The sequence below is a fragment of the Phyllobates terribilis genome, unplaced genomic scaffold, assembly GCF_046119375.1.
Source record: "Phyllobates terribilis strain yellow unplaced genomic scaffold, ASM4611937v1 Scaffold_3__8_contigs__length_932513732, whole genome shotgun sequence".
NCBI lineage: Eukaryota > Metazoa > Chordata > Amphibia > Anura > Dendrobatidae > Phyllobates > Phyllobates terribilis.
The window spans coordinates 186,732,746-187,021,103 of record NW_027362763.1 but is presented as its reverse complement, the minus strand read 5'-3'; the positions used below and the strand labels follow the sequence as shown (position 1 = coordinate 187,021,103).

At 44.8% G+C, this 288,358-nt stretch overlaps 1 protein-coding gene across 2 annotated transcripts; it reads right to left on the bottom strand.

The window, feature by feature from the left end:
* Positions 1-46,263: 46,263 nt before the first annotated feature.
* Positions 46,264-220,785, bottom strand: LOC141258988 (apolipoprotein L3-like). Of its 2 annotated transcripts, none has more exons than XM_073674339.1 (4): positions 220,730-220,785; positions 83,171-83,258; positions 83,043-83,072; positions 46,264-49,802 (listed from the first exon to the last, which is right to left on the bottom strand). In XM_073674339.1, the coding sequence occupies exons 2-4, from the start codon at positions 83,171-83,173 to the stop codon at positions 49,032-49,034; spliced, it is 804 nt and encodes a 267-aa protein (XP_073530440.1). In that variant the 5' UTR covers positions 83,174-83,258; positions 220,730-220,785; the 3' UTR covers positions 46,264-49,031. The 2 variants fall into 2 exon arrangements, with proteins under 2 accessions (XP_073530440.1, XP_073530438.1); XM_073674337.1 differs by lacking the exon at positions 220,730-220,785 and adding an exon at positions 133,341-133,442.
* Between the last annotated feature and the right edge of the window lie 67,573 nt (positions 220,786-288,358).

Here is a 288,358-nt window from a genome sequence, read left to right as displayed (position 1 = left end):
TACACAGAGAATTACACCCAGTATACAGGACAAGAGAATTGGTTCTATCCAGTGTATATACTGTATATACAGAATAATACATACACAGAGAATTACACCCAGTATACAGGACAAGAGAATTGGTTCTATCCAGTGTATATACTGTATATACAGAATAATACATACACAGAGAATTACACCCAGTATACAGGACAGAGAATTGGTTCTATCCAGTGTATATACTGTATATACAGAATAATACATACACAGAGAATTACACCCAGTATACAGGACAGGAGAATTGGTTCTATCCAGTGTATATACTGTATATACAGAATAATACATACACAGAGAATTACACCCAGTATACAGGACAAGAGAATTGGTTCTATCCAGTGTATATACTGTATATACAGAATAATACATACACAGAGAATTACACCCAGTATACAGGACAGGAGAATTGGTTCTATCCAGTGTATATACTGTATATACAGAATAATACATACACAGAGAATTACACCCAGTATACAGGACAAGAGAATTGGTTCTATCCTGTGTATATACTGTATATACAGAATAATACATACACAGAGAATTACACCCAGTATACAGGACAAGAGAATTGGTTCTATCCAGTGTATATACTATATATACAGAATAATACATACACAGAGAATTACACCCAGTATACAGGACAGGAGAATTGGTTCTATCCAGGGTATATACAGAATAATACATACACAGAGAATTACATCCAGTATACAGGACAGGAGAATTGGTTCTATCCAGTGTATATACTGTATATACAGAATAATACATACACAGAGAATTACACCCAGTATACAGGACAGGAGAATTGGTTCTATCCAGTGTATATACTGTATATACAGAATAATACATACACAGAGAATTACACCCAGTATATAGGACAGGAGAATTGGTTCTATCCAGTGTATATACTGTATATACAGAATAATACATACACAGAGAATTACACCCAGTATACAGGACAAGAGAATTGGTTCTATCCAGTGTATATACTATATATACAGAATAATACATACACAGAGAATTACACCCAGTATACAGGACAAGAGAATTGGTTCTATCCAGTGTATATACTGTATATACAGAATAATACATACACAGAGAATTACACCCAGTATACAGGACAGGAGAATTGGTTCTATCCAGTGTATATACTGTATATACTGAATAATACATACACAGAGAATTACACCCAGTATACAGGACAGGAGAATTGGTTCTATCAAGTGTATATACTGTATATACAGAATAATACATACACAGAGAATTACACCCAGTATACAGGACAAGAGAATTGGTTCTATCCAGTGTATATACTGTATATACAGAATAATACATACACAGAGAATTACACCCAGTATACAGGACAGGAGAATTGGTTCTATCCAGTGTATATACTGTATATACAGAATAATACATACACAGAGAATTACACCCAGTATACAGGACAGGAGAATTGGTTCTATCCAGTGTATATACTGTATATACAGAATAATACATACACAGAGAATTACACCCAGTATACAGGACAAGAGAATTGGTTCTATCCAGTGTATATACTGTATATACAGAATAATACATACACAGAGAATTACACCCAGTATACAGGACAGGAGAATTGGTTCTATCCAGTGTATATACTGTATATACAGAATAATACATACACAGAGAATTACACCCAGTATACAGGACAGGAGAATTGGTTCTATCCAGTGTATATACTGTATATACAGAATAATACATACACAGAGAATTACACCCAGTATACAGGACAGGAGAATTGGTTCTATCCAGTGTATATACTGTATATACAGAATAATACATACACAGAGAATTACACCCAGTATACAGGACAGGAGAATTGGTTCTATCCAGTGTATATACTGTATATACAGAATAATACATACACAGAGAATTACACCCAGTATACAGGACAGGAGAATTGGTTCTATCCAGTGTATATACTGTATATACAGAATAATACATACACAGAGAATTACACCCAGTATACAGGACAGGAGAATTGGTTCTATCCAGTGTATATACTGTATATACAGAATAATACATACACAGGGGAATTACACCCAGTATACAGGACAGGAGAATTGGTTCTATCCAGTGTATATACTGTATATACAGAATAATACATACACAGAGAATTACACCCAGTATACAGGACAGGAGAATTGGTTCTATCCAGTGTATATACTGTATATACAGAATAATACATACACAGAGAATTACACCCAGTATACAGGACAGGAGAATTGGTTCTATCCAGTGTATATACTGTATATACAGAATAATACATACACAGAGAATTACACCCAGTATACAGGACAGGAGAATTGGTTCTATCCAGTGTATATACTGTATATACTGAATAATACATACACAGAGAATTACACCCAGTATACAGGACAGGAGAATTGGTTCTATCCAGTGTATATACTGTATATACAGAATAATACATACACAGGGAATTACACCCAGTATACAGGACAGGAGAATTGGTTCTATCCAGTGTATATACTGTATATACAGAAAAATACATACACAGAGAATTACACCCAGTATACAGGACAAGAGAATTGGTTCTATCCAGTGTATATACTGTATATACAGAATAATACATACACAGAGAATTACACCCAGTATACAGGACAGGAGAATTGGTTCTATCCAGTGTATATACTGTATATACAGAATAATACATACACAGAGAATTACACCCAGTATACAGGACAGGAGAATTGGTTCTATCCAGTGTATATACTGTATATACAGAATAATACATACACAGGGAATTACACCCAGTATACAGGACAGGAGAATTGGTTCTATCCAGTGTATATACTATATATACAGAATAATACATACACAGAGAATTACACCCAGTATACAGGACAGGAGAATTGGTTCTATCCAGTGTATATACTGTATATACTGAATAATACATACACAGAGAATTACACCCAGTATACAGGACAGGAGAATTGGTTCTATCCAGTGTATATACTGTATATACAGAATAATACATACACAGGGAATTACACCCAGTATACAGGACAGGAGAATTGGTTCTATCCAGTGTATATACTGTATATACAGAATAATACATACACAGAGAATTACACCCAGTATACAGGACAAGAGAATTGGTTCTATCCAGTGTATATACTGTATATACAGAATAATACATACACAGGGAATTACACCCAGTATACAGGACAGGAGAATTGGTTCTATCCAGTGTATATACTGTATATACAGAATAATACATACACAGAGAATTACACCCAGTATACAGGACAGGAGAATTGGTTCTATCCAGTGTATATACTGTATATACAGAATAATACATACACAGGGAATTACACCCAGTATACAGGACAGGAGAATTGGTTCTATCCAGTGTATATACTATATATACAGAAAAATACATACACAGAGAATTACACCCAGTATACAGGACAAGAGAATTGGTTCTATCCAGTGTATATACTATATATACAGAATAATACATACACAGAGAATTACACCCAGTATACAGGACAAGAGAATTGGCTCTATCCAGTGTATATACTGTATATACAGAATAATACATACACAGAGAATTACACCCAGTATACAGGACAAGAGAATTGGTTCTATCCAGTGTATATACTGTATATACAGAATAATACATACACAGAGAATTACACCCAGTATACAGGACAGGAGAATTGGTTCTATCCAGTGTATATACTGTATATACAGAATAATACATACACAGAGAATTACACCCAGTATACAGGACAGAAGAATTGGTTCTATCCAGTGTATATACTGTATATACAGAATAATACATACACAGAGAATTACACCCAGTATGGAGGACAGGAGAATTGGTTCTATCCAGTGTATATACTGTATATACAGAATAATACATACACAGAGAATTACACCCAGTATACAGGACAGGAGAATTGGTTCTATCCAGTGTATATACTGTATATACAGAATAATACATACACAGAGAATTACACCCAGTATACAGGACAGGAGAATTGGTTCTATCCAGTGTATATACTGTATATACACAATAATACATACACAGAGAATTACACCCAGTATACAGGACAGGAGAATTGGTTCTATCCAGTGTATATACTGTATATACAGAATAATACATACACAGAGAATTACACCCAGTATACAGGACAGGAGAATTGGTTCTATCCGGTGTATATACTGTATATACAGAATAATACATACACAGAGAATTACACCCAGTATACAGGACAGGAGAATTGGTTCTATCCAGTGTATATACTGTATATACAGAATAATACATACACAGAGAATTACACCCAGTATACAGGACAGGGGAATTTGGTTCTATCCGGTGTATATACAGAATAATACAGAATAATACATACACAGAGAATTACACCCAGTATACAGGACAGGAGAATTGGTTCTATCCGGTGTATATACAGAATAATACAGAATAATACATACACAGAGAATTACACCCAGTATACAGGACAGGAGAATTGGTTCTATCCGGTGTATATACTGTATATACAGAATAATACATACACAGAGAATTACACCCAGTATACAGGACAAGAGAATTGGTTCTATCCGGTGTATATACTGTATATACAGAATAATACATACACAGAGAATTACACCCAGTATACAGGACAGGAGAATTGGTTCTATCCAGTGTGTATACTGTATATACAGAATAATACATACACAGAGAATTACACCCAGTATACAGGACAAGAGGATTGGTTCTATCCGGTGTATATACTGTATATACAGAATAATACATACACAGAGAATTACACCCAGTATACAGGACAAGAGAATTGGTTCTATCCAGTGTATATACTGTATATACAGAATAATACATACACAGGGAATTACACCCAGTTTACAGGACAGGAGAATTGGTTCTATCCAGTGTATATACTGTATATACTGAATAATACATACACAGGGAATTACACCCAGTGTACAGGACAGGAGAATTGGTTCTATCCAGTGTATATACTGTATATACAGAATAATACATACACAGGGAATTACACCCAGTATACAGGACAGGAGAATTGGTTCTATCCAGTGTATATACTGTATATACAGAATAATACATACACAGAGAATTACACCCAGCATACAGGACAGGGGAATTGGTTCTATCCAGTGTATATACTGTATATACAGAATAATACATACACAGGGAAATACACCCAGTATACAGGACAGGAGAATTGGTTCTATCCAGTGTATATACTGTATATACAGAATAATACATACACAGAGAATTACACCCAGTATACAGGACAGGAGAATTGGTTCTATCCAGTGTATATACTGTATATACAGAATAATACATACACAGAGAATTACACCCAGTATACAGGACAGGAGAATTGGTTCTATCCAGTGTATATACTGTATATACAGAATAATACATACACAGAGAATTACACCCAGTATACAGGACAGGAGAATTGGTTCTATCCAGTGTATATACTGTATATACAGAATAATACATACACAGAGAATTACACCCAGCATACAGGACAGGGGAATTGGTTCTATCCAGTGTATATACTGTATATACAGAATAATACATACACAGAGAATTACACCCAGTATAGAGGACAGGAGAATTGGTTCTATCCAGTGTATATACTGTATATACAGAATAATACATACACAGAGAATTACACCCAGTATACAGGACAGGAGAATTGGTTCTCTCCAGTGTATATACTGTATATACAGAATAATACATACACAGAGAATTACACCCAGTATACAGGACAGGAGAATTGGTTCTATCCAGTGTATATACTGTATATACAGAATAATACATACACAGAGAATTACACCCAGTATACAGGACAAGAGAATTGGTTCTATTCAGTGTATATACTGTATATACAGAATAATACATACACAGGAATTACACCCAGTATACAGGACAGGAGAATTGGTTCTATCCAGTGTATATACTGTATATACAGAATAATACATACACAGAGAATTACACCCAGTATACAGGACAAGAGAATTGGTTCTATGCAGTGTATATACTGTATATACAGAATAATACATACACAGAGAATTACACCCAGTATACAGGACAGGAGAATTGGTTCTATCCAATGTATATACTGTATATACAGAATAATACATACACAGAGAATTACACCGAGTATACAGGACAAGAGAATTGGTTCTATCCAGTGTATATACTGTATAAACTGAATAATACATACACAGGGAATTACACCCAGTATACAGGACAGGAGAATTGGTTCTATCCAGTGTATATACTGTATATACAGAATAATACATACACAGGGAATTACACCCAGTATACAGGACAGGAGAATTGGTTCTATCCAGTGTATATACTGTATATACAGAATAATACATACACAGAGAATTACACCCAGTATACAGGACAAGAGAATTGGTTCTATCCTGTGTATATACTGTATATACAGAATAATACATACACAGAGAATTACACCCAGTATACAGGACAAGAGAATTGGTTCTATCCAGTGTATATACTATATATACAGAATAATACATACACAGGGAATTACACCCAGTATACAGGACAGGAGAATTGGTTCTATCCAGTGTATATACTGTATATACAGAATAATACATACACAGAGAATTACGCCCAGTATACAGGACAGGAGAATTGGTTCTATCCGGTGTATATACTGTATATACAGAATAATACATACACAGAGAATTACACCCAGTATACAGGACAAGAGAATTGGTTCTATCAGTGTATATACTGTATATACAGAATAATACATACACAGGGAATTACACCCAGTATACAGGACAGGAGAATTGGTTCTATCAGTGTATATACTGTATATACAGAATAATACATACACAGGGAATTACACCCAGTATACAGGACAGGAGGATTGGTTCTATCCAGTGTATATACTGTATATACAGAATAATACATACGCAGAGAATTACACCCAGTATACAGGACAAGAGAATTGGTTCTATCCAGTGTATATACTTTATATACAGAATAATACATACACAGGACAAGAGAATTGGTTCTATCCAGTGTATATACTGTATATACAGAATAATACATACGCAGAGAATTACACCCAGTATACAGGACAAGAGAATTGGTTCTATCCAGTGTATATACTTTATATACAGAATAATACATACACAGGACAAGAGAATTGGTTCTATCCAGTGTATATACTGTATATACAGAATAATACATACACAGAGAATTACACCCAGTATACAGGACAGGAGAATTGGTTCTATCCAGTGTATATACTGTGTATACAGAATAATACATACACAGAGAATTACACCCAGTATACAGGACAAGAGAATTGGTTCTATCCAGTGTATATACTGTATATACAGAATAATACATACACAGAGAATTACACCCAGTATACAGGACAGGAGAATTGGTTCTATCCAGTGTATATACTGAATATACAGAATAATACATACACAGAGAATTACACCCAGTATACAGGACAGGAGAATTGGTTCTATCCAGTGTATATACTTTATATACAGAATAATACATACACAGAGAATTACACCCAGTATACAGGACAGGAGAATTGGTTCTATCCAGTGTATATACTGTATATACAGAATAATACATACACAGAGAATTACACCCAGTATACAGGACAAGAGAATTGGTTCTATCCGGTGTATATACTGTATATACAGAATAATACATACACAGGGAATTACACCCAGTATACAGGACAGGAGAATTGGTTCTATCCAGTGTATATACTATATATACAGAATAATACATACACAGAGAATTACACCCAGTATACAGGACAGGAGAATTGGTTCTATCCAGTGTATATACTGTATATACAGAATAATACATACACAGAGAATTACACCCAGTATACAGGACAGGAGAATTGGTTCTATCCAGTGTATATACTGTATATACAGAATAATACATACACAGAGAATTACACCCAGTATACAGGACAAGAGGATTGGCTCTATCCAGTGTATATACAGAATAATACAGAATAATACATACACAGAGAATTACACCCAGTATACAGGACAGGAGAATTGGTTCTATCCGGTGTATATACTGTATATACAGAATAATACATACACAGAGAATTACACCCAGTATACAGGACAAGAGGATTGGCTCTATCCAGTGTATATACTGTATATACAGAATAATACATACACAGAGAATTACACCCAGTATACAGGACAGGAGAATTGGTTCTATCCGGTGTATATACAGAATAATACAGAATAATACATACACAGAGAATTACACCCAGTATACAGGACAGGAGAATTGGTTCTATCCGGTGTATATACAGAATAATACATACACAGAGAATTACACCCAGTATACAGGACAGGAGAATTGGTTCTATCCGGTGTATATACTGTATATACAGAATAATACATACACAGAGAATTACACCCAGTATACAGGACAAGAGAATTGGTTCTATCCAGTGTATATACTGTATATACAGAATAATACATACACAGAGAATTACACCCAGTATACAGGACAAGAGGATTGGTTCTATCCAGTGTATATACTGTATATACAGAATAATACATACACAGAGAATTACACCCAGTATACAGGACAAGAGAATTGGTTCTATCCAGTGTATATACTGTATATACAGAATAATACATACACAGGGAATTACACCCAGTATACAGGACAGGAGAATTGGTTCTATCCAGTGTATATACTGTATATACAGAATAATACATACACAGAGAATTACACCCAGTATACAGGACAGGACAATTGGTTCTATCCAGTGTATATACTGTATATACAGAATAATACATACACAGAGAATTACACCCAGTATACAGGACAGGAGAATTGGTTCTATCCAGTGTATATACTGTATATACAGAATAATACATACACAGAGAATTACACCCAGTATGCAGGACAGGAGAATTGGTTCTATCCAGTGTATATACTGTATGTACAGAATAATACATACACAGAGAATTACACCCAGTATACAGGACAAGAGAATTGGTTCTATCAGTGTATATACTGTATATACAGAATAATACATACACAGAGAATTAAACCCAGTATACAGGACAGGAGAATTGGTTATATCCAGTGTATATACTGTATATACAGAATAATATATACACAGAGAATTACACCCAGTATACAGGACAAGAGAATTGGTTCTATCCAGTGTATATACTGTATATACAGAATAATACATACACAGGGAATCACACCCAGTATACAGGACAGGAGAATTGGTTCTATCCAGTGTATATACTGTATATACAGAATAATACATACACAGAGAATTACACCCAGTATACAGGACAGGACAATTGGTTCTATCCAGTGTATATACTGTATATACAGAATAATACATACACAGAGAATTACACCCAGTATACAGGACAGGAGAATTGGTTCTATCCAGTGTATATACTGTATATACAGAATAATACATACACAGAGAATTACACCCAGTATACAGGACAGGAGAATTGGTTCTATCCAGTGTATATACTGTATGTACAGAATAATACATAAACAGAGAATTAAACCCAGTATACAGGACAGGAGAATTGGTTATATCCAGTGTATATACTGTATATACAGAATAATACATACACAGAGAATTACACCCAGTATACAGGACAAGAGAATTGGTTCTATCCAGTGTATATACTTTATATACAGAATAATACATACACAGGGAATTACACCCAGTATACAGGACAGGAGAATTGGTTCTATCCAGTGTATATACTGTATATACAGAATAATACATACACAGAGAATTACACCCAGTATACAGGACAGGAGAATTGGTTCTATCCAGTGTATATACTGTATATACAGAATAATACATACACAGAGAATTACACCCAGTATACAGGACAAGAGAATTGGTTCTATCCAGTGTATATACTGTATATACAGAATAATACATACACAGAGAATTACACCCAGTATACAGGACAGGAGAATTGGTTCTATCCAGTGTATATACTGTATATACAGAATAATACATACACAGAGAATTACACCCAGTATACAGGACAAGAGAATTGGTTCTATCCAGTGTATATACTGTATATACAGAATAATACATACACAGAGAATTACACCCAGTATACAGGACAAGAGAATTGGTTCTATCCAGTGTATATACTGTATATACAGAATAATACATACACAGGGAATTACACCCAGTATACAGGACAGGAGAATTGGTTCTATCCAGAGTATATACTATATATACAGAATAATACATACACAGAGAATTACACCCAGTATACAGGACAGGAGAATTGGTTCTATCCAGTGTATATACTGTATATACAGAATAATACATACACAGAGGATTACACCCAGTATACAGGACAGGAGAATTGGTTCTATCCAGTGTATATACTGTATATACAGAATAATACATACACAGGGAATTACACCCAGTATACAGGACAAGAGAATTGGTTCTATCCAGTGTATATACTGTATATACAGAATAATACATACACAGAGAATTACACCCAGTATACAGGACAAGAGAATTGGTTCTATCCAGTGTATATACTGTATATACAGAATAATACATACACAGAGAATTACACCCAGTATACAGGACAAGAGAATTGGTTCTATCCAGTGTATATACTATATATACAGAATAATACATACACAGAGAATTACACCCAGTATACAGGACAGGAGAATTGGTTCTATCCAGTGTATATACTGTATATACAGAATAATACATACACAGAGAATTACACCCAGTATACAGGACAGGAGAATTGGTTCTATCCAGTGTATATACTGTATATACAGAATAATACATACACAGAGAATTACACCCAGTATACAGGACATGGGAATTAGTTCTATCCAGTGTATATACTGTATATACAGAATAATACATACACAGAGAATTACACCCAGTATACAGGACAGGAGAATTGGTTCTATCCGGTGTATATACAGAATAATACAGAATAATACATACACAGAGAATTACACCCAGTATACAGGACAGGAGAATTGGTTCTATCCAGAGTATATACTATATATACAGAATAATACATACACAGAGAATTACACCCAGTATACAGGACAGGAGAATTGGTTCTATCCGGTATATATACAGAATAATACAGAATAATACATACACAGAGAATTACACCCAGTATACAGGACAAGAGAATTGGTTCTATCCAGAGTATATACTATATATACAGAATAATACATACACAGAGAATTACACCCAGTATACAGGACAGGAGAATTGGTTCTATCCAGTGTATATACTGTATATACAGAATAATACATACACAGAGGATTACACCCAGTATACAGGACAGGAGAATTGGTTCTATCCAGTGTATATACTGTATATACAGAATAATACATACACAGAGAATTACACCCAGTATACAGGACAAGAGAATTGGTTCTATCCAGTATATATACTGTATATACAGAATAATACATACACAGAGAATTACACCCAGTATACAGGACAGGAGAATTGGTTCTATCCGGTGTATATACTGTATATACAGAATAATACATACACAGAGAATTACACCCAGTATACAGGACAGGAGAATTGGTTCTATCCAGTGTATATACTGTATATACAGAATAATACATACACAGAGAATTACACCCAGTATACAGGACAGGAGAATTGGTTCTATCCAGTGTATATACTGTATATACAGAATAATACATACACAGAGAATTACACCCAGTATACAGGACAGGAGAATTGGTTCTATCCAGTGTATATACTGTATATACAGAATAATACATACACAGGGAGTTACACCCAGTTTACAGGACAGGAGAATTGGTTCTATCCAGTGTATATACTGTATATACAGAATAATACATACACAGAGAATTACACCCAGTATACAGGACAGGAGAATTGGTTCTATCCAGTGTATATACTGTGTATACAGCATAATACATACACAGAGAATTACACCCAGTATGGAGGACAGAAGCGGTACTCTGCAATATATACAGTACAGACCAAAAGTTTGGACACATCTTCTCATTTAAAGATTTTTCTGTATTTTCATGACTATGAAAATTGTACATTCACACTGAAGGCATCAAAACTATGAATTAACACATGTGGAATTATATACTTAACAAAAAAGTGTGAAACAACTGAAAATATGTCTTATATTCTAGGTTCTTCAAAGTAGCCACCTTTTGCTTTGATGACTGCTTTGCACACTCTTGGCATTCTCATGAGGAGCTTCAAGTGGTAGTCACTGGAAATGGTTTTCACTTCACAGGTGTGCCCTGTCAGGTTTAATAAGTGGGATTTCTTGCCTTATAAATGGGGTTGGGACCATCAGTTGTGTGGATACACAGCCTGGTGGATACACAGCTGATAGTCCTACTGAACAGACTGTTAGAATTTGTATTATGGCAAGAAAAAAGCAGCTAAGTAAAGAAAAACGAGAGGCCATCATTACTTTAAGAAATGAAGGTCAGTCAGTCCGAAAAATTGGGAAAACTTTGAAAGTGTCCCCAAGTGCAGTTGCAAAAACCATCAAGCGCTACAAAGAAACTGGCTCACATGAGGACCGCCCCAGGAAAGGAAGACCAAGAGTCACCTCTGCTTCTGAGGATATGTTTATCAGAGTCACCAGCCTCAGAAATCGCAGGTTAACAGCAGCTCAGATTAGAGACCAGGTCAATGCCACACAGAGTTCTAGCAGCAGACACATCTCTTCAACCACTGTTAAGAGGAGACTTTGTGCAGCAGGCCTTCATGGCAAAATAGCTGCTAGGAAACCACTGCTAAGGACAGGCAACAAGCAGAAGAGACTTGTTTGGGCTAAAGAACACAAGGAATGGACATTAGACCAGTGGAAATCTGTGCTTTGGTCTGATGAGTCCAAATTTGAGATCTTTGGTTCCAACCACCATGTCTTTGTGTGACGCAGAAAAGGTGAACGGATGGACTCTACATGCCTGGTTCCCACCGTGAAGCATGGATGGGGGAGGTGTGATGGTTTGGGGGTGCTTTGCCGGTGACACTGTTGGGGATTTATTCAAAATTGAAGGCATACTGAACCAGCATGGCTACCACAGCATCTTGCAGCAGCATGCTATTCCATCCGGTTTGCGTTTAGTTGGACCATCATTTATTTTTCAACAGGACAATGACCCCAAACACACCTCCAGGCTGTGTAAGGGCTATTTGACCAAGAAGGAGAGTGATGGGGTGCTACGCCAGATGACCTGGCCTCCACAGTCACCAGACCTGAACCCAATCGAGATGGTTTGGGGTGAGCTGGATTGCAGAGTGAAGGCGATAGGGCCAACAAGTGCTAAGCATCTCTGGGAACTCCTTCAAGATTGTTGGAAGACCATTTCTGGTGACTACCTCTTGAAGCTCATCAAGAGAATGCCAAGAGTGTGCAAAGCAGTCATCAAAGCAAAAGGTGGCTACTTTGAAGAACCTAGAATATAAGACATATTTTCAGTTGTTTCACACTTTTTTGTTAAGTATATAATTCCACATGTGTTAATACATAGTTTTGATGCCTTCAGGGTGAATGTACAATTTTCATAGTCATGAAAATACAGAAAAATCTTTAAATGAGAAGGCGTGTCCAAACTTTTGGTCTGTACTGTATATATATACAGACACACACATTATACAGTATATACATATACACTGTGTTCAGGAATATAGAGTGGAGCAGTGTATATACTATATAATGTATAGATATGGCAGTGAATAGAATGTGGATTCCACACTATATACGCAGCACCATACTATCTAACCGTCTGTACACTATATACTGCATATAGTAGCATATATAGACCCTTGTAGCATCTGTGTACATGCACTTAATAGCCCTCTGTGCCTGTACTGTACACATGCTGGCTGGTGACCGCTTCATGCAGCATTATGTGCAGACCCTATTTAGTTTATAATGATTGTATCATACAATATAAGCACATTTTATCATTTACCTGTTGTGTCTCCCTATTTCCTCATAGATTGTAGCTTGCGAGCAGCAGGGCCCTCACTCCTCTTGGTATCTGAGTTATGTTTATTCTGTAATGTCTTTATTGTCTGTACAAGTCCCCTCTGTAATGTAAAGTGCTTTTTTAATAAATTTGCAAAAATTTCTACATTTCTGTTTTTTTTTTCAGTCAAGATGGGGTGCAGAGTGTACTTTAATGAGAAAAATAATGAACTTTTTAGAATTTACCAAATGGCTGCAATGAAATATAGGAGGCCAAATGCATTGTATATGTCATATAGGAGGCAGAGAGTGCGGTCTGTTTGTCATATATGAGGTAGAAAGTGCGATCTATACATCATATAGGAGGTATGAAAAAGACAGCACTTACCAATGGATGCCAAAAAAAGATCCTTTTATTTCAGATTCAGCATACAGACGTTGCGGCTGGTTCAGGGGCGCGGGGGTGAACCATACTGGACCCTTGGTGGTGCTGTTTGTGCGCGAAACAGCCGTCGTCCTTTTTTCACCCCTGAACCAGCCACAACGTCTCTATGCTGAATCTGAAATTAAAGGATCTTTTTTGGCATCCATTGGTGAGTGCTGTCTTTTTCATACTTCCTTGGACATTTGATTAGCACTGCTTATTTAGACATTGCACCTCCTGATGGGGATAGCCGAGGGCTAAAAAACCCGTCATAGAGGTTTTTTGACTAAACAGGCAAGATTTGGGAACTGGTGCCGGCATACTTCACTTCTATCATCATATAGGCCCCACACATGACATATATCGCACTCTCAGCCTCCTATATGACGTACAGACCGCACTTTTGGTCTCCTATAATATATACTTTATATATCAGGCTGAGTGTGTTGTATACGTCATATAGGCCCGCACTCTCAGCCTCCTATATGACATACACTATATATGTCATAAGAGGCCAAGAGTGTGATCTATATTTCATATAGGAGGTAGAGAGTGATCTATTATGTCATATAGGCCCCATATATAACGTATACTGAACTCTTGGTCTCCTATGTGACATACAGACTCTCGGCCTCCTATATGGCATAGGGCTCTTTCACACATCCGGATATTTCCGGTACTGGAAAAAACAGTACCGGAGATATCCATGTCTGTGTGGCATACGTGTGCTGCATCAGGATCACACATACCATACCGGCGCCTGAGAATCAGCAGTACAGTTTGTGCTGGTGCCCAGCACCGGATGCTGAAGGAATCGCTCATCAGTGTCTCCTGCCGGCACTGCAATCAGTGTTAGCAAGGGACAATGAAGAGACAATGTTGAGAGTAGTATTCACCCTCAAATGTCTCCAAAACTTGTAAAAATAATACTAAAATAAAAAAAACACATTATACTCACCTGGCTTGAAGTGACCGCACACGCTGAGGAGAATGACTTGCTGCAGCGAGCGGGCCCCCGACCTGTGCTGAGCTCAGTGAGCGATGTCCTGTCACTCAGTGAGCTCAGCGTAGGGGCCAGCTCGCTCCAGGGAGTCATTCTCCTCAGCGTGTGTGGTCGCCTCAAGCCAGGTGAGTATGTTTTTTTTATTATATTTACAGGTTTTTGCGACATCGGGAGGTGAACCTACTACTCTCAACATTGTCCCTTGCTAGCACTGATGGCAGCGCCGGCAGGGGACAATGATGAGTGATTCCTTAAGCACCTGGGAACAGCATGAACTGTACCGCTGATTCCCAGGAGCCGGTATGTGTCACACGGACGACATACGCATGTCATCTGTGTGTCATCAGTGTGCACGTGTGTGGGATGTTTTTTGGCCTGTGCAGTGTATAAAAAAAACTGACATGTCAGCATGTTTTGCCCATGGACACATGGCCCATTGAAGCACTAATATGTGCACAGACCCATTCATTTGAATGTGTCTACGTGTGTATGTGTTTCCAGTGTGGAAACTGTCACCACATGAACTAGAAACACAGATGTGTTAAAGACCCTTTATCGACTATATATGTCTTATAAGAGGCCAAGAGTGTGATCTATATTTCATATAGGAGGGAGAGAGTGCGATATATAGATCATATAGACGGTGACTCCATAAATGACTTATACCGCACTCTCTGCCTCCTATAGTCTATACTTTACTTTATATAGGAGGCCGAGTGTGTTGTACATCATGTAGGCCCGCACTTTAGGCCTCATATAAAATGTATACCGCACTCTTGGCCTCCTATATGACATATAGACTGTATATGTCATAAAGAGGCCAAGAGTATGATCCACATTTCATATAGGAGGCCTAGAGTGCAATGCATAATGTATAAAATAAATTATATTATTGTTGGCCAATGCTGGGAACACTCACCCATAAAATCTTTATTGAATATCTGGCACCGTGCTCTTGACTTGAAAGTGAAGCAGTGAGAGCTGTAGGCCTGCAGCCTTGTTTCCAATTCCAGGCCTGGTTGGAGAGTTGAACTGTAGAGTGCTGCAGGTCACCGTCCACATATCCAGCCCCGGAGCAGGTATAAAAAAGCCGAGTCAGAGCAGGAGAGAAGAGGGCGGTGCGCCGCTGCCGCCACCCGGTCCGGAGGGGAGCCGGAGTTGGAAGCAGGCCAGGGCAGGCAAGGAGCCGGGATGGGACCGTATAAGAAGCCCGGGAGCAGGGAGAGCAGAGCGAGACGTCGGCTTCGGTGGCGCCGGTGTATCAGAGGCCGGCCCTGGAGCAGAGAGAGAGCACTGCAGAGCGCGGCCGCGGCGTATCAGAGGCCAGGAGAGAGCGGCGTCGGCGTCACCTGACACCACACCACAGTCTGCCAGCCAGCGGGAAAGCGGGAATTAAAAAAAACTGAAAAACAAATTGTAAAAATATTTAAAAAAAATCACAAAATAATAATAACAAAATAAAAATATATTGTACGATAAATAAATATTTTTATCCAAAAAAGAAAAGTACACATGCTTGGTATGCCACGTCCAAAACAACCTGACCTATAAATAATATAATATAATAACCCCTTCAGTGAACACCGTAGAAAAAAAAACAAGGCAAAAAACTATGCTTTATCATGACATTGCCGAACAAAAAGTGGAATAAAACACGATAAATAAAAATGGTATATCTAAAAACTTCATCTTGTCCCGCAAAAACAAGCCACCATTCAGATCCATGAGCAGAAGAATAAAAAAGTTATAGCTCTCAGAATAAAGCAATGCAAAAATAATTATTTTTTCTATAAAATAGTTTTTATTGTATAAAAGCACCAAAACATAAAAAAACTATATAAATATGGTATCGCTGTAATCGTTCTGATGCGCATAATAAAGCTGCCTTATCAATTTTATCCCACGCGTAACGACATAAAAAAAAAAAAAAATTCCTGAATTGCTGGTTATTGTTTATTCTGCCTCCCAAAAATCAGAATAGAAAACAATCAAAAAATGTCACGTGCCTGAAAATGGTACCAATAAAAACGTCAACTCATCCCGCAAAAGACAAGCCCTTAAATGACTCTATCAGCCGAAATATGGAAAAATTATAGCTCTCAAAATATGGCGATGCACAAACTAGTTTTTGCAATAAAAAGCATCTTTTAGTGTGTGACAGCTGCCAAACATGAAAACCCGATATAAATCTGGTATCACTGTAATCGCACCGACCCGAAGAATAAAGTCGTCTAATCACTTATACCGCACGTGGAATGGCGTAAAAAATAAATAAAAACAATTCTTCCCTTGCTGTTGGTGTGTTCATTCTGCCAAAAGATCGCAGTAAAGCTCGACTCACATTTATCCTGTCTCTACGCTGAGCGCTTACCCCGGGGTATCAGTGTAAATCTCTGAAATATGTGATTCAGATGGAACCCCCGGCGGACAATTATCTATAATGAGACAGATGGAGGCACTGTGAACGCCGATTGTCCTGTGATCTGGCCATGTCCGTTTTTTTAGGCATACATAAAAGCACCGTCGGTCACAGTTTTATGCACTTCTGAAAAGGACAACGCTGAACAGAGGCCAGACGGAGTCCAGAGTAACTCTGCTGCGCCATTAAAGTGAATGGATCCCTCAGGGGTTCATCTGAATCACGTCACTCGAAGATTTAGATGGAAACCCCGATATAACTGCTCAGAGTGGAGCGCCGGATAAATGTGATCCAAAATGTTATGTGAAATGTTCCCAACAAAAGCTTCAACTCAATCCATGAAAAAAGCAAGTCCCCACTCAGGTCCGTCATCTGTTTTCGGAAATATAGGGGTTTCCATGTTAGTGGTAGTACAAAGGCTCTGGAAAAGCGCCATGGCTCCTCGCCCCCCAAAAGAAATTCAGCAAATCCTGCACTCCCAAATCTAAATGCCCCCCTCCCTTCTGAGCTCCAGTGTGTGACTAAGCTGCAATTAGCATCCACATATTTGGCATTTCTGTAGCAATGAGAGCCCTCCTAATTTACTTGTGTGTGTCTCCAAAAGCATGAGCTGGACACAATGTACAAGTGCTACAACGCACCAGTAACTACAATGAACTGGTCACTACAACAGCAGTTAGCAATTTTTACTCAGCAACATCCACTGCTGCTTGTCTCTGGAAAAGACCCATGGAGTCAAAATCATCAATACACCTGTAGATAAATTCCCAAAGGGGTATAATTTCCAAAGTGGGGTCACTTAAGGGGGGATTCTTCTATTCTAGCACTCAGGGGCTCTGTATATGGAGTCCGCATACTATTATAGAAAAATCGGTGCTCCTGGAGGCAAATAGCACTCCTTCCCTCCCGAGTCTCGCCGTGTGGCTCAGCAGTACAGCCACATATGGAGTATTGTAACGTTCAGCAGAAATTGTGGGACAAATTTTGGTGCCATTTTTACCCATTTCCCAGTTTGAAAATATAAAATCTGGGGCTAAAACAAAATTTTGGTGATAAAAACGCAATTATTTTTTTCTTTACTGCCCAATGGTATACAATTCTGTGACCCACCTGTGGTGTCAATATGATCTCTGTGTAATGACCGGAGGTCCGAGAGAGATCCAGTGAGTCACAAACTGAGACAGAGACAGAAATAAACAACACTTTCTTTACTAAAACAGGGATTAGACTAAAATTCAGTATTGCATGAATCAGTCTCGGGTTCTGCCTGGGACACTGTCTCTACTAAATACACACAATCAGCAAAAGCTGAAATCAATGTGCCAATCTCAAGGTTTCCAGCTTGTGTGAAATATTCTAGAGATCTGGAACAATTTTACCTAAACACTGTGTCAGTCTAGTGAGGGCGGTATATGGGGACCCCCTGAGATGGCACACTGCATACAATCCTACCACTATGAACAATAATAATGCATGAAACTATATCAATTGCTCTTATACCCTTATTATCAGGATACCCAGATATCTTAAAGTTATGGTACCGTTAACCTCAGCTGCAGTCTATCACAGGCCTGTGAATCGCGGTGGCTGCAGCTAGTCCCGGAAAACTTTGGCGTCAAAACAAAAACACAGTTCACAAAACAGCAAAAACTCCTTGTCTTGTCGGCCGATGCCGAGCCCACACGCCGGGGACTTTAGTCCTGTAGCCTCAGATTAAGGTCTGGGAAGATCTCTTCACAAAGTCTTGTCAATATCCTCTCAGTGGAAATGGCACCAGAAACCTTCTTTCCTCCCGAAGTCTCTCACTGTTATCCAGTACACCAACTGCGTGCTCCGTCACAGAAATGGATTACTCAGTCCCTTCATCACTCGACACGTGACTCCTTCAGCACAAAGTCTATAATCCACTCAGCATGGACCTCCACAAAACTCCACAGAGCCACACAGCTTCCCCAGCTCAGCACTTGTCCTTAAACAGAGAAAGGGGTAAACAAACTCCACATGGAAAAGTGTAAAGACAGCTTCTTATTGCAGCTCCTTTTCACAGACTTCCTGTCTCGACTCACACATCAGATGCTCTCAGAATACACACAGTTTCTAGCACTGCCCCTCCTCTGAGCCCAGCCAGGCAAAAGTCACATGGTCCTAGTGCTCTCCTGCTGTTATCACATTTCACACTCTCACATGCCACCCCACTAGAGGTTGGCATCCTCGACCCGCCGTAGCTCGAGTAGTTCTCCTGAGACCCACCCCAACAGGCTCGGCTCCCGAGGGAGCAGAAGTCTCTTCAACGGGAGTCAATGAGGCTGCTCCCTCCTGAGGTGTGGCGCCCGGTGCCACATCATATGGATCAGGTAACTGACCTGATTCCCCGTTCTCTGAAGGACATACCACATTCTCAATACTCTCTCCACACGGGGACAGATCGGTCGCAGGGGGCAAGTAAGCAGGGGCGGAGACAGACCCACCATCAAATTCGAGAGTATTAGGGATGCCCACCCCTCGGGACACGGCCTGTGGTTCCGGGGAAACGAGGAAGGCATCTTTAAACCAGCACCGTTGTAGCATGTTCCGATGAAGATTATGGGATGGTCCCCCTGTCCCCACCGGTTTAACCTCGTAGACTGGAATCTGAGGGCTCAGTCGTTTTTTTACCAGGTACGGAGTCGCCTCCCACCGTTCACTCAGCTTTCCGAACAGTCGTTTGATTCTCACCAACACTCTATCCCCCGGGGAGAAAGGCTCGGTTTGCACGGGGCGTGTGACTCTATGGGTCACCTGACTGAGTCGATCACCCACCACCTGATACACCACCCTTAATCGCCGCTGGTGTTCCCGAACCCATTCTGATGCGGTCCGAGGGGGATTGGAGGAGGGATCTGGCATGCTCAAATCCTCAATGTCCTGCCCTGGCCTCCCGAACATCAACATGTGTGGTGAGTAGCCAGTAGTGCTGTGCACTCTATTATTGTAGGCCCACATCAATTCGGGAAGATACTCAGGCCAGCGTACCTGTTGGTTACCCTCCAACGTCCTCAACATCTGCAACAGAGTCCGATTAAAACGCTCACAAGCTCCATTACCTTGGGGATGGTAAGGTGTCGTTCTCTACTGTGCGACACCATACAGCTGGTACAGCTCCTTCATCAATGCCCCCTGAAAACATGCCCCTTGATCCGAGTGTATTCTTTGCGGACACCCAAACACCTGAATGAAATATCGACACACAGCTTCAGCCACCGACTCCGCCGTCTGATCTCTTGTCGGCACTGCTACAGCATACTTGGTGAAGTGGTCTGTCATTACCAAGCAATAGGAATACCCAGACTTTGAGTATCCTATCAGGACATAGTCAATCATGAGCAGCTCTAAAGGAGCGGAAGTCTTAATAGATTGCGCGGGCGCCCGCTGCTCAGGGCTCTTACTGAGACCACAGACCCGACACTGCCGACACGCCTCTGTCACCATCTCCCCCAATTCAGGACAATAGAGGACTCGCTGTAGCCACTGGAGTGTCTTTTCACTCCCAAAGTGGGCCCCCTTCTCATGCGCCTGGCGAGCGACTACCGGACCCATCCCCATAGGAATTACTAGCTGGTACCGGTGCTGCAGCTCAGATGGCAGGTACACCTTACGGTACAAGAGGCCCTGTTCCACGCACAACTTATCCCACTGTCGCAGTAGTTTCACTCCTTCCACTGACAGCTGGGCCTTTTCCTCTGCACGCGGCCAGACCCCTTTTTGTACCCAACTGCGCACTAGTGCAATGTCAGAGCAATCGTTCTGGTCCTTCGTCCAATCCGAGGGTGTTTTCCCCAGAACACACGGCATCCCTGACGCCACCCCACTTGAATGTACCACACTTCGGAAGATAGGTACCTGCCCCAAGTCAGGGGTTTCAGTGTCCTCCAGCTGATCATCAACATTTTCCCCCGAGGACCCAAGGGGCACCCATGAGAGTGCATCCGCATTTCCATTTTCCCGCCCAGATCGAAACTTAATTCGATAGTTAAACTTAGCAAGGCGAGCGACCCACCGCTGCTCCAACGCTCCCAGCGTTTTCTAGGTGAGCCAGAGGGTTATTATCAGTCATGACCAGCACCTCAGCTCCCGTTAAATACTCAGCAAAGCGTTCCGTCATCGCCCACACCAGGGCCAGTAGCTCTAGGCGAAATGAACTGTAGTCAGCTGGGTTGCGTTCAGTGTCTCTCAAAGACCTGCTGCCATAGGCGATTACTCGCTCCTGACCATCCTGCACTTGTGCTAGTACCGCCCCCAGCCCATGCAGACTGCCATCGGTATATAACAGGAAAGGGGAATCGAACCGGGCATATGCTAACAATGGAGCACTCGTTAGGGCGGCCTTCACCTCCTCAAATGCCTTTCGTTGCTGGGGTCCCCATGGGATGGGGCGATTTTGGGGGCCTTGTGCCGTCCCTCTTAAGAGCTCATTCAGGGGACTCACTACTTGTGAAAACTTAGGTACAAATCGCCGATAGTACCCCGCTAAACCTAAGAAGGCCCGAACCTCTCGCAGGGTACGGGGAGGTGGCCACTCCTGCACAACCATGACCTTACTGGTCGTGGGCAGAACCCCGTCCGGAGTCACCACGCTCAATCTGACTCTGTAACAGTTGGCACTTCTTTGGTTTTATTTTTAGGCCATAACAACTGAGCCGCCGGAGAACTTGACGTAACTTCTCAAGATGGTCTTCAAATGAGGCCCCGAACACCACAATATCATCTAGGTATATCAGGACTGATTCAAAATTCAGATCACCTAAGCAATGTTCCATCAGGCACTGAAAAGTTCCCGGGGCGTTAGTGAGCCCGAAGGGCATCCGGTTGAATTCAAAGAGCCCCATTGGTAGGACAAACGACGTCTTGGCTCGATCTTTTTAGGCCATTGGTACCTGCCAATAGCCACTTGCTAAATCCAACGTCGAGAAATATTTGGCCCGACCCAATGCCGACAGAAACTCTTCTATGCGAGGTAATGGATATGCGTCCCTCACCGTGTGAGCATTCAATTTGCGATAGTCCACACAAAACCGAAGGGTCCCATCCTTCTTCCGCACCAAGACCACAGGGGCCGCCCAGGGGCTCTGGCTTTCTCAGATCACTTGGTTGTCCAGCATACTGGCCACCATGCGCTTCACCTCTTGATAGAGTGTTTGGGGGATTTGACGATAATGTTCCCTAATAGGAGGAGTATCCCCTGTGGGAATCTCATGCTCAATCATCCGGGAACAACCGAAATCCTCCGCATGTCGCGAAAAGGTCTCTTGATATTCCCACAAGACCTTCTCCAGCTGCTCCAATTGCACGGGGGTCAGTTTCTCCCGATCCACTCCCATCTGGTCCATGATCACTCGACCATTCCATTCTTCGGTAGGAGATTCGGTCTGGCCTACTTCAACCGCGAATGTCCAGGAAGACTGTTCATCTGAGTGAAGTTCAAACACTGTCTTATCAGGCACCTTCCCTGCTGGCACGAACAATTCAGCCAGAATGGTCCCAGCAGGAATTGTAATAGCCTCATCTAAAACGTTGATACATCTGACTGGCACCCGTCCATTCTTCACAATCGCCAGAGACCGGGCCACATGCGCCTTGGCGAACGAGGACTTCTCTGGGGCTGGCTCTATGAGTACTTCAAGCCCATTTAGTCTCTGCGCAGCCCCCACAGGTAACATTAAGAGTTCTTCATGCCGGGGCGCTAGCGAAATCGTGGTCCGCGATGGCACTCGGACCAGGCCCACCCGACCCCCAGGAACCGCACTCTCCAGGAGATCGCAACTCAGCACTAGACGGTGTAACATTCTCTGGGTGGGTCGATGGTGGGTAGCACTTGCCCAGTATCGGGGTCCCTCCCTGGCATACATCTGATGATTTAAATCTCGCAGAACGTTCATTCCGAGCGTCACCTCCATCCCTCTTCTGGGAGGGTGGTCCACCAGCACTATCCCTTTCTGACCCAGCTCTTGACCAAACATTTTCAGTTGCATCCACACGATCGCCTTCACCTTCAGTTGGCCATTGTTAGCGGCTGTAAGCCTTATCACTCGGCCATCCTCGGGAACCACGAGTTGACTGAAGTGCCTTTTGTACACCTCTAAGGGCATTATGGTACATTCGGATCCTGTGTCGACCAAGCATCTCATCTTCCGCCCTTCAAACTCTGCTTCCAGCACTGGACTGCATGCGAACAAATCTTGTTCTTCCCGTCGAGGGCTTTGTGGGGGGTGGGCCGCTGCTGCTCACCCTCTCATGGCAGCGGCTGGGAGTTTAACGCCGGCGAAGGAGGCTCCGGGGCTGCAGACATCCGGCAGTACCGGGAGATGTGTCTCCAACGCCCACACCTCCAGCAGGTGACTGCTCCTCGTGGACGAGAACTTGGATCATTCGAGGGGGGCGACCTGGCAGACTGTGGAACCACCATTCCAGAGGACGGGGCGGGTGGCCCTTCCGTAGGAGTAGGGACCGGCCCAGCTCTGAGTTTAGACACCTCCAGCTTTAATTCCTTCAGTTCGGCACGCAGAGCCTGTACAACGTTTACCAGTCCACCCCCTCCTGAAACTGGCGCCAGACCTCCCTCCAGCTGTGCACTGTCCACTGCCCCCTCGGCCACCAGAGTAGACTCCTCCTCCCTTTCCACCGCGGCCCGATAAATCTGCCAGAAGGATAATTCCGGGGTAGCTCGGGACATCTCCATCAATTTGCCTCGAAGGAGTCTATTGGCTAACCCCGTTATGAATTGATCCCGGAGTAAGCGGTCTACCTCTCGGAATGCCCCCATGGCCCCTGGGTCTAGTCGCTGCACCTCATTCAACGTTTCCTGTAAAGTGTTCGAGTACTGCATCAAAGTCTCACATTCCCTTTGGGGCCGATTGAAAAACAAGGAACGAAGATGGGCCACACGAGCCCGGCCTCCTGAACTCCCCTCTAACAGCTCCAAGATTTTCTCTAACGTGCTCCTCTCTGACTCTGGACGTACCATCACCATCCGCCTAGCGTCGCCCTTTAATGCCAACTCTGCTCGTAATGCGGGGGCCAGATTACACATCGCAGAACACTCCGGACCCTCTCAACCCAATCCTGCAACGGCATGTTACGCCCGTCGTATTTCGGCATGTGCTGGAGTAAAGCTCCTACCGGCACATATACTCCTACAGTCGTCGCGGCTGCCAGGGGTTCCGCTACCAGCGAGGGGGCAGCTGGTGCGGCAGATTAATTTCTTCCTTCGTCTCCGTCCATGACAAGCACTGGATCCTGCCGACTACGCCAAAAATGTAATGACCGGAGGTCCGAGATAGATCCAGTGAGTCACAAACTGAGACAGAGACAGAAATAAACAACACTTTCTTTACTAAAACAGGGATTAGACTAAAATTCAGTATTGAATGAATCAGTCTCAGGTTCTGCCTGGGACACTGTCTCTACTAAATACACACAATCCGCAAAAGCTGAAATCAATGTGCCAATCTCAAGGTTTCCAGCTTGTGTGAATTATTCTAGTGATCTGGAACAATTTTACCTAAACACTGTGTCAGTCTAGTGAGGGCGGTATATGGGGACCCCCTGAGATGGCACACTGCATACAATCCTACCACTATGAACAATAATAATGCATGAAACTATATCAATTGCTCTTATACCCTTATTATCAGGATACCCGGATATCTTAAAGTTATGGTACCGTTAACCTCAGATGCAGTCTATCACAGGCCTGTGAATCGTGGTGGCTGCAGCTAGTCCCGGAAAACTTTGGCGCCAAAACAAAAACAAAGTTCACAAAACAGCAAAAACTCCTTGTCTTGTCGGCCGATGCCGAGCCCACATGCCGGGGTCTTTATTCCTGTAGCCTCAGGTTAAGATCTGGGAAGATCTCTTCACAAAGTCTTGTCAATATCCTCTCAGTGGAAATGGCACCAGAAACCTTCTTTCCTCCCGAAGTCTCTCACTGTTATCCAGTACACCAACTGCGTGCTCCGTCACAGAAATGGATTACTCTGTCCCTTCATCACTCGACACGTGACTCCTTCAGCACAAAGTCTATAATCCACTCAGCATGGACCTCCACAAAACTCCACAGAGCCACACAGCTTCCCCAGCTCAGCACTTGTCCTTAAACAGAGAAATGGGTAAACAAACTCCACATGGAAGAGTGTAAAGACAGAGTCTTATTGCAGCTCTTTTTCACAGACTTCCTGTCTAGACTCACACATCAGATGCTCTCAGAATACACACAGTTTCTAGCACTGCCCCTCGGTCCTAGTGCTCTCCTGTTGTTATCACATTTCACACTCTCACATCTGCACCCCTAGATGGATTCATTTAGAGGTGTAATTTGTAAAATGTGCTCTTTTATGGGAGGTCTGCTGTTCTGGCAACTCAGAGGCTCTGCCAATGTGGCATGGCACTCTCAAACCAGTCCAACAAAATTTGAACTCCAATATGGTGCTTCTTCACTTCCGAGCTTTGCACTGTGGCTCAAAAGTAGTTTTTGACCACATATGGGGAATTGGCTTACACAGGAAAAATTGCACCACACATTTTGGGGTCAATTTTCTCCTGGTATCCTTGAGAAAGTGAAAAAATGTGGGGCTAAAACAACACTTTTGTGGGAAAAATATATTTTTCTCCTTTTTACAGATCCGCACTGTAAAATTCTGTGAAGCACATCTAAATAAATTCCTTGAGTTTTCTATTTTCCAAAATGGGGTCACTTGTGGGGGTTTTCCACTGTTTAGGCACATCAAGGGCTCTCCAAACGCGATATGACACCCGCAGACCATTGCATCAAAGTTTGTGTTTGAAAACATCTCTCCTTCCTTTCTGAGCCCTGCCGTGCACCCAAACAATAGTTTTCCCCCACATATGAGGTATCTGCATACTCAGAAGAAATTGCACAACAAATTTTGGGGTCTATTTTCTCTTTTTACCCTTTTGAAAATAAAAAATTTGGGCCGAAAAGAATTTTTTTGTGTGAATAATTGGATTTTTTTTATTTTCACGGCTATACGTTATAAACTTCTGTGAAGCACTTGGAGGTTCAAGATGCTCGTCAAACATCTAGATAAGTTCCCTGAAGGGTCTAGTTTCCAAAATAGTGTTACTTGTGGGGGATTAGGCACATCAGTGGCTCTCCAAACGCCACATGGCATCTGCTAATTATTCCAGCAAATTTTACATTCAAAAAGTCCATTCCAAGCCCTGCTGTGTGCCCAAACAGTGGTTTTCCTCCATATATTGGGTATCAACATTCTCAGGAGAAATTGCAAACAAATTTTAGGGTCTATTTTCTCCTGTTACCATTATGAAAATAACAAAAATTGGGTCTAAAGTAAAAAATTTCGTGAAAAAAAGTTAAATGTTTATTTTTTCCTTCCACATTCCAAAAATTCCCGCTAAACACCTGAAGGGTTAATAAACTTCTTGAATGTGGTTTTGAGCACCTTGAGGGATGCAGTTTTTAGAATGGTGTCACTTTTAGGTATTTTCTGTAATATAGACCCCTCAAAGTCACTTCAAATGTGATGTGGTCCCTAAAAAAATGGTTTTCTAAATTCTGTTGGAAAAATGAGAAATCACTGGTCAACTTTTAACCCTTATAACTTCCTTAGGAAAAAAATATGTTTCCAAAATTGTGCTTATGTAAAGTAGACATGTGGGAAATGTTATTTATTAACTATTTTGTGTGACATAACTCTCTGATTTAAAGGCATGTAGGGTTTCTACTCACTTGGGTGCGTCGGGAGGCAAACAGGAAGCGTTTTCATTTAAATGTCCATGTCGGTTTATTACCTCATAAACCGTCCATAAGCAAAAGCAAAACAAACAGCCTTTAGTGTAGGCAAAACAAAGTAAACAGTCCTTTTGTCGGATTTGTCGCTGTGCCACAAATCGCCTCTTCGAGTCACTGAATTTGCTGCTGCTGTTGATGGTGCTGATCCTGTTGCTGCTGCTTGCGGACCTTGATCTGCTGCATAATCAGCTTAGTGGTCTCCTGTTGCGCCATTTGTTGCTGCTGTAACAATTTCTGGTGCTGCTGTGCCTGCTGCGCTTGCACCAGATGTTGAATCAGTTACCCCATTTTGTCTGTCGTCGCAGAGCGAATATGTTCGAAATCCGATCTCAAAAGTTAAATTCAACATGAATATGGCACATTCGTATTCTCGATCAGAAAGGTGAGCATTTTTACTTAAATTCGTGAAAATCGGTAACGTTCGGCGAATAAGTGCAGGAAAATTATTGTGGGGCAACTACAGTGTTTTTAATAGTTTGGCTAGCATTATGCTTGTGTGTGATGAGCGAGGGGACGTGTTTGATGAGGGGAGAGCTCAGAAGAGGTAATTTGAGCGGCGGTGCACTTGTAATCTTTTTTTTTTTCTTCCTGTAACTTCCTGAGCGCAGGGAACATCCACACTCTCCAGACACAAGGGCTTCTGCCATTGGCTACTGAAATCACATGTCCTCTCTATATAAAGAGCGGCCATGTTCCCTCAGCGGCATTTTATGCATGTCACTGCTGATAGATGCTGCTGCTGAGTGTGCTCCTGTTTAATGAGAGATATTAGCTAAATAGATAGGCGGTTGTTTTGAAGTCAGATAGTTTAGATAAGTACTGTGGGCCTGTGAAATCGACCTTGCAGCACATTTTTTTTTGTTGTACAATAACTCAAGTTGAGACAAAAACAGCAAGGCCCATGGCATAGAGCTGTGTTGTGCACTGCTTGTATTGTGCTTTATGCACCATTATCCCTTCAATCTACTTTTTTCACTTGCTAATGTGATACAGCAAGTAAGCAAGCAAGCCCTACTAGCCCACCTGTTCATTTAGTGGGGTTGAAATTCAGCTGTATGCAGACCCTGCAGAGCTCCTGAGTGTAGAGCACAAAACCTTTTTTTTCATTTGCTAATGTGATAGCGCAAGCTGTAGTAGCCCACTTTGTCATTTTTGTGGACGAAATTCAGCTGTATGCACAATAAAAAAAATTTTTTTTCTGTTGCTAGCCAGACTACAAAAAATAGCTTTTCTGTCACAAACGTGATGCACTCTGCTAAAAGCCACCTACTACTTTAGTAGCGTTGAACTACAGCTGTTTTCAGAGTAAAAAAATATATTTTTTCTGTTGCTAGCCAGAGTCCAAAAAATATTTTTTTCTGTGACAAACGTGTTACACTCTGCCATAAGCCACCTACTACTTTAGTGGCGTTGAACTTCAGCTGTTTTCAGAATAAAAAAAATATTTTTTTTTCTGTTGCTAGCCAGACTACAAAAAATATATTTTTTTGTCGCAAGCATGTTACACTCTGCTATAAGCCACCTAGTCCTTTAGTGGTGGTGAAATTCAGCTGTAAGCAGAGCTTATGCAGAGTAAAAAATCTATTTTTTTCTGTGACTAATGTGATACAGCAGGCTAGATCTGAGTTTGAAATATCTTGGAGTATATATGCTATGTTATACAGGCCTCATCCACAGTAAAAAAAATACTTTCTTCGATTGGTAACGTTATACAGCAGGGGACATATCAGTTTGAAATAGTTTGGAGAATATCTTGTATGTTATACAGGCCTCATCCACACTGAAAAAAATACTTTCTTTGATTCCTAACATTATACAGCAGGGGACATCTCAGTTTAAAATAGTTTGGGAACTATCTCGTATATTATATAGGCCTCATCCACACTAAAAAATACTTTCTTCGATTTCTAACATTATACAGCAGGGGACAACTCAGTTTGAAATAGTTTGGAGAATATCTCATATGTTATACAGGCCTCATCCACGCTAAAAAAATACCAATACTTTCTTCTGTTCCTAACGTTATACAGCAGGGGACATCTCAGTTTGAAATTGTTCGTCGCATATCTCCTATGTTATACAGGCCTTATCCACAATAAAAAAATACTTTCTTCTGTTACTAATGTGATACAGTAGGGGACATCTCAGTTTGAAATTGTTCGGAGCATATCTCCTATGTTATACAGGCCTCATCCACAGTAAAAAAATGCTTTCTTCGATTACTAACGTTATACAGCAGGGGACATCTCCATTTGAAATAAGATAATATCTTATATGTTATATTGGCCTCATCCACAATAAAAAATACTTTCTTCTATTCCTAACACTATACAGCAGGGGACATCTCAGTTTGAAATAATTTGGGGAATAATTTGTATGTTATACAAGCCTCATCCACACTAAAAAAATACTTTCTTCTGTTAGTAACGATATACAGCAAGCCATATCTTACCTTGTCATTTAGTGCCACTGAAATTCAGGTGTGTTCAGAGCTGTTGAACAGGAAAAAATCTAATTTTGTTTTGCTAATAGCATGCTCCTATCACAGTATCTGAGCAACATGAGTGGGAAAAAGAGAGGTCGTGGTGGAAGGGGGAATAGGCTTGGTGTTCAAGGTATATGTGGGGTATGTGGTAATGTTAGTGAAAGCACTAGTGAACCAATACCATCATGTCCTATCCGAAGACAACTGACACTTCTGTTACTGGATAGGCTACTTCATTCCCTTTCTTTGGCAGCAGCACAGCAATATGCTCTGTTGATAAGGGCCAGAAAGAGCAGGTGCTCCAGTGGATGGCAAGCGCTGCTTCAAGTGGCCTCTCCTCTTTTTCCTCCACCTCAACATCATACACAGTACAGTCCACAGAGCTGGCACCCCAATTACCCTTGCTCCCCCCCCCCCCGTCACAACTGTCCAACAGCCCAACTGACTGTAGTGAACCACAGATGGGTGAGTCTGTAGAACTGTTCACCCATCCTATACCATGGGCATCAGAAGTGTACTCCAAACATTCACAGAGTCAAGAGGAGGAAAGCATCTGCATCTATGCCCAAATTTTTTTTAGGTGGGATTCGGGGCAGGACGAAATAGGGTCCGAGCAGGTTCCTGACCCTTGTCACCAGGCGTTAACAACAGGGAAGAAAGGTGATCCTGATGAGACTCAGATACCTGAGGCTCATGCGAACTGTACTGTGCAGTCAGGGCAACAAGAGGAGAAGGGTCATTTTGAGGGCGAGGAATGGGATAACACATTAGATGATGATGAGATTGAAGATCCTACTTGGTGTGAACCCAGAGTCACGCAGCCGAGTAGCTCATCTGAGGAGGTGGAGGAGGAAGAAGAGGAGGTTACCTTACACCCTACGGCGCAAACAAGAAGTGATGCAAGCACGAGGAGCACTGCATCCTTAGCCACAACAGTGGCTATGTCCAGCAGCGGTCATGGGTCTTCAGCTTTCAGGGGCGGCAAGGGTTGCCTAGCCTGGGCATTTTTGTCACCGCAAAGGATGAGCCAACTCACGTTATCTGCAAACTTTGCGATAAAAACTCAGTAGAGGTAAAAAGTGCAATAATTTGACTACTACATGCATGAATCTTCACATGCGCAATCAACATGTGTTACGCTGGCAATCTGACTGCACTGAAATGCAGACCAGTGGACCTCAACAACCATCAGGTGCCCTATCAACCGCATCCGCTGCTTCTTCCTCCTCCTCTGTTACCGTGCCAAGTATTGTCACGCAGGTCACCCACCGCAGAACCTCCAATTCTCTTCCCGCTCCAGTCAGGCTGAGTGAGAGTCCGTCTGCTGTAACGGAAGCGGACATGCCTGCTGTGTTTGTTTCACCAAGCACACCACATGTTTCTTATACATCTGCGTCTGCACCTCACTCACGATCCATCAATTTCCCCGTTCACCGTACTCCGTCCTCTCTCAGCACTGCAGACAGCCCTCGGTCCTACAGTTGTGGTCACGTAAAAGATTGTTTAATTCTACACATGAGAAAGCTAAGAGGTTGAACTCCACCATCTCCAATCTGTCAGCCACGGAAATGCTGCCTTTCCGCCTGGTAGATACAGATGGTTTCCGAAAGCTGATGGTCATCACAGTCCCCCAGTACCAGTTGCCCAGTCGCCATTACTTCTCTAAGAAAGCTGTGCCTGGATGAGCTGCTTCAGAAAGCAAGGAAGCTGTGTGCTCTCTTACACCGTTCGCACCACCCATGTCATCGACTTGCATCGATACAGAGGGCTTTGTCCATGTCAGTTAACAGGTTGATATGCGTTGTGTCCTGACACGGTGGAATTCCACTCTGCACATGTTGCAGCGACTGTGGCATCAGCAACGAGCCCTGGTGCAGTATGTCATGTCGTATAGCCTGGGCAAATGCAGTATGGACGTGGGGCATATCACGTTTACAGAGTGGGCACAGATTAAGGATCTCTGCACCCTTCTCACAGTTTTGAAATGGCTACTAAAATGGTCAGTGCTGATGATGCCGTCATCAGCATCACTATTCCAGTCATCTGTATACTGGAGCAGACTTTGAATAGCCTGCTGCAGTAGGTGCTTGTCTGAGAAGAAGAGGAGGATGTGGAAAGGATAAAAATGTCTCAAAGTTCCAGACTGTCATCACACAGGCGGATGCCAAGTGATGGTGGATTACTGCAATCGACGGGTGTTGGTGATACCAGACAAACTGTTAGTGAAGGTGCAAGAGCCGAGGAACAAATGGAGGAGGAAGAGGTCATGGGTGAGCAAAAGTCAGAAGGTGAAGAGGATAATCATCCCCTCTCTGTTGAATGTGGTTGGCAGGAGGGGACGGAGGAAACAAGTGTCAGTGTTATTCAGCCATCAATATAGCCTGCCTTTGGATCTCCTGGAAGAGCCCGACATATGAGTGCCTTCTTGATACACTACCTGCAACATGATCCCCGTATAGTTAGGATTCGAAATAATGCTGACTACTGGGTTGCCACTCTGTTAGATCCACGTTATAAGAGAAAATTTTGCTAGATGCTTCCCGCCCTGGAAAGGGAGCTGCTAATGCTGGAGTATCGAAACAAGCTTTTAAGCTTTTAGGCCCTAATTTGTTTAAATGTGAACACTCCTGATTGTGTCTCCATCTGCTGCGTTGGCTGTAGTGGAATATGTGTCGGTCCCTATTATACTACTTATACTCTAGTGAATTTGATGCCACTTTGGTGGTTTTAGGCCCTAACTTTTTAAAATGTGAATGTAGCGCCCGAGAGGGTTCGGCCGCTACAGGGGTATTGCACCTCTGCCAGAGGTGTGGTATTCCACTCCCAGGTAAGGATGGAGTATGGACCAGGGCTCAGTTAGCTGCATACAGCACACACACCCCATTTCTGAGGGACAGCTCAACGGTGCTCCCACTAGACAGAAGTGCAGGCACGACCGACTATGTCCCTGTCTGGAGTGGTGAGGGGGGTGGAACACCCAGTGCTGTAGGGGCAGATGGGGGTTGGTTCCTGAGCATAGGTAGGAGCCCATTGGTTGCTGGTCACCTGGGCTCATGGTCAGAGGGAGGTATAAGAGGTGGGCACCATCTTAGAACAGTGTTCAGTCTGTGAGGAGAAGTCCAGTCAAAGGAGACAGGGAGCAGAGGCTCTGTAGGAGCTCTGCTCAGAGGCAGGCCTAGAGAAAAGGCCAGAGCCTGAGAGGAGAAGGAGAAGTGGGCCTGGAGAAGAGGCCAAGGGAAGGAGGAGAAGACAGAACGGGAAAGAAGGAGAAGAGAGAGAAACAGAAGGGCTCAGGAACAAGAAGGTGGAAGGGACCCTAAGAACCCACGAGAATACAGGGTGAAGGGTCAGGCAGATTAAGGGTGCCGGATCCCAAGTTGGTGGAGGAGAAATTACCCTCAGCCAAAGACCGGACGTCGTGATCATTTATTGGTGCGACACCTCATCAAACCTGCTAGGAAGGCACCATATAGGACAGCGGAGGACGGGGCCCACGTTTAACCGCACAAGTCCGCGGCAGCTGGACAAAAGTGGGTCACTGGTGAAGCAGGCCAGAGAAAGGACAAAAGGGGGTCTTGAGCCATACTCCTGAGCTGCCTGGGAGTTGACCGAGCCCCTCACCTGGTGAACGCCGCACGGCTCGGGCAGTCATTCCCTGCAGAAGTGACTTGGATATTAACCGTGAGTAAAGACCCTGGACTGCAGTACGTTGTCTGTGTGCTTTTTCGCTCCTCCGGCACTACCGGTACTGGGACTCTCACCACCATCCCTCCCACCATCCACTACACTGCCCTGGGGCCGCACTCTTCCCGTGGGGAGTCACACCATCCCAGCTGCATACATCATCGGCCCCAGCGGTCTGCCCTGCAGCGGCGGTTCCTAATAACCGCAATCCACGGGTGGCGTAGTCGGACATTACCTAAAAGACTGCCACTGGTCTGACCACCCTGAGCCACGGGACCGGGTCGCCACTACTACCCCCATCGTCTCCCTACTGCCCGGTTCGGAGTGCCCCACGGCCCAGGGGGCGAGTCAGCTTTGGCATAGTCGGCAGGATTTCGTGCCCGCTAACAACGGGTACTGTGCGCCTGAAAAGAGACTGTTTCATTGTACTAAAGATGGCGCCCGCCCCAGAAGAACAAGCGCCATAATGTGCGCGCCAAAAGACCACAGGAGGCCGCCTCCCATCGTGGGCCGGGTCCCAGAATGGCGCCAAAGAGGAAGCCCGCCCCCAACAACCATGAGCACGGCTATAGAAATGTCCGTCAACGTGGGGGGGCTGCCCCTGAGAGTGATTGTCAGCAGAATGCCCCAGGACCACCCCCCATGGGGGCGGAAAGAGAAGAAAACTGCGGGGCAGGGGGTGGTCTGGATCAGTCCAGACAGACCGCACCCGGGAATGGACGCCTTCAGCAGCACCAGCCTCCTGGCCTGAAGCCTGCTACGGGCCGAACCGCCCTGCAGCTTAGCAGAGGTCTTAGCACAGCTCCCCCGGGAACCGGAACGTGCGCAAGCTGCACTGGAAGATCTGGAGAGGAGGATGGTCCAAGCGCAGCGGGGTGCGCTCAACGAGTGGAGAGAAGAACTGGCCTGGCAGGCTGGAATCCACCAGCGACAAGCCTCAACCGCACCCCGGAGTTTGCCTGCCTCTGAGGACGGCGCAGGAGGAGAGAGGACCGGAGGCGACGCCGTGGAGGGAGCCACGAGGACTGAGGCAAGTGAAGGGGACGCCACCAGCCCAGGCCCAGCAACCGCAAGCCTGCCCCGGCCCCCCGTCGCGGCACCCGAAGCCCCACTCACCGCACCTGTTGCCGCGCCGCCACTGCTCCCAGCTAGGCCTCAAGCGGTGAGCGCCGCGGCCACGCCCTGCCCGGCGCCACGCCCCTTGACGCCGGGCACCGTAAAGCGAGAAGCGTCATCGGCCCGGTCGCAAGGCCTGGATGACCCGGGCGCCATTGCTCAGCCTGCGCCCCTGTCCCGGACGGGACTGCCACCTAGTGCAGCCAAGAGACCCCCGGCCTGGTCGCAAGGCCGAGTGCCCCCAGGCGCTGCTCCCAGATCAGGTCCCTCTACTATACCACGGCTGGGTGTGGACCTGATTGCACATCATTCCGGTCCGGATGGACTGCCGCTGGAGTGGCCGGCTGAAGTGACCAGCAGTCAGCCATGGAAAACCCAGCCCCCGCGCGAGCCTCTGATACCGGCTCCAGAACGCGTAGAGGTCACCCTACCCCCACTGGAGGACGTCCAATTTGAGTGGGACCCCGCCGGCGAGAACTTGATGGGGTTCACTCAAGAGACCCGGGCAGACGCGGTCCGTCGTCTGAAGGCCTGTCATCAACAACTGGCGACCTTTGAGCGGGAACGACGAGAGAGGCGCGTCAGAGAGGAGCGGCTGCAGGCCCGGAGTGCCGAACAGAAACGCAAGGCCCGCCAAGACCCCCGAGCAGCCCGCGGTCCCTGAATCACCGGGACCATAGTCAAATTCCACATGGAAAACGGCTGGGGTTTCATCAGGGGCCCAGAAACCGCAGGCGACGTCTTTGTGACCCGCAGGGACGTTGAGAGTCATCTACCTGAGGGACACCGAGGCTGTGACTTGTACCCTGGTGATGTGGTCACCTTCACCCGCCACGTAGGCGCAAAAGGACCGTACGCCCTACATGTTCATCGGCTCACTGAGGAGGAACTACAACACCATGGCTATGAGGAGAGCCAAGAGGACCCGGACGGGTCTGAAGAACCATATGAGGAGGAAGAAGGAGCATACGGAGGGCATCGCTACTAGTAAGTAGCCACATACCTGTGTAAATAGTTACCCGTCAGGGTACAGAGAACTGATTGCTGTTATGGAACTGTGTGAACGTTATCCCTTCACCCTCCTACCAGGCTGAGGACTGTGAGCAGCCATTCCCCTCCCCCTTTCCAACTGGCCGAGGACTGAGAGCGGCCAATCCCCTGTATATAGTTGCGCTTCCTAAAGCGCCCCCTACTGGTTTTATACAAAAACCGCAACGTCTACCTCAAGATTAACTGGACTGTTGCACCTTTACCTGGTCGCAAGTTGCACCGCGGCCATGATCCAAGAATCCAAGAATGTGCTTTACTTAAAAAAAAATGTTTGACATGAGAAAGTTTTATATGCTGCTAGGTGATAATGCAAGAGTTTTATAAGATGTTTTATACAAAAGAGTTCCGGAAGTATTGAAAGTGTTTTCATAATGTTTAGTGAAAAGAAAAGTGTTTCCCATAAAGGGAACTGAACCGTGTTGCTCGTTTCTTGATGTGAAAAGTTTTGAAAAAGTTTGCATGTCCTGTATTTAATTGTTTTTGCTCTTTTCCAGCCCGAGGACGTGCTGTGCTTTACCAGGGGGGAATGTAGCGCCCCGAGGGTTCGGCCGCTACAGGTGTATTGCACCTCTGCCAGAGGTGTGGTATTCCACTCCCAGGTAAGGATGGAGTATGGACCAGGGCTCAGTTAGCTGCATACAGCACACACACCCCATTTCCGAGGGACAGCTCAACGGTGCTCCCACTAGACAGAAGTGCAGGCACGACCGACTATGTCCCTGTCTGGAGTGGGGAGGGGGGTGGAACACCCAGTGCTGTAGGGGCAGATAGGGGTTGGTTCCTGAGCATAGGTAGGAGCCCATCGGTTGCTGGTCACCTGGGCTCATGGTCAGAGGGAGGTATAAGAGGTGGGCACCATCTTAGAACAGTGTTCAGTCTGTGAGGAGAAGTCCAGTCAGAGGAGAAAGGGAGCAGAGGCTCTGTAGGAGCTCTGCTCAGAGGCAGGCCTAGAGAAAAGGCCAGAGCCTGAGAGGAGAAGGAGAAGTGGGCCTGGAGAAGAGGCCAAGGGAAGGAGGAGAAGACAGAATGGGAAAGAAGGAGAAGAGAGAGAAACAGAAGGGCTCAGGAACAAGAAGGTGGAAGGGACCCTAAGAACCCACGAGAATACAGGGTGAAGGGTCAGGCAGATTAAGGGTGCTGGATCCCAAGTTGGTGGAGGAGAAATTACCCTCAGCCAAAGACCGGACGTTGTGATCATTTATTGGTGCGACACCTCATCAAACCTGCTAGGAAGGCACCATATAGGACAGCGGAGGACGGGCCCACGTTTAACCGCAGAAGTCCGCGGCAGCTGGACAAAAGTGGGTCACTGGTGAGGCAGGCCAGAGAAAGGACAAAAGGGGGTCTTGAGCCATACTCCTGAGCTGCCTGGGAGTTGACCGAGCCCCTCACCTGGTGGACGCCGCACGGCTCGGGCAGTCATTCCCTGCAGAAGTGACTTGAATATTAACCGTGAGTAAAGACCCTGGACTGCAGTACGTTGTCTGTGTGCTTTTTCGCTCCTCCGGCACTACCGTACTGGGACTCTCACCACCATCCCTCCCACCATCCACTACACTGCCCTGGGGCCGCACTCTTCCCGTGGGGAGTCACACCATCCCAGCTGCATACATCATCGGCCCCTGCGGTCTGCCCTGCAGCGGCGGTTCCTAATAACCGCAATCCACGGGTGGCGTAGTCGGACATTACCTAAAAGACTGCCACTGGTCTGACCACCCTGAGCCACGGGACCGGGTCGCCACTACTACCCCCATCGTCTCCCTACTGCCCGGTTCCGAGTGCCCCATGGCCCAGGGGGCGAGTCATGAACACTCCTGATTGAGTCTCCATCTATTGGGTTAGCTGTAGTGGAAGAGGTATCGTTCCTTATTCTACTATTTGTACTGTAGTGAAATTGATGCCACTTTGCTGGTGTCTGCCAATAATTTTTGAAAGTGTGGAGAATCCTGATTGAGTCTCCATCTACTGGGTTGGCTATAGTGGAAGAGGTGTCGATCCACATTATAATACTTATACTCTATTGAAATTAATTGTTTGGTGCAGATATTGTTCTCATAGGGGAACACATGATAAAATAGAAATTGGTTTTCTTTCTACCATGGTATATAAAGCAGACTACATCTCAGCTTAAAATTATTTGGGCAGATATTGTTCTCTACACAGGGATACTCAAACATGATAAACTCCAAATTGGTATATAAATCAGAATACATCTCAGTTTAAAATTCTTTCGGGCAAACATTGTTCTCCATACAAGGAAAAAAAAAAGGTTGGGTCTGAGCAGCTTCCTGACCCTCGACTGTACTGTGCTATCAGGGCAAGAAGAGGAGGAAGAGGGTGACTCTCATGGCGAGCAATGGGATAACACATTGGATGATGATGAGGTTGTAGATCCCCCTTGGTGTGAACCCAGAGGCATGCAGCTAAGTAGCTCATCTGAGGAGGTGGAGGAGGAGGAAGACGAAGAGGTTACATTGCATCCTAAGGCGCAGACACGGAGTGATGCAACCGTGATGAGCACTGCATCCTTAGCCACAACCGTAGCAGTGACCAGCACCTGTCGCAGGTCTGCAGCTCGCAGGGGCGGCAAGGGTTGTCTACCCTAGGCCAGAAGACTGCAGCGTCTGATTCCTCACACTCCTGCACTCATTAGAAGCCTTTTGCCTTCATAATAATCGGTGCAGGGGTTAATCTGCTCAGTTGTGAGCTCCTGGAAGCTTCCCTACATTTAGGCTCTCAGCAGATTTGTCCTGTGCATCTCCCCTACTGTGTAACTCTGTACCCCAACACATCAGACTGTCGCCTACCGTGGAAACCTTGAAAAAGAAGCTGAAGAAGACCCAATTCTTCTGACAAGCATACAATCTGCGGTAACCCTCGCTTCAGCATACCGCTGCATGACTAGCTGTATCCTGACCTACTGTATCCTCACCCATCCCTTTTAGATTGTTTTTGCGCCCTTGTAGGCAGGTTCTTCTCTCCTCTTGTAGCAATCGGTGACCCCTTTTCACATGTAAAGCGCCACGAAATAAATGTCGCTGTATTAATAATAATTATAGTACTTGTACACTAGGTCAATTGATGGCACTTTCCTGGTGTCTACCCCTAATTTGATGTGTTTTGGCAGCTTTTGGACCCATTTGAAGGTGTCGTATATGCGTTTGTTTTTGCCCCCCATTGAATCCTATGGCGTTCTGTAATGTTCGGCGAATATTCGACGAATAAATCAGCGAATATTGCAGATTCGGAGATCATAATCCGAGCCGAATATTGAAACGTTCGCTCTTTTCTAGACTTCACCCAGGATATGTAAAATGTCTTGTAGCAGTCACACGTATCTGCTGGGAATGCTGCCCGCACTTCTGACACCAATTGTAAGGTTTCTACTCACTTGAGTGCATTGTGAGTTAAACAGGAAGCATTTTCATTTAAATGTCCATATCGGTTTATTACCTCATAAACCGTCCATAAGCAAAAGCAAAACAAACAGACTTTAGTGCAGGCAAAACTAAACAGTCCTTTAGGCAACGTCTCTGGTCAGCCAGACCTGTGGGCACACAGGTTGGATAGCTTCCAGTACATTGACTCAGTCTGGAGATATCAATACACGGGAGGCCTTCTTCTTCCATACACAGACCATGTGCCAAACAAAGGACTCCATTTTAACTTCTTAACCATACCCAGAGGTGAGGTATGTTGGCAACCAGACCCACCCGTCTCTCAAGTGGCCCGTAAAACCTGGTCCCGGATGCACCAAACAATCCTCTTAGTGCTTACGTGCACTAGAGCAACCTTCCAGGATCACATAACAGATGACAACCATCTCTGTGACACATACCTCCCATCAACTTTGTGTCCGGTAGCTGCCTTACAGGCATAAAAAATGAAAAAAGTTTGAAAATGTAAAAATTTTCCAAATTTCAGCCAATTTTCTGTTTTTTTTTCCACAAATAAACACAAGTTATATCGAAGAAATTTTACCACTATCATGAAGTACAATATGTCAGGAAAAAACAATCTCAGAATAAGTTGGATCTATTTAAGCATTCCAGAGTTATTAACCCATAAAATGACAGTGGTCAGAATTGTAAAATTTGGCTCATCCATGAAGGTGAAAACAGGCTCGGGGTGAAGGGGTTAAGGTTCGGTCTGGTATTTGTATTTATTTATTGGTGAAGTCTGAGGTCTGAATTTGCTTGGGAGTCTGGTCTAGGATTTAATGACGCCACTGCCTCCATCCTACATTTTCTTCTGATGTGATTGATAGCTTGTGTTTATATCCAGTTTATCATATTTTTGGGAGCAGCACATCAAAAAAACCTGAAGAGGAGCAGGCTGCAGAACACAGAGAGAAGAAGCCTCTGTTGATGGTCTGTTTGATCATTGTGGATTTTTCTTTCATTAAATGAGGGGTACCAACAATTTTGACCACGTGTGTATGTGACGCCTCTACTCAGAGAAGCCCGTGTTTTACCCTGGGTGTTGGGGGACTCGGTGTTGGGCCCTGTGATGGAGAGATGGGATGCAGCTGTGGCCTGGGCCCGACCCGTGCTCAGGGCCGTCACATTAGAAAGAGATGGTGTGGGCTCGTCCGGGTTGAGTGGCTTATTTAACGACTACGCCACCTGTGGTGCCTGGTGAAGGGTCACCAGTGCCGCTGCAGTCATCCAAGGCCTGGTGTCATGGCGGCCTAAGTTCTCACTGCTCCCCATAGGCGGAGCAAGACCTCAGGGCAGGCAAACAGGATGGAGGGGGGTAGTAGTAGTGCGGGGAGTACGGGCACCGCGTCGCATGGTATGGCGCATAATGAACAGTCCGTAGGCCATAGAGGTGAACTTCCAAGGCTTTACTCACTTAGAGATGACAGCGGGAAGGCGACTCCCTGCTCCCCGCGGAGTCCTGCGGCCACCAGGGACGGGGGTCCGACTACCTCCGAGAAAGTCCAGTGTTCGGTAGCGACCCTACACCAGAGTGTTCCTGCACTACAGACTTCACCCTTTCCCGTCTGTGCTTGTGTAGATAGGCCGGGTCTCCCTCTGAGCTCCTCTCAGAACAAGAGTACGGGTGGTAATTCCTCTCCATCCGATACCCGGTGGGATCCTCAGGGCCTAACTGGGCTTTCCCGTCCAGGACATGGAGTACAAGGTTGGGTGTCGGGGGCCGGTACCCCTCTTGCAGCCGGAGTCCCTCTGAATATATCAGGTAGGCGAGGACAGGTGGCATACTCCGCTCCGTCTGAATCCTCCCCAGGACCCATTTGCTGTGGAGCCAAACTCTAAAGCTCCCGGGCCTTCTTGATCCTGGTCCTTGGCCGGGTTGAGACATTCCTTGTCTGCAACCTACCTCTCGTCCCAAGGCCAGGGTACGAGGGCTGTGTCCCTTACCGGTGCAGGCCCACACAGGATCTGCGCTCCCGGAGGGAGGTCACATTACACACAGTATTTTGACAGCACAGAGACAGCCGACAGACTAGCAAAGGCTAGACTAAGGACCAAGATCAAAGATGGCACTCTATTAAATATGAAATCTAAAGTGTAACTAACTTGTAAGTCCTCCACCCTCACCCACTAACTGGTTCCTACCACTTTGTGTTCCCCAGTCTCCCTATAACCAGGGGAGCAGCACCTTGTGCATACCAGCTCCCTCTGGTGGAGAAGTGTGGTGTTGGATGCAAAAGGTTAGGTCACAACTATCACACTGGCCTTACCTCGGAGGAATAACACCACACTCCATTAAAGAAGTGCAGCATCCCTGTGGCGGTCGAACCCTCAGGGGCGCCACATGTAAGTGCGGGGAGGGAGCCATCCACCCTATCTACTCTCCAGGGCGTTATTTTGGGCTACAAAGAGACAGCCTTTTGACTCAGGAGGTGTTCAGTACCTGGATGCCAGCTCCAGAGAGAGGAGCTCCGGCTGGTTTGTGCTAAGCTGAACCATGTGGGTCTCTTTTGCTAATCCTGAGTGGCCAGACTGTGGCCGGTGCAAGGACTTTGCTATACACTATCTCAGTTAGTGTTGCCATTATGCCAGATGGGCTATGTTTATGTTTCAAGAACTTTGCGTTGGTTTATGCCACTAAATAAACCAGCTGAAAATTTAAAGAGACAGTGTCACTTGTTTACCTATGCATACCGCCAAGCAAGTCGCTTTACCACAGTGGGTACACTGATATAAACAATTTATAGCTGCATAATCAATACATAGATCATATATATATAACAATATCTATAGCCGGTATGCTGTATAGCAGCCAATATGTCAGTGTATATAATTACAAGAGTAAGATGACAATACAATTCATAATGTACCTATCATCTAGGTACATGACAGCTACAATACCACTGAGTGGTTGCTAATAACCAAAATCAATTGATATACATCATATAAATCAATAGTACCAACCATGTGACATGTTATAATGTATAGACCACACTGCCCAGTACCCCTACGCGCGTCTCGCGTGTTGCTTCATCAGGGTTTACTGAGGCAGTGTGTTATCCAACATATATAGTGTGGGGGGGGATATAATCATCTTTAACCATTCTGTGTGGTAATTGACATCTATAACTGCCCTCCGCGCATCGCTTCCCCCCCCAGTTTCTACATCTGTATGTCATCAGATAGAGGGTAGAGGCGCGGTTATGCCATGTGGATATCCTGTGATAGCAAGCGCATCGCCACTGCCCACCACGTATCGCCCCCCTTGGCCGGTGTCCCGGAAGTTGCTCCGCGCATGCGTGCGCAGTATGATATCTGATTTGACGCCGGGCAGGGAGGGAAAGGCTGCGGTGACACAGCAATGATGCACACCCACAGGAGCTCATAGGGCAGCATATTGCTCAAGGGCAACATCTATCTATATGCCTATAACATCTTGGCAATGAATATCTTGCATAGAGGAATAAAAAGCTTATGTGGCGGTATAATCAGATCCATCCTGTAAGTCATAGATTCATTTCATTATTCATGTTATTCACATCCTTCATTTATCCTATTTTCTGAGCAGATTTGCCCTCTTGTGGATATTTCAATTATTGCAGGCTTTAGTAGTGAGTGTGACAGCTAATATGGATTTAAATTAACAAACAAATAATTATAAAATATAACAATAGTACATTGCTCAAACTTCTATATGTTACCTTTATCCATACCATAGTTCATTAATATGTATATTATGGTCAAAGTGATTGAAAAATGGCCATAATCACTAGCCATTCAGCCAAATATATACACTATAAGCAATTAGGTAGTCATACTCTCATATAGTTTTAAGATGATCCCATATATATATGTCAGATAACGCAATTAAAACCAATATTACAGCGTGCATTATTCATAGAGCTCCTCCATCTTTGACGCCTGGCAGCAGTGTCATGAGTTATGTGAGACATGGTGCAAAGCTAGTCATATTGTTAAGCCCTCTAGGTTTGACTGTATCCAAGGTGGTAATCCACTTTATTTCTTTTTTTCTCCAACATTTTCTTGAGATTACCCCCTCTGGCCCCAAGATTCACTTTGTCAATCCCCCGGAAATGTGGTAATCTCCAGTTACATTTATGATAATCCTTGAAATGTCTTGGGATATTTTTTAGCATTGCTATCTCCTCTAATTTCTCACATTTTGCGGCATTTTTTATATCCCTGATATGTTCAAGTATTCTAACATGAAGCCCCCGAGATGTAAGGCCTGCATATATAAGTTTGCATGGGTAAATAGCCCAATATATAACCCCAGTGGATCGACAGTTAATAAACTGGAAGATCTTATAGGTTTTACTTCTAAATGAATTAAAAAAATCTGTAGCCCTATCTATTTGCGGGCATGCACCAAACGATCCGCAGGAGTAGCAGCCCCTTCTTGGAGCAGAGGAGGCAGTCAGCATGTTTTGAGATGGCGGAGGAATGTAATGACTTCTTACTAGAATGTCATTCAATGTTTTGGACCTTTTTGATAATATTGAAGGTTTGAGGGATATGACCTTTTTCAGAATTGGGTCAGATAGTAAGATAGGCCAGTATCTATTAAATATATCGTACATTTCCCTCCATTGAGCATGGTAGGGAGTAATGAGTGTCACCTGTTGGTCTGTTTTCTTGTCTTTGGATCTTAAGAGTTGATCCCTTGGAGTAGCCTTCGCTCTGTTGAAGTCCTGCTGGATGATATCTTTGCGGTAATGTTGAGCTTTGAAACGTTTATTAAATTCATCGGCTTGACTTTCAAATAGTACATCGGTTGAACATATACAGTACGTCAAGCCCTCAAAAACTGTCGAGTAGGTATCGACTTAATGACTTGTGGAGGGTGGGAGGATTTCGCACTCAATGGCCATCTTTTTCCTGTAGATATTAGTCGCAATGATACCACCGTCCTCCTTCTTCATTTTCAAATCCAAAAAATCTATTCCCTCAGGGCTCGTCGTATAGGTAAACCTGATGTTACAAGAATTCTCGTTAAGTCCCTGAAGGAATGTATTAAGGAGATCAACCTCCCCCTGCCATATGATGAACAGGTCGTTGATGAACCTAACCCACATTTGGACCGCTCCTGTTTCACCATGTGGATAGATAATATTGTGTTCCCAGTAACCTAGGAAGAAGCACGCATATGAGGGCACACAAGATGCTCCCATTGCAGTCCCTCTCTCCTGCAGCTATATTCTGTCTTGAAACAGGAAAAAATTATGTCTAAGTGCAAAGTTTAAGAGTTGCAGTAGCAACCTTACCAGATGGTGGTCCAATCTGGTCATCTCCAGATATAATTCTACTGCCCTCAAGCCATCCTTGTGCTTAATTGATGTATACAGGGACTCCACGTCGGCCGTAGCCATGATGATGTCTTGATCAAACTATATATCCTGAAGTCTTACCAACAGGTCCGTGGAGTCCCAGATATATGATGGAAGATGTTGCACGAGGGGCTTGAGGTGGTAGTCCAGAAATTTACATGTAGGTTCACAATGGGTTGTCCATGTGGCAAAAAAAACAAATACGTCCTGTATTGCATATAGAAAGGACCTATGGTGTGAGCAGTGCCGCATTTTGGTGTCCCTAGCAGTGAGAGGAGACAGTAGCAGAGATAGTGTGGTCCGGGAGAGAAAATTGGAGAAATGACTAAGAGACAGAGGGATTTAACAGAGACAGATCCTGGGAGAGGATGCCCAGCACTATGGCCCAGAATTTATAACTCCTAAAAGGAATGGGCCTAGACAGGATGGAGTACGCAAGATGAAGACAAAGCCCTGGGCGAAAGTTCTATAGTGTCAATAGAAGAGAAAATTAGTGCTGGCTATTCTGGCACCATAGTTCCCCTAAGGGGAGAGAAGATGTCGAACCGCAGGTTGAGTAAAGGACTCTCCACAATCACTGTGATTGTGGAGAGTCCTATAATCACTATAATTCCTCCTGCTGTGTTAAGGCTAAGGCTGCAATCAGCGCCCCTTTCAAGAGGGTGCCCTTATCAATTTACAGGAGATTTTTATACTTTGAGAGTACTACTTTACCTTGAAAGATTTTTCTGTTATAGACATCACACTTGCCTGATCTGGTTATGATAGGACCATTTTTTCTTTCACCACATGTGAAGGAACCCACCTAACGGGTCACTTATCAATCAGAGACCACAGTCACTTATTGGTCATTCAAATATCAGTCTGTCCCCACATTCTTGGATCCTCATTGTTTATTGTTTACAACAGCATCACTCCAGACATTACAGTCAAATAGACAACGAAGACACATATAACAATCTTCCAACTGACAAGTTGAAACATACAATAGACTACAATTATACACACAAAATTCAAACACTGGCAAAAGTAAAACAGAGATTGTCTTGTTTGGACCACCAATTACTCATCCCGGATCTCTCTAGGTAACACTGAATTATTAGTAACAACATGGGTTTCTCACCACAGTTTTATTCAGTAGTTCCCAGAGAGGTCATTGCAGTTGGGTCCAAAGGAGGTACAGTTTTGACAATCCCAGGATTCCGGCACCATGTACTGGAACCCCCTCTTTAAAAGAGCCAAAAGGGGTCTCAAACATTTGCCAGTGTTGACCAAATTCAGGATGGCGATCGATTGGAGATTAAAATATACACAAAAGAATCAGTTGGTATACAAGGCTTGTCCACCCTCCTGATAGAGGCGGAGGCTTTTATTGAGTAAGTAAAACCTGAAGTATGACATCACTACCAAAAGAAGACATAATAGGAAAAAGAAGAATTACTTAGAAATAATATCTGCCTATATGGCGCTTCTAAGCCATGAAACAGTTTACTAAACAGTCCTACTGCTTTGATTTCATAAAACTTGTGAAATCTAAGGAAAAAGTTTTATCTATTGTGACCCAGCTTACACAGTTTCTCAGAATCAGCAAACCTATATCCTGTCTTACTGTTTTAAAATGTAGAATTTACCATATATTGAGCATACAAAGACACATAGATATAAAGCCAGATATATAGATGCAAATTGTTTAAATAATAATCAAAGCAAGCTATAAAATATTAACCATAACATCAGGAATACAAAGGATGAAGATATGCAATTTAACCATTAAACATATGCTTTCAAAGGTCACATTTTAGTTAATGGGAAATAAGAAACACCAAAAATGTCTCTGTGAGAAATTCCTATAAAAGTTAACAATGGATACATAACAGAGGCACAGAGAACAGGTTGTCATTCAGCTCGGGAAGGGTGGGACCTTTGAGTGGTCCCTAACCAAGTAACCATGGTTACAACTACGGTTGTGCACCCCAATCATAAGCATACGGGAACCTAAGCAGATGACAGTGATGTTGAAAATAAATCTCTATCCAAATACCAAGACTGATATTACCACCATGAAGTGACAATATGGTGGTAAATATCAACCCTATAGAACATAAGAGATTACAGTATAGGCATACATAGTGACTTACAGCTGATTTTCTTTCTGATGGAGTCATTCACTTTTCCTGACATTTCCATCTGTCCCCAACCACCATGACAATTTCTTCCAGCCACGTCTCGTTTGCAGAGTTTACAACAAAGACATATCTGACTTCTTACATTTCCAGCACGTCCCCATCTATTCCCAGCTTGCACATACTCCTCACTTCAATGCTGAGTCTGCTGCTGTCGTATGTGTCCCTAATACAGCACCTGTTATGTGGCACCAAAACCATGCTCTTCTTAGTGCCCCACTGTGCCCCTTACAAAGTAAAATGCCTCTTTTGTGCCCTTTAGATGGTAAAATGTTCCCCTAAATATTAAAAATATTAACATCTACATCAACGTGGTGATGTCATTGTAATGGGGTACACGCAGGACGCCAGAGGTGCAATGATGTCATCACATTGCTCTCTCGCCCTGGACTTGTTCAATGCGTCATCTTGCCATTCTGCAGGTCGCAGGTCACTTTAGCCTACATAACTCTCCATAGTGAAGCCCTTTGAACAACCTGTTTCCCATAAATTAAGGCAACGCATTAAATATTAAACACCAATAGGAAATGAAGAATCCTAATGCATGTGGCTGTCAACAGCCATTCTTTAATGATTGAGGCCTGGCTCCATTCCAGCAGGAGGAAATGGACACAGGCAGGTATTTCCACAATCTGAGCCCTTTCCTATGTATGTATTTTGGTCTGACTGTTACTATTGCATACAGACTTGCTATTACACTGCTATCTTATTTTTCTGATCCTACCCCAGATTGCTGATGTTACACTGCTTTAGACATGGCAATCACTGATGTTGGGAACTTGCAGATATTGTTGGCTTAGGCCACATGTATAAGGATTTTTTATTTTCCTCTGGTGTTTGATATGCTGTTTTAATTTGGAAGAATTGTATGTGCTAGTGAAAAACTAGTGATTCACAGGATTAATGGCTGGCTTCTTCTCCTTTGTTCTCTTTTATAGGAATTTCTGGTGACAGAGATAAATACAATGTTGTTGTTTCCAATGGCAATCTGTAATGCAGTGAAGTGATCCAATAGAAGCTACCTGTAGCTGTTTACTGATTGGAATAAAGATCTTTGTCCCTTGTAAACCTTAACAGGAAATTTGTGCCAAATGTTCAATTCTTTATCCAACATATTTATTTTTTTGGATATATACTTTAAAATTATATGCACCCGGTATTGTACATGCCTCCATGTATTGTAATTTAAAGCTGCTGCCCTTATGCGTGATAGACTTATGTCAATGATAAAATACAATATGCGCTAAAAATACTGTATAGTCACTAGAAGACTACCTTTGTTTCTGTATATAGGGATGCTATTTCTAATCTAATGTCCCCATGATATAATGTGATTCCCACTGAATATTTCTTAAAATTTGTAAAATATTTTTGGTATCCTTAATATAGGTTGGAATCCTTGGTACACACCTCTGTAAAATATTATCTAAATTTTCAGAAAGATTAGCTGTGAGGCAATTGATACCCAATATTATCGGTCTTCCTGGTGGGTTTTGTTTGTTTTTGTGGATTTTTGGCACCTGATAAAACATAGCTATAGATGGGTGCTGGACATTGATATAGAGAGACATAGACCTATAAAAGAACTACCACTTTCTGTGAATATAATCCCTGACAAAGGAGGTCGGAGCCTCAGAAACGCATTGGATGGACAGTCGGTACTCTTTTTTTCCTGAGAGAGAGCCCTTAGTTTGGTGACGTCACATGGACACAGCGCTTCAGAATTTTTTCAAACAAGTCTTAACACAGATGTGACCAGCCGGCACACTGCCTACACTCTTTGTGGAGTGTCAAAAACAGATCCCGGCAAAAAATGATTATCCAGGACAGGATGGCACAGTTGGACCTTATCTACACAGAAACAAAAGTAGGCTCCAAGTGACCTATAGAGTATTTTTAGCGCATATTGTATTTTATTTTATCTTATTTCTTTTTTTTGCCATGGTGTGAGCACTAATTACACCCCGGTGCAAGTGGCATCAATTCCTTATCTAAGTTTTGTAAACCTTCATGTACCTTATTAATCTCCACAACACATTCTCTTATTTTTTTAGCCTCGTCTGTCTTACACCCACTATTAATTTCCTTCACTCCTTCAGCAAAAAAATGGGCATCAAAAATCATAAATAATGCTGCAAAAATCCCTGAAATGAGTCTGAATACCTGGAAAAACCGAGCTGCTATCTGCATCCCTCGAGCCGCAGCGGCTGACACCTTGCCCAACTGAATCAATGTGCCAACTGCAATTGCAGCATACAAACGTCTCCCCCCAGCCCTGGCTGCTTCTGAACCTTCTAGTATATTTTGCTGAGACATTATGTGAGCTATTAATGAATCCAATATTTTTGAAGCCTTATCCAATTCATTCATCTCTGCATTAATTACCTTTACAATCTCTTCTACTCGGCTGCATTTCTTTTTCATATTTACAGTATCGGCAATAGAAGCCGATGCCCCTGTAATTCCTCCAACCGCAGCAACACTGACCCCGTAACCAATAACAGACAAAGATGCCCCTGCTGTAAATGGGGCTAAAGCGAACCCTGCAATGGTTGTGATGCCTCCAGCAATTCCCGCTAAACTTCCTGTGACATTGGCAATGGTGGCTTTTCTGTGAAAATCATCCAAATTATCAGCGATTATTAGCAGTTCTTTGGAGCAGTCTACGATAATATTCAGCACAACGGTCAAACATTTTCTCACTTTTCCAATGGAATCATCCACCTATTAAAAAACATGAAGAGATAGTGAAAAGGAATATTCAGTACAGTATGGCATTTTATTTTACTCAGTGTGACTAAAAAGCAAATATTTATAATTAAGACCATTCATGAACAATTCTGGAGGAAATGGTGATATTACAACAGCCTTATTTTCTTGTATTTGAGAATATTTTGTTTTAAAAAACATACAACTGCCTACTTAGAAAAATGAGATTGATATTTGTGTACCCTAGGATGGGGTATGACATTTATTGAATATACTATGCAGAATCAGTAGGTAAATATTTGTTCCTTTAGTCTGGTGATTCACAGGAATTGCTAGATATCTTCTACATTGCAACTAATGATAGTGAATGTGATCATTTTGCTGGATTGTTTTGAGGACTGGTAAAGGGTTAAAATAATAAAAAAAAAAAACCTTTATACTTGCCATTACTCACCTGTTTTTATGCTACCTCCCCCCTGAAACAGTTCCACAGTCCAGGGGAGTACATAGAAACCATGGGCCCCATAGCAAAAGTCCTAAATGGGCACCCCCTCCCCTCTCGGTGGAGTGGGCTTGGTCACGGCGTCACACAGCTGGGGGGGTGCGTGCGACTGGGTCACACCTGGGTGAATCAAGGAAATCTGGAAGTTGACGTGACATCAACGGACATCAGCGTCGGCTGCAGACAGGGTCAAATGGTGCGGACAGGGCGAGCAGCTATAGCGCCGATCACAGGCACATATGGCAACCAGAGATGTTTATGGGCTGCAGCATGTTAATTTATGTAGCGAAGACTCTAGTCTCCGCTGCGTAGTTTCACCCATAGCCAGTCATTAGATGAGGGAAATCCGCATAGTTCTAAGAGCGTGTTTAGAACGCAGCTTTTTGGAAGCAGTGAAAATACGCTGCGTCCAAAACGCTGCTATTCCTGATCGCGGGCATGTACCCTTAGGCGCACACTTTTAAACAAGATTTCTTTTCTTGATAAAAATTGTCTTATAGCCCTAAAAGTAAATTGTATACAAAAAACTATAATGGGATTGTGCAAAATAATGAAAATGATGCACACGGGCAGCAATATATACTCATCCTTCTAGTTTGCAGATCTCCAGTGCCATGTCTCCCATGCTTCTATTTACATACGTTTAGCAGATGGCACAGCCTGGATGCCCTAAGTGTCTTTTGCAGCTTGTCAGGAGTATACGGCTCAAGACCATGAAGCCAGTGATTGGCTGGAGACGTCATATGGGGCATCTGGGCTGAGACGTCTGCACCCATTGTAAACAGAAGCATCAGGGTATGTGACACTAAAGCTGCCAGGAGTTAGAAAGACGAGTATCTATAGGTTTATTAAAGGGATTGTCCAAGCAAAAGGTGCTCACTACCTGGAGGCCAGATTCTGTAAAAATAATAAAATAAATCACACTCAGCTGCTGTCACCCTCCTGGACTCAGTTCAGGTATGTGTGACTCAGAAACGCTGCCGCCTCTCAGAGAAGAACATACTTTAAAAACTGTTGGGGACCGAGCCGCTGAGATCATCCTGCCAGTGCCTGTGAATGAAGCAGTCGGCGCCTGTGGATGGAGCAGCCAGCGCCTGTGGATGGAGCAGCCGGCGCCTGTGGATGGAGCAGCCGGCGCCTGTGGATGGAGCAGCCGGCGCCTGTGGATGGAGCAGCCGGCGCCTGTGGATGGAGCAGCTGGCGCCTGTGGATGGAGCAGCCGGTGCCTGTGGATAGAGCAGTCGGCGCCTGTGGATAGAGCAGCCGGCGCCTGTGGATGGAGCAGCCGGCGACTGTTGATGGAGCAGCCGGCGCCTGTGGATGGAGCAGCCGGCGCCTGTAGATGGAGCAGCCGGCGCCTGTGGATGGAGCAGGCGGCGCCTGTGGATGGAGCAGCCGGCGCCTGTGGATGGAGCAGCCGGCGCCTGTGGATGGAGCAGCCGGCGCCTGTGGATGGAGCAGCCGGCGCCTGTGGATGGAGCAGCCGGCGCCTGTGGATGGAGCAGCCTGCTCCTGTGGATGGAGCAGCCGGCCACTGTTGATGAAGCAGCCGGCGCCTGTGGATGGAGCAGCCGGCGCCTGTAGATGGAGCAGCCGGCGCCTGTGGATGGAGCAGCCGGCGCCTGTGGATGGAGCAGCCGGCGCCTTTGGATGGAGCAGCCGGCGCCTGTGGATGGAGCAGCCGGCGCCTGTGGATGGAGCAGCCGGCGCCTGTGGATGGAGCAGCCGGCGCCTGTGGATGGAGCAGCCGGCGCCTGTGGATGGAGCAGCCGGCGCCTGTGGATGGAGCAGCCGGCGTCTGTGGATGGAGCAGCCGGCGCCTGTGGATGGAGCAGGATCACTTTAGGCAGCACTCTATATCACAGGTGGGTACAGAACAGGGACAGATTGCCCAGAGGAAATTCCACAGCCATCATTAACACCACAGACATCATTAAAAGGATTGTCCACTACTTGGACAACCCCTTCTTGAGCTAAATGTTTGGCTCTGATAAAATAACAAAACTTATACTAACCTCCCGTGTTGGCGCCATTCTTGTGGTGTCGCACGCACTCTCCCAGGGGCTCCCGTGCTGTTGTTGTGACACGTGAGGCCGGCACCCAATCAATGCTGGCGTCACTGTCCCCGCCTCCTGTCGAATTGAACATGAAGAGGAAGTCAGAGATCAGCTGCAACCAGGACTTCCTCTTCATGTTTGATTTGTCCGAAGGCGGGGACAGTGACGCCAGTGCTGATTGGGCACCGGGACTCACAACAACCGCACGAGAAGCCCAAGACTGCGATTGCCTACACTACTGGAACTGTGCCGGCACGAGAGGCGAGTATAGGCTTTTTGATTTTGCTGGGGGTAAACATTTAGTTCAAGAAAGGGTTGTCCTAGTAGTGGACAACCCCTTTAAATGTATTTATTCACCAATATGGTAACATTTGGCACTTCAGCCCCACTACATCGGGTCTTTCTTAAACTTGTAATGGAGCTGAAATGCCGAATATGACCATATGTGAACACAAGAATGTACCACAGATAAATACACCTGCATCACATACACATATCTTCACAAATACATAGACATAACATATTTCAAATCTCTATACAAACATATTAGACATAGATACATACACATATATATATATATATACACTAGCTGGTGGCCCGATTCTAACGCATCGGGTATTCTAGAATATGTATGCGGCCGACCGGGGGTGCAATCAGCAGAGCGGTGTTTAAATTTGGCGCCAAAATCAGCAAACCGTATTAGTGAGGACCGGGGAGCGGCGCTGCCAGTGCGGGTACTTTCGCTGTGAGCAGCCGGGAGATGACCGGCTGCTCGCAGCAGAAGTATCCAGACCGGCGGCGCTGCTCACCGGTCCTCCCTTCACACTTGCCGTCGGGAGATCAGCGGCCCTAGCCACTGATCTCCCGACGGTAGCCGCATGGAGGTCAGCGGCGCCGCCGGTCGGGGTCCTTCTGCTGCGAGCAGCCGCGAGATGACCGGCTAGCGCTGGTTATCTCCCGGCTGCATCGCCGCTGACCTCCGTGCGGCAGATGAGCAGCTAACGGCCGCCATCTTTTTCTGAAATCCCGAGTCGCTGATAGGCCGCGGCCGGACCAATCAGCTACGCGGGATTTCCTGGACAGAAGGACAGACAGACAGACGGGATAAGACGATTATATATATTAGATACACCCACATATTAGCATGGCCTTAACCGCCCTGCAGATGGTTGCACATGAGTTCAGCAGCTTCTTCTCTCTGAAGACTGTAATTCCATTTCTCTGTGGTGCAGCCTCCCCTCCTTCTGGGGCCGACTGCAGAGCTCTCGTGATGTACTTGCAGGAGGGGGAGAGCGGTACAGTAACATACAGAGAGGGGGGCAGGGAGAGCAGTGGCCATACTGTAAGCTGCCCCTCTGCTTTGTCGGATACCGGAGCTGGTGGGTTGGGCCTCCTCTCCTGCTCTAAGGGTATGTGCCCACCATCCGTATAGGCAGCGTTTTGAATGCAGCATACTTTGCGTCCAAAGCGCTGCACACAGGTGAATCCGCATGTGTTCATTGAACACATGCGGATTCACTGCATCCTATACATTGTAGTGATCTAATTTCTCTTGCGGAGACTAGCGACTCCGCAAGAGAAATCGACATGCTGCAGTCTGGAAAAACGCGCCTCATGTTAGTTTCCGCGAGTGATCCGCAGGTGCACAGAGACGCATAGTGGACATGGGATTTCTACAAATCCCATCCACTATGCGCTAACATCTGACTGCTGCGAGTTTGACGCCGTCAAACCCGCAGTGGCTCCTGACCGTCCGCACATACCCTAACAGAGTATTGAGCCATCCTCTGCGCGCCACGGCGGACGCACAACTTTTGCAGAAGTGGATCCTTCTGCCTCCTGTCTCCCGAGCCCAATAGCGGCAGCGTGGTCTGCCACTATGGACCATATGCCCCTGCCCCAGTCCTTTGCATAGATCTTTTGTTTTGCAGCTGTGGAATAGTAGGAACTGAAGCAATAAGAGACATGAGAACAGCTGAGGAAAGGGGATGATAAAGTATTTTTCTTTTTAACCCATTTCCTCCCCTCACAGCACCCAGGGCAATTTAGATTCATACCTAGTTTAATGGGAATTAATCAAATTTGCAGCTAAATTCAAGCAAACCTGCCCAAATCAAGGCAACCACATTCACTATCATTATTTGTGCTATTTGGAGCCATAATTTTAGCCACATTCACTGTGCAACCCTTGCCTATTTACTACTCCAGTGAACCTATATTAATGTAGTAATGATAAATACATCGACTAAATCTAACACTATGAATATAACTATAGATGAGTCCTGCTGAACCGTTAGGGGGTTAGCTGTAATAAATTTTACAATATGACTCAAGAGCTGATACTTATTATATAAAACAATTATATAAAACAATTCTTTGAACATCTCCAGCACTTAAATCCTAACCAATGATGAAGTAAGGCCCGTCTTCTCATGCTGAACCAAAAGCAGGAAATCTTTTTATTGCTAGCAATATTTACATTTCGCTAAGGACTGTGAAATATTGTTCTGTTGACTTACACACTTTATTATTATTATTATTATTATTATTATTATTTTATTCTAGAAAAGGTATCAAAGTCTCTGCTTGAACAGATAACATCATAAGGTTCAATATAATCAGCACTGGCATAAATATAAGCTTTATATTGAAACAGGTCTGTAATTTCCATTTATTTGCAGTTTCTGCTTTAGCTTCTGTTAAAATTTGTAGAGGAAGTTCAAAGACCCAACCACAAAGTTTTGAAAGTTTTGACACGTTTACACTATACACGATTATAAATCCTTCATATAGCTTAAAAGAACCTGTCACCAGAAAAAACACTATTAACCTGAAAATACAGTGACATGTAAAAGTTTGGGCACATCTGGTCAAAATTACTGTTATTGTGAACAGTTAAGCAAGTTGAAGATGAAATGATCTATAAAAGGACTAACGTTAAAGATAACACATTTTCTATGAATTTTAAGCAAAAAAATATATATATAGCAAAGTGTTTTCAAGTTGCCCTTTCCTTAGTTCGAAATGTAATTAAGAAATGGCAGTTTACAGGAACAGTGGAGGTCAAGCTAAGGTCTGGAAGACCAAGCAGAATTTCAGTTAGAGCTGATCGCAGGATTGCTAGAGGGGCAAATCAGAACCCATGCTTGACTGCAAAACACCTTCAGAAAGATTTATCAGACTTTGGAGTTGTGGTACATTGTTCTATTGTTCAGCGTGACCTGCACATATATGGCCTTCATGGAAGAGTCATCAGGAGAAAACCTCTCCTGCGTCCTCATCATAAAATTCAGCCTCCGAAGTATGCAAAAGAACATCTAAACAAGCCTGATGAATTTTGGAAACAAGGCCTATGAACTGATGACGTTAAAATAGAACAGTTTGGCCACAATGATCATAGATTTGTGTGGAGAAAAAAAGGTCACAGTATTTCAGGAAAAGAACATCTTGCCAGCATTAAGCATGGGAATGGATCAATCATGCTTTGGTTGTGTTTCAGTTAATGGCACAGGGAACATTTCACGGGTAGAGGGAAGAATGGATTCAATGAAATTTCAACAACTTTTTGATGCAAATGAAGAGGGGAGGCACAGGGCTGGGATCAACACGCTGTGAGCCGGAATTGAGTTCTCTTTGCCCGCTGTCTCCTCTTCTCTAATGGACTGAGAGTGGAGTATGTAGTGTGGTGCAGGATTTTCTTTACTCACTGTGGCATTGTCCATAGGACCAGAACTGATTTCAAACAAGACAGGAGGTCTTAGATCCGGATTAACAGACTCACTTTCACTGTGCAATTCTTCTACACACGGCTACAGCATACAATATAAGACATGGTCTCTTGTTAGTGAAGTACTCTTGGTTATGTGCCTTTCCAGTGTTTGTCCTCATCCTGTCCTGAGACCCACCATCTTCCACTTCCTCTGCGACCCAGCTGAGAATCTCCCCATGGGGGATATAGAGGCCTGCTTCTCAGCACCTCTGGGGGGCTGTTAGCCCAGGACTATGCCAGCATCCAGATCAAATATCAAATGTGTCCTCATTCCGTTCAGAAAATTTGCGCTGTTAAAATACTTTCTCCACCGCTGTATCGGCCGCGGAAAGCTGTCTTCCTGTCCGTTCAGTCTTCCTTCTACACTCCACTGTCTCTCACATAGGACCTGTACCGGTCCCGTTCTATTGGGGTCGTGGACCCAGAACTCGTGAGTCCGTGTCATGGACTACACCCTGGCAAACTCACTGCCCAACTCTCTGTCTAACTGTCTGCAACCGCAAATTGTTTTCTATAAAAACTGTTCTAACCCCTCCCAGCTAATAACAAAATCCCTGAGTTTAACTATGTAATATCTAAGTAGTGTAATGTAAACTATATCCATACCTATTGTATGGTTCCCCTCTGGACATACCTCCCACATCCCAGGGACGACCTTAAGCAAAGCATATAGAAGAACCGGCATACAATAACGGCCATAGGCATAAAACACAGAAAAACATCTGTATCACATAAATTGTAATACACATATATTTAACATAAAACTTCAGCTCAATAGACCCTTCTTGACACGGCATCTTCTCAGCCCGCCACCCTCCTACACAAACATAACACCATCTGTAAAAAAGTTGAAAAGAGGATAGCTGCTACAAATGGATAATGATCCTAAACACAAGTCAAAATCCACAATAGACAGCCTCAAAAGGTGCAAGCTGAAGGTTTTACAATAAGAGATGAGTGAATGTTTCAATATTCGATTCGGATTACTATCGCCAAATTTGCGATATTCACCAATTTATTTGTTGAATGATCGTCTAACGTTTATGAACCCCATAGGATTCAATAGGGGGACAAAAAAACGCGTACACAACACCTTAAAACCGGCCCAAAAACTGCCAAAACACATCAAATTATGGGTAGACACCTGGAAAGTGCCATCAATTGACCCAGAGTACTGGTACTATAATTATTACTATTACAGCGACATTTATTCCGTTGCGCTTTACATGTCAAAAGGGGTCACTGACTGGTACAAGATGTGAGAAGACTCTGCTCGTGAGGGCGCTCAAACAATATACAAGGGATGGGTGAGGATACAGTCGGTCAGGGTACAGCTAGTCATGCAGCGGTATGCTGGAGCGAGGCTTACCGCAGATTGTACGCTTGTCACAGGAAGTGGGTCTTCAGCTTCCTTTTCAAGGTTTCCACGGTAGGCGACAGTCTGATGTGTTGGGGTACAGCGTTATCACAGTAGGGGAGATGCACGGGACAAATCTGTTGAGAGCCTAAATCACGATACACTTCCAGGAGCTCACAAATGAGCTGATTAACCCCTGCACTGATTAATATGAAGGCGAAAGGCTTCTTTTTAATGACTGCAGGAGTGGGAGGAATCAGACACTGCAGTCTTCTGGCTCTTCTCTGTCACAATAAACCCATGACACCTTGCAAGCTATAACACAATGTTCACAAGGTAGACAGCAGCGGTGGTCAGTCTCCTAGACAACGAGCTAACTCCTTTATGATGACAGAGAACAACATCTGCAAGTAGTTTGTATGTTCTCCCCGTGTTTGCGGGGGTTTCCTTCAGATTCTCTGGTTACCTCCTCAGTAAAAAAGCAGCCATACAGGAGTGTTCACAGTTCAAAAAATTAGAGTCTGACAGCACCATTTCGGTGGCCAACAGATTGGAGATGGTGGATTTCCACCTCTTAGCGTTGTCATGTGTGCGAGGAAACAATCTTTTACGTGACCACAAATGCAGGACTGAGGGCTGGCTGCGGTGCTGAGAGAGGGCGGAGTACAGTGAAACGGACAAACTGCTGAACCGTAAGTGAGGTGCAGAGGGACATGTTACGGTGGATTGAGAAACATTTGGTGTGCTCGGTAAAACAAACACACCATGCATGTCCGCCTCCATTACAGCTGATGGGCTCTCACTCAGCCTGACTGGAGCAGGTAGAAAAGCAGAGGTTCTGCGGTGGGAAACCTGCATGCCAATACTTGGCATGGTAACAGAGGAGGAGGAAGAAGCAGCGGATGTGGTTAATGGGGCAGCTGATTATTGTTGAGGTCCGCTGGTCCGCATTTTATCGCAGTGAGATTGCATGTTGTGTGCGCATGTGAAGATTCATGCATGTAGTAGTCAAATTATTGCACTTTTTCCCTCTACTGAGTTTTTTATTTCAAAGTATGCAGAAAACGTGAGTTAGCTCATCCTTTGCAGTCTCAAAAAAGGCCCAGGCTAGGCCACCCTTGCCATCCCTGCGAGCTGCAGACCAGCGACTGCTGCTGGTCACTGCCACAGTTGTGGCTAAGAATGCAGTGCTACTCGTGCATGCATCACTCCGTGTGTGCACAATAAGATGCGATGTAACCTCCTCGTCTTCCTCCTCCACCTCCTCAGATGACCTACTCAGCTCATCCAATGTGCTATCCCATTCCTCTCCCTCAGAGTAACCTTCCTCTTCTTGCCCTGACAGCATAGTACAGTCGAGGGTCAGGAAGCTGCTCGGACCCAACCTTTTTTTTTCCCTCTGTGTGAAGAAGAATATCTGTCCCAAACAATTTTAAGCTGAGATGCAGTCTGCTTTATATACCCATTTTAACTTTATCAGGTCTGTGTATCCCTTTCAAGGTTTCCATTGTAGGTGACAGTATGATGTATTGGGGTACAGAGTTACACAGTAGGAGAGATGCACGGTACAAATCTGCTGAGAGCCTAAATGTAGGGAAGCTTCCAGGAGCTCACAACTGAGCAGATTAAACCTGCACCGATTATTATGAAGGCAAAAGGCTTCTAATGAGTGCAGGAGGGGGAGGAATCAGACGATGCGGTCTTCTGGCACAGGGTAGACAACCCTTGCCGCCCCTGCGAGCTGCAGACCCGTGACAGGTGCTGGTCACTGCCACGGTTGTGGCTAAGGATGCAGTGCTCGTCATGGTTGCATCACTCCGTGTCTGCGCCTTAGGACGCAATGTAACCTCTTCATCTTCCTTCTCCTCCACCTCCTCAGATGAGCTACTTAGCTGCATGCCTCTAGGTTCACACAAACGGGGATCTACAACCTCATCATCATCCAATGGGTTATCCCATTCCTTGCCATGAGAGTCACCTTCTTGCCCTAACAGCACAGTACAGTCGAGGGTCAGAAAGCTGCTCGGACCCAACCTTTTTTTTCCCCCTGTGTGGAGAAGAATATCTGCCCCAAACAATTTTAAGCTGAGATACAGTCTGCTTTATATACCCATTTTAACTTTATCAGGTGTGTGTACCCCTGTGTGGAGAAGAATATCTGCCCCAAAAAATTTTAAGCACAGATGTACACTGTGTTCCAAATTATTATGCAAATAATATTTTCTCAGATTTTCCCAAATTACCTATATGAATTGCAGTCATTGTAATTTTCCAGTCAAATAACTATTAGAGTACAATTGAAAGGTTTTTGTACAAACTGCCTATGATAACAGTATATTTTTAAAAAAGTAAAAAACTCAAACTGCACTCAAAATGCATGTTCCAAATTATTATGCACAGCAGAGTTTTCAACCTTTTAATTTTAATAAAGAACAAAAAAATGGTCATTTTTGAAATTATAAGCATTAGCAGGTTATTACAAACTGAAATCAAACAGTTTTCAACTCAAAACTTTATTCTAGGTGATGTTACATTTGCACATAGGACCCCTTGTTCGAAAGGAGCTTCTGAACTCTCTCGTCCATTGAATTTGTCAGGTTTTGGATGGTTTCTGCTTCAATTGTTTTGCATGAGGACAGAATACCCTCCCAGAGCTGTTGCTTAGATGTGAACTGCCTCCCGCCATCATAGACACTCCTTTTGATGATGCTCCAGAGGTTCTCAATGGGGTTGAGGTCAGGGGAGCATGGGTGCCACACCATAAGTTTGTCCCCTTTTATGCCCATAGCAGCCAGAGATGCAGATGTGTTATGTGCAGCATGAGACGGGGCATTATCATGCATGAAATTATCTCGATGGTCCAGATGGATGGAGTGGAGGATGGCTAGTTGATGGACACCCCATGCAAACACGGCTACGGTGCTAACAAGGAGGAGGTGGAGTAATGCTTTGGGCTGGAATCATGGGGAGAGAGATTGTCGGCCCATTTAGGATCCCTGAAGGGGTAAAGATGAACTCCATAATGTATGTTGAGTTTCTCAAACAGCACTTCCTGCCATGGTTCAAGAAGGAGTACCGTGCATTCCGCAGCAAGATCATTTTCATGCATGATAATGCCCCGTCTCATGCAATTCATATAGGTAATTTGGGAAAATCTGAGAAAATATTATTTGCATAATAATTTGGAACACAGTGTAGTCTGCTTTATATACCCATTTTGAGTTTATCAGGTCTCTGTACCCCTGTGTGGAGAACAATACCTGCACCAAAAAATTATTTACACTAGAGTATAACTATTGTAAAGGAGACCAAAACCTCTTCCACTGCAGCCAACCCAGCACATGGAGACCCAATCAGGAGTGTTCACATTTCCCTAAATTAGGGCCTAATACCACCAAAGTGGCATCAATTTCAGTACAGTAGAAATAGTATAATTAGGACCAACACTTCTTCCCCAACAGCCCACCCAGTAGATGGATACCCTATCAGGATTCCCTACATTTCCAAAAATTAGTGGCAGACAACAACAAAGTGGCATCAATTTCAGTACAGTAGAAATTGTACAATTAGGAACGACACCTCTTCCCCTACAGCCTACACAGTAGATGGAGACCCAATCAGAACTGTTCCCATTTGAAAACATTTGGGCCTAAAACCACCAAAGTGGCATCAATTTCACTACAGTATAAGTAGTATAATGGGGACAACACCTCTTCCACTACAGCCAACCCAATAGATGAAGACCCAATCAGGATTCCCGACATTTCCAAAAATTACTGGCAGACACCAACAAAGTGGCATAAATTTCAGTACAGTACAAATTGTACAATTAGAAACGACACTCTTCCCCTACAGCCAACCCAGTAGATGGAGACCCAATCAGGTCTGTTCCCATTTGAAAACATTTAGGCCTAAAGACACCAAAGTGGCATCAATTTCACTAGAGTATAAGGAATATAAAGGGGACCGACACCTCTGCCACTACAGCCAACCTAATAGATGGAAACCCAATCAGGATTCCCCACATTTCCAAAAATTAGCGCCTAAAACTTGCAGCCGCAGCAAGAGCAGGCACACAAGCCATATCACAGACTGCAATTCTGCAAGATCAATGCAGCACACTAAAAAGTACAATATCGACTACTCTGTACAGTCTGCAATTAGGGTGCAAAAGTCCTTTGAAATCCATGACTTGTTCACCTTGATGAAAGTTAGGCGGTCAACACTTTCATGGGACATCCGGGTGCGCTTATCCATCAGGACACCAACAGCAGCGCTAAACACACGTTCTGAGAGAACGCTGGCTGCGGGGCATGATAAAACCTTCAACGTGTGACAGGTGAGCTCAGGCCATTCATCCATTTTTGAAGAACAAAATGTAAAAGGGTCAAAATCATCACTGATGGTATTCATATTGAGCTCTATATAGTCCTCCACCATCCTCTCCAGTCGTTCTCTACGTGTCAGACTTGTACTCTGTTGTGCTGATGCACGAACTGGTCTAAATAATGTGTGAAAAGACTCACAGAAATTGCTTCTGCCACTTACTCTGCTGCAGCTAATGTTTTGGCATTGACGAACTGACGTGCCGGAGTTTGAAAGACTACAGCTGCGATGCACACTGTGTGCCTCACTCCTATCTTGGGGAAAAGCTCTATTAAGGTTGATCAAAAGCTTGTTTCGATACTCCGACATTAGCGTGTCTCTTTCCAGGGCGGGAAGCATCTGGCAAAATTTACTCTTATAACATGGATCTAACAGAGTGGCAACCCAATAGTCAGCTTTATTTCGATTCCTAACTATACGGGGATCATGCCGCAGAAAGTGCAGCAAGAAGACACTCATATGTCGGGCTCATCCAGGTGGTCCAAAGCCAGACTCTATTGTTTGCTGCATAACACTGATGCATGTTTCCTCTTTCCCATCCTGCCAACCACGTTCAACAGAGAGGGGATGATTATCCTCTTCATCTTCTGACTGTAGCTCGCCCATCACCACTTCCTCCTCCATTTGCTCCTCGGCTCTTGCACCTTTACTAACAGTATGTCTGTTATCACCAAACCCCCTCGATCGCAGGAAGCCACTGTTATTTGGCATCCGCCTGTGTGATGACAATCTGGTACTTTGAGACATTCTTATCCCTTCCGAATCCTCCTCTTCTTCTGGGACAACCATCTCCTGTCGCACACGATATTCAAAGTCTTCTCCAGCATATACACTACCGTTCAAAAGTTTGGGGTCACCCAGGCAATTTTGTGTTTTCCATGAAAACTCATACTTTTATTTATCAAATGAGTTGCAAAATGATTAGAAAATATAGTCCAGACATTGACACGGTTGGAAATAATGATTTTTATTTGCAAGAATAATTTTCTCCTTCAAACTTTGCTTTCGTCAAAGAATGCTCCTTTGCAGCAATTACAGCATTGCAGATGTTTGGCATTCTAGCTGTTAATTTCCTGAGGTAATCTTGAGAAATTTCCCCCCAATGCTTCCTGAAGCCCCTCCCACAAGTTGGATTGGCTTGATGGGCACTTTTTGCGTACCATACGGTCAAGCTGCTCCCACAACAGCAAAATGGGGTTGAGATCTGGTGACTGCACTGGCCACTCCATTACAGATAGAATACCAGCTGCCCGCTTCTTCCCTAAATAGTTCATGCATAATTTGGAGGTGTGCTTTGGGTCATTGTCCTGTTGTAGGATGAATTTGGCTCCAATCAAGTGCTGTCCACAGGGTATGGCATGGCATTGCAAAATGGAGTGATAGCCTTCCTTATTTAAAATCCCATTTACCTTGTACAAATCTCCCACTTTACCAGCACCAAAGCAACCCCAGACCATCACATTACCTCCTCTATGCTTGACAGATGGCGTCAGGCACTCTTCCACAATCTTTTCAGTTGTTCTGCGTCTCACAAATGTTCTTCTGTGTGATCCAAACACCTCAAACTTTGATTTGTCTGTCCATAAAACTTTTTTCCAATCTTCCTCTGTCCAATGTCTGTGTTCTTTTGCTCATATTAATCTTTTCCTTTTATTAGCCAGTCTCAGATATGGCTTTTTCTTTGCCACTTTGCCCTGAAGGCCAGCATCCCGGAGTCGCCTCTTCACTGTAGACGTTGACACTGGCGTTTTGCGTGTACTATTTAATGAAGCTGCCAGTTGAGGAGCTGTGAGGCGTCGATTTCTCAAACTAGAGTCTCTAATGTACTTGTCTTGTTGCTCAGTTGTGCAGCGGGGCCTCCCACTTCTCTTTCTACTCTGGTTAGAGCCTGTTTTTGCTCACCTCTGAAGGGAGTAGTACACACCATTGTAGGAAATCTTCAGTTTCTTGGCAACTTCTCGCATGGAATAGCCTTCATTTCTAAGAACAAGAATAGACTGTTGAGTTTCACACGAAAGTTCTCTTTTTCTGGCCATTTTGAGAGTTTCATAGAACAAGCAAATTTTATAGCTTCTCAAATCAGCCAAACCATTTTCAGCTGGGCTAACATACTTGTGCAAGGGTTTTCTAAACATCCATTAGCCTTCTTACACAGTTAGCAAACACAATGTACCATTAAAACACTGGAGTGGTGGTTGTTGGAAATGGGCCTCTATACACCTATGCAATAAAAAAAAGACGTTTGCAGCTAGAATAGTCATTTACCACATTAGCAATGTATAGGGTGTATTTCTGATTCATTTAATGTTAGTTTAATTGAAAAAAAATGTGCTTTTCTTTAAAAAATAATGAAATTTCTAAATGACCCCAAACTTTTGAACGGTAGTGTAGATGACCGGAATAGTGATGCTGATGATGGCATTGTCAGCGCTAACTAGTTTAGTAGCCATTTCAGAGGTCTTTAATCTGTTCCCACTCCGTAAACGTGATATGCCCCATGTCCATACTGCATTGGCTTAGGCTATATGACATGCTACTACAGTCACTGCAACATGTGCAGAGTGGAATTCTACCGCGTCAGCACATCGCATATCAACCTGTTAACTGGCATGGAGAACGACCTCTGTATCGATGCAAGTCGATGACATGAGGGATGCGAACGGCGGAAGTGAGCACACAGCTTCTGTACTTTCTGAAGCAGCTCATCCAGGCCGGCATAGTGGCAGAGAAATCGCTGTACCAACAGGTTGACGACGTGAACCATGCAGGGCACATGTGTGAGTTCGCCTCTGTGTAGGGCCGCCAACAGGTTCGCACTGTTATCGCACACGGCCTTCCCTGGCTCCAGGTTCATCGGAAACAGCCATTGCTAAAACTGAGAGCTGTCCACAACTCTTCAACTGTATGACTGCGATCTCCAAAGCATATTAATTTGAAGACTGCCTGATTTCGGTGAACCCTGACGGAGGTGGTGTGGATTCGCTCTGCACTATTGGAACATGTGTCTTGTTAAGGCAGAGGTTGATTGTGCAGGTGGAGGCCCTAGAGGAGGTGGAGGATGCAGAAGCAATGGAGGAACTGTGAAATACAGAGGGTTGTTCTGCAAGCCTTGGGGATCCCAAGATTTGTGGAGCAGCCCCTTCCAAGCCTGTCCCCACAGCCACCAGAGTCACCCAGTGCCCAGTCAGCGAGATGTAACGCCCTTGGCCATGCTTACTCGTCCAGGTGTCTCTGATGAAATGCACCCTGGCAGATATAGATTTAGTCAAGGAACGGGTGATGTTGTCTGCGACATGCTGGTGTAGCGCAGGCACAGCTTTCTTAGAGAAGTAATGGCGACTGGGCAACTGGTACTGGGGGACTGCGACAGCCATCAGCTTTCGGAAACCATCTGTATCTACCAGGCGGAAAGGCAGCATTTCCGTGGCCAACAGATTTGAGATGGTGGAGTTCAACCTCTTAGCTTTGTCATGTGTAGGATGAAACAATCTTTTACGTGACCACAACTGCGGGACTGAGAGCTGGATGCGATGCTGAAAGAGGGCAGAGTATGGTGAAATGGATAAATTGCTGAACCGTAAGTGAGGTGCAGGCGCAGATGTTACGGTGGATTGAGAAACGTGTGGTGTGCTCGATGAAACAAACACAGCAGGCATGTCCGCTTCCGTTACAGCTGACGGGCTCTCACTCAGCATGACTGGAGCGAGTAGAGAACCAGAAGTTTTGCAGTGGGAGACCTGCGTGCCAATACTTGGCATGGTAATAGAGGAAGAGGAAGAAGCAGCGGATGCGGTTGATATGGCAACTGATGATCGTTGAGGTCCGCTGGTCTGCATTTTAGCACAGTGAGATTCCCAGTGTAATGCATGTTGTGTGCGCATGTGAAGGATCATGAATGTAGTAATCAAATTATTGCACTTTTTCCCTCTACTGAGTTTTTTCTTGCAAAGTGTGCAGATAACGTGAGTTGCCTCATCGTTTACGGTTTCAAAAAAGGCCCAGACTAGGCAACCCTTGCCACGACTGCGAGCTGCAGACCAGCGACTGCTGCTGACAACAGCCACAGTTGTGGCTAAGGATGCAGTACTCCTCGTGATTACATCACTCTGTGTCTGTGCTGTAGGGCGGAAGGTAACCTCCTCGTCTTCCACCTTCTCAGATGAGCTTCTCGGCTGCGTGACTCTGGGTTCACACCAAGTAGGATCTTCAACCTCGTCATCATCCAATATGTTATCCCATTCCTCGGCCTCAGAGTGACCCTTCTCCTCATGTTGCCCTGACAGCACAGTAGAGTAAGCATGAGCCTCAGGTATCTGAGTCTCATCAGGATCACCTCCCTCCCCGGTGGTTAACGTCTGAGGAACCTGCTCGGATCCTACTCCGTCCTGCCCCGAATCCAACGTAAAAAAAATTTGGCCATTGGTGCAGATGCTTTCCTCTTCTTCTTGACTCTGAGTACATTTCTGATGCCCATGGTATAGAATGTGTGAACAGTTTTACAGACTCGCCCATCTGTGGTTCGCTACAGTCAGTTGGGCGCATGGACAGTTGTGATACGGGGGGGAAGCAAAGGTTATTGTGGTGCCATCTGGTAGACTGTACTGTGTGTGATGTTGAGGTGGAGGAAGAAGAGGAGAGGCCACTTGAAGCAGCACTTGCCATCCACTGGAGCACCTGCTCTTTCTGGCCCTTATCAACAAGGTGTATCACTGTGTGGCTGCCAAAGAAAGGGAGTGGAGTAGCCCGTCCAGTAACAGAAGTTGTCAGGTGTCTTTGGATAGGACATGACAGTGTTGGTTCACTAGTGCTTGCACTAACATTACCATGTACCCCATGTATACCTTGAACACCAAGCCTATTCCCACTTCCACCGCAACCTCTCTTTTTCCCATTCATGTTGCTCAGATACTGTAGTAGGAGCATGCTATTAGCAAAAAATAATTAAATGTTTTCCTCTTTTACAGCTCTGTACACACCTGAATTTCAGCGGCACTAAATGACAAGGTAAAATATGGCTTGCTGTATAACGTTAATAACCGAACAAAGTATTTTTTTTACTGTGGATGACGCCTGTATAACATAAGAGATTTTCTCCAAACTATTTCAAACTGAGATGTTACTGCTGTATAGTGTTAAAAACCGAACAAGGTATTTTTTTTAAGGTGTATGAGGCCTATATAACATAGGAGATATTCTCCAAACTATTTCAACCTGGGATGTCCCTGCTGTGTAACGTTAGGAACCGAACAAAGTATTTTTAACTGTGGATGAGGCCTGTATAACATAAGAGATATTTTCCAAACTATTTCAAACTCATATCTAGCCTGCTGTATAACATTAGCAATAGATTTTTTTGACTCTGTACAAGCTCTGAATACAGCTGAATTTCGCAGCCACTGAAAGCACTAGGTGGCTTATAGCAGAGTGTAACACGTTTGCAAAAGAAAAAAATATTTTTTGGACTCTGCCTAGCAGCAGAAAAAGATCAATTTTTTTACTCTGAAAACAGCTGAAGTTCACTGCCTCTAACGTAGTAGCTGACGTATAGCAGAGTGTATGACGTTTGCCACACAAAAAAAATCTTTGGTGGACTGTGGCACTGGCTAGCAACAGAAAAAATCTATTTTTTTACTCAGAAAACAGATCAATTTCGCTGCCACTAAAAGCACTAGGTGCCTTATAGCAGAGTTTAACACGTCTGCGACACAAAAAAATCTTTGGTGGACTGTGGCTAGCAACAGAAAAAACATATTTTTTTACTGTGCATAAAGCTGAAGTTCATCCACCATAAATGACAAATTGAGCTAACACAGCTTGCACTATCATTTTAGCAAATGAAAAAACAGTTTGCACGCAGAAGCTCTGCACTGACAAGCTCTGCAGATAGCTGAATTTCAACCCCACAAAAACAAAAAGTGGCCTACAAGGGCTTGCTTGATTGCTTGCTTTATCACATTAGCAAGTGCAAAAATAGATTGAAGGTCTACATGGAGCACAGACAGTCATGGTCGGCTTTAGACAAAGTGGGGCCCTAGGTTGTATTTACATGCCCTGAGTTCAGGCCATTAAATGAGCGTGATCGACAATATTGAAGTTGTTCGGCTCTTGTTTTCCGGCCTCTTTACACAGACTGAGGATGAATGATGGGCACAGAACGATCCCTAGTAGATCGATCTGTCCCCATAAAGTATCATGTTATCAGCAGCACGTCTGCAGTTTACACCAGGCGATGTGCTGCTGAGAACAAGGACTTTTGTCCCAGCATAAACAATCCAATCACCCGATGAATGAGCAGCATTTTGCTAGTTCGTCGGTGATTGCCGACATGTTTACACCTATAATAGTGAGGAAGGGTGTAACCTTCCCCTGGCACTGAAGTAGTTAAAATAACATGTTCCCATAGTTAGATCTCTCTGAACTTCTGTTAGGTCAAGTTAAGGGGTTAGCTTCAGTGGTACAGTCAGTAGAGTAGAGGAGGGAATGCAGTGTCTCGGTCAGGCGTTTGCTTCTCACAGCTGACGTTTCTGGACAGATGCAGTGTAAGTACTTTACCTTTGTGATTTATATTATGCAAAAGTGTACGCAATATCACACTATTTCCTGTAATAATTTCTGTAATCATTATAATAAAAATTAATTACCTTCTTTAAAGCCGTATCCGAGCCCTTTGAATACTTGGCAAAACAACCTCACATAACACACGCCTCATATACACACACTGTACACACACCTCACATGCACACACTGCACACACCCTGCACACACCTCACATAACACACCCTGCACACACCTCACATGCACACACTGCACACACACCTCACAACACACCTCACATAACACACACTGCACACATCTCACATGCACGCACCTCACATACACACATCTCACATGCACACACTGCACACACACCTCACATAACACACCCTGCACACACCTCACATGCACACACTGCACACACACCTCACATAACACACACTGCACATACCTCACATGCACATACTGCACACACACCTCACAACACACCTCACATAACACACACTGCACACATCTCACATGCACACACCTCACATACACACATCTCACATGCACACATACCTCACATAACACACCTCACATGCACACACTGTACACACACCTCACATAACACACACTGCACACACCACTTTATGTTGGAGGGAATGATGATCTTCCAGATTATGAGCTGCAGCTTCTCCTGATGGCCGCAGCCCTGTCCCAGCGAACAACTCCTGCCTCTCATCTGCTGGGAGCTGCCAGGAGCCTGATTCACAAAAGCACACACAGGTGGACACAGACATATCTGGCAGCTCATCAGCTGGGTAGGTGCCGGTCTCTGGCTCCCTCTCCCCCTCAGGTTCTGCATGCAGGACAGGAGCACTGGCCAATGAGCGCTTCTACAGTTGTGCTCAAAAGTTTACATACCCCAACAGAATTTTTGCTTTCTTGGCCTCGTTTCAGAGAATATGAATGATAACAAAAAAACTTTATATTGGAAATGGGCCTCTATACACCTATGCAATAAAAAAAAGACGTTTGCAGCTAGAATAGTCATTTACCACATTAGCAATGTATAGGGTGTATTTCTGATTCATTTAATGTTAGTTTAATTGAAAAAAAATGTGCTTTTCTTTAAAAAATAATGAAATTTCTAAATGACCCCAAACTTTTGAACGGTAGTGTAGATGACCGGAATAGTGATGCTGATGATGGCATTGTCAGCGCTAACTAGTTTAGTAGCCATTTCAGAGGTCTTTAATCTGTTCCCACTCCGTAAACGTGATATGCCCCATGTCCATACTGCATTGGCTTAGGCTATATGACATGCTACTACAGTCACTGCAACATGTGCAGAGTGGAATTCTACCGCGTCAGCACATCGCATATCAACCTGTTAACTGGCATGGACAACGACCTCTGTATCGATGCAAGTCGATGACATGAGGGATGCGAACGGCGGAAGTGAGCACACAGCTTCTGTACTTTCTGAAGCAGCTCATCCAGGCCGGCATAGTGGCAGAGAAATCGCTGTACCAACAGGTTGACGACGTGAACCATGCAGGGCACATGTGTGAGTTCGCCTCTGTGTAGGGCCGCCAACAGGTTCGCACTGTTATCGCACACGGCCTTCCCTGGCTCCAGGTTCATCGGAAACAGCCATTGCTAAAACTGAGAGCTGTCCACAACTCTTCAACTGTATGACTGCGATCTCCAAAGCATATTAATTTGAAGACTGCCTGATTTCGGTGAACCCTGACGGAGGTGGTGTGGATTCGCTCTGCACTATTGGAACATGTGTCTTGTTAAGGCAGAGGTTGATTGTGCAGGTGGAGGCCCTAGAGGAGGTGGAGGATGCAGAAGCAATGGAGGAACTGTGAAATACAGAGGGTTGTTCTGCAAGCCTTGGGGATCCCAAGATTTGTGGAGCAGCCCCTTCCAAGCCTGTCCCCACAGCCACCAGAGTCACCCAGTGCCCAGTCAGCGAGATGTAACGCCCTTGGCCATGCTTACTCGTCCAGGTGTCTCTGATGAAATGCACCCTGGCAGATATAGATTTAGTCAAGGAACGGGTGATGTTGTCTGCGACATGCTGGTGTAGCGCAGGCACAGCTTTCTTAGAGAAGTAATGGCGACTGGGCAACTGGTACTGGGGGACTGCGACAGCCATCAGCTTTCGGAAACCATCTGTATCTACCAGGCGGAAAGGCAGCATTTCCGTGGCCAACAGATTTGAGATGGTGGAGTTCAACCTCTTAGCTTTGTCATGTGTAGGATGAAACAATCTTTTACGTGACCACAACTGCGGGACTGAGAGCTGGATGCGATGCTGAAAGAGGGCAGAGTATGGTGAAATGGATAAATTGCTGAACCGTAAGTGAGGTGCAGGCGCAGATGTTACGGTGGATTGAGAAACGTGTGGTGTGCTCGATGAAACAAACACAGCAGGCATGTCCGCTTCCGTTACAGCTGACGGGCTCTCACTCAGCATGACTGGAGCGAGTAGAGAACCAGAAGTTTTGCAGTGGGAGACCTGCGTGCCAATACTTGGCATGGTAATAGAGGAAGAGGAAGAAGCAGCGGATGCGGTTGATATGGCAACTGATGATCGTTGAGGTCCGCTGGTCTGCATTTTAGCACAGTGAGATTCCCAGTGTAATGCATGTTGTGTGCGCATGTGAAGGATCATGAATGTAGTAATCAAATTATTGCACTTTTTCCCTCTACTGAGTTTTTTCTTGCAAAGTGTGCAGATAACGTGAGTTGCCTCATCGTTTACGGTTTCAAAAAAGGCCCAGACTAGGCAACCCTTGCCACGACTGCGAGCTGCAGACCAGCGACTGCTGCTGACAACAGCCACAGTTGTGGCTAAGGATGCAGTACTCCTCGTGATTACATCACTCTGTGTCTGTGCTGTAGGGCGGAAGGTAACCTCCTCGTCTTCCACCTTCTCAGATGAGCTTCTCGGCTGCGTGACTCTGGGTTCACACCAAGTAGGATCTTCAACCTCGTCATCATCCAATATGTTATCCCATTCCTCGGCCTCAGAGTGACCCTTCTCCTCATGTTGCCCTGACAGCACAGTAGAGTAAGCATGAGCCTCAGGTATCTGAGTCTCATCAGGATCACCTCCCTCCCCGGTGGTTAACGTCTGAGGAACCTGCTCGGATCCTACTCCGTCCTGCCCCGAATCCAACGTAAAAAAAATTTGGCCATTGGTGCAGATGCTTTCCTCTTCTTCTTGACTCTGAGTACATTTCTGATGCCCATGGTATAGAATGTGTGAACAGTTTTACAGACTCGCCCATCTGTGGTTCGCTACAGTCAGTTGGGCGCATGGACAGTTGTGATACGGGGGGGAAGCAAGGGTTATTGTGGTGCCATCTGGTAGACTGTACTGTGTGTGATGTTGAGGTGGAGGAAGAAGAGGAGAGGCCACTTGAAGCAGCACTTGCCATCCACTGGAGCACCTGCTCTTTCTGGCCCTTATCAACAAGGTGTATCACTGTGTGGCTGCCAAAGAAAGGGAGTGGAGTAGCCCGTCCAGTAACAGAAGTTGTCAGGTGTCTTTGGATAGGACATGACAGTGTTGGTTCACTAGTGCTTTCACTAACATTACCATGTACCCCATGTATACCTTGAACACCAAGCCTATTCCCACTTCCACCGCAACCTCTCTTTTTCCCATTCATGTTGCTCAGATACTGTAGTAGGAGCATGCTATTAGCAAAAAATAATTAAATGTTTTCCTCTTTTACAGCTCTGTACACGCCTGAATTTCAGCGGCACTAAATGACAAGGTAAAATATGGCTTGCTGTATAACGTTAATAACCGAACAAAGTATTTTTTTTACTGTGGATGACGCCTGTATAACATAAGAGATTTTCTCCAAACTATTTCAAACTGAGATGTTACTGCTGTATAGTGTTAAAAACCGAACAAGGTATTTTTTTTAAGGTGTATGAGGCCTATATAACATAGGAGATATTCTCCAAACTATTTCAACCTGGGATGTCCCTGCTGTGTAACGTTAGGAACCGAACAAAGTATTTTTAACTGTGGATGAGGCCTGTATAACATAAGAGATATTTTCCAAACTATTTCAAACTCATATCTAGCCTGCTGTATAACATTAGCAATAGATTTTTTTGACTCTGTACAAGCTCTGAATATAGCTGAATTTCGCAGCCACTGAAAGCACTAGGTGGCTTATAGCAGAGTGTAACACGTTTGCAAAAGAAAAAAATATTTTTTGGACTCTGCCTAGCAGCAGAAAAAGATCAATTTTTTTACTCTGAAAACAGCTGAAGTTCACTGCCTCTAACGTAGTAGCTGACGTATAGCAGAGTGTATGACGTTTGCCACACAAAAAAAATCTTTGGTGGACTGTGGCACTGGCTAGCAACAGAAAAAATCTATTTTTTTACTCAGAAAACAGATCAATTTCGCTGCCACTAAAAGCACTAGGTGCCTTATAGCAGAGTTTAACACGTCTGCGACACAAAAAAATCTTTGGTGGACTGTGGCTAGCAACAGAAAAAACATATTTTTTTACTGTGCATAAAGCTGAAGTTCATCCACCATAAATGACAAATTGAGCTAACACAGCTTGCACTATCATTTTAGCAAATGAAAAAACAGTTTGCACGCAGAAGCTCTGCACTGACAAGCTCTGCAGATAGCTGAATTTCAACCCCACAAAAACAAAAAGTGGCCTACAAGGGCTTGCTTGATTGCTTGCTTTATCACATTAGCAAGTGCAAAAATAGATTGAAGGTCTACATGGAGCACAGACAGTCATGGTCGGCTTTAGACAAAGTGGGGCCCTAGGTTGTATTTACATGCCCTGAGTTCAGGCCATTAAATGAGCGTGATCGACAATATTGAAGTTGTTCGGCTCTTGTTTTCCGGCCTCTTTACACAGACTGAGGATGAATGATGGGCACAGAACGATCCCTAGTAGATCGATCTGTCCCCATAAAGTATCATGTTATCAGCAGCACGTCTGCAGTTTACACCAGGCGATGTGCTGCTGAGAACAAGGACTTTTGTCCCAGCATAAACAATCCAATCACCCGATGAATGAGCAGCATTTTGCTAGTTCGTCGGTGATTGCCGACATGTTTACACCTATAATAGTGAGGAAGGGTGTAACCTTCCCCTGGCACTGAAGTAGTTAAAATAACATGTTCCCATAGTTAGATCTCTCTGAACTTCTGTTAGGTCAAGTTAAGGGGTTAGCTTCAGTGGTACAGTCAGTAGAGTAGAGGAGGGAATGCAGTGTCTCGGTCAGGCGTTTGCTTCTCACAGCTGACGTTTCTGAACAGATGCAGTGTAAGTACTTTACCTTTGTGATTTATATTATGCAAAAGTGTACGCAATATCACACTATTTCCTGTAATAATTTCTGTAATCATTATAATAAAAATTAATTACCTTCTTTAAAGCCGTATCCGAGCCCTTTGAATACTTGGCAAAACAACCTCACATAACACACGCCTCATATACACACACTGTACACACACCTCACATGCACACACTGCACACACCCTGCACACACCTCACATAACACACCCTGCACACACCTCACATGCACACACTGCACACACACCTCACAACACACCTCACATAACACACACTGCACACATCTCACATGCACGCACCTCACATACACACATCTCACATGCACACACTGCACACACACCTCACATAACACACCCTGCACACACCTCACATGCACACACTGCACACACACCTCACATAACACACACTGCACATACCTCACATGCACATACTGCACACACACCTCACAACACACCTCACATAACACACACTGCACACATCTCACATGCACACACCTCACATACACACATCTCACATGCACACATACCTCACATAACACACCTCACATGCACACACTGTACACACACCTCACATAACACACACTGCACACACCACTTTATGTTGGAGGGAATGATGATCTTCCAGATTATGAGCTGCAGCTTCTCCTGATGGCCGCAGCCCTGTCCCAGCGAACAACTCCTGCCTCTCATCTGCTGGGAGCTGCCAGGAGCCTGATTCACAAAAGCACACACAGGTGGACACAGACATATCTGGCAGCTCATCAGCTGGGTAGGTGCCGGTCTCTGGCTCCCTCTCCCCCTCAGGTTCTGCATGCAGGACAGGAGCACTGGCCAATGAGCGCTTCTACAGTTGTGCTCAAAAGTTTACATACCCCAACAGAATTTTTGCTTTCTTGGCCTCGTTTCAGAGAATATGAATGATAACAAAAAAACTTTATATTGTTAAACACAGTAGTTTAACAATAAATGGCTTCACCCAACCAATAACTATGAGTGGAGAAAAAGTTTTTTTGTTATCATTCATATTCTCTGAAACAAGGCCAAGAAAACAAAAATTCTGCCGGGGTATGTAAACTATTGAGCACAACTGTATCCCACTGATGGGAGAGGCTCAGTGGCCGATGCTCCTGTCTTTCGCTGCACGCTCCTCCTCTCTTAATGCCAGGCCCAAGGTCCTGAAGTTCTCCAGAGTGCAAAGCCTGTGGTGACATCACGGTCACATGACAGGTCACATGATCCTGATGTCACTACAGGTCCTTAACCAGTCTACATCATACTATTATCAGTGAAGCTGCTGCGGTAGACATTGGGGGCCCCCAAGAGGGTGGGGGCCCTAGGCAGATGTCTAGTATGCCCCCCTAACGCCGGCCCTGCAGACAGTACAACCGGTGGACAGCACTATTCTGAGCCATAGGACCTGCTGTTTGTGTCAGAATCTCAGTAATTGCACACAAAAAAAGGGCTGCAAGGTCGATTGAACAGGTACACAGTACAGGACTTATCTACACTATCTGACTACCACACAAGCGCCCATCTATCTAGCTAATATCTCTCATTATACGGGACACAGCACACTGAGCAGCGTCTATCTCCTTCAGTGACTTGCCTAAAATGGCGCTGAGGGAACATGGCTGCTTTTTATATAGGGAGGACATGTGATTTCAGCAGCCAATTGCAGAAGCCCTTGTGTTTGGGACACTGTGGATGCTTCCTGCGCTCTGATTGGCTAGCTGCGCTTTCCTGACTTAAAGTTACCGCCTACAAGAAAAAAAAAAAGTGTGCCGCTGATCTGACCTGTTCTGAGCTATCACCAGCCCCCCACTCATCTGCCACGTCTTCCCGCTCATCATACACAAGCACTATGCTAGCAAAACTGTAAAAAAAGCAGTAGTTGCCCTGCAATCAGATAACCACTGAAATTCGCTGAATGTTACCGATTTTCCCGCATTTAACAAATTTTGCTCGCCTTTCCGATCACAAATCCGAATGTGCCACATTCGTGTCGAACTTAACATTTGAGATCGGATTTCGAACATATTCACTCATCACTATTTACAATGGCCCTCACAGTCCCCTGATCTGAACATCATTGAAAATCTGTGGCTAGACCTCAAAATAGCAGTGCATGCAAGACAACCCAGGAATCTCACACAACTGGAAGAATTTTCCAAGGAAGAATGGATGAAAATCACCCAAACAAGAGTTGCGAGACTCTGGGCTGGCTACAAAAGATTCTACAAGCTAGATACTTGCAAAAGGGGGAACTACTAGGTACTAACCATGCAGGGTGCCCAAACATTTGCATCAGTCCATCTTCCTTATTGTAATTTTTATGTAAATATAAATTTCTTTTTTTTGCCTAAAATATAAAGGAAATGTGTCATCTTTAACTTTCGGCCTTTCAGAGATCATTTCATCTTCAACTTGCTTAACTGTTCATAATAACAGTAATTTTGACAAAGGGTGCCCAAACTTTTACATGCCGCTGTACATGGTTAATCTTCAGGTTAAAAGCATTACTAACCTGCCTGGCGCACACACTTAGCTGAATGCTGCAGGGAAAAAATTAACTTTATTCTCCCTGCAGCATTCTAGTTTTAGTTACGGGGGAGGTGCAGGTGCTGGTTCAGTCACCACTTTGAGACACCACTGAGTATACAGAGCAGCCACAGTAACTGTTCCCGGTCCTGACTGACACCACCTCTGCATTTGGGCCAGCTGTCAGTCAGGGCCGGGGGTGCAGTGACAGTGGCCGCTCTGTATACTCAGCGGTGACTCAAAGTGATGACTGAACCGGCGCCACCCCTGTGACTGAAACTGGAATGCTGCAGGGGGGATAAAGTTAATTTTCTCTCCACAGCATCCGGCTAAGTGCGGGCGCAGGGCAGGCTATAACACTATTAACCTGCAAATTAACCCTATTTCTGCAGTTTAATAGCTTTGTTTCTAGTGACAGGTTCCATTTAACACATTATTCCTGCAGGCAGTTTTAGCATTCATTAAGTTGTTTTTTTTATTTTCTTTAATACCTATCTGTTTGAGTTTTAACCTCTCTATTTTTCCATTGTCACAACCATATGAGGCCTTTTTTTGCATGATGTGTTGCAATTTTATTGGCACAGTTTTGGAATACATATTATCCCTTTCAACAAATGTTTGATGTTGAACTGGACACACAATGTAATAGTGACTGCAAAACATTTTTTTTTTAATATTCTAAAAACACTAGCAAACAAAGTATTTGGCACCTAATGCAGGGGCGGATAGACCAATGGTGCAACCTCTGCAGCTTTAGTAGGGCCCAAGAGGTAAGGGGGCCACTACCACCTCCAAAGCATGTAGAATTGTGCATTATGATGAGCTTTTGGACTGCAAAGGGCCCAAATATTGTTGAACAGGGGCCTCTTCTGTCTGTGTCCACTCCTGACCTAATGAGTTAACTTTAGTTAAATCCAAGTGGGTGTTATCATATAGTTTCTACGGGAGGGCATGTACTTCTTCCTCCTGTATGATAATAAACAATCATAAGAAGAGAATGAACACCCCCACTATGGTTTAGATCAGGTTTCTCAGTGTGTAACATTTAATGATAAAGCCCTGATCTCCCTCCTCATCTAACCTCCTGCATGATTAGAAAGTGCTGGGAATAGAGCACACATAACTCACACCTTTCAGATAAGGTTGATGTGGGTGAACAGGCAGCACAGCTGAGTTTAGGTATGTCACATTAAAAAACCCTTCTATCAGCTCCCCTCCTCTCACAGTGGTGCTAGATCTGCTGTACCCACCCTCCCCGCACACTGCCTGTGCAGAGATGAGATTTCAACTTGCAGTCACTCTACAGGAAGAGCAGAGCAGGCTGTCATTATATATCACACACAGGAGTTGCCTGCCTGTTCTCGGCTACTCTTGTATGAGATACAATGACACCCTGCTCAGCTCTCACTGTAAAGTGGTTGCATGCAAGTAGAGTTCTTACCTCTGGATATCTGTGCTCTAAGCTCCCAGCACTTTTTAATAATAATGCAGGAGATCAGGGCTGTATTCTTTCTCTAGTATGTTGCTGCCTACTTATGATTGGTCAATGGCAAAGAGGCAAATGATACCTGGCCCTTTAAAATCTCAGGGATTTTTACACTGACACCCGTCACCCGGTAGCTTAAGTATACTTTGAGCCAACACTAGGTCTTGGGTTACTGGGTGGTTAAACCTGGCCCAGTAGTGTAGATACTGGGTCAGACCAAAGTTGGCAGTCAACCGGGGCCCACTCACATGGGAAATAGCAAAGGGTTGTGACACACATATATAGGACCAGCACTCCTCCCATTTGGCACAGGCGATTTTAATTAGCAGGAGACTGCAAAGAGGGTCTAGCCTATTTTTGCTCTCACTTGAGAGCTTGAGGAAGGTGTAGCCAACATGCCCAGCACCGTTCAGGACAAAAAATGGAAGCAACCCATCACTTCAGCGCCTGAAAACTTTGATATAATAAAGACGAATGCTACTTTCCTAGATGTTGCAAACACAAAACAAGTTTTTTCCAAAGTAGCCCACTCTACTGTGCCACCAGCTCGAGTATCGAGTCACAAGAGAGCAAATATCTGTGACAATGAGTTGCTTCGTTGTCAAAATGGTGGAGTTTGCCACAACAATGTGAAATGCCAATGTCCTCATGGCTTCAAGGGAATATTGTGCGAGAATCAGAAATATGAGGATACTGGGAGCTGTCCGTCTTCTAAATCTGGACAAGTATCCATTACCCATAACTTGTATCTGACCACCATGATAATTGTAGCTCGGCTCTGCGCTTTGTAAAAACGTGAATAATGTACCTGCAATTTCCTATGGGGAAAAAAAAGTGACTACAAGAGACAAAGAGAAATAAATATAATGGAATACATAAATTATAATTAAACTGAGAGGGCCTGACTGTACTAAGCCATATGTACCAATTTGTGAATGAGAGATCCATGACTGTTATGATTTTGACACATATAAAGGTGTAGTAATATATTAAGTAAGTATTAGATATTGTCTAATCATGTCACACTGAAATGTATATGGAAATGATGGCTAAAAAAACGGAGAGTCAGAAATAATTAATGAGAGGAAAGAACAAGAAACCGACCATAAAAGCCCATAATAGACACAAGTAATGTAAAATTATATATACTTTATTTGAAAGATCAGGGAGGTATCGAATCTTGTATAATATAATATGTATATAGTTATGGCATATAGCAGTTGAAAAAAGTGCAGGAGTGCCCTATGTGCAACATGAATGCAAGTAGACAGTCAAAAGGTAATGAGAGATAATGTAAGCTATACGCAAGAGCTATACTGCGAGAACTTAGAGAGGAAATCCCTGACTGAGTGGAGCCCACCCCAACGCGCGTTTGGGCAACAATGTTTGTCAGGGATGTCAAATCTTGTACAATATATATATATACTATATTATAGAAGATTTTACAAAAGTGTTAACATTACATTTGACTCCATTCTTGTTATACCATATTGTTGTTTTTTTTGGGTGTGTGTCTCGTCGCTTTTAAGATCCCTTGAACTTTAAAATGAAGTATACACCACGTGCAGAATTATTAGGCAAATGAGTATTTTGATCGCATGATACTTTTTATACATGTTGTCCTACTCCAAGCTGCATAGGCCTGAGAGCCAACTACCAATTAAGTAAATCTGGTGATGTGCATCTCTGTAATGAGGAGGGGTGTTGTCTAATGACATCAACAACCTATATAAGGTGTGCTTAATTATTAGGCAACTTCCTTTCCTTTGGCAAAATGGGTCAGAAGAGAGATTTGACGGGCTCTGAAAAGTCCAAAATTGTGAGATGTCTTGCTGAGGGATGCACCAGTCTTGAAATTTCCAAACTTTTGAAGCGTGATCACCGAACAATCAAGCGTTTCATGGCAAATAGCTAACAGGGTCGCAAGAAGCGTGTTGGCCAAAAAAGGCGCAAAATAACTGCCCATGAATTGAGGAAAATCAAGCGTGAAGCTGCCAAGATGCCATTCGTCACCAGTTTTGCCATATTTCAGAGCCGCAACATTACTGGAGTATCAAAAAGCACAAGGTGTGCGATAATCAGGGACATGGCCAAGGTAAGGAAGGCTGAAAAACGACCATCTTTGAACAAGAAACATAAGATAAAACGTCAAGAATGGGCCAAGAAATATCTTAAGACTGATTTTTGAAAGGTTTTATGAACTGATGAAATGAGAGTGACTATTGATGGGCCAGATGGATGGGCCAGAGGCTGGATCAGTAAAGGGCAGAGAGCTCTACTCCGACTCAGACACCAGCAAGGTGGAAGTGGGGTACTGGTATGGGCTGGTATCATCAAAGATGAACTTCTGGGACTTTTTTGGGTTGAGGATGGAGTGAAGCTCAACTCCAAGACCTACTGCCAGTTTCTGGAAGACAACTTCTTCAAGCAGTGGTACAGGAAGAAGTCGGTATCGTTCAAGAAAAACATGATTTTCATGCTGGACAATGCTCCATCACATGCATCCAACTACTCCACAGCGTGGCTGGCCTGTAAAGGTCTAAAAGAAGAAAAAATAATGACATGGCCCCCTTGTTCACCTGATATGAACCCCATAGAGAACCTGTGGTCCATCATAAAATGTGAGATCTACAGGGAGGGAAAACAGTACACCTCTCGGAACAGTGTCTGGGAGGCTGTGGTGGCTGCTGCACGCAATGTTGATCGAAAACAGATCAAGCAACTGACAGAATCAATGGATGGAAGGCTGTCGAGTGTCATCATAAAGAAAGGTGGCTATATTGATCACTCATTTTTTTGGTTTTTGTTTTTGCATGTCAGAAATGTTTATTTCTAAATTTTGTGCACTGATATTGGCTTACCTGGTGAAAATAAACAAATGAGATGGGATTATATTTGGTTTTTATTAAGTTGCCTAATAATTCTGCACAGTAATAGATACCTGCACAAACAGATATCCTCCTAAGATAGCCAAATCTAAAAAAAAACACTCCAACTTCCAAAAATATTAAGCTTGGATATTTATGAGTCTTTTGGGTTGATTGAGAACATAGTTGTTGATCAATAATAAAAATAATCCTCTAAAATACAACTCGTCTAATAATTCTGCACACAGTGTATATATTTTTACATTACTTGTGTCTATCATAGGCTTTTATGGTTGATTTCTTGTTCCTTCCTCCCATTTATCATCATATTACAGTATATAACATTGAGTACTTACGTTTGCTCATTTTTGTCTTCTAACCAGTTATTTCTTATATTTTCCATTAGGTCTATGACATCACATGATTAACCCTAGAACGCATACCTGGGGCCTCGCAGGCCCGCCCTGTTAATTGTTTTCTATTTTCTGCAAGATTATTTTAGTTAGAATTTTGAAACTCTAGGTATTCTTCATGTATATAGTTGTTTGTCATTTTTGTTTGAGTTATTCCATGTTATTTGCACACGGGCCTCCAGGTATGTGAAAGTGTAGATTTTTATGGTCATGCGTTCTAGGGTTAAAAAGCAGGCTAGATGAATCCTTTTAAGCTCAGTGTAGAACTAGGAAGTCTTTTTTTCCCTGCATGAGTCACTGCAAAAGTCCCCAGCAGGAGTGAGGAGATGGAAGCAGCTGGGTCAAAGATTCATGCAGGGAAAAGAGACTTCCTGATTCTACATAGAGCAGAGAAAAGAGAAGAATTACCTGATTAGAAGGGCAAAATGAGCAATTGTAAGTACACAGTGCTTTATAGTATGATAATTATAATATATTAAGAGGATAAAAACTTTGATGGGGTGTTTTTTAACTGCATTTGCATGTGAATAGCATGTTGATACAGGAAAACTGCAGTATAGGAGGGAGCCATTGTCTCCCTGACATAGCACTCTCAGTTCTGTAGGCTGTAGGTCACTTTAGGCCTGCAACCTACAGACTCCTGGCACATGGGGTGGAATGAAGTTGACGCAACACTCCACCCACACAAGAACGTTGATTATGCTAGGAGAAAGAATGCCACCTCTCGCTAACTATATCAGTAATCTCTTATATGGTCTGCAAAACTGGTATCTACCAGTATATGGTCAATGTATTGTAATATCAATCTTGGTTTTGTACAGTGATTTTTTTCTGTAACAGTGTGGTCATTTGAGTTTGCCTTTTACCCTCCTACTTATGACACTCTAATCATAAACATACCTAAGTTGGAGCACACTCTGAGGTGTGCTGAACCTTCAGTTATGCCTCTGTCTTGGCCACTAAGTCTTGTGCTCCAGCTCTCAAATATAAGGCCCCTATACATATTAAATAGCTGTTGGCTAAACAATCGTCCAACAGCTATTTCTCCCTTCTCCCCCATATACAGTACATATAGTTATATAGGGTGAAGAATAGACTTAGGGTCATCAAGTTCAGACTTTCTCCACCAGCTATACATTCTCTATCGCTAGATTATTTATAACAATGCCGTTTGTTCTGAAAAAAAATCATAAAGCCCTTTTTTAAAAGCTGTTATACTATCTGCCATTACTACCTCTTGTGGTCGGGCATTCCACAGTCTAACTGCTCTAACTGTAAAGAACCCTTTCTTATTTCGCTGCTGGAATCGCTTTTCTTCCACCCTCTGGTCCTTTGTAAGTTGGTCTTTGGAAGGAATAAATGATGTGCCAGTCTTTGTATTGATCACTCGTGTATTTATGCATATACTGGAATGAGATCTCCTCTTAGATGTCTTTTTTCTAAGCAAAAAAAGCCCAAGTTTTCCAACCTTTCATCATAAGAGAGCCCTATAGGCCTATCACCTCTCAAAATTATCTAGTTGCCCTCCTTTGAACTGACTCTAACTTACAAATATCCTTTTCAAAATGTGGGACCTAAAACTGGATCCCATAAACAGTAACGCACAGCTTGTCCAATCATTCCTGTATTCCCTATGAGAGAGATGCTCCCAAAAAAAGTTTTATCTTTGAGTTGAATAAAAGGATAGGCCTTTGAAGCTTCAATGGTGTAATCCTTTTATCCATCAACATCATTTGATGTCCATGTATAGATTAGACTTTTGTCTGATCTCATTTATATCGACAGGTTTGGCTGACTTTTGTCTAATGTGTATGGGGTCCTTTAGTGCTTCAACCCAGAGAAATACCTTCAATTTTGTAATAGGAATTTGTAGGGATGCTGGATCCCAATGTACATGTTCTAGGCACAACACATGCTATGTGTATGATGTCTTTATTCTGAATAAACTGAGAAAGTTGGTGTTTTAGTGTATTATAAACTAAAATGATAAAATTAGTCCTTACCAACTTCAGATTGTTTTGAAGATCATCAGCCTATAACAAGAAAAATGTACAAAAATTAAGTTAGGTGAAATAACAAATAAATATAAGAGCTCTAGGTGTTACACAGAGGAGAATTTTATTTTACTTACCATTTTAGGACTTCAGTTTTACTTCAATTTTTTTTCAAGTTTTACTTCAATTAGAAGAGGAATCTTAAATCTGTTGTTCACTATTTAACTAGAAGAAAAAAGCAGAAAACAATTGTTTCAATTGTTTTGAGCCTGAACAAAACACAACTAGTAACAAAGTTGAAGTTTATAGCTGGCTATTGGGATGTGCCAACAAATCACTATGCTGTGAACAGAGTTTTGTTAATTTAAAGAGTAATTGTTGTTTACATATCAATTGTACATGTGACAATAAGAAACTTTGTAAGGAGTGGCATAACTAGAGTCCGATGAGACCTGGTGCAAAATTTTGACCTGGGCCTTCATCTGCAAGTTGGTCAAATGTAAGAGTCCTTGTAGTGTTATAAATCCTACAAAGATACACTACTGTTCAAAAGTTTTGGGTCACCCAGACAATTTTGTGTTTTCCATGAAAACTCATACTTTTATTTATCAAATGAGTTGCAAAATGAATCGAAAATATAGTCCAGACACTGACAAGGTTAGAAATAATGATTTTTATTAGAAAGAATAATTTTCTCCTTCAAACTTTGCTTTCGTCAGAGAATGCTCCCTTTGCAGCAATTACAGCATTGCAGACCTTTGGCATTCTAGCTGTTAATTTGCTGAGGTAATATTGAGAAATTTCCCCCAATGCTTCCTGAAGCCCCTCCCACAAGTTGGATTGGCTTGATGGGCACTTTTTGCGCACCATACTGTCAAGCTGCTCCCACAACAGCTCAATGAGGTTGAGATCTGGTGACTGCGCTGGCCACTCCATTACAGATAGAATACCAGCTGCCTGCTTCTTCCCTAAATAGTTCATGCATAATTTGGAGGTGTACTTTGGGTCATTGTCCTGTTGTAGGATGAAATTGGCTCCAATCAAGCAACTGTATAGCACAGGGTATGGCATGGCGTTGCAAAATGGAGTCACAGCTTTCCTTATTCAAAATCCCATTTACCTTGTACAAATCTCCCACTTTTCCAGCACCAAAGCAACCCCAGACCATCACATTACCTCCACCATGCTTGACAGATGGCGTCAGGCACTCTTCCAGCATCTTTTCAGTTGCTCTGCTGCTCACAAATGTTCTTCTGTGTGATCCAAACACCTCAAACTTTGATTCGTCTGTCCATAAAACTTTTTTCCAATCTTCCTCTGTCCAATGTCTGTGTTCTTTTGCCAATATTAATCTTTTCCTTTTATTATCCAGTCTCAGATATGGCTTTTTATTTGCCACTTTGCCCTGAAGGCCAGCATCCCGGAGTCGCCTCTTCACTGTAGACGTTGACACTGGCGTTTTGCGTGTACTATTTAATGAAGCTGCCAGTTGAGAAGCTGTGAGGCGTCAATTTCTCAAACTAGAGACTCTAATGTACTTGTCTTGTTGCTCAGTTGTGCAGCGAGGCCTCCCACTTCTCTTTCTACTCTGGTTAGAGCCTGTTTGTGCTCTCCTCTGAAGGGAGTAGTACACACCATTATAGGAAATCTTCAGTGTCTTGGCAATTTCTCTCATGGAATAGCCTTCATTTATAAGAACAAGTATAGACTGTCGAGTTTCACATGAAAGTTCTCTTTTTCTGGCCATTTTGAGAGTTTCATAGAACAAACAAATGTAATGCTCCAGATTCTCAACTAGCTCAAAGTAAGGTTAATTTTATAGCTTTTCAAATCAGCCAAACTGTTTTCAGCTGGGCTAACATACTTGTGCAAGGGTTTTCTAGGGTTTTCTAAAAATCCATTAGCCTTCTTACACAGTTAGCAAACACAATGTACCATTAAGACACTGGAGTGGTGGTTGTTGGAAATGGGCCTCTATACACTTATGTAGATATTGCAAAAAAACAAGATGTTTGCATCTAGAATAGTCATTTACCACATTAACAATGTATAGAGTGCATTTCTGATTCATTTAATGTTAGCTTCATTGAAAAAAATGTGCTTTTCTTTCAAAAATAATGAAATTTCTAAATGACCCCAAACTTTTGAACGGTAGTGTATATATATGTGTGTCCACCTCATAATGTAATTATGTCCCCATCATGTACTAATGTCACCCTTCCTGGCATAATGTCCACCATGCTGGACCCCTCCCAGTAATAATGTCTCCAATTCTGTGCCCCTTCTAGTAATAATGTTCCCCATTCTAGGCCCCTTTCAGTAATAATGTCCAACATCCGGTGCAACTTCCAGTAATAATGTCCAAAATCTTGAGCCCCTTCCTGGTATAATTTCCCCATACTGGCCCCCTTCCTGCTATAATGTCCCCCCCATACTGAGCCCCTTCCTGTAATAATGTCCCTTTCTGGCACCTTCCTGGTATAATGTCCTACATCCTGGGCCCCTTCTAGTAATAATGTCCCCATCCTGATGTAATGTCCCCATCCTAGCTCCTTTCAGTAATATGTTTCCCATCCTGGGCCCCTTCCTGGTATAATGTCCCCTATGTAGTACAATGTCTCCATTCACAATTAAGTAATAATGTCCTTATTCTCCAACCAATAATAATGTACCCATCCACATCCATTTATATTGTCCCCATTCCCCATCCAGTAATATTGTCCCCATTCCCCAAGCAGTAATATATGTACCCCATCATGAGCCCCTTCCTGGTATAATGTCTCAGCTCCAGAGCACATGCTATAATAATTCTCCACTTTTCTCTTACACATTAAAAAAAACATTCTCCTCACCTTCCTCCGCTCCCACGACGTGAGGTGTCCTCTTTCATAGCCGGCACAGGAGCTGGCAGCTGACTTTGGTCTGCCTGCTATAGGCTACACATGACTTTACAGGTATTCTCGCTGATGTCAGCTGCGGACCTCTGATTTGCCGGTGGTGTGTAGTACAGTGCAGGGACCTGACGGGTCTCTGCGTCCAAGGATGCACTCTCAGCTGAAATAGGCTGTGGCGTTTGTGCATGGGACCGGTCATGATTATACCCTCTGTCACTGCGATCAGTACACCCTTACTTGTAATATATCTTATCAGAAATATCTGCTTCTTTCTCTGCCAGAACTGATCTATTTCAAAATTCTCAATTCACAGGAAAAATCTGCATTCAGTAAAGATGATCAGGTCATTTGGAATTCAAATTCGCCAAATTTTCCAACTGTAAAGCTCGAACGCAGGATAGAAAGAGGAGAGAGACACAAAGAGAGAGAAAACGGGAAAGAGAGACCACATATTTTGTTTCAATAAGATCTGTATTCAATTTCCTGAATCTGGAGATGGAGTCCAACTCTGCCATACAAACTGTCAGTCATGCCTTCGATTGTGCTAATATTGACCTCTGTTCTCTGATGACCCAGGTACTGACTGCCATTGTACAAGATATAATAATATACTCGATAAACTGGAATGTGATGCAGGGGCGTACATAGAAACTATGGGGCCCCTTAGCAAAAGACCTAAATGGGCACCTCGCCCTTCCCTCTCAGTGGAGAGGGCTGGGTCACGGCATCACACAGCCCAGTCAATCAGGGGGGTGCGTGCGACTGGGTCACGCCTGGGTGAATCAAGGAAATCTGGAAGTTGACGTGACATCAACGGACATCAGAGGCGACTGCAGATGGGGTCACATGGTGTGGACTTAGTGAGCAGCGATAGCACCGCTCACAGGCACATATGACAACCAGAGGTGTTTACGAACCGCAGTGTGATGCCCCAGCCGGGCCGCTGCGGTCAGGGTACTGGTGCACGGCGGTCCGATTGCTGGTATGGTCCGACCGGGGCGCACACCAGTCTTTATCAATTGTAGGGGTTAATAATAAAATAATAAAAAGGTTTGTGACTCAAGTTGGGGTGTTCGGCCTGGTATTGCCAGGCACTTATGAGGGCCCCTGGGAATTTGGTGGTGATGAGCAGTGCCAGATCATTAACCTTCCCAACCAGGGTTGGCTCCCAGGGAAGTTGGAGCAGGAATTGCACAGCAGAAAATAATCAGCTTTGGACAGGGTAATAACCAGCTTGTACCTTTTACTGTAGTTCTGCAAACAGTTCCAGAAGCTTCTATACAGTTCACATACAGGGTTTTTGTCAGACCTGCATAGTGAGGGTTCAGATTCTCCGCTGTGAGGTTGTGTAGCCTTCCTGCTGCTAAGTGTACCTCTGGTAAACGATTCCTTGGATCCCCAGGGGTCCAAGGTAAACAGTTACCGGAAGTGATCCCTTCCAGTGAGCAGGCAGCTTGAATCCTGTGGAAAACACCTACTTTCTCTTGTAGTAGTGTCCCTGATTCTGTGCACTGCTGAGCCCCTAGGAAAAAGGACTCTTCTGACAGTCATAAAGACTGAGCAGTCTTTCTGTTTAGCATGGACCCTGGAAGTCTCTGTGCTCTTGGGACTGAGACCCAGCCTTGTGCAGCTTGCCCTTGCAGAGAGCACACTTCTCTCCCTTGCACAGGGCACTCCATGATGCTACATGTTTCTTCCTCACACTACAACCTCCTCCCCTCCCTGAGGGATCTGCACAACTTTCTGGTTTGGCAAAAGTTCACAGTCCTTCAGTAAGGGATCGGGTAACAATGTATGGATGTAATAATAACAGCAGAGAACATATCCCTCACCCTAAGGGTATGTGCCCACGATGCAGAAATGCTCCAGATTTTTCCTGAGCATTTCTGCATCTCTCTGGCAGAAAAAATGCATGCGTATTTTACATGCGTTTTTTCAGCCCGGTACAAGCGTTTTTCACGCGTTTTGCGCATGCGATTTCACATGCAGGTTGTCAAGCGCTTTCCAAGCGGTTTTAGCATCACTTGGAAAAGTGCTTGACAACCTGGTCACACTATATAAATCCATGCAACCGGCATGGATTTTCTTTGTGTGACCAAGTTAGTTAAAAAAAGAATAAAAATAGTAAAAAATAAAAAAAAACATATACTCACCTTCTGATGGCCCCCGGTCTCCTTCTCCAATGCGTCCGGTCTTCCCGCTGTCTCGCGGTGGTGTAAAAGGACCTTCCATGATGTAATTTAGTCATGTGACAGGTCGCGCAACCGCCGACGTCAGCGGTCACATGACCTGTCACATGACTAAATGACGTCATGGAAGGTCCTTTTACTCCATCCGCAGCATGAAATTTCCGCAGTATGTGCACAGCACATGCGGATTATCATTGGGGAACATAGCAGACCTACTAACAAGCATTTTTTAAGCCTTTCTGAGTCAGAATTGCCGCTGCAGAAATGCTTAAAAAAAACGCATAGTGGGCACACAGCCTTACTGGCAATACATATGAATTATATTACACATGTAGGCGTTTTGTGGCGCTACAGATACGGGAACCATACAGCATGTTAATTTATGCAGCGAAGACGTTAGTCTCCACTGCATAGTTTGCCCCATAGCCAGTCATTAGATGTGGTAAATCCGCATAGTTCCCTAAACACATGCATATTTAAGTGAGTGATTAGAACGCAGCTTTTTGGAAGCAGTGTATATATACTGCGTCCAAAACGCTGCTATTCCTGATCACGGGCATGTACCCTTAGGCGCACACTTTTAAACAATTTTTTTTCTTGCTAAAAATTGTCTTATAGCCCTAATAGTACATTGTATACAAAAAAACTATAATGGGGTTGTGCAAAATAATGAAAATGATGCACACGGGCTGCAATATATACTCACCCTTATAAATTGCAGATCTCCAGTGCCATGTCTCCCATGCTTCTATTTACATACGTTTAGCAGATGGCACAGCCTGGACGCCCTAAGTGTCTTTTGTAGCTTGTCAGTGGTATATGGCTCAAGATGAAGCCAGTGATTTGCTGGAAATGTCATATGGTGCATCTGGGCTGAGACGTCCGCAGCCATTGTAAACATAAGCATCAGGGAGTATGCCCATGATGCGTTTTTTAAGCGTTTCCGCAGTGGCCATTCCACTGCAGAAATGCTTGGTAGAAGGTCTGCCATGTTCCCCAATGATAATCCTCATGTGCTGTGCACATGCTGAGGAAATTTCCGCTGCCGATTATCATTGCAGAAAAAAACGCAGCACTACCAATTATTTTGCGGAAGCGCTGTGTTTTCGCCGCCATTGACTTGCATTGAAACGCTTGGATTCCGCATCACTGCATCTGTACATGCGGAATCCAAACGTTTCAATGTGCGGATGGTACCCGGGTGTGGAGGACAGGAGACTCTCCTCCAGACCCGGGTAACATAGTACCTGTAAAAAAAGAATAAAATAAAAAATAAAAATTATATTTACCTTCTGATGGCCCCCGGTCTCCTTGTCTTCACTTGCCGGCAACTCGCGGTGGACTGAAGGACCTGCATTGACGTCATAGTCATGTAACGGCAGGTCCTTCAGTGTAGTGTAGCTCGAGCTGCCGGCAGCCAGGATGGAGCGAAGCAAGACTCCGGGGGCCATCAGAAGGTAAGTATAGATGTATTTTTTTATTTTTAACCATTCTTTAAGGTCACAGTATATAAATCCATGCATTTTGCATGGATTTATATAGTGTGACCAAGTTGTCAAGCACTTTCTAAGTGATGCTAACCCACATGCAGAAATGCATGTGAAGAACGCTTCACATCCGCATGTCCCTGGCTAGAAAAACGCATGTACAATCCGCATGTACAATCCGCATGCGTTTTTTCTGCCAGGGAGATGCAGAAACGCTCAGGAAAAAATCCTGAGCATTTCTGCATCGTGGGCACATAGCCTAAGCTACCAGGAGCTAGGAAGATGAGTATCTATAGGTTTATTAAAGGGATTATCCAAGCAAAAGGTGCTCACTACCTGGAGGCCAGATTCTGTAAAAATAACAAAATAAATCACACTCATCTGCTGTCACCCTCCTGGACTCAGTGCAGGTCGTCCTATGGTCTGCGCCAACATTATGTCACCATTCTACCAGACACATGACTGCTGCAGCTTCTGATGTATACAGTTCAAGTTACCTGACCACTGCAGCCTATCACAGCCTATCACAAGCTGCAGTGGTCCTGTGTCTGATAGAACGGTGACATTGTTGCTGCTGGTGCAGATCACAGATCAGTCTGCACCAGATCCAGGAGGGTGACTGCAGGTGAGTATGATTAATTTTGTTGTTTTTATTTTTACAAAATCTAGCCTCCCATGAGAACCTTTTACCATATACAGTAATCTCTTTAATGTCCATGTATCACTGTCGGTGTGCAGCGCATTCATTATTTTGGAAAACTCCTTTAAAAGGAACTTGACAGCTGATACCCATCATCCACGGGCAGCAAGTATCAGGCACCAGATGTATGATGTCAGCCAGGTATGTGTGACTTAGAAACGCTGCAGCCTCTCAGAGAAGAACATACTTTACAAACTGTTGGGACCAAGCCGCACAGCGGATAAATCAGACAGACATTATCCTGTGGCTTCTCCCCTCCCGCTGCCAGTGACTGACAAGTCTACAGTATTACTGCATGCGTGATCAGAGAGAGACCTGTCAGTCACTAGCAGCGGGTGGGAGAAGCCACAGGGTCACGTCTCTTCATCTTGTCCACGGCAGCTTTTAAAGTATTTTTTATCTGAAACACTGCCGCATTTCAGAGTAAAACATTCCTGGCTAAGATCATCCAGCCGTTGCCTGTGGATGGAGCAGTCAGCGCCTGTGGATGGAGCAGTCAGCGCCTGTGGATGGAGCAGCCGGCGAATGTGGATGGAGCAGCCGACGCCTGTGGATAGAGCAGCCGGCGCCTGTGGATGGAGCAGCCGGGGCCTGTGAATGGAGCAGTCGGGGCCTGTGGATGGAGCAGCTGGCGCCTGTGGATGGAGCAGCCGGCACCTGTGGATGGAGCTGCTGACGCCTGTGGATGGAGCAGCTGGCGCCTGTGGATGGAGCAGCCGGCGCCTGTGGATGGAGCAGCCGGCGCCTGTGGATAGAGCAGCCGACGCCTGTCAGGATCACTTTAGGCAGCATTCTATATCACAGGTGGGTACAGAATAGGGACAGATTGCCCAGAGGAAATACCACAGCCATCATTAACACCAAAGACACCATTAAAGGGATTGTCCACTACTTGGACACTCCCTCTTGAATTAAATGTTCGGCCCTGATAAAGTAATAAAACTAATACTCACCTCCCATGTTAGCACCGTTCTTGTGGTGTCGCACGCACTCTCCCCGGGGCTCCCATACTGTTGTTGTGACATGTGAGGCCGGCACCCAATCAACGCTAGCATCACTGTCCCCACCTCCTGTCGAATTGAACATGAAGAGGAAGTCAGAGATCAGCTGCAGCCCGGACTTTCTCTTCATGTTCAATTTGTCCGAAGGCGGGGACAGTGACGCCAGCGCTGATTGGGCTCACAACAACCGCACGAGAGGCTCAAGACCTTGAGTGCCTACACTACTGGAACTGTGCCGACACGGGAGGTGAGTATAGGCTTTTTATTTTGCTGGGGGAAAACATTTAGTTCAAGAAGGGGTTTTCCTAGTAGTGGACAACACCTTTAAATGTATTTATTCACCAATATGGTAACATATGGCACTTCAGCCCCACCACACTTGGTCTGTCTCAAACTTGTAATGGAGCTGAAATGCCGAATATGACCATATGTGAACACATGGATGTGACTCGCCCCCTGGGCCGTGGGGCACTCGGATCCGGGCAATAGGGAGCGATGGGAGTAGTAGTGGCAACCCGGTTCCGTGGCTCAGGGTGGTCAGGCCAGTGGTAGTCCGTTATATTGATTATGTCCGACTACGCCACCCGTGGATTGCGGTTATTAGGAACCGCCGCTGCATGCAGACCGCTGGGGCTGATGAGGTGTGCAGCTATGGTAGTGTGACTCCCCACGGGAAGAGTGCGGCCCCAGGGCAGTATCGTGGATGGTGAGAGTGATGGTAGTGAGAGTCCCAGTGCTGATAGTGCTGGAGGAGCAAGGAGCACACAGACAACAGGTTGCAGTCCAGGGTCTTTACTGAAACAGGTAAACTGACCCATAAACAGTCCCGGCTAGGAGGGGACCTGGATGTCTGAGAGCAACGGGGAAATTGGCCCTGGTCAGGGTGAGGGTGTAGGCCTACCGTGCTTTCTGCGCTCCTTCTGACTATCTCCTCCTGATAGGATAACAGCCCACGTTTCTGAGCTTTCCGTGCTTTCTCGCCTGTATGGCCTGCGACGTGGGTTCCTTTCTGCTCCCAGCCTTGTACGGCTTTACTGGTCCCTTCGGTTGTGGCAGGGCCTCCAGGCTTCTTAGGCCAAGGAATGTACAGTCCCTTGCGGACTGGTTCTCTGCTGGGGGATGTGGAATCCTTCCAGCCTCAGACACCAAAGTCTGGTAAAATTAAGTCTTTTCTCTGCCAAGACAGGCTCTCTTCGCCTCTTGTCTCTGGCTGGTGGCTCTCTCCTCCTGCCACACTTCCTCTTAGGTGCAATCAACTTTCTGTCCCTGCTCCACTCTGGGACACGTCTCAAAGCTGAGACAGGCAATCCAGTTCTCCCTAACCCTGTCCCCAGTACCAGCTTTTATAGGGGCAGCCTGCTCCCCCTACTGGCCTGAGACAGGAGGCATTGCATGCTAATGTTCCCCTAACCAGAGAACCTCCCCCTTGCTCTCAGACACAGCTTTAATTACACTTGTGGCATCCAGGTAGGGTGACACAGATGTACCACAGATAAATACACCTGCATCACATACACATATCTTCACAAATACATAGACATAACATATTTCAAATCTCTGTACAAACATATTAGACATAGATACATACATATATATATATATATATATATATATATATATATATATATATATATACCCATATATTAGCATGGACTTAGCAGATGGTTGCACATGAGTTCAGCAGGTTCTTCTCTCTGAAGACTGTAATTCCATTTCTCTGTGGTGCAGCCTCCCCTCCTTCTGGGGCCGACTGCAGAGCTCTCTTGATGTAATTGCAGGAGGGGGAGAGCAGTGGCCATACTGTAAGCTGCCCCTCTGCTTTGTCAGATACCGGAGCAGGTGGGTGGAGCCTCTTCTCCTGCTCTAAGGATATGTGTCCATCATCCGTATAGGCAGCGTTTTGAACGCAGCATACTTTGCGTCCAAAGCGCTGCACACAGATGAATCCGCATGTGTTCATTGAACCATGCGGATTTACTGCATTCAATACATTATAGTGATCTAATTTCTCTTGCGGAGACTAGCGACTCCGCAAGAGAAATTGACATGCTGCAGTCTGGAAAGATGCGCCTCATGTCAGTTTCCACGGGTGAAATACAAATCTCATCCACTATGCTGTAACGGCTGGCCGCTGTATGTTTGGCGCTGCATAACACGCAGCGTGAAGCCCGCAGCAGCTCCTGACCGTCTGCACATACCCTAACAGAGTCATCCTCTGTGCGCCACATAATATTTACATTTTGCTAAGGACTGTGGAATATGGTTCTGTTGACTTACACACTTCATTATTATTATTATTTTATTCTAGAAAATGTATCAAAGTCTCTGTATGAACAGATAACATTATAAGGTTCAATATAATCAGCACTGGCATAAATATAAGCTTTATATTGAAAGAGGTCTGTAATTTTCATTTATGTGCGGTTTCCGCTTAAGCTTATGCTAAAATTTGTAGAGGAAGTTCAAAGACCAGACCACAAAGTTTTGAAAGTTTTGATGTGTTTACACTATTCACGATTATAAATCCTTCATACACTAAAGAATTTTTTTCCTAATTTTTTTAGCTTAAAAGAACCTATCACCAGAAAAAAAACACTATTAACCTGCAAATACAGTGGAATGTAAAAGTTTGGGCACCTCTGGTCAAAATTACTGTTATTGTGAACAGTTAAGCAAGGTGAAGATAAAATGATCTCTAAAAGGGCTAAAGTAAAGATAACACATTTTCTTTGTATTTTAGGCAAAAATATATATAAATTGTCATTTTTTACATTTTAAAAATTACAAAAAGTAAAATGGGCCTATGAAAAAGTTTGGGCACGCTTGGAAATTTGTGTGCTCAGATAATTTTGACCAAGATTTCAGACCTTAATTAGCCTGTTAGGGTTATGTCTTGTTCACTATCATCATTAGGTAATGCCAAGTGATGCAAATTTCCCAGCTTCATAAAAACCCAGCCTCCTCTAACCTTGAGCCAAAAAACAGTAGCCATGGTTTCTTCTAAACAGCTGCCTAGCACTCTGAAAAATAAAATGGTGGCAGCCCACAAAGCAGGAAAAGGCCAAAAGATAGTGTTTTCAAGTTGCTCTTTCCTTAGTTAGAAATGTAATTAAGAAATAGCATTTAACAGGAACAGTGGAGGTCACGATAAGGTCTGGAACACCAAGCAGAATTTCAGTGAGAGTTGCTCACAGGATTTCTAGAGGGGCAAATCAGAACCCCTGCTTGACTGCAAAACACCTTCAGAAAGATTTAGCAGACTTTGGAGTTGTGGTACATTGTTCTACTGTTCAGAGACACGTGCACAAATATGGCCTTCGTGAGGAGAGAACCTATCCTGCGTCCTCACCATAAAATTCAGCCTCAGAAGTATGCAAAGAACATCTAAGCAAGCCTGATGTATTTTGGAAACAAGTCCTGTGAACTGATGATGTTAAAATAGAACACTTTGGCCACAATGATCATAGGTACAGTACAGACCAAAAGTTTGGACACACCTTCTCATTTAAAGATTTTTCTGTATTTTCATGACTATGAAAATTGTACATTCACACTGAAGGCATCAAAACTATGAATTAACACTTGTGGAATTATATACTTAACAAAAAAGTGTGAAACAACTGAAAATATGTCTTATATTCTAGGTTCTTCAAAGTAGCCACCTTTTGCTTTGATGACTGCTTTGCACACTCTTGGCATTCTCTTGCTGCTGGTACTTTTCTGTGGGAATGAGCTCGTCTCCAACTAGTCTGGAATATTTCCAGTGAATTATGGCACGACGCCATGGTATTAGTAGTGCACCCAGTACCAGAAGCGAAGCCATCCACAATTTCCTTCTCAGGAATTTTATTTGGTAGACTGAGTGGTTGCCAAAACATTACTTTCTCACAAAGAAGCTGAAGACACTGAGTGGCAATAGGTGCAAGTTTCTCCAGCATGTTAGATATTAGACCCGGGAAAACAAATAGAGCAGCACGGTGGCTCTGTGGTTAGCACTGAAACCTTGCAGCGCTGGAGTCCTGGGTTCAAATCCCACCAAGGACAACATCTGCAAGTAGTTTGTATGTCTTCCCCGTGTTTGCGGGGGTTTCCCCCACGTTCTCCGGTTTCCTCCTCAGTAAAAAAGCAGCCATACAGGAGTGTTCACAGATCAAAAAATTAGGACCTGACATTACTATTTCCGTAGCCAACAGATTGGAGATAGTGGAGTTCAACCTCTTAGCTTTGTCATGTGTGGGAGGAAACAATCTTTTCCATAACCACAACTACGGGACCGAGGGCTGGCTGCTGTGCTAAGAGAGGGCGGAGTACAGTGAACCGGACAAACTGCTGGACCGTGAGTGAGATGCAGGCAGAGATGTTATGATGGATTGGTAGTGTGGTGTGGTGTAGTGATGTGCTCGTTTTCTGAGATAGGTCAAAAACAGTAGGCATGTCCGCTTTCGTTACAGCTGACGGGCTCTCACTCAGCCTGAGTGGAGCTGGTAAAGAACCAGAGGCTCTGCAGTCGGAGACCTGCGTGACAATACATGGCACGGTAACAGAGGAGTAGTGTTGAGCCACCCCCGTAGTGTTCGAGTTCGGTTCGGTTCGTCGAACACCGTTAAAACCAATGGCAGGCAAACAAAAACACATAGAAACACATAGAAAACACCTTCAAAGGTGTCCAAAAGCTGACAAACTGCTCAGAAGACACAACTAACACATGGAAAAGTGACAAGTACATATAGTCATGCGAAAAGAAAAGAGGTGGAGGAGTAAAAGGAGGGGGAGACACAGATATAGGCATGTCATGCCCTTCTAAAATCCAAAAAGTGAGAAGCCGACACGTTCAGTCCACTCCTGCCCGTGCCACCTCCGCGTCGCCGGGTTTGTGCCAGAGCCGCGGTGAACCCTGACGGTCAGCCCCCCTCTCCCAATACTGGTGCCTGTCCGCTGGTGGGTCGAGCGAGCCCCCCTGTGGTGGAGGCAGCTCTAAGCTTTTTAATTTAAATTGTCTCTCTAATTTGAATGAATACACTTTAAATCCATTTACAAGGATCTATTGGAGGGCAAGTCTCATGCCAGCAGCCGCGTAATTCCAGCTCCAGTAGCGTCCACTAAAGCTGCTGCAGTTAAAAAGCTTTTATAAGGATCGAGCTCGGCTGTCCACCGCAAGGCATCCTACTGCCAGTCCCAGCCCCTATGCCTTGGGGTGCCTCCTGATGCTTTTCACTGAGTATCCCGTGGTCCCGAAGCATTTCCTTTGAAAAATTAAGTGTCCAAACTACAGGTGGTGTAGCTTGCTTAACAGCCGGGATAATCCGCTGACTAGCAGACACTGCTACTAGGCACAAAGTATTTCCTGGGCTAGATGCAGTTAAAAATTTGTAATTAGATACTCTCGTTGGATGCTGAGAAAGCATTCCATAGAGTCTCCTGGCACGCCATATATGATTCTCTTAAAAAGCTTGGGGTAGGGGTCTAGGGGACCCTTTTATAGCCAAAATCACGGCCCTGTATCACAATACGTCACCTAGGCTGAAGATAAATGGAACTGTAGCACCCTGAGGGCTCGGTTGCTACAGAGGTATTGCACCTCACCCAGAGGTGTGATATCTCACTCTCAGGTAAGGATGGAGTGTGGATCAGGACCCGACACCTGCATGCATTACACCACATTGCCGTGGGGCAGGGCGACCAATATGCCTCTGAGATGGGCACGACAGTCCCTGTCCCTGGCTGGAGTGGGGGGAGGGAACACTGAGGAAGGGGAACCCTGTAGTGCAGGAGCAGGGAGGAAGCAGTTCCTGGGTGCATTGAGAAGGGAGTATAAAAGGTGGGCACCATCTTAGTTCAGTGCAGAGAAGTCTGAGCAGAAGTGGCATGGAGCAGGGGCTCTGCATGAGCTCTGCTCCGGAGGCGGGCCTAGTAACAGAGGCCCAGGCCTGGAAGAGGGAGAAGGAAGGAAGAGGAGCGGAGAAGGCTCCAGGAACGAGGAATGAAGGGATCCCAGGGGTGCGGACGGGCGAGTCGCCACCGCACGCCCGAATCCACCTGCGTGGAGGGGATCAGGCCAAAGGGGGAGACCGGTCCCCGAAACTAGTGGAGGCAGGAAACGACCCTCAGCTAGAAACCGGAGGCTGTGACATTTTATGTGGCGCAGCCCCTTGCTACACCCGCTAGGAAGGCACCACATAGGGTCAGGGAAACTGGCGCCAAGTTTACCAAGAGGAGGCCCGAGGCAGCCAGACAGAAGGGTTGGTAAGAAAGGCCAGACAAAGGACACACAAAGGGGGTCCTGTGATGCGCTCCAAAGTTATCTGGGAGTTGTCTGAGCCCCTCACCCGGTGAGCACAGTACGACGTGGGCAGCCGTTACCTGCAGACGTGGTCTGGATAATAAGAACTGTGAGTAAAGGCCCTGGACTGCATCACTGATTCCGTGTCGTTACTGCTGCTGCCCTGCACCATCACCCCCATCCTCCGCATACACTGCCCTGAGGCTATACTCCTCCCGTGGGGAGTTATGCTACGCTCTGCTGCACCCACAACACCAGCCTCAGCGGTCTGCCCTGCAGCGGCTGTTCACTCTGACCGCAATCCACGGGTGGCGTAGTCGGACATTTAAACATCAAAACCACATAAATAGTTCCGCCACTGGTTTGACCACCCTGAGCCACGGAACCGGGTCGCCGCCACGAAGACTACAACCACCAGCATCCACCAAAAAGGGTCCGGCTCCGGGTGTCCCAAGGCCCAGGGGGTGCATCAGAACATTTTCATCACCTTTCACAATCACCAATGGGACAAGGCAGGGATGTCCTCTGTCCCCTCTTTTATACATCCTAGTGACGGAGCACCTGCTCTCATCAATTCGCCATAACCCCAATATTAGGTGGATTGAGGTGGGAGGCACCGAGTACAAGTGCTCTCTATTTGCTGATGATGTCCTAGTATATATCACTCAATCACATATATCCATCCATGCTGTTATGGCTGAAATAGATCACTTTGTTACATGGTCAAATTTTAAAATCAATGCAGCGAAGTCTGAGGCCCTCGATGTCTCCCTCCCCAAATCCATATAGGATTCCATCCAGTCCAACTTTCCCTTTGCCTGGCCCTCACAGGGTATCAAATACTTAGGAATTCCTATACATAGAGACCTCTCCCATCTATGTTATCTTAATTTTGGGCCCTTTATTGAACAACTCCATACAGACCACGGTTGGCAAGTTAGAACTGTAAGATTCACTATGTGAACCACTGGTGTTTTGTGGAAAAGCACATGTACACTCTGTTCCAAATTATTATGCAAAAAGTGTTTAGGAGTGATAAGGGAAGAATTTGTTTGTTTGTCAGTTAAACTCATTGATGGTGATGTGTGTCAGGACTCTTTATATCACTGTAAGCAATTGCAGACACCTGTGCTAATTAGTTTGGCAGGTGTGTCCAATGAAAGGCAAGACTACTTAAGAAGGCTGTCTCACATTATTAAGCAGCCTACATTTTCTGCCAAAATGGGACAGAAAAAGGATGTGTCGGCTGCTGAGAAGCAACAAATTGTGGAGTGTTTAGGTCAAGGCATGACTACAATCAACATTGTGCGATGATCAGGATGAAGTGTCTTGGCAATCAAGAAGTATGTAGCTGATTCACAGTACACACGTGTGCGTGCTGATAAGGGCAAATTGAGGACTCTTTCCTACAGGCAATTACGTCAGGTTTAAAGAGCAGCGGCAAAAAAGCCTTGTCATAGCAGCAGACAAGTTTTTGAAGCTGCTGGTGCCTCCAACGTCCCCCGAACAACAAGATGCAGGGTCCTTCAGAGGTTTGCAGCTGTGCATATGCCATCCTGTTGACCTCCTCTATCCACTTCACACAAGCAGAAACGGCTCCAGTGGGCCAAACATTACATGAAGACTGATTTCAAAACTGTTTTGTTCACGGATGAGTGCCGTGCAGCTCTCGATGGTCCAGTGGAGTGGAGGATGGCTGGTTGATGGACACCCCACGCAAACACGGCTACAGCGCCAACAAGGAGGAGGTGGAGTAATGTTTTGGGCTGGAATCATGGGGAGAGAGATTGTCGGCCCCTTTAGGATCCCTGAAGGCGCTAAAGATGAACTCCATAATGTATGTGGATTTTCTCAAACAGCACTTCCTGCCATGGTTCAAGAAGAAGAACCGTGTATTTCACAGCAAGATCATTTTTTTGCATGATAATGCACCATCTCATGCTGCACATAAAACATCTGCATCTCTGGCTGATATGGGCATAAAAGGGGACAAACTTATGGTGTGACCCCCATGCTCCCCTGACCTCTACCCCATTCAGAACCTCTGGAGCATCATCAAAAGGAGTGTCTATGATGGCAGGAGGCAGTTCACATCTAAGCAACAGCTCTGGGAGGGTATTCTGTCCTCATGCAAAACAATTGAAGCAGAAACCATCCAAAACCTGACAAATTCAATGGACGAGAGAGTTCAGAAGCTCCTTTCGAACAAGGGGTCCTATGTGAAAATGTAACATCACCTAGAATAAAGTTTTGAGTTGAAAACTGTTTGATTTCAGTTTCTAATAACCTGCTAATGCTTATAATTTCAAAAATGACCATTTTTTGGTCTTTATTAAAATGAAAAGGTTGATCGAAAAGTTTGGGGGATCTAAGAGTGTGGCAACCCAGTAGTCATGATTACTTAGAATTCTGACAACATGAGGGTCATGTTGCAGGTAGTGCAGCAAGAAGGCACTTATGTGTCTTGCGCATCTCGGAGCCCCAAAATTATTTTCAGGGCTAGATGCAGCTAAAAATTATTATTAATTTTAAATCTGGTGGAGCTTAGTATAGATGGCCTAATAGGATCAGTGCTGCACACTGCTACAAAGCCCAAATTATTTTCCAGTCAAGATACAGATAAACATGATTAGTAATTTTAAATCTGGTGGAGCTTATTATAGATGGCCTAATAGAATCAGTGCTGCACACTGCTACAAAGCCCAAATTATTTTCCAGCCAAGATACAGATAAACATGATTAGTAATTTGAAAGCTTAAAACGGTTGGTAGGGTGATTTTAACCAATCATCAAGCTTTTACTCTCCCCAGGATGACACAGGGGTAGAAAAGTCGTTTCGGATCCATGATTTGTTCATCTTTATGAACGTGAGTCTGTCTACATTATCAGTGGAGAGCCGCGTGCGCTTATCTGTCAGCACACCACCAGCAGCGCTGAACACACGTTCAGACAGAACGCTGGCTGCGGGGCATGACAAGATCTCCAAGGCGTAAGTGGCTAGCTCCGGCCATTTATCCAGATTGGAAGCCCAAAAAGAGCAAGGGTCCAGTGACACAGTCATGGCTTCAATGTTTACTTGGAGATACTCCTGTACCATCGTCTCTAGGCGTTGACTATGTGTCAGACTTCTTGTCTCCTGTGGCCTTGCAAAGGATGGGCTAAAAAAGTGGTGAAATGATTCCGCAAAATTGATGTTACCAGCAGATACTGTGGTTCTGTTACGGTTTGAGTGCTGAACACTTGACGGTCCCACGGTTGGCAAGTTGGAACTGTGAGATTCACTACGTGCACCACTGATGTTTTGTGGAAAAGCACATGTAAGATTCTGAAAGAGTCTCTGCTGATACTCCTGCATGCGTGCATCCCTTTCTATGGCAGGAATAATTTCTGCAAATTTACTATTGTACCGGGGATCTAACAGTGTGGCAACCCAGTAGTCAGGATTATTTCTAATTCTCACAATTCGAGGGTCATGTTGCAGGTAGTGCAGCAAGAAGGCACTCATGTGTGTTGCGCATCCAGGAGCACCAAGTCCCTGTTGTGTTGGTGGTGAGGTAACAATCATGCTTCATTCCTCTGTCCTCTCCCCCCAACCTCGCACAACAGAAATGTGATCAAGGTCTCCCTCATCTGATGAGTCTTCCATCAGTTCATCCTCCACGTCTTCCTGGGCTCCTGCACCTTCCTCACTAGTTTGGCTGCTACCATGCGCCCTGGTAAAACCATCTCCCCCACCCTCACATGCCTGCCGCCTTGGTGCTGCCGACCGTCTGGACCTTGCAGATGTTAGCCCTTCCGCATACAACTCCTCCTCCTCTACTTCCTCCACCTCCTCTTGTGCCACCACCTGACTCCGAATTCTGTTTAACATGTGCTCCAGCATGTAAATCACCGGAATAGTCATGCTGATAATGGCATCGTCAGCACTAAACATCTTCGTCGCCATTTCAAAACTGTGCAGAAGGGTGCATAGGTCCCTGATCTGAGACCACTCCTCCAGCGTGATTTGCCCCACCTCTGGATCTCGTTGGCCCAGGCTATACGTCAAAACGTATTGCACCAGGGCTTGTCGGTGCTGCCACAGTCGCTGCAACATGTGCAGGGTTGAATTCCACCGGGTAGGCACATCGCATTTTAGCCGGTGAAGTGGCAGGCCCAACGACTTCTGTAGAGATGTAAGTCGCTGAGCTGCGGGATGCGAACGGCGGAAGTGAGCACACAGCGACCGTGCCCTCTGCAGAAGGCCATCTAGTCTGGGATAGTGGGCTAAAAATTACTGGACAACCAGGTTCAACACGTGAGCCATACAAGGCACGTGTGTGACATTGCCCCGGCGAAGGGCCGCACCCTGGTTTACAGCATTGTCGCACACGGCCTTCCCTGGTTTCAGGTCCAGTGGAGACAACCATTCATGAAATTGGTTCTCCAGAGCTGACCACAACTCCTCAGCTCTGTGACTCACATTTCCCAGACATTTCAAAGTAAAAACCGCCTGATGACGTTGAGCCCTACTGCCAGCATAGTAAGGAGCTGTGTAGGATCCCTTCTGTGCAGTTAGAAAGCTTGTGGCATGACCAGACAGGCTTTGGGTGAAGGTGGAAGACCGAGAGGAGGTTGAGGAGGCAGAAGCAGTGGAGGAACTTTGACATAAAGAGGATTGACGCACAACTCGTGGGGACGGCAAGACTTGGACAGCAGCCCCTTGTCCTGCTGTCACCATAGTTACCCAGTGCCCAGTCAGCGACATGTAACGCCCCTGTCCATGCCTACTCGTCCAAGTGTCTGTGGTGAAATGCACCCTGTCACACACAGAGTTTCTCAAAGAAGCGGTGATGTTGTGTGCGACATGCTGGTGGAGCGCAGGCACACCTTTCTTTGAGAAGTAGTGCCGACTGGGCATCTGGTACTGGGGCACTGCGACGGACATAAGGTCTCGAAAATCCTCTGTGTCCACCAGGCGGAAAGGCAGCATTTCTGTAGCCAAGAGCTTGCAGATGGTGAAATTCAACCTCTTAGCTTTCTCATGGCTAGGAGGAAATGGTCTTTTACTTGTCCACATCTGAGGGACCGAAGGCTGGCTATTGTGCTTAGACGGGGTTGATAAGGGTGTCCCCGGCAAACTGCCGGTCTGTGAGGAAGATGAAGGCGGACATGTTAGGTTGCCTTGATCCAAAGGTGGTGCTATCGATGTTGGACAGCGCTCAACACCAGCTGGTGTTACCACCTCCAAAGAAAATGATGACCTGACAATCACGCTGGCTGCTGCGGGTAAAGAGGTGGCAGGTCTGCGCCCCAAAACAGGTGTGACTGCTGTCCCCCCAGTCACAGAGGATGAAGAGGCCGTGGATGCACAAGATATGGCAGACGGTAGTCGGCCCGGCCGGCTAGGCCGCATTGTAGCACAGTGAGCTTCCCACTGCAACTTATGCTTCATGTCCATGTGCCGGTTCATGCATGAAGTACTCAAACTATGTATTTTTTGGCCTCTACTTAGCTTTTGCTGACAAATGTTACAGATAACACGAGTTGGGTCATCTTTATCGATCTGAAAAAATGCCCAGGCTATGCAAGGCTTAGCACCCATGCGACCTGAAGAGCCACCACAACTTGTGGTGAGAGGCTGAGTTGTGTTTGAGGGTGCAGTTGTTGACGTGCTTCCAGTACTACGTCTCTGTCCAGGAAGGCGCAACCTGACCTCGTCGTCACTAGCATCCTCCTCCACCTCCTCTGCTGACCTCATCTCTTGGCTGACTGTGGGTTGACAGTAAGTGGTATCTAAAACCTCATCATCATCACCCTGTGCGTTATCACACCCGTCGTCCTCAGAGCCAACCTGTTCCTGCCCTGACAAAAAACTAAAGTTGTCGCTCCAATCAGGTACTTGAGTCTCATCATCGTCTTCCTCATTGTCTCCACCAACAGGAGTTACAGTTTGGGAATGAGGGTCTACATTATGGTCAGAACCTTCTGCGTCTGGTCCTGGATCCGACTCATAAAGATTCTGAGCATCAGTGCAGATCATTTCCTCGTCTGGATTCACAGAAGCTCTGGAGTCGACCTCTGATTCCCAGGCTATAGTATGAGTAAACAGCTCTGCAGACTCAACCATCTGTTCTACCTCATACTCAGATGGGCAGCTGGAGATTTGGGAGCTGTGAGGAAGCAAGTGCGATTGGGGTGACACCTTTGAGGACTGGAGTATTTGTGATGTTGAAGTTGATGTGGAGGAGAGCCCACTTAAAGGAGCACTTGATATCCGTTGAAGCACCTGCTGTTTTTGTGCCTCATCTGGAATTTGTAGCGATTGGCGTGGGCGTAAGAAAGGGATCTTATCACATTGTCCGCTAAAAGAAGTAGACATTTTAGTTTGGCTGGAAGATGGTCTTTCTTCTGCAGATGTTACTGTTGCTTTAACACCTACCCCACGGACACAACCTTTTTTCCCCTTCCCAACACGCCTATTCCCCTTTCCACCAGCAGCAGGCCTTTTTCCACTAATTTTGGTGGTTAACTAATTCACAACTCTGGAGTTGTTTGCACAAAAAAACAATGGATGGGAACCGAGCAGAGCTGAGTGGCAAAACTGTGGTATTAGGCCAAAACTATTGGCTGGGTTAGATGCAGAAAAAAATTATATTCAATTTGCAACCTGATGGAGGTCAGTATAGATGGACTAATAGAGAAAGTCCCACACACTGCTAGAAGGCCAAATATTTTTTCAGAGCTAGATGCAGACAAAAAATTATTTTTAATTTGCAACCTGATGGAGGTCAGTATAGATGGACTAATAGAGAAAGTCCCACACACTACTAGAAGGCCAAATATTTTTTCAGAGCTAGATGCAGACAAAAAATTATTTTTAATTTGCAACCTGATAGAGGTCAGTATAGATGGACTAATAGAGAAAGTCCCACACACTGCTAGAAGGCCAAATATTTTTTCAGAGCTAGATGCAGATAAAAATTATTTTTAATTTGCAACCTGATGGAGGTCAGTATAGATGGACTAATAGAGAAAGTCCCACACACTGCTAGAAGGCCAAATATTTTTTCAGAGCTAGATGCAGAAAAAAATTATATTCAGTTTGCAACCTGATGGAGGTCAGTATAGATGGACTAATAGAACAAGTGCCACATACAGGTAGAAGCCCAAATATTTTTTCAGAGGTAGATGCAGAAAAAAAATATATTCAGTTTGCAACCTGATGGAGGTCAGTATAGATGGACTAATAGAGAAAGTCCCACACACTGCTAGAAGGCCAAATATTTTTTCAGAGCTAGATGCAGAGAAAAAATTATTTTTAATTTGCAACCTGATGGAGGTCAGTATAGATGGACTAATAGAGAAAGTCCCACACACTGCTAGAAGGCCAAATATCTTTTCAGAGCTAGATGCAGATATAAATTATTTTTAATTTGCAACCTGATGCAGGTCAGTATAGATGGACTAATAGAACAAGTCCCACACACTGCTAGAAGGCCAAATATTTTTTCAGAGGTAGATGCAGAAAAAAATTATATTCAGTTTGCAACCTGATGGAGGTCAGTATAGATGGACTAATAGAACAAGTCCCACACACAGCTAGAAGCCCAAATATTTTTTCAGAGGTAGATGCAGAAAAAAAATATATTCAGTTTGCAACCTGATGGAGGTCAGTATAGATGGACTAATAGAGAAAGTCCCACACACTGCTAGAAGGCCAAATATTTTTTCAGAGCTAGATGCAGACAAAAAATTATTTTTAATTTGCAACCTGATGGAGGTCAGTATAGATGGACTAATAGAGAAAGTCCCACACACTGCTAGAAGGACAAATATTTTTTCAGAGCTAGATGCAGATAAAAATTATTTTTAATTTGCAACCTGATGGAGGTCAGTATAGATGGACTAATAGAGAAAGTCCCACACAATGCTAGAAGGCCAAATATTTTTTCAGAGCTAGATGCAGACAAAAAAATATTTTTAATTTGCAACCTGATGGAGGTCAGTATAGATGGACTAATAGAGAAAGTCCCACACACTGCTAGAAGGCCAAATATTTTTTCAGAGCTAGATGCAGATAAAAATTATTTTTAATTTGCAACCTGATGGAGGTCAGTATAGATGGACTAATAGAGAAAGTCCCACACACTGCTAGAAGGCCAAATATTTTTTCAGAGCTAGATGCAGAAAAAAATTATATTCAGTTTGCAACCTGATGGAGGTCAGTATAGATGGACTAATAGAACAAGTCTCACACACAGCTAGAAGCCCAAATATTTTTTCAGAGGTAGATGCAGATAAAAATTATTTTTAATTTGCAACCTGATGGAGGTCAGTATAGATGGACTAATAGAGAAAGTCCCACACACTGCTAGAAGGTCAAATATTTTTTCAGAGCTAGATGCAGACAAAAAATTATTTTGAATTTGCAGCGTGATGGAGGTCAGTATAGATGGACTAATAGAACAAGTCCCACACACTGCTAGAAGGCCAAATATTTTTTCAGAGCTAGATGCAGAAAAAAATTATATTCAGTTTGCAACCTGATGGAGGTCAGTATAGATGGACTAATAGAACAAGTCCCACACACTGCTAGAAGCCCAAATATTTTTTCAGAGCTAGATGCAGAAAAAAATTATATTCAATTTGCAACCTGATGGAGGTCAGTATAGATGGACTAATAGAATGATGCTATGCCCAAAAGATTTTACTTCACTAGGTGCAGTAAAAAAATTGGTATTCTATACACAGGTGGTATATCTTGCAACACAGATAGGCTACTCCACTGACTAACACACTCTGCAATAGGCCAAAAAGGATTAGCTTTGCTAGATTCAGCCAAATGCTGTGAAAAAAACTTGCACAGCACTGGCACAGACCTGCCTGGCAAAAACTGATAGGAACTGATGTAACCTAGTCCTGAAAAGGACTGCAATTACAGTTAGTCTTTACTCCCACAATCTATCTATTTAAGAGCACAGACCTGCTTGATAAAAGTCGTAGGAAATGCTGTAACCTAGTCCTTAAAAGGACTGCAATCACAACTGTTCCCTACTCCCAAGCTATCTGTAGATTTGTGCGAAAACTGGCTTGAAATTAACAAGGTATAGCGCACACAGCAACAGTGGTGCCGTCTAACACGCAGCTGCAGCAGTGAGAAAATGGTGGCGACGGGGAAAATGGCTTGGTCTTATAGGGCAAGGACATGTGACATACACTGCCAATGACACATGCCCTTGCTTGTGTGAAAAAAAGCACTTCGCTCCGTGTGTGCGCTGCTGATAGGTTGACAGATTGCAGCTCCCCACTGTAAATTCGGGAAAGAGAAAAAAAAATGGAGATCTTCATTATTCCTGCAGAGATCCATCCCCTGCCCCTCCCCCCACCCCGCTGTACACTCAAACTGCGTATTAACAGTAATTTTCATCATTACTGAGAAAAAATCCAGTTATGATTTTGGTGCACGAACAGTTATCGAACATAACCTCGAACAGCCGAATTTTTCTCAAATCGTTCGTGTTCGCCGAACGGCTCGAACACCGCCCAAAACAGTTCGAATTTGAGATTGGCGAACAGTTCGAGTCGAACAACGCTCATCTCTACAGAGGAGGAGGAAGAAGCCACAGATGCAATTGATCAGGTGGTTCATGGTTGTTGAGGTCTGCATTTTATCGCAGTGAGATTGCCAGAGTAATGCATGTTGATTGCGCATGTGAAGGTTCATGCACTTTTCCCCTCTACTGAGTTTTTCATTGCAAAGTTTGGAAATAACGTGTGTTGGCTCATCATTTGCAGTCTTAAAAAAGGCCCAGGCTAGGCAACCCTTGCCGTCCCTGTGAGCTGCAGACCTGCGACCACTGCTGGCCACAGCCACAGTTGTGACTAAGGATGCAGCGCTCACTGCATTTGCATCACTCTGTGTGTGTGCCGTAGGACGCAACGTAACCTCCTCGTCTTCCTGCTCCTCCACCTCCTCACATGAGCTACTCAGCTCCGTGCGTCTGGGTTCACACTAAGTTGGATGTAGAACCTCATCATCATCCAATTTTTTATCCCATTCCTCACCCTGAGAGTCACCCTCCTCTTCTTGCCCTGACAGCACAGTACAGTCGAGGTCAGGAAGCTGCTTGGACCCAAACTTTTTTTTTCCCCTGTGTGGAGAACAATATTTGCCCCAAAGAATTTTAAGCTGAGATGTAGCCTGTCTGCTTTATATACCACGGTAATAAGAAAACCAATTTTGAGTTTATTATGTCTGTGTACCCCTGTGTGGAGAACAATATCTGCCCCAAAGAATTTTAAGCTGAGATGTAGCCTGCTTTATATACCAATTTTCCGTTTATCATGTCTGTGTATCCTTGTGTGGAGAAAAATATCTGCCCCGAAGAATTTTAAACGAAGAAGTAGCTTCTTTATATACCAATTTTGAGTTTATCATGTATGTGTACCCCTGTGTGGAGAACAATAACTGCCCCAAAGAATTTTAAGCAGAGATGTAGCCTGCTTTATATACCAATTTTGAGTTTAACATGTCTGTGTACCCCTGTGTTGAGAACAATATCTGCCCAAAAGAATTTTAAGTGGAGATGTAGCCTGCTTTATATACCAATTTTGAGTTTAACATGTCGGTGTACCCCTATGTTGAGAACAATATCTGCCCAAAATAATTTTAAGCTGAGATGTAGTCTGCTATATATAGCAATTTTGAGTTTATCATGTCTGTGTACCCCTGTGTGGAGAACAATATCTGCCCCAAAGAATTTTAAGCGGAGATGTAGCCTGCTTTATATACGACGGTAGAAAGAAAACCAATTTCTATTTTATCATGTGTTCTCCTGTGAGAACAATATCTGCACCAAACAATTAATTTAATTAGAGTATAAGTATTATAATGGGGACCGACACCTCTTCCACTACAGCCAACCGAGCAGATGGAAAAACAATCGGGAGTGTTCATATTTAAAAAAATTAGGGCCTAACACCACCATTTCCGTGGCCGACAGATTGGAGATGGTGGAATGCAACTAGTGTTGAGCCACCCCCGTAGTGTTCGAGTTCGGTTCGGTTCGTCGAACACCCGTGTGTTCGCCGAACTGTTCGTCGAACTGTTCGTCGAACACCTTCGAACACCGTTAAAACCAATGGCAGGCAAACAAAAACACATAGAAACACATAGAAAACACCTTCAAAGGTGTCCAAAAGCTGACAAACTGCTCAGAAGACATAACTAACACATGGAAAAGTGACAAGTACATATAGTCATGCGAAAATAAAAGAGGTGGAGGAGTAAAAGGAGGGGGAGACACAGATATAGGCATGTCATGCCCTTCTAAAATCCAAAAATTGAGAAGCCGACACGGCCAGTCCGCTCCTGCCCGTGCCACCTCCGTGTCGCCGGGTTTGTGCCAGAGCCGCGGTGAACCCTGACGGCCAGCCCCCCTCTCCCAATACTGGTGCCTGTCCGCTGGTGGGTCGAGCGAGCCCCCCTGTGGTGGAGGCAGCTCTAAGCTTTTTAATTTAAATTGTCTCTCTAATTTGAATGAATACACTTTAAATCCATTTACAAGGATCTATTGGAGGGCAAGTCTCATGCCAGCAGCCGCGGTAATTCCAGCTCCAGTAGCGTCCACTAAAGCTGCTGCAGTTAAAAAGCTTTTATAAGGATCGAGCTCGGCTGTCCACCGCAAGGCATCCTACTGCCAGTCCCAGCCCCTATGCCTTGGGGTGCCTCCTGATGCTCTTCACTAAGTATCCCATGGTCCCGAAGCATTTCCTTTGAAAAAATTAAGTGTCTAAACTACAGGTGGTGTAGCTTGCTTAACAGCCGGGATAATCCGCTGACTAGCAGACACTGCTACTAGGCACAAAGTATTTCCTGGGCTAGATGCAGTTAAAAATTAGTAATTAGATACTCTCGTTGGATGCTGAGAAAGCATTCCATAGAGTCTCCTGGCACGCCATATATGATTCTCTTAAAAAGCTTGGGGTAGGGGTCTAGGGGACCCTTTTATAGCCCAAATCACGGCCCTGTATCGCAATACGTCACCTAGGCTGAAGATAAATGGAACTGTAGCACCCTGAGGGCTCGGTTGCTACAGACGTATTGCACCTCACCCAGAGGTGTGATATCTCACTCTCAGGTAAGGATGGAGTGTGGATCAGGACCCGACACCTGCATGCATTACACCACATTGCCGTGGGGCAGGGCGACCAATATGCCCCTGAGATGGGCACGACAGTCCCTGTCCCTGGCTGGAGTGGGGGGGAGGAAACACTGAGGAAGGGGAACCCTGTAGTGCAGGAGCAGGGAGGAAGCAGTTCCTGGGTGCATTGAGAAGGGAGTATAAAAGGTGGGCACCATCTTAGTTCAGTGCAGAGAAGTCTGAGCAGAAGTGGCAGGGAGCAGGGGCTCTGCATGAGCTCTGCTCCGGAGGCGGGCCTAGTAACAGAGGCCCAGGCCTGGAAGAGGGAGAAGGAAGGAAGAGGAGCGGAGAAGGCTCCAGGAACGAGGAATGAAGGGATCCCAGGGGTGCGGGCGGGCGAGTCGCCACCGCACGCCCGAATCCACCTGCGTGGAGTGGTCAGGCCAAAGGGGGAGACCGGTCCCCGAACTAGTGGAGGCAGGAAACGACCCTCAGCTAGAAACTGGAGGCTCTGACATTTTATGTGGCGCAGCCCCTCGCTACACCCGCTAGGAAGGCACCACATAGGGTCAGGGAAACTGGTGCCAAGTTTACCAAGAGGAGGCCCGAGGCAGCCGGACAGAAGTGTTGGTAAGAAAGGCCAGACAAAGGACACACAAAGGGGGTCCTGTGAAGTGCTCCAAAGTTATCTGGGAGTTGTCTGAGCCCCTCACCTGGTGAGCACAGTACGACGTGGGCAGCCGTTACCTGCAGACGTGGTCTGGATAATAAGAACTGTGAGTAAAGGCCCTGGACTGCATCACTGACTCTGTGTCGTTACTGCTGCTGCCCTGCACCATCACCCCCATCCTCCGCATACACTGCCCTGGGGCTATACTCCCGTGGGGAGTTATGCTACGCTCTGCTGCACCCACAACACCAGCCTCAGCGGTCTGCCCTGTAGCGGCGGTTCACTCTGACCGCAATCCACGGGTGGCGTAGTCGGACATTTAAACATCAAAACCACATAAATAGTTCCGCCACTGGTTTGACCGCCCTGAGCCACGGAACCGGGTCGCCGCCACGAAGACTACAACCACCAGCATCCACCAAAAAGGGTCCGGCTCCGGGTGTCCCAAGGCCCAGGGGGTGCGTCAGAACATTTTCATCACCTTTCACAATCACCAATGGGACAAGGCAGGGATGTCCTCTGTCCCCTCTCTTATACATCCTAGTGACGGAGCACCTGCTCTCATCAATTCGCCATAACCCCAATATTAGGTGGATTGAGGTGGGAGGCACCGAGTACAAGTGCTCTCTATTTGCTGATGATGTCCTAGTATATATCACTCAATCACATATATCCATCCCTGCTGTTATGGCTGAAATAGATCACTTTGTTACATGGTAAAATTTTAAAATCAATGCAGCGAAGTCTGAGGCCCTCGATGTCTCCCTCCCCAAATCCATATAGGATTCCATCCAGTCCAACTTTCCCTTTGCCTGGCCCTCACAGGGTATCAAATACTTAGGAATTCCTATTCATAGAGACCTCTCCCATCTATGTTATCTTAATTTTGGGCCCTTTATTGAACAATTCCATACAGACCACGGTTGGCAAGTTAGAACTGTAAGATTCACTACGTGAACCACTGGTGTTTTGTGGAAAAGCACATGTACACTGCGTTCCAAATTATTATGCAAAAAGTGTTTAGGAGTGATAAGGGAAGAATTTGTTTGTTTGTCAGTTAAACTCATTGATGGTGATGTGTGTCAGGGCTCTTTATATCACTGTAAGCAATTGCAGACACCTGTGCTAATTAGTTTGGCAGGTGTGTCCAATGAAAGGCAAGACTACTTAAGAAGGCTCTCTCACATTATTAAGCAGCCTACATTTTCTGCCAAAATGGGAAAGAAAAAGGATGTGTCGGCGATGATCAGGATGAAGTGTCTTGGCAATCAAGAAGTATGTAGCTGATTCACAGTACACACGTGTGCGTGCTGATAAGGGCAAATTGAGGACTCTTTACTACAGGCAATTACGTCAGGTTGAAAGAGCAGCGGCAAAAAAGCCTTGTCATAGCAGCAGACAAGTTTTTGAAGCTGCTTGTGCCTCCAACGTCCCCCGAACAACAAGATGCAGGGTCCTTCAGAGGTTTGCAGCTGTGCATACGCCATCCTGTCGACCTCCTCTATCCACTTCACACAAGCAGAAACGGCTCCAGTGGGCCAAACATTACATGAAGACTGATTTCAAAACTGTTTTGTTCACGGATGAGTGCCGTGCAGCGCTCGATGGTCCAGATGGATGGAGTGGAGGATGGCTGGTTGATGGACACCCCACGCAAACACGGCTACAGCGCCAACAAGGAGGAGGTGGAGTAATGTTTTGGGCTGGAATCATGGGGAGAGAGATTGTCGGCCCCTTTAGGATCCCTGAAGGCGCTAAAGATGAACTCCATAATGTATGTGGATTTTCTCAAACAGCACTTCCTGCCATGGTTCAAGAAGAAGAACCGTGTATTTCACAGCAAGATCATTTTTCTGCATGATAATGCACCATCTCATGCTGCACATAAAACATCTGCATCTCTGGCTGATATGGGCATAAAAGGGGACAAACTTATGGTGTGACCCCCATGCTCCCCTGACCTCTACCCCATTCAGAACCTTTGGAGCATCATTAAAAGGAGTGTCTATGATGGCGGGAGGCAGTTCACATCTAAGCAACAGCTCTGGGAGGGTATTCTGTCCTCATGCAAAACAATTGAAGCAGAAACCATCCAAAACCTGACAAATTCAATGGACGAGAGAGTTCAGAAGCTCCTTTCGAACAAGGAGTCCTATGTGAAAATGTAACATCACCTAGAATAAAGTTTTGAGTTGAAAACTGTTTGATTTCAGTTTCTAACAACCTGCTAATGCTTATAATTTCAAAAATGACCATTTTTTTGGTCTTTATTAAAATGAAAAGGTTGATCGAAAAGTTTGGGGGATCTAAGAGTGTGGCAACCCAGTAGTCATGATTACTTCGAATTCTGACAATATGAGGGTCATGCTGCAGGTAGTGCAGCAAGAAGGCACTTATGTGTCTTGCGCATCTCGGAGCCCCAAAATTATTTTCCGGGCTAGATGCAGCTAAAAATTATTTTTAATTTTAAATCTGGTGGAGCTTATTATAGATGGCCTAATAGGATCAGTGCTGCACACTGCTACAAAGCCCAAATTATTTTCCAGTCAAGATACAGATAAACATGATTAGTAATTTGAAAGCTTAAAACGGTTGGTAGGGTGATTTTAACCAATCATCAAGCTTTTACTCTCCCCAGGATGACACAGGGGTAGAAAAGTCGTTTCGGATCCATGATTTGTTCATCTTTATGAACGTGAGTCTGTCTACATTATCAGTGGAGAGCTGCGTGCGCTTATCTGTCAGCACACCACCAGCAGCGCTGAACACACGTTCAGACAGAACGCTGGCTGCGGGGCATGACAAGATCTCCAAGGCGTAAGTGGCTAGCTCCGGCCATTTATCCAGATTGGAAGCCCAAAAAGAGCAAGGGTCCAGTGACACAGTCGTGGCTTCAATGTTTACTTGGAGATACTCCTGTACCAACGTCTCTAGGCGTTGACTATGTGTCAGACTTCTTGTCTCCTGTGGCCTTGCAAAGGATGGGCTAAAAAAGTGGTGAAATGATTCCGCAAAATTGATGTTACCAGCAGATACTGTGGTTCTGTTACGGTTTGAGTGCTGAACACTCGACGGTCCCACGGTTGGCAAGTTGGAACTGTGAGATTCACTACGTGCACCACTGGTGTTTTGTGGAAAAGCACATGTAAGATTCTGCAAGAGTCTCTGCTGATACTCCTGCATGCGTGCATCCCTTTCTATGGCAGGAATAATTTCGGCAAATTTACTTTTGTACCGGGGATCTAACAGTGTGGCAACCCAGTAGTCAGGATTATTTCTAATTCTCACAATTCGAGGGTCATGTTGCAGGTAGTGCAGCAAGAAGGCACTCATGTGTGTTGCGCATCCAGGAGCACCAAGTCCCTGTTGTGTTGGTGGCGAGGTAACAATCATGCTTCCTTCCTCTGTCCTCTCCCCCCAACCTCGCACAACAGAAATGTGATCAAGGTCTCCCTCATCTGATGAGTCTTCCATCAGTTCGTCCTCCACTTCTTCCTGGGCTCCTGCACCTTCCTCACTAGTTTGGCTGCTACCATGCGCCCTGGTAAAACCATCTCCCCCACCCTCACATGCCTGCCGCCTTGGTGCTGCCGACCGTCTGGACCTTGCAGATGTTAGCCCTTCCGCATACAACTCCTCCTCCTCTACTTCCTCCACCTCCTCTTGTGCCACCACCTGACTCCGAATTCTGTTTAACATGTGCTCCAGCATGTAAATCACCAGAATAGTCATGCTGATAATGGCATCATCAGCACTACACATCTTCGTTGCCATTTCAAAACTGTGCAGAAGGGTGCATAGGTCCCTGATCTGAGACCACTCCTCCAGCGTGATTTGCCCCACCTCTGGATCTCGTTGGCCCAGGCTATACATCAGAACGTATTCCACCAGGGCTTGTCGGTGCTGCCACAGTCGCTGCAACATGTGCAGAGTTGAATTCCACCGGGTAGGCACATCGCATTTTAGCCGGTGAAGTGGCAGGCCCAACGACTTCTGTAGAGATGTAAGTCGCTGAGCTGCGGGATGCGAACGGCGGAAGTGAGCACACAGCGACCGTGCCCTCTGCAAAAGGCCATCTAGTCTGGGATAGTGGGCTAAAAATTGCTGGACAACCAGGTTCAACACGTGAGCCATACAAGGCACGTGTGTGACATTGCCCAGGCGAAGGGCCGCACCCAGGTTTGCAGCATTGTCACACACGGCCTTCCCTGGTTTCAGGTCCAGTGGAGACAGCCATTCATGAAATTGGTTCTCCAGAGCTGACCACAACTCCTCAGCTGTGTGACTCACATTTCCCAGACATTTCAAAGTAAAAACCGCCTGATGACGTTGAGCCCTACTGCCAGCATAGTAAGGAGGTGTGCAGGATCCCTTCTGCGCAGTTAGAAAGCTTGTGGCATGACCAGACAGGCTTTGGGTGCAGGTGGAAGACCGAGAGGAGGTTGAGGAGGCAGAAGCAGTGGAGGAACTTTGACATAAAGAGGATTGACGCACAACTCGTGGGGACGGCAAGACTTGGACAGCAGCCCCTTGTCCTGCTGTCACCATAGTTACCCAGTGCCCAGTCAGCGACATGTAACGCCCCTGTCCATACCTACTCGTCCAAGTGTCTGTGGTGAAATGCACCCTGTCACACACAGAGTTTCTCAAAGAAGCGGTGATGTTGTGTGCGACATGCTGGTGGAGCGCAGGCACACCTTTCTTTGAGAAGTAGTGCCGACTGGGCATCTGGTACTGGGGCACTGCGACGGACATAAGGTCTCGAAAATCCTCTGTGTCCACCAGGCGGAAAGGCAGCATTTCTGTAGCCAAGAGCTTGCAGATGGTGAAATTCAACCTCTTAGCTGTCTCATGGCTAGGAGGAAATGGTCTTTTACTTGTCCACATCTGAGGGACCGAGGGCTGGCTATTGTGCTTAGACGGGGTTGATAAGGGTGTCCCCGGCAAACTGCCGGTCTGTGAGGAAGATGCAGGCGGACATGTTAGGTTGCCTTGATCCAAAGGTGGTGCTATCGATGTCGGACAGCGCTCAACACCAGCTGGTGTTACCACCTCCAAAGAAAATGATGACCTGCCAATCACGCTGGCTGTTGCGGGTAAAGAGGTGGCAGGTCTGCGTCCCAAAACAGGTGTGACTGCTGTCCCCCCAGTCACAGAGGATGAAGAGGCCGCGGATGCACAAGATATGGCAGACGGTGGTTGGCCCGGCCGGCTAGGCCGCATTGTAGCACACTGAGCTTCCCACTGCAACTTATGCTTCATGTCCATGTGCCGGTTCATGCATGAAGTACTCAAACTATGTATTTTTTGGCCTCTACTTAGCTTTTGCTGACAAATGTTACAGATAACACGAGTTGGGTCATCTTTATCGATCTGAAAAAATGCCCAGGCTATGCAAGGCTTAGCACCCATGCGACCTGAAGAGCCACCACGACTTGTGGTGAGAGGCAGAGTTGTGTTTGAGGATGCAGTTGTTGATGTGCTTCCAGTACTACGTCTCTGTCCAAGAAGGCGCAACCTGACCTCGTCGTCACTAGCATCTTCCTCCACCTCCTCTGCTGACCTCATCTCTTGGTTGACTGTGGGTTGACAGTAAGTGGGATCTCCAACCTCATCATCATCACCCTGTGTGTTATCACACCTGTCGTCCTCAGAGCCAACCTGTTCCTGCCCTGACAAAAAACTAAAGTTGTCGCTCCAATCAGGTATTTGAGTCTTATCATCGTCTTCCTCATTGTCTCCACCAACAGGAGTTACAGTTTGGGAATGAGGGTCTACATTATGGTCAGAACCTTCTGCGTCTGGTCCTGGATCCGACTCATAAAGATTCTGGGCATCAGTGCAGATCATTTCCTCGTCTGGATTCACAGAAGCGCTGGAGTCGACCTCTGATTCCCAGGCTATAGTATGAGTAAACAGCTCTGCAGACTCAACCATCTGTTCTACCTCATACTCAGACGGGCAGCTGGAGATTTGGGAGCTGTGAGGAAGCAAGTGCGATTTGGGTGACACCTTTGAGGACTGGAGTATTTGTGATGTTGAAGTTGATGTGGAGGAGAGCCCACTTAAAGGAGCACTTGATATCCGTTGAAGCACCTGCTGTTTTTGTGCCTCATCTGGAATTTGTAGCGATTGGCGTGGCCGTAAGAAAGGGATCTTATCACATTGTCCGCTAAAAGAAGTAGACATTTTAGTTTGGCTGGAAGATGGTCTTTCTTCTGCAGATGTTACTGTTGCTTTAACACCTACCCCACGGACACAACCTTTTTTCCCCTTCCCAACACGCCTATTCCCCTTTCCACCAGCAGCAGGCCTTTTTCAACTCATTTTGGTGGTTAACTAATTCACAACTCTGGAGTTGTTTGCACAAAAAAACAATGGATGGTAACCGAGCAGAGCTGAGTGGCCAAACTGTGGTATTAGGCCAAAACTATTGGCTGGGTTAGACGCAAAAAAAAATTATATTCAATTTGCAACCTGATGGAGGTCAGTATAGATGGACTAATACAACAAGTCCCACACACAGCTAGAAGCCCAATATTTTTTCAGAGGTAGATGCAGAAAAAAATATATTCAGTTTGCAACCTGATGGAGGTCAGTATAGATGGACTAATACAACAAGTCCCACACACAGCTAGAAGCCCAATATTTTTTCAGAGGTAGATGCAGAAAAAAATATATTCAGTTTGCAACCTGATGGAGGTCTGTATAGATGGATTAATAGAACAAGTCCCACACACAGCTAGAAGCCCAATATTTTTTCAGAGGTAGATGCAGAAAAAAATATATTCAGTTTGCAACCTGATGGAGGTCTGTATAGATGGATTAATAGAACAAGTCCCACACACAGCTAGAAGCCCAATATTTTTTCAGAGGTAGATGCAGAAAAAAATATATTCAGTTTGCAACCTGATGGAGGTTAGTATAGATGGACTAATACAACAAGTCCCACACACAGCTAGAAGCCCAATATTTTTTCAGAGGTAGATGCAGAAAAAAATTATATTCAGTTTGCAACCTGATGGAGGTCTGTATAGATGGATTAATAGAACAAGACCCACACACAGCTAGAAGCCCAATATTTTTTCAGAGGTAGATGCAGAAAAAAATATATTCAGTTTGCAACCTGATGGAGGTCAGTATAGATGGACTAATACAACAAGTCCCACACACAGCTAGAAGCCCAAATATTTTTTCAGAGGTACTGTAGATGCAGATAAAAATTATTTTTAATTTGCAACCTGATGGAGGTCAGTATAGATGGACTAATAGAGAAAGTCCGACACACTACTAGAAGGCCAAATATTTTTTCAGAGCTAGATGCAGAAAAAAATTATATTCAGTTTGCAACCTGATGGAGGTCTGTATAGATGGATTAATAGAACAAGTCCCACACACAACTAGAAGCCCAATATTTTTTCAGAGGTAGATGCAGAAAAAAATATATTCAGTTTGCAACCTGATGGAGGTCAGTATAGATGGACTAATACAACAAGTCCCACACACAGCTAGAAGCCCAATATTTTTTCAGAGGTAGATGCAGAAAAAAATTATATTCAGTTTGCAACCTGATGGAGGTCTGTATAGATGGATTAATAGAACAAGACCCACACACAGCTAGAAGCCCAATATTTTTTCAGAGGTAGATGCAGAAAAAAATATATTCAGTTTGCAACCTGATGGAGGTCAGTATAGATGGACTAATACAACAAGTCCCACACACAGCTAGAAGCCCAATATTTTTTCAGAGGTAGATGCAGAAAAAAATATATTCAGTTTGCAACCTGATGGAGGTCAGTATAGGTGGACTAATAGAACAAGTCCCACACACTGCTAGAAGGCCAAATATTTTTTCAGAGCTAGATGCAGAAAAAAATTAGATTCAGTTTGCAACCTGATGGAGGTCAGTATAGATGGACTAATAGAATGATGCTATGCCCAAAAGATTTTACTTCACTAGGTGCAGTAAAAAAATTGGTATTCTATACACAGGTGGTATATCTTGCAACACAGATAGGCTACTCCACTGACTAACACACTCTGCAATAGGCCAAAAAGGATTAGCTTTGCTAGATTCAGCCAAATGCTGTGAAAAAAACTTGCACAGCACTGGCACAGACCTGCCTGGCAAAAACTGATAGGAACTGATGTAACCTAGTCCTGAAAAGGACTCCAATTACAATTAGTCTTTACTCCCACAACCTATCTATTTAAGAGCACAGACCTGCCTGATAAAAGTCGTAGGAAATGCTGTAACCTAGTCCTTAAAAGGACTGCAATCACAACTATTCCCTACTCCCAAGCTATCTGTATATTTGTGCGAAAATTGGCTTGAAATTAACAAGGTATAGCGCACACAGCAACAGCGGTGCCGTCTAACACGCAGCTGCAGCAGTGAGAAAATGGTGGCGACGGGGAAAATGGCTTGGTCTTATAGGGCAAGAACATGTGACATACACTGCCAATGACACATGCCCTTGCTTGTGTGAAAAAAAGCACTTCGCTCCGTGTGTGCGTTGCTGATAAGCTGACAGATTGCACCTCCCCACTGTAAATGCGGGAAAGAGAAAAAAAAATGGAGATCTTCATTGTTCCTGCAGAGATCCATCCCCTGCCCCTCCCCCCACCCCGCTGTACACTCAAACTGCGTATTAACATTAATTTTCATCATTACTGAGAAAAAATCCAGTTATGATTTTGGTGCACGAACAGTTATCGAACATAACCTCGAACAGCCGAATTTTTCTCAAATTGTTCGTGTTCGCCGAACGGCTCGAACACCGCCCTAAACAGCTCGAATTTGAGATTGGCGAACAGTTCGAGTAGAACAACGCTCATCTCTAAATACAACCTCTTAGCTTTGTTATGTGTAGGATGAAACAATCTTTTACGTGACCACAACTGTGAGATCGAGGGCTGGTTGCAGTGCTGAGGGAGGATGTAGTATGGTGAACCGGGCCAACTGCTGGACAGTGAGTGAGGTGCAGGTGGAGATGTTGTGGTGTGCTCGGTGAAACAAACACAGCAGGTATGTCCGCTTCCATTACAGCTGACGGGTTCACAGTCAGGGTGACTGGAGTGGGCATACAACCATAGGTTCTACGGTCGGAGACCTGCATGACAATACTTGGCATGGTAACAGAGGAGAAGGAAGAAGCAGCAGATGCGGTTGATGGGACAGCTGATGGTTGTTGAGATCCGCATTTTAGCACAGTGAGATTGCCAGTGTAAAGCATGTTGATTGTGTATGTGAAGGTTCATGCATGTAGTAGTAAAATTATTGAACTTTTTCCCTCTACTGAGTTTTTTTTTGCAAAGTTTGCAGATAATCTGAGCTTGCTCATCCAAAAAAGGCCCAAGCTGGCCATTCTTGCCGCCCCTGCGAGCTGCAGACCCACGACCGCTGCTGACCACAACCACAGTTGTGGCTAAGTATGCAGTGCTCCTCCTGCTTGCATCACTCTGTGTCTGCTCCATAGGATGCAACGTAACCACCTCATCTTCCTTCTCCTCCAACAACTCAGATGAGCTACTCAACTACTCAGCTGCATGCATCTCGGTTCACACCAAGTGGGATCTACAACCTCATCATCATCCAATGTGTTTTCCTATTCCACAACCTGAGAGTCACCCTCCTCCTCTTATTGCCCTGACAGCACAGTACAGTCTGCATGCCCCTCAGGTATCTGAGTCTCACCAGGATCACCTCCCGGTCCAGGGGTTATCATCTTGTGACAAGGATCAGGAAGCTGAGCGGATCCTACTTTTTTTTTCAACCTGCATGGAGAACAATATTTGCACCAAACAATTTTAAGCAGAAATGTAGCCTGCTTTATATGCCACGGTAGTAAGAAAACCAATTTTGAGTTTATCATGTCTGTGTACCTTTGTGTGGAGAACAATATCTGCACCAAAAAATAAATTTCACCAGAGTATAACAATTATAAAGAAGACCAAAACCTCTTCCACTACAGCCAACCCAGTAGATGGAGACTGAATCAGGATTCTCCACATTTCCAAAAATTAGTGTCAAACACCAGAAAATTGGCAATCAATTTCACTGCAGTAGAAATACTAGAATTAAGAACGACACCTCTTCCACTACAGCCAAGCCAGTAGATGGAAACCCAATCAGGATTCTCCACATTTCCAAAAATGAGTGGCAGACACCAGCAAAGTGGCATCAATTTCACTGCAGTAGAAATACTAGAATTAATAACGACACCTCTTCCACTACAGCCAACCCAGTAGATGGAGACCCAATCAGGATTCTCCACATTTCCAAAAATTAGTGGCAGACACCAGTGAAGTGGCATCAATTTTACTGCAGTAGAAATAGTAGAATTAAGAATGATACCTCTTCCACTACAGCCAACCCAGTAGATGGAGACACAATCAGGAGTGTTCACAATTAAAAAATTGAGGGCCTAAAGCCACCAAAGTGGCATCAATTTCACTAGAGTATAAGTAGTATAATGGGGATCAACACCTCTTCCATTACAGCCAACCCAGCAGATGGAGACACAATCAAGAGTGTTCACATTTAAACAAATTAGGGCCTAAAATCTGTAGCAGCAGCAAGAGGAGGCACAGAAGCCATATCACAGATTGCAGGACACTAAAAACTACAACATTGCCTAGTCTGTACAGTCTGCGATTTGGGTACAAAAGTCTTTGGAGATCCATCACTTGTTCATCTTGATGAACGCTAGGTGGTCTACACTTTCATGGCACAGCTGGCTGTGCTTATCCGTCAGGACACCGCCAACAGTGCTGTAGACACGTTCTGAGAGAACGCTGGCTGCCAGGCAACTTCAATGCGTGACAGGTGAGTTCAGGCCATTCATCCATTTTTGAAGACCAAAATGTAAAAGGGTCCACATCCTCCCTAATGGCATTCATATTGAGTTCTGGATACTCCTGCACCATCCTCTCCAGTCATTCACCACGTGTTAGACTTTGTACTCTGTTGTGCTGGTGCACGATCTGGTCTAAAAAATGTGTGAAAGAACTCACAGAAATTGCTTCTGCCACATACGCTGCTGCTGCTAATGTTTTGGCACTGACAAACTGAAGTGCCGGAGGTTTAAAGACTACAGCCGCGATGCACACTTTGTGCCTCACTGCTATCTTGGGGAAAACCTCTCTTAAGGTTGCTTAAAAGCTGGTTTTGATACTCCAGCATTAGCGGTTCCCTTTCCAGGGTGGGAAGCATCTGGCAAAATTTACTCTCATAACATGGATCTAACAGAGTGGCAACCCAGTAGTCATCATTATTTCGAATCTTAACTATATGGGGATCATGTTGTAGATAGTGCATCAAAAAGGCACTCATATGTCGGGCTCTTCGAGGAGGTCTAAAGCCTGGCTGTATTGATGACTGCATAACACTGATGCTTGTTCCCTCCTGCCAACGACCATGTTCAACAGAGAGGAGATGGTTATCTTCGTCATCTTCTGACTGTTGCTCGCCCGTCACCTCTTCGTCCTTCATTTGTTCCTCAGCTCTTGCACCTTCACTAACAGTTTGTCTGGTATCACCAACCCCCCTCGATCGCAGTAATCCACAGTCAATTGGCATCCGCCTGTGTGAGGACAGTCCGGAACTTTGAGAAATTCTTATCCCTTCTGCATCCTCCTCTTCTTCTGGGACAACCACCTCCTGCTGCAGGCTATTTAAAGTCTGCTTCAGCATGTAGATGACTGGAATAGTGATGCTGATGATGGCATCGTCAGCACTAGCTATTTTAGTATCCATTTCAAAACTGTGCAGAGGGGTGCAGAGGTCCTTAATCTGTCTCCACTCCGTAAACGTGATATGCCCCACGTCCGTACTGCTTTGGCCCAGGTTATACGACATGACATACTGCGTCGGGGCTCATTGCTGCTGCCACAGTCACTGCAACATGTGCAGAGTGGAATTCCACCATATCGGCACATCGCATATCAATCTGTTAACTGACATGGACAAAGACCTCTCTATCGATGCAAGTCGATGACATGAGAGATGGGAACGGCGGAAGTGAGCACACAGCTTCCGTGTTTTCTGAAGCAGCTCATCTAGGCCAAGATAGCGGCGGAAAAATCGCTGTACCACCAGGTTGAGGACATAAGCCATGCAAGGCACATGTGTGAGCTTGCCTCGACCTAGGGCCGCCACCATGTTCGCACCATTATTGCACACGGCTTTCCTTGGCTCTATGTTCAGCGGAGACAGCCATTGCTCAAACTGAGCCTGGAGAGGTGTCCACAGCTCTTCAGCTGTATGACTGCGATCTCCAACGCATATTCATTTTAAGACAGTCTGATTGTGGTGAGCCATGACTGCACAGTATGGAGGTGGTGTGGATTCGCTCTGCACTGTTGGAACGCGTGTCTCGTTAAAGCAGAGGTTGACAGCACAGGTGGAGGCTCTAGAGGATGTGGAGGAGGCAGAAGAAGTAGAGGAAGTGTGAAATACAGAGGTTTGTTCTGCAAGCCTTAGGCATTTCAAGATTTGTGGAACAGCCCCTTCCCCGCCTGTCCCCACAACCACCAGAATCACCCAGTGCCCAGTCAGTGAGATGTAACGCCCTTGGCCATGCTTACTCGTCCAGGTGTCTGTGGTGAGAAGCACCCTGGCAGACATAGATTTACTCAAGGAACGGGTAATGTTGTCTGCGACATGCTGGTATAGAGCAGGCACAGCTTTCTTAGAGAAGTAATGGCAACTGGGCAACTAGTACTGGGGTACTGCGATGGCCACCAGCTTTCGGAAACCGTCTGTATCTACCAGGCCAAAAGGCAACATTTTCGTGGCAAACAGATTTGAGATGGTGGAGTTCTACCTCTTAGTTTTCTCATGTGCAGGATGAAACAATCTTTTATGTGACCACAACTGCGGGACCGAGAGCTGGCTGCAGTGCTGAGAGAGAGTGGAGTACGGTGAAACAAACAAACTGCTGGACTGTGAGTGAGGTGCAGGCGCAGATGTTTCAGTGGATTGATCAACATGTGGTGTGCTTGGTGAAACAAACACAGCAGGCATGTCTGCTTCAGTTACAGCTGACGAATTCTCACTCGGCCTGACTGGAGCGGGTAGAGAACCGGAGGTTCTGTGGTGGGAGACCTGCGTGACAATACTTGGCACGGTAACAGAGGAGGAGGAAGAAGCAGCGGATGCGGTTGATGAGGCAGCTGATGGTTGTTGAGGTCCGCTGGTTCACATTTTAGCGCAGTGAGATTGCCAGCATAACCCATGTTGTGTGCGCATGTGAAGGTTCATGCATGTAGTAGTTAAATTATTGCGCTTTTTCCCTCTACTGAGTTTTTTCTTGCAAAGTGTGCAGATAACGTGAGTTAGCTCTTCCTTTGAGGTCTCAAAATAGGCCCAGGCTAGGCAACCCTTGACACCCCTGCGAGCTGCTGACCCACGACTGCTGCTGGCCACAGCCACAGTTGTGGCTAAGGATGCAGTGCTCCTCGTGCATGGATCACTCCGGTAACCTTCTCGTCTTCCTCCTCCACCTCCTCAGATGAGCTTCTCGGCTGCGTGACTCTGGATTCACACCAAGTAGGATCTTCAACCTCGTCATCATCCAATTTGTTATCCCATTCCTCCCCCACAGAGTGACCCTTCTCCTCTTGTTGCCCTGACAACACAGTACAGTCCATATGAGCCTCAGGTATCTGAGTCTCATCAGGATCACCTCCCTCCCCGGTAGTTGATGTCTGGTGACGAGGGTCAGGAACCTGCTCAGACCCTACTCCCCCGAATCCAACCGAAAAAAATTTGTGGCATAGGGTACAGATACTTTCCTCCTCTTCTTGACTCTGTGAATGTTTGGAGTATATTCCTGATGCCCGTGGTATAGAATGGGTGAACAGTTTTACAGAATTGTCCATCTGTGGTTTGCTACAGTCAGTTGGGCAGTTGGACAGTTGTGACGAGGTGGGAAAGTAAGGGTAATTGGGTTGCCACCTCCGTGGACTGTACTGTGTATGATGTTGAGGTGGAGGAAGAAGAGGAGAGGCCACTTGAAACAGCGCTTGCCATCCACTTGAGCACCTGCTCTTTCTGGCCCTTATCAACAAGGCGTATCGCTGTGCGGCTGCCAAAAAAAGGGACTAAATGACAAGGTAAGATATGGCTTGCTGTATAACGTTACTAATAGAAAAAAGTATTCTTTTAGTGAGATAAGGCCTATATAAGATACGAGATATTCTCCAAACTATTTCAAACTGAGATGTCCCATGCTGTATAACGTTAGGCACCGAACAAAGTTTTTATTTTACTGTGTATGAGACCTGTATAACCTATGATATATTCTCCAAACTATTTTAAACTGAGATGTCCCCTGCGTATAATGTTAGGAACCGAACAAAGTATTTTTTTAGTGTGGATGAGGCCTGTATAACATACGAGATGTTCTCCACACTATTTCAAACTGAGATGTCCCCTGCTGTATAACATTAGGAACCAAACAAAGTATTTTTTTTACTGTAGATGAAGCCTGTAGAACATAGGACATATGGTACGAGCAATTTCAAACTGAGATATCCCCTGCTGCATCAGGTTAGGACCAGAAGAAAGTCTTTTTTTTTTACTGTGGATGAGCCCTGTATAACATAGAATATATGCTCCAAGATATTTCAAACTGAAATCTAGCCTGCTGTATCATGTTAGTAACAGGAAAAAATATTTTTTTTTACTCTGTGTATGCTCTGCATACAGCTGAATTTCACCGCCCCTAAAGGACTATGTGGCTTATAGCAGAGTGTAACATGTTTGGGAGAGAAAAAAATATTTTTTGGACTCTGACTAGCAACAGAAAAAAAATATTTTTGTACTCTGAAAACAGCTGATGTTCAACGCCACTAAAATAGTAGGTGGCTTATAGCAGAGTGTATCACGTTTGCGACACAAAACAATCTTTTGTGGACTCTATCTAGCAACACAAAAAATCTATTTTTTTACTGTGATGCCTTCACTAGTTTTGATGCCTTCAGTGTGAATATACAATTGTCATAGTCATGAAAATACAGAAAAATCTTTAAATGAGAAGGTGTGTCCAAACTTTTGGTCTGTACTGTATATCTACAGGAGACTGGTACTGCGATGGGAAGTAAAATGGCTCCACAGTACGCAAATCTTTTCATGGCCAAGCTTGAAAGTGACTTTTTGTCCTCATGTCCCATCAGGCCTCTGTCCTACTATCGTTTCATTGACGATATTTTAATCATCTGGACGGGGTCTGAGCAACAGCTGAAGACGTTCCATGAACACTTTAATCGATTTCATCCCACCATCAACCTAACACTCAACTACTCCTGTACTGAAATTAACTTTTTGGACACCATCATCAAGCTACAGAACAATGAAATAGAGACATCCTTGTACCGGAAACCAATCGACCATCCTACATACCTTAAATGGGACAGTTTCCATCCAAAACACATAAAAAACTCTATTGTTTACAGCCAAGCCATCAGATACAATCGGATATGTTCCAACCAGATGGATAGAGACAAACACGTTGATGGCCTCAGAAAGACCTTTTTGAAACAGGGCTACCATCCAAGAACAATTGAGAACCAGATTACAAGAGCCACCATAATATCAAGGAATCATCTCCTACATTACAAAACAAACAAGAAAACAACCGGGTGCCTCTAGTAGTCACCTACAATCCAAATCTGGAGGCGCTAAGGAGAGCTACACGGAAACTACAACCCTTACAACAAAAAGATTCCCGATTACAATCCATACTTCCAGACCCCCCACTTCTGTGTTTCAGGCGGCCCCCAAATCTAAGAAGCATCATTGTCAGAACCTCCCTGTCATCTCCACCAGCTACAGGTACCTTTCCTTGCAACCAGAAAAAATGTAAAACCTGTCCGTTTATAACGACCACAGACAAGATAAAGATTCCCAATTCACATCAGGACTATAAGATCCCAGGTACGTTCAGCTGTATCACATCTAATGTAGTGTACTTAATTATATGTACCAAATGTCCAGCTGGGGGTCTTTATGTAGGGGAGACAGGGTAAAAACTTAGAACAAGGATGAATCATCATTGCCACACAATAAAAGAAAAAAGAATATATCTACCTGTAGCCAAGCATTTTTGTTCCCCTGATCACAGCATAAAAGACATGAAATTGCTGAATAAAAGGTAACTTCAAATCTCAAAGAGAAAGAAAAATCTCAGAATATAAACTGATGATGACCTTTAACACTTTCAGAGCAGGAATGAATGTGTCGCATGGATTTATGTCATTCTACATCAACTAAGGAATGTGCTCCTCAGATTTGTGAGGCTATCACAACACTGGACCTAGTCACAGGACAATAAAACCTTCACACTCCTTATCTATTAACTGCTAAAATATTTATAGCCAGAACTGTTTATCTCTTCCATAATAACTCTGCTTTTCATCACCTGTCTCACCTATTGCATTTTTTGTGTGTCTTATTGTGTATAAATATGTGACTCTTCAGATTTTGTTGTATACTAGCCTGATGAAGAGACCTGCATAGTCTCGAAAGCTTGCAATTTGTTACCATTTTTTCAGTTAGCCATTAAAAGGTATCAAGCACTGAGGACTCTCAAATCTAAATATTTTTCTATCTACTGGCTAACACGGTACAAAAATATATACAGTTATATGAAAAAGTTTGGGCACCCCTATTAATCTTAAGCTTAATGTTTTATAAAAATTGGTGTTTTTGCAACAGCTATTTCAGTTTGCTATATGTAATAACTGTTGGACACAGTAATGTTTCTGCCTTGAAATGAGGTTTATTGTACTAACAGAAAATGTGCAATCTGCATTCAAACAAAATTTGACAGGTGCATAAGTATGGGCACCTCACCAGAAAAGTGACATTAATATTTAGTAGATCCTCCTTTTGCAAAAATAACAGCCTCTAGTCGCTTCCTGTAGCTTTTAATGAGTTCCTGGATCCTGGATGAAGGTATTTTTGACCATTCCTCTTTACAAAACAATTCCAGTTCAGTTAAGTTTGATGGTCGCCGAGCATGGACAGCCCTCTTCAAATGATCCCATAGATGTTCAATGATATTTAGGTCTGGGGACTGGGATGGCGATTCCAGAACATTGTAATTGTTCCTCTGCATGAATGACTGAGTAGATTTGGAGCAGTGTTTTGGATCATTGTCTTGCTGAAAGATCCATCCCCTGCGTAACTTCAACTTTATCACTGATTCTTGAACATTATTGTCAAGAATCTGCTGATACTGAGTAGAATCCATGCGTCTCTCAACTTTAACAAGATTTCCGGTGCCGGCATTGGCCACACAGCCCCAAAGCATGATGGAACCTCCACCAAATTTTACTGTGGGTAGCAAGTGTTTTTCTTGGAATGCTGTATTTTTTAGCCGCCATGCATAACGCCTTTTTGTATGACCAAACAACTCAATCTTGGTTTCATCAGTCCACAGGACCTTCTTCCAAAAAGAAATTGGCTTCTCCAAATGTGCTTTTGCATACCTCAGCCGACTCTGTTTGTGGCGTGCTTGCAGAAACGGCTTCTTTCGCATCACTCTCCCATACAGCTTCTCCTTGTGCAAAGTGCGTTGTATAGTTGACCGATGCACAGTGACACCATCTGCAGCAAATTGATGCTGCAGCTCTCTGGAGGTGATCTGAGGATTGTCCTTGACTGATCTCACCATTCTTCTTCTCTGCCTTTCTGATGTTTTTCTTGGCCTGCCACTTCTGGCCTTAACAAGAACTGTCCCTGTGTTCTTCCATTTCCTTACTATGTTCCTCACAGTGGAAACTGACAGGTTAAATCTCTGAGACCGCTTTTTGTATCCTTCCCCTGAACAACTATGTTGAATAATCTTTGTTTTCAGATCATTTGACAGTTGTTTTGAGGAGCCCATGATGCCACTCTTCAGAGGAGATTCAAACAGGAGAACAACTTGCAAGTGGCCACTTTAAGTAGCTTTTCTCATGATTGCATACACCTGGCTATGAAGTTCAAAGCTCAATGAGGTTACAAAACCAAAAAAAGTGCTTTAGTAAGTCAGTAAAAAGTAGGTAGGAGTATTTAAAACAAGAAAATAATAAGGGTGCCCATACTTATGCACCTGTCAAATTTTGTTTGAATGCAGATTGCACATTTTCTGTTAGTACAATAAACCTCATTTCAAGGCAGAAACATTACTGTGTCCAACAGTTATTACATATATCAAACTGAAATAGCTGTTGCAAAAACACCAATTTTAAGAAAACAATAAGTTTAAGATTAATAGGGGTGCCCAAACTTTTTCATATAACTGTATTTTCCCTATATCATTTTTTCCACACACTTTTCTGATGTTCCACTATTAGTAATGGATGTGGTTAAAGACATTAAAATGATCTGATGAGGTCTGATCACTGTCAATAGCATATTTATATAATCTTATAACAGAGTATGACATGATGTCTATTAACTGGGACTTATCTTATGAAAGAGGTCTGACCACTGTCAGGGCCATCACTGTGACTCATCCACAAAATACAAGTGTATCTTTGAATTGAACTATTTGTGAATACTGTGTTATCTGTCTGCAATCAGCTAATATTGACGGGTATACATCCACTGATATCTTTAGGAGGCACTGCTCCCTAAGTTTTTGGACCCCATATTTGTTGGATTGACATCTAATATCAGATTGCCTTCCCATGTTAACTATTAACTTATAAAATATTTGCATTTGCACCTTATCTTATTATACTGTGATACAAATCATGGTAACACAAGACCTACTTATTCTAAAATAAATACACAAGACTAAAATTTGTGGAATAAAAAATGGCCGTGGCGTTTATTTATAGGTAACGTTTGAAATTTGAATCAATCATAATTAATAATCAATATAAAGTCCATAAACTAATTTTTATTACAACCAAAAAATCCAATCCACCCGGCAGAAGCGGGCGATTTTCTCTCAAAATAAACGACACGACAGGAAAAAAGAAATAAAACAGTAACATTAATAAAAAGGGAGGGTGGAAGGGATCTTCTTTTCTTCTTGACAGGCAAATGAGTCTTACTGTTAAAACAGCTGGTATTTATACATTATTTTCTCCCGCATTTTTTCCAAACCGCCAGTCAGTGACCAGTAAAAAAGGCGGCAAGACAATCAGAGAAAACTAGTGTGAACCTGCTTGTGCAGGAGCGCAGATTACTCAAAAATAACCCTTTATACTTAACTCTGTTTAAACCAGAAAATGCATAATAAATAGCAAATTCTCTTTGGGGGTCTGCATTCTCATGAGCCCCCCCACCCCTGTATTCTTTCAAGGGGGGCTTCCATTATATTGTGGTACTTATGTTACATATTATAAGAATTATACTATGTGGGACACATGGTGCATACTATCTGTCTTACATATTATTTAATATTTGCATTTGCACTTTATTATAATTATTATATAATTTATTTGATTGTCACTATTCTGCTTACCAGTATATATGCTGTTATTCTGGCAATATGTATTTTTATATAGACTTTCAGGTGAGACACATAATACATGGTCTGCTCTTCTCCATTTGGTGTCATTACATGGTACCTGTACGTATTCTCAATATTGAGTTTGCTTTTCGCTCTCCTATTTATATTCATTTGCATGAGATTCATATCTGGTCATATTATTGGTTTATATATACACACACTCACTATGACAAATTGGATGCAAATATTTATTATTACACTGCCTAACTATTATATATTATAAATTGGTTATAATTGGCGTAGGATGTCAATGTGAATATTCTGGTTTTAACTGTTTTTAGTTTTGGAGTATTGTGCCAATAAAATATGTTTTCATATATACAGAGGTGTGCCCATTTTGGTTGTACTGCTTTTCTTCTCTCGGTTGTAAAGTTTTATCGTCTCAGTCTACCACCCTACACGTGCCCTCCGTTCTGCCAATGACTTAAAACTAAAATCCTCCATAATCCGAACTTCCCACTCCCGTCTCCAAGATTTCTCGCATGCTGCGCCAATTCTTTGGAATGCACTACCCAGGACAGTTCGATTAATTCCTAATACCCACAGTTTCAAGCGGACCCTAAAAATCCATTTCTTTAGACTGGCGTATCGCCTCCACACACTATCTGTCTGTCCCAGTTTTCCCCCATATTAACCCCTTAACTACCGGGGACGTATTAGTACGCCTATTTGCGTACTGTCCGTTCAGTGAGGGCTCCGGCGCTGAGCCCTCACTGAACGGAGCACATGTCAGCTGATTCTTACAGCTGACATGTGCCCGCAACAGCCGCGGGTGGAATCGCGATCCACCCGCGGCTGTTAACATGTTAAATGCCGCTGTCAATCTCTGACAGCAGCATTTAACGCGCGCTTCCGGGTAGCGCGTCATAAGCCACGCCCACCGGCGACCCCGTCACGTGATCGCAGGTCGCAGATGGGCGTGCATGACAACCCAGGGGCTGCAGCAGACGCCTGTGGTTGTCATGATCTTGTCGCTATGAGCGCCACCTAGTGGTCGGCGCTCATAGCACAGGACCATTTCTGCTGCATGCAGGGGATCTGCTCGTCCCCTGTATGTAGCAGAGGCGATCGGATAGTTGCTGCTTCTAGTCTCCTATGGAGATTATAGAAGCAAGCAAAAAGTAAAAAAAAAAAGTTTTTAAAAATATAAAAAAAAAATATATATATAAAAGTTTAAATCACCCCCCTTTCGCCCCATTCAAAATAAAATATATATAAAAAAAAACCCACATACACATATTTGGTATCGCCGCGTTCAGAATCGCCCGATCTATCAATATAAAAAAAGAATTAATCCTATCGGTAAACGGCGTAACGAGAAAAAAATTCTAAACGCCAGAATTACGTTTTTTGGTCGCCGCAAAATTGCAATAAAATGCAATAACGGGCGATCAAAACATTGGATCTACCCCAAATGTTATCAATAAAAACGTCAGCCCGGTCCGCAAAAAATAAGCCATCAACCAGCCCCGGATCACGAAAAATGGAGACGCTACGGGTCTTAGAAAATGGCGCTATTTTTTTATTTTTTTTTTTACCAAATTTTGGAATTTTTTTTCACCACTTAAATATTAAAGAACCTATACATGTTTTGTGTCTATGAACTCGTAATGACGTGTAGAATAAGAAGGGCAGGTCAGTTTTAGCATTCAGTGAACGTGGTAAAAAAAATAAATAAAAAACAACTGTGGTATTGCACTTTTTTTGCAATTTTACCGCACTTGGAATTTTTTTCCCGTTTTTCCGTACAGGATATGGTAAAACTAGTAATGGCGTTGAAAAGTACAACTCGTCCCGCAAAAAATAAGCCCTCACATGGCCATATTGACCAAAAAATAAAAACGCTATGGCTCTGGGAACAAGGGGAGCAAAAACGAAAATGCAAAAACGGAAAATGCTCCGGGGCTTAAAGGGTTAAAATCTTCAATTTCAGGTTCATATCGTCCATGCACTTAATAGCCTCTTTCAGGACTGTACACATACTGGCTGGTGACCAGTCCATGTATTATTATTTATCCTATTTAGTATATCAATGCTGCATTATACAATATATGTACATTCTACCTTTTGTGTCTCCCCCATTTCCTCATAGACTGTAAGCTTGCGAGCAGGGCCCTCACTCCTTTTGATATGAGATATGCTTATTCTGTATTGTCTGTTTAAGTCTCCCCTAAAATTTGTAAAGTGCTGCGGAATATGTTGGCGCTATAAAAATAAAAAATATTATTATTATTATCATACTTCTCACGATTTGCTAATATTGATAATATTCAGTAACACACATTTTTTCTCATTTCCAAATAGAGATTTTTTTTGCTTGACTCCTTGAGAAAACTAAAGGCGAAACGTATGTCGGAGTTCTGGGTCATTTTCCTCTGGTCAACTACTCTTTTGATATATGGTATATCTGCATCTGACAGTTATATTTAACTACTCGCATTTTATATCACTGTGATATATTACGGATGTATGCATCATTACTCTATCCATGCATTGTTTATTGCACAGCCACTTTATTTAGTATTGAGTGTTTTGACCATGTATATTTTTACCCATTTATATAATACATTTTCCATAACTTTTCTCTTTATGATCCTCCTTATTCTTAATGTAATTTTTATGTCATTTTTGCATGCTCTAATAAATTGAATTAGAATATTTTTTTTGAGTTGCTATTTATTTTTTTCGTGTATGTTGTAATTAAAAGACGTTGCAAGAATGACAGCAAAGCTACCGGCGGTTGTTCACCTGAAGCGCGGGAAAACTCTGTGAGTGCACCGGCGTCAAAGACACATTAGAGGCATAGTATGGCCATGTTCCATCACGTTCAGGCAAATGATTAATGTGTACACCATGAAATATATATTAAATGATGCTTCTGAAGAATGCAATACAGCATAGTCAGCTGTGTTTTATTTTACGTGTACAATATTGGAGTCCTTTTTATGTGCACAGTATAGTGGTATTATTATATACAGAATAACAATACAATTTGTGTTTCTGTCAATCCAAATTACTATATATTACATTTTATGTTTGAAGCAAAGATAAATTTAATTAAATTCTGGCGATGTGTATGTACGTGGGTGCAGGATGTGGGGGTTGCAAAGCTGAATCTTTGACTTGGGTGAAGGAAGGCAGAACTAGAGCTAATGTGTGACAAAGACATGAAAGCTCAATAGAAATACAAATAAATGCAGATTTCAGCTATTAAAAGTATAGATTATACTTGTTACTAGTGTGACTAGATTTACAGTATAGTCTTACTATAATGAACGGTCTATAGGAATACATATTGAAAAATGATTATCACAAGCCATGTACAGTGCTGTCATTTTGATGACCCACGGTGTGGTCTACTTTACAGCCAAACTTGAGAAGTGATATAAGCTTGCAAATTATAACTAGATTATATTTATTTTAAAGAGCATAAAGATGTGTACTCACCAAGATCTAACAGAGGAGAAATGTAAGTGAAAGGAAAATATCCTTTATATATAAACAAATTTGAAACTCCACCTCCTGTGTATGTATCGTACATTATAACCTTTATATAAATGACCTTATATATACAACGCCCCACCCAGTGTTCACTCCCATTCGCAGGGCTGGAGCCAGCAATTCAGCCATACTGACTCCTCCAGGTCACTTTCTCCTGTAGAATCCCACAGCTGATGGATCTGTAACAGCTGCAGCCATAGGTGCACCACTACAATTTTATCTGTGTCCTGTCTTTTCTTTGAATGTCGTGGAAAAAGGGAATCCCCCAGCTCGGTTCCTTAAATATTAGCTAAGGCAGAAAGTTACTAAGAAAGAAAAACTATTTTTATATAATGTCATCGCAGTGAAATTGAGTGATTGTAGATGGACAGGAGTGCTGATGGCTATGGAGTTTTGGCTTTGCCCTATTGAAAACTTTAAAAAAAAAATATATATATATATATGTAGCACCCTGAGGACTCGGCTGCTACAGGGGTATTACACCTCAGCCAGAGGTGTGGTATTCCACTCCCGGGTAAGGATGGAGTGTGGAACTGAGCTAGTAGGCTGCATGCACTACATACATCCCATTTCCGGGGGACAGAACTACGGTACTCCCACCAGTATATGTGCAGGTACGACAGCGTCTGTCCCTGGCTGGAGTGGGAGGGGGGTGGAACATCCCAGTAGTGTAGGGGCAGATAGGGGGAGTAGTCTGGGCGTAAATGTAGGAGCTCATTGGGTGCTGGTCACCTGAGCTCACACATAGAGGGAGTATATAAGGTGGGCACCATCTTAGGACAGGGTCAGTCAGTCAGTCAGTGAGTCAGCAGTAACTCCAGGAGAGGAGAAGGAAGAGGGACCCAGAGGCGCAGGACGAGAGGGGACCCCAAGAGCCCGTATGAGAACTGATAAGGGTGAAAGGTCGGCAAAAGGGTACCGGATCCCAAGCTGGCGGAGGCCAAAGCAAACCTTAGCCAGGAACCGGAGGTCGTGGGCAAGATTTGCCACGACCCTCACCAAATCCACCAGAATGGCACACCGAGCATAGGGTCAGGGAAGCCAGAGAAGGTTCAACCACCAAGAGACCCGAGGGAGCCGGACACAGGTGGATCCCTGGTGGGAACGGCCAGAGAGAGAGAAGAAGGGAGCTCAGGACCATACTCAGGAATTGCCCGGGAGTTGACCGAGTCCCGCACCTGGTGGACGCAGCACGGCTTGGGTGGTCACTGCTGTACAGAGTGACCCGAGCAACACCAGTGAGTAAAAACCCTGAAACTGCATTTCATGCCTCTGAGTCTCCTTGCTGCACCTTCACAACCACCATCCTCCACGTCTGACCCCCTGAGGCTATACCCCTCCCGTTGGGGGTTATACTACCACAGCTGCACACACACCACCAGCCTCAGCGGACCATTCTGCAGCGGCGGCCTTTTGACCGCAAATCAACGGGTGGCGTAGTCGACACTAAGAACATCTGCAAGGACTGCCGCACACTGAGTTTGACACCCTGGGCACGGACCGGGTCACAGCCACTCGGAGACTACAACCCCCATCTGATCCGGCTCCGGGTATCCCTAACAACATGGCCCAGGGGGCGCGTCAACTTTGGCGTAGTTGGCAGGATCACGTGCCCGCAACAACCGGGTACTGCGTGCCTGAAGAAAAGTTCGCATTTACCTCAAAAAGAAGTCTCCCGCCGGTTCCGGAGGGTCCCCGCCATCGGACGCCATCTCGGATCGGTTCCCGCCATTTGCCCGTCATCTGCAGTCTTTTCCCGCCATCTGCAGTGTTTCCCGCCATTGGGAAGCGGTTCCCGCCATCTGAGAAGATTTCCCGCCTTGGCAGAGCGGACGCCATTATGGGCGTGCCAGAGGGTGGCAAGAGGCCACCTCCCATCGTGGGCCAGGATCGGAAATGGCGCCAAAAGTGGAAACCGCCCCCACCAGCAGAGACTGTGATGATTGATATGTCCATCAGCGTGAGGGAACTGCCCCTGGAACTGGCAATCACAAAGTTGCCCCAGGACGACCCCCAATGTGGGCGGATACAGAACAAAACGGAGAAGATGGGAGCAGCCTGGAAGAGTCTAGAGAGAACACACCCGGAGATGGAGGGAGAGTCAGGCAGCACCGACCCTGTGGTCAGGAGCCTGTTGCAGGCCGCCACTCCAGAAGGCCTGCTGGAGATCCTGGCACAGCTCCCCCGAGATCGGTAGCGTGCACAGACCGCGCTGGAGGGCCTCGCACGAAGGATGGCCCGGGTGCAGCAGGAAACACTGGCGGAGTGGACCCGAGAGATGGCCCGGCAGGCCGGAGCCCGCCAGCGAAGCATGCCACCCGCAGCGAGGAGCAAGTCCACCTCTGAGGACGGCGAAGGAGGGACGACGGCCGGAGACGCCGCCGCGGAGGGAGCCGAAGAGATGAAGGCAGGTAATGGGGACGACAACATCCCGTGCCCAGAAGCCGTAAACCTGCCCCAGCTCCCCGTCGCAGAGCCCGAAGCCCCACTCACCGTTCCCTTAGCCGCTGCGTCATCGCTCCAAGCTAGGCCCCAAGCGGCCGGAGCCGCGGCCACACCCCCTGCTACGTCATGCGCCTCGACTCAGAGCGCGGCCAAGCAAGAAGCGCCCCCGGCCTGGTCGCAGGGCCGAGTACCCCCGGGCGCCGCCGTCTTCACAGCGCCCTCTACTTCCATCATGTCCCCGGCCTGGTCGCAAGGCCTGGTAGACCCGGGCGCCACTGCCTCTAAAGCGCCCTTTGTCTTCCGGCTACCTTCGGCCTGGACGCAAGGCCAGGAACCCCTGGGCGCCGCCAGCACCACAGCGCCCTCTACCTCCACAACACCCCGCCTGGGCGAAAACCTCGCTGCCCAGCACGCCACTCCGGACGGGCTGCTCGTCGTGTGGCCACCGGAATACGTCCACCCCCGACTCCGAAGGGAATGGCCTCTGGATGAGCCTCTAATACCGGCTCCGGCGCCTGCCAAAATCGACCCGCTTCCGCTGAAGGACGCCCAGTTCGAGTGGGACTTTACCGGTGAGGACCTAATGGGATTCACCGAGGAGACCCGGGCAGCCGCAGCCCAGCGTGCGGAGTGCTGCCAACAACAATTGGAGGTTTTTGCTAGAGAGCGACGAGAGAGGCGGGTCCGCGAGGAGCGGCTCCAAGTGAAGAGCGCCGAGCAGAAGAGCCGAGCCCGCAGAAACCCCCGTGCTGCCCACGGTCCCCATGCCAGCGGGACTGTAATAAAATTCCAGTTGGAGCACGGGTGGGGTTCCATCCGGGACCACAAGAACCCCGGCGACGTCTTTGTCACCCGCAGAGACGTTGAAAGTCATCTGCCGGAGGGACACAGAGGTCGTGACCTATACCTGGGTGATGAGGTCACCTTCACCCGGCATCAGTGCGCCAAGGGCCCGTATGCCCTGCATGTGCATAGACTGACTGAGGAGGAGCTACGGGGTGAGGAGGATCAAGAGGACCCGGACGGGTCTAAAGATTACCCTCAGCCAAGAGCACACCGCCACTGATGAACTGTAAATAGAATATGTAAATAGTTACCCGTGTGGGTACAAAAACTGCTGCTACCAAAGTGTAGTCCCCGTCGGGACCAGCAAGTGAATACCCGTGTGTCCCTATCCCTTAACAGGCTGAGGACTGTGAACAGCCATTCCTTTTCCCCACTGGCCGAGGACTGAGAGCGGCCATATTCCCCCTTGTATATAGTTGCGCTTTCTAAGGCGCCCCCTACTGGTTTTGTAAGGAACTGTGTTTTTCCAGAAGAGACTGTTGCACTTTACCCGGTCACAAGTTGCACCGTGGCCGGAGGAACAAGAATGTTTAATATGAAAAGTTTTATGCTGATGTTATATATAGTGTTTTATATGTTTATGATGTTTTGAAAAAAATTGTATGTTTTTGGATGTTTTTATTCTTTTACAGCCCGAGGACGTGCTGTGATTTACCAGGGGGGAATGTAGCACCCTGAGGACTCGGCTGCTACAGGGGTATTACACCTCAGCCAGAGGTGTGGTATTCCACTCCCGGGTAAGGATGGAGTGTGGAACTGAGCTAGTAGGCTGCATGCACTACATACATCCCATTTCCGGGGGACAGAACTACGGTACTCCCACCAGTATATGTGCAGGTACGACAGCGTCTGTCCCTGGCTGGAGTGGGAGGGGGGTGGAACATCCCAGTAGTGTAGGGGCAGATAGGGGGAGTAGTCTGGGCGTAAATGTAGGAGCTCATTGGGTGCTGGTCACCTGAGCTCACACATAGAGGGAGTATATAAGGTGGGCACCATCTTAGGACAGGGTCAGTCAGTCAGTCAGTGAGTCAGCAGTAACTCCAGGAGAGGAGAAGGAAGAGGGACCCAGAGGCGCAGGACGAGAGGGGACCCCAAGAGCCCGTATGAGAACTGATAAGGGTGAAGGGTCGGCAAAAGGGTACCGGATCCCAAGCTGGCGGAGGCCAAAGCAAACCTTAGCCAGGAACCGGAGGTCGTGGGCAAGATTTGCCACGACCCTCACCAAATCCACCAGAATGGCACACCGAGCATAGGGTCAGGGAAGCCAGAGAAGGTTCAACCACCAAGAGACCCGAGGGAGCCGGACACAGGTGGATCCCTGGTGGGAACGGCCAGAGAGAGAGAAGAAGGGAGCTCAGGACCATACTCAGGAATTGCCCGGGAGTTGACCGAGTCCCGCACCTGGTGGACGCAGCACGGCTTGGGTGGTCACTGCTGTACAGAGTGACCCGAGCAACACCAGTGAGTAAAAACCCTGAAACTGCATTTCATGCCTCTGAGTCTCCTTGCTGCACCTTCACAACCACCATCCTCCACGTCTGACCCCCTGAGGCTATACCCCTCCCGTTGGGGGTTATACTACCACAGCTGCACACACACCACCAGCCTCAGCGGACCATTCTGCAGCGGCGGCCTTTTGACCGCAAATCAACGGGTGGCGTAGTCGACACTAAGAACATCTGCAAGGACTGCCGCACACTGAGTTTGACACCCTGGGCACGGACCGGGTCACAGCCACTCGGAGACTACAACCCCCATCTGATCCGGCTCCGGGTATCCCTAACAACATGGCCCAGGGGGCGCGTCAACTTTGGCGTAGTTGGCAGGATCACGTGCCCGCAACAACCGGGTACTGCGTGCCTGAAGAAAAGTTCGCATTTACCTCAAAAAGAAGTCTCCCGCCGGTTCCGGAGGGTCCCCGCCATCGGACGCCATCTCGGATCGGTTCCCGCCATTTGCCCGTCATCTGCAGTCTTTTCCCGCCATCTGCAGTGTTTCCCGCCATTGGGAAGCGGTTCCCGCCATCTGAGAAGATTTCCCGCCTTGGCAGAGCGGACGCCATTATGGGCGTGCCAGAGGGTGGCAAGAGGCCACCTCCCATCGTGGGCCAGGATCGGAAATGGCGCCAAAAGTGGAAACCGCCCCCACCAGCAGAGACTGTGATGATTGATATGTCCATCAGCGTGAGGGAACTGCCCCTGGAACTGGCAATCACAAAGTTGCCCCAGGACGACCCCCAATGTGGGCGGATACAGAACAAAACGGAGAAGATGGGAGCAGCCTGGAAGAGTCTAGAGAGAACACACCCGGAGATGGAGGGAGAGTCAGGCAGCACCGACCCTGTGGTCAGGAGCCTGTTGCAGGCCGCCACTCCAGAAGGCCTGCTGGAGATCCTGGCACAGCTCCCCCGAGATCGGGAGCGTGCACAGACCGCGCTGGAGGGCCTCGCACGAAGGATGGCCCGGGTGCAGCAGGAAACACTGGCGGAGTAGACCCGAGAGATGGCCCGGCAGGCCGGAGCCCGCCAGCGAAGCATGCCACCCGCAGCGAGGAGCAAGTCCACCTCTGAGGACGGCGAAGGAGGGACGACGGCCGGAGACGCCGCCGCGGAGGGAGCCGAAGAGATGAAGGCAGGTAATGGGGACGACAACATCCCGTGCCCAGAAGCCGTAAACCTGCCCCAGCTCCCCGTCGCAGAGCCCGAAGCCCCACTCACCGTTCCCTTAGCCGCTGCGTCATCGCTCCAAGCTAGGCCCCAAGCGGCCGGAGCCGCGGCCACACCCCCTGCTACGTCATGCGCCTCGACTCAGAGCGCGGCCAAGCAAGAAGCGCCCCCGGCCTGGTCGCAGGGCCGAGTACCCCCGGGCGCCGCCGTCTTCACAGCGCCCTCTACTTCCATCATGTCCCCGGCCTGGTCGCAAGGCCTGGTAGACCCGGGCGCCACTGCCTCTAAAGCGCCCTTTGTCTTCCGGCTACCTTCGGCCTGGACGCAAGGCCAGGAACCCCTGGGCGCCGCCAGCACCACAGCGCCCTCTACCTCCACAACACCCCGCCTGGGCGAAAACCTCGCTGCCCAGCACGCCACTCCGGACGGGCTGCTCGTCGTGTGGCCACCGGAATACGTCCACCCCCGACTCCGAAGGGAATGGCCTCTGGATGAGCCTCTAATACCGGCTCCGGCGCCTGCCAAAATCGACCCGCTTCCGCTGAAGGACGCCCAGTTCGAGTGGGACTTTACCGGTGAGGACCTAATGGGATTCACCGAGGAGACCCGGGCAGCCGCAGCCCAGCGTGCGGAGTGCTGCCAACAACAATTGGAGGTTTTTGCTAGAGAGCGACGAGAGAGGCGGGTCCGCGAGGAGCGGCTCCAAGTGAAGAGCGCCGAGCAGAAGAGCCGAGCCCGCAGAAACCCCCGTGCTGCCCACGGTCCCCGTGCCAGCGGGACTGTAATAAAATTCCAGTTGGAGCACGGGTGGGGTTCCATCCGGGACCACAAGACCCCCGGCGACGTCTTTGTCACCCGCAGAGACGTTGAAAGTCATCTGCCGGAGGGACACAGAGGTCGTGACCTATACCTGGGTGATGAGGTCACCTTCACCCGGCATCAGTGCGCCAAGGGCCCGTATGCCCTGCATGTGCATAGACTGACTGAGGAGGAGCTACGGGGTGAGGAGGATCAAGAGGACCCGGACGGGTCTAAAGATTACCCTCAGCCAAGAGCACACCGCCACTGATGAACTGTAAATAGAATATGTAAATAGTTACCCGTGTGGGTACAAAAACTGCTGCTACCAAAGTGTAGTCCCCGTCGGGACCAGCAAGTGAATACCCGTGTGTCCCTATCCCTTAACAGGCTGAGGACTGTGAACAGCCATTCCTTTTCCCCACTGGCCGAGGACTGAGAGCGGCCATATTCCCCCTTGTATATAGTTGCGCTTTCTAAGGCGCCCCCTACTGGTTTTGTAAGGAACTGTGTTTTTCCAGAAGAGACTGTTGCACTTTACCCGGTCACAAGTTGCACCGTGGCCGGAGGAACAAGAATGTTTAATATGAAAAGTTTTATGCTGATGTTATATATAGTGTTTTATATGTTTATGATGTTTTGAAAAAAATTGTATGTTTTTGGATGTTTTTATTCTTTTACAGCCCGAGGACGTGCTGTGATTTACCAGGGGGGAATGTAGCACCCTGAGGACTCGGCTGCTACAGGGGTATTACACCTCAGCCAGAGGTGTGGTATTCCACTCCCGGGTAAGGATGGAGTGTGGAACTGAGCTAGTAGGCTGCATGCACTACATACATCCCATTTCCGGGGGACAGAACTACGGTACTCCCACCAGTATATGTGCAGGTACGACAGCGTCTGTCCCTGGCTGGAGTGGGAGGGGGGTGGAACATCCCAGTAGTGTAGGGGCAGATAGGGAGAGTAGTCTGGGCGTAAATGTAGGAGCTCATTGGGTGCTGGTCACCTGAGCTCACACATAGAGGGAGTATATAAGGTGGGCACCATCTTAGGACAGGGTCAGTCAGTCAGTCAGTGAGTCAGCAGTAACTCCAGGAGAGGAGAAGGAAGAGGGACCCAGAGGCGCAGGACGAGAGGGGACCCCAAGAGCCCGTATGAGAACTGATAAGGGTGAAGGGTCGGCAAAAGGGTACCGGATCCCAAGCTGGCGGAGGCCAAAGCAAACCTTAGCCAGGAACCGGAGGTCGTGGGCAAGATTTGCCACGACCCTCACCAAATCCACCAGAATGGCACACCGAGCATAGGGTCAGGGAAGCCAGAGAAGGTTCAACCACCAAGAGACCCGAGGGAGCCGGACACAGGTGGATCCCTGGTGGGAACGGCCAGAGAGAGAGAAGAAGGGAGCTCAGGACCATACTCAGGAATTGCCCGGGAGTTGACCGAGTCCCGCACCTGGTGGACGCAGCACGGCTTGGGTGGTCACTGCTGTACAGAGTGACCCGAGCAACACCAGTGAGTAAAAACCCTGAAACTGCATTTCATGCCTCTGAGTCTCCTTGCTGCACCTTCACAACCACCATCCTCCACGTCTGACCCCCTGAGGCTATACCCCTCCCGTTGGGGGTTATACTACCACAGCTGCACACACACCACCAGCCTCAGCGGACCATTCTGCAGCGGCGGCCTTTTGACCGCAAATCAACGGGTGGCGTAGTCGACACTAAGAACATCTGCAAGGACTGCCGCACACTGAGTTTGACACCCTGGGCACGGACCGGGTCACAGCCACTCGGAGACTACAACCCCCATCTGATCCGGCTCCGGGTATCCCTAAAAACATGGCCCAGGGGGCGCGTCATATATATATATATATATATATATATATATATATATATATATATATATATATATATACTATAGACCATTATCTATTTATTGGATTTGCATCATGAAAATCTGCTGCAATACATGATACTGCTGCTGGCAACCTCGGGGTTCCTGGCTGCCGCTGCAGCACTGGGTTCCTAATGCCAAACAGTGCCAAAGATTTCAGCACAAAGCACACAATAAAGTCTTCTAGCAAGGCATAGTCAAGACTAGAATGGTGGTGCCTGAAAAAAGGACTTGGGAGGAAGTAGCAGCTGTATATATGTGTAAGAGGGTGTGACATAAAGGATGAGAATCCCCAGTGCTGTGCAGCATTTGTGCAGGAGGACTGCCATCTACTGTCCAAATGGGATGGGACCATGCGGAACCGACCGGAAAAAGGAGAGTTTAGGAGGGACGAGTTTGGATGGCGCACTGGGTCAGGTGATATTGACGACGCAGTTTCCTGTTATAAAACCACCAAGAAGGTAAAATGTGGGACCACAACAATGTGATATATAATTCATATATTTTATTAAACAGAATAAAAAACAAACAGAACACTAGACTGAAGACCATTTAAAAAAGACTGAAAACAGAACAGCTCAGGAGGGGTATGCCCCCAAAATATGAACAAATATATGACATATAAATGATCTCTTAGATAAATGCTGCTAAAAAGATGTAATTCATATGCATCTCTGTGTGTAACAATACATACCCCCAGTGAAGATCAAAACATGTTTACATCATGCAAAATAATTAATAATTATATGTGCAATATAAATATGTGCAGATGTATGCAAAAGTAAATACAAAATGAGGACAAATATATATAAAGTGCTTGTGCAATTAAATAAATAAATATGCACTCATTGAATATACAATGTACAATTCATATATCAGAGCATCATAATATGGTATAAACAAATAACACCAATGGGGGTAGTGTCAGAAACAGTATCCAAACCCAAATAGGAGAGGTACATTACATGTCGCAATGTGACAGCAATGAGAAAGACATCAAAGAAACATATCAAGAGGATATGATGATGAGGACATACCCCAGCCCCCTCACATCACTCCAACGCCGTTTTGCTCTTTGCTTGCAATCAGCTGCAGAGAATCTCTAGTAATTGCGAGCACCCTATTACCGGGTGCCTCCAGCTGCGCATGCGCCACAGCGAACACTTCCAGCGCCAAGAGTGTCACTGAAGGGCGTATTGCAATTCATGACTCGCTCCCGCTCCTGTCCATCCCGGACGTCCACTGGGCGCATGCGCGCTGCGGCGCACAGTGCTCACAGCAGCCATTCTGATAAAGGGCAAAAGCTGTTTAAGTGCTGGATAACTATAATTGAACACTGATGGCAGGAAGGGGAACCAAAAAGAAAAAAGAAAAGAGTGTAATAATAATCCGCATGTGTGATGAGAGGGAAAACAAAGTGAGAAAAGTCTATGAGAAAAATAAAAATGTGGATATGAGTGAAAGTAAAAATGTGAAGTGAATGAATATGTACTGAATGGTAACCATGAAAAAATGATTGAAAATGTGCATGTAAGTGAAACTGAGTAAAACGTGAATAAAAGAAAAAAGAAAAAGGCACATGGGAAAATATAAATTGATGTATGAGTATGTAATGAAGGAAAAGATAATGATTAATTAAACAATGAAAAAATGGAATAAAAATGTGCATAAAGATGAAAGTGGATGAACCATGATTGACCATAGTCAATCATGTAACAAAAATAAAACATTAACTAAATATGTAAAAAAGGCAGAAGGAAAAACAGTGTAAGGGATAAAAATATGAGAAAAAAATCTTTATTTATGTAAAAATGTATGAAGATTGAATAAAATACAAAAAAAAACCCTAAAAAGAAAACAAAAAGTATTAATAAACTTACAGTAAAAAACACAGCCATAGCCTCAATGAAAATCAACCTCAATATGTGTATATACCACTCCACCCATTAGAACGTTGAGCCTTAAATCAATATATAGTAAAAAAAAAAAAAAAAAAGTTAAACAAATTTGTATTATGTTTTCTCATTGATTAAAAATGGTCAGGAAAGGGATCGTGTTGGTAAAACGCCTTGGAGGAGGGGGACCCATAGTGACCCTGGGGATGAATGTCTTGAAAGAAGTAGGACAATTCCTGGCCGATGGACCACGAAGAAACAGTTGGACCTGAGAAACTCGCTATCACGCCAGTAGGAGTTTTCCATCTTGTGTGGGTCAGTCAAATTCAGAAGTTATTAGCCACTAGAGATGAGCGAACCAGTCAAGGTTAGGATCGGCTAAGTTCCCGATGTTCGCCGAACAGTTCGTCAAACAGTTCATTGAACATATCCGGACCCCATTGAATTTAATGGGAGGCAAAACCAAACGCAAAGACAACACATTAATGGTGGCCGAAAAGCTGTCAAAACAGCTCAAATTAGGGGCAGACACCAGGAAAAGTGGCATCAATTGACCCAGAGTACAAATAGTATTATTGTGCAGCATGGATACATGGGACAGGGCCTGGGACAGGGCTTGGACCAGCATTTCTAGCTTAAACATTGATCAGTAACAGGTGGATGAGTGACAGGTGTAGGCTTCGTGCTCTGAGAGCCCTGCCAAATTCAGGCAACACACATGAAAGAGACCGAACTTGGGAGTCCAAACATTTCCAAAATTAAGGAGCAGACACCACTAAAGTGGCATCAAATTTCCCAGAGTAGAAATAGTATAATGGGGCTCTGAAACCCTTCTACTACAGGCAACCCACCAGATAGAGACCCAACTTGGAGTAACATCAGCAGCAGTAGCAACAGCAGACACAGAAGCCATGACAAAGGTGTCACAGACTGCAATAACGCAAGATCAATGCGGCACACTAAAAACTACACCATCGCCTAGTCTGCCCAGTCTGCAACTGGGGCAAAAGTTAGTGGAGATCCATGACTTGTTAATCTGGATGAAAGTTAGGCTGTGTACACTTTCAGGTGAGAGCCGGATGTGCTTATCCATCAGGATACCACCAGCCGCGATGAAGACACATTCTGAGAGGACCCTGGCTGCTGGGCATGACAAAACCTCCAAGGCGTGAAAGGCGAACTCAGGCCACTCTTCCAATTTTGAAGACCAATATGCAAAAGGGTCCAAACCCCATCTGATGGCATTGATATTGAGCTTGAAATACTCCTGCACCATCCTCTCCAGTCGTTCGCTATGTGTCAGACTTTTACTCTGTTGTGCTGGTGCACGGGCTGGTCTAAAAAATGTGAAAAACGAGTCACAGAAATTGCTTCTGTCACTTACACTGCTGCTGCTGCTAATGCTTTTGCATTGACGACTCAATGTTCTGAGGTTGGAAGTCTAGAACTGCGATGCACACTGTGTGCATCACTGCAGTCTTGGGGAAAACCACCTTTAAGATTGTCTGCAAGCGTGTTTCAATACTCCAAAATGACTGCGTCCCTTTACATGAGGGAAGCATCTGGCAAAATTTACTCTTGTACCGTGGATCTAACAGAGTGGCAACCCAGTAGTCATCACTATTTCTAATCCTAACAATACGGGCATCATGTTGCAGCTAGTTCAGCAAGAAGGCGCTCATGTGTCGGGCACTTCCATGAGGTCCAAGTCCATGGTGTGTTGGTGGCGGGTAGTTATGAATGAGCATGCTCGCCACTGCTTGGTACTCACCCGAGCATCTCACTGCTCGAGATGCTCGGCGCTCCTCGAGTATTTCCGGGATGCTCAGACGGGAGCTCGGGTCCCCACCTTGCAAGTTTGGCGCTCTTTAGATAGCCAATGAACATGCAGGGATTGCCTGCCCCTCACTGTAATGCCGTAGCCATTTGGTTGTGGAATTACAGTGATTGGCTGGCCGCATAGTGTCAATGGGTCTATATCAGACCTGGTCATCCTATGCTCATCACAGTGTACCCCAGAAACAGGCAGAATAGGGAGAGCTGCTGCTGAGTGAGGTAGAGATTTGCTTGTTTATTAGCTAGTATAGGTATTCCACAACATATATATGTATACAGTGCATTATGAAAGTATTTGGCCCCCTTGAACTTTTCTACCTTTTGCCACATTTCTGGCTTCAAACATAAAGATATAAAATTCAAATTTTTGGGAGAAGAATCAACAAGTGGGACACAATCGTGAAGTGGAACGAAATTTATTGAATATTTTAAATTTTTTTAACAAATTAAAAACTGAAAAGTGGGGCGTGCAATATTATTCGGCCCACTTGAGTTAATACTTTGTAGCGCCACCTTTTGCTGCGATTACAGCTGAAAGTCGTTTGGGGTATGTCTCTATCAGTTTTGCACATGGAGAGGCTGAAATTCTTGCCCATTCTTCCTTGCAAAACAGCTCGAGCTCAGTGAGGTTGGATGGAGAGCGTTTGTGAACAGCAGTTTTCAGCTCTTTCCACAGATTCTCGATTGGATTCAGGTCTGGACTTTGACTTGGCCATTCTAACACATGGATACTTTTATTTTTGTACTAGTCCATTGTAGATTTTGCTTTATGTTTGGGATCATTGTCTTGTTGGAAGATAAATCTCCGTCCCAGTCTCAGGTCTTTTGCAGACTCCAACAGGTTTTCTTCCAGAATGGTCCTGTATTTGGCTCTGTCCATCTTCCCATCAATTTTAACCATCTTCCCTGTCCCTGCTGAAGAAAAGCAGGCCCAAACCATGATGTTGCCACCATCATGTTTGACAGTGGGGATGGTGTTTTGAGGGTGATGAGCTGTGTTGCTTTTACGCCAAACATATCATTTTGCATTTTGGCCAAAAAGTTCGATTTTGGTTTCATCTGACCAGAGCACCTTATTCCACAGGTTTGGTGTGTCTCCCAGGTGGCTTGTGGCAAACTTCAAACAAGACATTTTATGGATATCTTTGAGAAATGGCTTTCTTCTTGCCAATCTTCCATAAATGCCAGATTTGTGCAGTGTACAACTGATTGCTGTCCTATGGACAGACTCTCCCACCTCAGCTGTAGATCTCTGCAGTTCATCCAGAGTGAACATGGACCTTTTGGCTGCATCTCTGATCAGTATTCTCCTTGTTTGAGATAAAAGTTTAGAGGGATGGCCGGGTCTTGGTAGATTTGCAGTGGTCTGATACTCCTTACATTTCAATATGATCGCTTGCACAGTGCTCCTTGAGATGTTTAAAACTTGGGAAATCTTTTTGTATCCAAATCCGGCTTTAAACTTCGCCACAACAGTATCTTGGACCTGCCTGGTGTGTTCCCTGGTCTTCATGATGCTCTCTGCACTTGAAACAGAACCCTGAGACTATCACAGAGCAGGTGCATTTATACAGAGACTTGATTACACACAGGTGGATTCTATTTATCACTACCAGTCATTTAGGACAACATTGGATCATTCAGAGATCCTCACTGAACTTCTGGAGTGAGTTTGCTGCACCGAAAGTAAAGGGGACGAATAATATTGCACGCCCCACTTTTCATTTTTTTATTTTTTTTAAAAAGTTTAAAATATCCACTTCACGATTGTGTCCCACTTGTTGTTGATTCTTCCCCCCAAAAATAGAATTTTATATCTTTATGTTTGAAGCCAGAAATGTGGTAAAAGGTAGAAAAGTTCAAGGGGGCCAAATACTTTCACAATGCACTGTATATCCATCTGAACTAACAGTCCTTCTGAGGACTAATCCAGCTGCATGTATTACTGGTGATAGCAGGAGTTAGGCAGGGTTTATGGACAGTGTATACAGCATGTTCTGTCTGCTGCTGTTGCCTGTTACAGATATTGGATTATAAATACTCGGTGCTCGGCCGGGTATACTCGGCAAAAGGGTTAACAAAACATACTCGCTCATCACTAGCCGGCACCTCTCCTGACCTGAGCTTGACAGCTGTATAGAAATCAATCATGCTGTCATGCTCAGGTCAGGAGAGGTGCAGGCCAGTCCGTTCAGTGCGATGCGATCATCACACGAGTTTTACGGCTGTGTGTCCCTGTCCTTACTGTGATACAAATCCAGCAATTTGTAGGGGACGTGCAAGATATTATACTTCATTTACAGTTTAGCAAAAGTGTGTTGGTGAACCTATTCACACATGGTCACTGAGCAATAATAATAAACTACAAGGCCCGGGCTTAAAACCGTGGGCATCCATCAGACGTATCAAATATTACTGCGATACAAATCCAGCAATTTGGAGGGGATGAGCAAGACATTATACTCCATTTACTGTCTAGCAAAAGTGTGTTGTGAACCTATTCATACGTGGTGGCTGAGCAATAATAATTAACTACAAGGAAACACAATATATGCCTCACCATGCATTTAATCCATCCTGCTGCTCATATCTTCTGGGCTCAGACCCACAATGCCGTGACTCTCGGCCAGTATACATAAAGAAAAAGTGGGAAAAGTCTCCAATAAAAATAAATTCTCACTTTATTTGTGCAAAATCTTAAAATATATAAAGGTCCATGATATCGGAGATGCAATCTCGACGCGTTTCTCCCTTACGTCCTTAGTCAGTGACTAAGCCATCCCGCTTCTCTGTGTACGGAAACTCTCACTGCTCACAATTAAAGAGGAGGCATTGCAGGCGAAGCACGATGAGATAGAGCAAGGAACCATACAGGCTGATTTCACACAGCCCAGCCTCATCTCATCCCAATGCCGACTGGGTGACAATTAGTGTTGAGCCACCCCCATAGTGTTCGGGTTCGGTTCGGTTCGTCGAACACCGGCATCTTCGCCGAACGGTGTGTCGAACGGTTCGTCGAACACCGTTAAAACCAATGGCAGGCAAACAAAAACACATAGAAAACACATAGAAAACACCTTCAAAGGTGTCCAAAAGCTGACAAACTGCTCAGAGGACACAACTAACACATGGAAAAGTGACAAGTACATATAGTCATGCGAAAAGAAAAGAGGTGGAGGAGTAAAAGGAGGAGGAGACACAGATATAGGCATATCATGCCCTTCTAAAATCAAGAAAGGCTGGAGTAAAAATCTAAAATCAGCCTACCAACACCCAGACGTCGTGACAAGAAAATTAAAAAAAGAAATATCTTTAGGTAAAATGGCGGTTCCATTCAGAACACTTTCCTTACAAGACGTAGTTGTATCCCCGTTGGGAGTCGTGCCAAAAACGGAACCCAATACATTCGGACTAATCCACCATTTGTCATATCCAAGTACAGTAGTATATACTGTACCGCCTTTGACAAGGCAATCAGGCGGGTCAAGAAGTTGGGAAGGGGCACCCTAATGGCCAAAACAGACATTGAGGGGGCGTTCCGGTTACTTACTACCTGTGCCTCCGAATAGTGTCTGCCTATTGGGCTGCTTCTGGGAAGGAGCATACTATATAGATCGCTGTTTGCCCATGGGGTGCTCCATATCCTGCTCACAATTTGAGGCGTTTAGTTGCTTCCTCGAATGGGTCATCATGGACTTTTCTAAGGGGGCACATATTATCCATTACCTCGACGACTTCTTATGCCTGGGCCCAAAAGATTCGCCACAGTGTGAATACACGCGGTAGTCCACCTGTGAGAAGGAGAGAGCTGGAGGGAGAGCGGACACCACAGAGCCGAGGGGTTAGATGGAGAACGGAAGAAGGAAAGAGGGCGAGGGAGATAAGGGAGTATGGTAGAAGGCTGACCTGAGCTCCCCCACGTTCCTGCTGGGCAGGGAACAGCCCTGGGAAGAAAAGCCGCTTGCGCATCCCTTTGAGGTTACGGGCGCGAGCGGGCAGAGGGACTACGCTGGAGTGCGAAGCCGACACAGCCAGGCCGTTCCTGCCTGTTCCTGCCTGTGCGACCTCCGTGTTTGTGCCAGAGCCGCGGTGGACCCTGATGGCCAGCCCCCCTCTCCCAATACTGGTGCCTGTCCGTTGGTGGGTCGAGACCCACCGCGGTGGAGGCAGGTCTAAGCTCTGTAATTTAAATTGGCTCTGTAATTTGAATGAGTACACTTTAAATCCTTTTAGAAGGATCTATTGGAGGGCAAGTCTGGTGCCAGCAGCCGCGGTAATTCCAGCTCCAGTAGCGTTCACTAAAGCTGCTGCAGTTAAAAAGCTTTTATAAGGATCGAGCTTGGCGGTCCGCCGCAAGGCGTGCTGCCGCCAGTCCCAGCCTCTTTGCCTTGGGGCGCCTCCCCGATGCTCTTGACTGAGTGTCCCGGGGGCCCGAAGTGTTTCCTTTGAAAAAATTAAGTGTCCAAAGCACAGGTGGTGTAGCTTGCTTAACAGCTGGGCTACTCCGCTGACTAGCAGACACTGCTACTAGGCCCAAAGTATTGCCTGGGCTACGTGCAGTTAAAAATTTGTAATTAGATCTACAGGCGGAGTAGCTTGCTTAACAGCTGGGCTACTCTGCTGACTAGCAGACACTGCTACTAGGCCCAAAGTATTGCCTGGGCTAGATGCAGTTAAAAATTTGTAATTAGATCTACAGGCGGTGTAGCTTGCTTAACAGCTGGGCTACTCCTCTGACTAGCAGACACTGCTACTAGGCCCAAAGTATTGCCTGGGTAAGATGCAGTTAAAAATTTGTAATTAGATCTACAGGCGGTGTAGCTTGCTTAACAGCTGGGCTACTCCTCTGACTAGCAGACACTGCTACTAGGCCCAAAGTATTGCCTGGGTAAGATGCAGTTAAAAATTTGTAATTAGATCTACAGGCGGTGTAGCTTGCTTAACAGCTGGGCTACTCCTCTGACTAGCAGACACTGCTACTAGGCCCAAAGTATTGCCTGGGCTAGATGCAGTTAAAAATTTGTAATTAGATTTACAGGCGGTGTAGCTTGCTTAACAGCTGGGCTACTCCGCTGACTAGCAGACACTGCTACTAGGCCCAAAGTATTGCCTGGGCTAGATGCAGTTAAAAATTTGTAATTAGATCTACAGGCGGTGTAGCTTGCTTAACAGCTGGGCTACTCCGCTAACTAGCAGACACTGCTACTAGGCCCAAAGTATTGCCTGGGCTAGATGCAATTAAAAATTTGTAATTATATCTACAGGTGGTGTAGCTTTCTTAACCCTCCGTCACATACAGTAGGCCTGACAGGCACATCTCTTTTACTTTCATTTCTCCTTCCTCACCAGATTGTGAGCAAATCCCCTCCCTCCAGGTTAAGTAAATGTTTTTTTTTGCACCTGATTATGTGTAGTCTCTTTTATTATATTCCTATGAAGGTCACTGATCACTTTTAGAGCACTGAAATTGCAAACATTAGATATTATAGGTATTTTTCTTGCCTGCGCCTGACAGTCACATTGTATGTGAACTCGTTAGAACTGATATTGTATGTGACGGAGGGTTAACAGCTGTGCTACTCCGCTGACTAGCAGACACTGCTACTAGGCCCAAAGCATTGCCTGGGCTAGATGCAGTTAAAAATTGTTATTAGATACAAAGGCGGTGTAGCTTGCTTCAAATGGGCTACTCCGCTGACTACGAGACACTGCTACTAGCCCAAAAGGATTTCCTGGGTTAGATGCAGTAAAAAATTGTTATTAGATACGCAGGTGGTGTAGCTTGCTTCAGATGGGCTACTCCGCTGACTACGAGACACTGCTACTAGCCCAAATTGATTGGCTGGGTTAGATGCAGTAAAAAATTGTTATTAGAAACACAGGCGGTGTAGCTTGCTTCACAGCTGGGCTACTACGCTGACTAGCAGACACTGAAGCTTTGGAGCAGACCTCTGATTACCAGGCTATAATATGAGTAAACAGCTCTGCAGACTCAACCATCTGTGTTACCCCATACTCAGACGGGCAGCTGGAGACTTGGGAGCTGTGAGGAAGCAAGTGCGATTGGGGTGACACCTCTGAGGACTGGAGTATTTGTGATGTTGAAGTTGAGGTGGAGGAGAGCCCACTTGAAGGAGCACTTGATATCCGTTGAAGCACCTGCTGTTTTTGTGCCTCATCTGGAATTTGTAGCGACGGGCGTGTCCGTAAGAAAGGGATCATATCACATTGTCCACGAAAAGAAGTAGACATCTTAGTTTGGCTGGAAGATGGTCTTTCTTCTGCAGATGTTACTGTTGCTTTACCACCTACCCCACGGACACAACCTTTTTTCCCTTTCCAACACGCCTATTTCCCTTTCCACCAGCAGCAGGCCTTTTTCCACACATTTTGGTGGTTAACTAATTGGCAACTCTGTAAGTGTTTGCACAAAAAACGATGGATGGAAACCGAGCAGAGCTGAGTGGCCAAACTGTGGTACTAGCCCAAAAGGATTGGCTGGGTTAGATGCAGTAAAACAATTTTATTAGATACACAGGCGGTGTAGCTTGCTTCACAGCTGGGCTACTCCAATGACTACGAGTCACTGCTACTAGGCCCAAAAGGATTTCCTGGGTTAGATGCAGTAAAAAATTTGAATTAGATACACAGGCGGTGTAGCTTCCTTCACAGGTGGGCTACTCCGCTGACTACGAGACACTGCTACTATGCCCAAAAGGATTTACTGGGTTAGATGCAGTAAAAAATTGTTATTAGATACACAGGTGGTGTAGCTTGCTTCAGATGGGCTACTCCACTGACTACCAGACACTGCTACTAGGCCCAAAAGGATTTCCTGGGTTAGATGCAGTAAAAAATTCGAATTAGATACACAGACGGTGTAGCTTCCTTCACAGGTGTGCTACTCCGCTGACTACGAGACACTGCTACTATGCCCAAAAGGATTTACTGGGTTAGATGCAGTAAAAAATTGCTATTAGATACACAGGTGGTGTAGCTTGCTTCAGATGGGCTACTCCACTGACTACCAGACACTGCTACTAGGCCCAAAAGGATTTCCTGGGTTAGATGCAGTAAAAAATTAGAATTAGATACACAGGCGGTGTAGCTTCCTTAACAGGTGGGCTACTCCGCTGACTACGAGACACTGCTACTATGCCCAAAAGGATTTACTAGGTTAGATGCAGTAAAAATTTGTTTTTAGACACACATGTGGTGTAGCTTGCTTCAGATGGGCTACTCCACTGACTACCAGACACTGCTGCAGGCCCAAAAGGATTTCTTGGGTTAGATGCAGTAAAAAATTAGAATTAAATACACAGGCGGTGTAGCTTCCTTCACAGGTGGGCTACTCCGCTGACTCCGAGACACTGCTACTATGCCCAAAAGGATTTACTGGGTTAGATGCAGTAAAAAATTGTTATTAGATACACAGGTGGTGTAGCTTGCTTCAGATGGGCTACTCCACTGACTACCAGACGCTGCTACTAGGCCCAAAAGGATTTCCTGAGTTAGATGCAGTAAAAAATTAGAATTAGATACACAGGCGGTGTATCTTCCTTCACAGGTGAGCTACTCCGCTGACTACCAGACACTGCTACTAGGCCCAAAAAGATTTCCTGGGTTAGATGCAGTAAAAAATTAGAATTAGATATACAGGCGGAGTAGCTTTCTTCACAGGTGGGCTACTCCGCTGACTACCAGACACTGCTACTAGGCCCAAAAAGATTTCCTGGGTTAGATGCAGTAAAAAATTAGAATTAGATACACAGGCGGTGTAGCTTCCTTCACAGGTGAGCTACTCCGCTGACTACCAGACACTGCTACTAGGCCCAAAATGATTTCCTGGGTTAGATGCAGTAAAAAATTAGAATTAGATACACAGGCGGTGTAGCTTCCTTCACAGGTGGGCTACTCCGCTGACTCCGAGACACTGCTACTATGCCCAAAAGGATTTACTGGGTTAGATGCAGTAAAAAATTGTTATTAGATACACAGGTGGTGTAGCTTGCTTCAGATGGGCTACTCCACTGACTACCAGACACTGCTACAGGCACAAAAAGATTGGCTGGCTTAGATGCAGTAAAAAATTGGTATTAGATACACAGGTGGTGTAGCTTGCAACACAGATAGGCTACTCCAATGACTAACAGATACTGCTACAGGCCCAAAAGGATTGGCTGAGCTACATTTCGCCAAATGCTGTGAAAAACACTTGCACAGCACTGGCTGTAACATACCTGGCGGTGTCCTTGCATAGTGGTCCATCTCCCACTGTGCAAGAGCGCGCACTTGATCTCCAGTCCAGACTGCCATTCTGGTTTCTTTCCATGTTGTCTTCTTTGCTCTGCTCTTGCTGCTTAGGGCGACGCCCGCTGAACTTCCTGTTTCTTGTAGCTGCTGCTGACAATCCCCTAATGCGTCCTCAGCCTATTGCTGTCTGTCACCTGGTATTTAACCCAGCTCCTCCTTGGAATCCTTGCCTGAGCATCTTGTTCTGTCAGTTGGCTTCTGGTCGCTGACATGCCAGGTCCTGTCTATGTTTCCTGCCTATCGGTATCAGTTCCCGTGTCTGAACTGTGTCCTGTCTGTGCACTCTAGCCTGTTGTCTGTCCGCCTTCCTGGAGGCTGTATTTCCAGACCAGTCTGAACACGCTCTTAGCCTGTTCGTCTTGCCTTCTGGGGGCCGCATACCCAGACTCGCTCCTGTATTTGTTGCAGTACAGTTCCTCTCTGAACTGTCTCCTAACCTGCTTCCTGTTTCTCTCTATGTCCGTACCTTCCCTTTCTCCTGCTTTGTCTAAACCAGCACTTGGCTTTGCCTTGGCTCGTTCCTGTATTTTGTTGCAGTTACAGATCCTGTCTGAACTGTCTCCTTACCTTTTACCTGTTTCGTCTCTATGTCCGTCCTTTCCCTTTTCCTGCGTTGTCTGAACCTGCACCTAACGCCTTCTCGCTGTCGCTGTACTTCCGTTTGTGAGTTGGAGTCCTCTCGCTACTTCTTTGCAAGTATCTAGTGTGTATCTGGTTCTGCCTTTCTTTCTGTTCCGTGTGAACAGAGCCCTATCCCCTTTGATTTGTCTTTGTTTACCCCTTCGGCGCTCTGCTCAGCCCTGTCCACCGCGTCTGCGGTTTCGCTCTGCTCAGCCCTGTCCACCGCGTCTGCGGTTTCGCTTTGCTCAGCCTTGTCTACCGCGTCTGCGGTTTTGCTCTGCTCAGCCTTGTCCACCGTGTCTGCGGTTTTGCTTTGCTCAGCCTTGTCCACCGCATCTGCGGTTTTGCTCTGCTCAGCCTTGTCCACCGTGTCTGCGGTTTTGCTTTGCTCAGCCTTGTCCACCGCGTCTGCGGTTTTGCTCTGCTCAGCCTTGTCTACCGCGACTGCGGTTTCGCTCTGCTCAGCCTTGTCTACTGCGTCTGCGGTTTCGCTCTGCTCAGCCTTGTCTACCACGTCTGCGGTTTTGCTCTGCTCAGCCTTGTCTACCACGTCTGCGGTTTCGCTCTGCTCAGCCTTGTCTACTGCACCTGCGGTTTCGCTTTACTCTGTTTGATTACCGCATCTGCGGCTCTGAACTCATCTCCCAGCCTGTACTGGACCCTACCCAGCCTGCGCTCTAGCCTGCCTGTTCCTGTATTCCCCAGTGTGGGTCAACAGCCGTGTCCGGAGTCTGACCTGGAGTAGACCCTGGTCCCTCTGCTCGGTTCCTCCCTGGTGCACTGGTGTCGTATGCCGTCGTGCGACCTTGGTCGGATCGAGCAGATACTTAGTTACGCCCCTCCAGGCACTCTCCGGTTCATGGCACAGTGGAACCACTAAACACGCACACGCCAGTCAGTCCGGGCGTGTGCATTACACTGGCACAGACCTGCCTGGCAAAAGTGCTATGAACTGCTGTAACCTAGCCCTCAAAAGGGCTGCAATTAGAACTAGTCCCTACTCCCTAAACCTATCTCTCTATGTAACTGGAAATTCGTTCGCAATTCACACAGTTATACTGTATAGCGCCCACAGCAGCAGCGGTGCCGTCTAACACTCAGCTGCAGCAGTGAGAAAATGGTGGCGACGGGGAAAATGGCTGGGTCTTATAGGGCAAGGACATGTGACATACACAGCCAATGACACATGCCCTTGCTTGTGTGAAAAAAAAGCACTTCGCTGCATGTGTGCGCTGCTGATAGGCTGACAGACTGCACCTCCCCACTGTAAATGCGAGAAAGAAAAAAAAAATGGAGATTGGCATTATTTCTGCAGAGATCCATCCCCTGCCCCTCCCCCCGCCCACTCTACACTGAAACTGTCTATTAACATTGATTAACAGTATTACTGTGAAAAAATCCAGTTATGCTTTTGGTGCAAATCGTTCGAGTTCGTCGAACGACTCAAACACCGCCCAAAACAGCTCGAATTTGAGATTGACAATAAGGAGGAGGAAGATCAGGAGTTAGTTTCCTGCACTATAGATGGTACTACCCACACAGCTGTCATACCATCTGTTCAGCGTGGATGGCCTGAGGAGAGGGAAAACCTGTTAGAATCTCTGTTGTTTTACTACTGACCATCTTGTTGTGGTTTGCTGGCTGCTAGTCTTTTCCTCTGGTGCAGGGTTTCTTGGTCACGTGATCTCTGCCCTCTTTATTACCCAGCACCTGGCCCCCATTCCCTGCTGGACATCAGTTTTGTAACGCTCGTGCTCTGGCTAAGTAGCCTGGTTTAGTTCTTCTTGCTTTGGACTACTGTTATTCTGGGACTTCTTGTTCCACCAGTATTGTTTCCTTTAATTTTCGTTTCTGCAACTAACTTTTCTGTTAGGAGGGCTCCTGCTTTTGCTCCCAGTCCTTAGATCTTTAGGGACCCCTTTCCCTTTCCTACAGGTCTTCGTTTAAGTTCAGTGCAGGAGTTTCGGTGGGGCTATTCATAAGGAATAGGGCACCCACCCCAGAATAGGGTTAAGCTGACTCTCAGTGCAGGGACAGCTTTTCCCTCCTATTCCTTAGTTCTAAGTTGCAGAACATAACAGAACCAGGAGGAGGAGAGCATAGTCATTCGACCTCTTACTGACTTAGTGAAGCAGACATGCTTCCAGAGGTCTTCCCCATGATGTTCTCATGTCATTTCAGCACTGTTCCCATCGATTCCGGCAAATTTTAGGCCCCCTGCAGACCTCCCGGGGGGACCGCTGGAAAAATGCTCAAGTTTCTTATAGACTTACTTAGGGCTTGTTGCTCGGGTCGAGCACTTGAGCATTCACGGGAAAGGCAGCGTAACATAAACTCAGCCATGTGTGCCAGACTGCTAACAGGCAAAACTTCCGTGTCCTCACCAAGAGGACGACTGACCATGCTCTCCTCCTCCTGCCTCTCCTCAGGCTTTCCAGGCTGAACAGACAGTATAACAGTTGTGTGGGTAGTACCATCTTTAGTGCAGGAAACTAGCTCCTGTTCTTCCTCCTCCTCTTCCTCATTGTCACCCAATCTATGTTGGGATGAGATGAGACTGGGCTGTGTGGAATCACCCTGTATGGTTCCTTGCTCCATCTCATTGTGCTTCGCCTGCAATGCCTCCTCTTTAATTGTGAGCAGCGATCATATCAGAAGACAGAGAAGCGGGATGGTGACGCTAATTATGGTGCCATCACCGCTCACCATCTTGGTGGAGTCCTCAAAGTTTTGGAGGATGGCACAGATGTCTGACATCCATGCCCACTCCCGAGCTCTTATGTGCAGAGGCTGACCTGAATACCGACGAACGTTTTGAAGCTGGTACTCAACAACTGCCCTGTGCTGCTCACAAATCCTTCCCAACATATGAAACGTTAAGTTCCAACGTGTGGTGACATCGCACACCAGTCGCTGAGCTGCAAGCTGCAAATGCTGCTGAAGCACGGCAAGGGTGGCAGAAGCTGTAGCTGACTTTCTAAAATGGGCACACATGCGGCGTACTTTGACAAGCAGATAAGGCAGATCCGGATAGGTTTTGAGAAACTGCTGAACCACTAGCTTGAGCACATGGGCCAGGCATGGTACGTGTATGAGCTCGCCTTGCTTCAGAGACGCCACCAGGTTCCGGCCATTGTCACACATGACAATTCCTGGCTGTAGGTTCAGCATTGACAGCAACAGATCTGCCTGCTCTTTCAGAGCTGTCCACAACTCTTGATCGGCGTGCGGTTTGTCACCTAAGCATATTAGCTTCAGCACAGCCTGTTGCAGCTTGGCCGTGGCAGTGCTGCAGTGCTTCCAACGTCTGACTGATGTGGTCATTTCAGAGCTGGAGGCTGAAGAGAAGGATGAGGAGGAGGAGGTGCAGGAGCTGTAGAATGTGGGGGCAACCCTGATTTAAACAGGGCCCGAAATCCTTGGCGTCGGGAGGATGTTTTCCATCCCAAGGTGTGACTGGGTCCCCGCTTTCACTATATTAACCCAGTGTGCCGTCAACTAAATGTACTGTCCCTGCCCACAAGCACTTGTCTACGTGTCCGTGGTTAGGTGGACCTTCCCAGTAACTGCGTTGTTGAGGGCACAGATAATATTGTGGGACACGTGCTCGTATAATGCGGGGACGGCACACTGGGAGAAATAGTGGCGGCTGGGAATCGAGTACCAAGGGATGACCGTCGCCATCAGGTTGCAGAAATCTTCCGTCTCCACGAGCCTGAAAGGCAACATTTCAAGCACAAGCATTCATGAAATGTGTGAGTTTAGTATTTTGGCCTGTGAGGCTTTGGCTGCGTATTTGCGCATACGCTCCAGGGACAACTGAACTTTGCGCTGGGGCAATGATGTGGATGTGGACATTGATGGTGGTAGTTGCGAGTGTGCAATGACAGGTGCAGGGCGGGAGGCATCTTCGCATGCGCCATGGACAGGGGATTGGCTTGCACGCACAACAGTGGAACAAGCAGTGGTGTCACCTGTAAACACTGTTTCTGGACCCTGGTGTTCGGCCCACCTAGTCGGGTGCTTTGCTATTATGTGCCTGAGCATGCTTGTGGTGGTCAGGCTGCTAGTTTTGCTACCCCTGCAGATGCTGGCCTGGCAGATGAGATGGTGCAAATGACCTTTTTGAGGTTATTTGCAGAGTCTTTAAAAAAGAAACAGACTCGGGAAGACCTAACAGTCGTACTGGCGGCTTCTGTCATGTTGGTGTTCTGAGAAATGGTTCCCTTCCTTGTGTCTGTGGCTACCACACTGCTTGTTCCTGCCTGTTGTGGTGCTACGCCTCCCTCCCCCCTGTGCTGCTGTCCTCGCTTTGCATGTCACCTTGCCAGGTTGGGTCAGTGACATCATCGTCTACCACCTCGTCTTCCACTTCCGCACCCTGGTCCTCCTCTTAACGTTCTGGCAATTGTGTCTCATCATCAACCACCTCTTGTGACAATATTTGCACTTACCACCATTGCCTTCGTGTGACCGTGGCTGCTCCAATATTTGGGCATCGCTACATGCGATCTCCTCTTGCCCCGCTTGAAGCTGGCCAGGCGAGAGACCCGGATCTATAAATGGAAAAGTGAACAGCTCTTCTGAGTGTCCAAGTGTGGGGTCAGTTGTCTCTGGGTACTCTGCATGGTGGAAGTAGGGACGATCAGGGTGAGGAATATGTGGTAATAACTCACGGCTACTGAGACTTGACTGTGTGGAAGACAGGGTGGTAGTGAGGGTGGCAAAGTGACTTGAAGCATTATCTGCTATCCAATCAACAACCTTTTGACACTGTTCTGGGTTCAATAGTTCTGTGCTGCGGTCCCCTAGTAATTGGGAAAGGAAGGTTGGTCGACAAGATGTGGGTGTTTGTTGTGGCACAATTTCAGCTCCCCCACGACCTCGGCCTCAGGATGCACCATCACATCAACTTTCCCATCTCTTGGCAAGCGCCTTGCCCATTTTAAATGGAGGATTATATTTTGCATGGTCCCTACAAATAGCTGGATTTGTACCGCAATTATATGTGATACATCTGATGGACGCCCACGGTTTTAAATAGCGGACTTGTAGTTTCCTATTATTGCCAGCAACCACATGTGAATAGCTTCACTGACACACTGCTACAAACTGTAAATAGAGGACAATATTTTCCACAGTCGCTACAAATGGCTGGGTTAGTACCACAGTTATATATGATACATCTGACGGACACCCACGATTTTAAATAGCGGGCTTGTAGTTTCTAATTAGAGCCAGCGACCACGTGTGAATAGCTTCACTGACACACTGCTATAAAGTGTAAATGGAGGACAAAATTTTTCATGGTCGCTGACTCGATACAAATGGCTGGATTTGTACCTCAGTTATATGTGAGGCGTCTGACGGACGCCCACGTTTTTAAATAGCGGGCTTGTAGTTTCCTATTACTGCCAGTAACCACGTGTGAATAGCTTCACTGACACACTGCTGCTAAACTGTAAATGAAGGATAATATTTTCCACGTTCACTACAAATTTCTGCATTTTATCACTGTAATATGGGATCACGTCTGATGATGGAAAAGATCTGGCTGTGTTCTGCGATGCTAACAAGCAAATAGAGCAGTAAATTGCTGGAGACTATTACTTTTTTAGAAAATAACCAGGATTAAGATAAAAAAAAAATTAGCCCTGGCCCCTGATATCTGGTGCTATGTCTACTGATATCTGTAACAGCAGGAACAGAGAGAATGTGCAATGGACCCTCTTGTGCTGTATACACTGCCACAAACCCTGCCTGCCTGCCTAACTCCTGCTATCACCACTGAGTATTTGCAGCTGGATTAGTCCTAAGAAGTACTGTTAGTTTAGATGGATATATATACACTCCTGGAGTACCACTACCTATATCTAACTATTACACCACCAATTCTGTCCCTCACACAGCAGCACCTCTGCCTATCTGAAGATTAGACTGTGATGAGCATAAGGCCACCGGGTCTTATATAGACCTGATGACGCTATGCGGCCAGCCAATCACTGTAATGCCACAACCAAGATGGCTACGGCATTACAGAGAGTGGCAGACAATCCCTGCATGTTCATTGGCTCTCTAAAGAGCACCAAACATGCAGGATGGGGACCCGAGCTCCCACCCGAACATCCTGGAAATACTCACTGAGCCTCTTGAGTAGTGAGGTGCTCGGGTGAGTACCGAGCAGTGTCGAACACGCTCGCTCATCACTAATGCATATGTGTCTTTTTATGCAGTCTGTGTAAACTTCTGGTTTCAACTGTATACCAGGTTATGTCGATTAAAAGGGAATCTGTCAGTAGGATCAACCTATCCTAAGCTATCTATAAGGGCATGTAGGTCATAGGAAGCTGAATAAAATGATACACTGATATCTGTAATCTGATCTCTTATTCCAGAGAAACCAATGTTTTTCTTTTATGTAAATGAGTTATTAAAATCTATGGGCCGACCACTGATCGCCCTGAGAATCTTCCTCCAGAGATTATTGTAAATACAAGGTGCCATTACCAGTGTGATGTGTAATGGCTGCTCTTTGCTCTCCTGATCTCACTGCAGAGCTGTGTGTGATTATAACTGACAGATCTGCAGGTTCCTCTCAGCTTCAGCTTCCATCTCACAGACAGCCAGTGTTGCAATACAGCAGAGCTTTGAGAGCTGCAGCAAATGTATTTGTAAGAAGGGAAAGTTCAGTTCTACTGCTCTGTGTTAGTTACATTTCTCACACTGGTAAATCCCCTTTAATTAAAAATAAGTTCTGGAGGTAGATTTTCACGCAGATCAGTGTCTGACCCATAGTTCTCAACAGCTCATTTGCACTTAAGAAAAAACGGGGACTTCTCTGGAATAAGACATCGGATAGCAGATATCTAGGTATCATTTTATTCAGCTTCCTATGACCTACATACTCATATAGACGGATTAAAAGAGTTGATCCTACTGACAATTCCCTTTAATCCCTTCTCGACATTTGATGTAAGTTTACGTCACGGCAATCATGCGGGCACACAAGCTGTGCCTGCATAATCACCGCCAGGAGCTTAGTGTAAGTTATAGCTGAGCTCCCGCTGGCACTGCCACAGGAGCGGTGCCTGTACCGCCCCGGGCCATTTGAATCCCTAAATGCCACGATCGAAAGCAATCACAGCATTTAGAAGGAAGAAAGAAGAAGGGGGCTTCCTCTCTCTTCAGATCGGTGACCCCACAACATCATCACAAGGGCCCGATCATTGCCATGGCACCCCAAAGTCGCCAGGATGACCACCAGGTCAGCTTGCTATGGCAAGCCTATTACACCATGCCAGGAGCATGATCTTAGAGGCTTCTGTCAGTTTAATACTGACAGGTATAATGCATTGCAATGCTGTAGCATTGCAATGCATTATACCAGCAATCAGACTAATAAAAGTTACAGAATAGAAAGCGATCAAAAAATGGTATGTGCCCGAAAATGGTAAATATAAAACATCAACTAGTCCCTCCAAACACACAACCTCACATGATTGTCAGCAGAAATAGAGAAAAATTATAGCTCCCAGAATATGGCGATCTAAAAACTTTATTTTTAGCGTGTGACAGCAGCCAAACATAAAAACACAATAGAAATCTGTTAATGTTGGAATTGCACCGACCCAAAGCATAAAGTCATCTAGTCAATAATACAGAATGAAAAACTGCATAAAAAATAAATCTAAACAATTCCTGACCAGCTGTTGATTTGTTCATTGTGCCTCACAAAGATCGCAGCTCAGCGCAAATTTATCCTGAGCACTTACACCTGGGTTTCCATGTAAATCTCTGAAATACGTGATTCACACAGAACCCCTAGTGGAAGAGGCAGATGGAGAGACTGTGGACTCGGTCTGGCCTATTATCCATCTATGTCAATCTTTTTAAGCATGCTTAAAATTGTGCTCAACCACAGTTTTGTGCACTTCTCGAAAAGAGAACACAGCTGAAAAAGGCAAGACGGAGTGCAGAGTAACTCTGCCGCATCATTATAGTGAATGGATCCCTTGGAGGTTTCATCTGTCACGTCATTCAGAGATTTAGATGGAAACCCCGATGTAAGTCCTCAGCATAGAGCACAAGTTAAATGTGATCCAAATTGTTATGTATAATGTTCCCAATAAAATCTTAAACTCAATCCACAAAAAAGCAAGTCCCCACTCAGGTCCTTCATCTGTCAAACGAAATATAGGGGTTTCCACGTTACTGGTAGAGTACAAAAGCTCTTGAAAAGCGCTATGGCTAGTGATGAGTGAGCATGCTCGCTACTGCTCCATGCTCATCACTGCTCGAGATGCTCGGTGCTCGCCGAGTATTTCTGGGGTTGCTCGGTGGGAGCTCGGGTCCCCCCCCTGCATGTTGGGTGCTCTTTACAGTGCCAATGAACATGCAGGGATTGTTTGCCACTCACTGTAATGCCGCAGCCATGTTGGTTGTGGAATTACACTGATTGGCTGGCCGCACAGCATTATCAGGTCTATATCAGACCTGGCACTGCCATGCTCATCACAGTCACTCCAGAATCAGACAGTGTAGGGAGAAGTGCTGCTGAGCTAGGGAGAGATTTGCTTGTTTCTAGTTAGTGTAGGTATGCCAAACTACATTAGAGACACATATCCATCACAACCAACAGTCCTTCTGAGGACTAATCCAGCTGCAGAGATAGAAATATCAGGCAGGCTGTGTACAGTTAGGTCCATATATATTTGGACAGAGACAACATTTTTCTAATTTTGGTTCTAGACATTACCACAATGAATTTTAAACAAAACAATTCAGATGCAGTTGAAGTTCAGACTTTCAGCTTTCATTTGAGGGTATCCACATTAAAATTGGATGAAGGGTTTAGGAGTTTCAGCTCCTTAACATGTGCCACCCTGTTTTTAAAGGGACCAAAAGTGATTGGACAGATTAAATAATTGTTAATAAAATGTTCATTTCTAGTACTTAGTTGAAAACCCTTTGTTGGCAATGACTGCCTGAAGTCTTGAACTCATGGACATCACCAGACGCTGTGTTTCCTCCTTTTTGATGCTGTGCCAGGCCTTCACTGCGGTGGTTTTCAGTTGCTGTTTGTTTGTGGGCCTCTCTGTCTGAAGTTTAGTCTTTAACAAGTGAAATTCATGCTCAATTGGGTTGAGATCAGGTGACTGACTTGGCCATTCAAGAATATTCCACTTCTTTGCTTTAATAAACTCCTGGGTTGCTTTGGCTTTATGTTTTGGGTCATTGTCCATCAGTAGTATGAAATGACGACCAATCAGTTTGGCTGCGTTTGGCTGGATCTGAGCACACAGTATGGCTCTGAATACATCAGAATTCATTCGGCTGCTTCTGTCTTGTGTCACATCATCAATAAATACTAGTGACTCAGTGCCACTGGCAGCCATGCATGCCCAAGCCATCACACTGCCTCCGCCGTGTTTTACAGATGATGTGGTATGCTTTGGATCATGAGCTGTACCACGCCTTCGCCATACTTTTCTCTTTCCATCATTCTGGTAGAGGTTGATCTTGGTTTCATCTGTCCAAAGAATGTTCTTCCAGAACTGTGCTGGCTTTTTTAGATGTTTTTTAGCAAAGTCCGGTCTAGCCTTTTTATTCTTGATGCTTATGAGTGGCTTGCACCGTGCAGTGAACCATCTGTATTTACTTTCATGCAGTCTTCTCTTTATGGTAGATTTGGATATTGATGCGCCTACCTCCTGGAGAGTGTTGTTCACTTGGTTGTCTGTTGTGAAGGGGTTTCTCTTCACCATGGAGATGATTCTGCGATCATCCACCACTGTTGTCTTCCGTGGGCGCCCAGGACTTTTTGCATTGATGAGTTCACCAGTGCTTTCTTTCTTTCTCAGGATGTACCAAACTGTAGATTTTGCCACTCCTAATATTGTAGCAATTTCTCGGATGGGTTTTTTCTGTTTTTGCAGCTTAAGGATGGCTTGTTTCACCTGCATGGAGAGCTCCTTTGACCGCATGTTTACTTCACAGCAAAACCTTCCAAATGCAAGCACCACACCTCAAATCAACTCCAGGCCTTTTATCTGCTTAATTGAGAATGACATAACGAAGGGATTGCCCACACCTGTCCATGAAATAGCCTTGGAGTCAATTGTCCAATTACTTTTGGTCCCTTTAAAAACAGGGTGGCACATGTTAAGGAGCTGAAACTTCAAAACCCTTCATCCAATTTTAATGTGGATACCCTCAAATGAAAGCTGAAAGTCTGAAATTCAACTGCATCTGAATTGTTTTGTTTAAAATTCATTGTAGTAATGTCTAGAACCAAAATTAGAAAAATGTTGTCTCTGTCCAAATATATATGGACCTAACTGTATATAGGCAGGCAGGCAGTGTATATAGCAGACTGCAGTGCATATGGCACAAGAAGCTCCGTTCCAGTTTTGTCTGCTGCTGCTGTTAGATATTTCTAGAAATAGGCCCAGGTCTCAGGGGCCCGGAATAATTTTTGTTTGGATCTTAATCCTCATTATTTACTTAAAAAGCAATACAGAGAACACTGTTTTTCTGCGCCGTTTGCTTGTTGGCATTGCAGAATGCAGTCAGGTCCTTTCCATATTACAGCGCTGAAAATTTTAAAACTGGTTTGTACGTCACAGGGATCACATGTAATTGCGCTGAAAATATTGCCATTTCTGGCCTCCATTGAAATTTTATTTCAGTGTGTCAGTGAAGCTATTGACACCAGTTTGCTGTTCAAAATAGTTACCTACAGGCCAGCTATTTAAACTGTGTTTTCTCCCCTCACACGGATCACATATACGTTTTCAGAAAATACTGCCATTTCTGGCCTCCATTAAAAATTTGTTTCAGTGTGTCAGCGAAGTTTTTGACACCGGTTTGCTGTTCAAAATAGTTACCTACAGGCCAGCTATTTAAAACTGTGGTTTGTCCGTTACACGGATCACATATAAGTTTGCTCCAAATTCAGCCATTTGTAGTGAGCATGAAAGATATTGTCCTCCATTTAAAATGGGCAAGGCACGTGGCAAGGGATGGGGAACTGGACATGATGGTGATTGTGCATGCAGAGTCCGAGGCCATGGGCAAGCTGAAATTGTGCCACAACAAACACCCACTTCTTCTCGCTCGACCTTCGTGTCTCAATTAATAGGGGACTGCAGAACACCACTACTGAACACAGAGCAGTGTGGAAAGGTTATTGGCTGGATAGAAGATAATGCTTCCAGTCACTTAGCCGCCACCACGACTACCCTGTCTTCCACATGGTCAAGTCTCAGTAGCTGTGAGTCTGGACTGCATATTCCTCACCCTGAACATCCTTCCTTCCACCATGCCGAGTGCCCAAAGACAACTGATCCCACACTTGGACACTCCGAAGAGCTGTTCCATTTATAGATTCGGGCCTCTCACCCAGTCCACTTGAAGCGGGGCAAGAGGAGATCACATGTAGTGATGCCCAAATATTTGAGCTGCCACGGTCATACGAAGGCGACGGTGGGAAAGTGTCACAAGAGGTGGACAATGATGAGACACAATTGCCAGAAAGTCAGGAGGAGGACCAGGGTGCGCAAGTGGAAGACGAGGTGGTGGATGATATAGTAACTGACCCAACCTGGCAGGAGGACATGCAGAGCAAAGACAGCAGCACACAGGGGGAGGGAGGCAGAGCACCCCAACAGGCAAGAAGAAGCAGTGTGGTGGCCGCAGATAGAAGGCAGGCAACCATTCCCCATAACACCAACATGAAGGAAGTTGCCAGTACAACTGTTAGATCATCCCGAGACTGGTTGTTTTTTAAAGACTCTGCCGATAACCCCAAAAAGGCCATTTGCACCACCTGCGAGGCCAGCATCAGCAGGGGTGGCAAAACGACCAGCCTGACCACCACCAGCATGGTCAGACACATGGCAGAAAAGCACCTGACTTTGTGGGCCGAACCCCGGGGTCCAGAAGCAGAGTCTGCGGGTGGCACCACTGCTTCTTCCGCTGTTGTGCATGCAAGCCTGTCCCCTGTCCATGGTGCATGTGAAGATGCCTCCCACCCTGCACCTGTCGTTGCACACTCTCAACTAGCAGCATCACGAAGCACGTCCAGGTCCTTGTCCCAGCGCAGCGTTCAGTTGTCCATACCCCAGTCCTTGGAACGCAGCCAACGTCCCACAGGCCACACTACTAAATTCCCACATTTTGCGACTGCTTGTGCTCGAAATTTTGCCTTTTAGGCTCATGGAGACGGAAGCATTCCGCAACCTGATGGCGGCGGCCATCCCCCGGTACTCGGTTCCCAGCCGCCACTATTTCTCCTGGTGTGCCGTCCACGCATTACACAAGCACGTGTCCCAAAACATTAGCCGTGCCCTCAATAAAGCTGTTGCCGGGAAAGTCCACTTAACCACGGACACGTGGACAAGTGCTTGTGGACAGGGACGGTACATCTCGCTGATGGCACACTGGGTTAACAAAGTGGAAGAAGGGACCCAGTCAGACCTTGGGACGGAACACGAAGAGTTGTGGACAGCTCTGAAAAAGCAGGGAGATCTGTGGTTCACAATGCTGAACCTACAGCCAGGCATGGTCGTGTGTGGCCGGAACCTGGTGGTGGCTTTGAGGCGAGGCGAGCTCACACACGTACCATGCCTGGCCCATGTGCTTAACCTCGTGGTTCAGCGGTTTCTCAAATCCTACCCGGAGCTGCCGGATCTGCTTGATAAAGTACACCGCCTGTGTGCCCATTTTTGAAAGTCACCTACTGCTTCTGCTGCCATTGCCATGTTTCAGCTGCGTTTGCAGTTTCCCGCTCACAGATTGGTGTGTGATGTCCCCACGCGTTGGAATTTTACACTGCAGATGTTTGGAAGGATTTGTGAGCAGAAGAGGGCAGTTGTTGAATACCAGCATCAACAAGGCCGTGGGTTTTCAGTTCAGACTCCACACATGAGACCTCAGGAGTGGACATGGATGTCAGACATATGTACCTTCCTCCAAAACTTTGAGGACTCCACCAAGATGGTGAGCGGTGATGACGCCATAATTAGCATCACCATCCCGCTTCTCTGTCTTCTGAAACGCTCTCTGTTCACAATCAAAGAGGATGCATTGCAGGCGGAGCACGATGAGATGGAGCAAGGAACCATACAGGGTGATTACACATAGCCAAGCCTCATCTCATCGCAACGTGGATTGGGTGACAATGAGGAAGAGGAGGAGGAAGAACAGGAGCTATTTTCATGCACTATAGACAATACTACCTGTCATACCGTCTGTTCAGCGTGGATGGCCTGAGGACAGAGAGGAGGATGAGGAGGGCATGGTCAGTCGCCCTCTAGGTGAGGACACGGAAGTCTGGCACGCATGGCTAAGTTTATGTTACGCTGCCTTTCCCATGACCCTCGCATTCTCAAAATTTTGGGTGACAGTCATTACTGGTGGGTGACACTTCTAGACCCACGCTACAAGGAGAACTTTATATCTCTTATTCCTGAGGCAGACAGGTCTACAAAAATGGGGCAGTACCAGAAGGCCCTTGCTGCGGAACTATTAAAAAAATTCCCATCTGAAAACACAGGCAGCAGAGGTCACAGTTCGTTGGACAACAAAGGACTACAGGCGAGAGAGACACAACTCCAATCCAGCAGAGGCAGGGGAACACTGTTAAGGTTCTGGGAGAATTTTCTCAGCCCCTCCCATCGCACAGGCCTTGATGCACAGGGTACTCTCACAAGCAGTGCAAAGTTTGGGGAGATGCTGAGAGAGTACCTTGCCGACCGTACCAACGTCCTCCGTGATTCCTCTGTGCCTTATAATTATTGGGTATCAAAGCGGGATATGTGGAATGAACTGTCTCTCTACGCCTTGGAGGTCTTGTCCTGCCCTGCCACTAGCGTTTTATCAGAGCGGGTTTTTGTGCCGCTTGTGGAATTAGAACTGATAAGCGCATCCGACTGTCAACTGAAAATGCTGACAGGCTGACTCTTATACAAAATTAACAAGGGCTGGATTGGGCCAGACTTCTCAACACCACCGAATGATAGCAACGTAACATAAACTCAAATCCAGTGTCTTTTTTGGGAGGTGTATTCCCATGCACCTTTTCACACCCACACATGGGTATACGCTTCCTGATTTTGGCTATTTGCTCTTGTCCTCCTCCTTCTCCTCAACCTCATCCTTCACCACCATATCACCAGGGTGACTGTGGTCCGTGATGCCACACCCACATAATTTTTTTAAAGGGTGTTTATGATGCCCGTAAAAATTTTTTTTTACACAGTATGTTCATGTATACCCCCCAGGTATAAATGTTTATCAGCCCATACATTTAGTGCATGGATATTACAAGTATAGAAGACCTGCTCCTTTCTAATGGGAACATTTTTTTGTGAGGCCCTCCTTCACATCTCTTCCAAGGGCATTGGAGTGCCTCCCAATTTTTGGCAGCCCTTGCATTCACTGCAGAGGCCAACACTATGGAAGACCCACTTCCTAATAATGGAAACATTTTTTCATGAGGCCCTCTATGTCTCTTCCAAGGGGAATTGGAGTGCCTCCAAATTTTTGCAGCCCTTGCATTCACTGCATAGGCCAACACTGTGGGAGACCCACTTCCTAATAATGGGAACATTTTTTCATGAAGCCCTCTACGTTTATTACAAGGGGTATTGGAGTGCCTCCCAATTTTTGACAGCCCTTACATTCACTGCACAGGCCAACAGTATGGGAGACCCACTTCCTAATAATGGGAACATTGTTTTCAGGAGGCCCTCCTCTAAGTCTCTTCAAATGGGTATTGGGGTGTGTCCAAATTTTGGGCAGCCCTGCCGCTCACTGCATACGCAATAACAGTATAGGAAACCCACTCTTTAGTAATGGGAACAACAAAGCATAGCCGGCTGATGGCTCTCTAAGAATAGTGAGGGCCGACTGCTGGCCCTATAAAATAGGCTTTGTGACTTTCAGAGTCCCTCCTTCATAAATGAAACAGGATGTGTCTGATCATGTCTCACACACCACATGGCCAAATAAGGTTGTAAAATGTTAAAATGACATTTCCCGGTGAATGCATTTGTCACAGTTGAAAGCAATGCAAAAGTGCAAAAACGCTACGTGTGAACATAGCCCAAGGTGTTGAGGAATATGTTTGTTTTTGATTACTTATTTTGCCTTATATACAAGTCATTACCCTGGAAAGGATGTTCCATAACATATTTCTCAGGAAAATCCATTTTGGTTTCGTTTTTGTATGTTTTATTGTGAGTCCGTAAAAGTGGTGTAATACCACTGAGAACATTGTTGACAGCAGTGACCTGGGAGTCAGAAATGGTTGCAGGGTTCTTCCCCATGCTGTTCCCATGCCATTTGAGCACTGTTCCCATCGATTTGGGCAATTTTTAGGCCCTCTGCAGACCGCCGGGGGGAGCCACCTGAAAAATGCTTGAGTTTCCCATAGACTTACATTGGGCTCGTTGCTCGGGTCGAGCACCCGAGTATTCCAATGTGCTCGACCCGAGCAACAAGCACCCGAGCATTTTAGTGCTCGCCCATCACTAGCTATTGCACCTCGCCCCCCAAAAGAAATCCAACAAATTTTGCACCTAAGCTACATTGAGTGTCCACATATTTGGCGTTTCTGCAGCATTGAAAGCCCACTTATTTTACGGGTGCATGCCTCAAGATGCACCAGCATAATGTACAGGCACTACAATGTACAAGTCACAGCAATGTAGGAGCACTATAATGTACTGGGCACTACAATGTACTGGACACCACACTAGTAGGACCAAAGAAACAAAACCAAGTAGCGGTCAAAGAGGTACAAGACAAGTAGATATAATTTAATAATGCAATCTAGATAATGAGGTAGCACCCTCGCTCACTCACACCACAGGAGAGCCCACGATGCAGAAATGCTCCGGATTTTTCCTGAGCGTTTCTGCATCTCCCTGGCAGAAAAAACGCATGCAGATTTTACATGCGTTTTTTCAGCCATGGACAAGCGTTTGTCACGTGTTTTGCACATGCGATTTCGCATGCGGGTTGTCAAGCACTTTTCCAAGCGATTTTAGCATCACTTGGAAAAGTGCTTGACAACTTGGTCACACTATATAAATCCATGCAACCGGCATGGATTTATATAGTGTGACCAACTTAATAGTTAAAAAAAAGAATAAGATGGTAAAAAAAAACAAAAAAAAACATATACTCACCTTCCGATAGCCCCCAGTCTCCTTCTCCGGTCTCCCCGGTGGCTCGCAGTGGTGTAAAGGGACCTTCCATGACGTCATTTAGTCATGTGACAGGTCACGCGACCGCCGATGTCAGCAGTCGCGTGACCTGTCACATGACTAAATGATGTAATGGAAGGTCCTTTTACACCATCGCAAGCCACTGGGGAGCCTGGACGCACCACAGAGGAGACCGAGGGGCATCGGAAGGTGAGTATAATGTTTTTTTTATTTTTAATTCTTTTTTTTTTTACAGGTACTATGGTACCCGGGTCTGGATGAGAGTCTCCTCTTCTCCAGACCCGGGTACCATCCGCACAGTAATTCGCTTAATATCCGCATGTGCACATGTAGTCATGCGGATATTAAGCGATTCAATGCAAGTCAATGGCGGCAAAAACGCTGCGATTCTGCAAAATTAATGGCAGTGCTGCAGATTTTTCCGCAATGATAATCCACAGCTGAAATTTCCGCAGCATGTGCACAGCACATGCGGATTATCATTGGGGAACATTGCAGACCTTCTACCAAGCATTTTTTAAGCGTTTTCACGGCGGAATTGCCGCCGCAGAAACGCTTCAAAAATGCATAGTGGGCACGCAGCCTTACAGAGGCAAGGGGGAATATACACCCCTGTTAGTGAAAATATGTAATGCCAAAAGGAAGAAAAGGAACAATAACCACTGTGCTAAAATACTGATGTAGACAAAACTTTTTGAGAGTGGACACTGACAAAAACTAGCAATTGATAAATATTACAAAAAAGCGAAGGACTGATATTCATTTGTGAGCATTGTTTCAGTTTGCCACCTACAAGCAGTCTAATTGAATAATACTATGAAACAAAACGAAACAGGAAGCCCAACAGTGGCTTTCATGCAGGAGAAATGTAAAAAGACCAATCAGGTTATTTAAATGGTTATAATAGTGCTGTATTAGTGAACCTATTTATAAAAAGAAAAGTAATATGTTTGGTGTACACAATTACATAACATGTATGCCAGTGTAAATGATTTTGTTATTGAGTCACCTCTCATAGGGTTAAAGTATCAATCATGCTCAATACGATCATGCACACAGGCTATGCACATGTGCTGGTAAATGGCCCACACAAATATAATCAGAAACAGAAAGTCCGTAGTTCAACTCATTGCATAGGCGATAGTCCTGTGCTGAGAATGCTTAGTGCTTCAGACGTAGACCGCGGTGAAAGCGTTCAGGGAGTGCCAACCAGTGACTCTCCTGAAGCTATGCAGGACTGCGTGTGGCAGCAGACACTGCTTCTAGTGTACAGAAACCTCACGGGGTCATACTTCTCTTACGCGATCCGGAGATAGAGCAGTCTCCTTCGTCAGAGGGTAATATGAAGCCGCTGCTCCCAGGTGTGGTTCCCCATAGCATGCTGCGTGTCTACTAGCCGGGTTCAGTCCTTCTCTGCCGTTATCCACATGTATGTCACTTGACAAATAATAAGGTTTTAATATTGGACGTTAGGATCATACCAAATAGGGTCACAGTGACGTGGTGGAATGGCTTTTGATTTTTTTTATCAAAATTATGCTAACTAAGCATCCTATATTATTTTAATGCACTATTGCTTTTTATTTATTTACTGCAGGGTATTTGCTTTTTATGTTTTTTTTCTTGGGTTTTGTCTGTTTAATGGTCAGTATGAACATGAGCCTACATGCTGCATGCAAACCAAAGGAAAAAGAAGTATACAAATACCTGGAGATCAGATTATAAAAATATAAATGTATTATATACATAAGTGACAAACCAAAAGCAGTACAAAGTATTAAAAACATTTAAAAAGACTGCAAAGCCCAAACAATGTAACTCATAGGTGATAGAATATAATGAGACTAGCACCTAACCTTATTAGCCAATGTACATAACATGCAATGTATCCACTAGATAAATGGTATATCAATATGCACTAAACTGCAATAAACAAAATACAAAAAATACAATGCAATATGTAAGGTATAGTGAAGAGCGAGCACTAAAATGCTTGGGTACTCGTTGCTCAGGGCGAGCAAATTGGAATACTCGGGTGCTCGGTCGAGCCCAATGCAAGTCTATGGGAAACTGGAGCATTTTTCCGGCGGCTCCCCCTGGCGGTTTGCAGAGGGCCTAAAAATTGCCCAAATCGATGGGATCAGTGCTCAAATAACATGGAAACAGCATGGGACAGACCCCTGGAAGCATTTCTGACTCCCAGGTCACTACTGTCAACAATGTTGTCAGAGGTATTACGCCACTTTTACGAACTCACAATAAAACATACAAAAACGAAACCAAAATGGAATTTCCTGGGAAATATGTTAAGGAACATCCTTTCCAGGGTAATGACTTGTATATAAAGCAAAATAAATGACCAAAAAGAAAAATGCTCCTCCACACCTTGGGCTATGTTCACATGTAGCATTTTTGATGCGTTTTTTGAAATGTCATTTTAACATTTTACAACCTTATCTGGCCATGTGGTGTGTGAAACATCATCAGACACATCCTGTTTCATTTATAAATGAGGGATTGTGAAAGTCACAAACACTATTATTACAGCCGTACTATTCTTATAGGGCCAGCAGTCGGCTATGCTTTGTTGTTCCCATTATTAAATTATCCTATATTGTTATTGCGTATGCAGTGACTTCAAAGACTGCCAAAAATTTGGACGCAACCCAATACCCCTTTGAAGAGACATAGAGGAGGGTCTCAGTAAAAAAAAGTTCTCATTATAAAGGAGTGGGTCTCCTATAGTGGTAATGCCCATGATGTGACTGCAAGGGCTGCCAAAATTTGGGAAAAACCTCACTAACAATTTAAAGACATATAGAGCTGGGCTACAGTAATGACATGTTCCCATTAGAAATGAGAGGGTCTGCTATCCAGTTATAGGGTATGCAGTGAGTCCAACGGCTGCCAAAATTTAGGAAAAACCCCACTAACAATTTAAAGACATATAGAGCTGGGCTACAGTAACAAGTGCGACATGTTCCCATTAAAAAGGAGCGGGTCTCCCATACTGTTTGCCTATGGAGTGAATGTAATGGCTGCCAAAAATTTCGAGGAACTTCAATCCCCCTTGCAAGAAACGTAGATATGATGATATGGTAGATATGGTGGTGATATGGAGGAGTATGTGGAGGATGAGGAGAAGTAGGAGGACAAGAGCAAATAGCAAAAATCAGGAAGCGTATACCCATGTCTGGGTGTGAAGACAGAGGTGCATGGGAATAGAGTTAAACCTCCCAAAAAAACACTGTATTTGAGTTTATGTTGCGATGCAATCATTTGGTGGTGTTGAGAAGTCTGGCCCAATCCAGCCCTTGTTCATATTTATAAGAGTCAGCCTGTCAGCATTTTCAGTTGACAGCCGGATGCGCCTATCGGTTATAGTTCCACCAGCGGTACTAAAAACCCGCTCTGACAAAACGCTAGCGGCAGGACAGGCCAGGACCTCCAAGGCGTAGAGAGCCAGTTCATGCCACATGTCCAGCTTGGATACCCAATAATTATAAGGCACAGAGGAATCACGGAGGATGTTGGTACGGTCGGCAAGGTACTCCCTCACCATCTTCCGAAACTTTTCCCTCCTTGGGAGAGTACACCGCCTCAGGGCCTGTGCGATGGGAGGGTCTGAGAAAACTGTCCCAGAACTTTGACAGTGTTCCCCTGCCTCTGCTGGATTGGATTTGTGTCTCTCTCGACTGTACTCCTTGGTTGTCCAAAGAACTGTGACCTCTGCCGCCAGCGTTTTCAGATGGGAATTTTTTAAATAGTTCCGCATTTTATTAGGTCTGTCCTGTGTGGGAATAAGAGACAGAAAGTTCTTCTTGTAGCGTGGGTCTACAAGTGGCACCAACCAGTAATGACTGTCACCCAAAATTTGGACAACGCCAGGGTCACGGGAAAGGCAGCGTAACATAAGCTCAGCCATGTGTGCCAAACTGCTAACAAGCAAGACTTCCGTGTTTCACTTAGAGGATGACTGACGATGCTCTACTCCTCCTCCTTCTCTCTGTCCTCAGGCCATCCACGCTGAACAGACGGTATGACAGTTGTGCAGGTAGTACTGTCTATAGCGCAGGAAACTAGCTCCTGTTCTTCCCTCTCCTCCTCCTCTTCCTCATTGTCACCCAATCTACGCTGAGGCTGGCCTGTGTGGAATCACTCTGTGTGGTTCCTTGCTCCATCTCATCGTGCGCCGCCTGCAATGCATCCTCTTTAATTGTGAGCAGAGAGCATTTCAGAAGACAGGGAAGCGGGATGGTGACGCTAATTATGGCGTTATCACCGCTCACCATCTTGATGGAGTCCTCAAAGTTTTGGAGGATGGTACATATGTCTGACATCCATGTCCAATCCTGAGGTCTTATGTGTGGAGTCTGAACTGAATACCGATGGCTTTGTTGATGCTGGTAGTCAATAACTGCCCTCTTCTGCTCACAAATTCTTCCTAACATCTGCAATGTAGAGTTCCAATGCATGGGACATCGCAGATTAGTCGGTGAGCTGGAAGCTGCAAATGCTGCTGAACCACGGCAAGGGCCACGGAAGCTGTAGCTGACTTTCTAAAATGGGCACACAGGCGGCGTACTTTGACAAGCAGATCCGGCAGATCCAGGTAGGTTTTGAGAAATCACTGAACCACGAGGTTAAGCATATGGGCTAGGCATGGTACGTGTGTGAGTTCGCCTTGCCTCAGAGCCGCCACCAGGTTCCGACCATTGTCACACATGAACATGCCTGGCTGTAAGGTCAGCGGTGTCAGCCACTGATCTGCCTGCTCTTTCAGAGCTGTCCTCAACTCTTCAGTGTTGTGCGGTTTCTCACCTAAGCATATTAGCTTCAGCAAAGCCTGTTGCCGCTTGGCCCAGGCAGTGCTGCAGTGCTTCCAGCTTGTGACTGATGTGGTCATTTCGGAGATGGAGGCTGAAAAGGAGGAGGAGGAGATGCAGGAGCTGTAGAATGTGGGGTCAACCCTTATTGACCTAGGACCAGCAATCCTCGGCGTCGTGAGGACATGTTCCATTCCAAGGTCCGACTGGGTCCTGGCTTCCACTATATTAACCCAGTGGACTTTCCCAGTAACTGTGTTGTTGAGGGCACGGCTAATGTTGTGGGACATGTGCTCGTGTAATGTGGGGACGGCACACCGGGAGAAATAGTGACAGCTGGGGACCGAGTACCGAGGGACGGCCACCACCATCAGGTTGCGGAAAGCTTTCGTATCCACGAGCCTAAAAGGCAACAATGCGATACCAAGCATTTGCAAAATCTGTGAATTTAGTAGTGTGGGGCGATGGCTGCGTATTTGCGCTTGCGTTCCAAGGACTGGGGTAGGGACAACTGAACGCTTCGCTGGGACAAGGACATAGACTTGCTTGCTGATGGTGCTAGTTTAGAGTGTGCAACTACACATGCAGGGTGGGAGGTATCTTAGCATGCGCCGTGGACAAGGGATTTGTGTGCACTCACAACAGCAGAAGAAGCAGTGGTCACCTGCAGACACTGTTTCTGGACCCTGGAGTTCAGCCCACTTAGTCAGGTGCTTTGCTGCCATGTGCCTGATCATGCTGGTGGTGGTCAGATGGCTAGTTTTGCTACCCCTGCTGATGTCGGCCTGGCAGGTGGTGCAAATGGCCTTTTTGGAGTAATCTGCAGAGTCTTTAAAAAACAACCAGACTCGAGATGACCTAACAGTTGTACTGGCAACTTCCGTTGTGTTGGCGTTACTAGGAACGCTTTCCCGCCTTGTGACTGCGGCCACCATAATGCTTCTTCCTGCCTGTTGTGGTGCTACGCCTCCCTCCCCCTGTGTGCTGCTGTCCTCACTCTGTATGTCTCCCTGCCAGGTGGGATCAGTTATTATATCATCCACCATCTCGTCTTCCACTTCCACACCCACGTCCTCCTCCTGACTTTCTGGCAATTGTGTCTCATCATCATCATCCACCTCTTGTGACAGTAATTGCACTTTCCCACCATTCCCTTCGTGTGACCGTGGCTGCTCCAATATTTGGGCATCACTACACGCGTTCTCCTCTTCACTCGCTTGAAGCTGGCCGGGCGAGAGGCCCGAATCTACAAATAGAAAAGTGAACTGCTCTTCTGAGTGTCCAAGTGTGGGATCAGTTGTCTACGGGCACTCGGCATGGTGGGAGGAAGGAGGATCAGGGTGAGGAATATGCGGTCCAGACTCATGGCTACTGAGACTTGACCATGTGGAAGACAGGGTAGTGGTGGTGGCAAAGTGACTGGAATCATTATCTGCTATCCAAACAACAACCTTTTGACACTGCTCTGGGTTCAATAGTGGTGTTCTGCGGTCCCCTAGTAATTGGGACAGGAAGGTCGAGCGACAAGATGTGGATGTTTGTTGTGGCACAATTTCAGCTTGCCCACGGCCACGTCCTCGGGCTCTGCATGCACCATCACCATAACGTTCACTTCCCCGTCCCTTGGCACGCACCTTGCCCATTTTAAATGGAGGAAAATATTTTCCACGTTCACGAGAAATGGCTGATTTTGGAACGCAGTTATATGTGATAGGTCTGACAGAGAACCACGGTTTTAAATAGCAGGCCTGTCATTTACTAATATTATTCTACAGAGACCTAGTGTGAATAGCTTGACCAACACACTGCAACGAAATGAAAATGGAAGAAATGGCTGATTTTGGAACACTGTTATAGGTGATATGTCTGACAAAGAACCATGGTTTAAATAGCAGGCCTGTAATTTACTAATACTATTCTTCACAGACACTTTGTGTGAATAGCTTGACCGACACACTGCAACAGAATGGAAAAGGAGGCCAATATTTTCCACGTTCAGTTCAAATTTCAGGATTTTTATCACTGAAATATGGAACAGACCTGGCTGTATTCTGCAGTGCTAACAAGCAAATGGATCAGAAAAATTGTGTACTCTGGATATCTTTTTAAGCAAATAACCAGGATTAAGATAAAAAAAAAAATTGCCCTGGCCTTTGATATTTTTGGCTATGTCTACAAATATTTGTAATTATTACATTTGCAGACAGGACGTTCAATGGACCCTCTTGCGCTATATGCACTGCAGTCTGCCACATACACTGCCTCCCTGCCTAACTCCTGCCTAGCACTGATTATATGCAGCTGGATTAGTCCTCAGAAGGACTGTTAGTTCAGATGGATATATATATATATATATATATATATATATATACAGTACAGACCAAAAGTTTGGACACACCTTCTCATTTAAAGATTTTTCTATATTTTCATGACTATGAAAATTGTACATTCACACTGAAGGCTTCAAAACTATGAATTAACACATGTGGAATTATATACTTAACAAAAAAGTGTGAAACAACTGAAAATATGTCTTATATTCTAGTTTCTTCAAAGTAGCCACCTTTTGCTTTGATGACTGCTTTGCACACTCTTGGCATTCTCTTGATGAGCTTCAAGTGGTAGTCACCGGAAATCGTCTTCCAACAATCTTTAAGGAGTTCCCAGAGATGCTTAGCACTTGTTGGCCCTTTTGCCTTCACTCTGCGGTCCAGCTCACCCCAAACCATCTCGATTGGGTTCAGGTCTGGTGACTGTGGAGGCCAGGTCATCTGGCGTAGCACCCCATCAATCTCCTTCTTTGTCAAATAGCCCTTACACAGCCTAGAGGTGTGTTTGAGGTCATTGTTCTGTTGGGACAATGACCCCAATGATGGTCCAACTAAACGCAAATCGGATGGAATAGCATGCCGCTGCAAAATGCTGTGGTAGCCATGCTGGTTCAGTATGCCTTCAATTTTGAATAAATACCCAACAGTGTCACCAGCAAAGCACCCCCACACCATCACACCTCCTCCTCCATGCTTCACAGTGGGAACCAGGAATGTAGAGTCCATCCGTTCACCTTTTCTGCGTCGCACAAAGACACGGTGGTTGGAACCAAAGATCTCAAATTTGGACTCATCAGACCAAAGCACAGATTTCCACTGGTCTAATGTCCATTCCTTGTGTTCTTTAGCCCAAACAAGTCTCTTCTGCTTGTTGCCTGTCCTTAGCAGTGGTTTCCTATCAGCTATTTTACCATGAAGGCCTGCTGCACAAAGTCTCCTCTTAACAGTTGTTGTAGAAATGTGTCTGCTGCTAGAACTCTGTGTGGCATTAACCTGGTCTCTAATCTGAGCTCCTGTTAACCTGCGATTTCTGAGGCTGGTGACTCGGATAAACTTATCCTCAGAAGCAGAGGTGACTCTTTATCTTCCTTTCCTGGGGTAGTCCTCATGTGTGCCAGTTTCTTTGTAGCGCTTCATGGTTTTTGCAGCTGCACTTGGGGATACTTTCAAAGTTTTCCCAATTTTTCGCACTGACTGACCTTCATTTCTTAAAGTAATGATGACCACTCGTTTTTCTTTACTTAGCTGCTTTTTTCTTGCCATAATACAAATTCTAACAGTCTATTCAGTAGGACTATCTGCTGTGCATCCACCAGACTTCTACACAACACAACTGATGGGCCCAACCCCATTAATAAGGCAAGAAATCCCACTTATTAAACCTGACAGGGCACACCTGTGAAGTGAAAACCATTTCCGGTGACTCCCTCTTGAAGCTCATCAAGAGAATGCCAAGAGTGTGCAAAGCAGTCATCAAAGCAAACGGTGGCTACTTTGAAGAACCTAGAATATAAGACAAATTTTCAGTTGTTTCACACTTTTTTGTTAAGTATATATTTCCACATGTGTTAACTCATAGTTTTGATGCCTTCAGTGTGAATGTACAATTTTAATAGTCATGAAAATACAGAAAAATCTTTAAATGAGAAGGTGTGTCCAAACTTTTGGTCTGTACTGTATATATATATATATATATATATATATATATATATATATATATATATATATATATATATACAGTGCCTACAAGTAGTATTCAACCCCCTGCAGATTTAGCTGGTTGACACATGCGGAAGTAACTTGGCATTGTGACATTTGTACTGTAGATCAGCCTGGAAGTGGGAAATGCACTGCAGCAAATTTTTTTTTATTTTTTTTTTTTTTATTTCTTTTTAAAACGTAAAAAGTTAATTCAGAGTGTCATTTATTATTCAACCCCTCAAACCACAAGAATTCTGTTTGGTCCCCCTAAAGTATTAAGAAGTAGTTCAGGCACCAAGAATAATGAGCTTCACATGTGTGGATTAAAGATCTCTTTTGCCAGCCTTTTCTGACTATTTAAGACCCTCCCCAAACTTGTGAACAGCACTCAGACATGGTCAACATGGGAAAGACAAAGGAGCATTCCAAGGCCATCAGAGACAAGATCGTGGAGGGTCACAAGGCTGGCAAGGGGTACAAAACCCTTTCTAAGGAGTTGGGCCTACCTGTCTCCACTGTTGGGAGCATCATCCGTAAGTGGAAGGCTTATGGAACTACTGTTAGCCTTCCACGGCCTGGACAGTCTTTGAAAGTGTCCTCCCGTGCCGAGGCCAGGCTTGTCCGAAGAGTCAAGGCTAACCCAAGGACAACAAGGAAGGAGCTCCGGGAAGATCTCATGGCAGTGGGGACATTGGTTTCAGTCAATACCATAAGTAACGTACTCCACCGCAATGGTCTCCGTTCCAGACGAGCCCGTAAGGTACCTTTACTTTCAAAGCGTCATGTCAAGGCTCGTCTACAGTTTGCTCATGATCACTTGGAGGACTCTGAGACAGACTGGTTCAAGTTTCTATGGTCTGATGAGACCAAGATCGAGATCTTTGGTGCCAACCACACACGTGACGTTTGGAGACTGGATGGCACTGCATACGACCCCAAGAATACCATCCCTACAGTCAAGCATTGTGGTGGCAGCATCATGCTGTGGGGCTGTTTCTCTGCCAAGGGGCCTGGCCATCTGGTCCGCATCCATGGGAAGATGGATAGCACGGCCTACCTGGAGATTTTGGCCAAGAACCTCCGCTCCTCCATCAAGGATCTTAAGATGGGTCGTAATTTCATCTTCCAACAAGACAACGACCCAAAGCACACAGCCAAGAAAACCAAGGCCTGGTTCAATAGGGAAAAAGTCAAGGTGTTGGAGTGGCCTAGTCAGTCTCCTGACCTTAACCCAATTGAAAACTTGTGGAAGGAGCTCAAGAATAAAGTCCACATGAGACACCCAAAGAACCTAGATAACTTGGAGAAGATCTGCATGGAGGAGTGGGCCAAGATAACTCCACAGACCTGTGCCGGCCTGATCAGGTCTTATAAAAGATGATTATTAGCTGTAATTGCAAACAAGGGTTATTCCACAAAATATTAAACATAGGGGTTGAATAATAATTGACCCACACTTTTAGGTTTAAAATTTAATAAAATTCAACTGAGCAACATAACTTTTTGGTTTGTAAGATTTATGCTTCTGTTCATAAAACCTACTCTCGTTTGCAGTTTGAAGGCTCTAACTTATTTGCATCTTATCAAACCAGCTAAATCTGCAGGGGGTTGAATACTACTTGTAGGCACTGTATATATATATATTGTGGAATACCTATACTAACAGGACGTTCAAAGGACCCTATTGTGCTGTATCATGCACTGCAGTCTACCACGTACACTGCCTGCCTGACTAACTCCTGGTATCACCACTGAATATGCAACTGGATTAGTCCACAGAAGGACTGTTAGTTCAGATGGATATATACTGTATATATGTTGTGGAATACCTATACTAACTGTAAACAAGTAAATCTCTCCCTGACTCAGCAACACCTTTCCCTACTCTGCCTGTTTCCGGGGTATGAAAAAATGAGACAAAAAAAACAGCGACAACAAAGCCCCAAATAAGCATAGAAAAAATATAATTTTATTAAATACACATGTCAAAAAAAGAGCTTACAGGCACAGAGTGCCATATATGTAGTTAAAAAACCAAGGACACCAAAAAGCCCCCACAATAACCCAATGTAGACGACAATTAGGGGTGTATATTAATAGCACCACAAATACATACATCAGTAATAACACCAGAAAGGGACAATTCCCAAATATCTGAAATTATGCAAAAGGAGGGTAAGTAGAGCCTATAAAGAGTAAAAGGCAAAATATATAGATAAACAGCCAATAGTTACCCAAATTGCAAATACCAGTGGTGCGTCAAATAGGGGGAAGAGAGGGGGGGGGGCCTTATGGTGTCACCCCTACGCGCGTTTCGGCAGGCCTTGCATACTTTCAGATATTTGGGAATTGTCCCTTTCTGGTGTTATTACTGATGTATGTATTTGTGGTGCTATTAATATACACCCCTAATTGTCGTCTACATTGGGTTATTGTGGGGGCTTTTTGGTGTCCTTGGTTTTTTAACTACATACAGTTATATGAAAAAGTTTGGGCACCCCTATTAATCTTAAGCTTAATGTTTTATAAAAATTGGTGTTTTTGCAACAGCTATTTCAGTTTGATATATGTAATAACTGTTGGACACAGTAATGTTTCTGCCTTGAAATGAGGTTTATTGTACTAACAGAAAATGTGCAATCTGCATTCAAACAAAATTTGACAGGTGCATAAGTATGGGCACCTCACCAGAAAAGTGACATTAATATTTAGTAGATCCTCCTTTTTAAAAAATAACAGCCTCTAGTCGCTTCCTGTAGCTTTTAATGAGTTCCTGGATCCTGGATGAAGGTATTTTTGACCATTCCTCTTTATAAAACAATTCCAGTTCAGTTAAGTTTGATGGTCGCCAAGCATGGACAGCCCTCTTCAAATGATCCCACAGATGTTCAATGATATTCAGGTCTGGGGACTGGGATGGCCATTCCAGAACATTGTAATTGTTCCTCTGCATGAATGCCTGAGTAGATTTGGAGCGGTGTTTTGGATCATTGTCTTGCTGAAAGATCCATCCCCTGAGTAACTTCAACTTTATCACTGATTCTTGAACATTATTGTCAAGAATCTGCTGATACTGAGTGGAATCCATGCGTCCCTCAATTTTAACAAGATTCCCAGTGCCGGCATTGGCCACACAGCCCCAAAGCATGATGGAACCTCCACCAAATTTTACTGTGGGTAGCAAGTGTTTTTCTTGGAATGCTGTGTTTTTTTGCCACCATGCATAACGCCTTTTTGTATGACCAAACAACTCAATCTTGGTTTCATCAGTCCACAGGACCTTCTTCCAAAAAGAAATTGGCTTCTCCAAATGTGCTTTTGCATACCTCAGCCGACTCTGTTTGTGGCGTGCTTGCAGAAACGGCTTCTTTCGCATCACTCTCCCATACAGCTTCTCCTTGTGCAAAGTGTATAGTTGACCGATGCACAGTGACACCATCTGCAGCAAGTTGATGCTGCAGCTCTCTGGAGGTGGTCTGAGGATTGTCCTTGACTGATCTCACCATTCTTCTTCTCTGCCTTTCTGATGTTTTTCTTGGCCTGCCACTTCTGGCCTTATCAAGAACTGTCCCTGTGTTCTTCCATTTCCTTACTATGTTCCTCACAGTGGAAACTGACAGGTTAAATCTCTGAGACAGCTTTTTGTATCCTTCCCCTGAACATCTATGTTGAATATTCTTTGTTTTCAGATCATTTGACAGTTGTTTTGAGGAGCCCATGATGCCACTCTTCAGAGGAGATTCAAACAGGAGAACAACTTGCAAGTGGCCACTTTAAGTAGCTTTTCTCATGATTGCATACACCTGGCTATGAAGTTCAAAGCTCAATGAGGTTACAAAACCAAAAAAAGTGCTTTAGTAAGTCAGTAAAAAGTAGTTAGGAGTATTTAAAACAAGAAAATGATAAGGGTGCCCATACTTATGCACCTGTCAAATTTTGTTTGAATGCCGATTGCACATTTTCTGTTAGTACAATAAACCTCATTTTAAGGCAGAAACATTACTGTGTCCAACAGTTATTACATATATCAAACTGAAATAGCGGTTGTAAAAACACCAATTTTTATAAAACATTAAGCTTAAGATTAATAGGGGTGCCCAAACTTTTTCATATAACTGTATGTGGCACTCTGTGCCTGTAAGCTCTTTAATGTATCATTTTTTGACATGTGTATTTAATAAAATTATATTTTTTCTATGCTTATTTGGGGCTTTGTTGTCGCTGTTTTTTTTTCTCTCATTTTTTCATGTTTCTTTGCGATGCCCCCTGTACTCATATAACTATATCCCCATGTCTGCATATTAGCATTCTATGATTGACATTATTATGCGGGCGTTTCTGTGGTATATCCTCTGTTTCCGGGGTAGACTGTGACAAGCATAGCAGCGCCATTCACTCTAATGCCCACAACCAACATGGCTACGGCATTACAGTGCTTGGCAGGAAATCCTTGCATGTTCATTGGCTCTCTAAAGAGTGCCAAACATGCAGGGAGGGGACCCAAGTTCCCACCCGAGCAACCCGGAAATACTCGCTGAGCGCCGAGCTTGTCGAGCACCGTGGTGCTCGGGCAAGTACCGAGCAGTGGCGAGCACGTTCCCTCATCACTAGTAAGGTAAAAAACAATATTAAATTAATGGCTAAGGGATAACATGATAATAATCAGTAGCCAAATGGCCAAAGTACCTAAGCATATATAAGATAAGAAAGCAGATAGTATATCAGATGTGGAAGGCTAAATTTGAACCTAATGGACCCAATAGTTCAGGAGCCTAGGATGAGTCAAAAAATGAGAATGAGTGGTAGAGATCCACGCACACCAACTTATATTCCCGCTTTTCTCTTCAACTCTGTAAATCGATGAAGGTTAAAAATGCTCACTACATCCCTAGATGAACTCGTCGAGAGGTGTAGACTAGTTTCCAAAATGGGGTCACTTGTGGGGTTTCTGCTGTTTTGGCATGTGAGGGGCTCTTCAAATGTGACATGACACCCGCAATTTATTCCAGCCAAAATTGATATCCAGAATTCAGTTTGCGCTCCTTCCCATCCGAGCCCTGTTGTGTGCCCAAACAGTAGTTTTCTACCACATTTGAGATATCGGTGTACTCAGAAGAAATTGCACAAATAATTGCATGGTCTATTTTCTGCTATTACCTGTCATGCATCTGGATTCAGACCCTTGAGTCTGTACTTTGTGGTCGGCTTCAGCTTTTCTCTGGGTGTTTAGTTTCTGTTATCAATGCTGCAGTCTTTTTAGGGTAACAGGTGTTTTCATTTGCTCATTTATCTGCCTTATCACCTTTCGGGTGTAGCTTAATATTCTTTCCCCCTGCTAGTATTTCCTGTTGGTGATAGTCTCATTTGAACGTGCAGGCATACCTCTTTGCTGTTTATGTTTTTTAGGCTGTGTGCCCACGATGCGTTTTTGGTGCGTTTTTTGGTGTGTATTTGCAGCGCGTAAGCGCTCCAGAAATGCATTGCATACCTTATCCCATGACTTCCTATGACATTCAGCAAGTTCTGTGCACATGATCAGGATTTTTTCTGCGCAGATTTTACTCGCAGAAAAATACGGACATGACCAATTCTTGAGCTTTTCTGCATGCGTATTTGCCTATACAATTCATTGGAAAAACGCATGGCAAATACGCATGCAAAAACGCGTCAAATACGCGTCAAAAATGCATGTAAAAACCACATGCGTTTTTCTGCCAAGGAGATGCAGAAATGTTCAGGAAAATTTCTGCTTCAATTTTGCATCATGGGCACTTAGGCTATGTGCCAACGATGCAGAAATGAAGCAGAAAATTTCTGCAGCATTTCTGCATCTCCCTGGCAGAAAAAAACGCATGCAGATTGTGCATGCGTTTTTCCTGCAGAATACATGCGGATCCACATGCGGGTTCACATGCGTTTCCGCATGCAGATTGACAAGCACTTTCCAGGCGATAGCATCACTTGGAAAGTGCTTGACAACTAGGTCACACTGTATAAATCCATGCAAACAGCATGGATTTATATAGTGTGAACCGTAAAAATTAAAACAAATCAAGCTATACTCACCCCCGATGCCCGGCGTGGCTGCAGCGCTGCTTCCTGGCTTGTTCCCGGCTGCCGGCATATCGCGAGACAGAGTGGTGAAGGGCCTGCGGTCACATGACTGTGACGTCACTGCAGGTCCTTCAGCGCTGCTGGCATTCAGAGAGAAGACGCCGGACAGGTGAGTATAAACTTTATTTGTTATTTTATTCTTTTTTTACAGGTATAATGGTACCCAGGTCTGGATGAGAGTCTCCTCTCCTCCAGAACTGGGTACCATCCGCACATAGAGACGCATAGAAGCCGCTTGTACAAATGTACAGTCGCGGTTTCTATGTGTCTCAATGCAAGTCAATGGCGGGAGTTCCGCTGCGCTTCCGCAAAATTAAATGACATGCTGCGGATTTTTGTACGTAGCATAAACGCTGCGGAAAAATCCGCAGCATGTGCATAGAACATGCGGAATCCCCTTGGGGACCATGGGGTGCGGATTACCTAGCGTTTTACAAGCGTTTCCGCTACGGAAATTCCGCAGCATAAACGCTTGAAAAACGCTACGTGGGCACACAGCCTTAGGCTATGTGCCCACGATGCAGAAATGAAGCAGAAAATTTCTGCAGCATTTCTGCATCTCCCTGGCAGAAAAAAACGCATGCAGATTGTGAATGCGTTTTTCCTGCAGAATACATGCGGATCCACATGCGGGTTCACATGCGTTTCCGCATGCAGATTGACAAGCGCTTTCCAGGCGATAGCATCACTTGGAAAGTGCTTGACAACTAGGTCACACTGTATAAATCCATGCAAACAGCATGGATTTATACAGTGTGAACCGTAAAAATTAAAACAAATAAAGCTATACTCACCCCCGAGGCCCCGGCGTGTGCAGCAGCGCTCGTTCCCGTCTGGTTCCCGGCTGTCGCCATATCGTGAGACAGAGCGGTGAAGGGCCTGCGGTCACATGACTGTGACGTCACCGAAGGTCCTTCAGCGCTGCTGGCATTCAGAGAGAAGCCTCTGGAAAGGTGAGTATAAACTTTATTTGTTATTTTATTCTTTTTTTACAGGTACAATGGTACCCAGGTCTGGATGAGAGTCTCCTCTCCTCCAGAACTGGGTACCATCCGCACATAGAGACGCATAGAAGCCGCTTGTAAAAATGTACAGTCGCGGTTTCTGTGCGTCTCAATGCAAGTCAATGGCGGGAGTTCCGCTGCGCTTCCGCAAAATTAAATGACATGCTGCGGATTTTTGTACGCAGCATAGACGCTGCGGAAAAATCCGCAGCATGTGCATAGAACATGCGGAATCCCCTTGGGGACCATGGGGTGCGGATTACCTAGCGTTTCACAAGCGTTTCCACTGCGGAAATTCCGCAGCATAAACGCTTGAAAAACGCTACGTGGGCACACAGCCTAAGCCTAACTCTGCATCTATCTTCAGTTTCTTTTTAGGAAGTTGGCTGCATATATTTTAAGAGTCTTGTATTTCATGGTTTGCTTTACTCATTCTGGGATCTCTCACTATTTAACCCCGTAACAACATTAGACGTACTAATACGCATCTGTGCCCTGGGACTTAAGAGCCAGACCCGTATTAGTACGTCATATCTTTAATGCGGCACCGCGACTTAAGTCGCGGTGATAGCGTTAAAATTCCGGCGCCATCTTACCTCTGGGTAGATGGCGTCATCATCCCGGGGGGTGTCGCCACCCCCCCTCGCACCAGCGATCGCTGTGATTGGCTGTTCAAATCTGAACAGCCAATCACAGCATTTCTCACTGTTTCCGGCAATGTGATTGCCGGAAACAGTGATCTGCAGCCTAGGATCGGTGCTCCTAAGAGCACCGATCCTAGGCATTTGCTAGGACACCCCAGCCCTGGCCCCAGACTGCTATGATCGGTGACAGGGTGGTCATGGGGCGGTGACCGGCTTGTGACCTGCCTGTCACCGCCTCATGACCCCCTGTAATGTGATTCAAGCCCCCAGACTGCTGTGATTGGAGCGATCGATGATGACATCGATCGCTCCAATCAGAGTTCCTGAATACAGGTGACAGGGCGGTCACAGGGAGGTGTCACCTCTCTGTGACCCCCTGTGGTGCGTGCTCTGCTCCAGCCATGTCTGATTGGTGCAATCAATGTCACCAATCAGATGGCTGGGGCACAGCATGCACAACAGGGGTTCACAGAGAGGTGACACTTCCCTGTGACCGCCCGTTCACCTGTATTCAGGTACTCTGATTGGAGCAATCAATGTCATCAATGATTTATCCAATCAGATTACCTGACCGAGAGGTGACCTCCACTTTTCACCACCCTATCATCACCCTGTGACCGCCCTGCAGACCCTCACACTTGCTGAGGATTTCTACAGAGCGGTCACATCTGATGTGTCTGTGCTGGGCCTTGTAGTGCCACAGAATATTCTGTGACACCACAAGACCATCTTCTCACCCGTTCCAGTCGCTGCTGCTGCTGCTGCTCCTGGATCTTATGCTCCAGCATCCGGGATCTTCTGCTCCTGACCTGCTGTGGTTCCTGCTCCAGAGCCTGCTGCTGATCCTGCTGCTGATCCTGCTGCTGAATCTGCAGAGAAGACTTTGGTAAGTCTGTTCTCCCCTCATCAACCCTAATCCCCCCTCCCCCCTCTTTTTACCCCCCCTAACCCTTTTTTTCCACTTTTCAATTTTACGAACTATTTGTGAAACACCTGGAGGTTCCAACTGCTCACTATGCATCTAGATAGGTGCCTTGGGGGTCTCGTTTCCAAAATGGGGTCACTTGTGGGGGAGCTCCAATGTTTAGGCACACAGGGGCTCTCCAAATGCAACATGGTGTCCCCTAACAAATTGGAACCATGTCGCGTTTGGAGAGCCCCTGTGTGTCTAAACATTGGAGCTCCCCCACAAGTAACCCCATTTTGGAAACTAGACCCCCCAAGGCACCTATCTAGATGAATAGTGAGCACTTTGAACCCCCAGGTGCTTCACAAATTGATCTGTAAAAAGAAAAAAGTTTTTTTTCCCACTTTTTCATTTTTACGAATCAATTTGTGAAGCACCTGGGGGTTCCAAGTGCTCACTATGCATCTAGATAGGTGCCTTGAGTGATCTAGTTTCCAAAATGGGGTCACTTGTGGGGGAGCTCCAATGTTTAGGCACACAGGGGCTCTCCAAACGCGACATGGTGTCCGCTAACAATTTGAGACGATTTTCCAATTCAATTTGTTAGCGGACACCATGTCGCGTTTGGAGAGCCCCTGTGTGCCAAACATTGGAGCTCCCCAACAAGTGAGCCCATTTTGGAAACTAGACCCCCCAAAGCACCTATCTAGATGCATAGTGAGCACTTGGAACCCCCAGGTGCTTCACAAATTGATTTGTAAAAATTAAAAAGTGTTTTTTTATCCACTTTTTCATTTTTACAGATTAATTTGTGAAGCACCTGGGGGTTCCAAGTGCTCACTATGCATCTAGATAGGTGCCTTGGGGGGGTCAAGTTTCTAAAATGGGGTCACTTGTGGGGGAGCTCCAATGTTTAGGCACACAGGGGCTCTCCAAACGCAACATGGCGTCCGCTAATTATTCAAGCAAATTTTACAATCAAAAAGTCAAATGGCGCTCCTTCCCTTCCGAGCCCTGCCGTGCGCCCAAACAGTGTTTTTTCCCCACATATAGGGTATCTGCGTGCCTAGCGGAAGTTGCACAACAAATTTTGGGGTCCATTTTTTCTTGTTACCCCTGCAAAAAAAAAAAAATTGGGTCTAAAGTAACATTTTTGTGAAAAAAGTTAAATGTTCATTTTTTTCTTCCACATTCCAAAAATTCCTGTGAAGCACCTGAAGGGTTAATAAAGTTCTTGAATGTGGTTTTGAGCACCTTGAGGGGTGCAGTTTTTAGAATGGTGTCACTTTTGGGTATTTTCTGTCATAAAGACCTCTCAAAGTGACTTTAAATGTGATGTGGTCCCTAAAAAAATGGTTTTGTAAATTTTGTTGGAAAAATGAGAAATCGCTGGTCAACTTTTAACCCTTATAGCTCCCTAATAGAAAAAAAATTTGGTTCCAAAATTGTGCTGATGTAAAGTAAACATGTGGGAAATGTTATTTATTAACTATTTTGTGTGACATATCTCTCTGATTTAAGGGCATAAAAATTCAAATTTTGAAAATTGCAACATTTTCGCCAAATTTCTGTTTTTTTCACAAATAAACGCAAGTGATATCGAAGAAATTTTACCACAATCATGAAGTACAATATGTCACGAAAAAACAATCTCAGAATCAGGGGGATCCGTTGAAGCGTTCCAGAGTAATTACCTCATAAAGTGACAGTGGTCAGAATTGTAAAAATTGGCCTGGTCATTAACGTGCAAACCACCCTCGGGGGTTAAGGGATTAAGCACACTTTCCCTTCTGCAGGTAATTCACACTCTGCTCTGCCCTCTGGTTCTTAAGGAGGAATGTGAAGCGGCCTTTCAGGCAGCATAGATCCAAGTCGCCATTGTCTAGTCTGTTATTAGGGCTTTCTGGCCTCACGCAGGAACCATTAGGGACTGCAGGGTCAGGATCTCTAGTCTGTACAGGAACCAGCAGGGTCAGTTGCAGTTTTTGTTTGGTATCTTTTTCTCAAGTGAGTTGCTACACAATCATAACATTGCCCTTGTGAAAATGAAAAATTTGGGGCAAAACCAACATTGCTGGAAAAATTAATTTTTTCATTTTCACAGCTCAATGTTTTAAAATTCTGTGAAGCACCTGTGGATTCATAGTTCTCACCACACCTCTATATAAGTTCATTGACGGGTGTAGTTTCCAAAATGGGGTCACTTTTAGGGAGTTTCCACTGTTTACGCACATAAGGGGCTCTTTAAACGCGACATGGCGTCTGCTATTTATTCAAGCCAATTTTCCATTCCAAAAGTCAAATGGTGCTCCTAACTTTCTGAGCCCTCCCATGCCTCCCAAACAGTAGTTTTCCACCACATATGGGGTACCAGCGTACTCAAGAGAAATTGCAAAACAAATTATATGGTCAATTTTCTCGTGTTACCCTTGTGAAAGTGCAAAATTAGGGGCTAAATCAACGTTTTTGTGGGAAAAAGCTAAATTTTATTTTTTCCTTCCACATTGCTTTAATTCCTGTGAAGAACCTGAAAGGTTAATAAACTTATTGAATGTGGTTTTGAGCACTTTGAGGGGTGCAGTTTTTAAAATTGTGTCAGTTTGGGGCATTTTCTGTAATATAAGCCCCTCAAAGTCACTTCAAATGTGATGTGGTCCCTAAAAAATAGGTTTTGTACATTTTGTTAGAAAATTCAGAAATTGCTGATAAAATGTTAACCCTTCTAACTTCCTAACAAAAAAAATGATGCTAATGTAAGGTATACAATACATTTGATAAATGTTATTTATTAACTATTTAGTGTGATATATTTATCTGGTGTAAGGGCATAACAATTAAACGCTTGAAAATTGCAAAATTTTAAAAATTTTCAGCAAAATGTTTATATTTTCACAAATAAATGCAAAAAAAATCAGCCTAATTTTAGCACTAACATTAAGTACAATGTGTCATGAAAAATCACTCTCAAAATGACTAGGTTGTGAGTCCTCACGGGCAGGGTTCCCTCTCCTCCTGTACCAGTCAGCGACTTGTTTTTGTTCAAACTATTGTACTTGTTGTTTGCTATGTATACCCATTTTTCACATGTAAAGAGCCATGGGATTAAAGGCGCTATAATAATAAATAATAATAATAATACGTTGAAGCATTTCAGAGTTCTTACCTCATAAAGTGACACTAGTCAGAATTATAAAATAGATATATGATTTATGGACTGTTGTAGGACTTATATTACAAGTTGTTACACTTGGATTATTAGTGATGAGCGAGCATGCTCGCTTCTGCTCGGTGCTCGCCCGAGAATCTCACTGCTCGAAATGCTCGTCGCTCATCGAGTATTTCCAGGGTTGGTCGGCGGGAACTTGGGTCCCCTCCCTGCATGTTTGGCGCTCTTTAGCAAATAAACATGCAGGGATTATCTGCCACACACTGTAATGCCGCAGCCATGTTGGTTGTGGCATTACAGTGATTGGCCAGCCGCACAGCATCATCAGGTCTATATCAGACCTGGCGCCACCATGCTCGTCACAGTCTACTCCGGAATCAGGCAGTGTAGGGAGATGTGCTGCTGAGCTAGGGAGAGATTCGCTTGATTCTTAGTGTAGGTATAGCACAACATATTCTACACATATATCTGTATAGATATCAGTGCTAGGTAGGCAGGCAGTGTATGTGGCAGACTGCAGTGCACATAGCAAGATGATCCATTCCAGTTTTGTCTGCTGCTTTTACAGATATTTCTAGAAATAGCCCCAGGTCTCAGGGGCCAGGAATAATTTTTTTGGAACTTAATCCTGATAATGTGCTTAAAAAGCAATCCAGAGAACACCGCTTTTTTGCTCCATTTGCTTGTTGGCACTGCAGAATACAGCCAGATCCTTTCCATATTACAGCGCTAAAATCCATCTATTTAAAACTGTGGTTTGTCCGTCACACGGATCACATATAATTGCGCTGAAAATTCTGCCATTTCTGACCTCCATTGAAATTTTGTTGCAGTGTGTCAGCAAAGTTATTCACACGAGGTCACTGTTAAAATAGTTACCTACGGGGGGCGTGGCCTGCTAGTCATGGAGTAGGTACGTGTTTTCTTGTGCTCCTGCCTCAGAATAAGCAACTGGGATGAAATGCCTTTTCAAAGACATTGAACTCTTATAAAAAGCTACTAAACTAACTCAGGATGCTTCTGAAACATTTTGAGACCTTCTTTGATATTATCTCAAAAATTTTACCTCACAACTATGCTGAGTAATTTTCTTGAGGGAAGTTTAAAGATTTGAGCTATCTTGAGATCTTATTACCTCATTATTTCATCACCTGGTCTTTGATTTGACCTTGGGGTTCATCTCGTACTACATAGAAGCTTTGAAGATTCTCAGCTCTTGAACGGATAAGTACCATTTTTTTTTGCTTTGTCACAAATTTTACATGACGCCATTTTTGTACTTCATCATATTCAACTACGCCATCTTGTGTGATAACAGAGATTTTATGATCTAAAAGGATTTAAGTAGTCTTATTTAAATCTGTTACACATAGGTACCATTTATTGCATGACTGTGGGATCTTTACTGAGTTTTGGTGACGCCATCTTGTGCTTTGCGGTTCTTAACTAAGCCATTTTATGTAAAACTGTGATGATCTAACTGAAAAGACTACATATGGACTTGACATCCCTTTTACTCCTGATATAGATCTACAAATGTATGACTAACAAGAGATATTACAGTTCTTGAAAAATATTTATTAATATCTTTGGCCGCGATAGTTGATTATCATTATAAACAACAATTTCGGTACAGAGATGAGAGGACTCTCCGTGAGCAAATGAAATCATTGGGTTTCCAACGAACACGAGCTGCGCAGATCTGAAGAGGGAAACCAGTGTTTATAGATTTATTTTTTTGTGTGTGTGGTGATTTTTCCTCCGTCATTGCTAACACTGCTACAAAGCTTTCTTTATTATTATATATTTGTACATGTCTTGGTGCCGTGGTTCTTGGTGTAGGTAAGATGTTACTTCTCTTCATACTGTGTGTAATAGTGAATGGGAGAAAAATGAGCAGATTTGATTAGCTAGTATCTGAAGACAGCTGATATTATCTACTTTTATTGTAATAATTAAGGTAATTGTTTTTAATAACATACATTTATTTGTTAGAAATATCTCTACTTTATATATAACTAATTTACTGGATGAATGAAAGCTATATTTCTCTCTCTTAAATTTTTCGCCTCAGTGGCGGGCTCTGGTGGCTGATTTTTGATACTGCAGCCAGGGTTCTTTATATTCTTATGATCTTTTTTCTCATGTCTTCTTTGTGAAAACATATTATTATTATTATAGTATTATATATTATATATATTATTATTTTATTTTATAGGTTGTTTTATCTCTTTAGAGGTTGAGATTTTAAATCTTATCTCTCTAGCTAGGATTTTCACTCATTCCTTATTCTCCTAATTCATAATACTCATTGCTATGATAGTTTAGTACAGCATAAAGACTCTGGTGAACTGCAATTTATCTGAACCACTCTGTCCTAATTGTTTGGTAATTATTTTCCAATTTCATCTTGTGAGGGATCACAATTAACATAATGTCTTCATCGAAACCTAAATCTATTCCCAACAACAAACCTAGGGACAGGTCAAGAAGATCTCCATATAAAACTAGTGCTAAGAACACCCGGTCTCAGGACAAAGAAATATCTGATGACGACTCAATGTTCATTGAATCTCAGTCATCCTCAAAAAAGAGGAAGGAGAGGGAATCTAAGAAATCATCTCATACAAAGCAGGTGACGGAGGAGCGCTCTGAAGAGGATGAGACCTCCTCACCTACTGTTAGCCCGGATAAGCAGAGATCTAGGAGAGACGATTCATCCTATACTGACCCAAATTATCCTCTTCAAAGTTTCAAATGGGAGCAGCCATTAGACCAAACATTTTTAAAGAGTCTGTTTACAGCTTTTAAAAAATCCATGAGACTGAACACAAAAACTGACCTAGATAGGAGATTTGAGAAACTTCAGACCTCGATTGATTCCATCTCACATAGAGTAGAAAGAAATGAAGCTGAGGTTTTTGAATTAGGTAAAATGACTGATAAGTTGGGGAAGGAGCAAAGTACTCTAAGGGAAGATCTAAAGTTCATTAAAAATAAGATGAAGGATTTAGAAGACAGGGATAGAAGACAAAATCTGAAGCTGAGAGGGATCCCTGAGTCAGTCAAAAATGACCAATTAGATCTATATGTAAAAGGTCTGCTAAAGAAGTCCTTGCCATCTCTGACAGATCTTGATGTCACTATTGTTAGAGTCCATAGACTTCCAAAACCTAAACATATCAGACCGGACATTCCAAGAGACGTAATTGTCCAATTCCATTTCTTTCATACAAAAGAAAGGTTAAAAGAATTTATAAGAACTAACAAAATCCTACCTCACCCCTATGAGAACATTTAAACGTTTGCTGATCTCTCAAAAGAGACCATGTTACAAAGGAAAAACTTAGCAAAAATCATAGACATTCTTCGGCTGAAACACCTCCTGTATAAGTGGGGTTTTAACCCAGCGAAGGTGTTGTTTTCTTTCCAGGGCCGGACTGTCGCCATAAGCAATGTAGAGGAATGTCTACAGATTCTAAAAGAACTTGGTAATACTATTTCCTGAGAAGTTAATTTTATGCATTTGAATTGAGGTTTTGGGCCAGAACTTAAGCCCTTTCCTAGAGGAGTTAGTTCCTACGATTAGTAGATCCTCTAGAGGAACTAATCTTCAGCAGTTAAGTTAGGTTATTTTAGGCTACATTCAGTTTTTAGTGGTTTACTACTGATAGTACATTTTTTTTTATTGATTCATTAAGTTGTTTTCAGAATCTTTACAATATCTCCATCCCTTTTTTTCATATTTCTAAAACACCGTGCTCAAATGACAAGCATCACTACTGACACCTTCTCCCATGGCAGTTAAGATTTTATCCCATAACGTTAATGGACTGAATAACCCAAGAAAGCGATATCTAGTATGGAAACAGATAAGAGACTCTAGAGCAGATATTATTGGTCTTCAAGAAACCAACCAGCCCAAATTCACAAATAAGAACTTTCCCAACATCTTCTATGCCTCCAATCCAAAGAAAAAACGAGGTGTAGCAATTCTTATAAAAAACACAGTAACTTTTGAAAAACTTCTGATATTAGCCGATGAAGATGGAAGATATCTAATTTTAATATGTAAAATAAATGGTGTAAAATTCACCCTAGCTAATGTTTATGTCCCTAATAGTGGTCAAATAACCTTTTTGGACAAAAATAATGATGCTTATTCACCAAACCAAGAGGGGCAATTTGGTTTTGTTTGGGGATTTTAACATGGTACCTAACGCCTTAATTGACTCCTCCACTAGATCAAGACAGTTTCTCTCTAATTTAGACCAGTGGATTAATAAGAATGAGCTATATGATGTATTTCGATGCCTCAACACATCTTCTATAGAGTTTACCCATTACTCAGGAAGGTATAACTCATACTCCCGTATTGACCTGATCCTGACAGACATATTTTCTTTAACCAAATTCAAATCTGTGCGGATAGAGCCAAGGTTATGGTCTGATCATGCCCCTGTCTTATCTGAAATAATTATTGGCCCAGTTTTAGTAGAGAATTGGCTGTGGTGAAACAACAGTTACTTATTTACCCATCCTAAATACAGATGTGCAATAGAACAATCAATTAAGAATTACTTTAGAGAGAATGATTCTGACAATACTCCAATTTATTTACTTTGGACGGCTTTTAAGGCGGTACTAAGGGGTCATCTTATCCAACTAAATTCCCAATTAAAGAAAAACAATAGAGACAAAACAGTTGAAATCACTAAAGAAATTATAGCTTTAGAAGAAAAATTATTTAATAACCCTTCCCCAGATTTGCAATCTCAAGTATTGACATTGAGGCAGAAACTCAAAACCCTTTTATCTGAAGAATTCAACAAAGTTACTCAAAGAATTAGAGCAAACCATTACTCATAAACCGATGAACCATCTAAAGCCTTTGCGGCAAGACTTTAGACAAACATTTTAGACAAAAGACAAAGATTAGTCAAATTATAGATAAAAATGCCCAACTAGTTACACATCCTAAGAAAATCACAGACATCTTTGCTGATTTTTATAAAAATTTATATAATCTTAAGGATAATCCCAACTTTTCTAACCCCTTATGTGAAGTGATAGACTCTTTTTTAAATTCCATAAACCTCCCTTCCCTTTCTAAGTCTGAGCTGGAAGAATTGAATTCCCCATATACTAAATTAGAAATTTCTTCTCTAATTAAAAACCTTAAAATGGGAAATCACCTGGCCCAGATGGGTTTCAAAATTAGTTTTATAAGTGCTTTGAAAACTTGTTGGAAGATCCTCTAGTTAGATTAGCAAATACATCCGCGATTGAGGGCCACTTGCATGCTGAGATGCTGGAGGCTTTGATGATCGTCATCCCCAAACCCAAAGGTGATCCAAAGGACACAAAAAATTACAGGCCTATTTCTCTTTTGAACAGTGACACCAAATTATTGGCTAAATTAGCAGCTCAAAAACTTCAAAATTTTGTTCACAAACTAATTAACCCAGACCAGGTGGGTTTTATTCAGGGAAGATCGACATCAGATGCCACAAGACGAGCCTTTAATATTATCTCGATTATAAGCAAAAATAAATCTCCAGCAGTATTGTTGGCCCTAGATGCGGAGAAAGCTTTTGACCGGGTGAACTGGTCTTATATGTTTAAAACTCTTGAGAAATTTGGATTTCAAGGCAGGATATTCAACAGCATTAAGGCTATGTATTCGAATCCATCGGCCCGGGTGTACACAAATAATTTTCTTTCAGTTAAATTTCCTTTGTCTAATGGCACCAGACAGGGATGTCCCCTCTCGCCTATACTTTTTGCCCTATTTATTGAACCCCTAGCTGCAAAAATTAGGTCTGACAAATTTATAGAAGGTATAAACTTTAAACAAACATGCTCGAAAGTCACACATTTTGCAGACGATATTCTGCTTACTATCTCAAACCCCCTTTTGTCACTTCAGCGTTTAAATTCCCTGATAAAATTTTTTTGCTAATGTTTCGTTTTATAAAATTAAATTTTCAAAAACTCAATGTATGACTTTCAACTTAGAAGACAACTTGGTCACTGCCTTGAAGGTACAATTCGACTTTAACTGGCAACCGCAGCAGATTTGGTACTTGGGTATAATTCTGACAAAATCTCCATCATCTGTGGTCAATGACAACCTGTCAGTCCTTCATAAATCCCTCCAAACCGAATTATTCCGTCTGAGTAAAATAGACCTATCGTGGCTGGGGAGAATCATTACCTACAAGATGATGGCCCTTCCTAAATTTTTATATGCAATTAGATGTATTCCATTGCCTATACCTAGAAAATGGTTCAATACATTTCAAACACAACTCAGATTGTTTATTTGGAACAAAAATAAGCCACGAATATCAATCACTCTTTTAGAAAAACATAAGAGACGAGATGGATTGGGTCTCCCAAATCTTTTTAGTTATTATCAAGCAACGATATTGAAACTCTCAAATGGTTGGTTACTAAAAGACAATCCTATTCCCTGGGTCTCCTTGGAAAAGGCCCAAATAAATTACAGTGACTTGAAGCTAGCTATCACAGCTTATCTTATAGACCCTAGTAAACCTCTACCAAATTTTCAGACACTCAAGGCAGTTATCACCGACTGGAGAAATCTGCTCAAAAAAACAAAGTAAAAATTTAAAGATTTGCAGCTTAATTCTCTTCCAATCCAAATTTTAGAAATTTTAATCGCTAAGCTGAAATTGAGTACATGGTTGGAATTGGGTATCTCAGCAATCCAAGATATAATTCTGGATAATAATCTTATTACTTTTCAATCCCTCCAGGATAAATATACTTTACCTAACAAAGAAATTTCGACATGGTTAAAATTACAATTATTCCTGACTTCAAAAAACATTCTCTTTTCTCTTCCCCAATTCATTATTGACCTTTTATCTAAACCCTTCGATAGCCCCAAATGGGTGACAAACCATCTGTATAGGATTTACAATGATGACATTGAACTACTAAAGACTAAAAACATAATAACTTGGGAAAAAGAACTCCAAGTTCAAATAGACATATCACAACTCTCTTCATCTCTAGACATCATTTACTCGAACACTCTGTGTGCTTCTCTACATGAGTCCCACTATAAGATCTTGTCTAGATGGTACTGGACACCAGAGAGAATTTATCAATTCTCACCATCGACATCATCTGACTGTTGGAGGGGTTGCGGGAAGATGGGGACCCTCTCACATATTTTCTGGGGTTGTCCTAAGCTCAATAATCTTTGGACAGAGGTTTGAAACCTTATTAAAAACCTCACTAGCTTACGAATTTCCCTTAATCCACAATTGGTTCTTCTGCTGCTAGGTATAGATACTTTCCCCAACAATCTAAGGCACATAATTTGTCACATTTTAATAACTACTAAATTGTTGATAGCTTCACGTTGGAAACAAGTTGAAGCTCCAACCATAGCAGATGTAATAGACAGAGTTTCTATCCACAATATCTATGAATACAATATAGCCCTTAGACAGAAGGACTTGAATAAATATAAATTTAAATGGGATATTTGGTCGCAAAACTTTATGCCAAACTTAATTTCTTGACACTCCATTAACATTGTGAAACTAAGATTTTTGAATTCTGATTCAATAACGGTGTATTTATATCATTTTGTTTAATTCACTAACTGAATGTAGTTCCGAAACTTAGGCTATGATACTCTTTGTAAGAATTCGGGATGTTAAAAGTAATGTATTACCCTTTTGGTTAACCAACTTGTATGATTATGTTGTAAGTTCCTTTTATGTTGTCTGTTTTTCCCCTTTCCCCAAATTTATGTTCTTTCCTTGTAAATCTGTGATTAAAACATATTGCATAGATATATCTGTATTATATGATAACTCACATATGTTATATCTACAATAACCACTCTGTATAGTATAATACATAAAGTATTTACAGTTTTGTTAATTGAAAACTTAATAAAAATATTTTAAAACAAAATAGTTACCTACAGGCCAGCTATTTATAACTGTGGTCTGTCCGTCACACGGATGACATATAATTGCACTGAGAATTCTGCCATTTCTGGCCTCCATTGAAATTTTGTTGCAGTGGGTCAGCAAAGTTATTGACACGAGGTCGCTGTTAAAAATAGTCACCTACAGGCAGCTATTTAAAACTGTGGTTTGTCCGTCACACAGATCACATATAATTGCGCTGAAAATTCTGCCATTTATGGCCTCCATTGAAATTTTGTTGCAGTGTGTCAGCAAAGTTATTGACAAAAGGTCGCTGTTAAAAATAGTTACCTACAGGCCAGTGATTTAAAACTGTGGTTTGTCTGTCACATGGATCACATATAATTGCGCTGAAAATTCTGCCATTTCTGGCCTCCATTGAAATTTTGTTCCAGTGTGTCAGCAAAGTTATTCACAGGAGGTCGCTGTTAAAAATAGTTACCTACAGGACAGCTATTTAAAACTGTGGTTTGTCCGTCACCGGATGACATATATTTGGGCTGAAAGTTCTGCCATTTCTGGCCTCCATTGAAATTTTTTTGCAGTGTATCAGCAAAGTTATTGACAGGAGGTCGCTGTTAAAAATAATTACCTACAGGCCAGCTTTTTAAAACTGTGGTTTTCCGTCATACGTTTCACATATCACTGCGGTTCAAATCCAGCCATTCGTACTGAACATGGAAAATATTGTCCTCCATTTAAAATGGGCAAGGCACGTGGCAAGGGACAGGGAAGTGGACGTGATGGTGATGATGGTGCATGCAGAGGACGAGGCCGACGCCGTGGGCTAGCTGAAATTGTGCCACAACAAACACCAACATCTTCTCGCACAACCTTCCTGTCCCAATTAATAGGGGACCGCAGAACACCACTATTGAACAAAGAGCAGTGTGAAAATGTTATTGGTTGGATAGCAGATAATGCTTCGAGTCACTTAGCCACCATCACCACCACCCTGTCTTCCACACGGTCAAGTCTCAGTAGGCGTGAGTCTGGACCACATATTCCACACCCTGATCCTCCTTCCTCCCACCATGCTGAGTGCCTGGACACTCCGAAGAGCTGTTCACTTTTCCATTTATAGATTTGGGCCTCTCGCCCGGTCCACTTGAAGCGGGGCAAGAGGAGATCGCATGTTGCGATGCCCAAATATTTGAGCAGCCACGGTCATACGAAGGCGATGGTGGGAAACTGTCACAAGAGGTGGATGATGATGAGACACAATTGCCAGAAAGTCAAGAGCAGGACCAGGGTGAGGAAGTGGAAGACGAGGTGGTGGATGATATAGTAACTGACCCAACCTGGCACGGGGACATACAGAGCAAGGACAGCAGCACACAGGGGGAGGGAGGCGTAGCACCACAGCAGGCAGGAAGAAGCAGTGTGGTGACCACAGACAGAAGGCAGGAAAACGTTCCCTGTAACATCAACACCACGGAAGTTGCCAGTACAACTGTTAGGTCTTCCCGAGTTTGGTTGTTTTTTAAAGACTCTGCCGATAACCCCAAAAAGGCCATTTGCACCATCTGCCAAGCTAGCATCAGCAGGGGTAGCAAAACTATCAGCCTGACCACCACCAGCATGATCAGGCACATGGCAGCAAAGCACCTGATTAAGTAGGCCGAACCCCAGGGTCCAGGAATAGTGTCTGTGGGTGGCACCACTGCTTCTTCCGCTGTTATGCGTGCAAGTCAATCTTCTGTCCATGGTGCATGTGAAGATGCCTCCTGCCCTGCACCTGTCATTGCACACTCTCAAGTAGAACCATCAGTAGTCCCAGCGCTGCGTTCAGTTGTCCCTACCCCAGTCCTTGGAACGCAAGCGCAAATACGCAGCCAACGCCCCACAGGCCTCACTACTAAATTCACACATTTGGCGACTGCTTGCGCTCGAAATGTTGCCTTTTAGGCTCGGGGAGACAGAAGCATTCCGCAACCTGATGGCAGCGGCCATTCCTCGATACTCGGTCCCCAGCCACCACTATTTCTCCCGATGTGCCATCCCCGCATTACACGAGCACAACATTAGCCATGCCCTCAACAATGCAGTTACTGGGAAAGTCCACCTAACCACGGACACGTGGACAAGTGCTTGTGGGCAGGTACAGTACATCTCGCTGACAGCACACTGGGTTATTATAGTGGAAGCCGGGACCCAGTCGGACCTTGGGATGAAAATCTTCCTCCCGACGCCGAAGATTGCGGGCCCTGGGTCAATAAAGGTTGCCCCCACATTCTACAGCTCCTGCACTTCCTCCTCCTCCTCCTCTTCGGCCTCCATCTCCGAAATGACCACATCAGTCACAAGCTGGAAGCACTGTAGCACTGCCTCGGCCAAGTGGCAACATGCTGTGCTGAAGCTAATATGCTTAGGTGACAAACCACACAACGCTGAAGAGTTGTGGACAGCTCTGAAAGAGCAGGCAGATCTGTGACTGACACCGCTGAACCTACAGCCAGGCATGGTCGTGTGTGACAATGGCCGGAACCTGGTGGCGGCTCTGAGGTGAAGCGAGCTCACACACGTACCATGCCTGGCCCATGTGCTTAACCTTGTGGTTCAGCGATTTCTCAAAACCTATCCGGAGCTGCCGGATCTGCTTGTCAAAGTACGCCGCCTGTGTGCCCATTTTAGAAAGTCACCTACATGCTATCAAATTTAACTTTTTACCAAAGCTGTAGTGGGAAAAAAAACAATGGCTGAGTTTATGTTACGCAGCCTTTTCCGTGACCCTCGCGTTGTCCAAATTTTGGTTGACATTCAATACTGGTTGGTGACACATCTAGACCCATGCTACAAGGAGAACTTTCTATCTCTTATTCCTGAGGCGAACAGGTCTACTAAAATGGGGCAGTACTTGAAGGCCCTTGTTGGGAAATTATTAAAAAAATTCCCATCTGAATACGCTGGCGGCAGAGGTCACAGTTTGTTGAACAACAAAGGAGTACAGGCGAAAGAGACACAACTTCAATCCAGCAGAGGCAGGGGAACACTGTCAAAGTTCTGGGACAGTTTTCTCAGACCCTCCCATCTTACAGATCCTGAGGTGCGGGGTACTCTCACAAAGAGTGCAAAGTTTGGAAAGATGGTGAGGGAGTACCTTGCCGACCGTACCAACATCCTCCGTGATTCCTCTGTGCCTTATAATTACTGGGTATCCAAGCTGGACACGTGGAATGAACTGGCTCTCCCTTGGAGGTCCTGGCCTGCCCTGCCAGTAGCATTTTATCAGAGTGGGTTTTTAGTGCCGCCAGTGGAATTATAACCGATAGGCGCACACGCCTGTCAACTGAAAATGCTGACAGGCTGACTCTTATAAAAATGAACAAGGGCTGGATTGGGCCAGATTTCTCAACACCACCGAATGTTAAATTAGCACAGATAATCCCAGATTAGGCATTATATATGTAGATACTTGCGAGCACAGCCAGATCATCACGGCCTTGCAACCCCATCAAACTCCAAATTATAACATTAATTAATCAGGAGGAATACGGAGTATTTTATAGACTCAAGTAAAATCTATTTTTATTACAGTGCTGGCCAAAAGTATTGGCACCCCTGCAATTCTGTCAGATAATACTCAGTTTCTTCCTGAAAATGATTGCAATCACCAATTCTTTGGTATTATTCTCTTCATTTAATTTGTCTTCAATGAAAAAAACACAAAAAGAATTGTCCTAAAGCCAAATTGGATATAATTCCACACCAAACCTAAATAAGGGGGTGGACAAAAGTATTGGCACCCTTTGAAAAATCATGTGATGCTTCTCTAATTCATGTAATTAACAGCACCTGTAACTTACCTGTGGCACCTAACAGGTGTTGGCAATAACTAAATCACACTTGCAGCCAGTTAACATGGATTAAAGTTGACTCAACCTCAGTCCTGTGTCCTGTGTGTACCACATTGAGCATGGAGAAAAGAAAGAAGACGAAAGAACTGTCTGAGGACTTGAAAACCAAATTGTGAAGAAGCATGAGCAATCTCAAGGCTACAAGTCCATCTCCAAAGACCTGAATGTTCCTGTGTCTTCCGTGCGCAGTGTCATCAAGAAGTTTAAAGCCCATGGCACTGTGGCTAACCTCCCTAGATGTGGACGGAAAAGAAAAATTGACGAGAGATTTCAACTCAAGGTTGTGCGGATGGTGGATAAAGAACCTCGACTAACATCCAAACAAGTTCAAGCTGCCCTGCAGTCCAAGGGTACAACATTGTCAACCCGTACTCTCCGTCGACGTCTGAATGAAAAGGGACTGTATGGTAGGATACCCAGGAAGACCCCACTTCTTACCCCGAGACATAAAAAAGCCAGGCTGGAGTTTGCCAAAACTTACCTGAGAAAGCCTAAAACGTTTTGGAAGAATTTTCTCTGGTCAGATGAGACAAAAGTAGAGCTTTTTGGGAAAAAGCATCAACATAGAGTGTACAGGAAAAAAAAGAGGCATTCAAAGAAAAGAACACGGTCCCTACAGTCAAACATGGCGGAGGTTCCCTGATGTTTTGGAGTTGCTTTGCTGCCTCTGGCACTGGACTGCTTGACCGTGTGCATGGCATTATGAAGTCTGAAGACTACCAACAAATTTTGCAGCATAATGTAGGGCCCAGTGTGAGAAAGCTGGGTCTCCCTCAGAGGTCATGGGTCTTCCAGCAGGACAATGACCCAAAACACTTCCAAAAGCACTATAAAATGGTTTGAGAGAAAGCACTGGAGACTTCTAAGGTGGCCAGCAATGAGTCCAGACCTAAATCCCATAGAACACCTGTGGAGAGATCTCAAAATGGCAGTTTGGAGAAGGCACCCTTCAAATATCAGGGACCTGGAGCAGTTTGCCAAAGAAGAATGGTCTACAATTCCAGCAGAGCATTGTAAGAAACTCATTGATGGTTACCGGAAGCGGTTGTTCGCAGTTATTTTGGCTAAAGGTTGTGCAACCAAGTATTAGACTGAGGGTGCCAATACTTTTGTCTGGCCCATTTTTGGAGTTTTGTGTGCAATGATCAATGATTTGATTTTTGCTTCATTCTCTTTTGCTTCCTTGCAAGCAAATTAAATGAAGAGAATAATACCAAAGAATTTGTGATTGCAATCATTTTCAGGAAGAAACTGAGTATTATCTGACAGAATTGCAAGGGTGCCAATACTTTTGGCCAGCACTGTAGATATGTATTAAAAAGCATTGATACATGAAAAACAGATAGGACAGACAAAGAATACATCAAAAGTGTGTACAGCACTGCATATAGCTATTAATTTGTATGTAGTACAATCCTGCAAAAACCCATGCTGGGGAAATTTTGAACTACACAGGTGCATAAATGCCAAAGACAGGCTATGAATGACAAATTAGCACCAGTGTAGGTTGTATATCACAATGTCTCACCTGTGTATCACAAATAAAATGAACATATCCCAGTCATTATTTTTCATTAAATAAGTACATTGGTATTGTTTCTGTCAAATATAATGTCCATAGCTTACCCAGGGAGCAGGATAGCAAAAAAAGTGCAGCAGGCTGATGTGGCACCCCAGGGGGTCTGGTTGCCACAGTGGTAGTAATACCATATCTGGGAGTAAAACAGGAGTTTCCTGGTCAGGGAACACACTACATGCAACACCTCCTGCTCCAGACCAGAAAGGAGAGGATCCTGCCCTATATAACTGGATCTGGAGGCGGGGTTAAGTTAGTTCAGTGTCAGGAGTCAAGCAGGACACTAAGGAGCAAGGAGCTGAGGACTGGAGCTGGCAGAGCTCGTCCTGGCCGCAGTACTTTCAGAGAACCGGACACCGGAGTCCGAGGCTGTGGGACCCTTCAAGCCCAGCAGCAGATAGCGCAAGGCAGGAGATTGTAGGTCTCCTGGCCCCAGAACCCCGGAGGCTCAGCCACATGAAAGGACCAGTACCGCCACAGAGGAGCGAGGAATACACGGGATCCGAGTCGCCAGCCATACGGGTGAGCACAGCACGTCACACTCAGGGACGTGGGCTACAACACGACTATAAGCGGGATAGCCAAAGAGTACAGTCAGAACGGCAGGCCTACAACTCCACCTGGCCAGGGGAATTCTAGGATTGCTCCCAGACTGACCAGGCCCTCATCCCTAGCAAGTACTCCCATTGGGGCCTATATAATTACCACCAGTAAAGACCCTGGGACTGCACTGCAAAGACTCTGTGTTGTTATTACTGATCCAGGCACTATCACCACCATCATCCACTCATGCTGCCCTGAAGCTACACTCTTCCTGTGGGGAGTTATATCACCTTGCGGCACATACCACCAGCTTCAGCGGACTGCGGTTACCAATGACCGCAATCCACAGGTGGCATAGTCGGACTATTTAAACCAGATACACATAGACTACCCTGGTTTGACCGCCCTGGGTCACGGACCGGGTCGCCGCCACGGTGAATACTACCCCCAGCATCTACAAGGCCCGGCTCTGGGTATCCCCACAGCCCAGGGGGCGCGTCACTGACACACACACAAGCCCCCTAAGAGACCACCGAATGATAGCAGCGTAACTTAAACTCAAAAACAGTGTCTTTTTTCATGAGGTCTAATTCTATGCCCATCCTTTGTCTTCACACACAGACATGGGTATACGCTTCCTGATTTTGTCTATTTGCTCTTGTCCTCCTCCTTCTCCTCATCTTCCCTCACCTTAGCATTCACCACCATATCTACCATATCACCTCCTCTACGTGTCTTGCAAAGGACATTGGAGTTCCTCCAAATTTTTGGCAGCCGTTACTTCACTGCATAGATAAACAGTATGGGAGACCCACTTCCTAATTATGGGAACATTGTTTTTAGGAGGCTCTCCGACCTCTACGTTTCTTGCAAGGAACATTGGAGTTCCTCCAAATTTTTTGCAGCCGTTGCTTCATTGCATAGGTAACCAGAATGGGAGACCCACTTCCTAATAATGGGAACATTGTTTTTAGGAGGCTCTCCAACCTCTATGTCTCTTGCAAGCGGCATTGGAGTTCCTGCAAATTTTTGTCAGCCGTTGCTTCACTGCATAGGCAAACACTATGGGAGACCCACTTCCTAATAATGGGACCATTGTTTTTAGGAGGCTCTCCAACCTCTACGTCTCTTGCAAGGGGCATTGGAGTTCCTCCAAATTTTTGGCAGCTGTTGCTTCACTGCATAGGCAAATAGTATGGGAGACCCTCTTCTTTCTAATGGGAATATGTTGTTACTGTGGCCCTGCACTATGTGTCTTTAAATTGTTAGTGGGTTTTTTCCTAAATGTTGTCCGCCGTTGGACTCATTGCATACCCTATAACTGTATAGCACACCGGCTCCTTTGTAATGGAAACATGTCATTACTGTGGCCCTGCTCTATGTGTCTTTAAATTGTTAGTGGGGTTTTCCCAAAATTTTAGCAGCCCTTGCCGTCAAAGCATGGGCATTACCACTATAGGAGACCCGCTCCTTTTAATGGGAACATTTTTTTCACTGAGACCCTCCTCTATGTCTCTTCAAAGGGGTATTGGGTTGCGTCCGAATTTTTGGTAGCCCTTGCAGTCACTGCATACGCAATAACAGTATAGGAGACCCACTCGTTAATAATGGGAACAACAAAGCATAGCTGGCTGATGGCTCTCTAACAATAGTGTGGGCCTACTGCTGGCCCTTTAAGAATAGTAAGGGCCGCCTGATGGCCCTATAAAAATAGGCTTTGTGACTTTCAGAGTCCCTCCATCATAAATGAAACAGGATGTGTCTGATGATGTGTCACACACCACATGGCCAGATAAGGTTGTAAAATGTTAAAATGACATTTCCCGGTGAATGCATTTGTCTTAAAAAATAACATAAAAAAACAAACAACAAACAAACAGTAGGGTCTTTCCTTAGTTTAAAAACCAGAGTTGCCAATGTAACCTCAATGTAATCACATTGTTCAGCTCCTGCACCTCCTCCTCCTGTTCGGCCTCCATCTCCGAAATGACCATATCAGTCACAAGCTGGAAGCACGGCAGCACTGCCTTGGCCAAGCGGCAACAGGCTGTGCTGAAGATAATATGCTTTATGCTTAGGTGACAAACCGCCCAGTGCTGCAGAGTTGTTGAAAGCTGTAACACAGCAGCAACTCTCACCACTGAACATAAAGCCAGGCATGGTCGTCTGTGACAATGGGCGGAACCTGGTGACGGAGAAATGACAGCCGGAGTAGATATGGTTTCCCTCTATGCCAGTCCTTTCACCGAGCTAAAGAATATGGCTGTGGTGAAATACAACTCCCACTGAGAAGAAGTTTAAAACTGAAAAACATTGGGCCCACCAGAGGATTTGATTCTGAGGGCTCGCCTTTCTCCCCCGCTCAAGAGACCCATAACTGCTGCAAAATTTGCGCTATCATCAACACTCCTGATGGAGAAGCCAGAGCCCACCTGAGGATTCTCTGGTGGGACTGTCCAATCCTGCCGAGAAGCAGTCCTGGCTAAGAAAAGTGTGTGGAAAGGTACCCGAACACTCTATGGCTCCTTTTTTACTGAGGTGGAAACTCACGCAAACACGGGGAGAACATACAAAATCCTTGCAGATGTTGTCCTTGCTGGGATTTGAACCCAGGATCCCAGCGCTGCAAGGCTAGAGTGCTAACCACTGATCAAATGTGCTTCCATTCACCCTCTGATATCTAACAGGCTGGAGAAACTTGCACCTACTGCCACTCTATCTTCAGCTCCTTTGTGAGAAACTAATGTATTTGGGCAGCCACTCAGTCTACCAAATAAAATTCCTGAGAAGGAAATTGGGGATCGCTTCACTACTGGTGCTGGGGGCAGTGCTAATACCATGGTGTCGTACCATAGTTCACTGGAAATATTACAGGCTGGTAGGAGGCAAGCAGATTCCCACAGAAAAGTACCAGCAGTAATGTTCAGGGACCCTTGCTTGTGGAAGGCGGAAACGATACCGGGAGAAATAGTGGCGACTGGTGACCGAGTAAGGACACCCGGCCGCCGCCGGCATGAGGTTGTGAAAAGCTTCCACCTCCATGAGCTTAAAAGGCTACATTTCAAGTGCAAGCATCTTTAGAGGACTTCCTGGGAGAAATGACAGCTGGAGTAGATAAGGTTTCCCAAAAGTCAGTCCTTTCACCAAGCTAAAAAATATGGCTGTGGTGAAATACAACTCACCGACAAGCTGAGGACAGGCTCCGTATCACCCCTGGCCACATTCACTTGTCCATGTGTTTGCGGTTAGGTGGTTCTTCCCAGTAAGAAAACTGGGGAGGGCACGGGTAATATTGTAAGACCCGTGCTTGTGGAAGGTGGAGACGACACTGGGACAAATAGTGGCGGCTGGGGACCGAGTATGGACACCCGGCCGTCGCCATAAGGTTGTGGATAGCTTCCGCCTCCACAAGCCTAAAAGGCCACATTTCAAGTGCAAGCAGCTGTCAAAAATTTCCCAGTATAGTATTGCAGCCTGTGGGTGGGTGGCTGGCTGCATACTTGCATGTCAAGGAATGGGGTAGGGACAGCTGAACGCTGCACTGGGACAAGGACGTGAACGGTGATTGTTGCAAGTCTGCAACGACAGGTGCATGGCGAGAGGCATCTTTGCATGCGCCAAGGATCACTTATGATGGGCACACTTTTAGGCAGTGACCTGGGAGTCAGAGATGCTTCCAGGGGTCTTCCCCATGCTGTTCCCATGTCTTTTCAGCACTGTATGCATGTGTCTGATGATGTGTCACACACCGCATGGCCAGATAAGGTTGTAAAATGTTAAAATGACATTTCCCAGTGAATGCATTTGTCTTGGTTGAAAGCAATGCAAAAGTGCAAAAAAGCATCAAAAACGCTATGTGTGAACATAGCCCAACGTGTGGAGGAGCATTTTTGTTTTTGGATATTTATTTTACCTTATATGCAAGTCATTACCCTGGAAAGGATGTTCCTTAACATATTTCACAGGAAAATCCATTTTGGTTTAGTTTTTGTATGTTTTATTGTGAGTCCGTAAAAGTGGCGTAATACCTCTGACAACGTTGTTGACAGCAGTGACCTGGGAGTCAGAAATGCTTCCCCATGCTGTTCCCTTGTCATTTGAGCACTGTTCTTATCGATTTGGGCAATTTTTAGGCCCTTTGCAGACCGCCGGGGGGAGCCACCTGAAAAATACTCGAGTTTCCCATACACTTACATTGGGCTGGTTGCTCGGGTCGAGCACCCGAGTATTCCAATGTGCTCGGACCGAGCATCGAGCACCTGAGCATTTTAGTGCTCGCCCATCACTAGTGATTATATCAAATATGTGTGTACGGTATATTGCATTATATAGCTTTCAGACATATTTAATAAATTTCATTTCATTTAACTTTTACCCACTACAGCTAGTTTGGACGTTCCCAAATAGATCAGATTTTTAAAATATGACATATGTAACTCTATGTAGTAATAACTGTTTTTCAAAAATGTTCCCATATTCAGCAATACTCCATAAGTGCTCATAAACTACTGTTTGGGCATATCGCAGGGCTCAAAAGTGAAGGAGCATTATTTAATTAGTGGAACACAGATTTTGCTGGAGTAGGTTGTGGGAACCATTTGCAGAGTCCCTAAGTTGCCAGAATGGCTGAAACCCCCTCCTAAGCGTCCCCGCTTTAGAATCTTCACCCTTATATAGGTTCTTTTATAGTTTGCCACTTTTGCGTACTAAAAATACTTTTGTGAAAAAAAATTTCCACTGTCATATTCTGAGAGCTATAACTTTTTTATTTACCGTATTTATTCACAGAGTCATATGAGGGTTAAATTGTTTGCTTATTTTTTTTTCTGACGAGGGCAGAGTAAAGTACTGCAGTGCGGATGCACCGGGGCTCTTTGACCTTTCCCGGCATCTGCGCATTGTAGTACTTTGCTCTGCCCTCCTCAGGGTAGAGAAGTACGCCGGCGCAGGAGTGCATTGCTGGGGAGACTGTGTTGATGACGTAGGGACGCGTCATCCACACGAAGCAAGAAGGAGGAAGGCGATTGCAAGAAGAAGTCCTTTGGAAGCGCATTGAGCTGTAGGTTGGATTGCTGCTAAAAGGGAAAAAAAAATAAAAACATTTTTAAATCTTCCTTAGTGAGTGTGACCGGAGCGTAAGTGCAAATGGAAATTAGTGTGTGACTTGTTTATCAGTGACTTGGATTCAGGGAGTTTGGAAGTGAGGAATTTGGACTGAATTGCTGTCTGTATTTTATTAATTCTTTACATTTCTTTTTACTTAACATTTCTGTCTAGTGCAATCCCCATTAAGAAATGAGCTCCATTATTGACAATGCTATCCAGTGTACATCTTGCCACATGTATGCAATCCTTGAACAGCCGGTCGTGGGTGCATACTGCTGTGCGAGATGTGTGCACGTTGTGCATTTGGAAGCCCAAGTACTGGATCTAAATGAGCAGCTGGCAACACTGAGATCTATTGACAATATGGAAAGGAGTCTGCTGCTCACTGAGCAGCTGCTCACTGGGGTAGATGTGGAGGAGGGTGGTAGTAGGGAGCTACAGGACAGTGAGGCAGCTAGCTGGGTGACAGTTAGAAGGGGGGCTAGAGGGAACAGGAGGCTAGTCCTGATCTGGCACACCCCAAGAAGTTTGCAAAGTTGGCAGATGAGGGGGGTGTCGGTACAGGGGTAGCACTGCTGCAGCAAGGCATGTCCTATGAAAGCCGGAGGAGTGTCAGCTCCAGTAAGGGGGGAAATAGAAGAGCAGGGCTGGCCAGGCAGGTGCTGGTAGTGGGGGACTCAATTATTAGGGGAACAGATAGGACAATCTGTCACAAAGACAGGGGTCATCAAACAGTGTGCTGCCTACCTGGAGCTCGAGTCCGGCACATCGCTGATCGGGTTGACAGACTGCTGGGAGGGGCTGGTGAGGACCCAGTGGTCATGGTGCACATCAGCACAAATGACAAAGTTAGAGGTAGGTGGAAGGTCCTTAAAGATGATTTCAGGGAATTAGGTTGCAAGCTTAAAGCAAGGACCTCCAAGGTCGTATTCTCTGAAATACTGCCTGTACCACATGTCACGCCAGAGAGGCAACGGGAGATTAGGGAGATAAATAAGTGGCTCAGGAATTGGTGTAGCAAGGAGGGGTTTGGGTTCCTGGAGAACTGGGCCGAATTCTCAGTTGGCTACAGGTTCTACGCTAGGGATGGGCTGCACCTCAATGGGGAGGGTGCAGCGGTGCTGGGGAGAAAATGGCTAGAAGGGTGGAGGAGTGTTTAAACTAGGGATTGGGGGGGGTATTCATTTTATAGGTGGGGAAGATAGTGCAGATATTGACCTAGGCACAAATAAAGAAATTGGGGGTGGAGTTAGAAGAGTCAATATAGTAAGAAGGAATAAAGGTACAGAGAGATACATAAAATGCATGTACAGTAATGCCAGAAGCCTCACCAACAAAATGGAGGAATTAGAATTAATTTTGTTGGAGAATAATTATGACATGGTGGGGATATCTGAGACATGGCTGGACGAGAGCCATGACTGAGCAGTTAATTTACAGGGCTATAGTCTGTTCGGAAATGACCGTACAAACAAGCGAGGGGGCTGTGTGTTTATATGTAAAATCATCCTTAAAACCCATCTTGTGTGAGAATATATGTGAATCTAATGAAAATGTAGGTGTGGGTGGAGTTAAGGGGAGGGGAAAAATAATAAATTACTGATAGGGGTTTGTTATAAGTCTCCAAAAATAATGGAAGCAGTGGAGAATATCCTCGTAAAGCAAATAGATGAAGCAGCGACTCAAGGAGAAGTCATTATTATGGGGGACTTCAACTACCCTGAAATACATTGGGGAACAGAAACCTGTAGTTCAAGCAAAGGTAATAGGTTTTTGACATCTATGAGAGACAATTACCTTTCACAACTGGTTCAGGACCCAACAAGAACGGGGGCACTGGTAGACCTAATATTAACCAACAGGCCAGACCGCATATCAAATATACGAGTTGGGGGTCACTTGGGTAATAGTGATCGCAAAATAATAAGTTTTCATGTATCCTTTAATAAGATGTGTATTAGAGGTTTTATAAGGACACTAAACTTCAGGAAGGCAAATTTCCAACGGTTGAGAGATGATCTTAGTGCAATAAACTGGGACGATATCCTGAGACATAAAACTACACAAAGCAAATGGGAGACATTTATTAGCTTCCTGAATAGGACCTGTGCACAATATATACCCTATGGGAATAAACATGCTAAAAATAGGAGGAAACCACTATGGCTAAATAGAGCTGTAAGGGGTGCAATAAGTGACAAAAAGAAAGCATTTAGAGAACTAAAGCAAGTAGGTAGTGATGAGGCATTAAATAAATACAGAAAATTAAATAAATTCTGTAAAAACCAAATCAAGGCAGCAAAGATTGAGACAGAGAGAATCATTGCCAGAGAAAGTAAAAATAATCCCAAAATATTATTTAACTACATAAATAGTAAAAACTAAAAAATGATAGTGTTGACCCCATTAAAAATAGTCTGGGTGAAATGGTGGATGAGGATGAGGAAAAAGCCAATATGCTAAATGATTTTTATTCAGCAGTATTTACACAAGAAAATCGCATGACAGAAAACATGATTAGTGATAACAAAAATTCTCCATTAAATGTCACTTGTTTAACCCAGCAGGAAGTACGGCAGCGTCTAAAAATCACTAAAGTTGACAAATCCCTGGGCCCGGATGGGATACACCTGCGAGTACTGCAGGAATTAAGTAACGTCATAGATAGACCATTATTTTTAATCTTTAAAGATTCCATAATAACAGGGTCTGTACCACAGGACTGGCGTATAGCAAATGTGGTGCCAATATTCAAAAAGGGGACAAAAACTGAACTTGGAAATTATAGGCCGGTAAACTTAACCTCTACTGTGGGTAAAATCCTGGAGGGTTTCCTAAGAGATTCTATAATAGAGTATCTGAAGAAGAATAACCTCATGACCCAATATCAACATAGGTTTACGAGGAACCGTTCCTGTCAAACTAATCTGATCAGCTTTTATGAGGAGGCAAGTTCCGAACTGGACCAAGGAAATGCAGTGGATGTTGTGTTTATGGACTTTTCAAAAGCTTTTGATACGGTTCCACACAAAAGGTTGATAGATAAAATGAGAACAATGGGGATAGGGGAAAATATATGCCTGTGAGTTAAGAACTGGCTCAATGATAGGAAACAAAGGGTGGTTATTAATGGAACAACTCAGACTGGGTCTCAGTTAACAGTGGGCTATCACAAGGGTCAGTATTGGGCCCATTTCTTTTTAACATATTTATTAATGACCTTGTAGGGGGCATGCAGAGTAGTATTTCAATATTTGCAGATGACACTAAACTCTGCAGGGTAATCAATACAGAGGAGGACAATTTTATATTACAGGAGGAACTAGAAGCTTGGGCTGATAAATGGCAAATGAGCTTTAATGGGGATAAATGTAAGGTAATGCACTTGGACAGAGGAAATAAAATATATAATTATATGCTTAATTGTAAAACACTGGGCAAAACTGTAACTGTAAAAGACCTGGGTGTATTGGTGGATGACAAGCTCACGTTTGGTGGCCAGTGTCAGGCTGCTGCTGCAAAGGCAAATAAAATAATGGGATGCATTAAAAGAGGCATAGATGCTCATGAGAACATAATTTTACCTCTATACAAGTCACTAGTGTGACCACACTTAGAATACTGTGTACAGTTCTGGTCTCCAGTGTATAACAAAGACAGAGCTGAACTAGAGAGGGTGCAGAGAAGAGCGACCAAGGTTATTAGAGGACTGGGGGGCCTGCAATACCAAGACAGGTTATTACACTTATTTACTTTGGAAAAACAAAGGCTTAGGGGTGATCTTATTACTATGTACAAGTATATGAGGGGACAATACAAAGACCTTTCTACTGATCTTTTTACTCTGAGGCCTGAGACGGGGATAAGGGGGGTATCTTCTACGTCTGGAGGAAAGTATGTTTAATCATAATCATAGATGCGGATTCTTTACTGTAAGAGCAGTGAGACTATGGAACTCTTTGCCGCATGATGTTGTAATGAGTGATTCACTACTAATATTTCGGAAGGGCATGGATGCCTTTCTTGAAAAGTATAATATTACAGGTTATATATACTAGATTCCTTGATAGGGCGTTGATCCTGGGAACTAGTCTGATTGTCATATGGAGTCAGGAAGGAATTTTTTTCCCCAATGTGGAGCTTAATGTTTGCCAGGTGGTTTTTTTTTGCCTTCCTCTGGATCAACATGTTAGGCTATGGGTTGAACTAGATGGACTTAGTCTTCCTTCAACCTGACAAACTAAAAAAAAAAAAGGGAGGCACCGAGCCAAGACAAGGAACACCACTCAGACCAGACCGCCCCCTAGGTAATAAAAGCTCTTTTTCTTGTCTTGCAGGTCGGATCGGGGGCCATATATACATCATTATAGAGTACTGTATATGAGGGCTGAAAGGTGGTGGCCATATCAGGTTCCCTTTAAAAGCTTTGCAGCATTGAGATTTGCGACAAATCGATTCACTGTAAATTAAGTTTTTGAGGAACATTTGCCACATCCACTGAACTTGCATCTCAAAAGACTACCTCCTTTAAAGAATGTATTTAGTAGCTTAGTCATGTGTAGTGAGCGTTTTGAACTGATTGGTGATTCACAGAATACTATAACACTGGGCCATGAAAAAGAAAAGTTGTGTGTTTTTTCACAAAAATGTTGCTTCAGTTCCAAAGTTTTAATTTTCAGAAGGTGTAAAAAAAGCCACAATTTGCAATTCCATTTCTCCTGAGTACGGCAATTTCTAATTTATGCTCGGGAACTACTGTTTGGGCACACTGTAGAGATCAGACGAGAAAGCGTGCCATTTTTTGAGCATATCATTTGCTGGAATGATATGCATGTGCCAAGTCACATTAGCTGAGTCCCTGAGGTGCCAAAATAGCAAAATTGACACCCATTTTACAAACTGCAACCCTTTATAAATTCGTCTAGGGGTGTATTGAATATTTTGACACCACAGGTGTTTCACAGACCCTGACAATGAAAAATTTCAATTTTCTACTGAGGAGGACTATGATGTTAGATTACAAAAGTTGCCCCAGCATACATAAAGGATAAATGTGACATGCAGAAGTAGTGCTGTTGCAGAGTGTGACATGCAGAAGTAGTGCTGTTGCTTTAAAAGCATTCAGCAACTATTAGAAGTAATACAAGCACATGAGACAGGAAGTGTTGTGCTCCAGAAGCATCCAGTAACTAGAGGGGTTAACACAGTCACAGGAGAAGGGAAGTGTTTTAGCAGAGCCCCAGGGGGATTGTGGGGAAGTTGTTTACTGTCTGGCTGGAGCCGAAGAGAAAGGTGGTGTGTGTGTTCTGTATCTCACAGAAGCGCCCCTGCAAGTGAAAAGGATTCAAGTTAGGAGTGAAGCTAAGCACAGGTCAGGTAAAGTTCCTGAACTAACAGTGCAGAGTATTGTCAGGCAGAAAGATAAGGACTAGAATAAATGGTGTCACAGGGATCATCTCCCTCAGAAAACCCTCCCCCCTCCTCCATCTCACTGTGCTGTAAAGAATGCTGTGTTCATTTGCATTAGAACTGTGCTGTCCTGTACTACTGGGAAGACTGTGAACTGCTGTGCTGCTAAGGAAACTGTACTGTTTGTCACTGGAGCCTATTGCTCATAAGACTTAACTTGCACTGGCTGTGCGGCTTCTTATTAAATGCTACTGTTCTACCATTTATGAGGACTCTTGTCAAATGTGTCTTGTCAGCAAGTGAAACAACCTACGTGTCTGTGCCTGAGGGTCAATACCCCTGTGTGCCTGAGAGAAGCTGCAGCACATGCTCTATGGTCGCCCTGAGTAATGATTCCCCCAGGATTCCAAAGAATTCATGTAACCTGTCTCGCCCCTATCTGAACCTAGCGGCGTGCGTGTAACATAAAACTCCATTTAAAAACTGAGTCATTTTCTGATGACACTTTCCCTTTAAGAATCTGGTATTAGCTGCGGACAGTATTAGTAAATAAGAATAACTTTTACAAGAAAACTAATGAAAAACAGAAAAATCAATCAATGATTTGTCAAAGCAAAGGTCATTTTAAAGCAGGTCAATGGCTTCTTTCTGAAACACCTGCATATACATAGCAGTTGACATATTTGGACTGGATTCTCTGCCATCACTGTCTGTTTGAGTAAAGACATTGCCAACAAAGGTACAAAGACCATTTAAAGTCTGGAATCTGCTAGATAGTGCTGAAATACTATGAGAAAGTCAATCTCAAAGTATTCTGAACAGATGCAACAATGCTAACCTGACAATTGGCCTATTTTAGGGCTCGTACACATGAAAGTATTTTTGGTCCGAGAGTGATCCGACAAAACATTGCATTGCACTCGGATCAATGTTAGTGTATGAGGCCGTGCACATGTCCAATTTTTTCCTTAGATTGTGTCTGTCCAAGGAAGAAAATCGCAGCATGCCCCAGTTGGATCCAATATTCAGATCGTACTCGGCCATACCAGTCAATGAGTCAGTGGGAAACATTGGACTGTACTCGGATGACATCTGAGTGCAGTCCAATTTTCATTGCGTGACAGAATGGAAAATATGGAGAATTTATTTTCTCCATGTTTACCTCATCTCAGAGGATCATATCACATGGTGATCACAATCTGATCAAACGATGATCCGAGATGATCAAAGCGTCATTAGCATAATCGGCCCGATACTCTCGGGTGAGAGTAAATAGTGTCATCTGCACCTGCCTTTAGCATGAATTCACACATCCTTTGGAAACAAAAGAGACCATAGCCATGTTCCCAATATTTTAGAGAAAATTATGTGCAGTCAGGCCTTTATAGGGTAGAAGTAAAGTTTTTAAAAATGTAGAGGATGATCAACTTAGCAGGTTATCACCTACTCTTAGATCAGGGATGTCAAAATAAAACACAGAGGGCCAATATGAAATACTTGAACAAAGTCATGGGCCAACTAGTATACAGTATAATGGGCCCCACATAGTCCTCCATACAGACTAATGGGCCCCACATTGTCCTCCATACAAAATAATGAGCCCCACATAATCCTCCATACAGAATAATGGGCCCCACATTGTCCTCCATACAAAATAATGAGCCCCACATAATCCTCCATACAGAATAGTGAGCCCCACATAATCATCTATACAGTATTATGGGCACCACATAGTCTTCCATACAGAATAATGGCCCACACAGTTCTCCATACAGAATAATGGGCCCCACATAGTCCTCCATACAGTATAATGGGCCCCACATTGTCCCCCATACAGAATAATGGGCCCAACATAGTCCTCCATACAGAATAATAGCCTCACATAGTCCTCCATACAGAATAATGGCCCCACATAGTCCTCCATACAGTATAATGGCCCCACATAGTCCTCCATACAGAATAATGGCCACACATAGTCCTCCATACAGTATAATGGGTCCCACATTGTCCTCCATACAGAATAATGGACCCCGCATAATCCTCCATACAGTATAATGGGCCCCACATTGTCCCCCATACAGAATAATGGGCCCCACATAGTCCTCCATACAGAATAATGGCCTTACATAGTCCACCATACAGAATAATGGGCCCCACATAGTCCTCCATACAGTATAATGGCCCCACATAGTCCTCCATTTAGAATAATGGCCACACATAGTCCACCATACAGTATAATGGCCCCACATAGTCCTCCATACAGAATAATGGCCCCACATACAGTGGTGGCCAAAAGTATTGGCACCCCTGCAATTCTGTCAGATAATACTCAGTTTCTTCCTGAAAATGATTGCAATCACAAATTCTTTGGTATTATTATCTTCATTTAATTTGTCTTCAATGAAAAAACACAAAAAGAATTGTCCTAAAGCCAAATTGGATATAATTACACACCAAACCTAAAAAAGGGGGTGGACAAAAGTATTGGCACTGTTTGAAAAATCATGTGATGCTTCTCTAATTCGTGTAATTAACAGCACCTGTAACTTACCTGTGGCACCTAACAGGTGTTGGCAATAACTAAATTACACTTGCAGCCAGTTAACATGGATTAAAGTTGACTGAACCTCTGTCCTGTGTCCTTTTGTGTACCACATTGAGCATGGAGAAAAGAAAGATGACCAAAGAACTGTCTGAGGACTTGAGAAACCAAATTGTGAGGAAGCATGAGCAATCTCAAGGCTACAAGTCCATCTCCAAAGACCTGAATGTTCCTGTGTCTTCCATGCGCAGTGTCATCAAGAAGTTTAAAGCCCATGGCACTGTGGCTAACCTCCCTAGATGTGGATGCAAAAGAAAAATTGACGAGAGATTTCAACGCAAGATTGTGCGGATGGTGGATAAAGAACCTCGACTAAGATCCAAACAAGTTCAAGCTGCCCTGCAGTCCAAGGGTACAACAGTGTCAACCCATACTATCAGTCGGCGTCTGAATGAAAAGGGACTGTATGGTAGGATACCCAGGAAGACCGCACTTCTTACCCCAAGACATAAAAAAGCCAGGCTGGAGTTTGCCAAAACTTACCTGAGAAAGCCTAAAACGTTTTGGAAGAAAGTTCTCTGGTCAGATGAGACAAAAGTAGAGCTTTTTGGGAAAAAGCATCAACATAGAGTGTACAGGAAAAAAAAGAGGCATTCAAAGAAAAGAACACGGTCCCTACAGTCAAACATGGCGGAGGTTCCCTGATGTTTTGGAGTTACTTTGCTGCCTCTGGCACTGGACTGCTTGACCGTGAGCATGGCATTATGAAGTCTGAAGACTACCAACAAATTTTGCAGCATAATGTAGGGCCCAGTGTGAGAAAGCTGGTTCTCCCTCAGAGGTCATGGGTCTTCCAGCAGGACAATGACCCAAAACACACTTCCAAAAGCACTATAAAATGGTTTGAGAGAAAGCACTGGAGACTTCTAAGGTGGCCAGCAATGAGTCCAGACCTGAATCCCATAGAACACCTGTGGAGAGATCTCAAAATGGCAGTTTGGAGAAGGCACCCTTCAAATATCAGGGACCTGGAGCAGTTTGCCAAAGAAGAATTGTCTACAATTCCAGCAGAGCATTGTAAGAAACTCATTGATGGTTACCGGAAGCGGTTGTTCGCAGTTATTTTGGCTAAAGGTTGTGCAACCAAGTATTAGGCTGAGGGTGCCAATACTTTTGTCTGGCCCATTTTCGGAGTTTTGTGTGAAATGATCAATGATTTGATTTTTGCTTCATTCTCTTTTGTGTTTTTTCCTTGCAAGCAAATTAAATGAAGATAATAATATCAAAGAATTTGTGATTGCAATCATTTTCAGGAAGAAACTGAGTGTTATCTGACAGAATTGCAGGGGTGCCAATACTTTTGACCTCCACTGTAGTCCTCCATACAGTATAATGGCCCCATATAGGGATGGTGGTTTGACACTTATGTCTTAGATAAAAAATAAATAACACCAAAACCCTATTCTTACACAGCAAACACAAAACTTAAGTGTCTATTAACAAGGAGCCATGTCTTTCTTTGAGATAAATCAACCTTAGCCATAATGTTTGTGCTGGGATTTGGCAGTGGCTTCATGTAAGCAGGCTGCCATCTAACAAGACTTGACATGCCCTGTGAGAATTCACTCTCCCTGTTTGTCTTGTTGTCGTCTTCCTGGTCATTTGCATAAATGTTAAGATTATGTTTGTGCAAATGTAATGAATTATCCTTTATTATACTTCATTATATCATCATATTTATAATGCTGCTAAGCCTGGGTGGCTGAAAAATGTAAATTTGTGATCTTGTTATGGATTTAAAGAATTGGTCTTAGTCAAAAAGAACCAAAGTGAAATTCTTTATCCAGTAATTATGTCGGCTGGGTGAAGAAAAACAAGGCGGGTGTATTTGACATGATTATATGACTGGGCAGGAGGAACTGTCTCTCATTATAATTGCGGTCATTTAATTTGTTGTGTTGTGTGTTCAATGCAAACCAAGCAAAAACAAAGATCTATTTGGCTGAAAAATTAAGGGGGCATCCTGACATTGATTTTTTTTATTTAAACAGCTTAGTATATCATAACATGATAAAAGAAGTAGCAGGTACCTTATCGATCCCTCACTGTTCTGGCTCCAGCGTTTCCTGATCCCGCACCACTGTCTGTACTTCCTGCTCCAGTGGTGACGACACAGTATGGACACTGGACAACCCTTTTAAATTTGCTTCCTTATTTCATTTAATTCAATGATGTGCATGATATTCTGATTATGCCATCCTCCAGAAATGGACAGGTTTCTATGCACAATAATATGGTGAACCCTGTTAATCAGAGTCTGCAGGACAGGCAGCCCGCGTGATATACATATCATTGTACTCTCTGGTACAGTGCACAGTTCAACATTTAAACAGAACCTGTCAGCACAATTTTGTAATGTAAAGTAAAGACATTGCTGTGATGTTGCTGTAATACTGATTAAATTGATACCTTTCATGAAGAAATTGACTTTGTAGTTCTTCTTTAATCACCCTTTGAAATTTTCTGCTACATAAATTTCAGTGCACAGGGGCCGGACTGTGCACTGGGTCTTCACCCTGCCTGTGATTCCCCAGCCCTTCTGCTGCCTCCGGTCACTGCTGAGATTTCAATGGCTGGAGGCAGGCGGAGGGGCTGGGGAACCACAAACAGGGAGGAGCAGACCGAGTGCCCAGGCCCCTGTGCACTGAAATCTAATCAGCAGAAAACTTCAAATGGTGAAGAGCAACAAAGTAGATTTATTCACAAAATGTATCAATTTAATAAGTATCACAACCCCATTACAGTCATGCCTTTACTTTACATTGCAAAATTGCTTTACAATAAAATGGCTTTCTGGTTTTGGAAAACCTCTGTCTTCTGACTGCAGTTTGTTTAAAAAAAACAAAACAATATGTGCTTTTGTCAAACTCCTCAGGTCCATCACTGAGTCTTTACGGCGCTGGTCACACATGAGTAGTGCACAGTGTCTGGCTTAGTGCGGGGCAGCCCGCCTAATCTAATAGTATGGGCGTCACTAATAGGCTGTAAGCCAAACACTGTGCACTACTCGTGTGTGACCAGCACCCTATACAAGCCTTTTTCTGTTGTGAGTGGTTGTCTCATCAGTATGTAATGCTGCCATCTTTATTATATGGGTTGGCTACACCCTGTTGGTGCATTAGTTCTGAGACCTGGGCAGGTAAACACTGCTGCCCTTTTTTTGCTGTATTTATTTATATAACTCTGGAAACACAATTTCTAATGTATACTGGAAGACCAAAGTAATATCATATGAGGTCACTAAGAAAGAGGTGAAACCGGATGATTGACACAATGAATCTCATGATTGAAATATGAACATGGAGTTGTATAATTTTGTATCTTGCCAATTTAGCTCAAATTGTAGCATTTATTTAATTACTTTAAAGACTATGGGGCCGATACAACAAAGCTTTTGTGCCAGAAAAGTGACATAAAAGCTGTGAATGCTTCTCTAATTCGTGTAATTAACAGCACCTGTAACTTACCTGTGGCATCTAACAGGTGTTGGCAATAACTAAATCACACTTGCAGCCAGTTAACATGGATTAAAGTTGACTCAACCTCTGTCCTGTGTCCTTGTGTGTACCACATTGAGCATGGAGAAAAGAAAGAAGACAAAAGAACTGTCTGAGGACTTGAGAAACCAAATTGTGAGGAAGCATGAGCAATCTCAAGGCTACAAGTCCATCTCCAAAGACCTGAATGTTCCTGTGTCTTCCGTGCGCAGTGTCATCAAGAAGTTTAAAGCCCATGGCACTGTGACTAACCTCCCTAGATGTAAACGGAAAAGAAAAATTGACGAGAGATTTCAACGCAAGATTGTGCGGATGGTGGATAAAGAACCTCGACTAACATCCAAACAAGTTCAAGCTGCCCTGCAGTCCGAGAGTACAACAGTGTCAACCCGTACTATCCGTCGGCGTCTGAATGAAAAGGGACTGTATGGTAGGATACCCAGGAAGACCCCACTTCTTACCCCGAGACATAAAAAAGCCAGGCTGGAGTTTGCCAAAACTTACCTGAGAAAGCCTAAAACGTTTTGGAATAATGTTCTCTGGTCAGATGAGACAAAAGTAGAGCTTTTCGGGAAAAAGCATCAACCTAGAGTGTACATGAAAAAAAAAGAGGCATTCTAAGAAAAGAACACGGTCCCTACAGTCAAACATGGCGGAGGTTCCCTGATGTTTTGGGGTTGCTTTGCTGCCTCTGGCACTGGACTGCTTGACCGTGTGCATGACAATATGAAGTCTGAAGACTACCAACAAATTTTGCAGCATAATGTAGGGCCCAGTGAGAGAAAGCTGGGTCTCCCTCAGAGGTCATGGGTCTTCCAGCAGGACAATGACCCAAAACACTCTTTTCCAAAGCACTATAAAATGGTTTTAGAGAAAGCACTGGAGACTTCTAATGTGGCCAGCAATGAGTCCAGACCTAAATCCCATAGAACACCTGTGGAGAGATCTCAAAATGGCAGTTTGGAGAAGGCACCCTTCAAATATCAGGGACCTGGAGAAGTTTGCCAAAGAAGAATGGTCTACAATTCCAGCAGAGCATTGTAAGAAACTCATTGATGGTTACCGGAAGCGGTTGTTCGCAGTTATTTTGGCTAAAGGTTGTGCAACCAAGTATTAGGCTGAGGGTGCCAATACTTTTGTCCGGCCCTTTTTTGGAGTTTTGTGTGAAATGATCAATGATTTGATTTTTGCTACATTCTCTTTTGTGTTTTTTCCTTGCAAGCAAATTAAATGAAGATAATAATACCAAAGAATTTGTGATTGCAATCATTTTCAGGAAGAAACTGAGTATTATCTGACAGGATTGCAGGGGTGCCAATACTTTTGGCCAGCACTGTATATATATATATATATATATATATATATATATTGTTAGGATCTTCGCTTTCTTGGCCACTGATAGCGCACACACACACACAAAGTTTCTCGGTGCAAACGTAAAAGTTTATTAAAGTTCATAAACTTTCAAAATGAAAACAAAGACTGCCTTTTCCCGCACAAAGTGAATATACAAAGTAATCAGTCCACATAGTAGTGCGGGTTCTCCCGCTCGGGTAGGTGTCCAGCTCTCTAGTCTTTAGTAAAGACAGACAACACTGGAGGTCTGCACACCTCTACTCACACAGACTAAATAAAGCAGGTGAACTGCCTTTTATAGCCCATCCCAAGACCTGGAACTGGAAGTAAGTGAGCAGCCAAATTCACCCAGCTCTTTCACCTGCTTGTAAAACCCAGACCCATGAACCCAAAGAAAAAAACGTTTCAGCACTATATGCACTGTAGCCCACTTCTCCAGGTCCTACATCACCAAGGTTTGGCACCTTGGGCTGGACAAAATTGTTGAGACCCTCAACTTAGTATTTGGTTGCACTTTTGGAATAAATTACTGCAATCTATCGCTTCCTATAACCATCAACGAACTTCTTACACCTCTCAACTGGAATTTTGGACCACTATTTTTTGCAAAGTGTTCCAGTTCTCGCATATTTGAAGGGTGCCTTCTCCCAACGCAATTTTAAGATCTCTCCGCAGGTGTTCAATGGGATTTAGATCCAGACTCATTGCTAGCCACTTGAGAACTCTCCAGCAATTGGTTTCCATCCATTTCTGGGCGCTTCATGAAGTATGTTTGGGGTCATTGTCCTGCTGAAAGACCCATGACCTAGGATGCAAACCCAGCTTTCTAACACTGGACCCTACATTGTGACCCGAAATCCTTTGGTAATCTTCAGATCTCATGATGCCTTACAAAATGTCAAGGCACCCAGTGTCAGAGGCAGAATAGCAATCCCAAAACATCTTTGAACCTCAACCATATTTGACTGTAGGTACTGTGTTCTTTTCTTTGTAGGCTTCATTGTAGGCTTCATTCCATTTTTGGTAAACAGTGGAATGATGTGCTTTACCCTAAAGCCCTATCTTGGACTCATCAGTCCACATGACGCTTTCCCAGAAGTACTTTGGCTTACTCACGTACATTTTGGCAAACTGCAGGTTAGCTTTTTTTATGTCTCTATGTCAGCAGTGGGGTCCTCCTTGGTCTCCTGCCATAGCATTTCATTTCATTCAAAAGTCGAAGGATAGTTCGAGCTGGCACTGATGCACCCTGAGCCTGAAGGACAGCTTGAATTTCTGTGGAATTATATACTTAACAAAAAAGTGTGAAACAACTGAAAATATGTCTTATATTCTAGGTTCTTCAAAGTAGCCACCTTTTGCTTTGATGACTGCTTTGCACACTCTTGGCATTCTCTTGATGAGCTTCAAGAGGTAGTCACCGGAAATGGTCTTCCAACAATCTTGAAGGAGTTCCCAGAGATGCTTAGCACTTGTTGGCCCTTTTGCCTTCACTCTGCGGTCCAGCTCACCCCAAACCATCTCGATTGGGTTCAGGTCTGGTGACTGTGGAGGCCAGGTCATCTGGCGTAGCACCTCATCACTCTCCTTCTTGGTCAAATAGCCCTTACACAGCCTGGAGGTGTGTTTGGGGTCATTGTCCTGTTGAAAAATAAATGATGATCCAACTAAACACAAACCGGATGAAAATACAGAAAAATCTTTAAATGAGAAGATGTGTCCAAACTTTTGGTCTGTACTGTATATATATATATATATATATATATATATACACTGCTCAAAAAAATAAAGGGAACACTCAAATAACACATCCTAGATCTGAATGAATGAAATATTCTCATTGAATACTTTGTTCTGTACAAAGTTGAATGTGCTGACAACAAAATCACACAAAAATCATCAATGATAATCAAATTTATTAACCAATGGAGGCCTGGATTTGGAGTCACCCCCAAAATTAAAGTGGAAAAACACACTACAGGCTGATCCAACTTTGATGTAATGTCCTTAAAACAAGTCAAAATGAGGCTCAGTATTGTGTGTGGCCTCCACGTGCCTGTATGACCTCCCTACAACGCCTGGGCACGCTCCTGATGAGGTTGCGGATGGTCTCCTGTGGGATCTCCTCCCAGACCTGGACTAAAGTATCTGCCAACTCCTGGACAGTCTGTGGTATAACGTGACATTGGTGGATGGAGCAAGACATGATGTCCCAGATGTGCTCAATCGGATTCAGGTCTGGGGAAAGGGCAGGCTTCATCTGTGAAGAGTACAGGGCACCAGTGGCGACTTTGCCAATCCTGGTGTTCTGTGGCAAATGCCAAGCGTCCTGCACGGTGTTGGGCTGTAAGCACAACCCCCATCTTTGGACGTCGGGCCCTCATACCACCCACATAGAGTCGGTTTCTAACCGTTTATGCAGACACATGCACATTTGTGGCCTGCTGGAGGTCATTTTGCAGGGCTCTGGCAGTGCTTCTCCTGTTCCCCTTTGCACAAAGGCGAAGGTAGTGGTACTGCTGCTGGGCTGTTGCCCTCCTACGTCCCCCTCCAAGTCTCGTGCTGTACTGGCCTGTCTAATGGTAGTGCCTCCAGTCTCTGGACACTACGCTGACAGACACAGCAAACCTTCTTGCCACAGCTCGCATTGATGTGCTATCCTGGATGAGCTGCACTACCTGAGCAACTTCTGTGGATTGTAGAGTCCGTCTCATGCTACCAAGAGTGTAAAAATGTAGCACCCCGAGGACTCGGCTGCTACAGGAGTATTGCACCTCGAACCAGAGGTGTGGTATTCCACTCCCGGGTAAGGATGGAGTGTGGACCAGGGCTCGGTAGGCTGCATGCACCACACACACCCCATTTCCGAGGAACAGACCAACGGTGCTCCCACTAGACAGAGTGCAGGCACGACAGCTTCTGTTCCTGGCTGGAGTGGGGAGGGGGAGGAAAACCCAGTGGTGTAGGAGCAGATAGGGGTGGGTCTCTGGGCATAGATAGGAGCCCATTGGTTGCTAGTCACCTGGGCTCACACATAGAAGGAGGTATATACGGTGGGCACCATCTTAGAACAGGGTTCAGTTCAGGCAGGAGGAGAAGAGGAGAGGAGCTCAGCCAGAGAGGGCTGACAGAGAGCTGTGGCTCAGTCTGGGCCCAGCTCCAGAGGCAGGCCTGGAGTGGAGGCCAGAAGCAGCAGAAAGAGAGAGGAGAAGGAACAGAAAGGAAAGTAAGAAAGGAACTGAAACAGAGGAGAAAGGAAGCAAGGAACACAGAGAAAGGCCCAGAGACACGAGGACAGAAGGAACCCCATATGCCCAGAGGAGATACAGGGTGAAGGGTTGGCAGAGCAGGGTACCGGAACCCGAATTGGTGGAGGCGACTAATCCTCAGCCAAAACCGGAGGTTGTGACCACATCTTGGTGCGACCCCTCACTACATCCACCAGAAAGGCATACCGTATAGGGTCAGGGAAACCGGGAGAGGTTTCGCCAACAGAAGACCCGAGGAAGCTGGACAAAGGTGGGTCACTGGTGGGGACGGCCAGAGAAAGGTAGAGAAGGGAGCTCTGAACCACACTCTGGAATTGCCTGGGAGTTGACCGAGTCCCTCACCTGGTGGACGCAGCACGGCTTGGGCAGTCATCGCCTGCAGCATTGACACAAATAACAACTGTGAGTAAAGCATTGAAAACTGCAACTGCACGTCTCTGTGGTTCCTCGCCGCACCAGCACCATTAGTACTGGGACGCCCACACCATCACTCCCATCATCATCCACATTAGCTGCCCTGAGGCAATACTCCTCCCGTGGGGAGTTATCCCATACTCGGCTGCGCAACCAACAACAGCCTCAGCGGTCGGCAGCGCAGCGGCGGTCCCCACTGACCGCAATCCACGGGTGGCGTAGTCGGACACTTGTTACAACATTTAGACTGCCACTGGTTTGACCACCCTGGGCACGGACCGGGTCACCGCCACGGAGAACTACAACCCCCAGCGATCCGGCTCCGGGTATTCCCCCTGCACAGCAGCAACAGCACACGGCCCAGGGGGCGAGTCAAAAGCTCAACCAACATTCAAAAGTGACCAAAACATCAGCCAGAAAGCATTGGTACTGAGATGTGGTCTGTGGTCCCCACCTGCAGAACCACTCCTTTATTGAGGGTGTCTTGATAATTGCCAATAATCTATTGTCTATTCCATTTGCACAACAGCATGTGAAATTGATTGTCAATCAGTGTTGATTCCTAAGTAGACAGTTTGATTTCACAGAAATTTGATTTACTTGGAGTTATATTCTGTTGTTTAAGTTTTCCTTTATTTTTTTGAGCAGTGTATATACACACACTGCTGTGTACCATTTGTAATGTACATACATCCTTCTGTATTTCATCTATAATATAAATATATGTATACCTCACTCCCTCCCCATGTCATCCATCCATTTTATTACAGTAGAGCATGATTAGTCAATGAGGGGAACAGGGGATGATCTCTCTTTCCAGAGCTGGTGTTCTGGTGCTTTGTGTTTCTTCTATGCACTGTATCAGGGATTTGCCTGCAGCAGTGTTTGCGACAGGATATGATGCTGAGGCTGTGTTTATGCTGGGTGATGGGTATAAATGGAGTTACAGGTCTATGTTCTCTGCTGGCTTGCAGGTCAACACAAGGAATGATGGGAAATGTAGTCTGAAAGGAGCAAAGGATGCTGATGGCAAAGATGGTGCCATGTGACAGAAAGTGAAGCAGAAAGGTATAAAATTACATGAAGCTGGCAGAAAAGGTATATTTGGTAATTTAGGGACATCATCCTTAAGCATTTATGGCAAGACTAGTAACTGTGTCAGGATAGTGGACAACCCATTTAAAGGGAGTCTGTCACCTCAAAAACACTTATACTAACCACATGGTCAAATAAGGGTCTTAGCCATAGGCGGATTATAATGTGCGCAATCTGGGCTACCGCCCGGGGCCCGAGGCCCCAGGGGGCCCATGGCCAGATTGCCCTCACTATAATGTTTTGTGCGTCATCATTGTTGGTTCAAGTGGTGTCGCACCTCAGCCCCGGATCTCCTGCGCTGGTCCCCGATCAGCTGTTGAGGGGTCTGCAGTCTTAGCAGCCGTCGGCCGGCACTGTACTCCTGCGTGCTGCTGTGCCCCACCGGCGACATCACTGTATAGCAGACGCGGCTACGTCATGCACCGCGCTATGCGCAGCCGCCAGCCTTCATGACACAGAGCGCGGGAGATCCAAAGAAGGGCCCTGTCTACGGCGCTGTGGCAGGTGTCGGAGGGACCTGTCTGCGGCGCTGTGTTCCAGGCTGCGGAGGGCCCTGTCTGCGGCACTGTGTCCCAGGTGAACTGCCTTTTATAGCCCATCCCAAGACCTGGAACTGGAAGTAAGTGAGCAGCCAAATTCACCCAGCTCTTTCACCTGCTTGTAAAACCCAGACCCATGAACCCAAAGAAAAAAACGTTTCAGCACTATATGCACTGTAGCCCACTTCTCCAGGTCCTACATCACCAAGGTTTGGCACCTTGGGCTGGACAAAATTGTTGAGACCCTCAACTTAGTATTTGGTTGCACTTTTGGAATAAATTACTGCAATCTATCGCTTCCTATAACCATCAACGAACTTCTTACACCTCTCAACTGGAATTTTGGACCACTATTTTTTGCAAAGTGTTCCAGTTCTCGCATATTTGAAGGGTGCCTTCTCCCAACGCAGTTTTAAGATCTCTCCGCAGGTGTTCAATGGGATTTAGATCCAGACTCATTGCTAGCCACTTGAGAACTCTCCAGCACTTGGTTTCCATCCATTTCTGGGCGCTTCATGAAGTATGTTTGGGGTCATTGTCCTGCTGAAAGACCCATGACCTAGGATGCAAACCCAGCTTTCTAACACTGGACCCTACATTGTGACCCGAAATCCTTTGGTAATCTTCAGATCTCATGATGCCTTACAAAATGTCAAGGCACCCAGTGTCAGAGGCAGAATAGCAATCCCAAAACATCTTTGAACCTCAACCATATTTGACTGTAGGTACTGTGTTCTTTTCTTTGTAGGCTTCATTGTAGGCTTCATTCCATTTTTGGTAAACAGTAGAATGATGTGCTTTACCCTAAAGCCCTATCTTGGACTCATCAGTCCACATGACGCTTTCCCAGAAGTACTTTGGCTTACTCACGTACATTTTGGCAAACTGCAGGTTAGCTTTTTTATGTCTCTATGTCAGCAGTGGGGTCCTCCTTGGTCTCCTGCCATAGCATTTCATTTCATTCAAAAGTCGAAGGATAGTTCGAGCTGGCACTGATGCACCCTGAGCCTGAAGGACAGCTTGAATTTCTTTGGAATTTGATTGGGGCTGCTTATCCACCATCCGGACTATCCTGCGTTGCAATCTTTCATCAATTTTTCTCTGCCATCCACATCCAGGAAGATTAACTACAGTGCCATGCGTTGTAAACTTCTTGATTATGTTGCGCACCATGGACAAAGGAACAACAAGATATCTGGAGATGGACTTGTAACCTTAAGATTGTTGATATTTTTCAACAATTTTGGTTCTCAAGTCCTCAGATAATTCTCTTCTCTTCTTTCTGTTCTCCATGCTTACAGGCACACAATGCAAAGATTGAGTCAACTACTCCCCTTTTTATCTGGTGTCATGTGTGAGTTTCATATTGCCCACATCTATTATTCTCCACAGGTGTGTTTGAACGAGCAATGCATAACAAAGCTGTGTACCCACAATTTTAGAAAGGTGCCAACAATTTTATCCAGCCCATTTTTGGTGTTTTGTGTGAAATTATGTCCAATTTGCCTTTTTTCCTCTAATTTTTTTTGTGTTGTTTCAATACACACAAAGGAAATAAATGTGTATAACAAAACATGTGTAATTGCAACAATTTTCTGGGAGAAATACTGCCTTTTCTGGAACAATTTCAAGGGTGCCAACACTTTCAGCCACGACTGTGTGTGTATATGTGTGTGCATATATATATATATATTTATATATATATATATATATATATATACAGTACAGGCCAAAAGTTTGGACACACCTTCTCATTTAAAGATTTTTCTGTATTTTCATGACTATGAAAATTGTACATTCACACTGAAGGCATCAAAACTATGATTTAACACATGTGGAATTATATACTTAACAAAAAAGTGTGAAACAACTGAAAATATGTCTTATATTCTAGGTTCTTCAAAGTAGCCACCTTTTGCTTTGATGACTGCTTTGCACACTCTTGGCATTCTCTTGATGAGCTTCAAGAGGTAGTCACCGGAAATGGTCTTCCAACAATCTTGAAGGAGTTCCCAGAGATGCTTAGCACTTGTTGGCCCTTTTGCCTTCACTCTGCGGTCCAGCTCACCCCAAACCATCTCGATTGGGTTCAGGTCTGGTGACTGTGGAGGCCAGGTCATCTGGCGTAGCACCTCATCACTCTCCTTCTTGGTCAAATAGCCCTTACACAGCCTGGAGGTGTGTTTGGGGTCATTGTCCTGTTGAAAAATAAATGATGATCCAACTAAACACAAACCGGATGAAAATACAGAAAAATCTTTAAATGAGAAGATGTGTCCAAACTTTTGGTCTGTACTGTATATATATATATATATATATATATATATATATATATATATATATATATACACTGCTCAAAAAAATAAAGGGAACACTCAAATAACACATCCTAGATCTGAATGAATGAAATATTCTCATTGAATACTTTGTTCTGTACAAAGTTGAATGTGCTGACAACAAAATCACACAAAAATCATCAATGATAATCAAATTTATTAACCAATGGAGGCCTGGATTTGGAGTCACCCCCAAAATTAAAGTGGAAAAACACACTACAGGCTGATCCAACTTTGATGTAATGTCCTTAAAACAAGTCAAAATGAGGCTCAGTATTGTGTGTGGCCTCCACGTGCCTGTATGACCTCCCTACAACGCCTGGGCACGCTCCTGATGAGGTTGCGGATGGTCTCCTGTGGGATCTCCTCCCAGACCTGGACTAAAGTATCTGCCAACTCCTGGACAGTCTGTGGTGTAACGTGACATTGGTGGATGGAGCAAGACATGATGTCCCAGATGTGCTCAATCGGATTCAGGTCTGGGGAAAGGGCAGGCTTCATCTGTGAAGAGTACAGGGCACCAGTGGCGACTTTGCCAATCCTGGTGTTCTGTGGCAAATGCCAAGCGTCCTGCACGGTGTTGGGCTGTGAGCACAACCCCCATCTTTGGACGTCGGGCCCTCATACCACCCACATAGAGTCGGTTTCTAACCGTTTATGCAGACACATGCACATTTGTGGCCTGCTGGAGGTCATTTTGCAGGGCTCTGGCAGTGCTTCTCCTGTTCCCCTTTGCACAAAGGCGAAGGTAGTGGTACTGCTGCTGGGCTGTTGCCCTCCTACGTCCCCCTCCAAGTCTCGTGCTGTACTGGCCTGTCTAATGGTAGTGCCTCCAGTCTCTGGACACTACGCTGACAGACACAGCAAACCTTCTTGCCACAGCTCGCATTGATGTGCTATCCTGGATGAGCTGCACTACCTGAGCAACTTCTGTGGATTGTAGAGTCCGTCTCATGCTACCAAGAGTGTAAAAATGTAGCATCCCGAGGACTCGGCTGCTACAGGGGTATTGCACCTCGAACCAGAGGTGTGGTATTCCACTCCCGGGTAAGGATGGAGTGTGGACCAGGGCTCGGTAGGCTGCATGCACCACACACACCCCATTTCCGAGGAACAGACCAACGGTGCTCCCACTAGACAGAGTGCAGGCACGACAGCTTCTGTTCCTGGCTGGAGTGGGGAGGGGGAGGAAAACCCAGTGGTGTAGGAGCAGATAGGGGTGGGTCTCTGGGCATAGATAGGAGCCCATTGGTTGCTAGTCACCTGGGCTCACACATAGAAGGAGGTATATAAGGTGGGCACCATCTTAGAACAGGGTTCAGTTCAGGCAGGAGGAGAAGAGGAGAGGAGCTCAGCCAGAGAGGGCTGACAGAGAGCTGTGGCTCAGTCTGGGCCCAGCTCCAGAGGCAGGCCTGGAGTGGAGGCCAGAAGCAGCAGAAAGAGAGAGGAGAAGGAACAGAAAGGAAAGTAAGAAAGGAACTGAAACAGAGGAGAAAGGAAGCAAGGAACACAGAGAAAGGCCCAGAGACACGAGGACAGAAGGAACCCCATATGCCCAGAGGAGATACAGGGTGAAGGGTTGGCAGAGCAGGGTACCGGAACCCGAATTGGTGGAGGCGACTAATCCTCAGCCAAAACCGGAGGTTGTGACCACATCTTGGTGCGACCCCTCACTACATCCACCAGAAAGGCATACCGTATAGGGAAACCGGGAGAGGTTTCGCCAACAGAAGACCCGAGGAAGCTGGACAAAGGTGGGTCACTGGTGGGGACGGCCAGAGAAAGGTAGAGAAGGGAGCTCTGAACCACACTCTGGAATTGCCTGGGAGTTGACCGAGTCCCTCACCTGGTGGACGCAGCACGGCTTGGGCAGTCATCGCCTGCAGCATTGACACAAATAACAACTGTGAGTAAAGCATTGAAAACTGCAACTGCACGTCTCTGTGGTTCCTCGCCGCACCAGCACCATTAGTACTGGGACGCCCACACCATCACTCCCATCATCATCCACATTAGCTGCCCTGAGGCAATACTCCTCCCGTGGGGAGTTATCCCATACTCGGCTGCGCAACCAACAACAGCCTCAGCGGTCGGCAGCGCAGCGGCGGTCCCCACTGACCGCAATCCACGGGTGGCGTAGTCGGACACTTGTTACAACATTTAGACTGCCACTGGTTTGACCACCCTGGGCACGGACCGGGTCACCGCCACGGAGAACTACAACCCCCAGCGATCCGGCTCCGGGTATTCCCCCTGCACAGCAGCAACAGCACACGGCCCATGGGGCGAGTCAAAAGCACAACCAACATTCAAAAGTGACCAAAACATCAGCCAGAAAGCATTGGTACTAAGATGTGGTCTGTGGTCCCCACCTGCAGAACCACTCCTTTATTGAGGGTGTCTTGATAATTGCCAATAATTTCCATCTATTGTCTATTCCATTTGCACAACAGCATGTGAAATTGATTGTCAATCAGTGTTGATTCCTAAGTAGACAGTTTGATTTCACAGAAATTTGATTTACTTGGAGTTATATTCTGTTGTTTAAGTTTTCCTTTATTTTTTTGAGCAGTGTATATACACACACTGCTGTGTACCATTTGTAATGTACATACATCCTTCTGTATTTCATCTATAATATAAATATATGTATACCTCACTCCCTCCCCATGTCATCCATCCATTTTATTACAGTAGAGCATGATTAGTCAATGAGGGGAACAGGGGATGATCTCTCTTTCCAGAGCTGGTGTTCTGGTGCTTTGTGTTTCTTCTATGCACTGTATCAGGGATTTGCCTGCAGCAGTGTTTGCGACAGGATATGATGCTCAGGCTGTGTTTATGCTGGGTGATGGGTATAAATGGAGTTACAGGTCTATGTTCTCTGCTGGCTTGCAGGTCAACACAAGGAATGATGGGAAATGTAGTCTGAAGGGAGCAAAGGATGCTGATGGCAAAGATGGTGCCATGTGACAGAAAGTGAAGCAGAAAGGTATAAAATTACATGAAGCTGGCAGAAAAGGTATATTTGGTAATTTAGGGACATCATCCTTAAGCATTTATGGCAAGACTAGTAACTGTGTCAGGATAGTGGACAACCCATTTAAAGGGAGTCTGTCACCTCAAAAACACTTATACTAACCACATGGTCAAATAAGGGTCTTAGCCATAGGCGGATTATAATGTGGGCAATCTGGGCTACCGCCCGGGGCCCGAGGCCCCAGGGGGCCCATGGCCAGATTGCCCTCACTATAATGTTTTGTGCGTCATCATTGTTGGTTCAAGTGGTGTCGCACCTCAGCCCCGGATCTCCTGCGCTGGTCCCCGATCAGCTGTTGAGGGGTCTGCAGTCTTAGCAGCCGTCGGCCGGCACTGTACTCCTGCGTGCTGCTGTGCCCCGCCGGCGACATCACTGTATAGCAGACGCGGCTACGTCATGCACCGCGCTATGCGCAGCCGCCAGCCTTCATGACACAGAGCGCGGGAGATCCAAAGAAGGGCCCTGTCTGCGGCGCTGTGGCAGGTGTCGGAGGGACCTGTCAGCGGCGCTGTGTTCCAGGCTGTGGAGGGCCCTGTCTGCGGCGCTGTGTCCCAGGCGGCGGAGGTCCCTGTCTGCAGCGCTGTGTCCCGGGCGGCGGAGGTCCCTGTCTGCAGCGCTGTGTCCCAGGCGGCTGAGGGCCCTGTCTACAGCGCTGTGTCCTGGGCAGCGGAGGGCCCTGTCTGCAGCGCTGTGTCCCGGGCGGCGGAGGGCCCTGTCTGCAGCGCTGTGTCCCGGGCGGCGGAGGTCCCTGTCTGCAGCGCTGTGTCCCAGGCAGCTGAGGGCCCTCTCTGCAGCGCTGTGTCCCGGGAGGCGGAGGGCCCTGTCTGCAGCGCTGTGTCCCGGGCGGCGGAGGGCCCTGTCTGCAGCACTGTGTCCCGGGCGGCGGAGGGCCCTGTCTGCAGCGCTGTGTCCCGGGCGGCGAAGGGCCCTGTCTGCAGCGCTGTGGCGGGCCTTGCATTAAACTCTACTCACCTGAGTCCTGTCCAATCCCAGGGATCCACTAATGCACACCTGGAGCTCTTCATCCTCCTCCATCTCAGGGATCTGGTGAGTGAGTGCCAACATGGAAACTTTTTTTAATGTGTATATACAGCAGTTGCTGTATATTCAAAATATAGATGATACTGCTTAATATATATTTTGTATGTGATACTGCAGCTGCTGTATATAATCACAGTATCACCTGTATATTGTATGTACAGCAGTCTATATACATTATTTTGATGATACTGTGATTGCTGTGTATATATATTACGTAGTTGATACTTCTGTATATATGTTACATAGGTGAAACTGTAATTGCTGTGAATAATTGCAATATCACCTATATAATGTATTCACAGCAGTAGCACTATCACATACATAATGTATGTACAGTAGTCTGTATACAATATATAGGTGATAATGTGACTGCTGTGTATACATTATATACGTGATACTGCTGTATATGTTTTACAAAGGTGATGGTGCAATTATACACAGCAAACACAGTATCACTTATATATTATATAGGTGATAGTGAGACTGCAGTATATACAGTGTATACACAGCTGTCACAGTGTCACCTATATAATGTATATACACACAATATATAAGTGATACTGCAACTGTGTATAGCTGCAGTATCACCTATATAATATATATTCAGCAGTCTCTGTGATATATATTTAGCAGTCATGGTGTCTCCTACGTAATCTATAGTATATAGTATAATGCGGTCTGAATTATAACATAGAGTCGTGTGTATATATATATATATATATACAGTATATAGTGCAAAGATGTTTATATAGTATGATGCTGTGTATATACTATAGTATATAGTGTGGAATCCCCACTATGTATACTGGCACATCTCTACACTATATACTCTGTAGTATACACACAGCTCCACTCTATATTCTTTTGTACAGTATATATTTATATGTATATAATTGATTGTAGTATATACTCTGGAGCTGTGTATACTTCTCCTGTCCTGTATACTTGGGGTAATTCTCAGTATCTGCTCTTATTTATGTAGATATATAAGCACTCCGATTAATTGTCAAAAAAGTGGAGGACTCCTTATTAGCCCATGTGATAATGTTTCGGTTCCACAACAGAACATTTCTCTGTTATGGAACTGAAATGTCGTCACGTGGGCTAACTAATAGAGTCCACTGCTGAAGATTTGGTTCTGCTCCGAGTACCACTTCTCCTGTCCTATATATATACTGTATATACACACACCGCACAGTACCACTTCTCCTGTCCTATATATCTATATATACACACACTGCACAGTACCACTTCTCCTGTACATGTTTTGTTCAAACCAAGTCTAAGAGTGCAGGTAGCGCTCAAACATGTCTGGTGAGACCCCCAAGTTCCCCCCTCACATCTTAGATTGTTGGTATGCATTTCTTCATCTTTTTGTAAAATATTTCTAATTTTTTGCCAATATACTTGGATTGGAAGCCGGATCCTTCCAACCTCTCATGAATATTAATATTGAGCAGAATTAATTTTGGCCTATTGGTTCGGCCACCACAACAGTCACGATCTCATGTGGCCCCTTGGGAAAATGAATCTATTCCCCGCTCTATTATGTATAGTGCTATACACAAGGGAAAATGTGCGAGGAGCGCACAGCGCAGCGATACCTGTCTTTTTCCATCCACAGATGTGCACCAGATCACCTGTGTATTACTCACATAACCTACAGTGCATTGTGAAGGTATTTGGCCCCCTTGAACTTTTTTACCTTTTGCCACATTTCTAGCTTCAAATATAAAGATATAAAATTCAAATTTTTGGGGGAAGAATCAACAACAAGTGGGACACAATCGTGAAGTGGAACGAAATTTATTGGATATTTTAAACTTTTTTAACAAATTAAAAACTGAAAAGTGGGGCGTGCAATATTATTCGGCCCCCTTGAGTTAATACTTTGTAGCGCCACCTTTTGCTGCGATTACAGCTGCAAGTCGCTTGGGGTATGTCTCTATCAGTTTTGCACATCGAGAGGCTGAAATTCTTGCCCATTTTTCCTTGCGAAACAACTGGAGCTCAGTGAGGTTGGATGGAGAGCGTTTGTGAACAGCAGTTTTCAGCTCTTTCCACAGATTCTCGAGTGGATTCAGGTCTGGACTTTGACTTGGCCATTCTAACACCTGGATATGTTTATTTTTGAACCATTCCATTGTAGATTTTGCTTTATGTTTGGGATCATTGTCTTGTTGGAAGATAAATCTCCGTCCCAGTCTCAGGTCTTTTTCAGACTCCAGTAGGTTTTCTTCCAGAATGGTCCTGTATTTGGCTCCGTCCATCTTCCCATCAATTTTAATCATCTTCCCTGTCCCTGCTGAAGAAAAGCAGGCCCAAACCATGATGCTGCCACCACCATGTTTGACAGTGGGGATGGTGTTTTGAGGGTGATGAGCTGTGTTGCTTTTATGCCAAACATATCGTTTAGCATTGTGGCCAAAAAGTTAGATTTTGGTTTCATCTGACCAGAGCACCTTATTCAACATGTTTGGTGTGTCTCCCAGGTCGCTTGTGGCAAACTTCAAATAAGACTTTTTATGGATATCTTTGAGAAATGGCTTTCCTCTTGCCACTCTTCCATAAAGGCCAGATTTGTGCTATGTACGACTGATTGTTGTCCTATGGACAGACTCTCCCACCTCAGCTGTAGATCTCTGCAGTTCATCCAGAGAGATCATGGGCCTTTTGGCTGCATCTCTGATCAGTCTTCTTCTTGTTCGAGATGAAGGTTTAGAGGGACGGCCGGGTCTTGGTAGATTTGCAGTGGTCTGATACTCCTTCCATTTCAATATGATCGCTTGCACAGTGCTCCTTGAGATGTTTAAAACTTGGGAAATCTTTTTGTATCCAAATCCGGCTTTATACTTCGCCACAACAGTATCTCGGACCTGCCTGGTGTGTTCCTTGGTCTTCATGATGCTCTCTGCACTTGAAACAGAACCCTGAGACTATCACAGAGCAGATGCATTGATAAGGAGACTTGATTACACACAGGTGGATTCTATTTATCATTACCAGTCATTTAGGACAACATTGGATCATTCAGAGATCCTCCCTGAACTTCTGCACTGAAGTAAAGGGATGGAATAATATTGCACGCCCCACTTTTCAGTTTTTAATCTGTTAAAAAAGTTTAAAATATCCCAAAAATTTCGTTCCACTTCACGATTGTGTCCCACTTGTTGATTCTTCCCCCAAAAATTAGAATTTTATATCTTTATGTTTGAAGCCAGAAATGTGGCAAAAGGTAGAAAAGTTCAAGGGGGCCAAATACTTTCACAATGCACTGTATCAAAGGGGATCGCGTGACGGGTCGCATCATACATCGGGTACCTGGGGGGGGGGGGGGCGCGCCTTCTAAACTGCCCGGGGCCCTGGCTACTCTTAATCCACCCCTGGTCTTAGCCCCTATAAAATTATACCTTGTGTATAACAAACATTGGTTTTAATGTGAATAAAAATTAGTTTGTCTGATATGCAATTTATGGTGTTTGGTGCACCCTTGATATAGGCAAAAGGGCTCAGTGCAACATGGCCATATTTCCCTATGTAGATTGATAGTACTAATTTGGCCAGAGTGAGCGCTGCCTAAAAATGTAATATTGTCTGAAGAAGGAGCCTCTGTGCCTTGAAAGCTTGCATATATTTTTTTTTCTGGTTAGCCAATATCACTCCGAGTATGCTTTTGTCATTCTTGGGCATAAAAGTATTTACATTGATTTTTCTGGCTAACTCAGTACCACAATATAACTTTGTATTGTTCATCACGCTGCCTAAAAAGAAAGCTTTTATGTTTGAGCACACAGTGTTACTGCTAGATCAAGCACAAAACTCTCTAATCTCTGCTGCATCTCCTTGCTGCACTGATACACCAAATCTATGTAGTAAGCAGCCAAAGCATAGAGGATCCTGCTTGCCTGAGATTTCTTTTCAGGCAATCTATATAGATGTAGAGTGGGTACAGAAAGTAATCAGACCCCTTAAAATTTTTCACTCTTTGTTTCATTGCAGCCATTTTGTAAATTCTAAAAAGTTCATTTTTTTTCTCATTAATGTACACTCTGCACCCCATCTAGACTGAAAAAAAACATAAATGTAGAAATTTTTGCAAATTTATTTAAGAAAACCCCCTGAAATATCACATGGTCATAAGTATTCAGACTCTTTGCTCAGTATTGAGTAGAAGCACCCTTTTGAACTAGTACAGCCATGAGTCTTCTTGGGAATGATGCAACAAGTTTTTCACACCTGGATTTGGGGATCCTCTGCCATTCTTCCTTGCAGATCCTCTCCAGTTCCGTCAGGTTGGATGATGAACGTTGGTTGACAGCCATTTTCAAGTCTCTCCAGAGATGCTCAATTGGGTTTAGGTCAGGGCTCTGGCTGGGCCAGTCAAGAATTGTTACAGAGTTGTTCTGAAGCCACTCCTTTGTTATTTTAGCTGTGTGCTTAGGGTCATTGTCTAGTTATAAGGTGAACATTCGGCCAAGTCTGAGCTCCAGAGCACTCTGGAAGAGGTTTTCATCCAGGATATCTCTGTACTTGGCCGCATTCATGTTTCCTTCAATTGCAACCAGTCGTCCTGTCCCTGCAGCTGAAAAACACCCCCATAGCATGATGCTGCCACCACCATGTTTCACTGTTGGGATTGTATCGGGCAGGTGATGAGCAGTGCCAGGTTTTCTCCACACATACCTCGTATAATTATCACCCAAAAGTTATATCTTCTTCTCATCAGACCAGAGAATCTTATTTCTCATAGTCTGGGAGTCCTTCATGTGTTTTTGAGCAAACTCTATGCGGGCTTTCATATGTCTTGCACTGAGGAGTGGCTTCCGTTGGGCCACTCTGCCATAAAGGCCCGACTGGTGGAGGGCTGCAGTGATAGTTGACTTTGTGGAACTTTCTCTCATCTCCCTACTGCATCTCTGGAGCTCAGCGACAGTGATCTTGAGGTTCTTTTTTACCTCTCTCACCAAGGCTCTTCTCCCACGATTTCTCACTTTGGCTGGACAGCCAGGTCTAAGAAGACTTCTGGTGGTTCCAAAATTCTTCCATGTAAAGATTATGGAGGCCACTGTGCTCTTAGGAATCTTGAGTAAGACTATGTGCCCACGATGCAGAAATGCTCAGGATATTTTCCTGAGTGTTTCTGCATCTCCCTGGCAGAAAAAAACGCATGCGGATTATACATGCGTTTTCCTGCCAGGGACATGCGGAAATGAAGCGTTCTTCACTTGCATTTCTGCATGTGGGTGTCAAGCGCTTTCCAAGTGATTTTAGCATCACTTGGAAAGTGCTTGACAACTCGGTCACACTATATAAATCAATGCAACCGGCATGGATTTATATAGTGTGACCGAAAGAATGGTAAAAAATAAAAAATACACCTATACTTACCTTCCGATGGCCCCTGCAGTCTTGCTGCGCTCCTGTGCTGGCTGCTGGCAGATCGCGGTACGCTGTACTGAAGGACCTGCCGTCACATTACTGTGACGCCACCGCAGGTCCTTCAGTCCTGCGCGATCTATCGGCAAGCACAGGGAAGGAGTCCGGGGGCCGTCGGAAGGTGAATATAATCTTTATTTTTTATTTTATTCTTTTTTTTACAGCTTTTAATGGTATCTGGGTGTGGAGGAGAGTCTCCTGTCCTCCACACCCGGGTACCATCCGCACATTAGAATGTGCCAATTACGCATGTACAGATGCAGTCTTGCGGAATTGGCGCGTTCTAATGCAAGTCAATGGCGGCAAAAACGCAGCACTTCCGCAAAATAATTGGTAGTGCTGCGTTTTTTTCCGAAATGATAGTCCGCAGCGGAAATTTACGCAGCATGTGCACAGCACATGCGGATTATCATTTGGGGACATGGCAGGCCTTCTACCATGCATTTTTAAGCATTTCTGCAGCGTTTTTGCTGCTGCGGAAATGCTTAAAAAATGCATCGTGGGCACACAGCCTAATGCAGAAATTCTTTTTTAACCTTGGCCAGATCTGTGCCTTGCCACAATTTTATCTCTGAGCTCCTTGGGCAGTTCCTTTGAGCTCATGATTCTCATTTGGTCTGACATGCACTGTGAACTATGAGGTCTTATATAGACAGGTGTGTACCTTTCCAAATCAAGTCCTATCAGTTTAATTAAACACAGCTGGACTCCAATGAAGGAGTAGAACCATCTCAAGGAGGATCTCAAGGAAATGGACAGCATGTGACATAAATATGAGTGTCTGAGCAAAGGGTCTGAAAACTTGTGACCATGTGATATTTCAGTTTTTCCTTTTTGAATAAATTTGCAAAAATTTCTACATTTCTGTTTTTTTTCAGTCAAGATGGGGTAGAGTGTACTTTAATGAAAAAAAAAGATGAACTTTTTAGAATTTACCAAATGGCTGCAATGAAACAAAGAGTGAAAAATTTAAAGGGGTCTTAATACTTTCCGACCCACTGTAGGTGGCCAGATGGGGTAATTAAGGAGTGGAATGCCAATGGTGCACCAAACTGCCTCATTTACATGTCAAACAGCTTTTTATGCACATCGGATGCAATGTTTATTGCTCCAAAGATATGATTTTTATAGGTGTCTATGTCCCACATTTGTCATAGGGTTAGTTTAAATAGTGTTTTTGAGGTGACAGACTCCCTTTAAAAATTTATTAAAATGGCATAATGCACTAAAACACATCTATAATTACAAGATGTGAATAAAACATTACTTTTAAGACTGGTGTCAAAATTAATTAAAAATGATTCTTTGAAAAAATATATCTTTGTATTGTGTTAGCTAGGTGCTAGTAAAAATATTTAGATTTGAGAGTCCTCAGTGGTTGATACCTTTTAATGGCTAACTGAAAAGATGGTAACAAATTGCAAGCTTTTGAAACTACTCATGTCTCTTCATCAGGCATAGTGTTATACTATCTTTGTTACCATCTTTTCAGTTAGCCATTAAAAGTTATCAACCACTGAGGATTCTCAAATCTAAATATTTTTCTTTGAAAAAAGTAATTCATAGAAAATTTTCATGAATTGATTACCTGTAAAGAAAAAAACTTTATTAGTAAATGTCTCGTAGGACCAACTATTCAAAATATTTTAAATCTACTGTAAATATGTGGGATGAAACCGCAGATATAGACCTGTACTGTCATATAGTATAATACAAGAATTAATACACAGCCGCCCAGATTTCTACCTGTGGACAGATCTACTGTGACAGATCTCCATGGGCCAACTATCTAAATAGTTCTGCTTATTAGCGATTATTAGCTCAGTGTCTTACTTATAACATACAAACATGAGCCCAATGTATTGCCTGTAGTGTTGAGTGAGCACTAAAATGCTCGTGTGCTCGAAGCTCGGGCCGAGCTCGCCGTGATACTCGGGTGCTTGACCCGAGCAACAAGCCCTATGTTAGTCTATGGGAGACCCGAGCATTTTTGCGGCGGCACCCCCGGCAGTCTTTTAAAAGCCTAACAAGTGCCCAAAACGATATTGACAGTGCTCAAATGACATGGGCACAGCATGGGGATCGCCCCAGGAAGCATCTCTGAACCCCAGGTCACTGCTGTCAACAACGTGGTCAAAGGTATTAAGCCACTTTTAAGGGCTCACAATAAAACGTTCAAAAACGAAACTGAAACTGCTTTCCTGTGAAATATGTTAAGGAAGTTCCTTTCCAGGGTAAAGACTTGTGTATAAGGTAAAATAAATAACCCCCCAAAAAAATACTCCTCCACACCTTGGGCTATGTTCACAAGTAGCATTTTTTATGCGTTTTTGCACTTTTGTATTGCTTTCAACCGTGACAAATGCATTCACCGGGAAATGTAATTTTAACATTTTACAACCTTATCTGGCCATGTGCTGTGTGACACATGCATACAGTGCTGAAAAGACATGGGAACAGCATGGGGAAGACCCCTTGAAGCATCTCTGACACCCAGGTCACTGCCTAAAAGTGTGCCCATCAGAAGTCATCCTTGCCGCATCAGAAGATGCAGACTTGCACCTATCCCCATGCAAGTTCTCGTCCCTGGGCAGTGTTCAATTGTACCTCCCCCATTCCTCGCAATGCAAGTGCAAGTATGCAGCCTGCCACCCACCCACCCCCAGGCTGCAATACCATACTGCTTGCTTGCACTTGAAATTGGGCCTTTTAGGCATGTGGAGGCGGAATCTGGCCACCACGTCATGGCTGCGTTGGTGGCCTGGTATCCATACTCAGTCCCCAGCCGCCAGGGGGTGGCAGGGTGTCCACACACGGTCCCCAGCTGCCTGGGGGCAGCCGGGTGTCCATAAATGGTCCCCAGCAGCCCCTATTTCTTCTTTTAACAATCCCCCACACACTTTTCTTAGCCCAGCCTGCTTTAGGGCAGCATTGGACGAGCCCACCACAGAACCAGACTCCTCCGGTGGGCCCTGGCTTCTCCATCAGGGGAGTTGAGAGTGCCAAGGTGAGGACCATGATGATGATGATAGAAGTTAGCATCTGCTTTGTTTTCTTGGAATGCAAGCGTAAGTGTGCAGCCTGCCACCCACCCACCCCCAGGCTGCAATGCCATACTGCTAGCTTGCACATGAAATGGGGCCTTTTAGTTTGGAGGAGGCCGAAGCTGGCCACTACCTCATGGCTGCTTCGGCAGCGAGGTATCCATACTCAGTCCCCAGCCACCCCTATTTGTCCCGGTGTGCCTTATACATAAGATTAAGCGCGTATACCAAAACATTACCTTTGCCCTCCCCAGTGCATTTAGTGGGAAGGAGAGCCTATTCCGCTGTAGTGTGTGCATGCCAAACCCCTGTTCATGGTACATGCGAAGATGCCTCCCACCCTGCTCCTGTCGTTGCAGACTTGCAACTATACCCATTCAAGTCCTTGTCCCAGGGCAGTGTTCAATTGTACCTCTCCAATTCCTTGCAATGCAAGCGCAAGTATGCAGCCTGCCACCCACCCACCCACCCCCAGGCTGCAATACCGTACTGCTTGCTTGCTTGCACTTGAAATTGGGCCTTTTAGGCATGTGGAGGCGGAATCTGGCCACCACGTCATGGCTGCATTGGCGGCCTGGTATCCATACTCAGTCCCCAGCCGCCCGGCGGCCGGGTGTCCACACTCGGTCCCCAGCCGCCAGGGGGCGACCGGGTGTCCATAAATGGTCCCCAGCTGCCCCTATTTCTCCTTAGAAATCCCCCCACACACTTTTCTTAGCCCGGCCTGCTTTAGGGCAGCATTGGACGAGCCCACCAGAGAACCAGACTCCTCCGGTGGGCCCTGGCTTCTCCATCAGGGGAGTTGAGAGTGCCAAGTTGAGGACCATGATGATGATAGAAGTTAGCATCTGCTTTGTTTTCTTGGAATGCAAGCGCATGTATGTAGTAGCGGCTAGGCCTGAGGTGGTCAGCGTTTTGGCGCATATCCTACCTCCTCCGAGGATTGCTGGATGTTTTCCTGCTACTATCCCAGTTCTATGACTCCCGTAAAACAAAGCTTCAGGTGATAAATGATGGATGAGGTAGTGGCAAAGGAGAAAGAGCAGGAGGAACAGGGACCATTCACATCAATATCAGGCCAGTCAACCACATATGTCTTTTAGGATATGTTTCTGTAACAAAATGAGCGGTTCGTCTACACAGTTATAGGGCATACAGTGAGTGCAATGCCTACCAAAAATTTTGAGGCACTCCAATGCCCCTTGGAAATGACATGGAGGTCAGAGGGCCTCAACTAAACCGTTTTTTCTATTTATAGCAACTGGGTCTCCTGTACACTGTTGGCCTAAGCAGTGAATGGAAGGCTTTCCAAAAATTATGAGGAACTGCAATGCCCCTTGAAACAGACGTGGATTAAAGCATACTAAAAACCTTCTACCCATTATTGGGGAGTGGGTCTCCCTTAGTTTTCGCCTTTTCATTGAAAAGCAAAAGCTGACTGAAATTAGGAGGAAATGCAATGCCCGTTGGAAGAGACGTGGAGGTTAGAGGTAATTAAAAACAACATTTCAATGCCCCTTGGAAGAGCTGTGGAGTTCAGAGTGACTTAAGAAGACACTTTTAATGCCCCTATGAAGAGACGTGGAGGTCACAGTAGCTTAACAAGACGGTTTTAATGCCCCTCGGAAAAGATGTGGAGGTCCCAGTAGCTTAACAAGACGTTTTGAATGCTCCTCGGAAGAGACGTGGAGGTCACAGTAGCTTAACAAGACGGTTTTAATGCCCCTTGGAAAAGTGGTGGAGGTCGCAGTAGCTTAACAAGACGGTTTTAATGCCCCTTACAAGAGCCATACAGTACAGCATATTATAAACATGATTACCACTATTGGGGAGTGTGTCTCCCATAGTCTTTGCTTATGCCTTCCAAGCAAAAGCTGCCAAAAATTAGGATGGAGGAAATTGCAATGCCCCTTACAAGAGCCATGCAGTACAGCATATTACAAACATTATTCCCATTATTGGGGAGTGGGTCTCCCATAGTATTTGCTCATGCCTTCCAAGCAAAAGCTGCCAAAAATTAGGACAGAGGAACTTGCAACGCCCCTTGCAAGAGCCATGCAGTACAGCATATTACAAACATTATTCTCATTATTGGGGAGTGGGTCTCCATAATCTTTGCTTATGCCTTCCAAGCAAAAGCTGCCAAAAATTAGGAGGAAATGCAATGCCTGTTCGAAGAGTCGTGGAGGTTAGAGTTAATTAAAAACAACATTTCAATGCCCCTTGGAAGAACTGTGGAGTTCAGAGTGGTTTAACAAGACGCTTTTAATGCCCCTCAGAAGAGACGTGGAGGTCCCAGTAACTTAACAAGATGGTTTTAATGCCCCTCGGAAAAGTGATGGAGGTCCCAGTAACTTAACAAGATGCTTTTAATGCCCCTCAGAATAGACGTGGAGGTCCCAGTAGCTTAACAAAACGCTTTTAATGCCCCTCGGAAAAGTGGTGGAGGTCGCAGTAGCTTAACAAGACGCTTTTAATGCCCCTCAGAAGAGACGTGGAGGTCCCAGTAGCTTAAAAAGACGCTTTTAATGCCCCTCGGAAAAGTGGTGGAGGTCCCAGTAGCTTAAAAAGACGCTTTTAATGCCCCTCAGAAGAGACATGGAGGTCCCAGGAGCTTAACAAGACGCTTTTAATGCCCCGCAGAAGAGACGTGGAGGACCCAGTAGCTTAACAAGACGCTTTTAATGCCCCTCAGAAGAGACGTGGAGGTCCCAGTAGCTTAATAAGACGCTTTTAATGCCCCTCAGAAGAGACTTGGAGGTCCCAGTAGCTTAACAAGACGCTTTTAATGCCCCTCGGAAAAGTGGTGGAGGTCCCAGTAGCTTAACAAGATGGTTTTAATGCCCCTTACAAGAGCCATACAGTACAACATATTACAATCATTATTTCCATTATTGGGGAGTGTGTCTCCCATAGTCTTTGCTTATGCCTTCCAAGCAAAAGCTGCCAAAAATTAGGACGGAGGAACTTGAAATGCCCCTTACAAGAGCCATGCAGTACAGCATATTACAAACATTATTCCCATGAATGGGGAGTGGGTCTCCCATAGCATTTGCTTATGCCTTCCAAGCAAAAGCTGCCAAACATTAGGACGGAGGACCTTGCAATGCCCCATACAAGAGCCATGGAGTACAGCATATTACAAACATTATTCCCATTATTGGGGAGTGGGTCTCCCATAGTCTTTGCTTACGCCTTCCAAGCAAAAGCTGCCAAAAATTAGGAGGAAATGCAATGCCCGTTCAAAGAGTCGTGGAGGTTAGAGTTAATTAAAAACAACATTTCAATGCCGCTTAGAAGTGCTGTGGAGTTCAGAGTGGTTTAACAAGACGCTTTTAATGCCCCTCAGAAGAGACGTGGAGGTCCCAGTAGCTTAACAAGACGGTTTTAATGCCCCTCGGAAAAGTCGTGGAGGTCCCAGTAGCTTAACAAGACACTTTTAATGCCCCTAAGAATAGACGTGGAGGTCCCAGTAGCTTAAAAAGACGCTTTTAATGCCCCTCGGAAAAGTGGTGGAGGTCCCAGTAGCTTAATAAGATGCTTTTAATACCCCTCAGAAGAGACGTGAAGGTCCCAGTAGCTTAACAAGACGCTTTTAATGCCCCTCAGAAGAGATGTGAAGGTCCCAGTAGCTTAACAAGACGCTTTTAATGCCCCTCAGAAAAGTGGTGGCGGTCCCAGTAGCTTAAGAAGACGCTTTTAATACCTCTCAGAAGAGACATGGAGGTCCCAGTAGCTTAACAAGACGCTTTTAATGCCCCTCGAAAAAGTGGTGGAGGTCCCAGCAGCTTAACAAGATGCTTTTAATGCCCCTTAGAAGAGACGTGGAGGTCCCTGTAGCTTAACAAGACGCTTTTAATGCCCCTCGGAAAAGTAGTGGAGGTCCCAGTAGCTTAACAAGACGTTTTTATTGCCCCTTACAAGAGCCATACAGTACAGCATATTACAAACATTATTCCCATTATTGGGGAGTGTGTCTCCCATAGTCTTTGCTTATGCCTTCCAAGCAAATGCTGCCAAAAATTAGGACGGAGGAACTTGCAATGCACCTTACAAGATCCATGCAGTACAGCATAGTACAAACATTATTCCCATGATTGGGGAGTGGGTCTCCCATAGTATTTGCTTATGCCTTCCAAGCAAAAGCAGCCAAAAATTAGGACAGAGGAACTTGCAATGCCCCTTACAAGAGCCATGCAGTACAGCATATTACAAACATTATTCCCATTATTGGGGAGTGGGTCTCCCATAGTATTTGCTTATGCCTTAATAGCAAAAGCTGCCAATGAGTAGGAGGAAATGCAATGCCCTTTCAAAGAGTGGTGGAGGTTAGAGTTAATTAAAAACAACATTTCAATGCCCCTTAGAAGAGCTGTGGAGTTCAGAGTGGTTTAACAAGACGCTTTTAATGCCCCTCAGAAGAGACGTGGAGGTCCCAGTAGCTTAACAAGACGGTTTTAATGCCCCTCGGAAAAGTGGTGGAGGTCCCAGTAGCTTAACAAGACGCTTTTAATGCCCCTCAGCAGAGACGTGGAAGTCCCAGTAGCTTAACAAGACGCTTTTAATGCCCCTCAGAAAAGACGTGGAGGACCCAGTAGCTTAACAAGACGCTTTTAATGCCCCTCAGAAGAGACGTGGAGGTCCCAGTAGCTTAACAAGACGCTTTTAATGCCCCTCAGAAGAGACGTGGAGGTCCCAGTAGCTTAACAAGACGCTTTTAATGCCCCTCTGAAACGTGGTGGAGGTCCCAGTAGCTTAACAAGACGCTTTTAATGCCCCTCAGAAGAGACGTGGAGGTCCCAGTAGCTTAACATGACGCTTTTAATGCCCCTCGGAAAAGTGGTGGAGGTCCCAGTAGCTTAACAAGATGCTTTTAATGCCCCTCAGAAGAGACGTGGAGGTCCCAGTAGCTTAACAAGACGCTTTTAATGCCCCTCGGAAAAGTAGTGGAGGTCCCAGTAGCTTAACAAGACGGTTTTAATGCCCCTAACAAGAGCCATACAGTACAGCATATTACAAACATTATTCCCATTATTGGGGAGTGTGTCTCCCATAGTCTTTGCTTATGCCTTCCACGCAAAAGCTGCCAAAAATTAGGAGGAAATGCAATGCCCATTCAAAGAGGCGTGGAGGTTAGAGTTAATTAAAAACAACATTTCAATGCCGCTTAGAAGAGCTGTGGAGTTCAGAGTGGTTTAACAAGACGCTTTTAATGCCCATCAGAATAGACGTGGAGGTCCCAGTAGCTTAACAAGACGCTTTTAATGCCCCTCAGAAAAGTGGTGAAGGTCCCAGTAGCTTAATAAGACGCTTTTAATGCCCCTCAGAAGAGACGTGGAGGTCCCAGTAGCTTAACAAGACGCTTTTAATGCCCCTCGGAAAAGTGGGGGAGGTCCCAGTAGCTTAACAAGACGCTTTTAATGCCCCTTAGAAGAGACGTGGAGGTCCCTGTAGCTTACCAAGACGCTTTTAATGCCCCTTGGAAAAGTAGTGGAGGTCCCAGTAGCTTAACAAGACGCTTTTAATGCCCCTTACAAGAGCCATACAGTAGAGCATATTACAAACATTATTCCCATTATTGGGTAGTGTGTCTCCCATAGTCTTTGCTTATGCCTTCCAAGCAAAAGCTGCCAAAAATTAGGACAGAGGAACGTGCAATGCCCCTTACAAGATCCATGCAGTGCAGCATATTACAAACATTATTCCCATGATTGGGGAGTGGGTCTCTCATAGTATTTGCTTATGCCTTCCAAGCAAAAGCTGCCAAAAATTAGGACAGAGGAATTTGTAATGCTCCTTACAAGAGCCATGCAGTACAGCATATTACAAACATTATTCCCATTATTGGGGAGTGTGTCTCCCATAGTATTTGCTTATGCCTTCCTAGCTAATGCTGCCAAAAATTAGGAGGAAATGCAATGCCCTTTCAAAGAGTGGTAGAGTTTAGAGTTAATTAAAAACAACATTTCAATGCCCCTTAGAAGAGCTGTGGAGTTCAGAGTGGTTTAACAAGACGCTTTTAATGTCCTCAGAAGAGATGTGGAGGTCCCAGTAGCTTAACAAGACGGTTTTAATGCCCCTCGGAAAAGTGGTGGAGGTCCCAGTAGCTTAACAAGACGCTTTTAATACCCCTCAGAATAGACGTGGAGGTCCCAGTAGCTTAATAAGACGCTTTTAATGCCCCTCAGAAGAGACGTGGAGGTCGGAGTAGCTTAACAAGACGCTGTTAATGCCCCTCGGAAAAGTGGTGGAGGTCCCAGTAGCTTAACAAGACGCTTTTAAAACCTCTCAGAAGAGACGTGGAGGTCCTAGTAGCTTAACAAGATGCTTTTAATGCCCCTCGGAAAAGTGGTGGAGATCCCAGTAGCTTAACAAGACGCTTTTAATGCCCCTTAGAAGAGACGTGGAGGTCCCTGTAGCTTAACAAGACGCTTTTAATGCCCCTTGGAAAAGTAGTGGAGGTCCCAGTAGCTTAACAAGACGGTTTTAATGCCCCTTACAAGAGCCATACAGTACAGCATATTACAAACGTTATTTCCATTATTGGGGAGCGTGTCTCCCATAGTCTTTGCTTATGCCTTCCAAGCAAAAGCTGCCAAAAATTAGGATGGAGGAACTTGCAATGCCCCTTACAAGAGCCATGCAGTACAGCATATTACAAACATTATTCCCATGATTGGGGAGTGGGTCTCCCATAGTATTTGCTTATGCCTTCCAAGCAAAAGCTGCCAAAAATTAGGATGGAGGAACTTGCAATGCCCCATACAAGAGCCATGCAGTACAGCATACTACAAACATTATTTCCATTATTGGGGAGTGGGTCTCCCATAGTCTTTGCTTATGCCTTCCAAGCAAAAGCTGCCAAAAATTAGGAGGAAATGCAATGCCTGTTCAAAGAGGAGTGGAGGTTAGAGTTAATTAAAAACAACATTTCAATGCCACTTAGAAGAGCTGTCGAGTTCAGAGTGGTTTAACAAGACGCTTTTAATGCCCCTCAGAAGAGATGTGGAGGTCCCAGTAGCTTAACAAGATGCTTTTAATGCCCCTCGGAAAAGTCTTGGAGGTCCCAGTAGCTTAATAAGACGCTTTTAATGCCCCTCAGAAGAGACGTAGAGGTCCCAGTAGCTTAATAAGACACTTTTAATGCCCCTCAAAATAGACGTGGAGGTCGGAGTAGCTTAACAAGACGCTGTTAATGCCCCTCGGAAAAGTGGTGGTGGACCCAGTAGCTTAACAAGACGCTTTTAATGCCCCTCAGAAGAGACGTGAAGGTCCCCGTAGTTTAACAAGACGCTTTTAATGCCCCTCAGCAGAGACGTGGAGGTCCCAGTAGCTTAACAAGACGCTTTTAGTGCCCCTCAGAAAAGACGTGGAGGACACAGTAGCTTAACAAGACGCTTTTAATGCCCCTCAGAAGAGACGTGGAGGTTCCAGTAGCTTAACAAGACGCTTTTAATGCCCCTCAGAAGAGACGTGGAGGTCCCAGTAGGTTAACAAGACGCTTTTAATGCCCCTCTGAAACGTGGTGGAGGTCCCAGTAGCTTAACAAGACGCTTTTAGTGCCCCTCAGAAGAGACGTGGAGGTCCCAATAGCTTAACAAGATGCTTTTAATGCCCCTCGGAAAAGTGGTTGAGGTCCCAGTAGCTTAACAAGATGCTTTTAATGCCCCTCAGAAAGGACGTGGAGGTCCCAGTAGCTTAACAAGATGCTTTTAATGCACCTCGGAAAAGTGGTTGAGGTCCCAGTAGCTTAACAAGACGCTTTTAATGCCCCTCTGAAACGTGGTGGAGGTCCCAGTAGCTTAACAAGATGCTTTTAATGCCCCTCAGAAGGGACGTGGAGGTCCCAGTAGCTTAACAAGATGCTTTTAATGCGCCTCGGAAAAGTGGTGGAGGTCCCAGTAACTTAACAAGTCGGTTTTAATGCCCCTTACAAGAGCCATACAGTACAGCATATTACAAACATTATTCCCATTATTGGGGAGTGTGTCTCCCATAGTCTATGGTTATGCCTTCCAAGCAAAAGCTGCCAAAAATTAGGATGGAGGAACTTGCAATGCCCCTTACAAGAGCCATGTAGTACAGCATATTACAAACATTATTCCCATGATTGGGGAGTAGGTCTCCCATAGTATTTGTTTATGCCTTCCAAGCAAAAGCTGCCAAAAATTAGGATGGAGGAACTTGCAACGCCCCTTAAAAGAACCATGCAGTACAGCATATTACAAACATTATTCCCTTTATTGGGGAGTGGGTCTCCCATAGTCTTTGCTTATGCCTTCCAAGCAAAAGCTGCCAAAAATTAGGAGGAAATACAATGCCCGTTCGAAGAGTTGTGGAGGTTAGAGTTAATTTAAAACAACAATTCAATGCCCCTTGGAAGAGCTGTGGAGTTCAGAGTGGTTTAACAAGACGCTGTTAATGCCCCTCAGAAGAGACGTGGAGGTCCCAGTAGCTTAACAAGACGCTTTCAATGCCCCTCAGAAGAGACGTGGAGGTCCCAGTAGCTTAACAAGATGCTTTTAATGCCCCTCGGAAAAGTGATTGAGGTCCCAGTAGCTTAACAAGATGCTTTTAATGCCCTTCAGAAGGGACGTGGAGGTCCCAGTAGCTTAACAAGATGCTTTTAATGCGCCTCGGAAAAGTGTTGGAGGTCCCAGTAACTTAACAAATCGGTTTTAATGCCCCTTACAAGAGCCATACAGTACAGCATATTACAAACATTATTCCCATTATTGGGGAGTGTGTCTCCCATAGTCTTTGGTTATGCCTTCCAAGCAAAAGCTGCCAAAAATTAGGATGGAGGAACTTGCAATGCCCCTTACAAGAGCCATGTAGTACAGCATATTACAAACATTATTCCCATGATTGGGGAGTAGGTCTCCCATAGTATTTGTTTATGCCTTCCAAGCAAAAGCTGCCAAAAATTAGGATGGAGGAACTTGCAACGCCCCTTAAAAGAACCATGCAGTACAGCATATTACAAACATTATTCCCTTTATTGGGGAGTGGGTCTCCCATAGTCTTTGCTTATGCCTTCCAAGCAAAAGCTGCCAAAAATTAGGAGGAAATACAATGCCCGTTCGAAGAGTTGTGGAGGTTAGAGTTAATTTAAAACAACAATTCAATGCCCCTTGGAAGAGCTGTGGAGTTCAGAGTGGTTTAACAAGACGCTGTTAATGCCCCTCAGAAGAGACGTGGAGGTCCCAGTAGCTTAACAAGACGGATTTAATGCCCATCGGAAAAGTGATGGAGGTCCCAGTAGCTTAACAAGACGCTTTTAATACCCCTCAGATTAGACGTGGAGGTCCCAGTAGCTTAACAAGACGCTTTTAATGCCCCTCGGAAAAGTTGTGGAGGTCCCAGTAGCTTAACAAGACGCTTTTAATGCCCCTCAGAAGAGACATGGAGGTCCCAGTAGCTTATCAAGACGGTTTTAATGCCCCTGGAAAAAGTGGTGGAGGTCCCAGTAGCTTAATAAGATGCTTTTAATGCCCCTCAGAAGAGACGTGGACGTCCCAGTAGCTTATTAAGACGCTTTTAATGCCCCTCAGAAGAGACGTGGAGATCCAGTAGCTTAACAAGACGCTTTTAATGCCCCTCAAAAGAGACTTGGAGGTCCCAGTAGCTTAACAAGATGCTTTTAATGCCCCTAAGAAGAGACGTGGAGGTCCCAGTAGCTTAATAAGACGCTTTTAATGCCCCTCGGAAAAGTGGTGGAGGTCACAGTAGCTTAACAAGACGCTTTTAATGCGCCTCGGAAAAGTGGTGGAGGTCCCAGTAACTTAACAAGTCGGTTTTAATGCCCCTTACAAGAGCCATACAGTACAGCATATTACAAACATTATTCCCATGATTGGGGAGTGGGTCTCTCATAGTATTTGCTTTTGCCTTCCAAGCAAAAGCTGCCAAAAATTAGGACAGAGGAACTTGTAATGCCCCTTACAAGAGCCATGCAGTACAGCATATTACAAACATTATTCCCATTATTGGGGAGTGTGTCTCCCATAGTATTTGCTTATGCCTTCCTAGCTAAAGCTGCCAAAAATCAGGAGGAAATGCAATGCCCTTTCAAAGAGTGGTAGAGGTTAGAGTTAATTAAAAACAACATTTCAATGCCCCTTAGAAGAGCTGTGGAGTTCAGAGTGGTTTAACAAGACGCTTTTAATGCCCTCAGAAGAGACTTGGAGGTCCCAGTAGCTTAACAAGACGGTTTTAATGCCCCTCGGAAAAGTGGTGGAGGTCCCAGTAGCTTAACAAGATGCTTTTAATACCCCCAGAATAGACGTGGAGGTCCCAGTAGCTTAACAAGACGCTTTTAAAGCCCCTCGGAAAAGTGGTGGAGGTCCCAGTAGCTTAATAAGACGCTTTTAATGCCCCTCAGAAGAGACGTGGAGGTCCCAGTAGCTTAATAAGACGCTTTTAATGCCCCTCAGAAGAGATGTGGAGGTCGGAGTAGCTTAACAAGACGCTGTTAATGCCCCTCGGAAAAGTGGTGGAGGTCCCAGTAGCTTAGCACGATGCTTTTAATGCCCCTCAGAAGAGACGTGGAGGTCCCAGTAGCTTAACAAGATGCTTTTAATGCCCCTCGGAAAAGTGGTGGAGGTCCCAGTAGCTTAACAAGACGCTATTAATGCCCCTCAGAAGAGACGTGGAGGTCCCAGTAGCTTAACAAGATGCTTTTAATGCCCCTCGGAAAAGTGGTGGAGGTCCCAGTAGCTTAACAAGACGCTTTTAATGCCCCTCAGAAGAGACGTGGAGGTCCCAGTAGCTTAACAAGACGCTTTTAGTGCCCCTCAGAAAAGACGTGGAGGACCCAGTAGCTTAACAAGACGCTTTTATTGCCCCTCAGAAGAGACGTGGAGGTTCCAGTAGCTTAACAAGACGCTTTTAATGCCCCTCAGAAGAGACGTGGAGGTCCCAGTAGCTTAACAAGACGCTTTTAATGCCCCTCTGAAACGTGGTGGAGGTCCCAGTAGCTTAACAAGACGCTTTTAATGCCCCTCAGAAGAGACGTGGAGGTCCCAGTAGCTTAACAAGATGCTTTTAATTCCTCTCGGAAAAGTGATTGAGGTCCCAGTAGCTTAACAAGATGCTTTTAATGCCCCTCAGAAGAGACGTGGAGGTCCCAGTAACTTAACAAGTCGGTTTTAATGCCCCTTACAAGAGCCATACAGTACAGCATATTACAAACATTTTTCCCATTATTGGGGAGTGTGTCTCCCATAGTCTTTGGTTATGCCTTCCAAGCAAAAGCTGACAAAAATTAGGACGGAGGAACTTGCAATGCCCCTTACAAGAGCCATGCAGTACAGCATATTACAAATATTATTCCCATGATTGGGGAGTGGGTCTCCTATAGTATTTGCTTTTGCCTTCCAAGCAAAAGCTGCCAAAAATTAGGACGGAGGAACTTGCAACGCCCCTTAAAAGAACCATGCAGAACAGCATATTACAAACATTATTCCCTTTATTGGGGAGTGGGTCTCCCATAGTCTTTGCTTATGCCTTCCAAGCAAAACCTGTCAAAAATTAGGAGGAAATGCAATGTCCGTTCAAAGAGTTGTGGAGGTTAGAGTTAATTTAAAACAACAATTCAATGCCCCTTGGAAGAGCTGTGGAGTTCAGAGTGGTTTAAGAAGACGCTGTTAATGGCCCTCAGAAGAGACGTGGAGGTCCCAGTAGCTTAACAAGACGGTTTTAATGCCCCTCGGAAAAAAGATGGAGGTCCCAGTAGCTTAACAAGACGCTTTTAATACCCCTCAGACTAGACGTGGAGGTCCCAGTAGCTTAACAAGACGCTTTTAATGCCCCTCAGAAAAGTTGTGGAGGTCCCAGTAGCTTAACAAGACGCTTTTAATGCCCCTCAGAAGAGACATGGAGGTCCCAGTAGCATAACAAGACGGTTTTAATGCCCCTCGGAAAAGTGGTGGAGGTCCCAGTAGCTTAATAAGATGCTTTTAATGCCCCTCAGAAGAGACGTGGAGGTCCCAGTAGCTTAACAAGACACTTTTAATGCCCCTCAGAAGAGACGTGGAGATCCAGTAGCTTAACAAGACGCTTTTAATGCCCCTCAGAAGAGACGTGGAGGTCCCACCAGCTTAACAAGACTCTTTTAATGCCCCTCAGAAGAGACGTGGAGGTCCTAGTAGCTTAACAAGGCGCTTTTAATGCCCCTCGGAAAAGTGGTGGAGGTCACAGTAGCTTAACAAGACACTCTTAATGCCCCTCGGAAAAGGAAAAGTGGTAGAGATCACAGTAGCTTAACAAAACGCTTTTAATGCCCCTCGGAAAAGTGGTGGAGGTCGCAGTAGCTTAAGAAAATGCTTTTAATGCCCCTTACAAGATCCATACAGTACAGCATCTTAAAAACATTATTCCCATTATTGGGGAGTGTGTCTTCCATAGTATTTGCTTATGCCTTCCAAGCAAAAGCTGCCAAAACTTAGGATTGAGGAACTTGCAATGCTCCTTGCAAGAGCCATGCAGTACAGCATATTACAAACATTTTTCCCATGATTGGGGAGTGGGTCTCCCATAGTATTTGCTTATGCCTTCCAAGCAAAAGCTGCCAAAAATTAGGATGGAGGAACTTGCAATGCCCCTTACAAGAGCCATGCAGTACAGCATATTACAAACATTATTCCCATGATTGGGGAGTGGGTCTCCCATAGTATTTGCTTATGCCTTCCAAGCAAAAGCTGCCAAAAATTAGGATGGAGGTACTTGCAATGCCCCTTACAAGAGCTATGCAGTACAGCATATTACAAGCATTATTCCCATTATTGGGGAGTGGGTCTCCCATAGTCTTTGCTTATGCCTTCCAAGCAAGAGCTGACAAAAATTAGGATGGAAGAGCTTGCAATGCCCCTTACAAGAGCCATGCAGTACAGCATATTACAAACATTATTCCCATGATTGGGGAGTGGGTCTCCCACAGTCTTTGCTTATGCCTTCCAAGCAATAGCTGACGAAAATAAGGACGGAGGAACTTTCAATAATGGCAACACGGACCACGGTCACCCTGGTGGTATAGTGGTGGTGGAGGCTGAGGATAAGGAGAAGAACATAAAACTGCCGAAATGAGGAAGCGTATACCCATGTGTGGGTGTGAAGCAGTGCATGTGAATACACCTCCCAAAAAAACACAGTGGATTTGACTTTATGTTACTCTGCTGTCATTTGGTGGTGATGAGAAGTCTGGCCCAATCCAGCCCTTGTTCATTTTGATAAGAGTCAGCTTGTCAGCATTGTCAGTTGACAGGCGAGTGTGCTTATCAGTTATAATTCCCCCAGCGGCACTAAAAACACGCTCCGATAACACGCTAGTGGCAGGGCAGGCCAGGACTCCCAAGGTGTACAGAGCGAGTTCATTCCAAGTGTCCAGCTTGGATACCCAATAATTAAAAGCCACAGAGGAATCACGGAGGACGCTGATACGGTCGGCAAGGTACTCCCTCACCATCTTTTGAAACTTTCCACTCCTTGTGAGAGTACCCCACGCCTCAGGGCCTGTTAGCTGGGCGGGTCTCAGAAAACTGTCCCAGAATGTTGACAGTGTTCCCCTGCCTCTGCTGGATTGGAGTTGCCTCTCTCTCGCTTGTACGCCTTGGTTGGTCAACGAACTGTGACCTCTGCCGCTAGCGTGTTCAGATGGTAACTTTTTTAACAGTTCTGCAGCAAGGGCCTTCTGGTACTGTCCCATTTTTAAGAAACCGCTGAACCACGAGGTTAAGCACATGAGCCAGGCATGGTACGTGTGTGATCTCGCCTTGCCTCAGAGCCGCCACCAGGTTACGGCCATTGTCACACACGACCATGCCTGGATGTAGGTTCAGCGGTCTCAGCCACAGATCTGCCTGCTCTTTCACAGCTGTCCACAACTCACAAGCAGTGTGAGGTTTCTCACCTAAGCTTAGGAGTTTCAGCACAGCCTGTTGCCGCTTGGCGGAGGCAGTATTGCAGTGCTTCCAGCTTGTAACTGATGTGTTGATATCTGAGATGGAGGCTGAACATGAGGAGGAGGAGGAGGATGATGCGCAGGAGCAGTACACTGTGAGGGCAACTCTGACTGACATAGGGCCCGCAATCCTCGGTGTGGGGAGGATGTGTTCCGTCCCAAGGTCTGACTGGGTCCCGGCTTCCACTATGTTTACCCAGTGTGCCGTCAGGGAGATGTACCGTCCCTGGCCACAAGCACTTGTTCACGTGTCCGTTGTCAGGTGGACTCTCCCAGGAACTGCATTGTTGAGGGCACGGCAGATGTTTTGGGACACGTGCTTGTGTAGTGCGGGGATGGCACACCGGGCAAAATAGTGTCGGCTGGGGACCGAGTACCGAGGGACGGCCACCGCCACAAGGTTGCGGAAGGATTCTGTCTCCACCAGCCTAAAAGGCAGCATTTCCAACGGAAGCAGTCGTGAAATGTGCTAATTTAGGACTGTGGCCTGTGGGGCGTTAGCTGCGAATTTCCGCTTTCGTTCAAAGGTCTGGGATATGGACAATTGAACGCTGCGGTGGGACGTGGACGTGAACGTTGATGCTGTTTCTTGAGAAACTGCCATAACAAGTGAAGACTGAGAGGAGGGGGCATCTTTGCATGCAGTATGGACAGGGGATTGCCTTGCACACTCAACAGGGGGTTCTATTGCACGCACAACAGCGGAAGAAGCAGTAGTGACACCCGCTGACACTGGTCGTGGACCCTGGGGTTCGCCCCACAAAGTCGGGTGCTTTGCTGCCATGTGCCTGATCATGCTGGTGGTGGTCAGGCTGGTAGTTTTGTCACCCCTGCTGATGCTGGCATGGCAGGTGGTACAAATGGCCTTTTTGGAGTTATCAGCAGAGTCTTTAAAAAAATTCCAGACTCTGGAAGACCTACCGGTTGTACTGGCAATGTCCCTCGTGTTGGTGTAATGGGGAACGGTTGCCTGCCTTCTGTCTGCGGCCACTACACTGCTTCTTCCTGCCTGTTGGGGTACTCTGCCTCCCTCCCTCTGTGTGCTGCTGGCCTCACTCTGCATGTCCTCCTGCCACATTGGGTCAGTTACTAGATCATCCACCACCTCCTCCTCTTCCACTTGCGCACCACGATCCTCCTCCTCACTTCCTGGCAATTGTGTCTCATCATCGTCCACCTCTTGTGACAAATTGCCAGCGTTGACTTCCTGTGGCCGTGGCTGTTCAAATATTTGGGCATCGCTACATGGGATCTCCTCTTCCACCACTTCAAGCGGAGCAGGCGAGGGGCTCAAATCTGGAAATGGACCAGTGAACAGCTCTTCAGAATGTCCAAGTGTGGGATCACTCTGAAGTGACAACACTCGGCATGGTGGGAGGAAGGAGCATCAGGGTGAGGAGGAGTATGCGGTCAAGACTCACGGTTACTAAGAGTCGACCGTGTTGAAGACAGGCCAGAGGTGGAGGTGCCCAGGTAACTGGAAGTATTATCTGTTATCCAATTAATAACCTGTTCACACTGATCAGTTCTCAATACTGGTGTTGTTCTGTGCTTCCCTAGTAATTCAGTCAAGAACTGGGAGCGAGAAGATGTGGCTGTTGGTTGTGGCACATTTTCACCTTGGCCACGGCCCTGTCCTCTGCACGCACCATCACCAGAACGTCCACTTCCACGTCCCTTGACACGTGCCTTGCCCATTGTAAAGGAAGTAAAATAGCTTACACTCGCACTATCAATGGAAAAAGGGTAATAAAAAGTAGATTAGAACCGTGGAAGAGGAAAACCACAGTTCTATTTCTCTGGCCTACACCCGACTCTTTTAATCTGAACAATCAGGGAGAAACTATTACTGTTTTTCTTTACGGAAAAAATACCAAAAGCTGAATAATAGAGATTTCTTACTGTGTAACAGCAAAACCACAGTTATAATTTACTGGTGTATACCAGACTTTTTTAAATATATATATTTGCGGCTGAACAGTGAGCGACACACTCCAACTGTTTTTTTTAGATACAAATGGCCCCAAAGTAGATAATACAGAGGTTTGAACCGTGGAACAGCAAAACCACACTTGTATTTCTCAGGCCTGCACCAAACTATTTTCAACAGATATATTTGTGTCTGAACAATCAGGAGACACTATTATTTATTTTTTACGGCAAAAATGCCGAAAGCAGAATAATACAGAGATTTGACCTGTGAAACTGCAAAACCACACTTGTATTTCTCGGGCCTACACCAGACTATTTTCAACAGATATATTTGTGTCTGAACAATCAGGAGACGCTATTATTTATTTTTTACGGCAAAAAATGCCAAAAGCAGGATAATAGAGATCTTTTACCGTGGAACAGCAAAACCACAGTTATAACTGACTGGTGTATACCAGACTTTTTTAAATATATATATTTGCGGCTGAACAGTGAGCGACACACTCAAACTGTTTATTTTAGATACAAATTGCCCAAAAGTGGATAATACAGAGGTTTGAACCGTGGAACTGCAAAACCACACTTGTATTTCTTGGGCCTACACCAGACTATTTTCAACAGATATATTTGTGTCTGAACAATCAGGAGACACTAATATTTATTTTTTACGGCAAAAAATGCCAAAAGCAGGATAATAGAGATTTTTTACCGTGGAGCAGCAAAACCACAGTTATAATTGACTGGTGTATACCAGACTTTTTAAAATATATATATTTGTGGCTGAACAGTGAGCGACACACTCAAACTGTTTATTTTAGATACAAATGGCCCAAAAGTGGATAATACAGAGGTTTGAACCGTGGAACTGCAAAACCACACTTGTATCTCTCGGGCCTACACCAGACTATTTTCAACAGATATATTTGTGTCTGAAAAATCAGGGAGACACTATTATTTTTTTTTACGGCAAAAAATGCCAAAAGCAAGATAATAGAGATTTTTTACCGTGGAACAGCAAAAGCACACTTCTGACTCTCTGGAATACTCCAGACTATTTTCGACAGATATATTTGTGTCTGAAAAATCAGTGAGACACTATTATTTCTTTTTTTTACGGCAAAAAATGCCAAAAACAGGATAATAGAGATTTTTTACTGTGGAACAGCAAAACCACAGTTATAATTTACTGGTGTATACCAGACTTTTTAAAATATATATATTTGCGGCTGAACAGTGAGCGACACACTCAAACTGTTTTTTTTTAGATACAAGAGGATTTAGATGAATAAAAAAGGATTTTTCCTGGCCCCCGAGACCTGGAGCTAAGTCCAGCAATTTCAGCAACAGGAGCACACAGGACTGTAATGCAGCGTTTGCTGGTATAACCACTGCGTCTCCTATACAGCCTGCCTGCCTGCCTGATATCTGGGATGGATATTAGTCCTGAGAAGGACTGTTTGTTTGATCTGGCAGCCTTTACAGACCCTACACTTACTATTTCTCAGGATATATCTCTCCCTAAATCAGCAGCGCTGTCCCTACACTCTGTAACTTAATTATTAAGAGAGTAATCTCCCCTTTTGCTGGCAGTGTGTATACTGGCCAGCCAAGCCACTACTGGGTAACATGATCGGCATCAAGCTCTTTCGATACACATATGGTTGTGGTTCTCCTGATGAACAATTCAGTTGCACTTCGAAACATGTTGAGATAAAGTACATTTCTGATTATAAATCTCTTTCTGGACATTCTCATTCATTGAGACACCAGCAGTGCAGGATAACCGCTACTCCACACCAATTGATTTCAACGTCTTTGCCTTGTCTCTCTGCCTAACACCATGAACTTAATTTTGCCTAATCTCCTGACCACATCTTCACTTATTGATTCTGTCATTGTGCCTGTCTCTCTGGTACTGGCCCGGCTATTCAATCTTCCTATTCCAACTCACTCCACCGGCCAGCAGCAACCTAGGGGCCTCTCCAATAAAGGGCAGATCTCTATAGAGTGGTGAAAGGGTGAATAACAGAGCATTCCTTTGATTTGCTAAACTTATGCTAAGTCTAACAATGTAAGGTCTATTAATAGTTGATGGACCTCTGTAACAGTACTGCAAATATTTCCTACATAGTGATATGCTCTAAATCATTATGGGACTGATTTGGGGAATTTAAGATGACCTGATCGCTCCCTATATTTTTTCCAAACCAAGTACCCCTAGTAATGAAAAAATACACAAATAGAGGTTCCAAAAGATCTCCATGAGAGAGGCATGAATAATGCCCCGAGCGAGGAAGTGAGGATAGGCAATCTCATATCCAAATTAGAGTTAATACCATTAGCCTCTTACAAGTTCAATCAGGGCTCCTAATATCTACAAAACAAACTGTTACAGTGCCCTTAAAATGATTCTATTTTGCAACAGTGCCCCTATAGCACAGGAAAAAGGAGAAATACAGCTTCTTAAAATTCCAAAAACTTTTACCGAGCAAGATTTAAAAGCTTAATTGCAAAAGTTCTCATGGTGATCTATGAGCAACGTGTTTCAAACGCTCTCCAGGGTTCTTCCCTAGCTTTGAGAAAGAAAGCCGAAGAGCATTTGAAACGCATTGCTCATAGATCACCATGAAACTTTTGCAATTAAACTTTTAAATCTTGCTCAATAAAAGTTTTTGGAAACTGTATTTCTCCTTTTTCCTGGATTTTTCCACGTTTCTTTGCTTCTACACGTCACAAGCTGGTCAGGTGAGCTGGTTTGTATTTTTTATGAGCCCCTATAACACAGCCAGCCTGCAACAATAGAAGAACAAGAAATGTCAGCAATAGGAGCATAACATGGACGATCCAATAACATACTCATATACTAATGTTAGGATGATTCTTCTTACTTAATGGTAAAAAAAACACCAGTGGGTATCCAACAATCACATAAATAAATGTGGGCACATATCGTATCCAACATGTCACTCTCCAACTACATCTTATTTCCCTGTTAAAAAAAAAGACTTTTCAAATAATCCAGGAAGAAAAATCCCTCTGAATATTACAGAGAGTAAATTAATGGTAAAGTGTTGATGGAAATCTGAGTAATCTGTATTGTATGATTTTAACATCCCCAAAGTCCTCCTAATGACTGAACTACTGACCCGGCCTGGGATTTTCCCTGCTCACATTTGCTGGAAGAAAAGAGAATTTCATAAGAGGCTCTTTGTGTTATGAACACAAAATACCTCAAGCATAAAATAATCTGGTCAGCCAATGAAGAGGCAACTCTAGCAGGAAACAAGACACTGTCGGGAACACATACTCATTTCTCAACTTCTGTATTTGCTCATTTATTTACATAAAAATATTAAATATTCAGTCCATAAAATATAACTGGGTTTATAGAATGGGGATGTGTTTATTTCTATGTATTGTTTTATCTGTCTTTTGTGATGTGCAAAACATAATGGATGATTCTGTGCACAGTGATTGGTTTAACCCTATATGATTTACTATGTAAGCCAGGCTGGTGCTTCATTTGTATGCTTGATAAAGATCTGTAATGGAGGCGAAATGTAACTGCTATGTAAAGAGGTTGTCTGACAAGTAACAATTTTTTTTTTTTTTTACAAAATTCTCAGTATGGGTTAACAAACAAAAGAAAACAACTGAGAAATATTTCCTACATATGAAATTGAGACCTTTTAAAATTAATATAAAATTACAACCAGTGGGTGTACAAAGCCATGTCAGCTACCACCACTTGCAAATAAACCTTCAATCATGAAACAATGTAAAACGGTTCAGATGATAATAATTCATGCCACAGAATAATTTCCAGGTCACAAAATTATTCTGTGCTTAAAAGGAACCTGACAGCTGATACATGTTGCCTCAACCTCGGGCAGCATATATCAGACTGTGGTTGCCTGATCTATGCCATATATGTTTAGCTCTGAAACATTTTTGTGTATCAGAGAAAAGCAAAGGTTAATAGCCACCGGGGACCAAGATGCATGGAACACTAGTCGGACAGGCGGGACCCCGGTGGCATCTTCCCGCCCGCTTCTATAGGGAACTTATAGAAGAGAACTGTCAGTCACTGCTGTCAGTCATTCGTGCTAGTTAAAGTACTTTGTGCTAGTTGATGTTGTTGCATCCATGTTAGGCCTCCTTCACATGTCCTCTTTTTATGTCCATATGCGGTCTGTTTTTAAGGACTGCAAATACGGACATACGCACACCCAGCTTATTGTCTCCTGGTTTTCAGCCTGAATGGTCTTATAATGCCACCATTAGTGATGGGCGAGCACTAAAATGCTCGGGTGTTCGATGCTCGGGTCAAGCAAATTGGAATACTCGGGTGCTCGACCCGAGCAACGAGCCCAATGTAAGTCTATGGGAAACTCGAGCATTTTTCAGGTGGCTCCCCCAGGCGGTCTGCAGAGGGCCTAAAAATTGCCCAAATCGATGGGAACAGTGCTCAAATTACATGGGAACAGCATGGGGAAGACCCCTGGAAGCATTTCTGACTCCCAGGTCACTGCTGTCAACAACGTTGTCAGAGTATTACGCCACTTTTACGGACTCACAATAAAACATACAAAAACGAATCCAAAATGGATTTTCCTGGGAAATATGTTAAGGAACTTCCTTTCCAGGGTAACAACTTGTATATAAGGCAAAATAAATAACCAAAACCAAATATACTCCTAGACACCTTGGGCTATGTTCACAGCGTTTTTGATGCTTTTTTGCACTTTTGCATTGTTTTCAACCAAGACAAATTCATTCACTGGGAAATGTCATTTTAACATTTTACAACCTTATCTGGCCATGTGGTGTGTGACACATCATCGGACACATGCATGCAGTGCTGAAAAGACATGGGGAAGACCTCTGGAAGCATCTCTGACTCCCAGGTCACTACCTAAAAGTGTGGCCATCATAAGTGATCTTTTTAATCTGCCTCCCAGCATGCACCTGTCGTTGCAGACTTGCAGCAATCACCATTCACGTCCTTGCCCAGTGCAGCGTTCAGTTGTCCCTACCCTATTCCTTGGAATGCAAACACAAGTATGCAGCCAGCCACCCACCCACAGGCTGCAATACTATACTGCCAAATTTTTGACAGCTGCTTGCATTTGAAATGTGGCCTTTTAGTCTCGTGGAGGTGGAAGCTGTCCACAATCTTATGGCAGCGGCGACCGGGTATACATACTTGGTCCCCAGCTGACACTATTTCTCCCGGTATTGTCTCCGCCTTCCAGAAACATGGGTCCCACAACATTACCCGTGCCCTCCCCAGTGCACTTACTGGGAAGGACTGCCTAACCACAAACATGTGGACAGGTGAATGTGGCCAGGGACGGTACGGAGCAAGTCCACAGCTTTTTTTTGCTGAGAGTTGTATTTCACCACAGCCATGTTCTTTAGCTCAGTGAAAGGACTTGGGAAACCATATCTACTCCAGCTGTCATTTCTCCCAGGAAGTCCTCTAAAGCTGATTGCACTTGAAATGTGGCCTTTTAGGCTCAAGGAGGTGGAAGCTTTTCACAACCTCATGCCGGCGGCGGCCGGGTGTCCATACTCGGTCCCCAGTCGCCACTCTTTTGCCCGGTGTCGTTTCTACAAGCGCGGGTCCCTGAACATTACTGCTGGTACTTTTCTGTGGGAATCTGCTTGCCTCCTACCAGCCTGGAATATTTCCAGTAAACTATGATATGACTCCATGGTATTAGCACTGCCCCCAGTACCAGTAACGAAGCCATCCCCAATTTCCTTCTCAGGTATTTTATGTGATAAACTGAGTGCTGCCGAAATACATTAGTTTCTCGCAAAGTAGCTGAAGATAGAGTGGCAGTAGGTGCAAGTTTCTCCAGCCTGTTACATATCAGAGGGTGAACGGCAGCACATTGGATCAGTGGTTAGCACTGAAGTCTTGCAGCGCTGGGATCATGGGTTCAAATCCCAGCAAGAACAACATCTGCAAGGATTTTCTATGTTCTCCCTGTGTTTGCGTGGGTTTCCATCTCAGTAAAAAAGCAGCCATAGAGTGTCCGGGAACCTTCCCACACACTTTTCTTAGCCAGGACTGCTTCTCGGCAGGAGAGTTCATGATAGCGCTAACTTTGCAGCTGCTATGGTGTTTTTGAGCGGGGTGAGAAAGGTAAGCCCTCAGAATCAAATCCTCTGGTGGACCCAATGTTTTTCAATCTGAAACAGCTTTTCAGTGGGAGTTGTATTTCACCACAGCCATATTCTTTATCTCTGTGAAAGGACTGGCATAGAGGGTAACCGTATCTACTCCGGCTGTCATTTCTCCATCACCAGGTTCAGCCCATTGTCACACACGACCATGCCTGACTGTATGTTCAGCAGTGAGAGCCACAGATCAGGCTGCTGTGTTACAACTTTCAACAACTCTGCATCTCTGGGTGGTTTGTCACCTAAGCATTAAGCATGTTATCTTCAGCACAGCCTGTTGCCGCTTGGCCAAGGCAGTGCTGCAGTGCTTTCAGCTTGTGACTGATGTGGTCATTTCGGAGATGGAGGAGGAGGTGCAGGAGCTGAACATTGTGATTACATTGAGGTTACATTGGCGGCTCTGTTTTTTATACTAAAGAAAGAGCCTACTTTTTTTATGTTATTTTTTAAGACAAATGCATTCACCGGGAAATGTCATTTTAACATTTTACAACCTTATCTGGAAATGTGGTGTGTGACACATCATCAGGCACATCCTGTTTCATTTATGATGGAGGGACTCTGAAAGTCACAAAGCCTATTTTTATAGTGCCATCAGGCGGCCCTTACTATTCTTAAAAGGCCAGCAGTCGGCCCTTGCTATTGCTAGAGAGCCATCAGTCGGCTATGCTTTGTTGTTCCCATTATTAACGAGTATGTCTCCTATACTGTTATTGCATATGCAGTGACTGCAAGGGCTGCCAAAAATTCGAACGCAACCCAGTACCCCTTTGAAGAGACATAGAGGAGGGGCTCAGTAAAAAAAAGCTTTCCATTATAAAGGAATATAGGAATATAGTGGTAATGCCCATGCTATGACTGCAAGGGCTGCCAAAATTTGGGAAAAACCCCACTAAGAATTTAAAGACACATAGAGCAGGGCCACAGTAATGAGTATGACATGTTCCCATTAGAAAGGAGAGTGTCTGCTTTACAGTTATAGGGTATGCAGTGAGTCCAATGGCTGACCAAATTTAGGAAAAACCCCACTAAGAATTTAAAGACACATAGAGCAGGGCCACAGTAACAAATAAGACATTTTGGAAGTGAATTGCTGCTAAAGGGGGAAAAAAACAACAAAAAAACTCTTCTTCTTCCTTAGCGAGTGTGAACAAGCTGAGTGTAAGTGCAAACGGAATTAAGTGTGTGACTTGTTTTTCAGTGAATAGGTAATTGGGAATCCTGCAGAAAATACCTGTGTGAATTGCTGTGAGTTGCTGAATTGTGAACTGCTGAGTGCTTTTCAACCTGTTTAGTTTTATTGGGCTTTTTAAAACCTATTTTCTCTCTACAGTTTTACAGTTTCTTATTTTAATACCTGTGTGTTTAAGGGTTAACTACATTGTACTTAAATTCTGATGTGTAGATATACTAACAAGGGGTTAATTAAGGGTGAGGGGTCATAATTAAGGGTTTATAAGGGACAGCTGGTTGGGGCATCCAGTCTTTTGGAAGTGCATTGAACTGTAGGTTGGGTTGCTGCTAAAGGGGAAAAAAAGACCTCTTTAAATCTTCATTAGTGAGATTCAGGGCGTTTGGAAGGGAGGAATTTGGACTGAATTGCTGTCTGTATTTTATTAATTCTTTACATTTCTTTTTACTTAACATTTCTGTCTAGTGCAATCCCCATTAAGAAATGAGCTCCATTATTGACAATGCTATCCAGTGTACATCTTGCCACATGTATGCAATCCTTGAACAGCCGGTCGTGGGTGCATACTGCTGTGCGAGATGTGTGCACGTTGTGCATTTGGAAGCCCAAGTACTGGATCTAAATGAGCAGCTGGCAACACTGAGATCTATTGACAATATGGAAAGGAGTCTGCTGCTCACTGAGCAGCTGCTCACTGGGGTAGATGTGGAGGAGGGTGGTAGTAGGGAGCTGCAGGACAGTGAGGCAGCAAGCTGGGTGACAGTTAGAAGGGGGGATAGAGGGAAGAGTGCCAGGGAGGCTAGTCCTCATCTGGCACACCACTATAAGTTTGCAAAGTTGGCAGATGAGGGCGGTGTCAGTACAGGGGTGCACCGCTGCAGCAAGGCATGTCCTCTGAAAGCCAGAGGAGTGTCAGCTCCAGTAAGGGGGGAAATAGAAGAGCAGGGCAGGCAGGTGCTGGAAGTGGTGAACTCAATTATTAGGGGAACAGATAGGACAATCTGTCACAAAGACTGGGATCGTCGAACAGTGTGCTGCCTACCTGGCGCAGTCCGGCACATCGCTAATCGGGTTGACAGATTACTGGGAGGGGCTGGTGAGGACCCAGCGGTCATGGTGCACATTGGCTCAAATGACAAAGTTAGAGGTAGGTGGAAGGTCCTTAAAGATGATTTCAGGGAATTAGGCTGCAAGCTTAAAGCAAGGACCTCCAAGGTGGTATTCTCTGAAAAAATGCCTGTATCATGTGCCACGCCAGAAAGGCAATGGGAGATTAGGGAGAGAAATAAGTGGCTCAGGAATTGGTGTAGGAAGGAGGGGTTTGGGTTTCTGGAGAACTGGGCCGACTTCTCAGTCGGCTACAGGTTCTACGCTGGGGACGGGCTGCACCTCAATGTAGAGGGTGCAGCTGTGCTGGGGCAGAAAATGGCTAGAAGGTTGGAGGAGTGTTTAAACTAGGGATTGGGGCAGGGAATTCATTTTATAAGTGGGGAAGTTAGTGCAGATAGTGTCCTGGGCACAAATAAAGAAATTGGGTGAGGGGTTAGAACAGTCAATATAGTAAGAAGGAATAGAGGTACAGAGAGATACATAAAATGCATGTACACTAATGCCAGAAGCCTCACCAACAAAATGGAGGAATTAGAATTCATTTTTTTGTAAAATAATTATGACATGGTGGGGATATTTGAGACATGGCTGGATGAGACCCATGACTGGGCAGTTAATTTACAGGGCTATAGTCTATTCTGAAATGACCGTACAAACAAGTGAGGTGGGGGTGTGTGTTTATTTGTAAAATCAGCCTTAAAACCCATCTTGCGTGAGAATATATGTGAATCTAATGAAAATGTAGAGTCCCTGTGGGGGGAGATAAGGGGAGGGGGAAAAATAATAAATTACTGATAGGGCTTTGTTATAAGTATCCAAAAATAATGGAAGCAGTGGAGAATATCCTCATAAAGCAAATAGATGAAGCAGCGACTCAAGGAGAAGTCATTATTATGGGGGACTTTAACTACCCTGAAATACATTGGGGAACAGAAACCTTTAGTTCAAGCAAAGGTAATACGTTTTAGACAACTATGAAAGACCATTACCTTTCACAACTTGTTCAGGACCCAACAAGAACGGGGGGCACTGCTAGACCTAATATTAACCAACAGGCCAGACTGCATATCAAATACACGAGTTGGGAGTCACTTGGGTAATAGTGATCACAAAATAATACGTTTTCATGTATCCTTTAATAAGATGTGTAGTAGAGGGGTTACAAGGACACTAAACGTCAGGAAGGCAAATTTCCAACGGTTGAGAGATAATCTTAGTGCAATAAGCTTGGGACGATATCCTGAGACATAAAACTACACAAAGCAAGTGGGAGACATTTATTAGCATCCTGAATAGGACCTGTGCACAATATATATGACTCGCCCCCTGGGCCGTGGGGCACGCGGAACCGGGCGATAGGGAGACGCTGGGGGTAGTAGTGGCGGCCCGGTCCCGTGGCTCAGGGTGGTCAGACAAATGGTAGTCTGCTATGCGCTTCAGATAATGTCCGACTACGCCACCCGTGGATTGCGGTTATTAGGAACCGCCGCTGCAAGGCAGTCCGCTGGGGCTGATGATGGGTGCAGCTGAGGTGATGAGACTCCCCACGGGAAGAGTGCGGCCCCAGGGCAGTGTAGTGGATTGTGGGAGTGATGGTGGTGAGAGTCCCAGTACCGGTAGTGCTGGAGGAGCGAAAGAGCACACAGACAACGTACTGCAGTCCAATGTCTTTTACTCACAGTTCAGGTAGTCCAGGTCACTTCTGTACAGGTAGTGACCGCCCGAGCCGTGCTGCGTCCACCAGGTGCGGGGCTCGGTCAACTCCCAGGCAGTTCTGGAGCATGGCACAGGACCCCCTTTTATCCTTTCTCTGGCCTGCCTCACCAGTGACCCACTTTTGTCCAGCTGCCGCGGACCTGTGCGGTTAAACGTGCGCCTCGTTCTCCGCTGTCCTATATGGTGCCTTCCTAGCAGGTTTGATGAGGTGTCGCACCAATATATGATCACGACGACCGGTCTTTGGCTGAGGGTAGTTTCTCCTCCACCAACTTGGGATCCGGTACCCTTAATCTGCCTGACCCTTCACCCTGGATTCTCGTGGGTTCTTAGGGTTCCTGAGCCCTTCTGTTTCTCTGTCTCTCCTCCGTCTTTCCTGTTCCTTCTTCTCCTCCCTTTCTCATGGAGCTGGGCTCAGGTGGCACCACAGCTCCCCTTCACCTCCTCCTCGGCCTATCCTCCAGGCCCAGTTCTCCTTCTCCTCTCAGGCCCCGGCCTCTTCCCTAGGCCTGCCTCTGGAGCAGCACTCAGCCTGAGCTGCTGCTCCCTGCCTTCTCCTCTCCACAGAGCAGAACCTAGATCTAAGATGGTGCCCACCTTTTATACCTCCTTCTAGCCATGAGGCCAGGTGACCAGCAACCAATGAGCTCCTTCCTACACTCAGGAACCAACCCCTATCTGCCCCTACAGCACTTGGTGTTCCACCCCTCTCTCCCCACTCCAGCAGGGACATGGTCGGTCGTGCCTGCACTTCTGTCTAGTGGGAGCACCGTTGAGCTGTCCCTCGGAAATGGGGTGTGTGTGCTGCATGCAGCTAACTGAGCCCTGGTCCACACTCCATCCTTACCTGGGAGTGGAATATCACACCTCTGGCAGAGGTGCAATACCCCTGTAGCGGCCGAGCCCTCGGGGCGCTACATATACCCTATGGGAATAAACATTCTAGAAATAGGAGGAGACCACTATGGCTGTAAGGGGTGCAATAAGTGACACAAAGAAAGCATTTAGAGAACTAAATCAAGTAGGTAGTGATGAGGCAATAAATAAATACAAAAAATTAAATAAATTCTGTAAAAACCAAATCAAGGCAGCAAAGATTGAGACCGAGAGAATCATTGCCAGAGAAAGTAAAAAATAATCCCAAAATATTCTTTAACTACATAAATAGTAAAAAACTAAAAAATGATAGTGTTGGCCCCCTTAAAAATAGTCTGGGTGAAATGGTGCATGAGGATGAGGAAAAAGCCAATATGCTAAATGATTTTTTTTCAACCGTATTTACACAAGAAAATCGCATGACAGAAAACATGATCAGTGATAACAAAAATTCTCCTTTAAATGTCACTTGCTTAACCCAGCAGGAAGTATGGCGGCGTCTAAAAATCACTAAAGTTGACAAATCCCCGGGCCCGGATGGGATACACCCGCGAGTACTGCAGGAATTAAGTAACGTCATAGATAGACCATTATTTTTAATCTTTAAAGATTCCATAATAACCGGGTCTGTACCACAGGACTGGCGTATAGCAAATGTGGTGCCAATATTCAAAAATGGGACAAAAACTGAACTGGGAAATTATAGGCCAGTAAGCTTAACCTCTACTGTGGGTAAAATCCTGGAGGGTTTCCTAAGAGATGCTATACTAGAGTATCTGAAGAAGAATAACCGCATGACCCAATATCAACATGGGTTTACGAGGGACCGTTCCTGTCAAACTAATCTGATCAGTTTTTATGAGGAGGCAAGTTCTGGACTGGACCAAGGAAATGCAGTGGATGTTGTGTATATGGACTTTTCAAAAGCTTTTGATACGGTTCCACACAAAAGGTTGATACATAAAATGAGAACAATGGGGATAGGGGAAAATATATGTAAGTGGGTTAAGAACTGGCTCAATGATAAGAAACAAAGGGTGGTTATTAATGGAAAACACTCAGACTGGGTCTCAGTTAACAGTGGGGTACCACAGGGGTCAGTATTGGGCCCGCTTCTTTTTAACATATTTATTAATGACCTTGTAGGGGGCATACAGAGTAATATTTCAATATTTGCAGATGACACTAAACTCTGCAGGGTAATCAATACAGAGGAGGACAATTTTATATTATAGGAGGATCTATGTAAACTAGAAGCTTGGGCTGATAAATGGCAAATGAGCTTTAATGGGGATAAATGTAAGGTAATGCACTTGGGCAGAGGAAATAAAATGTATAATTATATGCTTAATTGTAAAACATTGGGCAAAACTGTCACTGAAAAAGACCTGGGTGTATTGGTGGACGACAAACTCATGTTTAGCGGCCAGTGTCAGGCAGCTGCTGCAAAGGCAACTAAAATAATGGGATGCATTAAAAGAGGCATAGATGCTTATGAGGAGAATATAATTTTACCTCTATACAAGTCATTAGTGCGGCCACACTTAGAATACTGTGTACAGTTCTGGTCTCCGGTGTATAAGAAAGACATAGCTGAACTAGAGCTGGTGCAGAGAAGAGCGACCAAGGTTATTAGAGGACTGGGGGGTCTGCAATACTAAGACACGTTATTACACTTGGGGTTATTTAGTTTGGAAAAATGAAGGCTTAGAGGTGATCTTATTACTATGTACAAGTATATGAAGGGACAGTACAAAGACCTTTCTACTGACCTTTTTACTCTGAGGCCTGAGACGGGGACAAGGGGGCATCTTCTACGTCTGAACGAAAGAAGGTTTAATCATAATCACAGATGCGGATTCTTTACTGTAAGAGCAGTGAGACTATGGAACTCTCTGCCGCATGATGTTGTAATGAGTCATTCACTACTAAAATTTAAGAAGGGCATGGATTACTTTCTTGATAAGTATAATATTACAAGTTATATATAATAGATTCCTTGATAGGGCGTTGATCCAGGGAACTAGTCTGATTGCCGTATGGAGTCGGGAAGGAATTTTTTTCCCAAATGTGAAGCTTAGTGTTTGCCACACGGGGATTTTTTGCCTTCCTCTGGATCAACATGTCAGGCTATGGGTTGAACTAGATGGACTTAGTATTTTTAAGGTTGAAGGAAGACTATGTTGCTATGTTCCCATTAGAAAGGAGAGGATCTGCTATACAGTTATAGGGTATGGAGTGAGTCCAACGGCTGACCAAATTTAGGAAAAACCCCACTAAGAATTTAAAGACACATAGAGCAGGGCCACAGTAACGAGTAAGACATTTTGAAAGTGCATTGAATTGCTGCTAAAGGGGGAAAAAACAAAGACAAAACCTCTTTAAATCTTCCTTAGTGAGTGTGAACATGCTGAGTGTGACCGGAGCGTAAGTGCAAACGGAATTAAGTGTGTGACTTGTTTTTCAGTGAAGAGGTATTTGGGAATCCTGCAGAAAATACCTGTGTGAATTGCTGTGAGTTGCTGAATTGTGAACTGCTGAGTGCTTTTCTACCTGTTTAGTTTTATTGGGCTTTTTAAAACCTATTTTCTCTCTACAGTTTTACAGTTTCTTATTTTACTACCTGTGTGTTTAAGGGTTAACTACATTGTACTTAAATCCTGAGGTGTAGATATACTCACAAGGGGTTAATTAAGGGTGAGTGGTCATAATTAAGGGTTTATAAGGGGCAGCTGGTTGGGGCATCCAGTCCTTTGGAAGTGCATTGAACTGTAGGTTGGATTGCTGCTAAAGGGGAAAAAAAAAACTCTTTATGGCTGTGTGCCCATAATGCTTTTTTAAGCATTTCCGCAGTGGCAAAGACGCTGCAGAAACGCTTAAAAAATGCATGGTAGAAGGCCTGCCATGTCCCCCAATGATAATCCGCATGTTCTGTGCACATGCTGCGGAAATTTCCGCTATGGATTATCATTGCGGAAAAAAACGCAGCACTACCAATTATTTTGCGGAAGTGCTGCGTTTTCACTGCCATTGCCTTGCGTTAGAACGCGCCAATTCCGTAAGAATGCATCTGTACTTGCGTAATTGGCGCGTTCTAATGTTCGGATGGTACCCGGGTGTAGAGGAGAGGAGAGTCTCCTCCACACCAGGTACCATTAAAAAAGCTGTAAAAAAAAGAATAAAAAAAAAAAGTAAATGTATACTTACCTTCTGGCGGCCCGCGCTGCGCTCCTCCTTGCTTCCCGGCACTTCGCGATTGAATGAAGGACCTGCGCTGACGTCAGAATCATGTGACGGGTCACACGACGCTGACGTTGGCAGGTCCTTCAATCCACCGCTGCCGGCAGCCGGGACGGTGAAGCAAGATAGCGCGGGCCATCGGAGGGTAAGTATACATTTATTTTTTATTTTTTGACATTCTCTCGGTCACACTATATAAATCAATGTCTGCATGGATTTATATAGTGTGACCTAGTTAACAAGCACTTTCCAAGTGATGCTAAAATCGCTTGGAAAGCGCTTGTCAACCCGCATGCGGAAATGCGAGTGAAGAACGCTTCACATCCGCATGTCCGTGGCAGGAAAGAGGCATGTACAATCCGCATGTACAATCCGCATGCGTTTTTTTTCTGCCAGGGAGATGCAGTAACGCTCAGGAAAAAATCCTGAGCATTTCTGCATCGTGGGCACATAGCCTAAATCTTCTTCCTTAGCGAGTGTGAAAAAGCTGAGTGTGACCGGAGCGTAAGTGCAAACGGAATTAAGTGTGTGACTTGTTTTTCAGTAAATAGGTAATTGGGAATCCTGCAGAAAATACCCGTGTGAATTGCTGTGAGTTGCTGAATTGTGAACTGCTGAGTGCCTTTCTACCTGTTTAGTTTTATTGGGCTTTTGAAAACCTATTTTCTCTCTACAGTTTTACAGTCTCTTATTTTACTTCCTGTTTGTTTAAGGATTGAATACATTGCACTTAAATCCTGAGGTGTAGATATACTAACAAGGAGTTAATTAAGGGTGAGGGGTCATAATTAAGGGTTTATAAGTGGCAGCTGGTAGGGGTATCCAGTCCTTTGGAAGTACATTTAGCTGTAGGTTGGATTGCTGCTAAAGGGAAAAAAAACAAAAAACTCTTTAAATCCTCTTCATTAGCGAGTGTGAACGAGCTGAGTGTGATCGGAGTGTAAGTGCAAACGGAAGTAAGTGTGTGACTTGTTTTTCAGTGACTTGGATTCAGGGCGTTTGGAAGGGAGGAATTTGGACTGAATTGCTGTCTGTATTTTATTAATTCTTTACATTTCTTTTTACCTAACATTTCTGTCTAGTGCAATACAATGGGAGAGGGTCTGCTATACAGTTATAGGGTATGCAGTGAGTCCAACGGCTGACTAAATTTAGGAAAAACCCCACTAAGAATTTAAAGACACATAGAGCAGGGCCACAGTAATGACAAATTCTCATTAGAAAGGAGAGGGTCTCCCATAGTGTTGGCCTATGCAGTGAATGCAAGGGCTGCCAAAAATTCAGAGGCACTCCAATGCCCCTTGGAAGTAACGTAGAGGGCCTCATGAAAAAAGTTCCCATTATTAGGAAGTGGGTCTCCCATAGTTTTGGCCTATGCAGTGAATGCAAGGGTTGAAAAAAAAAATATTGGGAGGCACTCCAATGCCCCTTGGAAGAGATGTAGAGTACTTAAAAAATGTTCCCATTAGAAAGGAGCGGGTCTCCTATACTTGTAATGCCCATGCACTAAGTGTATGGGCTGACAAACATTTACCCCTGGGAGGTATACATGAACATACTGCATAATTTTTTTTTTTTTACAGGCATCATAAACACCCTTTAAAAACATTATGTGGGTGTTACATCACGGACCACGGTCACCCTGGTGATATGGTGGTGGAGGATGAGGAGAAGGAGGAGGACAAGAGCAAATAGCCAAAATCAGGAACCGTATACCCATGTGTGGGTGTGAAAAGGTGCATGGGAATACACCTCCCAAAAAAAGACACTGTATTTGAGTTTACGCTGCTCTCATTCGGTGGTGTTGAGAAGTCTCGCCCAATCCAGCCCTTGTTCATTTTTATAAGAGTCAGCCTGTCAGCATTTTCAGTTGACAGGCAGATGCGCTTATCAGTTATAATTCCACCAGCGGCACTAAAAACCTGCTCTGATAAAACGCTAGCGGCAGGGCAGGCCAAGACATCCAAGGCGTAGAGAGCTAGTTCATTCCACGTATCCACCTTGGATGCCCAATAATTATAAGGCACAGAGGAATCACGGAGGACGTTGGTACGGTCGGCAAGGTACTCCTCAGCATCTTCCCAAACTTTGCACTGAGGGGCTCAGAAAATTCTCCCAGAACTTTGACAGTGTTCCCCTGCCTATGCTGGATTGGAGTTGTGTCTCTCTCGCCTGTAGTCCTTGGTTGTCCAACGAATGATGACCTTTGCTGCCAGCGTTTTCAGATGGGAATTTTTTTAATAGTTCCGCAACAAGGGCCTTCTGGTACTGCCCCATTTTTGTAGACCTGTACGCCTTAGGAATAAGAGATATAAAGTTCTCCTTGTAGCGTAGGTCTAGCAGTGTCACCAACCAGTAATGTCTGTCGCCCAAATTTTGAGAACGTGAGGGTCATGGGAAAGGCCACGTAACATAAACTCAGCCATGCGTGCCAGACTGCTAACAGCCAAGACTTCCATGTCCTCACCAAGAGGTCGAGTGACCATGCTCTCCTCCTCCTCCTCCACCTTCTCTCTGTCCTCACGTCATCCAGGCTGAACAGACGGTATGACAGTTGTGCAGGTATTACCGTCTATAGGGCATGAAACTAGCTCCTGTTCTTCCTCCTCCTCCTCTTCCTCATTGTCACCCAATCCATGTTGGGATGAGATGAGGCTGGGCTGTGTGTAATCACCGTGTATGGTTCCTTGCTCCATCTCATGCCTGCAATGCATCCTCTTTGATTGTGAACAGAGAGCATTTCAGAAGACAGAGAAGCGGGATGGTGACGCTAATTATGGCATCATCGCCGCTCACCATCTTGGTGGAGTCCTCAAAGTTTTGAAGGATGGTACATATGTCTGACATCCATGTCCACTCCTGAGGTCTTATGTGTGGAGTCTGAACTGAATACCGACAGCCTTTTTTTTGCTGGTGAAACACGGCAAGGGCGGCGGAAGCTGTAGGTGACTTTCTAAAATGGGCACACAGCCGGCGTACTTTAACAAGCAGCTCCGGGTAGGATTTGAGAAATCGCTGAACCACGAGGTTAAGCACATGGGCCAGGCATGGTATGTGTGTGAGCTCGACTCAGAGCCGCCACCAGGTTCCGGCCATTGTCACACACGACCATGTCTGGCTGTAGGTTCAGCGGTGTGAGCCACAGATCTGCCTGCTCTTTTAGAGCTGTCCACAACTCTTCAGCATTGTGCGGTTTGTCACCTAAGCATATTAGCTTCAACACAGCCTGTTGCCGCTTGGCTGAGGCAGTGCTGCAGTGCTTCCAACTTGTGACTGATGTGGTCATTTCGGAGATGGAGGCTAAAGAGGAGGAGGAGGCTGAGGAGGATGAGGTGCAGGAGCTGTAGACTGTGGGGTCAGCCCTGATTGACCTAGGGCCTGCGATCCTTGGCATCGGGAGGACGTGTTTCGTCCCAAGTCCGAATGGGTCCTGACTTCCACTATGTTAACCCAGTGTGCCGTCAGCGAGATTTACCGTCTCTGCCCACAAGCACTTGTCCAAGTGTCCGTGGTTAGGTAGACTTTCACGGTAACTGCGTTGTTGAGGGCATGGCTAATATTTTGGGACACGTGCTTGTGTAATGCGGGGACGGCACACCAGGAGAAATAATGGGGGCTGGGGACCGAGTACGGAGGAACGGCCGCAGCCGTCAGGTTGCGGAATGCTTCCGTCTCCATGCGCCTAAAAGGCAACATTTCTAGTGCAAGTAGTCGCGAAATGTGGGAATTTAGTAGTGTGGCCTGTGGGGCGTTGGCTGCATATTTGTGCTTGCGTTCCAAGGACTGGGGTATGGATAACTGAACGCTGCTCTGGGACAAGGTCGTGGACGTGCTTCCTGATGATGCTATTTGAGAGTGTGCAATGACAGGTGCAGGGCAGGAGGCATCTTCACATGCACCATGGACAGGGGTTTGCTTGCATGCACAATGGCGGAAGAAGCAGTGGTGCCACCTGCAGACACTGTTCCTGGACCCTGGGGTTCGGCCCACAAAGTCTGGTGCTTTGCTGCCATGTGCCTGATAATGCTGGTGTTGGTCAGGCTGGTTGTTTTGCCACCCCTGCGGATGCTGGCCTGGCATGTGGCGCAAATGGCCTTTTTGAGGGTATCAGTAGAGTCTTTAAAAAACAACCAGACTCGGGAAGACCTAACAGTTCTACTGGCAACTTCCTTCGTGTTGGTGTTACAGGGAACGGTTGCCTGCCTTCTCTCTACGGCCACCACACTGCTTCTTCCTGCCTGTTGAGGTGCTCTGCCTCCCTCCCCTTGTGTGCTGCTCTCCACGCCCTGCATGTCCTCCTGCCAGGTTGGGTCAGTTACTATATCATCCACCACCTCGTCTTCCACTTCTGCCCTCTTGTCCTCCTCCTGACTTTCTGGCAATTGTGTCTCATCATATTCCACCTCTTGTGACACTTTCCCACCGTTGCCTTCATGTGACCATGGCTGCTCAAATATTTGGGCATCGCTACATGCGATCTCCTCTTGGCCCGCTTCAAGTGGACCGTGCAAGAGGCCCGAATCTATAAATGGAAAAGTGAACAGCTCTTCGGAGTGTCCAAGTGTGGGATCAGTTGTCTCTGGGCACTAGGCATGGTGGGAGGAAGGGGGTTCAGGGTGAGGAATATGCGGTCCAGACTCACAGCTGCTGAGACTTGATCGTGTGGAAGACAGGGTAGTGGTGGTGGTGGCTAAGTGACTGGATTGATTATCTGGTATCCAACCAATAACCTTTTCACACTGCTCTGTGTTCAATAGTGGTGCTCTGCGGTCCCCTATTAATTAGGACAGGAAGGTCGAGCGAGAAGATGTGGGTGTTTGTTGTGGCACAATTTCAGCATTTCCACGGCCTCGGCCTCTGCATACACCATCACCATCACGTCCAGTTCCCTGTCCCTTGCTAGAAACAAGCAAATCTCTCCCTAGCTCAGCAGCACCTCGCCCTACACTGTCTGATTCCGGAGTGACTGTGACGAGCATGGCAGCGCCAGATCTGATATAGACCTGATGACGCTGTGCGGTCAGCTAATCACTATAATGCCACAACCAACATGGCAGCGGCATTACAGTGAGTGGCAGGCAATCTCTGCATGTTCATTGGCTCTATAAAGAGCACCAAACATGCAGGGAGGGGACCCTAGCTCCCACCTAGCAACCCCGGAAATACTCGGGCGAGCACCGAGCAGTAGCGAGCATGCTCGCTCATCACTAGCCACCGTTAATTTTGAAAACCAAATGTCGCAGAGATGGATTACGGCGTGGGAAAGTATGGATTATCTTAACGTCAGACAGGTGAGTAATATGGTTGTTTATTTTGTTTTTTTAACAGGGGACATGGGCATCAGAGGATTATCTTCACGTTGGACAGGTGAGGGATATGGTTGTTTATTAATTTCATTTTTTTTTAAAGGGTACATGGGCTTCAATGGATAAGGCATAAAGATGAGTTTAACTTTGTTTTTCTGTGAAGGAGACCTTAGTATGTATGGAGGGGGGTCCCAGGGTGTAAAAACAGTAGTTTGTGGAAATGTTATACATGTATGTGAATGTGTTGTAGATGAAAAAGTGTAAGTTATTTAAGGCATCAGAGTCTCATTGATCTTGGTGTACTGTATGTCCATGAGGAATTGGCCCTCTGTTTGATGTGCCCATGTCACTATACTATAATCTAGAGTCTGGGGCTTGGGCACTTTGTATTTTGGTGTAACCCTTATGATCAACAAATACATATAAAGATGTTTATCTTTCACTTATTGTATCAAGAGAGTAATCTACAAGATACTGTTGAGCCTGCAGTGTGCAGTGCCACTTAGCAAAGTGGAACCATCAGTCTTTGAAAGTAGTCATTGTTAGCGATTGGAGTTATGCATAGTGCCCCAGTAGGTGTCAAATCTTATCATTGGTTATCATATACTTCTGGGTAGAGATGAGTGGATCATTCAAAATTCGAATCCTTATACTCACCTTACTGCTCACATCTCTTCGCCCCCCTTCTACTCACCATCACCTGTCTGATTTCTTCCAAATCTTTTGATGTCTCACTGCACTTCCAAGATTCCCCGTACCTCTGATGTCCATACCGACTTGTGGCTTTCATTAGGCCCAGGAGGTCCTACGCAAGCGTGCAGGAGGTGTCGGCGTCATGACATCACAACGCAACCTTCTTGCGTGCATGTGCAGAACCCTCCTGGCTCGATGAAAGCCAAAAGTCCCAGCATAACTTGAGATTCTGAAGATTCTTGTGCGAGTGGCGGGGAATACGAAAATGTAGTGAGGACAGGACTGGTGGCGGTGAGTTGCAGAGAGGCCATAGAGTTGACCAGTATGGTGAATATAAGGATTATTTTAAGCATTATTTTATCTTTCTGGTGGCCCATTTTTGTCCATTAAAATGGCAGCCACCGGCTGTCATTATTCTGAATCCACGCGGAAGCGAATTGCAAAATTCTGCATTTAGGCGAATGCGGATTTTTATAGAGAAAAGAGTGTTCATCCAGCAGCTGTTATAGCAAAACAAAAAAACCTAAAACTTCACATTTATTAGGATAAAGATTAAAAACTGGGAAAAATGAAAATCATGGCAGTATGCGTCCAGACGTTTGGTCTACGCATTTCGAGCAAAAACACTTTTAATCATGACGTATGTGAAAAGTTAGATGGTTTTGATATAGTGGCTGCTGGATGAACATTGTTTTCTTCTGTATATTCAAACCAAGAACCTACCTGGATCTATCCATGTACTATGCCTTATCTGGCATTCCTCCTTTACTGGTGAGGTAGTGATTTTTCCTTTGTCCCCTTCCTCACATTATTTGGATATTTATAGAACCTAAATAGGTGGCCAAGGCCACAGAGCTTCCGTAGCAAATGTTAATTTTATTTAGTGTAGTTTACAACAAATATTAATTCTATATAAAACAACCACACCAACTACAAATATAATTCAAAATTATACATTTTATTATAAATATTTAAGAAAATCAATTAAAATGTTGAAAGGATCAAGACTATCAAAATCATGCTAGATGGGAAATTTTATGTTTATACAATTCCATATATCATTATTTATTATTATTTATTTTTAGAGCACCATTAATTCCATGGTGCTGTACATGAGAAGGGGTTACATATACATATGTAAATTACAGAAAACAACCCAACAGGAACAGAATGTTGCACAAAGGAGAGGGCACTGTCCTTGCAGGCTTACAGTCTACAGGATTGCCGCAGTTCCGCTGGTGGTGAAGTGGCAGTGGTGGAATTGCAGGTTGTAATATATATCATACTGTATATCAGTTGTAATGCAGCGCCTTGCTGCATTGCTAAAATGTCCAGGGGGTGTGTTCTGGCTGACCATGTACCTCCCCTCAGGTGACTGATCACATGACTGTGACATCAGCTCAGGTCCTATGTGCACTGAAAGATATATAAACCCTGGTAGTTTTGAAACAGGTGTGAGAGGCGTGAGGCCTGATCCCTGTGTGTAGTGTGGCCTAGTGTGGCCTGAAGAGAGAGCCAGGCCTGGTGAAGCCTGGTGAAGTCTCGTGCAGTCCTGGAGGGCGAAGGCTGGATCCCTGGGTGTGTGTGGGATGCCAGCAGCCTTGGACAGAGAGAGGCCTGGTGAAGCCTTAACAGCGGTGGCAGAACCAAACTGACTGAAGCGGCTGTAACCCGGCAAAGGTAAAAACGCTGTTTGATGTGAATATTTATATTTTTACCTTGCTGAAGGCTGTATCTGGAGCCAAGTGGACATATCTGTCACTGGAAAGACTCTCGGATGTTATATGTGTAAACATGCCGATGAGCCACTGAGATGGACTATGTTATGTGCAGTTATGAAGTGTAATAAACTTCTGGATGTCGTGTTACCGGAAAACGTGGCTGGTGTGCTTTAATTGACCCGGTGAAGCGAGTGTCCCCCAGCGTGATGAATAGCGCTACCTTACATGTGGTTAGAGAATGCGGGCAACTGCAGCCCGGTTGATAGGGGCAACTGCAGACCGGTTGCTAGGGGCAATGGCACAGGACGACGAGTGTGGATACAAGCATCTTGCTGTGGCTCGGCGGGGTCACGAAGGTTAAAGCATCTTGCTGTAACCCGGCGGGGTTACAAAAATTGTCGTCGCACCCAAACCTGGTTTGCTGTGGCTCAGCGGGGTCATGAAGATTAAAGCATCTTGCTGTAACTCGGCGGGGTTCCGAAGATTGTCGTCGCACCCAAACCTGGTTTTGCTGTGGCTCGGCGGGGCCACGAAAATTTTTCCAGGGAGTGCGGTGTGAAGTGTCTAGTGTGAACAACGTACCGCGATGGCTGTGAACGGAGCAGCAAATGAGACTGAAGCTATTGAGCGATGAAAGGGCCGGTTAGAATCGCAGCAGGTGTTTGAGAAACTTTACAGGACATGGTGCAGGAACAGCAGGAGCTGTTGGCACCATGTACAATGGCAGCAGTGAACCATTCTGTGAATTCTCTGGGGGCACCAGTATTGTCCCAGACTTCCCGGGGGGGTGGTAAGAGATGTGGTGAACTGAGTCCTAAGACTGGTGCGTTTTTTTTTGGTAAAGTACCCCCTTTAGGTGTGGGTGTCCAAAAGTGGGCGGAGTCTAAAAAGGGGGCGGATTTTCACAAGAGTGTGGAGTATAGAAAACTAAAATTTGTTACTGGTTGTGGGTTGGTACCGCCTAAAAATGACAATTTGACCGTTGATAACGGGGTAGCTCCAATAGAAGGGGTTGATGTCAAAGTGGGAGGTGATTTGTTGGTCCACGACACCATGGGCAGTGACACAGACCCCACAACTGACGGTGACGCTATGAAAGTAGAAAGAGAGTTCAGTCAGGAGGGGCTAGACGAGGTGAGAAAGTCCCCCTCTCGTCGTCGATGGCGCAAGGGCCACAAGAAGGTTGCTCATGTAGTCTTTGCTGAAAATGAAAGTAAAGAAAATATAATGCTGTGTGCCTTTGTTCCAAGTGTGGATCCTCCTTTAGAGGCAGAAAAGGAGGTGACGTTGCCAGTAGCAACCTCCGGTACAGTACTGAGACAGAAGGATCAGGATCTGACAGCCCTGAAAGAGGAGGTGGCCAGTCATGACCAAGAGCTGGAGCCTATCAGGCAGCAGTGTCCGAGTGACGTGCAGCAACTATGGGAAAACCTGGAGAACGTGTCCTCAGAACAGCGGAGCCTGGAGTTTGAACGGCAGAAAATATACCAGGTTGTGAGGAACTTACAGCAAGAAATGGAAGAAAGCAACGAGGAAGTTCACCAATGGAAGCAAATGTTCCAGGGAATTAAGGAGGACGCCACAAAACCAAGGCAGAGGTTTTGCAGTTGAAACTTGAGAAGGAGGTGCTGCAGGATGAAGTTTCTGGACGTGATCAAGACCTAGAACGAGTGCGCGAACAGTTCAACCGGGAGCTGTGTGAATCCAAGAAGGAGCATGGTGAACTCATGAGGGAGCTGCAGCAATTCCAGGACCAAGTAAAGCCTCTAATGCAGGAGAAGGAACGGCTGGTGGACTCTCTGTACCAGCGAGACCGGGAGCTATCAGCCCTGGAAGAGGCAGAAAAGAGGCATGAAATGTTCAATAGGGAACTGCAACAAACTAAGAGAGACTATGAGGATCTCCTCAAGGTTAAGGAAATACTAGAGGATGATAAGGCGGATGCAGAGCACAGGCGTCAAGTGATTGAGACCACTCTGCAGGACACCCATGATGTAAATGATGATCTCCACAGAAAGACCCTAGGTCTGGAAGCTCAGGTGAAGGAGCTGCAGACGTTCTGTGATAATCTCCGGACGGCAGAGTCATGCCTTAAGGAAAGAATCAGCAAGATGGAAGCTGAGCGGAAAAAGATGAAGGAGTCTATAGGAGAAGCCACAGACCAGGGCCAGGAGTTGGCCACTGGAGATGGGAGGTATGAAGCAAATGCCTCCTCGAATAAGGCGAGCTCAGATGATTCGGTGGATGTTAGAGCTGAGATCAAGGAGCTCAAGGAGACGCTACAAGCCCATTTGAAGCAAGAGACGTTTGAGAGACTGGCTGTTGAGAGCCGAGTGGGCGCATTGGAGACAGAGAAGTCTGAGAGAACTCTACTGTTAAAGGAGCAGTTGAAGCAGGAAGAGCTTCAGAGATGGGCTGCTGAGAGGCAAGTAGCTGAGCTAGAGGAAGAAGTTTTCGAGCTCAAAGGTCGCCTGGCAAAGTATCACTCAGTAAACGAGGCCTCCTTGGAGAAGGAAAAGGGCAAACAAGTTGCACTTACTCCTTTATACCATAAGAAGGTGGACCTGAGGAGAGCTAAGAGAGTGTTAACAGAAGATAAGTATGAAATGGATGTGGTCAAGATGAGAATTCTTGAAGTTGTAGCTGTGAGTCAGCTCAGGGGAAGCATACAGGGTGAAGAAGCTGAAAGTCAGTTGCCCCTGAAACCTGAGCGCGATGATCATTTGGAGACCACTGGTGAGACAGAAACCTCTCGGTACAAGTGCCTCATAGATGTACCCGAGGATTTGAGAGAAGAATGCACCAGTGAGTCTGTGCATGAAGAGTTTAAGAAGGCCGTGGGAGCCTGTAAGGTGTACTCGACCTCAGAAGCTAAACAGCTTCTGGTCCTGTCCATGACCGAAGTCACAGTGAAGAGGGTGGCTATCCTAAGTGACATGCACTGGCGATGTATTCGCACAAAGCGGTTTCTCCGGTTGAAGACAGAACAAGCCGTTAGACAACTGGAGCTTATGAGAAAAGCTCAAAGTCTGCGTGAAGAGGTCATCTGGGTGCCTCAGGCTCTGGTAAGAAAGCTCATTGGGAGAAATGGCCGAGCCATGCAGATGATGGTAAAGAAGTCTGGTGTGATGAGAGTAAGCAGTCCACGTGATCGACAGGACTGGATACCAGATGAAGACGGCATGGTGTCATTCTCCACTGTAGGAACAGAAGAAAGTCTTGCATATATACGCATGCTGATGGAATACCGAGTGACCTACCTGTGAGAGGTAGAACAGTTGAATCTTGCTAGATTGCAAGTGGAAAGACAGAATCGCCTGAAGGTGGCAGCCATCTAGAAATTGTGAGATCAGACAGAGAAAGGGCCCCCTAAATAACAGAACAGCTACAGCGGAAGTTAGGGACCTTTCAAGATGTCCTGAGAGTAGTGGGCGTGGGTTTAGAGGTAGTGAGACCTCCAATAACTCAGGTTTGAGTGGCCCATACAAATGACCCAACAGAGTACGGGACAGTACGGAGTCAAACCGGACCTTAGATACCAGGGCATGTGAGTCACACTGCTGTATTGACCGCTGGGAGCGGGAGAGGTCTGACAAGGTTACGACTGAGCGCTGGGAGCTGGGGAGGTCTGACAAGGTTACGACCCGGAAATGTGACTTGACGAAGTCAATGACAATGACAAATGGTAGGTCCCTAAGGAATGGGCTAATGTCGATGACTAATGTTCCAGGGGCTGGACAGCGCAATTGTCAAGTACTTGGTCTCTGTGTGAACCGTGGGTTATAATGTGATTGTGTATATTATGTGTTCAACCCCACAAGTTTGAACAGAGGGGGGGAGATATGTAATGCAGCGCCTTGCTGCATTGCTAAAATGTCCAGGGGGTGTGTTCTGGCTGACCATGTACCTCCCCTCAGGTGACTGATCACATGACTGTGACATCAGCTCAGGTCCTATGTGCACTGAAAGATATATAAACCCTGGTAGTTTTGAAACAGGTGTGAGAGGCGTGAGGCCTGATCCCTGTGTGTAGTGTGGCCTGAAGAGAGAGTCAGGCCTGGTGAAGCCTCGTGTAGTCCTGGAGGGCGAAGGCTGGATCCCTGGGTGTGTGTGGGATGTCAGCAGCCTTGGACGTAGAGAGGCCTGGTGAAGCCTTAACAGCGGTGGCAGAACCAAACTGACTGAAGCGGCTGTAACCGGGCAAAGGTAAAAACGCTGTTTGATGTGGACATTTATATTGTTACCTTGCTGAAGGCTGTATCTGGAGCCAAGTGGACATATCTGTCACTGGAAAGACTCTCGGATGTTATATGTGTAAACATGCCGATGAGCCACTGAGATGGACTATGTTATGTGCAGTTATGAAGTGTAATAAACTGCTGGATGTCGTGTTACCGGAAAACGTGGCTGGTGTGCTTTAATTGACCCGGTGAAGCGAGTGTCCCCCAGCGTGATGAAAAGTGCTACCTTACACAGTTTATGTGAAAAGAACTTCATACAATATATATGGTCTCACAAATTCATTGATTCAATAATATCTCATTTAATAAAGTGCATAGTGCAAAGTAAGACAATAATTAGAAATGTGAAATTCATGATGAAATAACTAAATCATTAATTTATAATGTATAATTTACCCCTCATTAATACATATAAAGCATTCGAGCCATAAGTGTTTAGTGCATCAAACAAATATTATTATTTATTTTTAGAGCACCATTGATTCCATGGGGTTACATACAAAATGCAAATATAAATTACAGTGAACAAACTAACAGTGACAGGCTGTTACAGAGGGGGGAAGGTACTGCCCTTGCGGGCTTACATTCTATCGGATAATGGGAAGGAGACAGTAGGTTGGGGGAGTTGCGGAAGCTTTGGTGGTGGTGAGGTGGCTCCTTGGTTATTGCAGCTTTTAAGCTGTTGCTGTCGCTGATGGCTCAACTGTCGATGCAGCTCCAAGAACAAGGAGGCCTGGAGATCAGCAGGGCCCAAGGACTGAGCAAACTGTTATGCACACAAATGGCACATGTGGTTAATGGTCCCACTAAAGCTCGGAACCGGGCATACCTAGGAGAGGCGTAGCTAAGCGACAACCTGGTTTTCACTGAAGCTCCTGATGGTGGAGTCGTGTTTGAGCTGCAGGTAGCCGCCAGGTGCCGCTCCTAAGCAGTCCCTGGTACTGTAGCTGCTGACATTAGTATAACATATAGGTGTGATAGTGTTAGCAGGAATGCCATAGAAGAGGATATTGCAGTAGTCGAGGTGGAACATGATGAGTGCATGCACTAACATTTTAGTAGATACATGGTTGAGGAAAGGGTGGATTCTATAAAAATATTTTTAAGTTGGAGGCGGGAAGAGGTAGAAAGAGCTTTAATATGCGCTTTGAAGAACGAGGGTTACTCTGAGGCAGCGGACTTGCGGTACAGGGGAAAGCATGGTATCATTTATTGTGATAGATCAGGTAGGAGAGTTAGATGAGATGGAGCAAAAATGATGAGTTCTGTTTTAACCACACTGAGCTTTAGGAAGCTTGATGAGACCAAGGAGGATATGACTGAAAGACACTCTGGGTTTCTGGACAGCAGAGAGGTGATGCTGGGCCAGAGAGGTATATCTGAGTATCATCAGTGTTTAGATGGTACTGGAAGCCATTGGACTTTATGATCTGTCCCAGGCCAAACATATAGATTGAGAAAAGTATGATTCCCAGAACAAAGCTGTGAGGGACATCAACAGAGAGAGAGCGGGATGAGGAGTTATTGTGGGAGTGGTAGACACTAATTGTGCGGTTGGAGATGTTAGAACCCTCCTGTTATTTTTTTTTCTATTTTGTGGTCACGTGACCTGCTGCCTATTTATTCCAGCTCCGCCCTTCTGGCTTTGCTGGACTTCAGTGTTACTTTGACTCTTAATCTAGCCAGGTGCTTTGTACCTATCTCTATAGTTTGCTTGGTCCTTGGACCTCTAAGTATTTTTGTCTGTTTGTCTTTTTGCTCCGCTACAACTTCTGCTAGGAGGTGTCCAATTTTGTCCCAGTCCTTAGTACTTTTAGGGACCCCTCCCTTATATCTATAGGTCTGCGTTCAGACTAGCTGAGGACGAAGGCGGGTCTGTTGACAAGGAACAGGTTGCCCGCTGCATCGTAGGGAATCAGCTTAGTCCTATTGTAGGGACAGTTTTCCTATCTTTCCTTAGTTCTTGTAGCAGATCATAACAGGAGAGGTATGACAAGATCCTAGAGAGGGCAAGGTCTTTGAAGCCAAGTGAAAAGAGGATCTGTAGTAGGAGGGAGTGGTTGACTGTGTTGAAGGCAGAGGACAGATCTAGAAGGAAGAGTATAAAAAATTGTCTGCTAGCTTTGGCAGTAAGTAAGTCGGTGGAATGGTGGGGATAGAACCCGGACTGTAGGTCATCAAAGAGTGAGTTAAATGAGAGATGGGAGGAAAGTTCAGCATGGACATGCTGTTCGAGGAGTTTGGAGATGAAGGGGAGTAGCTATATGGGGTGATAGCTGGACATAGAGGTCGGGTCAAGGGATGGCTTCTTCAGGATAGGTATGATTGTGGCACATTTGAATGCAGAAAGGAAGGTACCAGACGTTAGCTATAAGCTGAAAAGATGGGCTAGGGCCGGAATAAGTGTGGTGGT

Excerpts from the sequence above, each read along its gene's own strand:
- LOC141258988 (XM_073674339.1), bottom strand. Across the intron at positions 49,803-83,042 it reads TTCAAAACAATCTGAAGTTG|GTGGATGATTCCATTGGAAA; the intron begins GTAAGGACTAAT and ends GTTTTTTAATAG.